This window comes from Pseudopipra pipra, chromosome 3, assembly GCF_036250125.1.
Source record: "Pseudopipra pipra isolate bDixPip1 chromosome 3, bDixPip1.hap1, whole genome shotgun sequence".
Classification (NCBI taxonomy): Eukaryota; Metazoa; Chordata; class Aves; order Passeriformes; family Pipridae; genus Pseudopipra; species Pseudopipra pipra.
Genome location: NC_087551.1, coordinates 32,323,161 through 32,564,627, shown reverse-complemented (window position 1 = coordinate 32,564,627; position 241,467 = coordinate 32,323,161). Strand labels below are relative to the sequence as shown.

Sequence of the window (241,467 nt, the reverse complement as noted above, 5' to 3'; positions counted from 1 at the left end):
CAACTCAAATGATCATCCTCTTCAGCTCTTGTTCCAGATCACCCTCTCCGCCCTATGCACGGCACCAGCCCAGGGTCTCTAGGTTAAAACAAATGTTCTCCCCCATCCCACCCCCCTTGCTTTTCCCATTCCACCCCAGCCCACAACAAACAGCAGCTCGCTGGCCCTACAGCCATGTAACCCAACCCCGGCCATTGTTCCCCTTCCACAAGGTCTATATTTGACTTTGCAGCAGCACTGTGGCTGTGCGTGTGTGTGTGTGCATGTGTGTGCACTCTCTGCACACGCACACTCCAATATTTGTTCAGAGCCTCATTCCCCAGATGCCCGGGATTGCTTAGAAATAGCTTCCATGGGCAGTAGGTGTTTGTGCCTTCAGCGGGGAAGTGGAGGGGGCGAGCGAAAGAGAAGCAGGGAGAGGGTGAAGGTCGAAGGTAGCTCTTCTCTCCTAATCTGCACCAGCTCAATGATCTGCCACTCTGTGGAGCTGGCAGACAACAATACGTGCACTCAACAGTGGAACTGTTGTGGCAGATCTGGGGAACGATGGAGAAAAGGACAAGCTGTGGTCTTGGTGAATCTATTCCTGTGTCATCCTGCCCTAAGTTTTGCTGTCTGGTGTCAAAAGTGCCACTCGGCCTCCAAAAGCCCTTCAAACCTTCCCCGGTCTGGTGACTGAAGCCACTGGAAATGCCACTGGAAGGGAAGCACCCAATTCCCTTAGCCTGGTGGCTCTGCAAGGGGTGTCTCAGTGAATGGGAGTTGCCCTTGGATTTACCTTCCTACCTTTCAGAACTGCATTAAGGGTAGCCACCGTGGGCTATCCCAGGATGTATTCTATGTGCGCCCAAAGTCTCAAGGAATGCCACCCAAGCCCAATGTCACATTCCCTGTGACCCCAGAGTCCTTGAGAACACTGCCTAGGCTTGGCATGAGCTTCCTTTATTTGCTTCTTTTGCAACCTGCCAGAACATAAGGCAAAATGAGAAATAACTGCAATCAAAATGAATGACAGGGAGGATCGCTTTTATCCTAAACACTGATGATCCAGGTAACTCATTGCCACTGGGTAACAAGAAAAGGCATTCATTAAAAAAGCCTGACTAGACATTTATATAGACAATGAGAATAAATAGAAATGAACTCCAAAGAGCTATAAACCCTCTTGCTCCAGGGCATTGAATACAAGTTCTAGGCCATGGAATAAGTAGCAGCTTATGGGCAGGTTCTTCAGTAATTTTGTGCAGGGCAATGCTCGTACCTTCCCCTGAGCCGTGCGACCCAGTCCTGGGAAAAGAAGGATGCTGGGCAAGAGGAGGCACCATCCATACATATCCACTGGACAGAGGGGTGGCCCAGCATACATTTTCCATCATCAAGGCCAAGGCGGGATGGACTGTATGGATACTCTGGTAGTGCCTGAAATGTCTGGGAGAGGTGATACCCAGATGTTCAGAGCCAAGCCTCTGATCACCAGCTTGCCTCTCCTCCTCTCTGAGCCAGCTGCAGGGAGTCCCTTATCATCACATCTTCTGCTTCCTGAGGGGTGGTCTGCACCCTGCACTGGCCTCCAGGTATCTGCTTTGTTGGGACTAGGTAAAATCAGACTGCCTGATGGGCTGCTCCATTAAAACAGATCCTGTGAGTGTGGGAGAATGCATGTGTCATTGTAATGGGCTTGAGCTGAGTACCTGACAGCCTCCAAACCTGCTGTGAGTAGCTGGAAAAGTAAACTTAAGTCACACGTTATTTTGAGATACAGATTCCCTGAGTCCAAGTAGTTCAATCCAAGACAAGACAAAGCCACCCTGGGAGGAGGGGGGGGGGGGGGAAGCAAGATTAAATACTGGAGGCAAAACGACTTAGACTTGAAGAAGGAGGGAAAGAGATGGAGGTATATATGGAGGGCAGTTAGAGAAAAGATCGTTTACCTGCGCCCCCACAGCTCAACAGGGTGAGTCAACTCCCCTTCAAAGAACCCCCATGAGTTCACTGAGAAGGTGTAGGATCTTGTTTTGCCCTGTGATTTCTGGCTTCCCTCCGAGAGCATGTATGACAGCTAATGTCAGGGCTCTCCCAAGGGCATCGACTTCAGGGGGTGTACCCATTCCCCCCATCTGCCTCCTGCTGCTGAGAGGAGGTCTGGAAGCACTGGAATGGGAAGGAGATGTCTGCCAGGCATTCCTTTGCTGGCACACACCTGCGGGTGCCTTGAAGCTCATCTTCAGCTATACTGTCTCCCTTTGCCTTTCCAGCTGGCAGCTCTAGCAATGAAACCTCCTAATCTCACTGGGAGCATGCAAGCATTTAATGGGAGACTCTTGAAGCAAACCTTTTGAGCTTCCTTGGTGCTTGCCTCTGAGCTTGCTCCTGGGCATTTACAGAGGTTGGCATATCTTGGTGTTTGCAGTGAAACCTGGCAGGCAAGCCTGTTGCAGAGAATTTCAAGGTCATTTTGCGAAACTATGGCCTATGCTTAGAAAGAGTTGAACCCTGGCTACAGAAGAGTCCGTAATTAGCAGCCCCAGGGGATGTGGACGAGTGTTGGGGGGGAGGCTAATTGCAGACTGACTGTCTCCTTGGCCTTCAGCAGCTCCCATGAAGCAGAGAAGCAGTGTGCTCAGCCAAGCACCAAGCGTGTCCTAGAGAAAGGTAATTCCTCCCTGGCCTGCCTGGACCCGTCCCTATAAACAACGAGAGCTGCTCTGGGAGAGCAGTGCTGCAGATTTCACAAAAAAAAAATGTCTGTGTGAGTTGGAGGCGTATGCTCGGCATGCAGAAGGGCTCCTCGAGAGACAACACACAGCTATGTGCCTCTACCTGAAAGAGTCTGCGAGTCCCTGCTCTGCCCTCAGAGGGCTTGGGGGAGTCATCTACCTCCCTCCCCATTTGTGTACTGTAGTGAAGTGCCAACCCCAACACCCCAGTGTGTTGTGTCCTCCCCTTGCACACGGGTGAACACTCTACTCAAACCTGGATGAAGCCCCATCTGCCTGCACATGCAGAAGAAAGCCAGTGTCACACCTAACCCCTCCGCCACCTCCCCATGTGCTCCAGTCAGACATCCTCCCCCTTCCTGTCCACATACTTTGAACTCAGTTTATTTCAAACACTGAATTAGCATGACGAGCTAAACAAGTTTTGACGAAGGGGAAGGGAGGCAGATCCCCTTAAGTCTTGGTCTGAGGCTGACACGGTGACTCCAGCCTTTGCTTCCCATGGGGTTTTGCTTGCATTAGAGCAGCCATCCTGCCTGTCAGGCGTATTCTCTACACGCCTTCACCAGGGTAAGTTACTGTCATGAGAGGGCCCTTCAGTTTTTGTTTCACGGCAGCATTCATATTGGATTTAGCACCCATTGGGGCGAAGGCTTTACAGTGAGTGCTGGTGGGGCTCAGGCGAGGCTGTTGAGAGGAGAAACTGTGCAGTGCTGGGGCGGCCCCTTCTGCAGGGAGCTCACCTGAAGGAGCAGTGGTATCTGTGATGTAGGTTCCAGCTGGGAACTGAATTTTTCTAGAAGAATACAGTGTGTAAGGTCACAGAGCCATGCAGAGTGAAAGCTGGAGGCACCTGTGCAGGGCTCAATGTGCAAGAGCTGGGATTGTGGCATGGAGCTGGTGGTGAGCAGAGAAATGAGTGGGATGCCACAACCAAATACTTGAGGTCAGAAAATCCCAATTTCAACTGCCTGCTCCCAAGAGTGATGCAGCTGGCACAAAGTGAGTGGCAAATCCACCACTGCCAGGCCCTGTGCTCCCTGCCCCACATGGAAATACTGTACCAGGGAAAGAGGCAAGAGTTCATTGTTTGCTGCACTGTTTTGTGGCTAGTTAGAAATGGCCAGTAGGGGTCACTGATATATATTTATTTTATTCTATTTTTATACATATTCATTTATAAATACACAAAACATGCAGAGGCAGCAATTGTAGTGGGCAAGTGTTGATGTGCAGTGTGTTCTTCAAGTATGCAGGTTGGGGGAAAGTGCCCCTACGTATGTCAGAAATACCAGTGTGAGCTGTGCATCGTGCCCTGCTCAAACCCTGTGATGGCATGAAAACACCCAGCCATGCCAAGTGCCAGGGTACTGCAATGGTGGGTTTCTGTTGTTGTTCTCCAGTTCTGCCTTCGTCTTCCATTCTGTATTGCCAGAGAGGCTTTGAGAGAGATTCAAGAGGTTCAGGGATTCAAGCCTTGGGGGCAGGATATTGTGTCTGCTTGTTTTGCTGTGCAGTGCCCAGCACAATTACATCCCAACCATGATGGGTGCCTTTAGGCAGTCCCATAAGACAAACAGCACTTTGGGTTGGGATGGGTCAGCACAGTTCTGTTCTTCAGCCACTGATGCTGGGGATCCTGACAGCAAAGAGTTTGCTTGTGAAAAGACTCCAGGATTTTTTTGAGTATGGTATCTCAATTCAGCTTAAAATTAAGCCCCAACCCTCACTCTTATGTAGTGGTATGGACTGAATTATACACGTGTGTATGTTGTTAGCAACTGTTTTATTGGTGGGGTGTATTTTTCTGGTAGATGTATGCTCCAGGCATACTGGCAGGATGTATTTGGCTCTCCAATTCGGCATCCACAGACTTGTTTGACTGTCCCAGGCTGGCTGTGTTTCACTGATCTTATTGTTCCTGAAATGCTGTTAGTTTTGGGTGCTGAGTTCCTCTTGTGCTGGCATATCCCAGAGTGAAAATTCTGCCCAAAATAAGTCTCAAGTTTTTTGGTTTTGGTGGGCTCAGCCTCTGAGGGTTTCCCAGCTGAGGTCTATGGGGGAATCCTCTGTGCAGCTGGAGTTAGAGAAGCAGTGGAGGAGGCAAGTGTTTCCTAAGTATATCCCTTCAGCACTGCAGCATCCAAGCTGGAGAAAATGGGACTCGATGCAACTGCCTGGCAGGTGACAGCCTCCAAGGCAGCCACCAAGGGGTGGTCCAGCACCCACCATCTTCCCTGCTTGACCTGGTTTGGTGGGAAACTTGAGAGGACCAAGCCTGCACTGCCTTCTTCTGGTGGGGAGACATTAATTCTGGCATCTGCTTTTTCACTAGCCAAGACTGTAGGCACTTAAGAGGGATTTGTCCCTCCACAGGGTGGCACCTGCCCCTCCAGGGGTTCCTTTTATTCAGTTACAAGGGTCTATATAAAGTGCTGCTGGCTGGAAAGTATTTTGAAGAGATTCCTCTCTGCTCTCCACTAAGGGTTATAAATTCAGCTGTTATTTGAGAGAATCTCAAATGTACTTCCAGGACTGTTTGCTGAGGGCTTTACATCCGCCAGAGGCCCCTTAAAATAAAAGGATTATTGGGAGTCAAGTGTTAGATTACCTGGTGCTTGTTAATTGAACTTCAGAGGCTTTAGCGAGCAACTGGCTCTAGCAGGGAGCTACACTTTGGTATTAATGGTGTTATATAAATGAATATAATGTAACCTAACGTCATGCTTCCTCATCATGCCACATCTCTGGGCTCGGGGCAGTGGTGAGTCCAGCTCACAAGCATACCGGATATAGGGAAAGGCAGGATAGATGTATGTGGAGAGGGAGAAGGATTGGGAATCAAGGCCTTTGGGATCTGAGGAAAGAGTGTTTTTCAGTGCTCAGAGCAGGTGACTGGTGCTCAGCCAGCTCGAGTCCAGTTCCTGTCTCCCTTTGGCAGTCTGACCTTGGGATCTGATTTTGAGAAGAGCTGAGTTTAATGGAAGCAGTGAATGACAAGACCATCTGAAAATCCAACTCTTCTTCCTGCAGGGCTTATTTCACCTAGGCTTGCAAAAAGCTTGAAGATCCTACTCCGACAAGTCACCAAAAGAAAGCAAAGTACTCTCATGGTTGCTGCCATCGGTGCGCACCCACGGAAACCTGAACAGGCCACAACTGTGAAGGCTCCAAGGCAGCAAGGGCCGGTGGAAATGAGAAACCTCATCAGCTATGAAAATTTCATCAGCTGGTGCTGTGGAAGCAAGAATCTGGAAGTGCAGAGCAGATGGGCAGCCTGGATTCTTGGAGCCATTGTCCTTCTGCTTGTTATCCGACTCCGGCACAGGGAGGATTTGGAGAATTTATGGGGGCACAAGTACCGAAGGCTTTCTTGAAATATCCCTGGCTGACGTGTGGTGTGGTGCAGACGGCACTTGCTGGGTGCACAGCAGACGTTTCTGCACAATATTCCCAAGGTCATGGAATTGGGGTCCTGCTGAGCACCTGTCTTTTATTGTGTAAGAGAGGGAACCATTTGGGCAGAGTTTGCAATGCTGTGAGGCTGGTACTACCTGAATGCAAATCTGAAGGCTTTGCAAATGTTGCAGTACATTGAAGAACGTCAAACAAATACTATCAGGACTTTTTTTGACTGGACAAATTCCCTCTGGACTAGGTTCCATTATTTACTGTGTGTATAATCTATTCATGAGATGTTTGTGAAAGAAAGGATAGAAGCAGAGGTAAGTCTATGCACCAGTCATGAGAAGCAATGGAAGAAGTACCCAGCTGAGCTCAGAATGGAATAAATGGACTGATTTAATTTCAAAATTAAAATGCATTGACTTTTCAAAGTTCCAAGATTAGAAAAATATAGTGGAAGATTTTGCAAATAAATATTAAAGCACATTCCCAAATTGTGTCTGGGTTTGACTAGCTTTTGACAGGTACACACTGTCCTCAGCTCCTCTCCTTTAAGAAGAACATAATTGTCCTTGGGGGCTTTTGGGTAGATTTTTCCATTTACTACTCTCCTCCTCTCTCCCTCTCCTTCCCTGGCCCTACAGTCGGGGTTGTACTTCCCTATTGACAGGCTGGAATACGCCCCAGGCCGTCAGGGTGTTTCTCAGAACCTGGGCACATAGGAAGGGGCAGGAGCTGATCATGGACACTGGAACTCGGGGCATGTAGGAATGGGCAGGCGCTGATCCTGGGCCCTCGCCCTGACACTGGAAGGTTCTGTCCCTCCGCCCCCTCAAGGTGTTTCTCCCAACCGGGGTACGTGGGAAGGGGCAGGAGCTGGTCCTGGACCCTGCAGTTTGGGCAGCGGGCAGCGCCAGGATCCCACCCCGGCACCGCCGCGCGGCTCCCGCGCCCCCGCCCCTCGCGCTGCCAGGACTGCCCGACTCGCGCCCCGCCCGGCCCCGCCCCCCGCGCGTGCCGCCCGATGACGCAGGCGCGCCGCGGCGTGGGGATTCCGCCGGATTACCCGGCGTGCCCCGCAGCAAAATGGCGGCCTGAGGCGAGAGAGCGGGGCCGGGGCCGGGCGGGGGCAAAGTTTGGGGCGGGCCCGAGGCGGGGCCGATCCGGGGCCGAACAGGCCGCAAAGTCACTGGGACCCCCGGCAGAGCCGAGCCCAACCGGGTCAGAGCCGGGCTGGGGCTCCGGGGGCGGGGAGCGGCGAACGCGACCGGCTGGGGACCGAGCCCCGGGCGGGGATCCCTGCGCCCCCGGGCCGCTCCGGCCTTCCCGGGCGGGCTTCGGCCGGTGGGGTGGGGGGGCCTTCGTACCCACGTGTGTGGCGAGGAATTGTGCAGTGCCCCGAGGACAACGGGTCCGGGCGGGTCGCACCGCGGGCAGGGAGGGCTCAGCCCGGTGGGGCGGGGGCCGGGTGCAGGAGGGCGCTGAGGCAACAGCCTGGGACCCGGGGAAGGGACGGTCCCCGTGGGGAAGGGTGATAGTCACTTCCTCAGCCATCAGGGCATTAGGGAGCTCTCCCTCGCGGGGAGGGACCTGTGTCAGGGAGCAGCGCGGGCAGGGAAGCGGGACCTGGACCACGCAGGGTGTAGCCGTGTCTGGGTGATGGGGAATTAGGGGGCATGGGGGATGAGAAGGCAGTATCCTTGCTGGGAGCGCTGCTGGGGTAGGAACTGCAAAGTGGAACAAGTCTGGGCCAGCACGTATGTTAAAAGAACCAGAATATAACTGGCAGAGGCAGGGCTGGAAGGGAAGAATCAGCACTCCTCTGGTGTCAGGCTCAGCAGGGGTTAATGGGAAATTCTCTACCAGCCTGAACATTCTCTGTAGTGCAAGGGATGCTTCCTGCTGTAGGACTAGTAATCAACCTCTGGGAATGTGGAAAGACTTTAAAGGAATGCATGTGTACAGTAAATACTGAACTGCATCTAGCTCTAAGCTGGAGCACTCTACATGGAGCACAGCAAAACACTGAGTGCTGATACACAGATTTTTAGGTGGACAGGAGGTTGCACTGGTAGGTGTTGGGGTGTGCAAATGATGTGCGAGTCTGGCAAGGCTGAGAGTGACCTAGATCGGAGAGATGCCAGGTGGATGTTGTCCACTGAAAAGAATCATCCATCACATGTACATAGTTCTGTGCCAGTGAAAGCTTTTCAGAGGTATGCATCTCTGTTTTACAGATTCAGAGAAGGAACGGGGATAAAGGGCCTACATAAGATGAAGCAATGAATCCTTGCTGAAGCATCAGACAGCAGGTAAGAAAGCCAGAAATGAGTTGATGCTGAGTCAGACTGCGTGCTTTTGGTCCCACTACTCGAATTTTTTGATAATATGTGAACTGCATACCTGAAAAACTGTCCCTCTCTGGTGTTCTCTGCATCATAGTAGGCCTGTGTTGGCAGAATTGAGAGGCTGGGGTGTCAGTGAAATGGGAGTGACCCTGAGAAATTCAGTAAGAGTACCTGGGAAGAGAAGTTCAGTTAAAGTTGTAAGCCACTGCTCTTTACATGCCACCTGGAGAAGCAGCCTAAATCCTGCTCTGTTGGTGCCAAAGTAGCCATGCTCTCTATATAATCCAGAAGAGATCTGCCCAGCCGTAATCCAAATTAAATCCTTCCTGATGAACCTGCTTTTGCACAATAATTGCGATGTCAAAATTAGGTGGTTCCAGTCTGTTCTGTCAGGTTATTTCTTCCACCACATTGTTTTTTCCACCTGTATTGTAGCTGTTTCCCTGATGGGTGATGCAGATATACCACTGGCCTTTCTGTCCTCTCCCAAACTCACTGCTGAGATCCAGTTTAGAGGTGCAGTTGTTTGATACCCAGCAGTTGGTCTTTGGATCATACCTTTCAGTTACTTGTCAAGTCACATTTAATACAATTCCTTTCTCTTTTCTTCACCTTCTGGTGAATCACTGCAGAAAGCACATATATCTCAGCAGTGCGTGGCATACAGTGTGATTTAGCTTCTGGGTGTTAAATCTGCATTTAAGCTACCAGGTCTTAGCTGTGGTATCAGGAGCTTTTGGGTTTTCATTCCTTCCGAGGCACCCAGTGCTCTTGAAATCATGGGAATGCATTTTAGCAGGGCCAGCAGAGTTCCAAAGTGCAGCCCATGGCTATCTTCATCTTTAATATTAACAAGACATCGGGTCAGGAGGCAATGAGTTGCATGCCAAGACCTGTTGCCTCTTCAAACCAGCTTTCTGAACTAAAGATGACCTTGCATGCTTTTCCAGTCTGTTTCAAGTTGTTTGTTGGCTCCTGCTAAGTCACTTGCTTTGCAGCCAACAAACCTGAATTCTTATCTCCACCATCCACTCTAAATACAATCATGTGGTGTAGCATGTAGGGGAAATAGACTATAGCCTTGAAAGAGGTGTACTCCTCTGCAAGTCTGCCTGTTTTTTGTCCCAGAGCAGAACTAATCAAGTCAGATGCAATGAATGATTTTTGGTCAGCATGCTGGCCTGAATGGTACCAGAGCTGGCTTGGAGAAAGGGTTTGTGGCACCTGGTGTGGCCTATAAAACATCTTTAAAGAAGTGAAGAAGGCTGTTTGAACAGTAGCAAAATAAACAAGTTTTAGTAAAATGCAACTGTATTTTTTCGTGGTTGTTTGAAGTGGATTTGATGCTTGTGAGTCCTGAAGGCTGATTATTTTTCTGAAGGTCTGCTATGTTTTATGGAGGATTCACGGAAAACTAGACTCTCAGATTTCCATGTTTCACCATATCACAGTGTCATCCCAAGAAATAGTTCTGGAGGTTAGATCCTGGCGAAATAACCACGTCGTGTACTTGTTATCAAGGGCCTTGCATCTACAGCATGGAGTGACACCAATAATGTAGTGGTGGCTAATAACTCTTTGTCTTTCTTGTTGCTATGAGAAATACAACATGTAAGGGTCTCAAATGAGCCTGCATGTGATACAGATTGAGGGTAGGATTCCTACGCTGAAAAATGAGAGTCTGGCTTGACACCTTTTCAACTCATCTCTGCTTTTTTAACTGGGCTTGTTGAGAACTGGAATTGTCATAACAGAGCAGATTTTCTCAACTGTTAGACTCGGTTAATGCTTTGAGAGTAAATTTAAGGTCCTGAAGCTGGATATATTCATCTCCTTGCTTGAGGGCTTTGGTTGGGAAGATCTCTCCTTTCTGTGTGACACCCTGAGCTTTGGAGAGAATGAATGCCCACTGGCATTTATGCTAGCTGTGTGTGTTTCAAATCATCAGTTACTGGGTAAATACGATCCTCTCTGAAATTCATTTTACGCAGGACTGCAGAGGAACTATGTGTGTAATCTATGCAAACAGGGCTAATGCCTTAGGGCGTGAAATCTTCCATCCATCCTCTTTCCCTGCCAGTTCCCCTACCTGAGGGCTTTTCCTTAGATCTAGATTGGCTGGGTCTGTAACTGTAGTAGTAGAGTGTTACTTTTTAAAATTGAAGTATCTTTACAGCTCGTTGGAGGGGAAGGATGACACTGTGGTCAGAAGAACACCTAATTTCTGCAACATATTTGCTGTGTGAGTGTGTTCAGATCATTACTGTTTCTCGCTCTACTATCTTTGGTTGGAAAATGTGATTAATGCCCATCTTACTGGGGATTTGAGGATGAATCCGTTAGTGTATTGATGCTTGAATACTGTGGTGTTGAATGCTTTAGTAAAGCTTGGTGGACGTGAGATGAAAAAGATATTTCAGGCCATGACTTCAAAATGAAGCAGACCCCTGTGTGATCCACTGTCCTGTGTGGTGAAATAGCTGTGGAGTGCAAGTCAGACCCTGCCTTGTTTAAGGCATTTGGGCACTCTGAGACCTCACAGTTTTTCCTTTCCTATGAGCTTTTTGCTTGTTTTCTCTCACGTAACACCTTGTCTCACTGAATCTTTTTGATTTAAATTAATATTTTCTCTTTTTTGCTCCTTTGTTCCAGACTTGGAAACTGTTCTCTTCATTGTCAGGAAGTTGATGTATGGTTTTATGGCTCATATGCACAGACAGAGAGGGTCAAATGCAGCATCTTGTGGGCTGTTTCATATCTGGAATTACATGAGCCATCCTCTTGGGAGTGTCCTCCTGGGAGCTGTGCTTAGGAAGGAAATGATGGGGAAGGCCATGTAGGAGTGTGAGAATAGCATTGCAATGGTAGGAATGTAGAATAAGCATCACTTGGGTGGGCTCAGTTTTCCTCTGCTTTTCAACACTGCGGGGTGCCAAGCCTGAGGAAGACTTCTGTGCAGAGGTGAAGGAGCTGGAATGTGTTCTTCAGTTGAGGTGAATGCAATTCAGTGAAACTGATAGGCATCAAACTGAATAATGATTTTAAAGTATTTTCACATGATGTCTAATCTGTGGAAATTCACTACCACATAATAGCACTCAGGCTAAGAGCTGAGCAGGATTCAGAAAAGATCAAGCATTTATGAGTGGAAATGTTCAGACTTGCTTTAGCTAAAGAACTTGTTTTAGAAGGTATATTTTTTCAGACATAGCCCAATCTCTTAACAGTTAAAGATTTGAAGAAAGGGCAATGTGTTCCATAATTTTCCACTAAGGCTTCTCGCTCCATCTGCTAAACCACCTTTATGTATTGGCCTGTGTCAGGGGCAAGGTGTTGAATCACACTTATTTGCTGTGTTGGGTTGCTCACTGACCTTGCCTTTGTGATAACTGCATGAGGGAAAAAAATCAAAAGCCACCAGCCAAACAACAAATCCACAAAGCACTCCAGCTGCCCTGGTTAGACCTGGTGCTGGAGGATTTTAAGCTGATGAAGAGCAGGGTTCTGGGAAAGATAGTGCAGTCCATAGATGAGAGCTGTCTTACTGATGAATGTGAAGACATGTAGCTGTTGTCTCTTCATGCTGAGTGCTGAGGCAAAGTGCTTTCTGCTTCTTGCTTTTGCTCATAAAAGGGAAAAGAATGTGTGGAGTTTGACCTCTCCACGTTGCAGTCTTGTAGTGGACTTTGGAAGGTGGCTGGAAGGCAGGGCTTTAAGACTGTTCAGGTGAGTTCTAGTTAGTTGTAGCATAAGCCTCAATGTACTCAAGTCTGTGAAGACACAGTCTGTGTCCTCTGCTCATGTCCAATCTGTAGATCAGGAAAATCGTCAGTGCTGCTCGATCAAGTAGGTATACATTCAGTTTGATGCATAGGCCAATAAAGGTAATGGCACTGGCATGGAGATGTATATAAAAAGGTGTGGTTTTGTAACGTATGCCTAAATGCAAGGGGAACTCCTGAAGGAGAGAGTGTACGTGGAGATTTTCAGAGCTAGGAGCAGGTCGTGCAAAGCTGAAGATCCCTGTATGGATACTGTCCCTATGGGCTGTTCTGGGAACAACATGTGCTTTAGGGTGAAACTTAAACCTTTTGTGGCAGGCCTAACAGCTATGAGTAAAGGGTTAGTGATGTTCACAAAAGTTTTGTGCTGCTGAGAAAGTGAAATGGGTCAGGATTGGAAAGTAAGGTTTCCTGCAGGGGTTAGACTGGTTTTTAGGCACAGAGGATCTGACCAGCTGCTGGTGACAAGAGAGAACTGGTTTAAATTTTTGATTTCTAAGAATCAGCAAATTCAGAACTAGAAGTCCCACAGTGACTGCTCTGTGTTCAGTTGAGTTCTACATTTGTATTTTGTCTCTGTGCTAAAGCGGGCTTTGGCAATGTTGTAGGAGTCCTAACTGGATATTCTTACTCTTGTGTTTTAGGTCTCAGTTGTCCTCCTGCGTTAATGTAACACTCATGCACAAATGGATCTGAAATCAAAAGGGACAGATGAGGTGGTTTCTCTGACTATTGAGGAATTACATGTAGGCTCATAAAAAGCCTTAGGCAAGTTTTACTTTATAGCATTTGTTTCAGAAGACTAAGTTATTTTCCCAAGATAATAATTAGATAATCATTGTGGCTGTAAGTTTTTTGACCATTATTTTAGGATATGCTACTCACGGTAACTGGCATTTGTCTTGCCGCAGAAGCTTTCTACAGTTTCCAAAGATGCTTTGCTGCTCTGTCTCCTAAATCAGATTTCTTCCTGCAGCTTTGCTGTTCATTAGTGAGGACTCTGCTGCTGCCCAACAGAAAGGTTAAAAATATTCTAGGAAGATGACTTGAAATTCAGTGTATCTCACATAACTGAAAAGTGATTGCAGATAATCCTACTGGTTTTCTTGTGTATTTTTATGTATTATTTTTTCCTTATTGAGAACTCTTCCCCCTTCTCTTTTATCTGTGTGAGATCCATACCCAGTGTATTGTGGGAACATTCCTTTCAAATGAGGGAAAAGAAAATAAAGGAAAATGACAGGATATTTGTTTAAAATTAGAATTGTTTTAAGTGACCTTTCTTGAGAATGGACTTCAAGTTTACATCCTGCCTTTAAGTGCTTTTATTTTTCTGAGCAGAAAGTGTCTCCTGCACTAAAGTATGCAAAATATACTTACTTGCCTTCTATTATTTAATTTCTAAGCATTGCTTGCACTATGGTTATGTGAATACTGGGAAATGAAAACTTTGCTCAGAAGGGTTTTTGCAGGTAGCTGCATTTTGCTGGTGATACACTCTGATAGTAAATGTCTGTGTAGACAGTCAATCCAATTTCTTCTAGGACTAGCATGGAGTGTCATTTTTGGCAAATATCTCGTACCAGTTTGGATTGATTCCTGAAAGCAAATCACCCTCGCTGGGCTGCAGAATTTTGGTGGAGTCTACTTTATAAGTGTAGCCATTTTTCCTTGATTAGATGATGCCTTTGCAAACAGGATCCAGGTGTATCTGAAATGGCTATAACGGAATTCACTGTCATCGAGGCCCCAGCTGGATGGGGAGAGCTGTATTGCTGTGCAGCTCCAGAGATGATTTACTACCTGACTGACAACTTGCAATATAAACATTAGTCCAAGCATGATCTTGTCCCAAAACCCCGCCCACGCAGGGAGCCAGGAGTCTTCCTGCCACGCGCCATAAATCGTTTATGGTTTGCTCATGCCCGTACATTTGAAAAACAGCTGTGTACAGGGGATTAGCAGTTTGCAGAAGGCCCGTGCGGGGCTAAATTAGGATCTCTTGCTCTGGTGGCAAATGCCAGTATCAGAATAGCAGGAGTGCTTCCATGCGGTGGAAGGCAATTTACTCTGGGAGTGGGGGGTGGGTGCAGGGTATCCATGAGGGTACAGCAGCCAGGAGAGGTTTCGATTGCAGTGCTCCAGTTAGAGCTCAGATACCTGATTGATAGCTGCCCAGTACAGTGGGGGTTAAACAAGCCATTGTTAGCTGTGTGGTTTTTCAATTTTAGTTATTTATTTATTATTTCTATGTATTTTACACAAATATATAGGCACAAAATGTAAGCCTACCTCTTCTGTCTCCTAGGAGCTGAAGGGTGATAGAGTTTTTGGGTCTTTTTTTTACAGTGTAAAGAGCGGTTTCCCTTTTGCTAACCCACGATAGCAGAATCAAATTATATGCAAGGCCATCTGGGGCTTCACAACTAATTTTAAGCTTTTATAAGAAGTTTTACTGTGCTACTTGGATTTATTATAGCTTTGCAACTTTCAACTCCCAAAGTAAAACTATTTTTGTGCTGGCTGCGATAATTTAAATTACCTCCTGGAGATTCTAATGACTAACTTGTGTTTATGGTGAAAGCTCCCATTTATCCGAACCCTGAAAGCACAGCCTGTTTGGTAACTCTAAATGTATTGATGTTTTACATAGTGGTGAGGACATCAGAGCCTAAAGTCAGTTGGTGTCTTCAATTCTTTCTGTAATGAAGAGAATATGCAGATTTTGCTGTACGGATGAGACTGAACAGTACAGTTCAGAGATCTCCTATGTGCTGGCTGAAGGACCAGCTGCTGAGTAAAGCAGATATAAGTAGATCATTTTCAGCTGGGTTGGTTTCTCATTAACAAATCCTTTCTTGGGTGGGTTGGGTAAGAATCTGGGTGGAATGTGTCAGCAAGGTGCCCCCTTCTAGAGGCATCAGCTGAACACAAGTGCTTCCAGACGGTATCATGAACATCCATGGAGCCATAGGCAAGGCCAGTGGGCTCTGGGTAAAGCAGGTGATTTGTTTCTGAAACAACACAATTAGGACACTCTTTTGTTGAAGCTGCTGCACAGGCATCTCAAATAAGACCATTTTTCTGGAGCTTTCTGCTCTCCTCTGTTGTAGGTTTGGAGAGTAGCTAGAAGGGCTTGTCCTCAGCTTGTTTTAGTATTGGAGTTGCCTCCATTTTTCTTACTGCTTTTGGTGAAAGGTTGTACAGTCTGAATCTTTGTGCTTTGCGGAGGTGGAGGCCAGATAGCACCAAATATATTTGTGGCTGTTTGTGTGGGCATTTTGAGATTTGGAAAGGCACTTTGCTAATGAGCTGTAGGTCATTTCATGTCAGATTGGCTAAGTTTCCATCGGGTTGGTTCTTTGTTGCGGCAATGCATATGGACTGTGCATGTTTGGGGATCCCTGTTACCTATCTCGGATGGAGAGGGCTTTCCTCCTCTTTGCTGCCTTCTCTCTCCCCACAAGAAAAAATAATCACCTGGGGAACTGTTAACCTCCAGATTGAATTAGGTGTTTTGCTGTTACTTAGACTTTCCAGAGGTATACAGAGGTTAGAGGGGGGTGTGGGTATGTGATCGTATTTCAAGCTTTCCTTCCTTCTTGTTTTTGTTGCTGCACTTGGAATTCACCCTTCACTTTCCTTGGGAATTGGTGTGAAGGAATTACTGTCACTCGGAGCAAAGCTCAATCTGCTTGCCTCAAGGCCTTACCTCTCCAGATTAGGATTTTGCCTGATTTCCACAGGCAGCAGTTTGTTTATGAGCTCGCGTTACCTGAATCTTGTGGGGTAGGTCTGAAGGGTACCGGTATTAAGGGCAGTGGAAGTCTCAACTTAGACAGCTGGGATAGGGGAGAGAAGGAAGGAACAGAGTTAGCAGTACAGTTAACTCTTCCCCCCCCTTCCTTTCTTCTCTGTTTCCTCACCTGCCCAGCTGTGTAGTAGGTTAGCAGTACGTGTCTGTTCTTATTCTTATGAAAGTAGACTTTGTTCTCTGAAGACTGCTAATCATGCCCCATGGGGGTGTAATCAGTTATAAGGTATTTAATACAGTGCAGGCGGGAACAGGCTGCCTGGCCGGGCTGGCAGATTGCAACACTACAATTATAAAGGGCCCCTTTCCCCCACTCACCCGCCCACCAGTGGCAGGATGAGGGTACCTTGAAACAGTATTAAGTCTATGAAAAGTAAAGATGTAGTGGGGGAAGGGAAAGGAGAGGCTGAAGAGGCAGCTCCTATTCTGGGAAACAGGCAGACCTACATTCTGTGAGAGCTGCAGCCATTGCAGGTTGCACTGTTGAGACTTGTGGGAGTTTGGGCGCCGTCACCATCCAAGTGGATTGCACAGGGATGGCCTTTGGCAACATGTAGAGCAACAGGGGCTTCCGTCCTCTCTGAAATGGGTTTTCTTGTGGTGGCTGGGGTTGGAGAGGTATGGAGTGGTTAGAAGGGGAGAAGCCCTTTCTTCTGCGTGCAGTGATTTAGACACCTAATCTGTCTGAGTGCTTTTGTAAATCCTGCCAGGCTTCTATTTATATCTTTGGATATAAATCTATTGGTAAATTTGGTCTTCCATGCCTCTTTCTTCCAAGTACTGGAGCTACTGCTGCAGCTTACCTTACTGGCTTAGAAGGGAATAGGTAGCCCGAGACCCTGCATTTTAAGGGGCATAGGAAAGTCTACTGGACCTAGTCTGGTCTGTTGTTGTTACTTAATATCTTTCCCCTCCGTGAGGGCCTTGAAATGCACATGTAGGGTGTGGAGCAGCTGGGCCACAGCCTTATAAACCATCCCTGCTTCGTCAACTTGCTAGATGCATCTGCATGTTTCTCGAGTTTATGGCTACAATGACCTTTCCCCTTTCAGGTTCCCCAGAGGTTACAGTGTGTCAGCCCTTAGTTGGTGCTCTCTGAATTTCCTGACACTGTTCTGTGTCTGCTAGATTCGAGTTGGAAATATTCTCACAGCAGTGCTCCTGAGAGTGTTGGCTTTCCTGCTTGGTGCTGAGAGAGCACAGTGTCAGAGTTGGCCCTTAGCACTGGGCCATGGATTTTTAGGGGTTTTAGGAGTGAGACAGTGTTTAATTATATTGCACAAAGTAAGTACAGATTCAGAATGCGGGGGGTTCACAATACAGACTTGAGAATTCTGTTGACAGTTTCACCTCCTGAGGCATCATCATCTTTTTCCAATCAGAGTAACTTCATATTTGGGAACTGTGAATTCTTTGGAAAGCTTTGGGTTTTGTAGGAGTGCCACATAAAGGAGGAGTAGTGTTTTTTTCTGACTAGAGCATAGAGTCTGTTTGCAACTCTAAAACGGTGAGGTTCTGAGACGAGAGGTTACCTGATGTCTTGGATTTTTGTACATTGAGTTTTTCTTCTCTTAATCACTAAAGTGACCAGGTGTCAGTGCTGTATGGGGAGAATAGTGTACAGTGAAGATCAGGTTTGTGTCTATGGGCAGTGGACACAAGTTTTGACAGAAGGATTTTGGGGTAATGAGGAAATGCATGCATCTCAGAGAAGCTGCTTAAGGTAGAATGGTTTCCTGGATGGAATGGAAAAAGACCTGGATCCTTTCAAGCACTTCTGATGACCAAAGTCAGCTTCTTATTCAGCTCTGCCCCCTCAGTTCAACATGTCTCAGTGTTACATTTGCCCCTTGCCTTATAGGAAAAGTCAGGGACATTCCCAGGCTACTGCACAGAGTTGTTCCTGTCTTGGACTGTGGCTACTTTCCAGTCCTGGTGGCAACTGTCCTCCCTGTGGCTTGCATACCCAATTGAGAACTCTCCTGCCTGGCTCTGTTTCTCTTGCCCCGTGGCTCAAGAAGTCGTTTGGAGAACTTGGACTCTCTCACAAATGAGTTTGGGGCTGGGGCTGTTGTTGGGGTCCTGGCAGTGGCCGTGCAGGCACATGTGGTGAGGGAGCGCTGCGGGTATCAGAGGGGCGGGTGTGTGGGCTTGCTACTTGTTTTCCTTTGCTGCCTGGTGAGGAATGCAATGTGTTTGCCTTCCTTGGCCTGTGGTTGCAGCCACATTCCTGCAGTGGGAGTCAGCACGGCGGCGGGCGGCGTGCTGTTCATGCCCCGTGGCTACATGCTTTCAGCTCCACATCAAAGGTGTGTTTAGTGTGTAGCTTGTGCCATTCCTGGCCACACCTGGTGGCCTGCAGGCATGCAGGAGGTGGAGTCTAGCTGTGTTTGCAGATGGCATTCAGGGTTCAGACTTCTTGCTTGTGGAAAGGCTGGAGCTGAGTCCATGCTAAACAACCCCAGGAATGCAGCGGGAGAGCTGAGCAGTACAGTCACTCCAGGGGCATGTCCTAGCAGCAATGTTTCCTTTATAGCTGCAGCAAAATAACTCATGCCTGCTCCTCCAAAGGAACTGACTGTTTGCTTGGGTGTGTTGTACGGTTTAATTTACACCGATAAGGCCAATTAAGGTTGGCTCATCCCCCTGCAGCCTGTGCGCTCTTGACAATCAGTAGATGATTGAGTGGCTTGTGCCATCAAGCTCTGTGCAGTACAAACTGTGCGTGAGATGACTGCCTGGAGATGGAATGGCTCTGGGATTTGATCCGGGCAGGAGTGCTTCCCCCAGTCGATGGGCAAATGTTCTTATACTTCTGTGCTGCAGCTGAACTGCTCCAGCTTCTTCTGGAAAATCTTTCTTTTTCTGGCTGGAACCCCAAGAGCTGAGGACAGGAACCTTGGTGAAGGATGGCAGATCAGGATGCAGATGCATTATTTTGAGATCCTTGACATGGTGTGTATGAGAAATGGCCTTATGGTTTTCTATGCCCTTATCATGCAAAGCATCCTTGTCCTCTTTATACAAGTCTTTCCTCTGCCTGGTGCAGGGAAACGTTATCCCTTTTGGCAGTGTCAGTGTGGGCAGCCCATAGGCAAGGCTTATGGAAACAACAGCAGACCATCTTCTGTGTTCTGGATAAGCCCTGGGCTGTTCATCACCCTGTTTGCTTGGATCTTTTGGACTTGCAGGTTCCCTTTTGACAATGTCTAGTAGCCTGAAATTCTGTAATCTGCCAGTCATTTCCATATTAAAGTGAGTCTTCTGCAGAAGACTTTCCTATTGCCATCCTTAGACAGTAGCATGAATGAATGAATTGGCTCTCAGAAGGTCTCTGGCTTTATAGCATAGTTTTTGCTTTTTAGCTGTCAATACTGTCTCTGTGTGAGTCACTGCAGAGCTCCCCTTACCAGACTGGTCCATGCCATCCTCTCTCCAGAAGGATGTATCACTTTTCGAAGCAGAATCTCAATGACAGGTGATTAAAGGAATGTTACTTGTTGCAAGACTCTTAGCACTGTGAAACAGTTGGAAGTCATTCATATTGGGCTTTCTTCTCTTTTGATTTCATGTAAACTGTGCATTTTATTTTGAACTACTTACCACTGACTCCATATCTGACTATTAGGGCTTGGATGTTAATGAGAAAGTGGGCTGCCTGAATATTCATTTTCCTTCATCTGTTCTGCAGTTCCAAGCTGGACAATATGCCTTGTGGCTACAGGAGGTGTAGCAAAGTATAAGTAAGGCTAAAAATGGATCATGTGGAACATTACTGATAGAACATTTAAGTGTGTATAATCATTGTAATCACTGGGCATTTCAGCTTTGTCATATGGTATGGGCATGGCTGCAAAGATGAACGGACATCTTGTTTAGGATTACGTACTGCTTCTGCTGTCACCCACCAGTTGCCAGGAAAGGAGCGAGGGAGTCGAAATGAAATGGATGTGACATTGGCCAAGGAGGAAGTAGGGGTGATTCTTGGCCTTTTTCTATCCTGTCAGTGAGTTTTAATGTGTTGTGGAAAGTCACTTGTGGAGAGAAAGTTCCTTGGTTTAGCTTCCCTGCTGGCCTTCAAGACAGTGTAGGAGTCCAGGTCCCTCTGCTCCTGTGTCCAGCCTCAAACATCTCTCTCCCCGCAATGTGTTCCTTTGGCTAGAGCTGTAACCCTCCCAAGTAGCTAGATCTCCCCCTGGTGGAACAGACAGCAGAAGGCGCAGCTGCGGCTGTGCGGTAAAATTGGCAATTGGTCTCATCCTGGGGCACCTTGAGCTGGCAGCAGATGTGGTGGTTGTCCAGTTAAGACATTCCTTAGGCCACAGTCACAGATTCTGTAGAGCTGAGCTCGTGCAGCAGCATGAAGCTGAAGGCATGAGTGAACAGCTTGCTGTCGGTACTGAGCAAACACCTTATCTTTGCAACATCTGCCTGGCCATACTCTGGCATTCCTCCATGGTCTTTGCCCTTAGGTGAGCAGTGAGCTAGCACTGGGTTGTTGAGTCTGACACTTGACAAAAAAAAAAAAAAAGAAAAGGTACCTGGAATGTGATGGCTTGCTTTCTTTAGGATATCTGGGGTCGATTATCGAGCCCCTTTGAGGATAGGTCACTTGCAGCTTGACTCTTATTCCCAGCTTGCCCTCTGAAGAGCTGCATAGAGTTTACTTAAGGGGAGGGTCTACAGGAAGGAGCCCTTTGGAAGGGAAGAGCTTGTCTTTTTAGCGTTGCTTAAAAGGAGTGTTTTTCCTTAACCTTAATTTAATTCATGGGCTTATGCTATCCCAAAGGATAACGGCAGTGAAGGCATTTCAGTTTTACAAGAGCAATGCCAGGCAGGGGATGTAGAGCTAGTCTGGACAGGCTGACCTTGTGGTAAAACTCAAGTGCTGGGCCTTTGCTGCAATTGCCCCTTGAGACAACTGGTGCTAGTTACTAGCTCCAACTGAAGAACAGCACTGGTGCTAGCAATGATGACAGATGTGGAAGGATGTAGTTGATGAGAGCTCTGACTCTACCACAAGAGAGGCTGGGTCTGAGGGAAGAGCTGAAGAAACCCAGTTTGGTGTCAAGTGGGACACCTGTGGTTATTCCACCCTGCCAACAAAGGAGGGAGATGAACCTAGGAGGTACAATACAGCATGTGCAGAAGGACAAGCCCGTCACTGCTGGTGACAGGCAGCTTCCTTGTGTAGGGTAGGGGGTGGAGGTGTGGGTCCCCTCTGCTGTGGCTTGGGTCCTGCTATTTAAAGGACTGACTGGAGCCCAGGTGAGTAGGGAAAGAGGAGCCATAGTCAGTTGCGTGCTTTACACAGATCACCAGTGAAAGATGGATGGGTGGATCTGTTTGTTATTCCTAAGCTGGATTAAGCCATGTTACATTTCTGTGACTGAACTGTCAGAGTAAAATCTCTCAGTGGTGCTGAAGACTGAGAATCATTAAAAAAAAAAAGCTTATAAAAACCCAACAAAAAACCCCAAAGGAGGCAAACTGAGGCAAATTAACTATAGGGCCACACCACAAAAAAGAGAGATGCTGCAGGATTACGTGCTGCTTCAGGAGTCATGCTGCTCTGTTGTTTACAGAGTTGAGACAAGTTTTGTGCCTGTTCCTACCCTTGACTCGGGCTCTGAATCTGCTAGGCCCAAAACATGTTTTTGAAAGCCATCTCCTTGTTCTGCCACTGTATCCTGCTGAGATGACTACTGCCAGTGTGTAGGAGTGGGAGATCTAACACCCTGCGTTGTGCCTGGGTGCAGGGGCTGAGCGGAAGGCAATGGGGAATAATGTGGTCTCCAGAGTAGGCAATGACTGTGACTTGGGTTAAGGAGGAGGTGTCTGTACCTGGTAGGAATCCTGCTTTGTAAAGGAGTCAGTAGCAAAACCACTTGTAACCTCTGGGAAGGGAAAGGGGCAGGATGTAATCAGCTTTGGGAAAACACTGTGATGACCCCCTTTCTCTTTTATCCCTCTGGCTGGATAGGTTTATTCCTCTAACACCACTTCTGCTTCTCTCAGTGCTACACTGCTTTTCCCTGCCAGCTGATAACAAGCTATTGCTTATTGTAGGTGATGCAAGGTTCAGGCAGCTTGATTGAAGAAAGAGCCCCTGCTATCCTCACACTATGCTGGAGTCTCTTAATTTTACTTCATTATACCAACTACTGTCTGTATTCAGTGCTACAGAAATCATAAAATGTTTCTGTGCTAGATCTTCTCTGATGAATAGCACAGAGGATGGCTCAAGTTTCCATGGCAATGCTTCTGAATGTGCTTCTGTCACCAAAGAAAGAGGGACTTCTAGTTGATTAAGATTTGAGGGTTTTGTCTGAGAAAGGGGATGGTGGTGAAACTGCATGTTAGTTGTTTGCCTGCCTTTGGATAGTGCCTCTGGCTGATATATAACCTGGAGAAAGAGGAAGCTGACATTTGGCTGATGGCAGAGACGGACTGTGTCGTGCAAACTACAGCTGGACCCCTGTACATGCTTTACTATTCAGCTACAGATGCAGCTGCACAATCACCCAACAGTTAAGCCTGTACCATTCTCTGCCTCTCACATCTGACCATCTGCTAGGGAAAAGCTAATTACACCAAAACGATTCTTGCTAGGATTAAACCCCAGCAGCAGAAAAAATTGAGTATAGTACAAATATTGTTCTTCTGCTACTGGATCAGGGTTGCTGCTTTATTTGTACTTATAAAGAACTGCAGGCTATTCAACTCAATTGCTGTCAGGTAGGTGTTCAGCTCATGTGCAGTTTCCTTCTCTTTTCTGTCCCAGATCATTCTTGCTTTAGGTGCAAGAAATGTCTTGCTGAATGTTTGCGCAGTTCCTTTCTTATGACAGCTGAGTCTGATTTTCTTCAACTTGCAACTTAATGCAAAAACAGTGCACAAAGCTGTTTTTTTTTTTTCTCCTAGTGCCTCAATTTCTTTATTTATGGAGTGGAAATTGTTCCTACCTCCCTCATTGCATATAGTTATGGTGAGCATGAATCCTAGAATTGGTGTGGGGCCACATAACCTTATAATTGCACAAGCTACCAGTGTGAATCTGAGACTCAAGACTGAAGAGTTTATTCCAAAACTGTGCCTGCAGCCCTTTGAGAGTTGAAGTTTAAATCTTGTAAAATAGAAAACGTGGAAGTGTGATTCCCCTAGCAACTCCACTCTTCTGTGTACCTACAATCCATGTTGCCAGGTGATTGGGTTTCAAAACAGCTCTTTCAAAAAAAAAAAACCCCAACTTACAACTCTGGTTGATTTCAGGGCTGCTGATGGTACTCCACAGAGATGACAGCTCACCACATTGTTCAGAGTTGTGTCACAATTTAGTTTCTGAAGGCCAGTGAGGGATTTAGTTCCCTGCAGGGGGCTCTGAAAGGATTCTTGCTATTGTCCTTCTGTGCTGAACATGGAAAACTTGTACTGAAGTGGAAGTTAGTTCTGTACATGGTAGCTCAGAGGCAGCAGTAGAAGGTGGCCCTGAGGAGAGGTTGATGATTGCATTGCTGGCAGGGATGTGAGGAAGACTGTGGTAAGCTCAAAGACACCAGACTGAAAAACCAGGTAGAGGTGAAAGAGTACCAAAAGAATGAAGACAAATCTAGTCTTGATATTCAGGAGGAAGTTTTCAAATAGTTTTGAATAAGGAATGGAAAAAACACTAGTAATTTTAGAATTGTTGAAATTTAATTTTGACAAGCACGTTTCCTGGGGAAATGCTGTAGGAACTGAGGAGATGAGGGGTGATTTTAGTGTGGATTTATAGCATGTTAGGTCTGTGATCCCAGACTTGGTTTGTGTATGTGCTTACCCCACAGTTAGCAAGTGAACTTCATTTTTTGGTGGAAGAGGGTCAGTAGCAAGACCATGCCTGGGGGCAGTTAGATAACCGTGCTCTAACCCCACGTTCCAGTTTGCTCAGATAAACTGATGGTGAGCCATACCCTTAGGAATGAGCAAGTGGGGAACATTGTCTTCCCGGAACTGCTCCAGGTATGTTGGACATTAGTAAGCAAAAGCTGCGTGGGCGTATGGAAAGCAGGGTACAGCACAAGTATTTGTGATCGCTCTTCCTTTCTTGCTTGGGGAAAGTAGAGAAAATATTATGTTATGCTGGTCTGAACACTGTTACAATGTTTATTTGGCATAGGATTAATAAAACTTTCAAGACACATTAATGTCAATACCTTTAGTACCTTAATATACCTTGTGAGGTGTAGTTAGCTTATTTTGATTCTGAGAGAGAGGTGTCACACTGTTGTGGTTTTGTTTTTTTGTGGGTTTTTTGGAAGAAAAAAAAAACCAAACACAAAATCCAGAAAAACACACTTTGGAAGTAGAAAGGGGCAAAAAAGGGTTAATTTCAATATCGGTAAGGATTTTGCCATTGCAGGGAAATTGTACTGATTTAACTTAATCAGATTAGAAACAGCTGTGATTATATTAGTGCAGCATTCTTGTACAGGCATCCTTAATTTAGTTTGTGTCTTGTATCTATCTATTTAACTTGTTTCAATGTAAAGTGCTCTTAAACTGAATTAAGAACATTTGCCCAGGAGCGTTATACTGTTTTATGTTATTTTCTAAGTCAATTTAATTTAGTACAATGTATATGTAGACAAGACCTTGGGGAAAAAGCTGATCCTTTTTATTACTTGCTGAACAGTCTGTCATGTTTGGCTGCAACCATGTGATCATGGAATGAAAGAGCCTGTTGTGGTCCATGTTGGTGGAGGATGGGCAAACTGATCATTGCGAACATTTGTACAACTTGGTCATTCTTATCCATAAGCATTTGATTGAAGTAGATCACTCCTCCTTGTAAATTAGGCTTTTTCCTGTCTAGAACAGATGTGAGACCCCTGAGATGTTAAGTTTCTTCCTCGGATGGCCAATAAAAGTGCCTGCAGACTTGGTTAGTGTGCTGTTTAGACAGCAAAAGCAACATCTTAAAACTTTCACAGATTTTTAAAGTTCCAAAAGATGACTGAGCAAGTTTGAGCTGGACTTTTCTACAGCTAAGCAGAGCTTGAAATAAATTTTACCCAATTTTGATTCTGTTCACTGATTCTGTCTCCCCCCAGTATGTGCTGCCTGCTAGATATGGTGACTTACATCCATACAAAACTTATGGCAGAGGAAGGAGTACTGCAGATGTCAGTTCTCTTTCTTGTTGAAAAGGATAAATCTAGTCAATACATCTTGTGTTTTCTGCTTACGGGTAAAGGCTCTATGGGAACAAAACTGGCACGTGAATTACTATGCAAGAGTGGTCGTAGTGATAACATTTCAGCATAAAGCTGGCTGCTGTAAACAGCTGGTTTATTTTTTTACATTTGCTTTTGTCAGCACCTGCAAGCATCAGGGCTGGACTTAACGCCTCCTGAACATTGCAGATGCTCTGTAGGCTGGGTCACTGCAGAAACTTGTCCATCTGTCCTCTGTAAATAATGCAAATAATATGCTCTGCTCCATTGTCCTGCTGTGTAGATACTGCATAGTGTGTTAGCCATCTGTGTATCTCTGAGACTCTCAGACAGAGGGATGTTTTAGAGGGCAGATTGAGGGAAGCATATAGTTGAATGCTCCAGTAATGGAGTATTCTCTGGCATTACTATGTCTCTGCTAGAGGGACAACTTGGTGACATTCAGTCCCTGGCACTGAAGAACTGGAGACTGTAGTTTTCCCAGAACTTCTGAACCAAAGGCTGAAACAAGAGGAGTGGTGATATTAACTGCTGGGAGTTGTGTGAGACTTAGGGAATACTTAGAGGGGTTGAGAGTCTGCCTCTCAGTGGTTGAAAAATTCAAACTGTTTCTATCTTGTCCTTATTAAATGCATTTTGATTTTATGCTCTAGGAAGGTAATGTATGATTTTCCCCCTTTTCTTCCTCTCCTGCACAGCGCAGGAGATGACAAAGGTCTGGGAAGGGAATTCCTGCATGTTGATTTTCTACAGAAATCTACCGCTTTCACTTTCCTTCAAATGTTTTCTTGTAGCCATTCCCTTGTTTGTGTTTGAGAAAGTTTTAGGCCATGACTCCCAAATTTACCTCATGTGATCTATCAACTTTTTGCCAGATATATGTTGTTAGGGCATCAAGATTTGCTTTTTCTTTAAATATCTGAGCAATAATACTCCAGAATTCTTCCCATGGAAGATCTTAAAAGAAAGAACACAGTTACGAAGACAGTGGGGAAGGAGATAAAACCCAGAGCCCAAAGATGAAGAGACTCCGAAAGTTTGTAGCCTAAACTACCTTGTGAAGTTGAAAGGATCACTGAACAAACTAAAGAGATCAAGCTAACAGGATCACTGAACAAACTGAACAGGCTTCTGGTATGTCAGCGTTTCTGAATGAGAAGTTGTCATTAGCCCTCAACGTAGCTGTCCCTGCTAAAGGTAACTTGGTAAATGACCTTTGGCTGAGCTGGTTCTTGTACAATTTCAGGTGTAGCCCCTAAAGATGTTTTTATGCTTTTATATGCATTAGAAAGCTAGTGTTCATTTCCTGGTCAAAATCTCCCCGGGGTATTTTTATTCTCCATTAACATTCCTTCTGGGGATTGAATTCGGGTCCTTTGCTTCCTGCCCTTTTCCTGTTCAGATGTTAATCAGCTGTTGCATTCTATTCCAGTTACGTGTTAGCAATGTTAGTGTTTCTTGGGCAATGTTGACCTGTCCTGGCTTTTATAAAAGGGTTAGAAAAGCTAAGCTACTCTAAGCTTACCTTAGCAAAGACTAGATAATAAAATGCATAGTTAAGGGTATGGAGTGCAGTTGAATTAGGGGGACTGAGGTCTTTGGATTGTGGAAGGAGGGAACAGGACTGTAAGAAAAGTGTGATTCCGATAACTTTTAAGAGAATTCTGGATGGTGCAATGGATATGACAGATATGTGATATGTCCTGTGGGTATTTCCATTCAACAAGAACTATGTACAAGTGGAGTCCAGGGATTTCATTTTCTTTGGAAATGTTAGGTGTTAAGTAGAGCTTGTTACATGGACTGTTGTTCAATAGCTAGCCTGATCCCTTTTTCCTGTTAGCTCTTGGAATTGTTCCCATGCAGGCAACAGAGGTTTCTGCCTAACAGTCAAGGTTAATTGGTATGGAAAAGAAGGAATGAGCAATAATCCTTCTGAAACTCAATTTTAATCCAAGAGTCACTATAATGCTATTACTCAGATCTGAATCGTGAGCATTAACGTACAAGCAGAACTGTGATGTGAGTCTCTGCAGTAGGAGCTGTCATCCTTTTCTCTTAAAATGAGCTTCAAAGAAGCCAGCAGCAAAATGGAACTGAACATTCTGTTGAGATGCCTTCTCTGAATGAAAAGATCTCTCTTTTTAGATGTTAAAGTGCCCTTTGATAACCTTACAGTCCTTTCCCATTGTACCCGGCACCAGCAATCTACAGGTGCTTTTTTTAACTTCACATAGCTTGCTTTTCTGTCCTGGAGAGACATCCATTGATGCAGTTATTGCATCATCCATCTCATGGATTAGTTGTCTTGGTCAGGCTTACTGCAGTAGCTTCTCACAAAGTCTGGCTTGAGACTTGTGAAAGCTAAGGTTGCCTTTATCCATAAGCACAGGAAGATAGCTGGACAAGTCTCTCTTGCTTCTGCTTCTCCTGATGCTGGTGAGGAGACATTGTTGTCTCCTAAAGCAGGCTGGGCCAGTATCCTGTATTGGATATGCATGCAGAGTATAGATTGGCCCACAGAGTGTGAAAATTCTGGGTTAATTCTGGTGATAAGATATGTGGCACGGGACATTTGGGTTTTTTTACTTGTGGGTATTGCACTTGCAGGTTTTTGGAGTACACTGACTGTGATAGCCACTACAGAATCTTTCTGTAGTGTTGCATTAGAAACAAATGCAATTGTGTTATGAAATGTATTTTCTCAGTTATACAAGTTTACCCATCTGAATAAAAAGCAAAGTTAAAGAAATGCTGCTTGTAAGAGGAAAAGGCTGGAAAGATGTTACAGTACCTGACATAAGGAACATTCTCATAATCATCATATTTCTGTTGAGGAAGTGAGGCTGCTGCTTATAAGGTCAGAAAAGGCAACAGAAGAGAAGGTGATGATGAGGAAAACCCTACAAGTCCTCTGTCTCTTTGCAGAGAATGTTCACAGCTGCTGCAACAGCAACCAGGCAGAAGCTGTGTGCATCCTAAAACCGCAGTTAAGTATTAGCTACCTCAGGCTTCAAGGGATTTGCCAAATATCAGGAAGACAGTAGGTGCCTGAAAATGTTGCCTTTTTTTTTTTTTCTTGTTCTTTCCCTTTTTGTCCAAAGAATTCCTTTTTGGACCTTTTTTTCTCTGCTGTGAAACTCTTTCTTGTTACTGAAGACAAAATGATGCTCATGGGCAGTGTTGTGGTTTTGTATGCATGCCAAGTGGCTGCTTATTCTGTACAGGGCCCACAGAACTGTCTCAAGCAATTCTGTGCTAGATGACATCTGTTTCTGGTGTGTAGTAAAGGTTTTTCCATTCTCAGATCACACAGAGAACATAGCTACTCTGCAAGTGGATTTTACACTGAGGGATGCTTTCTGGTAAAAACAACTGGAGTCAAGCTTTTATGCTGCCTCTGCAGCTGCACTCTGCTGTGTCGTGGTTTAATCCCAGCTGGCAACTAAGTACCATACAGCTGCTTGGTCACTCTCCCCCTGCTCCCAGTGGCATGGGGAGGAGAACTGGAAAAAAAGTATAACTTGTAGGTTGAGATTAGAACAGTTTAATAATTGAAAAAAAGGAAAATATAGTATTAATTGTAATGGAGAGAGGGAGAGAGGACTACAACCCAAGAAGAGCAATGCAGTTGCTCACCACCCACTGACCAATGCCCAGCCTGTCTCTGACCAGTGATCAGCCCCTCCCAGCCAACTCCTCCCAGTTTATGTTCTGAGCATGATGCCATATGGTATGGAACATTCCTTTGGCTAGTTCAGGTCAGCTGTCCTGACTATGCTTCCTCACAGCTTTTTGTGTACCTCCTCACTGGCAGAGTGTGAGAAACTGAAAAGTCCTTGAGTTAGTGTAAGCACTGCTTAGTAGCAACTAAAACATCAGTATGTTATCAACATTATTCTCATCCCAAATCTGAAATGCAGCACTGTACCAGCTACCAGGAAGAAAATTAACTTTATCCCAGCTGAAATGAGGACACACTGTCACTGCACTCCATCACTGTGAAGAGGAAAGACGCTGTGCGTGTTTTGTCTTTGTGAGGGGGTGGAGAAATCCTTAGCTCTTTGCATTAACAAAGCAAAATGTTAAGTTTACACTGCAATTTTCTGACCCTTAGTGTGTTCGTGTGTGTCTGCCTGGAAGATGTGACTAATGTTCATGCTGGTCATTGTGAGTCTTGAGCCCTCAATGAGCCATTCCAGTGAAGCTGTAACTGCCAGTGAGCTTAGAAATCAAACTGGAACTACAGTAGGGAAGTAGTGGGTAAGGTAGAAGAGTAGAATTGGAGCTACTGGAGGCAATAGACTGCTAGGAAAAGGACTGTAAATGCTAAGGAGCGTTACTGATGAGAGGTGGAAAAGACAGATAAAAGGAACCAGGAGGTTGAATTTCATCTTGTATTACAGTGCTAATTAGAATAGCTGAAGAGCTGCCTCCTGCTGTAGCTCCAGGCTAAAATTGAGCTTCTGCAGGGTAGTCATAATGTGGACTTGACAGCAAGCTCCTTCAGAGAGAGGCTTGTGGATAGCATGATGAGCAGAATTGGTGCCTTCTTCTATTTATGGGTATTACCTATATCCATTTCTGCTTTGGAGCACAAGGTCCATCTGTTCTGCAGAGAATATCTGCTCCACTCTGAACAGAGGTGTGGTGAATTGAACCACTCCAGGATTCTCTGTCTGTGGTAGCAAGGGATACTCAGGTATTGTAGGCGAGGAGGTCTTTACTGTGCTGTTCAGTGCAGGGATATCTGCAGAACAAAATTAGATTGGTGTGGCAGAGTGATTGGAGCAGAATGACAGGCCGGATTCTTGGTGTTGGATGGGAATGCAGGTGGGAAAGCAGGGACCTCTGGAGCCATCTAGAAAAAACATCTGTGTTTCCAAGGTCAGTTACTGGTCTGCACAGGTATCTTGCTCAGTGGAGAGATGGCTGGAAGACTTTTCCTTTCTGGGATACAGTGAAGATATGGTGCTTTTACTGTGGGGGGACCTGGCATTAGATAGTAGCCTGATGGTGCAGCAGTTTGCTGTTGACTCGTGCCCTGGCACCTGGCTGTGGGCTGCTCTGCGCATGCCTGGTTGTTTTCATGTTTTGTGCTATAGGTGACTGACACCAAGTTTCCTTTCTCATGTTTCAGGAGCTGTTGGCCAGATGCTGCTGGATGCTAGCAGGGGAAAGCTGACTTGGAGGCAAGCGACCAGAAATGTTTGGACACGTCGTCACTTTGCATCTGTAAGTCCTTGTTTGAGGGAAAGTTGCCTGGAGGCACTGTGAGTTTTTAAGTGTTTGGAAATTCTCAGATCATGAGGGTAGGTTTCAAATCCAGTTATCTTTTCCAAGTAAGTGGGAATGAGATAGCAGGTAGCATAGTTGCTGCCTCTGGGGTAGGAACCAGGACAGTCCTGTTTTAGCCTGAGGAACCGTGTGCTGAGAGACAGGGAGGCCTTTGGCGTGTTTGTTCTGAGCACAGCTGCAATGGAAACATGGGTGCAGCTGTTCCTGGAAGCCTCTGTTTGTCTGCCAGCCCATGTGGCTGGTGGTTATGCCTCAATGCTGCTGGGAGTTGGTGGAAAAGCAGATTGAAACTATGCTGGCCCGGTCCTTCCTGGAGGTTCACGTTCTCCCTCTCCCTTTTTCCCCCCATACTTTACAGTTTGCCCCACAGAGCAGTTATGCTGTTGTGAAGCTGTTTTTCCCTGTGCTAGTTGAGACCCGACTCCAGCATTATAGTAAGGAAAGGGGCCAGACAGCTTGTTGGGACAGGGCCAGCACTTGGGCACCTCTTCAGTTTGTTTTGGCAAAGCTTGAGTTTGCGTGGTCCTGGTTGCCTGCCTGTTCCATTCACCTTCGATCTGACTTTCCCTGTGTGTGTACAACTGCTCCACACCCTGCGCTCCTGTCCCACCTCCCAGGGCTTGGTGCCATTGACAAGGGAAAAGTAGCACAGCAGAAGTGCATCACGGCAAGGAAGGCTTCACTGCAATCTCTTTCATGTCAGTGGCAGAGTGGTGGCCACAGAGCTACATTCTTGCAGCTGGCTCCCAGATTAACCCAGTTCCCTTCTTGTATTGGTGGGTACCTGTCATGGTTTGATTCCAGCTGGCAACTAAGCACCACACAACTGTTCACTCACTGCTCACCCCTCAGTGGAATGTGGAGAGAATGGGGGAAAAAGTAAAACTTGTGGGTTGAGATACAGACAGTTTAATAGGACAGAAAAGGAAGGGATAATAATGAAAGAATTAGAGTGTTCAAAACAAGGGATGCACGATGCAATTGCTCACCACCTGCTGACCAATGCCCAGCCAGTTCCCAAGCAGTGGCCCTTGCCAGCTTTTCCTCTTGTTTATATACTGAGCATATGCTCAGTATGCTGATACCATATGCTATGGAATATCCCTTTGGACAGTGGGGGTCAGCTGTCCTGGCTGTGTCCCCTCCCACCTTCTTGTGCCTTGCAGCCTACTCACTGGTGGGGTGGTGTGAGAAGCTGAGAAATCCTTTCCTTACTGTAAACACTGCTTAGCAACATCTAAAACATCAGTGTGTTATCAACCTTGTTCTTATCCCAAATCCAAAGCACAGCACTGTTCTAGCTCCTAGGAAGAAAAATAACTCTATCCTTCACAAAACCAGTACAGTACCCAAAACCAGTACATATACCCAAAGCAGGGGCTTTGAACAGAGAAGAAGGTTGTTTCTGAACTTGTATTGTGTCCCTGGTGGCCTGGATAAGATTTTACAGAAGCCTATTAGCAGCAAGGTAGGGTTTGATATGCTTGATGGAAGTCAGAGAGTAGCTTGCCTACCTCTAGTAGAGGTGTGGGTTATCACAGCTGTAGGCATGAGGACGTAATGTTTTGGCTTAAACAAGAGTGTAATAATTGCCAGCTCATTTGTGAGTGGGAAGCACTGACTTAAAAGGATGAGTGAGGTAACTGTTAGCATTACCAAACTTCTGTACTGAAGGCTTCACAGTTAGCATCCCTCTGCAGCGGTGGGGAGGATTAGCTGGGAGGGGGTCCCATTCTATAGGAGATTTGATTAGTCCTTCCTGGAACCAAGTCTCCTTGAAGCTATTGCTTCACACATTTTGAGTCAGTGTGGTCCCAGTTGCCTGAGTGCCTTGAACATGTCCTTGCCAGGTGCCTTTCCAACTCTTGCTGGGCTATGTGGCCAACTATTCTAAGTTCATTTTCTTTACTTTCAAAAGATCCAATGTGGATTTGGGCAGGTTCCTGGAGTGAGGTGGCCGTCTAGTTGTCCTTAGTTATAAATATTCCCTATTCCTTACATATTTCAAAGGTTTTTTTGTGGTGGATGCTAAGCTATTTGTTTCTCTTCTTCAGGGCATCTGAGTGAGTGTCCCTGCTTCATGCGGCTTCAAATTTGAGCCCAGGCTGGTAAGTGCTCATGTCCTTAAGAACTAGAGAAATGATTGTGATTTCAGCTTGGGATATTTCCATGCACATCTGCTGTCCCTAGCCTGTAGGGAATTGACAGATGGGTTCCCTAGTTCACCTCTTTGATAGTGGGGTGTTTACAAACCTGCTTCTAGTCAGGTTTTCAGCATTTCTCTTTGAAAGAAATGTCTTCCCAGCAAATCAGACTATCTGTTTTGCTTGGGGATGCAGTGAAATGTGATTCAGTATGCTGGATGTGATTTTTCTAAAGTATTAGAGACTTAATACTAAACTAATACTAAACCACGACAGGTACCCATCAGTACAAGAAAAGAAATTGGGTTACTCTGGGAGCCAGCTGCAAGAGTGTAGCTCTGTGGCCACCCCTCTGCCACTGACATGAAAGAGACTGCAGTAAAGCCCTTCTTTCTGTGGTGCACTTCTGCTGTGCTACTTTTCCCTTGTCAATGGCACCAAAACTGAGCCTGTTCAGGAGAAGGGACCTTGAGGGAATAACTGCAGCAAGGGGAAGTTTTCCAGCATTTTTATGGGGGAGATTTACAGGTTAGTCCTAGGAAGTTGTTTGTGTTTGTGGAAAGGTGTGAGAAACTTTTGTGAGCTTGTATTTATGGCAGGGTGAAGGACAGTTTGCACATGTCCCTGTGAAGTGTAAAGCCTGTTATGGCTTGGAGCCAATCTGTGCTTGGTGCAGCCACCTCACACTTGCCAGTCCTCTCAGGGGACTCAGTCTAAGTGTCAACAAGATGCAGCTAGGTGAGAGTGGTTAAGAATTGGAGAGTATTCTTGGGGCTCCATTTAGACTCTTAACATGTAAAATCCCACTATCCAAAACACAAGTGAAGTCTGATAGGTCACTGGCCCAGTGGTGTCCATTGACTCCAGGTATGTGACTGGGAGTTGGATGGCCCTGCTTATAGAAAAGGGGAGAGAGTGTGATCTGAGTTGATGCGGGTCCTGCACTTTGAAGTGTTGCAGGTCAGGTGCTGAGGATTGCAGAGATGCTAGGCTTGATCAGTGTTAGGATCCTGCAGGGGAAAGGGGAATGAGAATTGGGCATTTGCTCCAAATATCGGGCAACTATGAATGATGGCATATGTTGTCATCAAGGAAAGGCTCTGCAGCATCTACTTGGCATCTCCGAGACTTCTTGCGTACAATAGGGTAGTTGAAATTCTGACTGCTTGTAGGGAAGTCTTCCTGCCCACTACTGCAGACCCAAAAAACTGGAAAGAAAGGTGTTTCTTCCATGTGTACAAGATAGCTGCTTTTCATCTACCCTATTTTTTGCTCTTGTACTGCTCCTGTGGCAGAAGAATCCTGCCCAGCATGGCTGGGGTAAAGGGATTAATCTTCCCACTAGTGGTACTGCTGCACGTCTATATACTATGCACTTATGCACTCTAAGGGTGGTGAGGCACTGGAACAGGTTGCCTAGAGTGGTTGTGGGCTCCCCATCCCTGGAGGTATTCAAGGCCAGGCTGGATGTGGCTCTGAGTAACTTGGTCTAGTGGCAGGTTCCCTGCCCGTGGCAAGGGGTTGGAAGAAGATGATCTTTGAGGTCCCTTCCAACCCAGGCCATTCTGTGGTTCTGTGTTGCAAAATCTGGCCCTAGGAACTAACATCAATGACATTGTTCCCTAATTTGATGCCACCTCTGACTTGGGGGTTGTCTTTGTCTTTTCTGACAGAGTGAGCAGTTCTGTGGTACCTCTTTCTGACGAGTCTCCTATGGTCTGCTGCACTGGGACTCCAGTGTAAACCAAAAAGTTCTGGGTTTGGGCTCTTTAATGGCTGAAGTCTCCTCCCACATAGTCCCTGCTGACAGTTGACAGGACATGATCAATAACTCCTGCTCCAGCTGTCACTGCTGCCTGTGAGGCTTGCAGTTTCCATATTGAAAAAGGCCTTTCCTAAAGAGCCTAATCAATATGCTGCTGTGAGGTCTGTTCTCATTTGCTATATATAATCCGGACACACACAAACTACGTGAGTGAGCGTGTGTAGAGGGGGGGAGAGGATGTGCCAGTCCTCTGCTCTCACTGGCTGGGAGAAGGACACAGCTACCTCTTACTTTGCTCCCTCTCCTGCAGCTGCTGCTCAAGGCTTGTGGCTACATCCTTTCACTGCTCTATTAGCACTCTGCATGGGGACCTGCTCTGGGACTCCAGGGGAGCTGAATTCCTGCTGGGTCACTCATAGGTCTCGATGGAGCACCCGTGACTCTCTCTTCTGTGCACTTTCTGCTGTTGGTAGGTAACCCGCTTTCAGAGCCACGCAGGTGGGAGGATGTCGAGCACAGCTCCGTCAAAGAAGCCTTACCGCAAGGCGCCCCCGCAGCATCGCGAGATCCGCCATGAGGTACCCATCATTCGTGACGACCAGGACGGAGTGATCTTGGCTGAGCAGAGTCAGGTAACAACTTGCCGGGTGACAAAGGGCTTAACACCATTGCACCAGCAAACAGGGTTTAGTTACACCGAGGCAGGCCAGCTCGAGCAGGCAGAGGGGTTTGAGGTTTGCAACCTGAACTTCTCCTCATCGTGGTCCCTGGAGTCCAGCAGTGAGAAGGAAGTGGCAGGGTGCAGAGCAGAGCTGAACATCAAGAGCCAGACTGTCTCGCCAGCACTTCCACGTAGTGGGAAGATGGGGCAGCGAAGCGGGAAGCGGTGCCCGAACCGCAGTCGTGGGCACCGCAGCAAATTTGTGAGCCGTAGCATGGAGACAGTGCTGGTGTCTGGAGACGAAAGACACCGTCCCACTTGCTCTTTCAAGAGCAGAAGCCTGGAACGCTCACTTATATTTAAAGAGCCTCCTGAAGTCCTGACTCCGAGGAAGTTTCGTGTCTCATCTACACACCTGCCTCTCAAAGGGATCCTGAAGCAGACCAACATGACAGGCTCATGTCCTGAGAGCTTATGCAAGTCCTGCTCAGTAGAGACACTTTGCCGTGGCCATGGCTCACGCAAGTACAGTGATCCTCAGCTCTGCCTCAGCCCTAGGGAGAAGTGCTCCCTGGAGCACAGCAGCAGCAGTGCCGCTGACTCTGTCAAGCGCAGGGACAAGATCACAGAGGAAAAACTGCAGTTCTCCAAATTCCTGGATGAGATTACCAAGCGGGTGCTGAGTCCCAACCGCTTGCGCTCACTGGGAGAGACTAGGGGAGCAGCACAAGACCAGAACTCTCCCCTTTTCCCCAGAAGCTCCGTGCCAGAAGGCCAAGGGGAAGGTCACCTGCAAGGGGTCAAAACCAAGCATGCAACTGAAAGATCCCCCTGCCCAAGCAGAAGAAAAACAGACAAGAAATGTGAGGGACTGGGAATGGCTTCGGGCCTGAGAAAGTGTGCTGAGGAAGCTGGGAGAGTTTCCAGACTAAGAAAGAAACCTGTCCTTGGGAGGAAGGACAGTAAGGGAAAACTTTCCTTGGAGAGAAGGGTAGTAGATCTGTGTCAGTATGAGCTACAGCAGCTGGCAGACCTGGGGCTGGCAGGGACATCCTCTGGGCAGCAGCATTCACTGTCTTCATGGAAAATCAGTGCAGAGGGCAGAAAGGATGAAAGCAGTCCCTGTTCACGGCTATTACAGCCACACCATCAGTGTGCTAAGCTTGGGCAGAAGCGTGCAGTGGAGCCGAACTACCCAGAGAAAGGATCCTGCTCCACTCCAACACACTGGAGTCGGGAGGAGGGGCCTACCCCATCTAGATCCTCCCCTTCATTCAACCTGGCACTAAACAAGGTAGGTGCCAGGGTCACCGGCTTGCAGACAGGGGTCTCACGGAGGCCAAAGCCCCCACCTGGATTTCATCTAGTCTGTAATACCACTGGGGAAAGTGAGAGCAGGCCCCCAGACCTCATGTTGTGGGTGCTTAATGACCAGAAGCTGCTCTCTAGTGGGGGTGCCACTCATGGCTCTGCTACCAGTTGGGTATGTCTTCCTGGGTGTAACCAGCTTCCCTTTAGCCCCAGGAGTTAACGAAAGTAGAAACTGGCGCTGTTCTCACCACTGCAGACCTCCCAGGTGTTTACTGGTTGAAGGCCCTTTAGGCTCTGGGGCAGTAGGTGTGTGCAAGAGGCAGGCAGCTCTGTTGTCAGGAGGGGCTGGGATGCTCCTGGTGCTTTGTGTGTGCCCTGTGCCTGGTATCTTGGGGTACTGGATGTTGGCTATTCCAGATCATGGATTAGAGAGTGTAAAGTAAGAGAAAATAGCTGAGCCACGTGCTCTTGTCACTGCTCCGTGTCTCCTTTTTCTGCAGGATCCCGCTCCAGCCATCTCTGGGGATCTTGCCCATAACATTAATTTCTTTTACAGGCTTTTCTGATCTTTGGTGTTTCTTCTGCTGTCCTAGAATAGTTACGGTGGCTGGTTTCAGGTCTGCAGAAAGAAACCTTTTTCACAGCACAGTCTGGGTGGTGTAAATGGTAGCCACATTTTTCAGCTCCCAAATGATTCTCTCTCGTGCTTTTTGTGGGTCTTCAAGGGCCCCACAAGTGATTGCTGTGGTGAAAATTTAATCCTGTGTATGCTGGCCTGTGAGATTCTTGCTACCCACTAACTGTGGATGTGGAGGAAGCTGAAACACCAGCTAAGGTGATGATTTTACAAGAGATGCTGAGATTACACCCTGGGAGGGTAAACTTACCTAACTTGTACGGTGGTTTCTAGTCTGGCTCTTCTGCCCTGAACCAGAACACACAGTCTGTTTTGGTATTATACGTCTGAGCGATGTGTGTACAGATCCTTGTAGCCTAGTATGACCTGTCAGAGCAGGTGAGGAGGGGCCACAGATAGGGTCTAGCAACCAAGACTGCCCTTTAGGATAGCATGAGAGACCAACTCCTCATCTGAAATAATCTCACAGCTGTTTTCTTTCCTGTGCAGGAACCCTTGACGGATGCAGAAAGGATGAAGTAAGTGTCCCAGTCCCTCTTTGTGCCTGTCATACTGCAACTGTGTGGGTGCTGATTCCTCATATCCTGCCTGTGCCACCTGCACAGCGAAGCTGACTGGATCTGTGGGCTCCTTTCAGATCTTCAGTCATCTTGGGGCTCTGTGGGCAGAGCTTTGGTCTGTGCCTTGCCAAGCTCTGCCTTGCACGTCCGTCTCCCTGGAGGAGGGAACATAGACCTCAGTGCAGGTGCAGGCAGAGGAGTTGGTGGGTGTGAAAGAAAGGTAGATGAAGTCTTTAATACAGGTGGAGATAGGAGTGCATTTTTTAATCCTTGTTGTTGTCCCGGTGTAAGCCACCAGAAGCAGTATGCAGAAGCCTGCTGCTGACTGAGGGTGAGAACTGAGCCCTTTGCTGGTGGTGCTGTGGGACATAGACAGCTGCTAGCACTGAGCTCCAGGCCATAGTGAGGAGAAAGCTTGCACTGCCAGAGAGAAGCTGTGCTTCTGGGTTTCTCCAAGCAGCTGAGCACAAAGGAATGAAAAACAACAGGAAATACTTCTGACCAGCAGACATGTCCTGGGCTGGGGAGGAATGGAGCAGTTTGTGTTGCAGTGGGGTTGACCAGCTGTGGTCACATCTGTAAATGCACCCCACCACCTCTGCTTCCAGGTTTAAGGCTATATGGAGTCCTCTTTCCACCATGTATTAAAGGTGTGAGGGATTTTGGTTCAGGAGTGGAGAAGATGATTTTACTCTTCTTGCTTTTAACTCTTCTAACCTGGACTGGGATAAATTATTGAGTGGTTTTCATTCATCAGTGAGGGACACTGGAGCTGCACAGCTCATCTGTCTAGTGGGCTTTATCCAAGCACTGTAACCTGAGAGGGAGCTGGGAGCCATGGCTGACCAGCTGGCATGTGCTTCTTTGCCCCTGCTGCAAGAGAGTTTGAGTGTCTCTTGACAGAGATGCACCTCTTGCTTCATGTGCTGGAGTCTCCCGACAGTTGAGTTCCTGACTTCTCAGAGCCCCGTGCGGGGCATTGGGCCCTAGTGCAGAGCAGTGGGGTGGGGTTGCTGGTGTGGAGTACCCCTTGTGCAACTCAGTGATACCTTGTTCCTATTCCTGCCCCAGGCTACTGCAGCACGAGAATGAGGAGCTTCGTCGACGGCTGACGTATGTGACGAACAAAATGGAGGCCATGGAGAGGGAACTGGAGTCAGGTCAGGACTACCTGGAAATGGAACTGGGCCAGAACCGTGAGGAACTGGAGAAATTCAAGGACAAATTCCGTAGGTATGAAAAGGAGAACAAAAAAGGGGTAGAGTTAGAGATCCTTCCACTGAGGACTCCCTCAGCTAGTGGTAGCAGGCTGTGCTCTGTGGTGTAAATCAAAAGCATGCTCCATCCTCCAAGATGTGCACCTCCAGACTGTAAGGGGGGAGCTAAAGGCTCAACAGCCGTTATTTTCTCCAGGATACAATGTAGGAATGCTGCCAGCATGAGAGGCTGACAACAGGGAATTCTTCATCTATTCCATGTAAGGCAGGATCCAGCTCGGATGGTTACCCCACATGTGCAAAAGAAGCCACCGATGGCTGCAAGAAAGTACATCACTGCTTTACCTGAAAAGTACCTCAGTTAAAAATCAGGACCAATCACTGGTCATGTGCTTAGATATGATATAGTTCAGAGGAGTCCTCCAAAGTAATTTACATCCTCTCTTGCAAGATCCTTTCACCCAGCCAGCTTCATCTTGCCTCCAGTAACTTGGGGTCTGAAAGCCCTTGTGTGCTAGAGGTAAGGCATAGCTAGTATGCCTGGTTGTCTTAGCAACAACCTTTATGGAGTTTTGGAGCTGATGGTTTGTTTGGCAGCTATGAAGGTGACTTGACCAGGTGCCTGTGATCCATTCCCATGCTTACAATCTTGTTTCTGTAGGTTGCAGAACAGCTACACTGCTTCCCAGAGAACCAATCAAGATCTGGAGGAGAAGCTGCATGCCCTGGTAAGTGCCCTGTTAAGTCACTATGGCAATCAGGTGGAAGAGACCTGTTAGTTGGAAGCAGATGGGGGAAAGGGGCCCTGTCTTTACCCAGCAGATGTGGCAATGGGTGAGGGATGAGATTCGGGCTGTGACCATCTACTCCCCATTCTAGCTGGTGTCACGAACTGTTTTCTTGATTTATTGAGCCCCTACTTGGTTGTGCACGTGAGCTTTAGTTCCTCACAACATAACTGCATGGTATTCCGTCATGTTGCTTCAGTCCGTCTCAAAATGCCAGGGATGTGTCAGCCAGTCTTGGGGTGGTCATCCTGGGAGGACGGGAGCAGTCAGAGCAGAGCCAATGTGCGTGTGTGTCTGTTGTGTGCATTCATAACACTCATGGCTGTTTCTTTTCTCTCCCTCCCCCTCTCTCTCTCTCTTTCTCCTCCCCACGCTGCCGCTGGCACACGCTGGGCGCACTCGCCTCTCAGGCCTCTCTCAGCCAAAGCTGGATTTTTGCAGTTGCGTCTTTTCGTTTGTGTGTTTTTTCTTTTTCCTCTTTACATGTCTCAGCCTGTTGGTTTCATTGTCAGTCCCACATATACCATCCCAGATGAAGGGGCCCCAGCCCTCGTCCAGCCAAGGGCTCACCTGGTATCCAGCAGCTGCCCACAGATGCAGCAGGTCCTAGCTTGCAGTGCTCCATCTTAAGAGTGTTTGACTCTGAGCCAGCTGGAGCATGGCGTTGTTGGGAAGTGGTGCCCATAAGCTGCGGCACTGCACAAGATGTGGATGGCTGTGAGCCTCGTTTGCTCCCTTTCCTTCCCCTTCTGGGCTGTGAGCAGGCAAGTCAAATAGCTGAGATGGTGATTGCCTCTGTGTAGCCCAGGGTGAGATTTCTTTGGTTCTAGCACGTGAATTTCTAGGGTTAATATTCATTACTCAATTATTTATTGTGCTGGTGCCTGAAGAGACTGCACATTCAGGAAGTATTTCCTCTCGTACCCCCTTGCGTGTCATTGTGCTGTACCCCTGACACATAGCTGGGCCCTGGTGGCCACAGCCTCACAGCACCTTTGGCCAGTTTGGAAGAACTTCTTGAGACAGTGATGGCTTGGAGCTGTTGCCCCTCTTTGCTGTTACATCTGGGTCTCTATCTGCTCTGTACCTGAACTGTTAGGAAGTCTAAAGAGGCAAGATTGTCTGCTTTGGGGATGGCATTAGTTGAACTCCAGATGATGCTACACAGGTCCTTTTAGTTGCTCTTTACTAGAGCAAGGCTTAAACTCTTTCAAGATGTTGCCTTCCTCCTGCAAAAAAAGCCTTTTTGTTCATTCAGCATTGATGGCTGGATCTTTTTGGCAGTATTCTTGTTCTGCTGCCTCAAGGAAGATGGCTGGGTATTGCAAGCTCAGAGGTCTTTGCTACGAGTTGGCAGGTTGGGATTGATTGCTCAAAACCACTAGCTTTCTACCAGGCACCATGGGAACAAGGACAGAGGGGAAACATGCTAGTGCTGCAAGAAGAGATACTGCATTAAGGAGGTTCCAATTCAACCTTGTTGTCTCTGTAGCTAGCAGAATGGCTGGTTCCATTTGGCCTTTGGAATCCCTTCCCTTTGAAGAGGGTTTTCTCCCTTATCTGTCTGTCTGGAAGTTTTTTGTGTCCCAGCTGCACATGTCACTGTGCTATGCTTGGACTGAGGTGGGTGGTGAAGCCAGGTTCTTCTGTGCTAGGGAGTTTTACACCTGGTGTTCTTGCATCCCAGATTAAAAAGGCAGAAATGGACCGCAAGACGCTGGACTGGGAGATTGTAGAGCTCACTAATAAATTGCTTGATGCCAAAACCACCATCAATAAGCTGGAGGAACTCAATGTAAGTGTCAGTCTGCAAATGGCTGTGGAAGTGTGTGAGGCGGGGGCTTTTCCTTTGTTCAAAGTCATCAGTGGAAAGGAGCACGTGAATTACTCCAGTGTGTATGAAAGCGTGGGAGCTGTGCACAACAGTAGGGAGACAAACAGAAAAGGGTCTGAGGGGTTGAGCAGGAAAGAACTCATCTTCAGGTTTGATGTATTTGCTCTTTTGAGCTTAGAGTTTGACCTGAGTCCAGCTTGAACCAATGGAGCTGAGAGGGAGGTGGTGCCTTTTCTACACGATTAATAATAAAGAAGTTTCTGGATCCAGTGCTTGATTCTTTTAACTGCTCTCAGCTCCCTCCAGTCTGTCTGCATCATCAGGCATGGCTGAGAGCTGTGGGATGGGATAGCAAATCTGGTGGGACTTTTGGAGATTATTAAAATCCCCAGAGGGAGAGGGGGTTGATAGCTGATACTCTGACAAGAGTATATGGTGGGAGCAAGGACTGGAGCTGAAAAGGACACCTTGGCTGAGTTGTAAGAAAATACACAGGGGTGTGGGGAGGGGGAAATGACAGGTGCCCTCAGGAGCGATTCATCAGATGCCTCCTCTGGCTTCTGTTCAAGCAGCATCCGGTCAGGTGGGACCTTTTTGGATAAGAGATCAGGCCAGTCTAACACTGTTGCACACCTGTGCCCTCTCTTGCAGGAACGCTATCGACAGGACTGTAACCTTGCAGTACAGCTGCTCAAGTGTAACAAGTCTCACTTCAGGAACCACAAATTTGCCGATGTGAGTAGCAATCCTGCTGAGGTGGGGAAGAAGGGCTGCATCTTACTTTCTCCAGCTTTCTCCACAGGGCTGCTGGCTTCTCATCGTTCAGCCTCAGAGGTGGGGGGAGGCTTCTGTTCCCACTCCCACTGAGAAGGCAGCACAGACCTTCTGCCAGCTCCTCTTTCATGACAGCTCCATTTCACAGTTCAGCCAGGAGCTGTTATAAAAAGCACAATAACCTTGAATTTGATATCCTGCTGGGTGTGTGCTGGGAGCTGGCAGGAGGACAGATCTCTCTCTTACCCTGCTCCATCCTTTTCCTTTCCTCACCTGGCCACATGGAAGGGCCTCATAAGGAGTCAAGCAGCAGTAGTCTGGCCTGGCTTCACTTATTTCCCTCAGGAGAAATGTGTGAGGCAGCATTCAGGGTGTCTTCTAGGCCTTCTGAATAGAAGTTCATGACAACTTATACTCCCCCTTGTGGGGGGGAATGGTATCGGGGAGGGGAGTTCAGCTCATCCTGCCCTCAGGATGAGCAAAGATGCGGTTTAGGTCTTCCACGTTAGCAGCATCACTTCTTTGGCTGAAAGTATCATTCAAGCCCTTACCCCCACTCTCTCCTTGCCACACCTCTAGTCTCTGTCCCTTCTTGTTTTCCTCTCAGCAAAACCACATGCATGTCTTTTTTAACTTAGCAGGTGACCAATATGTCACCCTCCCCCATTGTGTCTCAGATTAGCACTCTTGAGGTCAGTGTATCAGTTACTGCTGGGGTAACCTTGACCTCTTTCCCAGCTGTCTCTCCTCTCTGGAACTTTGAATTCTGCGCCCCAGAGTGCTGTGTCCCATGTGACTGCCACTGGAGGGGGTTTGGTGCTGAGCAGCTGTGCAGACAGCCTGCCTCACAGCCAGCTGTTGTCATGCAGTGTGCCCTGTGTCCTGGGCTTTGGATGCAGTTTCCTTCTGGCTGTGACGGGACAGACCTTGCTATGCCACTGAGTGGCTTGGGGACCTCTGCTCTCCAGTTGATGCTGTGCATGCATGTGGTGACCAAGGTGAGGGCAGCTTGGCAGGGTGATGGGGAAAGCAGTAGTGCCCGTTTTCAGGACAAGGGGTGGTGCTTACACCCTGGCAAGACCCCAGTCTTGCAACTTCGGTAATAACCCCACATTTGCCTCTCTGAAATGGAGAGAGCAAGGAAGTGGGGTGACATGGTGGAGTTGGTTGGAACAAGGGAAGGCATCGATCCTGGTCTGCGGGCAGGCTGCCAGGGCAGCATGGCTGCAATTATGCATTCAGGGAGCACTGTGGATCCCAGCACTGGGGGCTGTAGAGTCACTGCAGTGCAACCACCAGCTGATTTTCCACAGATCAATAGACTCCTTCCTACCACGCACTGGCTGGGCCTTGTTCTCTGCTCACAGGCATGTGGGACTGAGCCCATGTGCCATCTTTTCTTGTTCTGTTTGCCAAATGGGGACTGTGAACCACGGCCTAGAAGCATGACTGGTGTGACAGCTAGAGAGCCTTGGCAGTCCCTCATGGGGCAGGTTTGCTTTGAAAAGAGATAGCTTTCTCAAGGCAAGGTAGGTAAATGTTAGGGTCAAGAGAAGGAGTACAAAGTACCCATGAAGGTTGGTTGGAAAAGGGAGATTATTTGGAACTAAATGGCTTGCATGGGAGCCCCCTTCTAATGCCTTTTTTCCTTTTCCCTAGCTTCCCTATGAGCTGCAGGACATGGTCAATAAGCATTTGCACAGCACTCAGGAGTCTGCAGGCACTGGTCAAGAGGCAGCCCATACCTTGGCACCATCTGATGTTGTGCCCACCTCAGTCATCGCCAGAGTCTTGGAGAAACCAGAATCTCTGGTTCTGAATTCAGCCAAGTCTAGCAGTGGCAGCTGTCCCATGGCGGAGGATGTCTTTGTGCATGTGGACATGAGCGGAGCCCCTCCTGATGCCTCCAACAGCTCAGGGCAGACGGGAAAGGAGGGAGGGGATGCGGGGAAACAGCAGAATGGTGGCTGCAGGCCACAGAGTAGCATGGAAAGTGTGCCTGAGGATGTGCCTGCCTTTGAGAAGTTAAGCCCATACCCTACTCCCTCACCTCCCCATCCTATGTACCCAGGGCGCAAAGTGATTGAGTTCTCTGAGGACAAGGTAAGGATCCCAAAGAACAGTCCCCTGCCCAACTGCACGTATGCTACGCGCCAGGCCATCTCCCTCAGCCTGGTACAGAGTGAAGATGAGAGCTGCGACAGGCACCGGACACTCCCCAGCAGCCCTGCTTCAGAGGGGCACCGTTCAGCCTCCAGCTGTTCCTGTCAGCAGTCCCCTAAAGCAGCCAGAGCTCACGGATCTTCCCAGAGCAGCCCATTCAGCAGCCCTCCCCAAATCCCGAGCGCCTTTGCCAGCTCTGCCAGCTCTGAGGAGGACCTGCTGGCCAACTGGCAGCGTATGTTTGTGGACAAGGCACCCCCCACCTCAGAGCGAGTGCTGATGAACCGCACTGCTTTCAGCCGTGACACAGCCCCTGAGCTCCAGAAAAGGTTCAGCCGCTCTATGCAGGAGCTGGGTAGGGCAGCCTCGGCTTACTCAGATGGTGAGGAGTCTGCGCAGAGCTGCAGCTGGACCGTGAGCCGGGACTCGAGTGTGGACACAGACAGCACTGAGTCCAGAGCCCGCAGGAGCCATTTCTCCTCAGACTATGGTACAGATTTCTCCCAGGATGAAGCCCAGAAGCTGTTGCATGAAAGCGGTGGAGGCAGTGCTGAGCCTGAAAGCCCCTCACCAGAGAAGCACAAGGACTATGTGGACCTTGGCTTGCCTGAGAGCCCAGCTGAGGAAAGAGAAATACTGCTCCAGGGTAACAAGGAGAGCAACCAAAGAGGTGCCCAAGAGGAAAGTGGAGAAGGCAGGGTCAAGCCTCCCTTCAGTCGGATGCACCGCAGCCCCAAGAGGATGGGGGTCCACCACTTACATCGCAAGGACAGTCTGACGCAGGCCCAGGAGCAGGGCAACCTTCTCAGCTGAGGCAGAGCAAGAAGCAGCCACACGCTGCAGAGCTGTGGGATGCCTCCATCAGTCCACCTGAGGGAGAAACCTCCCTTAGTACCCTCCTCCCAGAGGGAGTCTGCTCTGAAATTTTATATTTATTCTCTTCCTTTTGCTACCTGGAAGAGCTGAGGTTCCCCTTCCCTGGCACCTCAGACCCACAGTACTAGCACATGCAGTGTGCAAAAGCACACCCACTGCCCCGACATGCTCACAGCTCTCTCCACAGCCTCACACTGGTGCCTGTACCAGAGCTAGTTCTTGGTACCCCTCCTCCTGGTGCCTGTGCCTCTTTACACCCTCATCCTCCTTCCCCCTTCCCACTCAGGTACCTGAGGCCCTGGGTGCTCTTGCGCTGGTTGCCCACAGCTGCTCTGCTCTCTTTTTTCTTGTGCCAACAGGACAGACTGCCTGTGTGGTGGCGTCTGATTCCTCGGGAGCCCCAGGAGCCATGAGTGGGGCACAAGGACTCTCCCAGCGGATGGCTGTGTGCCATGGGGATGTGCTGGGATTGCTGGTATCTCATTTTTCTGTTGGGTTTTCTTTTTCCCCAGCTGCCCAAGGGGTTGTTCTCCAGAATCTGCCTCTGCGGATTTCCAGCATTGGGCTCAGCACCTGGTCCCCACAGAGGCAACACACGGGTGCTGCCTGCTGAGGTGGTTCGGGGAGGCATTGCCTGCTGGGCCCTGGGGTTTGTGTTTGTGTGTCTCCTCCCTCACACCTCTTCCCCTGCTCTCTGTGCTGTTGTTTTGTTTGAACAGTGCTGATGCTTTGCTCTTGGGTGGGCTTCTTTCTTCTTTCCAAGCCTTTGGTTTTGGGGTGTATTGTTTTTTCGTTCTCCCCACCCCGCATAAACAGACACAGCCGTTGGCAGCCGGTCTGATGCCTGCGTTGAGGGTGTGTTGAGGAGGCTCAGCTATCAGAGCTGCGCTTCCCTCTGATCCTGGCCTCCAGCCTGTAGAAACCCCTCCAGACTCGAGAACAAGGTCTTGCCCCAGGCAAGCAAGGTGTGAAGGATGGTACCGGCTTTTCTGGGCAGGGCTTGGTGCAGGGCCAGCAGGGATGCGAGGGCAGCATGCTGAGGCGCTGCTCCCTGTAGATGCACTACCTCATGGCTCGGCAGTAGCCCTCTGCCAGGGTCTCCTTGCATGCCCCCTTCTCTGGGGGACTCCAGGCTGGCTCTGGTGCCTCTCTGGAGCCTTCCCTTCTGGGTGGGGCTCTCTGTGTGTTTTTCCTAGTGTAGTGTGATATTGTGTGACTTTTCTTCTCAGTCTTGTGTGCTCAGTGTCTGCTTGGGGGGGAGGGAAGGGGAGAGGTCTGTAGATGTAGGTATTTTTTTGAGAGCTTACAGAGCCCAGGCCTCCTGTTTTAATTTTGTCCTGTGCTCTTGTCTTTCTGGTGTTTCTTGGTTCCCCTGGGAGTGCGAGGCAGAGAACAGCCCAGTTCCCCTGCACCACACCCCCTTCAAACCCCACCGTCTGCCCTCAGTCTGCTATCTGGTTTTTGAGTTGGGTTTGTGTTGTCCTCCCACCCTACACAATGAGGGCTCTTCACTGGGCTGGAGGAGAGCACCCCTGTCTCCATGAGGGAGCTTCTGTTCATATGCTTACATCAAGATGTACAGCCGAGAGCTGCCTGAGGGCCCTGCTCCTTTCCCCAAACCCTGTCTCTGCAAAGGGCTTGCAGCTTGCAGCTGGGGCCAGCCAGGGCTTCAGCTCGAGCCTGGAGGCTCCAGGGCCAGTGAAAGGGAGCTGCAGGCCTCTCTGGCAGTTATGTAGGTTGCTTTATGTACCCTGGCTAGAGCTGCTGCCTACACACTCACCTTGTTCCCTGCCACCCTCTGGTGGGGAGGTGGGACTCGGTATTTCACTGCAGTATTTTGCTTGGTCCCTGTGCAGACAGGCTGGTGCTGAGAGCAGGATCCTCCTCTGAGCCTGCAGAGTGTTCATCTCCCCTGTCCCAGTAGTGGTGGCAGGATCCTTGTATTTGCTGTCATCAGCTGCTCCACTGCTGCATTTCTTCTGTTCTGCAGCGTTGCTGAGAGTTTGCACCTGCAGCAGCTGCCAGATCCTGCCTCATGGATGTCACCTGGGGTTGGATGCTCACTGAGCAAGCTGCTCTGGCTCTGAGGCTGCTGGTGGCCTGCAGTGGGGGAGGCATTGCCCCTCAGGGCTCAGCCCCATCTCCCCTGAATCCTGGCATGCTGGTCAGGGGACAAAAATCTCTCTTGCTGAGGCAGCTGGTGCTGATGGTGCTGGGCAGAGCCAGCCTCCCTCTGCTTTTGGTCAAGGTAGACTGAAAAGCAGAACAGTGGAGGGGTGGCAAAAGAGTGCCCAGAGCCTCGCCAGACAGTTGTGCTTTGCAGCATTAGGCTGCTGGCAGAGGTTGAGAGGAAGCGGTGGCCTCAAGGAGCAGAGCCTTCTCCCCTTGGGCACGGTGCCCTCTGCATTCCTGCCCACCTCCAGCAGTATTGGCTCTGGGGCCTTGAGCTCATCCCACTTCCAGTGTCCCAACTCCAGACTGTTAATCTGTAACTAATGTGTTTTTTTCTGAGATTTTCAAACTGATGTATATTTTAAGACCAGAAATAAACTATTTTAAAAGTAGATGGCAATGGCTGTAGTGTTCTTGATGCTGCTTAAAACCTGGACTGAGCATGTGAAGGAGCAGAGCTGCTCAGGGTACAGTTTGCTGAACTGTGTGTGCCACCTGTTAGCTCTCAGAGAGAGAGTGATCCTGTGACCTGTAAGCAGCCTCAGTGTTACTGGTAAGATTCTGCCTACCCTGTTTCAAGTATTTTGCTAGCTGTCCCGGCTGTGTCTTGGCAGACTCTCCACCTGCTGATCTAGAGTAGGATGAGGTGTAGCTAATCCTTTTAATAGTTGTTGGTTTTCATAAAGTCCCAGCTCTTGGAATCAGCTGAGAGTATCAGTTCTCCACTTCAGAAACTGAGTTATGTGGAACCATGCAACAATACCACCTTGCTGGAGTTCCTAAGGGGGTTATAATTCTAGAGGCAGTATTTTGTGTGGGGAGGATTGAGGTTGATTGGACATACCCCAGGCAGGAAGTTGTCCAAATATGAGACAGAATTCCTGCAGGATGCTGTTATGGACACTTGGAAAAGTGCTTCCTTTTTGTGTTGAATGGTGCTGCAGAGGTGAGAGGGCTCTGATGAATTTTCTTCCATCTCCAATGTTATGCTGTGCCTTTCTGACCTACATATATGCAAAGCGTAACACAGGAAGAGTTTCTTGTTTCTTTGTTCCCATAATTAATGATATTATTCCTTGTTCCCTTGAGTAGCAGCTGCGGCCACAATTTGATCTTCTAACCTAATCTGAGCCTTGAAACACGATCTTCCTTGTCTGCTCCAGCAAGGGACGCTTGGCCGAGCAGCGCAAGCCGCAGTGCTGATGCGGGCTGAAGCCTTCACCAGAGGGTGCGCCGCTGGGGCCAAGCTCCCTGCAGAGCCAGACTAGCCCTGCCCGCTGCCTCCTGGGCCGGGGGAGGGTCCGGGGGACAGAAAGCGGGGCTGTCGCCGAGCTCTCCCCAGGGCCGGGCCTGTGGGGGAGCCTCGGCGGGGTGAGGGGCTGCCGCCCCCTGCCGGCGCTCCGCTCTTGCAGCGCCTGCCTGCGCCGCTCCCGCCGCCCCTGCCCGTACCTACCCGCCCCTGCCGGTACCTATCGGCTCCTGCCGCCCCTGCCGGTACCTATCGGCTCCTGCCGCCCCTGCCGATACCTGCCCGCACCTGCCGGCCCCCGCCTCCCCGGAGTCACACAGTGACGGAGACGGACGCTGCCGCGAGTGGTGCCACCACGTCTGTGACCTTTATAAAACTCTCATCGCGACAGCGGTACAAGCGATAGAAAGGACATCTCTTATACACATCTGAATAAATACAGCCTGCGCCCTGCGGGCACAGCCGGGCGTGGGGGGGCGGCGTGAGCTACACATGCGGCGACGGGACAATCACAAGCGGCCGACTGGGCGTGTGACAACACAGAGACGTGTGTAGAGATTCGCTCGGACCAGGCTCCGGCGCTCAGAGAGCCGAGTGAGGCGCCGACAGGAGGTGAAATGCGTGAGAAGTGGGCTGGGGAGCCCAGCGGAGGCGGGGGTCCGGCAGGCACACGCTGCCCCCGCGGGCACGGTGCTCTTCTCGGCAGAAGCAGGCAGGGTAGCCCAGCTACATCTCTGTTTCTGCTAAGAGGCTGTCACCGAGACCTGACGTCATCAGGACCATCTGGGAGCTGGAATCTGTGTCGAGAGAGGGAGAAAACGATGAGCCGTTTGGGCTGCCAGAGAGTACAGGGCTGTACTCCAGATGCAGAGGTGAGGATGAGGAATTAGAGCACCGCAGGTGGGAGGAGAACTGCTGAGAGAAGTGTGAGATTAAGTAGTCTGGCTTTGCAGCAGAATAGAATCGATGCTTGAAGAGGGGAAGAAAGCAGAGACGGCAGCAAGAGCCCAGAGGAACATCAGCTCTGAACCCTGCCCACATACAGGGGATACTGCTTGTGCTGGCCCAGCTGTGCCCTTACCCAGCCCTGCACTCACCAAGTGCTTTTTTGGCTAGAGAGACAGTGTCCAAGTGGGATGGGCTGTCAGGCTGCAAGCCAACCAAGCCCACATAAGGTGGTGGTGCTACCTTCCCAAGAGCAGGGAACACAGCAGGCACTCAGCCATGTTACGGCAGCAGAGGCCTGGAAATACTGACTTTCTGCACGGCATGAATGGAGGGTTTGTGCAGTCCTTCCCCGCCTGCCTCGGGGAGGTGAAGGCAGCTTGCTGGCTCTGTGATGGCACAGAGCACCAGCCAGGAACACTGTGACTCCCCCCACACTGAGTGAATCAGATGGAAGGAGGATGGGTATGCATAGCAAGTAAGAAACTCAGTAGGATACTAGTCTCCCAACCAGAAGCCTTTTTAAACAGAAAAAAAAATCTGTTTTTTTCTGGATAGGAACGAGAAGATCTTTAGTGGCAGTCCTACACATTCAAAACTGCTGCATGGGAATCTCTGTTTTGGGGATCAATTTTTGGAAACTGGATGCAAAACTTGGACAAAACTGTCACTAAATTATTTTTATGGCTTTAACAAATGAGGATCCAGATGTTTTCAGGCTGATGGAGTGGTTGTGCTTGTTTCCTGCTAGTCTAATATGAGAATTGTGAGGGGGGAAGGACAACTGAAGGTAAAAAACAACCCCCCCTCAAAACAGCTGGATCACAAGGTAGGAATGTCAATATACAATATATACAAACTATACCAAACAGGCTACTGCTATCTCCATAATATACCTTTTTTCCATTACAAGGAAAAGACAGGCTGTGGCACCTGGCTAACCCTTCACATGTATGGGACGCAGAGACAGGAATAGCTAATGCTGCGCGGATTGCAGGGAGGTTCTGGAAGCAGTGAGGAATGACACAAGTTTTGGCTAGGCTATCTGGCAAAGGTCCCTGAGATCTTTAATGCTCCTGCCCTTGAGTTTTAAGACTTTGCATAAAGATTTCATTCCTGCAGCATCAGGAAAAATGCCTCAGAGGTACCATTTCCACTCTTTCCAGCAGCCGCATTGTCCTTGGAGGCTGCCTTTCCACAAGAGGCTCAGCCCAACGCTGTTTAACATGAAGGTCACGCCTGGAGGTTGTATGTATTCCAGTTCATGGGGGGAAAGGACAGATCCCATTCACCAGCCTCACCACAAGAAACCAGTGGCACTGGAAACACCCCAGACACTCCAACTCCTGCCTGTCAGCTCCTGCCCACAGCCCAGCTCCCAGAGCTCTTACTGTTTTGGCAGATCCAGGGGTTCTTCTCCCTGGCTGTGACTTCGTGAGCCTCTGTCTCCTCCTCTTCCTCACCCTCTGAGAGAAGGTCAGAGATCTGCTGCTGCAGCTCGGGACTAATGTTATTCTCCGCCAGGATGAGTGTCCGTAGGGCTGTGGGGTAGTTCTCTACCATGTCCAGCAAGGTCTGGGCGGAGAGTGAAATAAACAGGCTGAAGCAGCACAAACAGCAGCCAGGCTGAGCAGAAAAAGCATCAGTGCTTTGTCTCCCTGCAAACTCCAGCTCTCCTCTTCTTACCTCCACCTTCCCTTGGCCTTGACCTTCCTTCATCAGGCTTTATGAGAGACTGAGGACTTCCCATCTTTCTGTGGGAAAAGCTGAGCTAGGATTTCCTGGCTCTGTCTAAAGAAGGGACTGCTCTACACCCTGTTGCTACCAAATATCCAGGCTCATTCCCTCTAACCACTGGGAGCTGGGGCTCTGAGGGGAGAGCCTGTGCTACTGAGCCTTGGCCCCTATATGTTCACAGAGCTTTAGCTCTGAACCTCAGTCAAAAATCCAACCCCTTACTTCTTCCAAGAAAACAGCCAGAGGAAAGTAAGAACACCCCTGGGTGCAGGGAGGGAAGGGGGCGCATGTGGACTCATGGGGGAGTGGAGGCAGGTGTAGATCCTAAGGCCTCTACAGACATCCCTGTCCTGTGCCACTGAGATGTCAGTGATGCTGTAGAGAAACTGTGGGCTCTCATACCTGGGCTGACTGATTGGTAAGTCCCGTTCCCTCCAAGTCCAGAACTTCGAGGGTTCGACTGGAGGCCACAGCGACAGCGAGCATCCCTGCCACCTGGTCACCTGTGGGAGAAGCAAACCAGGGCCATCAGCAGTGCCTGCCTTTCCTCATGTAATACCACATGCCCTCATGGAAACTTCCTCTGAGTATATCTGCCATCAGACAACCTCCAAACCTGTTCCTCAGGGAGAAAAAAGCTGTTAACTAAAAAAAGAGACAAGGAAAGGTGCACCATTTTGTGGTTATGGGAGCAGTCACTGATTGTCAGGGGGAACACGAAGGAACACAGTGAAACTGGTTTTGTTCCCAAAGGAATCGTATCTTTCCAAATCTCCTTCCTACACAAGGATGCAAGGGCCTTTAACAGTCCCTGTAAGGCATCACAGCCACAGAATAGGAGCTAAATACTTCAGTATAGGGTAGGGCTGGAGCCAGACAGAGGACTCTGCACCAGCTGAAGGACTGCCTCCCTGGAAAGGGGGTAAACTTTTGGACACAGCATTAAAGATTGATGGTAGTGAAGAGACAAGACTCCAGTGTGTTCTCCTGACATTCTCTGCTGAGTGCTAAGATGCCATACAACTGTGACACTTTCTCTTAGAGCAAAACCCAGAGTGCTGTCAGATAATACCCTGGAGCCTTTCCTACCCAAGAGGAGGTACCTGGTCAGACAGAGGGCCTGGAGGGAGGCTCTGTTTGCAGATAGGGTGAGGAGGGGAGTACCCTGCTGATGCTCAGGGAGGCATGGCCTGATCTCCTCCTCACCACCTTGCAGCAGAGCTGGAGAGAGTTTGTTTCTATGGCAACGAGTGCCAGGCTCTCCTCCTCCTCCTCCTCCCTTCTCCTCCAGGAAGATGAAGGGGGGAGCGTGGGGACATACTGCATCTGCCAGGCCAGCTTCCGCACCCTGTTCTTCAGGAACAAGGGAGACATGGAGGGTCAAACATGACAACAAAGGCAGTGGAGTAGGCAAGGCACCTCCTTTCTGCACCTCCCTGCAGGGTATGTGGCCACTTCATACAACCAGAGCAGTGAGGGTAGCTTTCCCTACAGGTGAAGGTGCCCGGCAGGGTGAACTTGCTGCTGGGGATCAGAAGGCGAGGAACTGCCCCATCCTACTGTTGATGCTCTACTGCATTTCTAGAGCTTGGTCCCCAGCCAACCACTGGTGCCAGTTGCACAAACACTGAGAGGCAGGAGTGCAGCATCCCCTGCTCCTCCTCCCTGGCCCCCAGCTTACCTAGAGGGTTGTAGTCCAGGTTCAGCACGCGGAGCTGTGAGCTGTGAGCCACTGCAATGGCCAGGCGTCCCCAGCCTTTGCTTGTGATGCCTGGGTTGGCGCTCAGTGTTAGCTCTTTGAGGCCTGGAGAAGAGAGAGAAGCCAAACCAGAGCCTTAGGGTCACCAAAGCAGTCTCAGGAGAACTATTTCAGCTCACCAGAACAGCTTTGAGTTTGGGGATCTAAGGGTTTGGTTTGCTCTGACAACTGTCATCACATATTTCAGAGATCAGTGAAATATTTCACTACCTTCAGCAGTAGCCCTTCATTTATCCATGCTGTGAATGCCCCACTTATCTGCACTCCCATCCTGTGTCCTGCTTACCCTAAGTAGCAAACACAATGGAAACAGGTAAGGGGTGTGTGAGACGACTGACTGGGTGAAGAAGGTGACATGAGGTGACAGGTTGGAGAGAGGATAACAAGGACAGTAGGCTCTGAAGCCTGCACCTGGGAGGGGTGGCCAGCAGAGATAACACCATCAGTGGCATTGTGAGCACACAGAGGAGGAGGTACTGGGAAGAGGTGGAAAGCACTTAGAGAGTCAGGAGAAAGGAGTGGCATTACCTCCTCTGCAAATGCCAGCTCTCAGCTTAACTGGCTCACTGGCCTCACACCACCAAAGATTATTCCCTGCAAAGACCCGAGACTTGGCACTACGGCTATGACCATGCAACTACACACTCACACAGTGCACCTGCAAGCAGGGACAATTCCCAGGCACTGACAATAAAGCCAAGTGCTGAGGTGGGGGCACACGATATATTTATCTATGGTCATTATCAACACTCAAATGTGAAAAAAATTCAAAATCCAAGCTGTCCCCTCCTCCAGTTTCAAATGCTCCTGACATGAACCAGAAACAACCTGTTGGTCTCTGAGCTCCAATCTGCCAGCAGGACAGATCAATTACAGAAAGCCCATGCCTGCCCAAGGGAACCACTTCTTTATTGCCTGGCTTTTCTGCTTTACTTAAGTTGGGGGGAAGAAATTCTTCAGCCTAGGCAAACTATAGAGCCTGCCTCCTCCGGGGCTGAGGATTTACTGCTGCATGCATCTGCTCTGTGTGAAAGCTCCACTGATCATTGTGCAGCCCACAGCCCCTGGTGCTTACCGGACTTGGCCCCATCAGGCGGCAGGAGCCCACAGATAAGGTTGATGCCTTCATCACCCAGCATGCAGTCTCCTAGATCCAGAGCCACCAGCGAAGGGTGGATGGAAAGAGCAGGATTGAGGAGGGCCAAGCCTGCATCTGTCAAGGGACTCCCATGGAGGCTGTGCAGGTAAAAGGGAAAATTACTATGGAGCCTTCTTCCTGGGGGCTAACTAACCTGACAGGGAGGGAGAAGTAGACGAAATGAGCTGGATGACAAATACTAACCCTAACTGGGCAAAAAGTGCTGGGAAGCCTCTGCTGCGAGGATCAGCTGGCCGCTGCGGTGGCCCTCCTCCCCCGGCCGGGACGAGGGGGTGCAGGGGATGCCAGCACGGCAGGGGCTGCCCCACCACCGGGGCAGCCAGGCTGGAGGGCCGGGACTGAAAGCCAGGGCCGTGCCCATCCGGCGGGGGCAGAGGTGGCTCCCTCCCAGCCAGGTGACGGGTAGGGGCTTATCCACCACAGCGTCAAGGGCATTTTCCCTCCGACAAGACTCAAATTCAAGGGCTGGCCCGGAGCCCCCCGAAAGAGCCGTCCTCGCCCGGGACGGGCTCAAAGCCCCCCCAGCAGCCCCCACCTCCCTGTACTCACAAGAGGGACTGGACGGAGCGGTTCGTCTTCAGGGCCTCGGCCAGCTGCTTGACGCGGTTGATGTTGGAGACGATGCCCAGGTTGAGGTTGAGCTGGGCGAGGGAGCGGGATTCGGCCACCCCACGGCAGACGTGCCCGAAGTCCCGCTCGGAGAGCTGGCAGCCCCGCAGAGACAGCAGCCGCACCGAGTTCTCCCGCAGGCTCTCGCAGATGTCCCGGATCTCTGCCCCCGACAGCGTCTCTCCGGAGATCTGGATGGACCCCGGCAGCATCTTTCCCGGGCTCGAGGAGCCGCCGATCCCGGGGCCGCGCCGCCCGGGCGCCGGGGGGGAGCCGAGCTGCGCGCTGTGCGCTGCGGGCCGGGGCGGGCGCCGCCGCCGCCGCTGCCCGGCAGTGCCGGCCCGGCCCACCGCGGCCCCGGGGGCGGCACCGCGCTGCCTTCACCGGCGGCCACCGGGCCACCCCGCTCCGCCCGGCGGGGCGGCAGGAGCCAGGGGAGCCATCGGCCGGGGCTAATCCGGACCGGGGCACAGCGCCGGGCGGGGGTCGGGCAGCCCCACGGATCCCCGCCCTGCTCCGCCCGCACCTGCTGGGCCGCCCCGCCTCCTCCCGACCGCCGCTTCGGGCCCTCCTACCGCCCGGCAGCCGCCTCTTCTCGGAACGGGGTGGGCGTGGAGGGGCCCCTCACCGCACGCCCGTATCCCCCACCCCATTCCGGCAGGTCCCCCACTACGCGAGGGGCGGTGGAAGCGCCCTCTGGCACCTGCCTGCTGCCCTGAGGGGATGGCGGAGCCGTGGCCGGCGGAGCCGCGTCCCCGGCACCGAGGGGGTGCAGGAGCGGAGGGAGGGTGGGAGAAGCCCCACTGGGAAGGACCCTCCCTGCTAGCCCCTCTCCCACCTGGGGAGGGGGCCAAAGCCATTGGGCCGTGGCGCACGCTGGGCGCTTGGTGTGAGGAACTGCGATGTTCCGTGGGTTCAGTGATGTTTATGCATAAACCTGGACCCATGACTTAATGGCGAGGTCGGTGTGAGCTGCTCCTCAAGGCCCAGGGCTCCTGGAGCCGGTGCTTGGAAGCAGCTGGTGAAAGGTGGAGGGTTGGAGAAGGGCCGCAGGCTTCCTTCTTCCTGGGCACACAGTCTGCGCCCTCAGCCTGACCTGAGGTGTGTGGGGCATAACCTGCCGTCTGCTAATGCACGGGCATGGATCAGAGGGATTTGACCCCTCTCTCCCCTGTTGGGTAATCCTGTTCTTGGAGAGAAATAGGAAGCAGGGCCCCTGCATTTTCAACTTCATTGAGCTGAAAAAGGAAGTCAGTGATGTGGAAATTAGGTTAAACCGCCTAAGTAGGCAGCTTTCTGCACATAACTAATCTGGCTGCTGCATATAGCAGTGCTTAAGTGAATTCCAGCCCAGTGGGTAACACTGGGACAAAACCAGGTTCCTCTGCTTGGTTTTTGGGCCAGGGTGGGGGAGAGGGGGTGGAAAGTGAAGGGAAAAATAGGGTGTGGAAGGGGATGTGAAGCAGTTCTCCTCCACTGAAATGGAGGACCAGATCACCTGAGCTGAGAGTGCACATTAGGCTCTGAATGAGACAAGGGAAGAAGCAGATAAGAAGCTGGATTCAGATATCAGCTTTTAGACTTCGGCTGCAGCATCTAACTTCCAGTGTAGGTATCCCATGCCCTTTGAGTAATCCATTGCTGTTCTCTAGAGCTATCTACACACTCCTTTTTCTTTCCCTGTTGCAGAGGGATGCATGACCTTCATACTGTTCCTGCAAGGAACACCAAAAACAGACCACTGGCCTAGCAATTCATCTGCACTGGGATATGAACAGCAGCTGCGAGCAGCCAGCTGTAGTACAGCTGATGGCTTTCAGAAAAGGAGCAACTGATCTCTAAGGTCACGTCAAATGATTCAGGTGAGAATGGGATCCTAGGTATTGCAGGGACAAAGGCTGGATCTCAGAGTGGTGGGCACGGGATGGGTGACCAAGAAAATCCCAGCTGCTGCTGCATACAGGTCAACTGGAAGAATACTCTGTCTCACCTCTTGATTACCTCCAGGCACTAATCAACTCATGCTTTTTTAAACAGACTGTTATTAGAGAGGTACTTGAAGGAGAGCCCCTGGGACTTGTCCCACTTCCACTGACAGCAGCAGCCCTGAAACACTGATGAAGATGCCCTAGTGCTGGCATCTTCACTGCCTATTGTCAGGAGCAAGAGCACATTGAGGAGATAAGCATCCAACCTCACTTTATGCTCAAATACATTGGAAAAAGTGGCACAGGAGATAATGGTCCAAAACTTTGGTTCCCTAAACCTAATTAAGGGCTATGCAGAGGGGACCTTGGCAATGCTATTTTGTGTAGAATTAGATATTGCTTCCTTGTTATGTGCAGTTACCCAGCAGGTATGAGGAAGGTTGTTTATTGTTTACCTACGGGGGGCACAAAGACTGATGCCATTAAGAGTTCACAGAGCTACCCTCTTTCAAAAGGGTGAGGTGATGGGAGGAATTATTTCAGATTTGTGCCAAGGGAGGAAGGAGAAAACTATTTTAGATTTGCTGCAAGAGCTGTGGCAGGAAACAAAGGTAGAGATAGACTTGCACAATAGGCTTGTAAGGCTTGTCATGATAACTAGAGGACTTGAGTAAGCACTGAAATGCCCTCCCACAAGGACTTTACTAAGGCTGCATGCTCAGCATGCTCCCTGGAACTGCAGCATGCACACATTTCCCTGAAAAACCTTGCCCTTCTCTGTCAGCAAAAGGCAATGCTGAGGCTCTGTCAACTACTGAATTTCTGGCAGTACAGAGCAGTTCAGCTTCCAGCTGCTGCCGCACAGAGGATTAATTAGGGCTGAAGAACTGGAGCAGAGCAAGCCCCACAGGTTCCAAGAGGGTGATTAGTTGTCACCCTGGTCATGTTCCCAGCTGACATGACACACAAGCTGCCCAGGGGACGCGTGAGGAGTTTGCTTGCTGCTCTCTCCTGTGCTTTGAGTGAAAACACAGGGCACAGCTTTACCCTCCTGCTTCAGCTAAGTGGCTCGGTGTGGGAGGGGAGCACAGCTGTTCTTCTCTGACTGTCTCTGTAGATCAGCAGTGATAGAGTTTGTGCAGAATGATTTTTCTTCTCGGCTGGACTTAACTCCAGTGACAATTGCCTCTTTTCCTTCCTCCCTGCTTGTGCTTCCAGAGTTTGCACCAAGAGAAACAGATCCATTCTAGGCTGCCAGGGCAAGAAATGTGAATTAGAAACCAACCTCCCATGGAGATATAAAGAGGGAAATACCAGAATCAGCATTAAAAACTAACACTTCCATTTTGTCAAGTATCAAAGTAATAGAAATTCTAGGAGTTTAAAGTGGTTCAACTAGTCAAAAAAAATGCCGTGGAGGCTAGCCCAAATAATTAACAATTCTCCCAAATAACTTGCTCTGAGTGCTGTTCTTCAGCCAAAATGCTTCCTAAAAGAGGGGTATGGGCAGGCAGGGAGGGGAGGGGAGGAGAGAGTGAGAAAACATGTCTATTATGCATGTGATTGCTAGCACACAAGCTTCTTGCTCTAAGAAGGGAACAAATTATGAACATGGGAATAGGCAAACAGTGGAAAGTAGGTCTGTGACTGAAAATGCTCATATCCAGTGATGTTTTTAACTGAAGCAGATGACCAGCCTGATGACAGTAGCTGGTACTATCTTCCTCTCTTTCATTGCACCTTGGCACTAGTCTGAATCCCACTACAGCTGCATCCTCTCCCGTTAATATAAACAAGAGACCAAAGAGTGCAGTGCTGACATGCTGCCTTGTGCACAGCTAACTTGTGGGTACACCAAGAAAGGGCAACGTCTTGTGCTTTCTCTGAGGGGTGGCTCCTCTCCTAGACATCCAGAAATACAGAAAGAAAAGGTGAAAGCCAGTTATCAGCTATCAGCTTTCCATTCTCAGACCAGTAAAAGTAAGAGCAGTGAGGGAGGGTTGAACTAATAATTTGTGTGTTAGTGCAGCACAGGTAGGCCTAGACTAGGCTGCTCTGCTTCCCCATCCTTACTGGAGCTTTCTCAGCATCAGTACGCTGGAGATACATGTGCCAACCTACTTCTATTGCATGCTCCCCTATTTCTCCCTTTGTTTAATGGAAACACTGGAAAAAAGTTTGCCAGAGACCCTCAAGGCTCCAGGAGTCCTTTCAGAAACAAGGCCTAGACTCTGCTTGAAAAGCCAGGCAGTACACAGCAGCCGTGGTGCCTGGGGGAGCAGGATACCACTCCTGCTCAGAGCAATTAGGTGACAGTCCCTTGGCTGGGAGACACAAGGGCAAGCAGCACAAGGGTGGGCTGAACCAGCCTCTTAATAGAAAAACCCACAGAAGACCATGCACAAACATGCTGCCCCTGCACGGCCCACAGAGCAACACGGGCAGAAGGGTGTTAAGAACAAAAGTTGCTGTGAAAGCCTGGGGACAGACACATTTCTGACATCCCAGGAGAAGGGATGGTGAGGCGAGATAGCAGCTTGGACCAAGTGAAGAGAGAAGAGTCAATCTGGAGCACGACAAGGAAGATCATGCGGTTAAACATTGTGCTGTTCTGAAAATCTCCAGAGAAAGTGAAGTTCCTGTGCCTCTTGGGCTATGGAAAAGTGCCCAAGAGAGGCCATGTATCACAGAACATTTGAAGTAGGACATCAGAAAATCGCAAAGAATCCTGCTTTGAGTCTAGGACAGGATAGATAAAGGCATAGAGACCCAACACCACTCTCCCACTAGACAAGGAGGCTCAAACATAAGACATCACTCAGCACCAACATCAATTTAATTCTTCCCTCTTCAGGACAGGAACAGGGCAGATACTCCTGGAGTTACATCAGCAAGCGGAAAGAGGGCTAAGGGACAAACTGTGCCGGGAAATCCCAGCTAAACATGCAGGCAACAGAACCACTCTACTCAAGACAGCCCAGACCTGGGTGGGGGAAGAGTGTAGTTCTTCTGAGTCACTGAGGTGCGACTCACCTCAGCTGAGTCCACTCAGCTGCTCAAAACTGTAACCCAAAGGACAGGTCCAGGAAAACAAAACCAAGTCGTCTTCTTGTTGTTCTGTCCTGTTCCTAAGAGACAGCAGGTTACTGTGGCCCTATGCAGCCCCAGAAGTAGTGAAGGAAGTAAGTCCAAGTTTGTGAACTACAGGGTCAATGCAATGGCTTTGGCTGTTGTGTTCAGTACAGCATTGGAAACAACTGGAACGTCTCGGGCAACTCTCTGAAAGGGTGGCATATTGGGTCCTTCCAATGTGTCCAGGATACCTGCAGGGAACAGAAAAAAGGGGAGAGAGGCAAGAGTTAGTTCAGATGATAGCAGATGGCACATTTCTTCTTGCTTTTCTCTCTGGCCAGGTAGTGGCTGATGGTGGCAGGGCCCAGGATATGTGAAACACTTGCAGGCAAGGAGGAGACATCTAACCCCAAAGACTGAGCAAGACTAAACACCTCCATGCAGAGACCACAGGGTACACACCAGAGCTTGACCTCAGGGCAGGAAAACTGCATGTTACCAAGAGTAACACAGATCTTTTTGCTTTGAGGGTGTCAGATCCAGTCCCCTGCCATTTGACCTGAATGCAGGTACTGCCAGGGATGTTGCTCTGCTGAGGCAGATCGATAAAATCCTGTTCCTACTTCATCCCAGCACAGGTCCTGCTCTTAGACCAATTGCTTGCTTTCATCTAAAGATATGCTTGCAGAATTATATCAGGAGCTGCAGCTGGGCTGCAATATGGAATTTTTATCACTGCAATGCAAACATAGGCCATTCCTGGCAGAAAATACATATCCTGATGCAAGTGTTCTCAAGTCCCTGTCAATTAACCTCTCAAGACTGATTATCAGTCTTGGAGTGCCTTGAAGAAAACTGAAGTATATTTTATTCTATTTCATCTGCCAAAAAATTGCACATCAGAGCTCAGAACCTTCACCATAAGAACATATCCAGGAAAGAACAGGATTTATATCTAGAAGGACTTGTAATGCTGTGCTATAACCCCTAATTATGCAGATTTATCTGAAATATCATGAATGGGTCTGGCTGCCTAAACTCATAAAGATGCTTGCAGAATTGCATATTTAGGGATCTGGAAACTCTCTAGAGATAAGTGGGAGAAGGCGTTTGGTTTTTTTTTAAAGGATGTTGAGACTTTGTTAGAAGAAAACAAAAAGAGACACAGAAAGGGACCCGGACAAGCATAGCCTGGGGAACAGTACCAACTGGGGAAGATGCAGCTTCTGCTATCTGTGTTGTACAACAGAAAATGAAAAAAGGTGTTAAACAAAGAAGGAAAAATACTTATGACACATTTTCTGATCAGAGAAAAGCAACCTGACTTCAGCAATATTCAGTAAGGGGCTTGATATCTGCGTGCAAGAAGAGTCAGTCCTGCTACACTTCACTTGTGGGGAAATAATAAGGGTCCTGCCTCACAACTTGGGTCTTAAGTACTAAAACTCAGTGACAGTAACTACTCCATTGTCTAGCTGGTGCCCTATTTCAACAGCTTCCTCTAAAAAAGCTAGTGCTGATAATTCTTGAGTTGGAAACCAGCACAGATACCCTAAGGACAGACCCAAACTGTCCATCCTTTCTCTCAGAGCAAAAAGCAGCTTGTCTTCCCCTACATTTAACAGGACGTCTTCATATCTGCCTTGCTTACCTTCTACCACCTTGTGATAAGCAAAGTGCAGATAGAGGAGGAAAAGCATATGCAGAGCAGCAAGAGTCCCACACAGGATGAGCCGCTGGGTATGTCCCACGGTGCGTGACACCAGCACAGCAACCTAGGAGAGGGGTGGAGACCAGAGACAAGGTAGCTGCTGCTACCTGAGCCTCTAGCATTGCAGTCAGGAGCACACAGGAGGATGGGCCAAGTAGGGAGAATCCACGGAAACACTAATCTGAGTCTTTTCCACAGTTTTCACCAACAAATTTAGAGCAATCTGACTTTGTTTTGTGTAGGTGAACCTTGCCTGGTTTTGCCAAGAGTGCAGGATGCTCAGGCTTGGCTCTCCAGAGCAGCAAGAGCTGTAAGGGAGTAAACCTCCTGCAGCTCTTAGAATGGGTGAGGATATTAATCCAAGCAGCACCTCCATGCACCAGTGGCCAAATGATGCAGGATCATCAGGCTGTTCTTCACAGCAGCCCAACTGGCTGTGAAATGAACTGCCAGGCCCAAGGAACAGAAAGCAAACAACACCTCCCTCCCTTTTTTTTTGTCCCAGGAAGAGGAAGACCCCAGGCTGTCTGTCCCTTACCATTCGTAGTGTGGAGAGTCCACCAACAACCAACCAGAAGATATAGAAGAGGGAGTGGAAGTGGATATTGTAGGTGACAAAGAGAGTGATGCAGTGTCCAAAAAGGCCATAGCCCTGACAAAACAAAAATGTCCATATTACAAGTGTCAGTCCCACACAAAGGGCCATTGATCAAGAGCACAAACAGCCTATTCCTGCACCACTTCACTGAGGCAAATGCTCACAAACCACTCATTCAATGCCAAAGAGTCAACCGGAACAACAAGTTTAACAGCATCTCACATCCAGATAGTCTGTCTGAAGGATTCACTAGCATGTCAGAGACTGAAACAACTTGGGAAACAAAGGAAAGATTCTCTGATTCCAGAGAAATTGGGGTCTCCTGTTTTTTTCCCACTAAGCTCTCAAATCAGAAAGTGCAGAGCAGGAGACCTGCATGAAGGAACTGCCTCCTTGCACTATTGCTGTGCCTGTAACGGGGCAGGTCTGAAGAGCACCTTGGAATTCCAGGTTGTCCAAATGCAGTTACCTGGGACCAATGTTTTACAGGGACTTTTCCCATTCTTTGAGAAAAGCTTGTGCTGGAACACCATGCAGCCAATGTGCATCTCCAGGCAGTTCCACCTATACATACCAACAGTGACAGCATCTGCACCATTGTGATTTGTGCATTGCACAGATATGCCAGGAAATACATGAAAGACGAGACGCCCAACCAGTAACCGAAGCAGGTCCCAATGGCTGTGCCCATCAGTGTGCCTTCCCTCTGTGGAGAGAGCGTCAGGATGAGGAAAACTCATAGAAGTGACCTGCCAGCACCCAAATTTCACCTGAGAGTCTCAGAGCCTTTCTAGACATTAGCAAATAGCTGGCTAGCAGTGTTCAGGGGGTCACATGACCCACACACCAGCTCTCCCAGCAGCAGAGTGTCAGGACTTTCTGGTGCATCCTTCCTCCCACCCCCAAACCAACAAGTTCTTCCTCAAATCCATCGGCTTTCAGCGAGACGCTTATTCAATTATGGAAGAGGTTTCTTCTCTGTTTCTACTGTAATTGTAGTAATCCAGAGCCCAGTCAAACCACAACTTATCACTGAGACTTGACGTACAATGATGGTGTCTGAGGTCTTCATTCCATGCAAAAGAATGGCCACTAGTGTGAAAACCAGCATGAGGGGTCCATACAGCTCGCCTGCAATCTTCTACAGGAGACAGATGAGGGAAAGTTTGATTAGTGCTCCTGAGTACCAGGGTCCCCACCACAAGCAATGTGACAAAGTGTCTTGGATGAAGTTTATCACCTAGGTTATTGCCTGAGGTGAGAGCACACTGAGGTTTGGAACAACCACAAGAAAGGGGTCACCAACATTTTCAGGGAGATGAACACCTAACAAACTGAGGTCATTAATAACATGGTCTACTTCAGTTTTACAAGGTGGGACAGTCACTTGGCCATGGAGTCTGATTCAGCAAAAGGAAACTCACCTGTGGGAAATTAATCATCTTCACAGGAATCATAGACTCCAGGAGTCTGCATCACAGGAAAGCAGGCAATGACAACAGGAGCAGGAAGGGCAATAGGATGGTTAACAAAATGCTTCATAAGTAAAATATCCCATACACCCATTACTAGTGTTTGCTGCTGTGTTCCCAGGCCTTGGGGGACAGAGATTCTTTCTAAAGGGTCCCAGAAGGTCACCAAAGAAGAAAAATCTTACTGTCAGTGGGTAAACTTTGCTGAGGGCAGGGGGGGCAGATTCAATGAAAATGTTCAAGGATCCATGCAGGGATGAGAGATCCTTGACAGAACAGCAGGAACAAAAGGCAACTTTTCATAAAAGCTCACAAAACTTTGCCCTCTTGGACACAACTGTGTTGCAAATCCAATAGAAGCCACACAACACAGCCGAGTACAAAAAGGCTGAGGATGCCCCAGAGCCCTGTCTCCTGCGCCAAGCACCAATGCTGGCTGGCAGAGTTGCCAGCCCAACCGCAGGACCTCACTAAGGAGAGCAGGACACACTAAGGAGAGTGTTTCCTCATCCGTGAGCCTTCCCGCAGGGCTGACAGCCCAGCCCTGCTCGCTCGCCCGGTGGACACAGCCGGCCTGCTGCAGGCACGGAGCTGCCGGCCCCCTCTGCCCCCGCCGGGCCCTGCCCACCTGGCTCGCACTTGGACGGGCTCCACATCGAAGTAGGGCCGGAGGATATCGATGTTGGCGTAGAGGCTGAAGGCCTTGGAGGCTTGTCTCTTGCCCACCTGCCACATCTGCGGAGAGAAGGGAGCGGGCAGCGGCCGGGCGGGCAGGAGAGGCCGCCGGGGCCGGGGGCGGCCGAGGGGCTGCGCTCACCTGGTCAGCGACCTGCCGGCCCAGCTGCCCCCGCAGCCCCTTCATGCCCAGGAACTCCCCGTCCTCCTCCTCGCCGGCGCCCGCCTCGCCCTCTGCCTCCTCCTCCTCCTCCTCCTTCATCCGCTGGTGCATCTCCCCCATGTCCTCGAAGCTGGAGCCCGACGTGTCGTCCATGTTCTCCATGTCGATGACGGCGGAGCCGCCACCCTGCGCCGGGGCAGACACAGCGTCAGCGCCCGCTCGGCCCGGCCCCGTCGCGCCGCCGCCGCCCCGGCCCGGCCCCACCTGCATGTTGTCCTCGAAGCCGCCCCACTCGGCTGCGGGGGCGCCGCTCCTGCCGCCGCCGCCCGCCGGCCCCGGCGCGGCCATGGTGCCCGTCCCGGCCCCGCCGCGCTGGCCCGGATGGGCGGGAACGGATGTGACGGCGGCCGCGGAGCCGCTCCCGGTGCCGGCGAGCGCCGCCCCCTCGCCCCCATGGCGGCCCTGCGGGGCGCGGACGAGATGCGGGACCGCGTGGTGCTGGGCGAGTTCGGCGTCCGCAACGTGAGTGAGCGCGGCGGGGCCGGACCGCGACCGCCCGGAGCCCGCACTCTCTCACGGCCCCGCCTGTGCCCTCTCCTCGCAGGTCCACACCACCGACTTCCCCGGAAACTACCCCGGCTACGACGACGCCTGGGACCAGCAGCGCTTCGAGGAGGTGGGTGAGCTGCGCCGGCGGCCGGGGTGGGTGTGCGGGGAGATGCGGGTTCTGGCCGGGGCTGTAGGTGGATGTGCGGGGTGATGCGGGTTCTGGCCGGGGCTGTAGGTGGATGTGCGGGGTGATGCGGGCCCCGCGGCCGGCGTGACCCGCGGTGCGCGGCTCCTGCAGGCGTTCCGCGTGGACGTGATCCGTGAGGAGGGGGACTCGCTGGAGTTCGACATGGTGGGCATCGACGCCGCCATCGCCAACGCCTTCCGCCGCATCCTGCTGGCCGAGGTACCGCTGCTTGCGGGGGTGCTCGCCTGGGAGTGCCAGCTTACGACTTGTGTGATGGGGAGCGGGGAAGATTCAGCCTTTGTGGATAGCTGCAGGGTTTGGAAGAGGAGGACACGTTCATTCCGCATGTGTGCCAGGAACCCAGAAGAGAGGGCTTAGCAGCATGGCCAATGCCGCCTGTTGCACTTAAGGGTGCTGCTGGTGGTGTCTACGGGTCAGCCTTTTGGACACAGCTGTGTTGCAAACCAAACAGAAGCCACATAATGCTACCAAATACTAAATGGTTGAGTATGCCTCAAAGCCCTTTCTCCTGCCCTTCACCTCTTGTCATTGATTGTTTAAAAAAAGATAGGGAAGGGGTATATGGGGTGTAAGGGTATATTGGGTCCTCTGGCTTGGCAGAAATACCTCTGAAAATAGCCTGCATGGCAGTTATTTGTGGGAGCGGAGGGACGCTCTAGCTGGCTAATCTGTTGTCATGTAGTTCAACTATGGTCTTGTACTGACTTGATCTCTTGTCTCCCTGAGGTGCCAACGATGGCTGTAGAGAAAGTCTTTGTGTACAACAACACATCCATTGTGCAGGATGAAATTCTGGCTCATCGGTTGGGCCTCATCCCAATCCGAGCTGACCCTCGGCTCTTTGAGTATAGAAACCAAGGTGAGAGTCCTGGATTAAATAGAAATTTTGAAAGTTTCCCTCAAAGTAGGAAATCAGGTCATGTGAACTGAGCAGAAGTGTGATTTCATAGAGGCTCATGGGGTTCTTCCCTTCCCAGGAGATCAAGAAGGCACAGAAATTGATACTCTGCAGTTTCAGCTGAAAATAAAATGCAGCCGAAACCCTCAGGCAGCTAAGGAATCATCTGATCCTGATGAACTATATTGCAATCACAAAGGTGAGATCTTTCTTAAAAATAGGTGCTGTTTTCTTCTTTGTTTTTTTGGTCTTGAAAGACAGGATTTGGGCTGTTCTCCTGTGCGCCCTGTGTGTGCACAGGGAGAGAGCTGATACCATTCTGCTCAACTTTTTGCCATGTCCAGTCCTGTACAGATCAGTGACCTGCTCTGAGACAGCAGCTGGCTGATGCTTGTGGCTTCTCTTTGCAGTGTACAGTAAACATATGACATGGGTGCCCTTGGGGAATCAGACAGACCTTTTTCCGGATGCTGACTTCCGACCTGTTCATGATGATATCCTCATTGCATTGTTGCGACCTGGACAGGAAATAGATGTGCTTATGCACTGTGTCAAGGGTATAGGTGAGTCCTGGGGCAGAAGGAGGAGGAATGTGAGTGCTTGGACTAGGGCACTGCTGTGTGAAGGGGAAGGGTGGAGAACTGGCTTTCCCCCTGGAACTTTAGGCCCTGGCATCCTTGCACTCTTGTTCCCTGAGGCCTGTTCTCATCCTCAACTCTTAACTCTTCTTGCAGGTAAAGATCATGCCAAGTTTTCTCCTGTGGCAACGGCCAGTTATCGACTGCTTCCTGACATTACTCTCCTGAAGCCTATTGAGGATGAGGCGGCTGAGACATTGCAGAAGTGCTTTTCCCCTGGAGTCATTGAGATCCAGAATGTCAAGGGTACTTCTTTTTTGCTCTGAGTGCTTTGATCCTTACAAGCTTTGGTTGAGACCGATTCAAGATTAGAGATAAACTTTGTAGTGCCTAAACCATGTTGTGGTGTTGCCTTGCCGGTCAGCAACAGCTCATACTCTTCTGAGCCTGGTTTTATGGATGAGTGACTGCCACATGCAGATGTGTTGGGTGCTGAACTGGGATCTCTCTGAAATGCTAAGGCATTGGATATGTGTCAGACTGAGAAGTGAGCTTGCTCCTTCCAAGCAGCTGAGTGTGGAGAAGGCTTCTTGTGTCCTGCCTAGGGGTACATGCAGGCTTTGCGTTTGGGTTAGTGTTCCAATCCGCTTAGATGCAGAGGGAAACCAGGTTCTAAAACATTCCCATAAGCGGGATTAAGGCACAAACCAGGCCAGATGCTGGGTCTCAAAATGATAATTCGACTTTATTTTGTAACACAAAAGAGCAGAGAGAAAGAAGGAAGATAAAAAAGTGGGAAGGGTAAGGGTAACTGTTAAAAGCACAGGACAGGAGTTGCCACCGCCATGAAGTTCTGCTGGCTTGCAAGCTGGTAGATCTGTGCTGAGCTTCTTCCCTGGTCGCCTTGTATCCTCTGAGGAACTAGCTGAACCGGCATGGTAACAGAGTGGCAGCAGCTCCCGCAGCACTCCTCAAACAGCCCCCCAGCAGTCCCCAGGCATGGCCTTAAATACCCTTGCCATGGTAGCCCCTGATGTCCATTGGCCACTTCACCGGTATGCCAGCAAAGGTCACCCGGTAGCAAGATGGACCCTGAGAGTCCATTGGCTGGTTCCCAATCTCCAAGCAGGATGTGCCTGGCATACCTTATTTGGGAGAGTCCTTCCCATGTTTTTTGACTGTAACAACTTTCTGTCTTTTTTGCTCATCTGCCCGCCTCTGCTAGCTTGCTAGATGCCTCCTGGAGCTTTTTCAAGTAGCTTGGCTCCTGCAGCAGGCACTGCAGGCACTCCATGCTCAAGACAATGGTGAAGCAGACTCCATCTTGTAATCAGTCCACTACAGTTAGTTCTGCCTGGCTTGAGTTTCATTTTGGGTATATGCCAGTTCTTTCAGGTGGTGGCGTCCCTGCCTTTGCTGATGGGGGAGTGAGTGCCTGTTTGAGGGGTAAGCACCTGCGTGACCACAAGGCACCCATCTGCTGCAATTTGCCCACCTCATTTCATCTTTTTCCCTTTAGGGAAAAAGGTGGCAAGAGTCGCCAATGCACGGCTGGACACATTCAGCAGAGAAGTTTTCCGTCATGAGAGTCTGAAAAACCTCGTGCGCCTGGCAAGAGTACGAAACCATTACATCTGTAAGTGTCCTGTTCCCCACAGAGCCCTGCCTGGTTTGTATAAACAAGAAGAGAATGGCCAGCATGTATGGCTGGGTTTCTGCCTCCTCCCACCCCCTCATCAGCATTCATACATTCATATTCCAGTGGGTAACTACTGAGGTTGTGGTTTGGTGTTGCTTTGGGATTGAATCTCTTTGTGCTTCCTGCTGGCAAATGTAAGCTGTTTGGCTGTGAAGATCTGGCTTGTTACAAGTGTGGTGTAAGGGAAGGTCAGGGACAGAAACATGGAGCCAGCTGCAGGCTGAAGCTGCCTTCTGGCTGTGTTGACCTGTGTCTCTGTGCAGTTTCAGTGGAGTCGACGGGTATCTTGCCTCCAGATGTGCTGGTGAGTGAAGCCATCAAGATCCTGATGGGAAAGTGTCAGCGTTTCCTGAATGAACTGGACTCTGTGCCTATGGAGTGACCAGGCTGTAGATGGGAAGCATATCCCTGCACTGCTCTTCCGGGCTTCCTGCACCTGCCCGTAGGGGTGATTCCTCTTCCATAGGCAAGAGGCTTGATGCAGGCTTGCCAAGAGTCCTTGGACCATCTCTTTGGATTTGTTTTCTGTTGGTAATTAGCCTCAGTGAGGAGATATGTTAAAATAAAGGCTTTTCTTTAAAGCTGTCTCCTTCTGTGCCATTTGCAATTGTGAAACTGTGATACATGGAGAACAAAGTGACAGCAGGTCTAAAGATGAATAATAGCATTTATTTTAGATTGTATGCAGTATGTAAAGAGGCCTGATATGGCAGTAGGGTGAAGCACTTCAAAACAGGTCAGTGAGATTTAATGAGTTGGTATCAGTGCAGGGCTGTTTGTGGGTGTCTCAGACCAGCTCCGGCATAGGTAAGATGTCAGAGAAGAGGCTGTGCTGTCAGAGGGCTGGAGAACCTCCCTTATGAAGAAACTGAGAGGGCTGGGATTGTTCAGCCGAGAACAGAAAGTTTAAGGGAGACTTTATTCTGGCCTTTCAACATACAAAGGGGTTGTGGAGAAAGACTTTTTTCCAGGGCCTGTAGTGACAGGCTAAGAGACAGTGGGTTTGAACTGGAAGAGGATAGATTTAGATTAGACATACGACATTTTTTACAATGAGGGTGGAGGCAAGTTGTCAAATAGGTTGCCCAGAGAAGTTGTGGATACCCCATCCCTGGAAGTGTTCCAAGAACAGATTGGATGAGGCAACCTGGTCTAGTGGAAGGTGTCCCTGTCCAGGGCAGGGGCGTTGGACTAGATGATCTTTGACAGTCCTTTCCAGCCAAAAGAGTCTATGATTCTGTGATACAGCACTGGGTTTCTCTGTGCAAAGGTGAGATTTAAAAACATGCTTGTAAGGCTGTCCCTTCTCAGATATCTCAGGGAAAGGCATTTCATCACAGGTGTTAAATTTATTTGTCCACTGTTCACCCATTCAGTGACTGGGCCGACCTTGAAGGAGAACTGAATGGTAGAGGGCAAGTGACAAAGGCCTCTCCACCCTGGGAGGACTGGCAAGGTAGTCTAAGTGGTGAGCACTGTTGTTACTCAGCACAGGATAGATCTTGGCTTGTGAAAGTCTCTTGACAAGCGGATGAAGGGACTGGAATTTCAGAAATGTCTGGGAGTTACTGGTGTGTCCCAGTTGCTTAAGTCAATTCACACTATAATGCTAGAATTCAGTGTAGCAAATGGCTATTTCACTGGGATATAATTACTTCCACTGTTAACGTTACAGGTGGTAGGGTGAATATGCTGCAGGGGAGAGGTACAGTTGGCATCTTGGCTCCAATCCCAACCTGTCCCATGTCACTGTTATGTTTCAGACCCATGCATGTGCTGGGTCTGTCTATGTGTGTGTATGTATAGATATGTATATATACACATAGATACACGTGATATATATACACACACACGTACACAAACATATATATCTATCTCACAAGATGTTTGCTTTGGCAACACATTCACCTCAAGCTACAAACTGGGACCCAGAATTAATATAAACTAGCTGTGAGTGACACGTAAGTACTTAAAAATGCAATTTACCCCTCACCTTCTAATTTAACTACGTAGTCTGCAATGGTTCATCCCCTCCTTGATAATGAATGTTGACTACCAGCAAAGGTGCCCCCTTTTTGGTAGGTGGAATAAGGAGTGCTGAGCAATCCTTAGGCAGGCAGCCTGGGCAGACCACAGACCTCAGATCTTACTGAAACAGACAAAAGAATAAAAATGAAACATGACACTGCGTGTATGAAACTGGAATAGCTTTATTGACATTCAGAGGTGTAACACAACCAGTTCAGAGACAGCTTCGGATTTAAACATTCCTACAAAAAAGGTTTAAAATCCATTTTAAAAAACTCCCTTGTGTCTAGCATGAAGTCACAGAATGTTAAAAATATCACAACACAATAAATACACCCAGTCTTTGCTAGAGCCAGGAGCCATGTTAGCTCAGAGGTTAAAGTCTGAGGCCAGGAGGAAAGTGGAGGGTGTGCTGGTGGAACAGCAGGGGCAGGAGGGTGAGTGGATTCCCAAGGCCTGCTCTTCCAATCTGCACTCCCACACCTCCGAACTCCAGCTTTTTTGTCCAGTCTGTCCATGTTGAGACACCACTTCTCTGCCTACCACTACTTATTACTTGTTCTGCCTCCTGGATGGCAAAACTGCCTGCTACCTCTGGACTGACCCTCCCAGCTCCTGTGCTAACACTAGGATAGATTGTGTGAACCAGCTTTGCAGACTGGAGTGGCTTCATAGAGTCCCACCTCAGCTAGAACCCAGTTTCTGACCTGGCTCCGCCCTGTGAACTGCAGTGTAAAGCCCACTCCTCCTGCCCCACTATGCAATTCTGTGAGAAGTACCAGAGTGAGTAAAACCAGGGGCTAGTCATCTCCACTGCAACAGGGTGAGGAGATCCCTTTTGGATTGCAGGTGCTTCAGGTATTGGTCCAAATTTTGTGTACCCTGCACTGGCCAAGTTCTAGTCTACAGGGTGTGGTAAAATGAAAAAAAATAATTAAAAAAAATAATCTGCCCTGCTCCCCCTGAGAGATGTCCAAGAAAGGCTGGCACAAAGTAAAAGCCTTCCCTTTGGCTCTGGGTAGAACAAACTGTATGATCATATCTATACATATATATGTATATATATATATGTGTATGACAGTGTCTGCCTCTTTCTAGAGAGCAGTTGCACCTTAGAAAGGCTGATCTCGTGGGAGATCCTAGAGCACTGCTAGGCTTCCTGGCACACAGCCCTCAGCCCAAGGCTCAGCATCCTGGAGGGAAACGGATTCATCAGAATACCAGTCCGCTAGGGACGAGTGCTGATAAACGTGACAGGAGTGTCCGATGTGTTCCCTACAAAGCCTGGCTACTAGCACCCAGAGGAAGATTAGGGTAGCCCCTTTTCACATGGCACACTACTCTGCCTTTTGCATTAATCCTAAACCCCAAGGGATGAAGAGGTGGAGCAAGAGTGACCCAAGGCTACAAGATGACCAGGCTTTACCTAATGGAGTCTATAGGCTCAGCTCCCACCTTGCAGAGAAGCAGAGGTCTAAAAATGCTCATCCAACGGAGGATAAAAAATCAGGGGAAAAGTTTAACAGACTGCTTCAAATGCCACTGCAGGTCCCATCCCAGTGTAGGGGAGGAGAATGGGACAGGACCCGTAAAGGGCTTTATTCAGACGAATGCTTGTGGAGGCATGACAAGGAGAATCTAATGTGCTTACTAGGAGGAGACAAAATATAAGGTAGGGGAGGAGATGGTTGCAGCATCCCAGGCTCAGGGTTCAAAGAGTACGTTGAAGCTCTCTCCATCCTCGTTTTCTAGCACATCTGTCTCCAATGATGGCTTCGCCTTTTTGAAGAGAGATGGAAGGTTCCGGATATGAACCTCCTTGCGGAACTGCTCCCCAATGGGCTTCTGCAGAGGACAGACAGGCAGGCATCAGTCATTACTGTCTTCACACCCCCACTCAGGGACAGCCTGCTTGCAGATCAGAGCAGACCCCAGGTTCTGAGCAACTCCTAGGCCTGGACCCTGTGATTGCATTTTGAGGAGTCTCAGACCTGGCCTTTCACAAGTGCCAGGGCACTGAGGTAACCACCAGCATACCAGCTCCCCAGCTTCTAATTCAAGGCCAAAGGTTCCAACACCACCATCCTCACAAAAGCCTAGAGATGACCCAACAGCCTCATTCAAATGTTTTATCACCCTGTTCCCTTGGGCATCCTTGTGCAGGGTACCCACTGTCTCTCAGTGAATGGCCACTGATAGAGGGGCTGCTCAGTCTGTGCTGCCATCCCTGCTGTACCTCCAGGGTGAAGAGAGACAGAACAAACACTAAGAACATGCTGCAACAGCCTCCTTGCTGGGAAGCGGGGTGGCTGGCGAGAGGCAGGACACCCCATCACTTCTGCAGCATATAGGTGTGAAACAGACCAGGTTAATTTTCCTCTAGGACATCACCTACCCCAATGCAACCTGTGATGAGGCGCTTGAAGTGATCCTTCCGGCGCTTGTCTGCCACCTTCTGCAGTGTTGGATTGAGAAGCTTTGAATCAAACTGCTCCAAAGAGTCCAGCTGGATATCTGGGATCTGCTCCATCACTGCCTTCAGCTCAGCGTAGCGAGGGCGCTGCAGGGAGAAGTAAATTAACATGGCTCTGTTAGGCAAGCAGCCCTGCAGGGCTCCTCTGCCCCTACCCAAGCAGGCACAGGATTAGTTTTCCACCACCCCCCAGCCAACCTCACATTTGGCTGAAGGACAGGATTTCTCACCAAGGCCTCGTAGATCTGAAAAGCCAGGTTGACAAGAGCTGCCATGCAGCCATCGTGCTGCCCGTGTACCTGTAAGCCCCTCAGCACGCTTGTGAAAAACCAGGACACGGCATCAGGCAGGAGGTTTCCTGGAAGCACCTGGGGAAGAGGCACTGTCAGCACTGCAGCAAGATACCGATACATGACTGCATTTCTGCAACAGCTCGGTCTTCCTGAGGGAGAAGGTGCCCAGGGGTGAAGTTGCCATGCTTCTCACAACATCCAGAGCTTCGTCTCCCAACCCTGCCAGTACTAACCCCTTCTTCCTCCCAGAGGTACCTGTTTAAGTAGTGGCCAGCAAAGCTGTGTTGTGGTTCTTTGGCAGGACAAGGTGTCCTTCCAGGAGAGGGATGTGTAGGCAGTGATCAGCACTGCAGTGCAAACATCCTGAAAAGGAGTCAGAGAGGACCAGTCAGAGGAACTATTTCCCACTTCCAGTGTTCAAACCTGAAGGGAGCCAAGAAGCAATCCAGATACCCTGCAAGAGCTCCTAAGGGCTATCTTCTGAGAATCCTGCATCCTGAAGGTGCTCAAAGGCACCCAGTGTGCACCATCATAACCATGAGGGACCAATGTCAAGCACACCTGCTCCCTTCATCTCCCTGGGAAAGGCCCTGGAGTACTCATGGACTCCCATCAGCTGCTACTCTTAAGTCACTGCAATAGCTTCTGCAAGAGCTTCTGAGGCATCCACAGCAGAGGAGTACAGAGGCATTGGGATGAGGGTACTCTGTAAAGTGGATGGTGTTAACACTGTGGCTCCTGTACCAGCTCAGGCAGATTTTATAGAAATAAAAAAGAAACAAAAGGCTTCTGGATGAAGTTCTTCTTCATGAAGACTGGAGCCCAGGATGAAGGCAGAGCCAGGGAGCACCCTGGGGGCTGAATGCCCACAGCTGTCTTCCCCAGAGGGGCTGAAACTCTGTAGCTGTGTGTTGTACTGGATCCCAATCCTCATTTCCTTTGTGGCTTCTGCAAGGCCCTTAAAAGCCATGCACGTTCCTAAGAGATGATTCTCACACTGGGGAGCACTCCAGCAGCCTCGATCTCTGCAGCAACGCTTGGCTGCACAACAGACAAGCGTGACAAAGAGTGCAGAGAAAGCATGGTAGAAGTCAGACCATGGCTCTTACCTCTTGCTTCATCAGACACTTGCCAAGCTCAGTGAGCTCTGCACTGGCAGGGGGGGTCACCTCCGTGGCCATCGCCTCGTCATCTGCAGAGCAGAGCAAAGGCAGCACTGTGAACATGGCCTCCCAAGGACTGAGGGAGAGAACAGGGAGCCTGCAAGGACTAAGATGGGAGCCAGGAGCCAGCACACAGAATCAGTATGCTGGCAAAGCTTGCCCAGAATATCTCTTTTCAAGCAAAAAGCACCCACCCTTGTTGGGGCAGGAAGGGAGCCCAACTAGCTATCTTCAGGTCTTGGGAAGACTGCATATCCCCCTCTTCTCCTCAGCATCTTAAGAATCAGCTGCTGCAACCTGCGAACCCTACAGCACATTTGTTCCTAGGCTAGACTAGGTTTTTCTATGGCCCCCAGACACACTGGGCAGGACAGAGTTGAAGACTTCTTACAAACCTATACCCCTCACACAGAACTTCCAGCAAAATGCAAGCCTCTCCCTCATGAAATAGGAAAAGTGCTTGTGTACACCAAGGGCAGGAAAGGCAAAGGTAGGCATTTACTCACCGTCTCCATCTACAGCAGCAGTAGTGTTATGTTCAACATTTTTCTTAGAAACACAGCAAACAGCTGCAAAAACAGTTGCAAGTCAGAGAAGTGGAAAAGGGAAGAAGCTACTTCAGAATATGCAGAGATAATCCTACAGACTGATGGGCTCACAGCTGCTTCAAGCTCCCCCAGCTGTTACACAGAACCTGAAGAGTGGGGAAGCCCAGTATAAAAGCCAAATACTGCACTCCCTGGAAGGCTGTAACACCCCACCCACAGCGTCTTCCCCAGTGGAACCTGCTGCACAGTGGCTGCTTCAGACTACTGAGAAACCATTTGAAGTCCATAACCTGAGAAGAACACCATTTTAAGGCAAAAAGGCCAATCAAGAAAGGAGATAGAAGACTGATGATCTACACTCTCTATGTGGAATCAATTTTCCGAGTCTCTCTGCTCAAAGCCATGTTGACAAAAAAACATTGGAGAAATGGACCACAAAGAAGGGAGACAGCTCTGGGGGAGGGACTATTCTCTCTGTCTGGTTAAGAGACATGGCAATTGCCAGAAACAAAACTGCTCTACACTTGGGTTGTCCACAAATCCATGTCCCCTACTGAGTTCCAGGGAGAACCAGATTTCAAAGGACTGGACTTCTAAGGGACAGTGCCAAAACCACAGAGCCCTAAAAGCTAACAAAAAAAAAAAAAAAAAAAAAAAAAAAAAAAAGGAAGAAACTCTCTTCTGAAGGTTTTTAATAATTTCTTATTAGGTTTAAGCTAAGATTTTGACAGGGCTAACTGTCTCACACCTGGCTTCTAAAGACTATGTTAAATACCACTGACCGTTATAGTTAAGTTTTACTGCAGTTTGGGAATGCCTGTTGTCTTCTCCAGGGAAAACTTCCCAATAATCCCAGGGGATCTAGCTTGATTTCACTTACTGACAAGATCCATGACTTCTCGGGTCAGCAGCCTGACCAGCTGTTCTTCAAGCATCTCCTGAGACTCGGGGTTGTCATCTGCAGCATCATCCTCACTGAGGAGAAAAAATTTTAGTTTGAAGGGAGCCAATGTCTTAAAGTATCCCCTCTGCCTAAGCACAGGGAATGAGTCACCACAGTGTTTTCCAGTCCTCTGCTGGCAGGGCTGTTCCTGGGCAAAGGCCCACATAAGAGACCAAACCTCCATCTCATTCCCCATTTCCCCCTTTGTACCTAGGGGTGGAAGCTTACCAGAGCATGGTTCGCTGACTGATCACTTGCCATTTCTGGGATAACCTCTGTTCAAGACAAAATGAAAGATTTAATACCTTCTTAAGGAGCCATGCTGCACACAATGCAAGGAGACACAAGTGATAGCTGCTGACAGAAGCACAAGAGCTTTAAACACAGCTCTCATGCCAAGACCCATTTTGAATGGCAGAAGAACTGCTACCAACTGTGCTGGCTGCAGGAATGTGAATGAGTTGTCAGGAAAATGGGAGGACACAGGCAAAAAAAACCCACAAAAATTCTCATAGCTGCAGGTTGAGGAGCTAATGTCCACGGGTTTGAATTCACAGCAAGGGGTGCTGTGCAACAGCCAGAGCTTAATACACCCCAAAAGCCCCCCCAAAACATCATCAAAATCGTTAAGCATCGAGGCTCTGCCCTCATCTTTTCTGTCTCTGTAGAGACAGACATTCTCACATGTTCCTGTCAGCTGCTTACAGGGAATCTGGGCTGTCAAGAAACAGGCATCAAACAAGTTTTCTTACCATGTGCAGATAGGTAAAGAGTGGTCCCAGCATGGGACAGACAAGGGTTTCGTAGTATTCTGAAGGGCAGGAGAGTACTAAGGGCTTCACAAACACACCTGCACAGGCCAATTAAGGAAGAGATCCAGCACATAAGGCCAGCTGCTAGGGAAGACTGCCACACTACCCAAACGAGCCCATTTCACTGGGAGGCCAAGAAACAGACACCTCAAAGCCCATCTTCTCACAGCTGTCAATTAACAAGTGGCATCTCTATACGCAAGACCATGAGGTATTCAGATCCTTCCCCTGACAGTTCAGTTGAGAAATCTGAGGGTGCTTAACACCCATTTCCTAGCTGTGAGACTGAATGTCCAGCCCTGGAAAGTGGGTTGGGAAACCCACATGATTTCCCACACAAGCACACCTTACTGCCAAGCTCCTCATTATCCAAGCCTCCTTAGCCCCAGGAAGGCACTCCCCACCTCTCACAATGCCTCCAGAACCACATAAATCCTTTGCATTTACTGTTTCTGACCCCAAGCACTGCTGTTTCTGCTCGTGCCCTCCTGGGCTCACACCTCATCCACACCAGGAATATCCCTGCTTTTTTACCTCCTCAATCACCCTTCTTTGTCTCAGCTATACTGAAAACGATGCAGGTTTCCAGTTAACATGTTCAAAGCCTCCCTAGGTGGCCTGAGGCAGTGATGGAAGGATACGGAGCATGGGACGAAGTCTGTAATCAGGAATGTTGTTGAGGTTGTTGAAAGCAGAGCTAAGGAGCTGGGTGGCGAGACCCTCAACGGTGTAGAAATCCTGTTGCATGGAGGGGCCTGCATTTCCCAGGATGTGAAAACTTCAACAAAAAAACAAGTTAGTTGCAAGTCTGCTAGATAACAGGTACCATGTCTCTGGTCTGCAAAGGCTACAAGTACTATCACCTTGAGATCAGATTGTTGCCCTGTTCTTAAGCAAATACTATAGAGAATTTTAGCACCATATCTCTTTTTTTCTGGGATACCTGCAGAGGGACAATAAATTCAGCATTGAAGCACCACAAGGTACTTTCAAGTGCTACTGTATCCCAGCATGTAATTTAAAGAGACAAACTATTAGGTAAGTGCTCCAATCCAACTACCTAATTGCAGGAAGAGCTAAAAAGCAGATCGACATTTTGAGGTACTTTTTCAAAGACTGTTGCATTTGTAAATGGTAGATTACAACCACTGCATATATTCTACCACTGCAGCTTCTACTTGGATACGGTTCGCATCAAAAGTCTAACTCTAAAAGAAGTCAGGCCCCAGCAACAGCCTACTGCTTCAGCTGTGCAGTGTTGGATGGTGTGTGAGAGAGCTGGTGGTCTTACCAGTTGTCGTAGAGGGTACAGAAGAAGCCCTGCATCCTTTCTAAGACTGTTTTGTAAACAGGAGAGTCATAAAGCTCCAGCAAAGGCTGAGGGAGACCTGTGGGAAAGAATAATCTTCAGTTTCATTAATGAGAGCACAGTGCACCTTCAGGACATGCTGGGCAGTCCCTAGCCAGCTTAATGGCAGCGAAGGAAGGTTTTGGCAAGTACAACATGCATCCAAAATGGAAGCGGTGCCACAACCCCGGGCCAGAACCTCCCCTCAGAGGTCAGACAAGTTCAGGCTGGTTGTACCCAGAGCAGAGGTGCTTCCACTGACGTTGTTACAGCTGCCTAATTTCTCCAAAGGAAAACTTAGTCAAGCAAAGCTGACAGTTCTGCAGCTCCTCTAATAGCTCATCCCTTCAGGTTTGTATTCTCTGTCAGGACACAAGCTACTGTTGAACTATGACATTAAGAAGTTTGGAGCAGAGATCAAGGCCCTGCTGCTTTATGTGCAGGTGTTCACAAACAGAGGTGAAGGAAGCATGTCCTCATTTTACAGATATGAAATGGAGGTAAGAAAGACAAAGCAGCTTCCCCAAAATATTTCACTATCTGGTCGGGACCCGAAATTAAACCTGTTTCCAAAGTCATGATCCACACTTTATCCACAAAGGCCACCCACTTACTTCTGCTTGGCTGTAAATGCTTGTGTGTTCACAAGCTCAAAGTTGTTTCAGGATGGTTCCAAAAGCCTCTTTCTAATATGCTGTCTGGAAACAAATGACAGGGCCATACTGCACAACTTGGCTCTTGCCCTCCAGGACAGGTCTTTGCACCAGCACTCAGGGCTCCTGCTGAGTACTAATTCTGCTCAAAGGCAGACAATTACAGCACCCCCCAGGTTCTGCAGCCTGAAACGCTATGTTGCAGAGACCACCACCCAACTGAGATAAGCAGTTTGGTAGGGTATCCTTCGTTTTTATGCAGAAGAAATCAATTTGTCTGAGACCAATAACTTATTTAACTTCTTAATTTCAGCAGGTTCAAATCACACCTGAGCTACAAATACTATGAAAAAAATGCCCCTCCAGCCCCTCTTCATCTCCACTGCTATGGATGGAGCACTAACTCAAACACCTCTAAGAATCCGTCCACACATTCCTCCCGAAGAGAAGCCTCTTACCTAGAATGGCATTCTTCTCCACCTCCAGCATGTCCAAGGCCTTTGCAAACGTATCCCCCAGCCTTGCCATTATCTCTGGCATGTAGAGATTGTTGTGTGTCCTGAAACAGAAAAGCACTTGGTTTATACTCATGTAAGTGAACCCCTTTTTGCCCTCGACAGTGCGATCCTCTCCTTCAGCTTGTGGACAGCTCTTCTGAGGCAGATGATGAGGAAGGTGAGACCAAGCACGTGTGCATGGGATCCCCCTTCCCCACCTGCAAAAATATTGGGGAAGCTGACCTGACAGAGACATGGAGTGACTCCACCTCATGTCCTGAATCTCCTGGCTGCCCCTTCCATTTACTTCAGTTCATCCCACCCCTTGTGAGCACTGGCAGTAAAAACTCCCAGCAATTCTCCAGTTGTTGTTGGGAACAGCTTATTAGCTTGGCCAAAGGGATCAGAGAATGTATTTTTAAAACTGACAAGACATCTCAAAAGATCTTCTGCACCTAAGGCCCCTTCAGAGGGAAGGGCTCTTTCAGCTCCAACATACACACACTGCCCCTCAGGGATGGGTCACAGGCCCCAGAATGGCAGGTGGCACTGGAGGGACTCTAGTGAGAACATCAGTCTGATCAGATGTTACTCATGGCAAATGCATGTGCCCCTTGGACAACATATCCAGCTGCGAACAATTCCGCATGATCAGGAGGCAGCCAGTCAGCTTTCCACAAGGGACACCAATTCAGCCATGGGTGGCTGGTTCTTGCCATCCAGGCCAAAATGGGTCCTCCCTCTTAGCCAGGGCACTGACACTCAGAGCTGGACTTGGCAGGGGGTGTCTCTCTCACCTACCTCTCTCCTTTGAGACCTCAGACCTCCACTGTGGGTGTCGCCAGCTGCACACAGCACAAATCCTGCAGCCTCCTCCAAAACTGCAATGCCATTGTACCTGCTGCTAGAGGTGATCAAGGGCAACTCAGTATCTCCCCCTCGAGCAGCGTTTCCCAAAGCAGGGGGTACATGGGAATGGCTGGGGGAAGGGAGCGTGGACAGACCTCAGTACGTTCTCCAGTCTCAGCTTTCACTCATGTATTAATGATTTTTAATTTTTTTTTAAGGTCTATGCTCATAATCCTGGCAACCCCAATGCAGTGATGTCTGCCTGCATTTGCAGAAAGCCCAAGTTGGCTCCAAAACAGCAACTATCCTGTTTCTCTCTGCAAGTGTTAAATACTTCTCTGCTCACTGGACTTGAGGAAGGCAAGTATGGAACCTTCATATGAAAGAGCTACACAACAACTTCTTTGTGACTCATACTCTCGTTCTGGGCTGGACCTAACCCCATGCAACAGGCCTCAAAGGGGCACAAGCTGATTCTACTCTGCCAAGAGGGGCCAGGAAACGGCCCAGCTTCCACTAAAGTTTGGTTAATGTTGTTCCACCAACTCAAAAAATTGTGCATTTCTGCTTGAGGCTATCCTGAAACCTGGCTACTAAAATAATCTCTTGTATGTCTCCTGCCCACTCCATGCCAATGTTGATTTGCCTCATGCTGGGCAGAAGGACAGCAGGACAAACTGAAGGACTGTGGAATTGTAGTGGTGAACCTTGAAATCTCACTGCTCTAACTCCAGCAGGATGGGCCAGATGGTCATATCCTAAAGGAGTGGTCATGGTCCTTAGTTGTTTCAGAGTCCTTGAAGCATTTTCTCAAGTTCAGAGGGCAGATATTCACTCACAGGCTGATCTCCCTTAATACTTCAGCAAGTTCCCAGTGGTAATGGAGGGAAAATGGCCAACCAGCTGCTTCCCACGGGAGTTAGAAAAACATCCAATAGCCCTTATCCATGATGATGTAACCCCTAGGCATGTTCCATGTGAGACTCTGCACTCCTGGGCATCCCACACACAGGAGAACATGGAACAACAAAATTCAAGAGACATTTACACTTCAGAAAAGACAAGCAAAGGATATGGCAGGACTTGGGGGATTTTCAGTGACGGTCACAGCTCTGCTAGAAAGAGCCTCTGATGCCTAGAGAGATGAGCTTGAAGACCAGAAGATGTGTCCTTTAGGACAGTCTGTGATTGAAGAATCTTTTTCCAAAGCTGGAGCCACATACATGGAAAATGCCTACAGCACCCATGTCTATCCAAGAATTCTTTCATTTGGTAATGTCAGTGTCTCCTCATCAGGAGTTCCAAAAAAGCCTTTGTCTATGCAAAACATTTGCTGAGCCTGACCAGTCCATTTGTAACAAAACAGGAACAAATCCCAGCACAATAAAGGCACTGCACCAATCAGTTCATGCAGCTACTGACTGCAGAGATGCACCTTTTTCTAAAAATGGCTGAAAACATGATTTGCGTTTAAATTCAGGAGCGAACATTTTAAGCCAGAAGCTAGAAAACACCTAGATGAAATAAGGTACCACAGAGGACAGGAGAATTATCACTCTGAAAGCTACTAGCAGAGATTAACAAAACAACCTCAAAATATTTCAGTAAATACAGCTATAGAGACAAATACAGGTAGGCACAAAAAGATGCCACTCAAAACTACCTTATTTTGTCTTGTTACCTGGACTGTCATTCTTCTCAGTCCTTTGGTCTCATCCATGACCTACATTCAAGCTACTCACCACCCCAGTAAAGGCCCAGTGGCTTATGGGTTTTCACTGCTTCTGCCTGCTAGCACAGAAGAATGCCACACACCACCCAGAGAGCAACAGACTCACCTGCTCAGTCTGCAAAATACCCTTTCTTTGCTCACTGGTGCCTGACTTGGTGCTCAGTTCAGCTGCTCAGCAGGACCCCTGCTGCTGCTACTTGCAGATCTGCTCACACAGAAACCAACAGTCTCCAGGAACTTCCACATCTGTCCCACATAAGCAACACTGGACACTGCTTATCCCTACAGAGAGCTGCCTAATGGCACAGACCTAAGAAAAGCATCTATCCCCAAGGAGTAATGCAACTATGTCCCTGAAGGTATCCTCAACACAGGCAGCTTTCCTGCCAGCCAGCCTTCCTCATATCCCTATACTTCCTGCCTGGTGATAGGCTGCTCCAGATTCCATATTCTCCTGTGTTATCCACATTAAAGAGGGCCTGAGGAAGCAGTACTTGGAAAAGGCATCTACAGTCAGCCAAGGAGAGAGCAGGAGCTCCACAGCACAAGATCCAACATTTCCAAAAAGACGTGTCATCAACATTGGCACTGAACAACTATGAGCTTGCAGTTGTCATACAAAGAGGCCTCTGTATCCAGCAGTAGTGATGGAAAAATATGAAGATCCACTGCTCTTAACACATCATTCATTGGTTCCTGTTGGAGCATCCAGCCTTAAGAAAAGCCTGGATACCTCTGAGTGAAGGACAGGCTGCTCCATGTATGTTACTACCACATACTCAGAAAATATTCTGGCCTGCAGGTGAGATATTGAGGTACTGGCTACAGAACATAATTCACGTGTATTCTTGGCAGTGGTAAACAGGTAGGCACAGGGTTTCTGCTTCTCCACAGGTACTGATAAAAGTTGGATGATAGTTTCCTAAGCTTGTTGTAATAGAGATTCCAAGTGTTTTTACTAATGCATAAATTCTGTCAAGAACAGTGATTGCATGAGCAAAAAGTCTGTCTGTTGCAGCCTGTTCAGACCTTGGGCATTGGTTTAGTTGGTCTCACACAATATGAAACATGTTGCAGGCCCTGGAAGAAATGGCATGAGGCTACCTTTACTCAGGCATCTCTACCTAAGCTCTCCCAAAAGTTCATCACAGGATCTTCAGCCTTCCAGAATAAAAGGCAAAAACACTTCAAGCACAACTCTGCAGCTGTAGCTGCTCACTGGCCAAAGTAGCACACAGAGTGGTACATAGAGCTTAGCGAAGAGAAACAGCGCTCGGGTGGGTCAAAACAACATGTGCTTGTCCTACCAGTCCAGCATGTTGCTTCTCACTGGAAGCAGCACATTCCCGAGCTCAGTGACTACCAAACATACCTTACTAGACAGAGCTCAAGTAATAGGGCCCCTTTCCTCCCAGACCTGAGAGACGGAAAATCTAAGTGGATCAGAAAATGCACTTTCCCAACAGGCCATTGCCAAGGACAGAGCCTCAAGTTTTCAAGTATCTAACATGTAGAGCTATTGGACAAAATCGTTCCATAGGTCTGGCAAAATCTCACTGTCAGGAGTTACCCTGAGATAGATTCCTCCTTCATAGTTCTGGGAACTGTGTTATTCAGGATTTCCCTTTTCTGCCTTCTCTTGCTCCCTCCTCTGGCTGCCTCAAATCTACACAACACCAGTGACACTGTGTAGAGACACTGCACAGTAGCAACAGCCTGAGAGTATGCATCCACTGATTTCTGTAGCAGACAGTGCTTCAGGAGGCTGCTGTTCATGTTCAGCAAGACCAGCTTAATTTAACACTGAAGAGAGAACAACACAAACAGGATGCGATGAGAGCTGGGACTGCCCTGGTGCTGACTGGAGAGGTGGCCTTGTAGGGGCTGAGGGCAGAGCAGAGATGTTAGTCGAGAAATCATTAAGTGGATGGCAGATTTATAGCAGTGGAGGCGGGGGAGGCAACCCCAGCCCAAGCTCCCACTGGCTTTGATGGACTCTTGAAGGCCAGGTCAATGGACATTCAGAAGGCTCCAGTTTCCCCAGTGCCATTCCCCACTGTGAACAGTCAGGAACAGTACTTGGGCACCTGCACCAGCCTGTGTTCCCACTGGCTTCTCTGGGCAAACATGCTCTGAGCATTCCATGTATTTATCACAGTGTGGCTTTCAGAGATTGGTAAGACAACATAAATGATTTCAAGTCAACTTGACCCACCTTATGAGAGCAAGTAAATTGTCAAAAAGCTTCAGGACTTGCTCCGTGCAGGGATTACGGTAGATTGGAGTTCCACTGGGCAGGTATCCCAAGAAGAATCCTCCAGCTTTCGCCTCTTCAATAGCAGCAGGCCAGCGAGCTCGTTTCACAACTCCCAGAATTGTGGACACGCAAAAGCTTATCTGCAGCAAGAGATGCAGAGAAAGCATTTCTTAGCCAGAGCACAGCCTGAATAAAGAGGTTTTCAGAGAAACCCATCATCATTCCATCTCAAAGGGAATGCTCTACAGGGAGCCTAACCTCGTGGTAGGAACAAAATCTGGTGGCTTTGCTGCCAAGAAAATGCAGCAAATGATCATGCTACATTCCATCATCTTCAGACAGCCCTGGCCATGGCATGACGGCCTAGGAATTCAGTACCAGACAAAGCATCAACACATACAGTCTCATGAGTATGCAAGCAGCCAGGTAGGGTGCCCTCTAAAAGAAAGGGTCTACACCATCAGTTCCTCATCTCCTTCAGGTGCTGGCACAGATACAGAGATCCACAATGACACAGTGGTCCAACTGCATTAGCCCCAAATCACAAGCACAGCTCTGTGGGCTACATTTCAGTGTCTTCTACAGATCTAAACATAGCAACTCCATTTGCAGTCTGTCCAAATGAAGACTTTCCACTAACAACTCAAACAACACGAATCTCCTCAGACAAAATTATATTCCATGCTGCAGCCTCAGCATGTTTTCCATTGTGCTTGGCTCAAAAAGCACAATTCCCTGAACCGTATTTCCACAAATCATGTAAACCCATTGCTTCTCCAAAACCAAACTCTGCTACACAAAGAGTAGGGGGCAGTGTGCTTCATTCTGATGAATAATCTGGATTTACATAGCCTACATACTCAAAGAGCAAAAGTCAGCCTGTTATTCTGCAATGTGAAAAACCTACTGATCCGCACTCTAAATGTAGATGATCAGGAGACCTTCTGTGTAATCACAACAGAAATGTGGGATGGAAGGAGATGAGTCTCATCTCACCACCAATTACACCTCTCCTGGTAATGATACTCACTCTAGAGCGGTTCAGGCCACTAGGGTCTTCCAAGACTGGATCAGCAGTTTTGTTGTCTGCACCCACATAGGAGATAAAGGCTTCAGGATCCGAGAGGACTCTGGTAGCAGCAAAAGATAGCAATAGGGATTATTGTTTGTACCAAGGAACTTGAGCGGAGTTTTGCACTGGCAATAAACATCTAAACAAACACAGAGCAAGCTAGAGAGACTAGCTAGTGCTCCATGCTGTACATAGGGACATGATTAGAAAGCACCAGAGATGTGTACACTCTCCAAACACCTCCAGTTCTCTTGGGACGTGAGGACCAGAAACCTCTGAATCTCTTATGAAGAGAGCCCTGCTGGGAAAACTCTTGTGCATGCCCAGCTACCCAGGGCTGCAGGACACCTCAGCTTTAGTAAGGAGAGCTCAGCTTGTCCTGGGGATGAGCAAAGACATCTTTTATTTCTCATTTTCTGCAAATGCTTTGAGCATCCTGGGGAATATTCCTCCATTACCTTAAACAGTCTTACCTAGCAATTAGACTGTTGACAGTTTCTGAACTGCAGGAGAGCTATTACCACAATGACTACCCAGAGCATAGGAGGTCATGAGGCACCCCACCACCCTCATTTGCTTTGTGTGTTCCCCTCTTGGCCACAACAGTACCTCTGCAACACCTCCAGCTCAAAGCTCAGAAAAACAGCCCATACCTCTGCATCTCTGGGGAGAGCCATAAGCCAGCAACAGGAGCCATGAGCTCCTCCAGGAAAGCTTTCTGTCGCTCATAGTCCTTAAACTGGTTGCTGATGAGGACAAGGGCCTCCATAAGAGCACACTTCTCCATCTGTGTCAGAAGTAGCTCATTGGAGAGCAGCTGCTTCACGTGGTTGTACAACATTTCAAAGTTTGGCTAGAAAACACATAAAAGTAGAAGAGCATCATGCATTTGGTATGGAGGAGGGTGACTGGGGGAAGCAGAGGAAGGGTGTACCGTACAGCTGGAGAAGTATGTCTGTTACCTTTTCTCTACATAGCCATCTCCTCCTCAGACTCAAGTTTCTCTGAATGTTCAGTCTAAGAGAAGTTCTATTTTCCCCTACCCTTCTATCATTATCCTGCATCCAGTTTACTTTTGTTCTCCAGAATGACTGAAATAGGAAATCTCTCTCTAGGAAGTCATAGCCCTTAAAGCAGTGTCACACCTTGAAATAGTTCTAGTGCTTTTATTTGTTCACAGAAAGCACCTTGCTTCTTTGGCTAGACTTGAGACTCTTCCACCTCTTTGCTCATGATGAGGTAAGTAACAACTCTTATGGATACTACTATGTCCACAGGAATTCTTGAGTTTCTTCCCTACCTTCTCTAGTTTCAACCACATCTACCTATAACTTTGTATAAGCATTAGCAATCATGCCCCCTTTAGCAAAGTTCTCTGAACATCTTTTGGAGCAGCTCTGGGTCCTTGGCTCTTCCAGTGAGGATGTCTGGCTGGCCATGGGAAAGACACAGCTAAAGCTCAAGGACCAATAAAGCAGAACAAAGACCAACCCACTAGTTCTTAGCATCTTATTGCAAAATGCAGAGTGGAACCCCTAAATTACCTTAATTAGCATCCTTTAAAAATGTCTTTGTTTAAACTAGCAATGTCCTACAGTGCTCCCATAATCCTAGAGCACCCTCCACAGAAACACCTCTAAACAAAGGAGTTCAAAGCTAGGCATGTTGCATGCGGGCTGTTCAGTTCAGTAAAACAAACAAAACATGGCTCATGGATTTTAAATATGTTTGTCAATTCTAATCTCCCCAAGCTCATCCAGAAAACAAATACTCTCCTCTTCTTCCTACATTCTGCTAAGTAACAGAGGAAAGTCTAGTGATTAGTCACACTAGTGCCTTTAGCTAATGAATCAACTGAGACCACTACAGGTGACAACATGGAAATTCGGTGAACATTCCTATAAAACCAATGCAGTGCTGCTTGTATCCTCCTCCTGATCCCTTCTACATTTAACTCATCACTTCACAATTCAACTTTTCAGGCAGAAAATTTTTCAGGGGGGAAGAAGGGAGGTATAGGGAATAAAACACTGTCATTTGTGCAGCAGGAATGTTTCTTGCAAGAAAAGCAGAGACTGTAGGCAAGGAAGCTGAAGATCCCACAAAATCCAACTGAAATTGAGGCAAGACTCTTCCTGATGGAGTTGCATTTTCATACCAGGACAAGCTGAGGGTAATCCCGACACATCTTTATGATTGAGGAGCATGCATGCCTTCTCACGTTCTTCACTGCTCGAGTTCTAGGAGCCTGGACAGACATAACAAACATCAATGCAACAAAACAGAAGTTCAGACAAATTCAGTGTATCTTCAAGAGACATACGCATGACATACAGTTTTCTCCACTGTTGAGTACAGATGAAAAAAACATTTCCATGCCTCCTCCCCTACCCCCAAACAATCATGTAGCAATCAGATTTCCTCTGCCAAGCAATAGCCAACTCAAGACATCCATTTTCAAACAAGTTGTACTTCAGGAGTGAGGATGCCATGGTTCTTACTATTTTAAGACTCCAAGCACTCCCTAGATAGCTGGCAGCTTTACAGCCATCCTTCAGAGCCATGTATACTAATACTGCAGAATACACATAGCTAATCGAGGGATTTCACTCTCAGGAAAGCCAACATTAACCAGGGAACTAAGTGTACTGGCCTTACACCATGCCTGTGGCCTTCTAAGCTTGTGAGCCAAAGCTTAGAAGGCTATGTCAACCACGAAGAGATCAGTAATATCTAGACTCCCCAGCTTTTCCAGGAGCAGAACTATACTCGAGAAACCTAGTACAGCGGAGTCTTCGGACTCAGCAAGCTTTCCAATAGAATATGATTTGATCCAATTGTTACAGCTCATTAGCAGATAATAATTCAGACGTACCTTACTTTCTTCTGTAACTTCAAAGGTAACTGAAGCAAATAGCTGTAAGAAAAGAGAGGAAAAATCCAACATCATTTGTTAGTATCTAGCACTTGTGTCTGTTTGTGTCTGTTTGAGTTCAAGGAACAGATCATCAGAATATAGTGCAATTTCATTAAAGTCAGTAAAGAACCCTTGACTAAGTTGAAAGATGAATCATCAATACAGTGAGGCCTGGAAGTAAAACATGGTGTTTACTGGCCAGAGCATGCACTTTAAGATTTAAGGCTAAGAACTGTAAAATTTGGGTTATTTGACATTATTGTTCTTGAACAAGCCTCAGTTTTGGTTTTTCCCATCTTTGACATGAACAACAGTCCTTTCCTGAGAGAAACACCAAGAGGATTAACTCCTGCAATTTAGTGCAAGAGTGCTGCACAGCAAAAGGCCCACCTGATTTTAGCATGCTTTGTATGCACCTACCTTGGAAAGTACTTGGGGTAGGTATTCCGGCCGGTAGGTGACAAATGGAAAGAGAGCAGAGACATTGGTGAGCACACAGGACAGGATGAGAGGATCTTTTGTTTCAAAGTTAAGGACAAGCTGCAGTAGCTCTATGCCATCATTGACTGGGATTTCCTGCAAAAGTAGCAAAAAGAAGGAGGAAAGAAAAAGAGAGGCAACACTCAGTACCTTCAGCCTGCAGCACACTTCCTACCAACACCTAGAGCTAGGCTGTGCAGCTGCTGCTGCCCTAACAGGCCTCTCGGCTGGACACAGCTGTTCTCAAAGCAGAAAGAAAAGCAGCAGAAAACTCAGTTTAATTGTGTGTTGTGTGCACTTGCTGAGGGAAGGAGGACAGCAGCATTGCCATTGCTGGTAGGGCAGTCCTGAGACATCAGTCTCTAGTCCCCATACTATTGCTTGCATCTCTGGGAAAGGAAAATTTCCTCTTTGGCTCCCAGTTCTCCTCTTGACTCTGTCCAACAGATTCCATGCTTAACTAACTGTACTGACCCATATAATTATTCTACTGTGATGAGACCAACAAACTGTAAGTGCATGAGCAGCCTAAAAAGCCCCAAGTCAGTCTACATCAGACTGAGAAAAAACCACTTTCCTTCTGATTCACCTATTGTTGAACAAAAAGCAGAGAGAAAATGCTTCTGATCCTACTCCCTGGGCATGAGTTTCTCTCATTTAGTTAAAACGTTAAAAAAGAAAATTAAAAAAATCTAATCAAGGGAAAATTAAAAAGAATAAACTTCTTAAGCAATCCTCCTGTAGCAAGGCACTATGTCAAAACATGTCACCTGAGCACTCTCCTTGACTTCTCATGGCATAGTGTCTAGAACCAAGACATGCCTGACAGTAAGCCAGTACGAGTTTAGTCCCATCAAAAGAAGGGTCCTCATGATAATGGCTCACCAAGCAACCTGAGTTTTTCCACAGTTACTACAACGAGTTGCTACAAACTTTTCAAGAACAACAGAGCTGAAAAAAGGCACTTGTGTCAACCCAGAACAAGCCAGGGGAGAAGGCAAGAGCAGCAGCTACACATACATCTTTATCCATGGTGCGAAACATCTGGCTGATGATGCTCTCCGAGAAGAAGGTCATGGCATCCCACTGCACAAACGATGGAGAAAAGATGGAGCAGAGACCTTCACCAGTCTTAGCTGAAAGGAAGAGAACACTGGAGCTCTCACCATGCTCCTCAACAGTACCCTGATGAGCTCCTGCACTGTAACATCTTAGCACCCAAGTATTTTGTCCACACAGCTTCCCCTGCAGATGCCTTGCAGAGATGCACTGGGAGCAATTAACATACTCCCATGTGACTTGCTTCATTCAAGTGAAGGCTCCCGAGACATAAGTCTGACCTTGGAGATACCATTCAGAGCAACATCAACAAATCATAGAAGGGAAAAGGAGGGAGACTACACGCCCAGACTCAGTACTGCAGGCAAGACTGCCCTTGGTGTGACTGTGTAGAGCACCAAGTGGCCTGCCTTCACAGGAGGAAAGCAACGTGAGTGACACACAGATTTGTCAGACAGGCACAGCTTCCCTAACAAAACTAATCAATATGTTACAGAGATAAAATGGCCCAAATAATTCTAAAATTGTATCAGAGGGATAGTTGTATCTGTTCTGCAGAGAGATTTGGAGGGAGGAAAGAAGAAGCTAGGGGCTTTACATTAGCTATTCCATACGTAGACTGTAAAGGCTTAAATTACGGGAGGGGTGGGTTTGATTTGATTTTACTTTTAACTTACAAAGACCTTAAAAGCCTGAAGATCTAGTGTGCAGTCTTGCCCCCCCCTTAAAAAACCCCAACAACATCAACAAAAAAAAGGCCAAGAAGTTTCTACAAATCCCATATCCCTATTTTTTTTTCAGGTAACCTACAGTTCGTGGGTCCAGTATCGACAGGAGCTGTGAGCTGGTACTTCAGCCACTCTCCAGCCATTTGGAAGCCAGTTCGAGGGTCCAGACGACAAGCCATCCTCATCACCTCTCCTTGCTGGGCTCGGAAAGCTGCAGTGAAAAATCACGCACGCAAAAACAAGCTGATACTGCAGATTTTCCTCCCCCAAACCTCACATCCAGCTTTGCAGGCCTGGGAACATTACAGATTGTTGCTCTGGCAGTCGCTGTGTAGTAAGCTCAGATACACAGTCAATAAACCAGGTCCAACAGGATGGACAATTTTTGAAGTGGTTTAAGTGGACTAAAAAAAATGATGGTTTAACACTAAAAAAGGTGCAATTAAAACGCAATATGAATTATGAAAATCTATTCTAAATCCAGATTTACCACAATTAAGTCTCTATTTTTCATTTTAAAAATTCTTTGAACTCTAAATGTTTGCTGCTTATAATTATCTTGGTATACTTAAGTAGAAAAACAGTATTAGATAACTACCACTTCCTTCAGCTAAACACAGTTTTTCTAGATTATTCAACTAACGACAAATTCATGTGAACTCAAAAGCCCAGTCATCTTGTTTTCAAAGATACTAAAAGCTAAGTACAGAACAGGAATTTCATTTGTTTCAAAATATTCCAGTGCATGACCACACAAAAGAATCAGCTCTGCTGACTACAAATGCAACTTGTATTCTTTAATGAAGTTGTTTTTTCAGGTAATTTTATTTTGTGCTTCAAATCAGTTATGTTTTCTTATACATGTTATGTCTTCAATATATTTAACTCCCTAACACTATTTCAAATTCTGGCTTTGTGCATTTAGCTATTTTATGGCTTCTACCCAAATAGATTTATTACAGTAAGTAAAAAATAAACTATCCAATAAGCAATAAAAAAATGCAACACTTATAATCTTCAGACATAAACGTAAAAGGTAAAAATTTATATATTTTATTAAGTATATCCTTCCACCCACCAAGTGAGTACCAAACTACACCTGCCAGTGAGAACCAACCTCAATTTTGGGAATACAAAACAAAAGAAAAAATAAAATTATTAATACGCAGTGCTGATTTAAGATCATGATTAAATTTGGCCATTTTAATTGCTCAACTCTAGCTATTCGCACTGAATCAGAAGCATCTTACCAGGGCCAAGACAGATTTTCTTTCTGGAATGACATTTAAAGTCTTTAGTAAGCTGCTTTCCTCTCCTAACCTGAGCATGACCTGAGGCTGTTTCATTTCCTCCTCTAGGTGACCAAGAGGCACATTTTCTTTGACACCAGGCAGCAAGTACTACCAGGCCATCTACCTGGCCAGCAAGCAAAATAATAGCAAAAAGGAAGTAAAATTACATGCATGAGCTGCCACAGGAAAATCCTAATTAATTTACTCCAAGATCCAAGCTGAAAAAGTCAAGACACAAATGGAAGCTGCCAAGCCCATATGGCAGGCTCCAAGCTCAGCCAGTAGGAGGAAAGGCACAGACAACAGAATCCAGAAACGGTGAAGGCAACTTACAGTTGAAGAAGGCATTGAAGTCCTCATCACTGTCAAAATCAAAGCGGGAGTATTCACAAATGGGGCTGTCTGTTTTAGAGGGAAAGCCCACCTGAAGACAAAGCGGATAATGTCAGGAAGAAAGAGAAGTCACCCATCACAGCTAATACCAGCTTCAAGGAGATGAAGGTTGGAGGCAAGGAACAGACAGGAAAACACTGTGATAGAACTGTCTGCTCAGTGGCCTGGAGATCGTGTCTCTGGCAGACACAATAAAAAAGTAGTTTCTCCCCCATGACCCACAGGTCACGTTCACCTAGGCACCTTGTCACACCCAACCAGTCGCAGTTCCCACATACCTTCACTAGGCTGGTCATAGATGCATGGAGATACCTGGGAATGATAGCCAGCAATAAGGGGTCACGGGACAGAACTTCGTGCCGGAACAGGGCTCCCCACGTGATCTGGGTGGAAGAGCGCAGAAACTGGAGGGAGAACAGAAAAAAAAGAGAGGAACAGAGAAGGATTTCAGTGCTGGAATTTCCACTGCTAACATTAAGCATTGCTATCAGAAAGCAACAGTAAATTATGTTGACTATTCGGTTGAGGCCAAGGCACCTTGCAGGCACAACCCAAATTTCCAAAACACCAAAAATCTCTAAGTAAATACTAGGCCTGATTGCAAATTCTGCCTTTTCTACTCAGCACCACTGTTCTAGATGGGGTGGTAATGGAGTAGAAACCACTTCCTTCTAGGTCTTCAGCTGAAATGGAGAGCCTGGAGAGCAATATTTGGCAGCTGAAGTTCTGCAGTCTTCTGTAGGTTAGCTCAATTATGCATTCACACACTTACAGAGACATACACAAGACTTTCAACCCTTTACATACCTGGCTGGGATGGGTTGTGAAGGCTAAAAATGACTCAAGGTATTTTCCAAAGTTGGCTGGCGTTTCCACATCACAATATGAGCCCTATGAGGAAGATGAACAATTTCAGACAAAATACTAACTCTGTGGCAGGCTGGGCTCACAAATGGTATGTTTCATGGTAAAACAGGAGCACTACATCCAAGGCCATAGACTGTGAAAGAGCAGAGACAGAAATCCTGCACAACTGATTTTTCAAAACCAGTATAGCCCAAGGAGCATCAAGTTCTGCTGACCATCCTGGGGGTGCTGGAGACACCACCCCACCCCCATTCCAGAGTAAAGGGTGACTTCTCAGACAGTAGAGTTCCATTAAAACCAAATTCACAACCACCACTGCTGCTGCTGCCATGAGTCACAATTTTACTCCTATTGGGTCAAGCCCACCCAGCGGTAGCAAAGTAGAGCAATTCAAACTGCAGTATTTACAAGTAAATACACCCAGATGATTTCCCTCCCATTTCTCTGTTTCCTGTATTTAACATACAGATATCCATGACTAGTAACTTTCTGGGAAGTTTGTCAGGAAAATAAGTTTTGCCTGGAGTCATAAATTCAAGATTTTGCTACTCCTCACTATCGTAACATGACCTGGTGCCATCAAGATCCTTGTTCTGAAGTTGTACAGCTCAGTGCTGCCTCTCCCAAGTGAATCTGGAGAAAGGACTCAAATCCCCATTGTCATTACTTCATTACAGATAGACAGCTCCCACTGCCTAACAGCAAGTGGAGTCACTGAAAGTAATAATGCACTTCTGTTTGCTGTCAATTCTTTTTAGGGGTAAATTCTCAAAGGTTGGCTTTGTTTTTCTCTTTCTCTCCCTGTGAGAATTTACTTTGCTCTATAACTTTTACAGGCTGGTTGCCTCAATCTCCCCACAAACATGCCTCTCAACATGCCTGCTCTCAATATTGTAGAAGCACTGTGCTGAATGGAGTGAGATTCACCAATCAGTATGGCATGAACAATATAAACTTCTATCTTCACCTCAACATTGACACAAAGGATCACAAAGATGAACAGCAGGAACAAAACCCGTTTCTTCCTCTGGCTTGAGAGAATCTTGGTAGAATAACGAACAGGTACACTCTGAGTTATTTTTACAGGGTAATTTAAAAGGCTTCCAATAGAAGAGTAATTTCCTGGAGTAGATTTTCTGTAGCAGTAGTCAGCAAGAAACTTGACCACTCTTAAATGAAGCGTTAGCATTTTACAGAGGTTATAGGAGGTGGTTCTTGATGACAGCAAAGCCCTGGAATCAGTTAGGGTCCCTCCATTCTACATTCCTATGACTTAGCGGGATATAGTTTCCCACTTAAAAGCAGAGCCATTTCTACCTTTTCCAAATGTGTGGAGAGAACCCTACAGTTGCCAAATGTGCAGAGAGAACCCTGGTCCTACCTTAGATCAGGGTTGCCTCAAGCCTCAGCCCTAAAAACTAGCCTTGCCAGGGTTGCTGTTGGTATTAGTAAAGACTTACTAGCAACGCACATAGCTGGCTGCCCAATGCGCACAAAACTTGGCAAAGTCTCTTCAAGAAAACATAGTGCTTCTCCACCAGGCCTTCTCCATCTGCTGTCCTGGGAATGAGGGGAGGGGGGGAAAAACAGGATCACAGTTACTCATGCTGTAGGTAACAGGCACACTGCTGTCTATCTTGTAGATAAAAAGAGGACTAGAGCAATTTGATTTTAATGCAGTGGGATTTTCTTTGCTATTATCAAGAAGTACTGCTTCATTGGCATCTAAAACCTCTGAAATTGCCTCTCTGAAAGAGTTTCTCCTCCTGATCAGTTTCAGGCTAAAACAGAAAGCCAGGGAAGCTGCGATATTTTGTGATATTTGTCCTTCAATTATGGGATTTGAAAAAAAGTGCAGTTTTCCAAGTTTTGCAAAAGAAATGGTGGTTTCGTTCTCTCCTATCCAGTCCCTGCTTCCCGCAGTTAAGCAGCAATATCTTTTGCACTTACAAAGTCATTTGTGTGCAGTTTTGTGTGAAATCACAGCGGCAGGATGGTACTCACTGGGCAGCGGAGAGAATGCAGTGCATGGCAACGTCTCCAAACAAGACCATCAGAGGCTTCCGATCCTCCAGCTTACCCTACATGTGAAATGCCTCAATTAGAACATAACTATTTATTCCCACCTATGTAACTATTTAATTCCGTTACAAGCAAAATTAGGAGATTCACAGTTTTTCTTCCAGCAGGGGAGGGGCGTACAGTCCACATACGATTTAAGTAAAAGCTTGCCAAAAATTCTAAGGTATTTCTGATCTAAAAAAAATTCTGCAAGCAATGCCCCCACAGGAACTTTAAACCACACAACCGATCCTGAGCCATTACCTCTTCTTCACAGAAGACTGGCTAGTTACCTATAGGCAGCTGATAAACACTCAGCCTTGACACTAAGGTGCTTGTGAATGTATGGGTCAAATCACCTGTTTACACCCTGCTGTCATGCCTCTGAGCTGCCAGGTGACGCAGCTGATGATAGTATTTCCCACTTCACAGTTGCAGGAAGTGGGGGTAAAAAGTCAGTGGGGACCTCCAACTTTGAACTGCAAGCAGAGGCGAGCACAGAAGTTGGAGAGGGTTCCAACAGTTGCTGTATGTATTGTGCTGGCATGACATTCACACCAAATATGATTAACATAATCAGTGAAATTTGAATTTTGTTTCTTAAATAAAAGGGCAAAGATATCGTTGCTCAATCTGGAGAATTATATAGGAAAATAGGAGGAAAATAAAGGGGAGCCAGAGGAGCTGGGGAGGAAGAACTCACTTTCCTGCTGACAGCAATCAGAAGACACTCTGCTGCTCCCACTTGGAGTTCAGGCTCATTTAGGAGTAGACACAACATCTCCAAGAGCTTGCAGTTGTCTGCTGTGATATGGCTTAGGGCTACCCAGTCAATGTAGCCAGCCAAAGTGTTGAGTGCTGCTATCCCCACACGGCAGTTTGCCTGGGCCTGTGAACAGAGAGGAGGCAAGAGGTCAGAGCCAGAAAAAAACACCAATTCCCATCTAAAGCCATCCACTCCCTGGAATAACAGTGTCAAGAACCCCCCTGTAAAGCGAGAAATTTGGACCCTTCTGCTGCTATGCCTCACTTCTCAATGCATTTGTATTATGAGGGAAAAAAACCCTATATGTAAATGAGAACAGCAGGCAATAGACTCCAAAGCCTGGGAAAAGTCTAGTTCTAAACAACTTGCATATTAAGAATGACTAATGCACTAACTCCTATATAGCTCCACTCACCTTTGGCTCCTGAGCCAGATCAGTCTTCTGAAAAAGAAAGAACAGATTAAGTAAGTGGCCAACTACAGTACATGCTTCCACCCAGCCACTGCTGAAAAGGCAGCCAGAACAGCTCCCTAGTGGAAGAGGCTGCATCACAGTCTCCCATTTAGGACATTGCTGCAGCCAACAAAACCACCACCACAGCCCCCTGAGAGGTAGGACAACAGGACTCTGAACTGCAAGTTAAGCCACACCTTCCTTCTCATCCAAAAGGTAACACTCCAGTCAGCAGGCACCAGGGAGACACAGGGGACAAGGAAAGGCATTTTGGTGCTTCCTGGAGGCCTCCAGGGAAGACATTTTCCACCTTCAAGAGCACCTTACATCCAAAAGTCAGACTCTGAAAAATGCTGGTGGCTTTTATGTGCCAAGATTCAGGTCTGAAAAGGGTGATTTCTCCGTGGTCAGAAAGGCAGCTGGAGAGAGTTGGGGCAACAGCTTACAGCCTGACTCCCAGTCCCAGACACTTAACAGTAATAATGCACTGCTTGCACCATCTTTTTGCCTAATGCAAGGGAGTCCCTCAGACACTCAAGCTCGATTTGTTTTTCAGATGCAAAGACACCACAAACAAGGTTTAGGTTTGGAAACTCTGTTTATCGATCTATTCACTGCAGTAAATTTAAGGTAATTGGCTTGTGTCCCAAACATTTAATAAATGACCCACCTTATAAATATGCTTATCAATTAATCCATCATACTTATAAGCAGATTATTATGGTCTAGGGGAGTTGCCTGTCATCTACTCCAGTCTCAATGTGCAGACAGGTAAGTGAACGCCAAACCCTCAGAATTTACCCTATGCATAAACATCCCAAAGATCTGCTAACCTGTGGAGTGGTGAGGACTTCTTGTTCCTGGGGTGCTCCAACCTTGCCAATCAGAAAGATTCCACCGTTAGCAGAAGCAGCCACACTTCAGAGTCTCAAGCATTGCAATGCAAACCTTACCTGGAAATGCATTTCAACCAGACTACAAAACACACCAGGGTCACCCACCCACCACCAGGAACTGCACTGCTCTAAAGGGGAGTTTGTTCAGCCTCTCAGTGCATCAGGAAAATTACAGAAGTCAGGTAGGAGAGGGTTTTTCTTTGCCTTCCAGTTTCACATTTAGTATAACTCTGGATTTTAACTCACAGAAAAAAAAAGCACAAGAGATACACCTAAGCAACTTGTTGCTAGTTTGGTTTCTCAATTGTGCTTCACTCTTAAATCTACTTCCTTCTCACAGGAACACACTGAGTTAGAAACTTTCTTAGCCATCCATCATGGCCAAGCTGCACATCTCTGACTGTAGGTAAGAATTCAGGAAAGAAATTCTCTTTACACAAAAGGGAAAAGCACTCCTCAGCACAGCTTGACATAAAAAAGGGTTTCCTAACTTGAGCTCATGGAGAAAAGGACCAGAGGCCCAGATGCACGTTGAGACATCAGAAACTCACGTGCATTTTGGTGCATCACCTCAAATACACCGCTGCAGCACGAGAGAGCAGACATGAGTCCAAGTCTACCTGGTTTTGCCACAACCACACCTTCATTTTGCTAAGCCATACACCCCTAGTGTCAGCAGAGCATTCCAACAGTAAGGATGAAGCACACATCCGTTCAAGCCATTTAGACTAGCAATACCAAACTATCAACACTAACCCCATCAACTTGGTGTGTTCAGTCTCTTTCATCACACCAGCTTCCCAGGCCACAGCATATCCTACCTCACAGTGACAGCAACAGATTTCACAGTTTCTGCACCTGCTTCCCCAGTACCTAAATACCAGCAGCACTGACTGAGCCCAAGGAAAGGAAACTCTTACCACGCATCTGTACTTGTTGACGTTCTGCTGCAGGGCAGTTACTAGGAAGCTGAAGATCTTCTCCATGTTCTGGGTTAGAGTTTGCTGGATATCTCGTCGTCGCTGGGTAGGCAGAGTTTGAAAAGTCACCACATCCTCTGCCAAACGTAGGAGGATGAACATCACCAGTTCTGTCTGGGTTTCCTGATGTCCCAAAATAAAATACGCTCTATCAGCACAGTCTAAACATTAAAATCTTTAGAGGCTAGCTTAAAGATGTGGAGAGAAAGCAAGCACGCATGAAGATACAAGTCATAACTTGGGAAAACAAGACAGGAGGATGGTCCTCTCTCTGTCAAAGTCATCTATTAGAATAGCTTAACCTTACAGGGATTTTTGAGTCCATCATCAGCCTGCCTCACCTGACCATTAGTGAGTCAGGATGATGGAAGACTGAACCCCACACTATGAGCAAGCAAAAGAGAACAGACAGTTCTGACTCATACCCCTTGCTTGGAGAGGGTATCCAGCTCCTTTAGCATGTCAGGCCAGTGCTGAGGCCATTCACGCTTGATCATCTCCACCACAATGCGAGACAGAACATCCTTAATGTGACTTTCCTCCTCCAAGATACTTTGAGTTCCCTGCGACAGAAAGGGGGCAGAGTTATACAAAACAGCAAAGATAAGGCCTTTATAATTCTCACCTGGGAAGCACAGTGTCTGCAAATATTGCAAACCACAGAAACTAAACACAACAAAACAAAACACAATATTGGGCAGCTCTTCATTGCAGCTACCTTAGATGACACTCCTACACTCCCAAGCATCCATAAGTAGTGAATTCTGGAAACCAGAGGGATTTTCCTCAAAAGAAGGTCACTTGGTCACGAGAGCAATCAGAACAACAGAGAAAACATGACTAAGATAACAACTTTAGTATTCTTGCAAAGGATAAGAACATCCAAAGTTACTGAATTTCCTCCTAAGAAAAGAAAAAGTACCTTACATAAGTTATACAAGCCTCACAACTTCCTGCCATGTGAGGTGACATGGTTATTCACCCGACAAGACAGAGAAAAGCACTGAAACAACTGGAGTTGCATAGGGAAAAAGCAATAAAAGGCAGAACTGAATTCAGGTCCTCTATGCTAATTATCTGGTGTATTTTTTCCATTTGCTCCCACATTTTGTCTTCAAGTGAAAGAATTTCAGAGATCAGCATGGGGTAGCAAGTACTTACACTGGATATGAGGCCCATGACATTGTTCTTTAGATAAACTTTTTCTAGGCGAGGCATATTGTTCCAGCGGTATCTGTTAAAAACAAACAAACAGGACACCAAGTCAAAACACTTGTAAAGATCTCTGACTGGATCCTCAATGAACTTTTGCTTGGCTTCTTTACCTAAACTAGAGACACTACAGCTCTCTGCCTCTGCCAGCACCCAATCCCTTAATGAAAAGGCTGCTGGCAAATGGGCGTGCCCCACCGAGGTCAACAGACACAGTAGCAACAGCACAAAGCAAAGCACAAAGCATCAGGTCTATAGAGGCAGCAGAGAAAGGAATCTCAGAACTGAACTAATACAGAGCCTCTTTGTTAGCACAAGGCTAATGACAGAGAACACTGCAAAGACCTCCTGGTAACCCAGTGGGTTTATTTTCATCTTGTGATGTCAACGTGTCTTATAGTTCTGTAAATTAACCTTCCCAACCTGCCTGAAAGCCAGTCTCCCCTCTCCTTCTTTAACAGAGGAGAAAAGGATCAAAACAGGACAGCAACTGTCCTCTGATGCAGAACAGTCTCCCTGCGTCCTGAAAGTGTCTCCCCGGCGCGGGAGGCGCCGGAATGGGCGCAGACCTCACGCCAGCGGCGGGGTGGCGGCAGGCCGGGACTCTTGGCCGGCCGGGCGGCGCGGGACGAGGACGAGCCGCCTTACTTGACCACATGCTCCAGGATCTGCAGGCCGAAGTGCCGGACGATGGCCGTCTGCGTCTTCTCCGCCAGCTTCAGCCCGCAGGGCACGCAGATGGGGCACTTCTCCTTGAACTCTTCGCAGAACTGCGGGAGAGAGAGAGGCCGGGACACGCAGTTACACACCGGGGCAGGAACTGGCAGCCCTATCCCTGGAGCAGCACGCCCGGGGGCAGCCACCCGACCGCCCCGCCGCCTCCCCCTGCCTGCCGACGGCTCCCAGCGCCTCAGGGGCCGCCCGGGACTTGCCCGTCCCCGTTCTCGTCCAGCCCGGGGCCAGAGGGACGGGGCGCCCGCGTGGCCAGAGCCCAGCGCCCTCCCTCCACCTGCCCCTGCCCGGCCGGGGCGGTACCTTGAGGGCCTCCAGGCGGTACCGCTGTGTGGACGCCGGGTCCATGATGACGGTCACGGCCTTCACCAGCTGCTCGCAGAGGCCGCTCACCTGCTCGGCGGACATGGCGGCGGCGGGCGCGCGCCACCGGCCACCCACGGGCGGACGAGCGGGGCGGCCGGGACGCGACTCCCGCGCATGCGCCTTGGGCGCGGAGAGGACGGCGGGGGAAGAGCGGGCGCCGCGCGCCGCCGGGGCGGGGACAGGCACGCGCCCTGCGAGAACTACAACTCCCGGCGTGCCCCGCGCGGGAGAACGACACACCCACGACTACGGGTGCCGCGGGGCGGAGCTCCTGGTCATTCACTCCGCCGGGCGGGAGCCGCTGGCGGCGGTGGCGGGATGTCGCGGGGCCGGGAGCGCGTGGTGGCCCTGGTAGACATGGACTGCTTCTTCATGCAGGTGGAGCAGCGCCTCGACCCGCAGCTGCGCGGCCGCCCCTGCGCCGTGGTGCAGTACACCGAGTGGCAAGGCGGCGGGTAGGTCGGCGGGGCGGCCATGGCGACCCCGGCTCCCTCCCCAGCGTCCCGCCGCTCCTGCACTGCCCTTCCGTGTCTTGGCAGGATCATCGCCGTGAGCTACGAGGCGCGCGCCTTCGGTGTGTCCCGCGGGATGTGGGCGTCGGAGGCTCGTGCGCTGTGCCCGGAGCTGGCGCTGGCGCGGGTGCCGCAGGCGCGGGGCAAGGCGGACCTCACTCGGTGAGAGCGGGAGCGGGTCGGTGGTGGTGGCGGGGGGCTCCTCCCGGCGCGGGCGGCGGCTGAGCCCGTGCCCGCCGCCCGGCAGGTACCGGGATGCGAGCGCGGAGGTGATGCAGGTGCTGTCGCGGTTCGCCGCCATCGAGCGCGCCAGCATCGACGAGGCGTACCTGGACCTGACCGGCACCGCCCGGGACCGGCTGCGCGCCCTGCAGGGCGGGCCCGTGCCCGCAGCGCTGCTGCCCAGCACTTTCGTGCAGGGACTGCCCGGAGACCCCGGCCCCGAATCCGGCGGGAAGGGTACGCACCCAGACCCGCTTTGCTTTGAGGCTTTACAGCGCAGCGAGAAAGGAGCACAGTGCCACTTTGTGCCGCCCTCCGCCCCCCCTGCACCTCCCCACGCCCCTGCCGTCCCCCGTGTTCTGTCCTCTCCTGCTGCATCGGTAACGCTCCCTATGCCATCAGCAGAGGCAAGGCAGCTTTATCTCCCCCTGAAGCAAGAGGGTGGTAAATGGGGTCTGTTTTCCCCAGTGCATGGATTTTAAGGTGCCTGCTTCTCCTTCTGTGGTTGGCATGCGGTTACAGAATCCCGTGGCTGCTGGCTGGGGCTGGCTGATGCTACTGGTCCCTTTGCTGGGCTCAGCAAGGAACACCCATGCTATGTCCCCTTGTGGTCCTCTCTGTGTCCCTTACCTAGAGGAGCTACGCCAACGTGGCTTGCACGAGTGGCTGGCGTCGCTGTCTTTCGATAACCCTGATTGTCCTGACCTGCAACTGACCATGGGGGCGGTGATTGTGGAAGAAATTAGAGTGGCTGTAGAAGAAGCCACCGGATTCAGGTGTTCAGCTGGCATCTCACACAACAAGGTACACGCATAACATATCAGCCTGATTTCTTCTGAGTAGCAGAGTCAAAATATGCTGTAGATGCTCTCCTATACGCACTTACGAGTCTCCTATAGAAGATGAGCCAGGTGGGGAATGCAACCCTGTGTGATCACACCTTCAGGGAAATTTTAGGACATCGGGAAATGAGAAAAGTTGTTATCCCAGAGATGTGGCCTGTCATTTACTGCCTGGATTCCTAGTGTACCCTAATGAGTGAGCTCACTAGGAACAAAAGTGATTTAAGTCCCCCAGAAGCATTTTCTGTGAAAAACCCACAAGCTTAAAGCAGGTAATCTCCACCTTGAGTTTCTGGCAACAGTGGCTGTAGCCAGACAATGGTTTTTACTGACACAAATTCTCAGCAACTCGGAAGAAGAGCAGCACCAGTTTGGGGCACTGAGGTGGGCTGGATTGCTTTTCTCCTTTCTGGTCAGTTGGTCTGTACCCCGCTGACCACGCTTTGGGTGATGCTCAGCCAGCTGCCGAGAGCAGCTGCAGGAGCACTTGGTGCATGACAGCAGCTGCAGAAACAAACGGACTCAATGCTGCAGCTACTGAGGCTTTCCTGTGGGGTGAAACGCAGGGTGGTTTGCTGAGAGCACCCCTTTCATTCTGCAGAAAAGGGGCTTATCTGTTAGGTATGACTTTAAAAATGCAGACTCTGACCGAAAAAAAAAAAAAGACCAAATAGATGCTTTGGAGTTTAAGGAAGATAAATTTAGTCTTAGATTGCTACAGAAACAACTGGAACTATCCCCAGCTGTACACAGGTACTGGAGCTCATTCTGCACCACTATATTTTGAAACTAGAGCAGACTGTGAGGCAGAAATAAGCTAGCTGAGGAAGATCACTGATGTAGAAATTTCCAGTGGAAGGGATGTTCAATTTTTGCCTTTTTACTCTCATCAAGAATAACAGAACATCCCTGATATTCCTAGCAGCTTCTCTCAGCTTCCATTTTCTATGGCCAGCATTTTAATTTTTTTAAGGGAGTAAGGAAATTTTGATGTACTGTGCTATCCCTGAAGAACTGTGTATCTGCAGCAGCAAGCACAGTGCAGAGATTACCAGAGCCTACAGGTGGCTGTGCTTCCACAGCCAGCTCACCCCCGTAGGTACAAATGTGCAGAACGAAACAAGTGCTAGGGGCTCTCAGCAAACCACCCTGCGTTTCACCCCGCAGGAAACCTTCTGTAGCTGCAGCATCAAAGTCCGTTTCTTTCTGCAGCTGCTGTCATGCACCAAGTGCTCCTGTGGCTGCTCTCGGCAGCTGGCTGAGCATCACCCAAAGCGCGGCCAGCGGGAAACACACTCACTGACCAGAAAGAGGAAAAGCAACTGAGCCCGCCTCGGTGCCCCAAACTGGTGGTGTTCTGCCTCCGAGTTGCTGGGAATTTGTGTCAGTAAAATCCATTCTCTGGCTACAGCCACTGTTGCCAGAAACTCAAGGTGGAGATTACCTGGTTTAAGCTTATGTTCTTTCTGCAGGAAACTCTCCCAAGGGAGTTTTCATCCCGGTGTGGTAACTTGTTAGTCAGAGTACACCAGGAACCCAGCTGATACATGAGACCAATCAAATGAACTATTTGGAAGCACCTGGAGGATAACGGTGTGGTTTTGTCAAGAACCACTAGTGTCAAACTGATTTTATGTGCCCTTTTTGACGGCATAAGTGGCTGAATGTTCAGGGGAGACTGCAAATGTGAGGTGTTAACCTAACACACCTCACCCTGAGCTGCATAAGCTGATAATACTGTAGCAAAACATGATATGACTGAGGTTGTCTAAAGGGCATGCATCTAGCTGAAGAAAATCTTGCTGTTTCCCATAATGATTTTATTCAGTGAATTGCACTCAAATTAGGATGTTTAAAGTGGGATCCTGGGGGGATCTGTCTGAAGTCTGCTAAGAGCCAATATTTTCAGTGAAGCCTACAGAGAGGGAACAGCTGTATGAATTCAGGTGATGCTAAGCACAGATGGGGCTTAGGGCTTGGGCTGTGAGAGTTCTGAGGGATTAAATTAGAGTTGAAAATTCTGGGCTTGAAAAAGCCCAGAAATAGTCTGAAATCACCAAACAGTGCTTCTTGTGCTCCTCACAGACTTTTTGTGGTTTACAGAAAAAAAGCAACCAGCAGGCTTTTGGCTAAGCCACACAGAAAGTACCCTGGAGTTATTGTGGACAAGCAGCAGGATGAATCAGTAATACGAGTGCTCTTGTAGAAACAGCAAATCCTGTTTCAGCATGTGTGGTTTAACAGAAGGTGTCAGAAAAAGTTAATTGTTTCTCCCTGTGAAGTTTCAGTGATTGGTTCAGCTTGCAGCACTTACTGTGGGTAAACTTGGAAGAGCGTCCGGTGAAACAAGAAAAAACAGTAACTGGACACCTGAAAAGGGATCTACTTTGTCTAGAAAAGAATTGTAAGCCTGAAAGACAGGCTATTAATAAAAGTCATAGTTCAATAGGCAGGCAAGAGATCTTGCTTACTTATAGGATGTGTGGCAAAGCAGTGAAAGAGGAAATTATTAGACTTGCTCAAAAAAAGCCCAAACACCCAGCTAAACATATTTCAAGCTGGTCTGTGTATTCTTGATCCTGTGGTAGCTTAGAGTGGGAAGGGGAACTGTGTGGCAGATAGGTTGGAGGACGTCCCTTCCAGGCTAGCAATTCTGCATATTTCAGATTTCCTTTTGTGGATCTTGCAGAGAGAAGATTAAAATAGTGACATTGAGAAGAAGCAAGATAAACACAGAAGCTGAAGGGGCAAGACATAGTGAGAGACATAGCCTGGGGAGTATTATGGGGATGCTATGGAAGCTCTAGCATGCTTGCCTGATGGAAAACTAAGCCAGCCAGAACAGGTGAGATAGACTGAGATCCCCTAAGCTGCCTGGAGCAGGAGTCCAGCCCTTTGCTGAGATAGAAGTCTGGCACCAGCTTTGCTTCCAGAGTACCCAGCCAGTGCATGTCACCTCCCAAGGCAGATACTGCCTGGGAACAAGCAGTGGTGTTCTTCAGTCTTCCTAGCAGTTATCTGATGGCAGCTCTTAGAGGTGATGCAGCACAAGCCGTTGGGTAGAGTCACAATTAGTGCATGGTGTGTAATAACAGGGTTTCCACCCTCTTCTCTGTTACAGACTCTGGCAAAACTGGCCTGCGGGTTAAACAAGCCCAACCGCCAGACACTGGTGTCAGCACGGTTTGTGCCACAGCTCTTCAGCCAACTGCCCGTCAGCAGCATGTAAGTACTGGGGAGCTGCCTGCTCTAGTGCAGCTTGGGGCTGTTCCTGGCCACCTCAGCACAGAGCAATTTGATGCTTGCTGATAGCAGCCAGCAAAGGCTTTGAACTTCACAGTATGTGCTCTTCAATGCTTGCAGTAACAAATAGGGGGGAATCCTGCCAGTAATCCCCCATGGCTATAAATGACAGTTCAGGAGGAGTGTGCTTGGGAGTTGAAGCCCTGGTGGTGAAGTGACCACAATCCATGAGCCCATTAGCAGCCTGTGGGCATCCTTTCCCTGGGAAGGACTGTGCTTAAGATGATTGCTGGGGTGCAGAAGTGTAAGCCAGGAGCAACTGGGGGCAAGGAGGCTGTTCCCCAGTGTGAGTGACAGCTGTGTTCCTAGAGAACAGATGTGGTTTGGTTTTGAGCATCCATTGTGCAGAAATACTTGTCCTGGTGTAGGGAAGCATTACCAGCACCACTTGCTCCAGAGGAATAGATCCCTAATCCTGCTTTCCAGACCTGCACTGCTGTTCTCTGCCTTCAGTGTCTTGCTAGGGATAGAGGGGGGGGTGTCTGGGGAAGAGTCCTGTCTGTGTAGGAGGAAGTGGGGCACATGTCAGGCATTCTTCAGAGCATGGTTTGGGATCAATTTTTGAAGATGGAGCTGAGGGAGAAGCACTAAAATAGGGTGAACCAAGGAGCAGTTCCTACCTCAATTCCTATTGTCCTTTTATTGTGACCAGAAGAGCTGTTAGGTGCCAAGAGTTCCCTATTGTCCTGCTAGTTCTTGAGTGCTTCTAGCTGTCTTCATCTAGGAACAGCTGCTGCAAGAAGACTGGTCATAGTCTCCACATAATGCTTCATTTCAGTTTTCTCTTTTTCTTCCTTTCTCTGTCATAGCCGTAACCTGGGAGGCAAGCTTGGCACTGCTATCACAGACATCCTGGGAGTAGAGTACATCGGGCAGCTGACACAGTTCAGTGAGACTGAACTCCAGACTCACTTTGGAGACAAAACTGGGTAATGATAAACCACTCACCAAAACTTGGCAGGAATTGAGACTCCCTTTCAGTCACAGGTGCTTCTGCTGTTATTAGGAAGGTTGGAAGGTAAATCTTCAGTGACATCTTTGAGAAGCACTGGTCTGGCAGGCCCACAACAGATTTCCAGTCTCACTTCTCCCAGGCACCCTCCCCAGGATAGTGTTTTGCCTGTCAGCCAGCTCCTCAGCCTTCCTCTACAGTGTCCAAGGATGGGGCAAAGCTGTGGAATGGCTCCCAGCAGGCTGGGAAGAGAGCAGTCTTGACAGTCCCATCACAGAGGAAGTTACAGGGCTGGACTGGAGCCTGAAACACCACTTCTGCATCCAGAGCAGCAGTTGAGGTGCCCTGCAGACTGATGAATTGTTGCCACTTCAGGAAGAGGTAGAGGAGTTGTGCTGACAGGCAGTTAAGGCCTGAAGGAATCCTGGCTGTTCAGCTGTGGCTACAACTGCAGAGCTGAAAATGAGAGGCAGAGTCACAGCTTGCACAGAGCTGAAAGTGTGGCTCAGCAGAAGGGTGACATGCTCCCTAGTGATGCTTGTCTGTAGCTGCCTTCACCTCATGCTTTCTTTGTGGCTTTCAGGTCCTGGCTCTATGACTTATGCAGAGGAATTGAAGAGGAACCTGTCAAAAACCGGTACCTGCCCCAGTCTATTGGCTGCAGCAAGAATTTCCCTGGGAGGACAGCCTTGGCCACGCAGAAGGCGGTAGGAGAAGCCTACATCTAGCACAAGGCTTGGCTTTCACATTGGAGAAGATAAGAACACTAAAAACTGAGACTAGCTTGCAAAGCTGCTTTTCTGTGCAACTGTGCCCTGAAACTGAGGGAAGATGCACTTTACCTATTAGCTGGGGTGAGGTTCCCACTGGGCTGTAGGAAGATGGAAAGAGAAATCCAGGACAGAGGACCCAGATTACTTGGCAAAGTCTAGTAGTAATGCTGCAAAGCTTGTGTGGTATCTACAGTGCCCTTGCCTGCAGTGTTGAATCCTCACCTGGACTGATTTCTCCAAGAGTACTACAGATGTGAGGCCTTGTAATAGTCTGTGTCCATTCCAGTCTGATCCCCAGTGTGAGGAGTGTTGCTCTTGTGTTATGGCAATGCTGGGAGCAGAGGCCCAAACTCTCTGTTACTTCTGTTTTGTCCAGGTGCAACACTGGCTCCTGCAGCTGGCCTTGGAGCTGGAATCCAGACTGAACAAGGACAGGAGCCAGGTAAGGAGGGGAGGCACAGAGACAGAGCCACACAGTGCATTTGCGCTGTGAGCGGTTTGCAGGAAGTTGAAGGTGGTGTGTGGCAAGGGAGGAAATCTGCTTGCCCATGGATGTGTGCCTATGTGCTGATGTGTCCCAAGCAACAAGGTGTGCAGGAGCATGGCTGGAAGGATGGTTTTGTCTGACACTGCAGGGCTAAGCTCGGCCTTGTCCTGTGCTTTAGGATGCAGGGACATGAAAGCTGCTGCACCTTCCTCCTGGCGGACTGCTGCTCCCTTGCAAGCCGTGTGCTGATGTAGCTGTGCCTGTGGGCTGTGGGAGGAAACGATATGCTCCAATCTGGATGGTGGGCTGCAGGCCAGGGAGAGAGTAATCCGCCAGCTTTGGCGCTGCAGCGGTGCCAGGAAAAGTGGCGCAGCTGCCTTTGAGAGAAAGCAAGGCTTCCCTCAACTACCCGCTTCCCATGCTGTGTGGCACAGCTGTACAAGCACTTGCTGTTGTGTGTTCCATTCCTTGGCGATCAGGCTGCGCAGAACACACTGTCCCACCGCACTGTCGACAGGACGGTCGCGCGGGGCTCCAGGCAGGGGACGGTCCCCGCGGCCGTTCCTCCCCCTTCCTGCAGGAGTCGCTGGAAGCACAGCTCATCTCTGCTCTGTTCTCCCTGCAGAACCACCGCGTGGCCCGGCAGCTGATGGTAGTCATCCGCCAGCAAGGGGACACCCGTGTGTCGCGCTTCTGCGCCCTGTCCCGCTACGACGCACAGAAAATGTGCAACGACGCCTTCACCCTCATCCAAAACTGCAATGCGGCTGGGATGCAGCAAGCAGCATGGTGAGTGTGGGACACAGTGGGCCACCTCCCTGTCAGGGCTGGTTTAGCTGTGAGAGGTGCTGGCTGAGCCAGAGACATATGAGAGTTACACTGAGGGGCAGGAAAAGTGATTCCCAGCACCCTCACAGAGGCGTGCAGCAGCCTCCTATCCGTAGGACAGCTATGAGAGCCTGGCCTCCTCCTAGCCCCACATGTGGCAAGACACTTCTGACTTCTGTACTTGAAGCTGATGATTGCTACCGGCTGGGGGGTGTCCAGCTGGAGCGAGGCTGTCCTGGCCCTGCTGGGCTGCAGAGGCCTTGCTCTCCTGCCGTAAGGACAAAGGTGCTTTTTGGGAGCAGGCCGTTGGGGCAGAAAGGAAAATGAAAGTACACAGCTCCCATCTTCAGCATTCCTTCCTTCCTTCTGCTCTGCTGTGAAGGCAAGAAGGTACTGTCTGTTAGGCTCTGACAAGGCTGCTGCTCTCTTAGGGCCCTCTCATCTTGTCTCACAGCAGCTCTGTCCTGTCGTGGACTGGAAGTCCAGGCTGGCAGTTGTCTGCCCCTGCTCTAGTGCCCTTTCCTTTAGGAATTGCTGTTCTGGGAAGAGGTTGTCTGCTCTGCCCAACACAGCCTGCTATGTCTGCTCTGGAGGTAGCAATACAAATGTTTTGTCAGAGGAAACGTCTCTCCCACCTCTTGCCAGATACTACAGTTCCCCCATCTGTGAGTGATTTATGTGGCTTGAAGTCTTCCCTCAAAAGACTTCTTGCTTCCCAGGCTGATGTCTGAGCTGATGTTGGTCTGTCCTGTGCAGGTCTCCACCACTGATATCAGTTCATCTCTCAGCAAGCAAGTTCTCGGAGCCTGCCACCCTCTCTGCAGGCATCGCCACCTTCCTGATGGGTGACACCCAGCCTGATGGCACTGCCACCACGAGCCAAAACACCACATCTTCTGGGAGGGCCAGGGTCAAGTTCTTTAGAAGCCCAAGCAAAGAGCTTAGGCAGAAGCCAGCTAATGCTATTGAGTCATTCTTCCAAAAGGCAGCAGAACAGCAGCCATCACAAGCAGCAGCAGCAGCAACCAGCTTGCCCACTGCTACCACCGCAGGGTCACCTGTGCCCAGGCCCCCAGAGCACCAGGAGAGAGCTGGTGTTAGACTTGCCTCTGTGCAGTGTGACCTGGAGTCCCCTGTGAAGCAGAGTCCCAGCGATGCCAGCCCTACTTCTCCTTACAAGAGGCTTCCTTGTGAGAAGCTGCCATCAGATGCTACACAAACACCCTCAACTCCACCCAGCTCCAGGACCCTTCTGAAATTACAGTCAGCTATGGAGGGAAATGAGCAGAATTTTCCGCCCTCTCCTGAGCTTGTCCCACTGCCTCCTGCCTCGCCAGGAGACCAGCAGTGCTGTGATAAGTGTGGCCAGCTTGTGCTGGTGTGGGAATTCCCAGAGCACATGGACTACCACTTTGCTCTGGAGTTGCAAAGCTCCTTTCTGAAGCCCAGTGCTCCCATGGCTCCAGCAGCAGCTCCCAACCCAAAGGCTGAAGGTTCCAGGTCTCCTGCTAAGGCGAAGAACAAGCCCAAAACTCCAGCAGGATCTAGTGCAAAACGACCCAAAGAAGGTGTGACAAGAACTTTAGATTTTTTCTTTAAGCGCTTACCTCCGTAACTCCCAACCAGTTGAGGTGTTTTTAAAGACTCAGTGTTTTTAAAGACTCAGTGTGTGTTTTTAAAGACTCAGTGTGTGTTTTTAAAGACTCAGTGTTTTTAAACAATCAGTGTTTTTAAACAGTGTTTTCAAAGAACTGGTGTTTTTAACCACAGTTAAAAGTTTTTATACTGCCTGTCAAGTTTTAATGCAGAAAAGTCTAATAAATTATCTCTACCCCACATCTAAAAGGAACTGGAACTTGTGAATTGTGTATGATGTTAGATGTACCCAGTTTAGCTGGTGGCAGCTAGCTTGCCTCTGCCTGCTTGGTGCTATTAGAAGCTGCATTCTACTCTCACCCACATCTCTTGCCATAGGTATTTCCATAGCATCACTGCTCAGTAATTCTATTCCTCCTGTAAAAGGCAGCCACAATGGCTTATCCCAGGGAATCTCCAGCCAAGCATAGGCTTGAACTCCTTTCCAATCACTCAGTGTGAAACCTTCACCTCGTGGTGGTTCTTCTCTTGCTGCAGTTGCAGGCCTTGCCCTTACTGTATAACTTATGTATGATAGCTTAGCCCTGTGGTTCCTTCTCCCCTCCCTACCTGGAAGACTGATTTTTATTCCCTCCCTTCTGCCCCCCAGGATTTTTGTTATAGATGGTTTTGCAATTTTCTCTGTGTAGCAGTCTATTTTGTGATGCTTATCACCAGCTCAGGAGCACACAAGACTACTCCCGCCATAAGATTTGAGGAAGCAGTAGCTGCACAGGCATACTTTTTGGTGGGCTTTTGGAAATCTTGGTTTTAATTCCTAGTAATTGCTGTAGACACATAAACAGTCTACTGCTAGAGTCTTCCTGGAAGGGGACATGCCAGAGTCACACAGCCTGCTGTGAAAGCTCTTCTCTGCCAAAGAAAGAGCGTATAACCACATTTTTCCTCCTTCCCAGACTCCTGAGTGATACTAGATGCAACTTGTTGACAGGTACCTGTTCTGACTGTGCTCTGCCAAATGACTTTTTCAGCTCTCTGGGCCACAGTTCACATCAGAGTGGCTGCCCCAGCACCCCACAAATTATACAGCCAACAAAGCAGAACATTGTGGAAGGGACAAGTAGGCAATGAGAGAGGGTGGGACAGGCTCCAGGGCAAAAGCAGTGCTTGCCCTCAGCTGCCTGGCAGGGCTCAGCTCTGTGCTACACCACAAGCTGCCTGGAGCCCGCCAGAAGCACTGCTGCCAATAATTTGAACTTGGCTCCTAGGGAAGGGGGAAGGAACGTGCCACGTCAAGGCAGCACTGGGTGGGGTTAGGAAACACACATTGCAGAGAGTTTCGTCAGCTGCAGGCCTCCCTTCCTCGGGGAAGGGGGGAGGAGAGCCTCTGAGGCAGCAGATAATGATGCAAACTGCAGCTCTATTTGCATGTGCTGTTTTCTGGACTGTCCCATCCTAATTGCAGCTGTTGAGCTGCTCTCTCCTTCCAGCTGACAGCCTGTGCTGGGAAGGTGCTAGGTTACTGGCGGAGGGGTGGGGTGTGTCTCATACTTGACAACACAATTGTGAGATTTCAAGAAGCACAAGAAGCTCATTCTGGTGCATGCAGCTCTGCTGGTAATCAGCAGAGGAAGGAATTATGGAGTCACTCCCACTAATGACAGTCCTAAGGTTGCAAAGTGACAAGTGTTCTTAAGTCCTCACATAAAGAGAAACAGCAACAAGTCTGGCAAGATTGCCTCACGCTCCTGTGACAGTGGCACGTCTCATTTCCCAAGTATCTGGCAGGACCAGACTCTGCAGATGCCACTACCTGACACAAAAACAAGTTTAGAAGAGGCAAATCCCTTCAGTGACACAGGTACCCTCCACAGGGAAGCCTTCCTGCCTCTGCTTTTTCCCAAGGGAACAACCTGTTCTTACGGAGAGAAGGCAGTCGCAAACCCCTTGATAAGGTCAAAGCTATTTTAAAAACAAACCATCTAGGTTAGATGTGTGCCCTAGAAAGCATCTCTTTAATTAGGCTCTGGGGGAATTTGTGACTGCGAGGAAGCTCTCACCACAGCCGGTTCCGCCCACAACAGCCCGAAGTGCTGTGCTCAGGGTGACGTGGCTGCCTGTCACCTCAGGCTGCACGCCCAGGCTTACTCAGATAAGCTGGGAGCGCAGGGTTGTAAACAGCAGCGCGCGTGCATTCCTTCCACTCCACGGACCGGTATTTATAGGAATGAATGCAGGAAGCTTAGGAACGGGTGAAGGGTAGTCATCTCCAACTGTGATTCAGCCCCAAGGGCAGCAGGGTAAGGGCCCAGCTCCACCCTCGCTTATTGTACAACTCAGACAGCAAGCTCAATAAAACATCTTTATTCTGTACATTTATATATAGATGCTTGGGGAACAGGGACAACCCCCAGCATTAGAAAAATTCAAGACAACAAAACAGCAATTATGAAGAGCATGGCACCAAGAACAGTCATGCCACAGATGGCAGGGATGAGGTGAGACCAGCCATTGGCTGTTTCAGAAAAGGTCACAGCACCCCATGCCCACTTTGGAGCAGAAAACACCAGGGTTGCTGCAAAGAGCTGGAGCTCCCCCCCCATACTCCCCGGTAGCTTTCTTTGTGACCCACTAGCACCAAAGGGAAGACTGGCAGCTGGGGCCTGCAGGCATTGGTGAAAAGACTGTGTCACTGGAATACCCAGCCCACTGCCAGGATGGGAAAAAAGGGATCCTTCTTGGGCAGTGACCCTGAGCCAGCAGCTCCTTTCTCACTGCTGGGCTGATAGGGATGCAGCAGAGGTTTCAGCTGGATCAGTGCTTCCTCCAAGGGACAGGTCACTCCTGAGCTGCCTTCCCTTCATTTATACCACCATTTCACCGGCTTCCCCACGCCTCAGCAGTCTCTTCGCAGGGTGCAGCCCCCCCCTCCTCACCTGCCAGAGCCCTTCCCACTGCAAAGTGCGGCTCTGCGATGCCCACAGATCTGCACAGCCCCACAGCCAGTGCTTGTGCCAGCAGCCCAGAAGCAGAACTTGCTCTCAGGATGGCAGAAGGGATCTTTGGGTGTCCAAGTGCTATCACAGGCCCTTGCCCTTCTCTTTGGTCAGGGCTAGCAGGCCACCATGCCACGTGGCAGGGCTGGCTGAAGACCTGTTGCTCACAGCAGACACATTTGGTCTAACAGTCAACAGTAAAACCAAAAGCCTATGTACAACTTTACAGACCTTGTTGCATCCTCCAGGCTACACAGGAGAGCTGCATAACAGGGAGTGGGAGACAAATGTGCTCCACTCTACATACAGAGTCCTTGCTGGCAACATCAGCTTTCCTCTGACAACAACCCCCAGTGGCAAGGGAAAGAAAGGAATTCTTCCTCCAGGAGAAACAGAAATATAATCACGCCACTGTCAAATCACATCTAAACAACATAAGTCACCTGGTTTTGTGTAGCCTGTCCTCCTCACACATTAAGGCAAGCGTGTGAGGAGCAAGCTGGGCTGGGAAAAGCCACACCAGGGAGCCCACTGCAAACCACTGCTACCAATGTGCAGATGACACCGTCAGCTGAACATCCATGGAACAACCTGCTCACACCAGCACAGGCCCAGGCCCTGCTCTGCTCCACAGAATGGCCTCCCATTCAGCTGCTGCAAGGAACAGATGCAAGTACAAACTGTCTTCATGACATTATTTCAGGAGGCTGTGCCACTCAGAGCAGCCACAGCTTCCCAGGAGTCAGAAAGCAGGATGCTGAAGAAATGTGTACATGTGAGTGAGGAACATGACATTTGTCCAACAGTAAGACACTCAGATTGGAATAATGCAAAACCAACACACAAATGGACACACAGCAGATTAAAGCCAACCAAGATTCAAACGGTTAAAAAGTGTCCTGAATGCATTCTGAGAGGTTCAGCCAAGCCCCTGCAGTAGGCAGCATGGCCTCTTCCATCCTCTGCCCAGAAGGATGTGCTGCAGGATGACTTGGGAGAGGACTGTTATCAACCCAGTGCTCAGAGAGCAGAAATGGGACCAAATCTTGTGTCAGAGATGGGAAAACGTCCCTTCACTGCTCATCTTCAAGGGCTCTGCTCCTCCCAACCAGCAATTTTCAAACAGTAAACAAAGCCAGAACTTGCCTGCCCAGGTCTGCAGGTGCCTCTGATCTATTCTGAAGAAGGGCAGGGTAATGAGAGCTGCAGGCGATCTGGAGAACATGCTTAACTTGCCCCATGTACGGTATTGAATGCGAGAGACTCTCCCAGGCTCCATCTCACAGTGCAGAGGAGGGACATCCACTCTAGAATGGGACAGCAGCAGCTCCAGGCATCGCTCAGAAAGCCACAGGAGCTCCCATCCTTCTCCCCAGGTGCTGGTGAGCGGAGATTTCTCTGACCTACTGGTAGTCAGAAGCTCAGCTGTCCAAGCCCCAGGGACTCCTCCAGGCCATTTTCTTTGGTGGTGATGGCTTGGAGGTCAGTGACATGCCCAATACCTTTGGTGACACCTTCACGGAAAAGCAGTTTGGCTCCGATCTTCAAGTATTCAGGATGCTTGATGAACCTGAAACAGACCACTGCCTTCTCTCCTGTCCGCAGCTTGTCCTGAAAAGAAAAACGGGAGAGCTTAGACCTATCTCTCAAACCAATGCATGCAGGAGAGATGCATGTGGATGGTAAGATGAAGCAAATGAGCAGGTTGCTTTCCTCAGACTGCATGGCTTGAGCCCTTCCTGTTACTGTACGCGTATAGAAGGACAGGAAGATACAAGCCCTGGAGAGTTCACCTCTGTTCACAGTCTTGCTGTAGTTCATCGTGCTGTTTGTTTTGTGGGAGGGAATTCTTTAACATGTTGGGAGGAAAAGCAACCAAAGGAGCAGGATAAAGGGATGGAGTATGTTCCTAGAAAGAGACACAGCTACTCAAAATAACAGTAGCCCCTAGCTTTACTATAGGGCATGGTGGAATCCCCAAAAAACCCACAGGCAAGGTTCATTTTCCTCCCCTTCCTTCCTATGGCCTACCTTTCCGTGGATCTTCTCTACGATAGCTGTCTGTCGCACATTCCCCACATGCACCGTCACCTGAAACCCCTTCCGGAAAGTTGTGGCATGGAACAACAGCACAATCTCGGCTTCAAACACTGAGCAGATGGTGGGATTCATTTCTGGGCTCACCATTACCATGCCCTGCAGAACAACCCAAAGCTCAGACTAGGTAGGGCCAGTCCCCTTGCTTCTGAACAGCCCACAAAACCACAAACACGTCTCCACTCTGTGACTGGGGCTTGCATCCCATTCTCAGCCTTGTACTCATCCTACTTTGTAGCTTGGCCATTTCCTCCCCTTCCAGCAAGTTTCCTGCAAACATCTCTACTTCATTCCCACCCTTCCAATGGGGGATCTCCAGGGAAGCCTCCAGTCCTGCCCACTGGACCAGTGAACAACCTGGCAACAGCAGGACTCACCTTGCGCAGCAGGGAGCGGTCGAAGGGTCCAAGGGCCAGAGTGGCTGCCTGCCCAGCCCGCAGCACACGGCAGGCAGAGCGGTTCCGTTGGATACTGCACACCTTCAGCCGGAGAAACTTCCCATCGTCGGTGGGACCAACCACCAAGTTCTCCCCTTCTCGGCAGATCCCACTGCCCAGGGCAGAAGAGCAGGACACAGTTCATCAGGAGACAAGAAAGACATTTCACCCTCCAAGATCAACCTGCACAAATTCCCCAGCGCCAAGGAAGTGAGTGTCTTTGGACTACTATCCGGGACCAACTAACAGGGATACAGAGCTGGTGAGAACAGGGATTTCTTACAGCAGGGAAAGCCACACTATCACTCCCAAGAGTCCCAGGTATAGACAGGGGCCATTCCACCCCCAGTGCTCTGCCACACTGCATTGTTTCTGGTGGAGAGACTTCAGATGATGCCTGTTCTGTGTGGATGTGCTGGTAGCCAAAGTGCTCTGATTGCTCCCGGACATGGAGGGACAGCTGCCTTTTCATGGGGAATCATGTAGTTAACCCCTGCTGGAATGGGAGGATTTGCCCTCTACATTCCCTCCCTCCGCTTGACGAAGGAGGAAAGCAATGCCTTGGGATCATGGCTAACCTCTGCCAACTCTGGATTCCTGGATGCCTTCTTTCAGCATGCAACACAACACATTCCTAATCCAGCAATTTTAGGGCAGACTCTTTGCTTGCCACCATGTGACCAATGGTCTGCTCATGGCACCTCCCAGCACCCTGTAGGGCTCTACCCTCACTTAGCCCAGTCACCTGGCAGCAGTTGGGACTGAGCCTCACCCAGCTTCCACTTCTGCAGTGGGGCACTCTACCCTTGAGGGAACTCCAGCAACCATTCACATCCACACTTGTCTGCCTGGCCTCACTTACCTCGACAGAGTTCCTCCCACAACAGTCCCCACCTCTGGCACAGTATAAATTTCATCAACCTGCAGCAAGGCAACAAGAATAAGCTGCTCAGACAGACAGCTGTGAAACAGCACTCCAGAAATGAGGACAAGGTGCCTTCCCCTTGTGTGAAGGAGGTGAGCTCTCTGCTGGTCATCAGACACTGTCTAGGAGCTTAACCAGCTCCCACTACCCTCCCATTAGAGGAATATCTGCCTTTTAAGTGGCAACCAGAGAAACAATCTTATCCCTGAGACAGATAGCCCTTGGTTAGGACACACCCCAGCCTATCACATTTTTCTCAAGGACCGAGTCCTTTCCTTAACGTCTTCCAGTAGTCCAGGAGTTCATGACATCTCTACCCATGGTGTCCAGATTCCCCAGAAGTTTCTCCCATGGCACAGCAATGACTGCAGTATCAGAGACTGCCCTTACGCACCTGAAATTCTGTAAGTTGCTGCATTAATTCTTCCTGCTCTTTACTGTTGGTCAGTGGAGGGAGGATGTTGAGGAAGACTTTTAAGAGATCCAGGTTCTCCCCAGAAACACTGGACAGCGTGAAGATTGGGGTGATGCTGTCAGACACAAATAGAAGTAAGCAGAAGGCCAGAGTGAAGCTGCAGGAGGTTTCTGGGATTCTGAATCTACTGAGATCAGCAGGAGGACAGAGACTACAGTGATAAGTGGCTAAAACACGAGGGCTAGGTACAGCTTTGCAGTAACCCCCGCCTCAACAGCTGGTTGAGGCACCAATCCCCTGCCAGCCCACACTTCTGTCATGCAGAAGTAACTCCAGTGCACCCTTGGGCACCTTCTGCTCCCAGAGCCCAGAAAAAGGTCTGGGAGGGGAAAATGCCTTCTGGGAGAATGCAAAGGTAGGAAGCTTGATGAGGAGCTGAGATTTTCAAGATTTGCTCAGCTCCCCTTGTGGTTGCCCTTCCCCAGCTCTGCATGGCAGCCTTGTCTGAATTGCCTGCTCCCAGAAGAAGAAAGGAATGGTGCCTTACTTGGGAGATTGTGCAAACTGTTGTGCTGCAGTAACAGCGTCGTCGTCTGAGTTCACAAGCAGGGGGAGCTTGTTGCAGCCTGGCTGCTTCAGGATTCGCTCCAGCTGCTTCACTGTCCGTTCCACGGTGGCTTTCGAACACAAGTCAACTTTGCTGATGACAATGAAGAAGGGGACCTTGAGGGCCATGGCCAAGCCCAAGTGCTCTCGCGTTGTGCCCGCTGCAGGAGACAAGTGAGAGCGTAGGTGCAGCAGCAGTCATCACTGTTGCTTGTTTATGTCACGGCTACATCTCCTGGCCACCCCACAGGCCCACTCTCGAGATTTCCCTGTAACTGCATAGTCCATCAGGCAAAGAAAAAGCAAAATCACTCTTTTAAACAAACCAAACATCAGTCCAGAAAAATAAAAACCACAAAGAATTTTTGTGATTGATCTGGTTGTTTCAAAAAGACGCAGCAGTTTTCATTCTTGGGCTAGAGTTTGCCAGAAAACAGCCACAAAAATGTCAAAGATAGATGTGGGAGAACTCCAGTTGCCTTTTTACAAGGCTTCAGGATTCAGCACCCCTAAGTATATGTCAAAGTTGTTTTCTTTTCTGACAAACATAGCCCCGAATTCCAAAAAAAGCCTTTCTGTCCAGGATGCAGTTTAATGTGGTCTATAGCTGGTAAAAGGATCCCAGCTCTACTCCCCTCCCAGGCACTCATACACACTGGCTTACAAGAAATCAGTAAAGGTTTCCAGACTAATAATTTCTTCTGACAACTGTTTGCAGCAAAAAAGAACCCACTCCCACCATTCTCCATTTTCTTCACACATTGCTGTTCATCCATGCAGGCAGGGCAACACTCACCAATGCCAGTGTTGGCGCTAACCACCAGCATGGCAAAGTCTGGGCAGTAGCTGGTGAGGCCAAAGATGGTTGTTTTCAGATACTTGTGGTGGCCAGCCAGGTCAATGAAAGTGATCATTTTGGAAGAACTTTCACAGATCTCTTCTGCTGTCCTGGAGTCACTGTAATTTACCACCTGAGGAACATAAAGAGTTGGTGAGAGAGGCAGCCCCAGCAGGGAAGTGAAGAAAACCCAGCTCTTATCTACCCACTTTGATCTCAGAATCAGTAAGGAGAGATCATCCACCATGGGTGTAACATACAATGTCTGTTGCAAATCGACAAGTAGCGCTCAGGTTCAGCCTAAGGGACATGGAGCTGTGCCACCTCTCTTCTCTCATGTCCCACTCACAGTTGCAATAGGAGGGTAGTCCTATTCTCCTCCAGCTTTCTGAGTTCAGCAGCCCACTCCCCTCACCTCTCCTTTGCTGTTGAAGCCGAGGATCTCAAAGCTGATGCTTGATGTTCTTCCTGACTGGATTTCATGGAGGTGTCGGAAGAGGTTGAGGCGTGCCCTGCCCCGCCCGTTGTCCAGCTCTCCTTGTGTTAGTACACCCAAGAGTGTTGACTTCCCCGAGTCCACATTCCCCAGCACAGCTACTCGAAGGTCTAAGAACTACAGGTAAAAGAAGAGAGAAATCATGAAACTTAACCACTGCTGTGCTGAGTCTGCATGAGCACTACATCGCAGTGGAGATGCACCTCAGAGAGCATCCCTAGATGAGGGACACTGTGCAGTGTAATCTTGCTCAGATTCTGCTCTTGCACCCAGCAAACCACTGCCCAGCAGACGTGATACACTCTAGAGTTGTGATGTGACACACCAGCCTTTGATATCACAAAAAAGCCATTTGCTGCAGCAGGACCTCTAAATCCTTCCTTGTTTGCACACTGGCCTGCATCAGAACCACTACCATAGAAATGAAATAATTTTTAACCTCTGATCCAGGCAATCTCCCCCACTGATACCAGCCTCAACCACAGTCCTGGATACAAGAAGTGTTATCATCAAGCCTCCCTCTGGCAGCTCTTTAAAGCATCTGCTATGGGCCAATCTATGACCTCTAGGGTTTGGGCTCCCATCCCAAAAGGAAGCTGATTGTATGAAGCCTCTAAGTCTCCAGCAGGAGAGGATGTCCAAGTCACAGGTCCCTACCTGCTGGTTGTCAGGCACCTTTCGGACAAGCACTTCTGTTATCTTCCTTGGAACGTCACTGTCGTAATCGACTTCCCTTTCCCGCAGCACTGTAATGTCAGCCCCAACCCTGCCACAAAAATGAAGGGAAGGAGTGAGACACACTTGTACTCAACAGATCTTGCACCTCTACAATAACAATTGACAAAGAGAGTGTGATAAAAGCTGGTGATAGCAGGCAAGGAGCCTCAAGCTTCCAGACAAAAGCCCTATAACCTCCTTCATAACCTCCTCAGCCTCATGACTGAAGGAATTCCAGTCATACAGGGGCTTTTTAGAATGGAGCCACCGGCCACTGAGCAGACTCCTGGGGCTGAGCCTCTCTGCTGGAGGCTGTTGATGCTTGTGGGCCCTGCAGACAAAAAGGAACACGTACTTCTCTGCCATGCGGCGCAGGGTCTTGAGCGAGGCACGCATCTCCTCCTCTGAGAGGCCCACCAGCAGCCCGTTGTCCTCCACGCCGATCTGATAGACAGCCTCACCGCGGCCCTCCTGCAGTCGCCACTTCATCTGTGTCACCAGGTGCTCAAAGCGGTACTGCGAGGGGTTCACCAGCTTCAGCTGTTTAACAGAGGGGTAGTTCCAGTCACAACCTGCATTCAGAGGGAATCTAATTGCCCAAGCCAGCAACTCACAATACTGTGAAGCAATGCTTCCAACTCTGACCCACCTCTAGAAAGCACAGCCTGTGTTACTGTCTGCACAGAAGCTATGGGACAGGTGAGAAAGGGTTTCACAAGGTGCATACATGTGGCAGAAGAACTTTTCTGCATTGTGACAAAGGGATCTGCACCCTGCCTGCTGTGGGGGTAAAGACAGCACTCTGGGACCCATCTGTGATACAGGAGCCAAGTAAGCGCAACTGAGAGCAGCCACAGGGAAGTGGCAAATCATTATCAGGGACACCTGCAGCTCTCTCAAAACATGTACATTTCAGAAAAAACACAGTGGGCCTCATCTCTTAAAACAGATTACTAAAAAGGGGTACTGAGATCAAACTCTTCAAGCTCAGCATACTGGGTATTGCTAGGCACAGAGACAAAGAAGATGACTAGTAGTTCCTTAGTAGAGTGTCCACTTCTCTGTCCCCTCCTTGTCTCAAAACATGTACATTTCAGAAAAAACACAGTGGGCCTCATCTCTTAAAACAGATTACTAAAAAGGAGTACTGGGATCAAACTCTTCAAGCTCAGCATACTGGGAATTGCTAGGCACAGAGACAAAGAAGATGACTGGTAGTAGAGTGTCCACTTCTCTGTCCCCTCCTTGTCCATGTTACCCATAGGCTGTCTTTGGTGAAGTTATTCACTGCAAAATAACCCTCTGGGAGTAAGACCTTCTCCAACCTCAAAAAGACTCACCTTGTACTCGATGTTCCCATCTTCTGCCTGGTCAGAGAATGAAACAAGACAGAAGAGTTAGATGCTGTGCCCATGAGGACTTCTACAGGTACCAGCTGCCCAGATACTCTGCAGCTGGTCTGAGGATTTCAGAGAGAGGAGAAAGTGGCAGAAAGAGACTGTGTTAGCTCCCACCCTCTTCTGTCATTCCTTCCTACACTCAACTAGAACTTTCCTTATGGTTTGTTTTTGCTGTTTGCATCCCACATCATGAACACCAGAGGACAAAACTAAAGTGGAACACAAGGGTAATACTGTCAGGGCAGGGGGGATTTTTTTTTACTGACAGTAAAGAATAGGGCTAGCCTAACAGTCACACAGAGAGAGAGTTCCAGTTTCAAAAAGGCACAGGCTAGCATATGATTTAAAGTCTCCCCCCTCACCCGTCCATGACCCACAAAATGCCACCAACAGCATCCCACTCCCACCCTATCCAGCAGCTTCCATTCACCCAATGTACACAGAAATAGGAGACTGGGAACAAAAGTCACTGCCTCCTCTCCTGCACACTGATACCCTCCCTCAGTCAATTAGTTTTTCATTGACTCCTTTACATATCCTTGTGTATCTTCTCTCTACAAGAAAGGACTACAGACATAAAGAAGCAAGGTAATGATTTCTTTGAAGTACAGCAAACTAGTCACTGGCCTGGTAGTTCTGGAGTACCAGACTTTATCGGGACTGTCTGTATGCAATGTGGTCAGAAAAACTTTCCCAGGAAGGGCTGAAGCCCAACTAGGTTGTTATAGAAAGGCCCAGGTACTCCTCAAGCGCACTCCAACCACAACACACCCCAACTATCCAAAGACAATGTCTAGCTAATACTGAAGTAATTTTCCCATTGATTCGGTATGAGAGAAGGGGCTGAAGAAAGGGCTGGAGCCTGCAGGAAGCTATGTACTTTGTCAGATTAAATGGGGCTGGCAACAGTAAGCACTTCCCTTTCCTCTGGACACCTATTTGCATGTGTTTGCAGAGGGCGATAGCCGTCTCCTTGCCTTCTAGCTCAGCTCCTAACCACAGCGGTGCTTATGGTGGCAAAAGGCCAACAGAAGTTCTCAATTGTCAGCTCAGCTCTCAGGCAGCAGAGCTATGCAGTGAGAAAAGGGTACTTGTGGAAGGTTTTCCTCTCTTACCACCTTTCCAGTTCTAAGAAAAACACATTCACATCCTGCACTGTCCTCTAAATAAGGGGGTGGGTCTCCTTCAAGGCTGCTGAAGAACAGAAAAGCAACAAGCCTAGACTTGCTGGGGCAAACACTGCACAGGGTAGCCAGTGACAGGAAGCTGCGTTGAAACCACAGAGGACTGTCCAGCCTCCAGCTGAAAGGAACAAGAACTAAACTGTGGCTGCAGGGCACAGTCCTGCCCATGGAGAAGATCTAACAGTAGCAAAGAGCTTTTTTCCCTTCTTGCCAAGCGTCACAGCCTTGCCTTGTGGAAGGACTGCTCCCTCCCAGCACAGGCTCTTATATATTTTACAGAAAGCTCACTGACTGGGGCTGAGCAATGGAGTCTGGGGAAACGTAACTCTCTCCATGGTGTCAGTCCTCTTAGTTCGGTGCCAGCTGCCTCAGCGAACCACACACCCACCTACGACCAATGCACCTTTTCCTGCTGCAAGAGGCAAGCGCCTCACACCCTGTCAGTACCACCTGCATCCCCATGTAAGAAAACAGTTGTCAAATTAGCTGGGAAGGGAGCCACTAGAACCTGCTGAGTTTGGCAGCTGGAAAGGGATTTAGACCCACAGATCATTCTCTCAGGGAGAGATGTGAACGGGATGCTCGGGACTATGAGGCGTGCAAAGCTTTATTTCCGAAGCTATGTCGCTCCCAGACAGCAAAGTGCCCACAGACCGACGCCAGCCAGTGGGATACTACTCTCGGACAGGGTCTGGCGGACTGCGCGGGGAACTCGCTGTCACCGGAGGCACAAGCACTGCGCGGAGGAGAGACCGAGGCAGGCGGGCACACAGCTCCCAAGGCTCCTGCCAGGGCTGCTGCCGGCCTGACCCCCGCACGGCCCCGCACCAGCACCTCCAGCCTGACCCGCGACCAAACCTGCGAGGCCCTGGCACCGACCAGCCCGGGGGGTGTGTGGGAACACCATCCCTCCGCCCCGGGGCCCGACCCCGCTCCCTCCGCGGCTGACGGGACGCGGCGGCGTCGGAGCTCACCTCGGGCGGCAGGTACGGTGGGTTGTTGGCCTTGCCCCCCCGGCTCCGCCCGTTCTTCTTCTTCGCCTTCGAGCCGCCGCCGCCGCCGCCGGGCGCGGCCCCCCCGCGCCCGCGCAGCGCCCCGCCTGCCCCGCCGCCCGCCGGCCGGCAGCAGCCCCCGAACAGCTCCGACACCCGCGAATCCATGGTGGCCAGCGCGGCCCCGCCGCCCCGGTGCGGCGCCCGCTCCGCTTCGCTCCCCGCCCGGCCCCGCCGCCCCGGCGTCACCGACCGCCGCGCGGCGCCCCGGGAAAGCGAGTCCCACCCGCCTACAACGCCGAGAACGCACCGCGCGCGGCCCGCTCCAAACTACAGCTCCCAGCGTGCCCCGCGGCGCGACCTGCTCGCTACCGTGCAGGATTTCTCCGCGGGGGCGCATGGGAGTTGGAGTCCGAGGGAGGGCGCGCCGCCTGCCGGCCGCGGCGGACAACGCGAGGGATGCCGCCGCTCTCCGGGCCCTGCCCGCCGGGGCCTGTCGGCGCCCGCAGGTTTCCCTTTTGGCACTGCACAGCCTCGGGTTCCCTGTTCATTGACAGCGAACAGTCGGCACCCGACCCAGCTGGCATCGGGACAGTGGTGCATTTTCGAACCTGTGTGTCATCGGAGATGCCTCATGAATACGCAGAGGCAGCAGCTCAGTGCGAAGCAATCCCAAAGGACGCATTATGCTCCACCCGGGGGGCGGCAGAAACAGCAAAAGACTCTCCTGCTGTGCGCCGCACCCCCTCACCGAGTGTTTTTCCAGTCTCCAATTCCACCGCTACCGGCCCTCCTCTTCCTCCGCCGCATCCGCTGAGGCGGGCGGCGCTGGGTCAGTGTTTGTACACCTGCCACACTCTGTGACGCTGTCAACAGCAGCCCGCTGCGAGAGGCGCCCGCCCTCCCCTTGCCGTGTGCTGGAGGCGGCACCCAATGGGGCAGCGGGCGCAATGTTTCCAAACACGGCGCTCCCTGCGTGCTCCCCGGGCCCCGCCTCCCTGCGGCGCGGCGAAGGCAGTTCCTCCGCAAGGGCTGCCGGGGAGCGGGGCGGAGGCCAGCGCAGCGGCTCCTGAGCAGCCATGCCGCCACTCCCGGTACCGCCTCAGCGGGGCGGGACCGCGATCCGCGGGGCAGGGCCAGCCCGATCGGTCACGCCCATATGGGGCGGGGCTCCACCGGGGCCCAGCCTCCTGCCGCGCCCGCGCGCGCCACCTCCTCCCTTTCCACCATTGGCTGCGCCTCCTACCCCGCCGCCGCCGCAGGTCGCGCGGGGCGGCCCGCGCGCCGCTCCCGTGAGCCCCCGCGGCGACCGCGGCATTTAAACCCGGTCCGGCCGTTGGCTGGGGCGTGGTCGCGGTTTCCGCTTCCTTGTCGCTGCCGTCACTGGATCGCGGGATGAGGCCCCGGCGGAGCGGGTCGGTGCCGGGCACCCCCTCGGTGTCCGTGGCGTTCCCGGGCGCCGTGCGCCGGGGTAGCGGCTGCCGCTTCGTCTGCGAGCTCCTCAAGCACGTGCTGCACCAGCGGAACCAGCTCCCGCTGCCCTACGAGCAACTCACCTACTTCTGCCAGCGGGCGGCACAGGTGAGGCGGCCCTCGGGGTGGGAGGTCGGCGGGGCCGCCGTGTTCTGCTCACAGTTCTACCTGTGAGCTCCTGTTCACGTACTGTAATGTGTCGGTGCATCTAAAGGAAAGCGCTCGTTGTAGCTGCATCCCTAAATGTTACGTCTTCCCCTAAAAAAAGAAAAAAAAAGGCAAGGGCAACATTAAGGTCTCTGCTGAAGATCTCGGCAAGTTTCTCTTTATCGCTTGTTACGCTCCTCTGTGCTGAAAGCATATCGCTGCTTTGGCTGATCTTTGAAAGATGGGGCTTCTATTTCTTGTGGGAATTTGTCTGTACTGTGATTTGGATTTAAACTGAGTGTTTGTCAAATAGGGTGTGCTTTTGTGTTCCTCTTTTGTCTCTGATTCTCTGTGTGAGCACCTATAGCTCTCAAAAGGAACACAACCCCCTTGTTCCCTGTGGGATGGGCCATGCTTCCTGCAGAGCATATTCGGACTCATACATCCTTACAACTAAATGTACTAACCTGTTTGTTTGTTTTCCAGGATGGAGATGGGATTGCAAAGCCACCCTCCATGGGAAGCAGCAAGTGCCAGCAGGTGCTAATGGAGCTGGAGGGATTGTTCCAGCATCTGGAAGTCATGTTTAGTTTAACACTGGTTCCTCGGGTTCTTTTCCTACTTGGAGGAAATGTCATGAACCCCAAGGAGCTCTATGAGCTGAACTTGGAAGGGATCTGCGAGGGCAGTGCTGAGGAGAGCCTCCAGACTGCACCCTGTGTTCGCCAGCTCTTTCACAGCCTTTTTGTTGCAGACATCTTCAGTGAACTGAAGGCTCTCCCTGTCACAGGCACGCTCATCCTAGTCCAGGGCCACCGGGACTGTGGTGTTGAATGGTTCCGGCCCAAACTGAACTACAAAGTGCCAACACGAGGGAGGAAGCTGACTGTTAGATTGTCCTGTGACGGAGACCCCCACCTGAGTGCCTCGCCTCCACAGCACACAGCACCTGAGTGGGAGGACTACATCTGGTTCCAAGCACCAGTGACCCTCAAAGGCTTTAGTGAATGACTGGGCTCTGTAGATGTCTAATTGGAATATTAATTACCCTTTGTTAAGTGTTAATTTTATTCAGTGTAACCATGTATCTTTGTCTGAATTTGTTTTCTCCAGAGCGTTTACTGTCTTTGTGTAGCTTGGCTGCACTCACCTCTCATCACTTCCTGACTTGTTGTTGAAGGCAAATCCCCTTTAAGGCAAAGGTGCAGTGATTCCTTAGGGACTTGAGCTGTGGCAGAGCAGATGAATTAGTTCGTTGGGATGCACCCTGCTGTGTGCTTAGAAGCAGTTGCAGCTCTTGGTAACCCATTAGCTGCTGCAGTGCCCACCTCACTTGAGTAATCAAGTGATTGTCCATCTATTTAATAAAATTAGACCTCCACAGAACTCTGTTTCAGTTCCTTAATGATCCAAAGAGTGAGATTTCTCAGCAGTTGCGAGGTCTTGTACCTAGTGCTATCCTCTACTGGAAACTGAAAGCGCTTGACCAGTTCTGTGGATGCAGGGTAGCAATAAGCAATATTTTTTTTTTTTTAACAAATCCTTAGTCCAACAGCCCTGACAATCAGTTAGATATACAGATACAATTAAAAGTAAGCAGTTTTTGCTAACCCTCTTCAGAAAAGGAGTTCTGCCTCAATATTGTAACTTACTCTCACTAAACAGCAAAGTAAGCAAGTTTCTTGCTTGCTTTTATCTCTTACAAGTCTTGGACCTAAACTTTCCTGGAATGTGTAGAAGTCAGGGGATTGTGATGAAGTTCAGCACTATCATTATCTGCCAAATTCCTGTTCTGAGTAATATTGTATCACTTGGAAGCAGATTTGAGCCTGTTCTTCTGAGCTGTTGTCTAGTGCAGAACAGGACAGGGAGAGAAATCCTTAGAGTGTGGTGTGTTACAAGTAGACACGTGCCTAGCTGACTGAAGAGAACTCCAACAGCTATCTGTGATGTAATGAGCTTTTAGTAGTTTCAGATAACTGTCCCATTTGAAGAGAAACTTGAGCCTACTGGTAGTGAAGGTGCTTGCAGTTAGTAGCCGAAATTGCACAATGAGGTGGTAAAAATCCTTTGAAAAGAGTGTAAAGGTTTGACGTAACCCTCTGTACTTGGTGCATGTTTTAACTTTGACCTTTTGGAATGGATTGAGATTATAGAACTGGGAGGAACTTGATTTGATATTTTTGAGCTTGGAGATCACTAGGAGTGCTGTCTCTGCCATATTATCCATTAACAACTGTTTACAATGTGCAGTAGCTGCTAAAACTTGTTCTAGGGGAGAAACTGCTAGAATGAAGATAGCTGCCTTTTGTGCAGCTGCCCACTTGAATATGTGATCACAGGTTTTTGAATGAAATATAACTTGAACGTAGGAGTGTTTGTGCTCAAGACATCAAAAACCCTTTACACTTTCACCAAAGCTGCTTGTAATACATATTTAAGAATGCTAGTGCCCAAGTATTTAAAGCTTTTGAACACAAGCCTTAGCCAGTTTCTTTCACCTCTCTGTCCCAGATGAATGCAATGTTACTGCAATAAACTGTTTACATATTCTGTTATACTTGAACTATGAATTCAGCAATGATATGGTGCTGGGAATGAAAGAACACAAAATGCTTTGGGTTTTTTTAATTTTTTGTTTTTTCTCCTTATAAAAATCTTTACAGCTTGATTAACAAGTTTAGTACTGTAATTATTATCAAAATAAAATGCTGGTTTCCATATGTGATTACATCGGATTTATTTAACCCCTCAAAGCAAAGGTTCTGCTGGTGCCAGAACAACTTGCTTCCATTCTATGCATGTATTTAAACTGCAGGTTTACAGCTGTTCCACTTTTCTGACAAACTGCATGATGTCTTGTGCCAGAAGCTTTGGTTCCTCAAAGGCAGCAAAATGCCCTCCACGTGGCATGTAAGAGTAAGTGACGATGTTCTTGTAGACATCCTTTGCCCAGGTACGTGGTGTATGAACTATCTCCTGAGGAAAAGCTGCAATCCCTGTGGGGACGTGTACAGCAAACCTAGAAGACATAAGTAAATTGCATTTTTGAAACAAGTCCCAGGGAAAGTCTATAAAAACTTTCTGACTGGTAACTGCCACAGTTTCACCACAGCAACACACTTTGTGGTCTGCACTCTGCTGAAGGGCTTCAATTCTGTTTGGATATTCTTGAGTTTAAGAAGGTTATACCCAAAGATGTATAAAGTAGAGCCAACTTAGCACACAGTTTGATCTTGAAATGTTTCAGATCTTTGAGTTTAGGTTGTTCTGTAATTTTGTGTTATGTGACGAGATGCTGCACCTCTGTGTGAAAGTCAGAAATGAACCAGCTCACGTTTGATTTAAACTTGTGGTACCAAATGTGTAACAAATGACTCTGGAGAGGGAAGGTAGACGGGTTCAGTCACAAAGAAAAACACTTTCCCGTTTGTTTGTATCATCTGTTGCTTGGAGAAATCCACTCAGCAATGTTTTTCTAGTCAGCCTCTCTTAAAGTCATCTTAACATACCAGCTGTCAAGAGGTGCTTGGTTTCAAGCACTGCTCTCCAAAATCCTTCCCCAAGTTTGTGCTTAACCGTTATAGTCCTTAGTTTATCCTCCAGCAAGCCATATCCTTCCTAATTCACTTTGAACTTCTCTCTTGGATATGCCCATGATTTTCTGTTTTGTTTTTACTGAACTGAGCTAGAGCTTACATCTGTTTGGTGAATAACTATGTAGACCTGCATTTTGAACACAAGGCTGCATTTGATGCTTTGACAAGAATGTATTGTCTTGGTTGCAAGCCACCTTGTGCGAGTTATAGGTTCAAAAGAAAAGTGACTCTTAACTATATTTATCGAAAGAAAATAAGAACTTCGATTTTTGTTTGGTTTTTTTTTTCCTGAGTTAGATGTGCTGTTTTAAGTGACCTAAATGTTTCCATCTCATTTGCAAATCTGTCTTGCATCTACCATTTCATTACCTGTTATAAGCATTTAGATTAGGGTCCTTGGAAATGTTCTCCTTGTAGTATCGCATTGAGGACACAATGGAGGATGTCACCCAATAAATCATCACATTGGTCAAAAGCTCATCAAGAGAGTATTTGCTGTTGAGAGAGAAGGATGAAGAAATTTAACTGGAAGCTATTTCTCAATGCACTGTATTGAGCTCATGTCCTGAAGTTGTTCCTCTTGTTCTCCACTCATTTTCAAGCAGCAATTAATCAGCACCCATGTGCCCAGAGCAAAACCACCTTGTTCTGAAGCAATGGTTTGCAGACAGTCTGCTGTAAGTTTAAGCTACTACTTGTCATTTGTAGTCTTTCATCCTTAAATTTCAGATTTGACTGGCCAATCTTTTACCTGAATCCTTATATTGGTTATCATCACTCATTCTTTTAATGAGACTTTGCATGGAATAACATCTGTTTTCTTACCTTTCTAAGCCTCCATCATCTTTATGCAGAAATGATTTATCCGTCCAGGTGGAGAATTTCTCCAAAATATATGCAGCAAGCCCCACTGGGGAGTCATTCAGTCCACAACCTAATTCAAGAGAACAGAAGGGCTATTGCAGTTGCCTGGCGTTGTGATACTTCAGTGGGAGTTAAACTGGACTTTCATAAATGTTCAGTTTTCTATTTTTTCAGTTTTTCAGAATTCAGTAGAGAGTCTGTATTTTACCACACCTGATAGTACTTTACTCATGACAAATTCCCCCCAAAGGAATTCCGGCTGTAACCGATGGCACTACAAACTCAAGTAATTCCTATACAAAAGAAGCTAGGAACTAAGAAAGTCCTGTTGGCTTCTTGGTAATGTGTGGCAGAAGCAAATTCAGATGTAAAGGGATTACACTCTGAAAAGAAATTTCAGGTAAAATATTTGGGAGCACTATCCTGTTTTGAACGGGCAGCCAGGACTGTTAGTGCTGTTCATCACTTTTTATCTAATTTAAACAGTGGAATGTTGTGTATCTGTTATCTGTTCCTCCTTTTGGGAACATTAGCAAACATTATAAATATGGAAATACAGTATGAAGAATCCTAGACTATGAGCAGCGTCCATAGAAGCACTGCATAATCACTCCAGTCTTTCTCCCCTTTATGTATTCTTCTGATTCTAAAATATAATTATGAAATTGGGTTAACAGGTATGCAACAGATTCAGAGTATCATGGATTTCGTGTTTTCTTTTTTTATTCTCTTTAACAGTTTATAAGATTCTCTTAAAGTCTGACCAGGCTGATGTTTCTTATGGATTCTCTCATATGGCAGAAGCCAAACTTGACCCCATTGTGATTTTCTTCCTCTATTTAAATTGCTTTGGACTTTGTTAACATCAGTTTTTATTGGCTAGTTTTGTCAATCAATCACTTAAATGTTTTTTTTGCAACTCTACAGTTATCTTTAGTTTAAACTAAACTTTGGATACCTGTCAATTCTTCACCTAATCATTAACTTTTATTTGAAGAGAAATCAGGATCATACTGAAATTTATAGGTGCCAGCACAGATTTTTGTGATACTCTCCCTCCTCTGGAACTTGCTTATTTATTCTTATGCTTGGATTCTCATGTTGACTAGTTTTAATCTTTTTTTTAAGGCAGTTTAATTTCTTAAGAACACTGGAGGAATCTCAGCAAAGTATTTTCTGGAAATTATGTAAGTTCCATTCCTGGACCCACACTCTTTGATTCTGCAGAGCTCTGATTTTTGAAGTATGATTTCCCTGTGATATTATCACCTGTAAATCAGTTCTCCTCTTTAAAATAGCTCTGCTAGTTTTCTGATCAGAGACTAGACATACTAGTCTTCATTTTTCTGAGGTTATCTTCACTATTTGGCCCTTAAAAAACCCCCAAACAACCAGAAATGCCACCACCACAACTCCCTTCCAAACTGGTATCTTGTTTTTCTCCTTTTTTTCTTTGGTATTGCGATTACTTCAAGCAACAGACTAAACATTAGTTGACATTTCAGTTTAAACTTTTTCTTCTTCAGTGAATTGCCAGGATGGGGTGCTATTTGTTCTACGGTCTCCACAGCTGACAGCTGTGCTGTCTTTCCTGACAAGGGGAAAGACATTGCTTTAATTTAAATATTGCTTTATTTCAATAAAGCAATACCCCAAAATCCTCTCCAGTGGGGACTGATGCAAATAATTTAACTTTATGAAATGGCCCTATCTTTCTTCATACTCCTTATCTACTGGATCCAATATGTCAGGCTTCTGGTTTTTCACGTGTTAGGGCTGTGTCTACCTTTCTGCAAGTTTCGCATTGCACTTACTTGCCTTGGGTATTTTTCTTGTTTTCAACCACATTTATTTCTAGAAGCTTCAATTTCAGGACTCTGTGCTTTACTTTAGGAGACTTTTTGGAAAGGGGTTCTTTGCCTGAGAGAAGTGGCATACTATTTAAAAGGCCTTGAATGGTGATATTTGAAATCTCCATCTTTTGTTGAGCTGTTCCTTTTAATTTTGTTTTACACAGTTCTTGTCCCCATGAACTCACTGCCCACGTGGGTCTTGCGCTCAGTCACCAAAACTTATTGCTTCTCAAACTTGTTTGGTCTTTGTTTACTATGAGATTTTATATACCATAAGCATTTACTATACAATCTTCACAGTGATAGAGAGAAGGTACATTACCTGCAGTGTCTGGTTTGGTGGCTTGGATATGTAAGTACCCAGACTCTCGCAGAAGGTCATAGACGTTCTTCTGCATGAAGGGGTAGACACGTCGAGCATCTTCCCTACTGAGGCCTACAAGCCATGGTACATAAGCTCCAAGCATTATGGAAATCAATCTTCCCAAACTTTGTTTGCCAAGGAAGACAATATTCAGATGAAGCCCTCTCACAGATCTAAAATTAGGTTAATGAATAGAAGGTTAAATCAAGTGATTTTCTGTCTTCAGATTTTCTAGAAAACATGCCTGACTGGAGCTGTGTTAAAAGCATTTTACTGAGACAAATACACAAAGCCCTTCAGGTTTATCATGATTCAAAAAATGGGAGTTAGAAATGGTCCCATGTCCATCCAGCTGTGCCACTGCTATGATGTTAGCTTCAGCTACTCAGTTTCTGGATGTGGCATATCCATGCTGGTAGCTCTGGCTGTTGATCTTGTGTTGTTCCATGCTGTAGGGAACAGGCTGTGCTGGGTATTTTCTAAAAAGCACAAGTAGACCACATGTGGCCACTGTGTTCTGGGCGTTGCGCAGCACAACTGCAATTGGGAAGAGAGAGCTCTTCAGCCTGTAATCTAACTGCTTTAGGAGCTTTCCCACTTTATCTATTCTCTGACCCAAGTGTGGCTGTGGTGCTTGGAGAGCATTAAATGCCTTTTCAGCACTAAGCCATGATGCTATCTTCTGAAGAAGGTATTGTGCTTCTTTTCCAACCAGTCTCAAGCCCACATTTTACATAGGAAAGTCCTATACTTTGTGTGTTTAGCAGCTGAAAGGCTGAATTCCTCCCTTCCTTTTCTCTGTGCTGATTTTAAATTTATTTCCTTCCTCATTTAGAATGATGATCTGTCTCCTTGAGATCTCAAATCAAAATGCAACAGAGTTTACTTCCATGTCTAGCAAAAGAGAGCCAAACAGCACTGAAATTTAGAAAGCACAAGAACTGTGCCAATATCAATGCAAAACATATGAATACAATTGAATATGCCAGGTGGGTTTGTTCCTGAAGGAAACAGCAGAAGGGGATGAGATATAGGGCAAACGGAAGGCAGGACCACAGAGCCAGAAGGTAGGGTAAGAACTGAAGCCAGCTTTTCTGCTCTGGTTTCCTTTGCTACTTACTGTGGCAGCATCTGGGCCATGTTTGTGGTAATACGAGATCCCCAGTCTCCTCCCTGTATGTAATATTGCTTGAAGCCCAATCTCTTCATCAGCTTATGAAATATCCGAGCAGTTGCTATGGAGTCAAAGCCTGTAGGTAAAGAGAAACACATGAGATCTGTTTGTCCTGGTGTTCATCCCCTGGCCAAAGATTGTGGCCTGACAGAGGCATGTGAGTATGGGGCTGTGGGAAGGCACAGTGTGCCGTGCTGGTCTGCCTTGCTCCTTGGAAATAAGATGAACACAGGATGATAGAAATTCAGTGGGAAGTGGAGAAAGTGGAAAGCAGACATGGCTTCCAGCTACCATTGTGCTCCAAATCTCCACAGCCAGCCCCAGAGCCTCAGCCACATGAGCATTAGTGAAGAGCCAGGCATCTGCATTTACAGACTGCAGTGCCCAGAGGGGCTGGGGACAGCTGAGGTGTTACTCCAAAACTGTGTTTCTTACAGAGCCTTTTCATCACTTACCTTGCTGGTGAGGGGCCTCTGAGAAGCCATAGCCTGGGATGGATGGGCAGATAACCTCAAATACCAGATCACCCTCATTCAGGCCATGCTTGGCTGGCTCCGTGAGCAGAGGGATGATCTTGTAGAACTCATAGAAGGAGCCAGGCCAGCCGTGGACCATCAGCAGCGGTTGAACAGCTCGACCATGAGGAACATAGGATGGCTTCACATGGATAAAATGGATATCAATCCCTGCCACACATCCAAGACAAATAAATTAAAGCTCTGGGTCCATCAAAGCTTCTGCTCTAGACTCTGAAGAAGGAGGGTGGCAAAACTGTAATTAGCATCTGTAGCAGAAGAAGATGATTACTCAATCAACCTATGGCAAGAAGATGCCAAATGAAAGAGGAAGCCTGTATCTATGTCTCATGTTTTACATACAGACAGAGGTATTGACCCCAGCCTTAGATATTGGGGTCACAGGAGATTGAGCTTCCTCTCCTGAGAAACTGATCTCACAGTATATAAGTAGAGCTGCACTTAAATGAAAAGCATAACGAAGGTAATAATAATACATGCAACAACAGTACCAAATTACAAAATATGTGGGTGATTAAAAGAGAAATATGGAAAAGTAAGTGCATGATAAAAGTTTAACCTAGAGATCACTTACATAAAGTCTGACTAACCTCACCTGGCTAAACTGGGTGTGGTGGGAGATATTCTAGCCTCAGAGTTGGGCTAAATTTCACAATTTCCAAAGGTGACTTCAAGGCAATAGCTGAAGAAAACCTCATTGGTAGTTAGCTCAGATTCAGAGCCAGATGAAGCTCATCTGGAAGCAGACCTAATCTTATTGATATTTTTAATGGACTTAATCTCTACAAGGTTATTAATAATAGAGCCTTGAGTGATACTTCACTCATATCACTAAGCTGTTATGCATACTGTTATCTTAAATATTGTAATTTCTTAAATCTCCCCCTTCTCTCTGTGCATTTCAGAGTGAGACCTGCTCAAGCCACAGAGGTTCCCTCACCTTCAATCGTGGTGTGGAAGTGGGGGTATTTGTTCAGGACTTCCACTTGCTTGCGCCAGTCGAACTGGTTCCTCCAGTAAGACACCACCTCCTTCAAGTAGCTGGAGTTGAAGCCATAGTGGAAGGCAGCCCCTTCCACATGTGGTGTGTAGCGGGCCTGATCCAGGCGCCGGTGCAGATCCTGTGGAAGGGAGCCCTTCTTGAGAGGTTTGTCAGCTGCCTGCATGTGTGTTATGCCAGGACAGGCATGGACAGGCTCTCCTGGCTCCACCAGCTTTTGTGTTGCTCTCTGGGACACCACAAGCCCTCCTGAAGTAGTGCCGTACTCTGCATGACCTCCTGAATTGTTTATACAGGGAGTGTATTTTTCTGCAGGTTATTAGCTGCCCTAGGGTACCCAGGAGTACTGGGTCCTAATTTTGACTTGGTGATAACTCACTTTAGGGTTTTTGGCACTAGCAGCTTGCCAGCACTGCCAGCTGGGAGAATAAGAAGCTCAGCCTGAGCTGCAGAATGCTAGTTGGCCAGATAATTAGGGATAGGCATGCAGGGACAGAACTGCTACAACTCAGTCAATACCCCATCCCTCTTCACCATTCTAGCCCTTCCTTCTGCAGAAGTCTGTCAGTCCTGCCCTCCTGGTGCCACTGCTGTCCCAACACCCTCCTGCCCCTCTCCACCATCCACAGACACACTGTCAAAGTCTGCTGCTCAAAGTGTGGCCTTTCTGCAGGAGCAGCCACAGGTTGCATGGAGGGTCTGTTGTCTCAGAAAGTCTTTATTGAACATTGGAATGGATCTGAGCTCAAATCCTGTTCATAAAGGATGGTGAGACAGAGCATCATCTGATGGAGCTAAGTAGCTGCACTGGCATTGCTGTCACCCCAAGATATCACCTCGAAGCAGTGAGGTGGGTGATAGATTGCTTCCATATGCCTTGCAGCTTTCTGCCCCTCCTTACATCCCAGCCGCTGGTACCTCGATTTCTTTGTCAGATGTTTCAATCTTGAAGGGACGGATACTGTCATCTTCTCTCCCTTTTAGGGATCTTTCACCTGAGCCCCACCATCCATCGCCCATTTCAATAGTCTTGATCTTGTGTCTAGATCTCAGCCAGCAAATCAGGATCCCTCCAACCCCCAGGGCAGCCACAGGGACCAGGACTGCATTCTTCTGAGAATATTCAAAAGACCTAAGGAAGCATAAAATTGTTTGTGTTCAACAACAGAAGTGTCAAGGGCAAAGGGACTATGCTGAGGATTGTGATCACACCAATTGGGACTGAGCAGGAACAAATGCCTACAAATCCCATGCAGTCAGCAGGGACTGGAAGTTTTTATTATTTCTGAAGACCACAGGCAAGAATCAGGGCAGAGTTATATTTACCAATGCTTCTTAGGGATCTCAAGTCCTTGCTGATCAGGACTTGCTTATCACAAGGCTTCCTTGTGCCTCTCATTGTGAACCAGGGTGCCCAGGGGGACAAGGTTCAATAGCATATGGGCCAATCTATTTTGAGGCTGGTGCTGGAGTGAACTAGATAGTAGCAGCTGGACTTCTCCAGGGATAAAAACTGCGTGGACAGAGTGGGCTGAGGAGCAGGCAGAGAGACAAAAGTCTTCAGCTGCTGAAGAGAGCTGGATGTGCTAGATATGCTTCTCTTGCCAGTGCTTTGTACATAATGATCTCTTAGGGCAACACTGGCCCTCCACCATAGCTTTCCAGTAAGGCTTGTCTGCTGCTGCCCCTCTTTGTGTTCTAAACAGAAAGGTTCAGACTGGAGGTGTAGGAGCTAAGTTACTGGAGTTGGATTTCAGACATGCAGTCCTAAATGTAGAGTACCTTCCCTCCTCTCTGACCTGTGCTTCAAGTTCTTTAGTTTCCTTTGGGTACCAGTAGAGGTGTCTGGGGCTATTGCAGAGGGATGCAAGGGGATTGTGAATGAAGATTTTGTTGTTGTCATCCAGAGAATGAAGGGACTATGCTGCACCCCAATTAGGGTGCTAATCAAAAGTGGAGGCCTTAACATAGAACAGCCGTTTCACTCACCTGATCCGGGACAAGACGTTCTTCCTACAAAAGGGGGAAAAAAGAAGGATCCTTATAGTCTGATAGTGTTTCCTGATACCAACCCTTGGTGAGTGTCACGTGCCAGCACGTTTATTACCCAGCCACGCAATCACAAGCTGTTTAGCCACCTGGCAATATCTGCCATTATTTTTCCTACTTTTTGGACAGGGTGGAAAGAGAAGGGCTCAGAAAACACTGTCTCTGCACAAAGAGAGAGTGTTCCTAGGCTGTGTTTTAGCTAGATAATTTGTTGCCATAATATTTCCTCCTTTAGCATAATTTAGATAAAAGGCACTAAACAACTGGGTAGGTGTCCTTGCAGTGTTTCATCCTGTGAGCAGCTGTGTTACTTCAGCCAAGAAAATAGTTTATTTTGATTGCTGTGTAGCAACAGGTGCACAGCCTTGGCAGGAGACCTCCAAGCTCACGGGTTACTCTGCTGCCAGCCATGTAGTATTCAACATGCTGCAGGGCTGGCATGAGGAGAGGCTTGTAGGGCCCTTTCCTGTTCAGAGTTCAATGAGCTGCTTTACCTTTGCCACTTCTAGATACTCCTGGCTAGATATCAACCTTTTAGTTCTCCTGCAAGAAAAAGAAGGTATCCTCCTTGGTTCTCTTTAAGCCTAGTAGATTCTGGTACAAAAGCACAATCTAAATTCTAGCAAAATTAGATGCAATAAGAGAAAGTCTTGTTACTCTGCCTTGTGGAAGGCAGCTAGATTAGGGAGTTATTTGGTGTCATAATTGCAATACCTTGAGAAAACAAAACAAAAAGAAAAAGCCGTGAAAATCCATGAAAAACCAAGGGCATTGGGTATTTTCTTTTCACCTAGTATCATTTCTCTCTGCTGTTTGGGATGCAGAACCTGGTGCCTTTACTGGATATCCCAGTAGTCTCCAAGGCAATCTGGTAACAATCTCTGAGACAGCTTATGTGTGATTTTTAAGGACATAACTCTTTAAGTTGCTCCCAGACAAGGAAGAACAGGTTCCTGAGAACAAATAGCTTATGCAACAGGTAGTAATATCCCCCTGTACTTACATCCTGGAGCTTAGTGAGCAGAGGCATGAAAGCAGTTATGGCAATAGCATAAACTCTGCACTGCTAACCAAGCAAGCATGTCCCAGAAGCAGGTCTCGGAGTGACATAAAACAAGGCTCAGTCTATCAAAACCTTTTCTGCACTCATGCTCAGGAAAACTCTGCTGCATGTTCCCACTCTCCTATGATCTGATGACCCTCCTGGGGCTTTCTCCCACCCCCAGTCCCAGGGAGCCCAGTTTGGAGTCCCTCCTCCCCGTGTCGAGGAGTTCTTACCAGGCATTTGGAAGAATCTCCTGCCACATGTCTGCTTGTCTTTGCCTGGACGCTGCTCCAAGTGACACAGTCCAAGTTTCTCCTCTGCTGGCTTTCTCTTCCGCAGTGACGCTGTCTCAGGGACAATCCTACATCATCCATCAGTGCCACCTATTGCTTAAGTATGCAGTTGCAGACTGAGTTCAACAGAGACAAATGCAAAGTCCTGCGTGGGGCGGGAACAGCCCTGTGAATCAGCACAGAGCAGATACCAAATGCACAGAGAGCAACCCTGTGGAGGCTGGCCTGAGGTCCTCAGCTCAGGCTGTGTCAACGCTGTGTCCTTCCAGCAAAGGCCAGCTGAATACAGGGCTGCATAGCAGGAATGTTAGCCAGCAGGCTGAGGGAACGGATTCTTCATTCTCTTCAGCACTTGTGAGACCACATCTGGACTGCCATGTCCAGTTCGGGCCTTGCTGGTAGAAGAAAGACTGGAGTGAGCCCATCCTTGGAGGTGTAGGGCCACAAAGCTGCTGCAGGGTTGGAGCATGTAGGGTATGAGGAGAGGCAAAGAGACTTGTTCAGCCTGGAGAGGGAAGGGAAAGGGTTCAGTCTTATTGCCATCCACAGCTAACTAGTGGTGAGTGTAGGAAAAATGGACCCAGAACTGTCCTGGAGTAGCAGCAGTTGAATAAAAAAAGGCAATGGACACAAATTGCAACAAGGGAAATTTGGATATGATGACAAACTACTTGAATGTATTCAGACACTGGAACAGGGGGCCAGAGAGGATGTGGGATCTCCATTCTTGGAGGCATTCAAAATTTATCAGGGACAGGGCACTGAGCAACCCGACATAGCTGAAGCTGCTTGGAGCAGGTATCGGGATGAGCTCACCTCCAAGTGTCCCTTGCAACCTGTGTATCACTTGGCTCTATTCCAGGTGCACCTGTGATTTGCAGCAACCAAAACAAAAAGTTCAATTTTTCATTTTCCACAGAAATCAATGCTTTGTTTTAGCTCAGGCAACTCGATTTATTTTCCCTCATGGCTGGTAAAACCTTACTGGATAAAGGCTTTTCCTTCCTAAATTTTTGCAGTGTCCTTGTTGTGTTTCACTTCAGGAATAACTGCATTTTACCATCAGAGGAAATGATTCCTATTTCTGTGCAATGCTCAAGGTGAAGTACCATCACCGGTGAGTTTTGTGATGATTAAGTCTCATACTGCTGTGAGTTCGTATACAGCCACTGTGCCATTGAAAAGAGCCATCAGGAAGAAAAGTTTGTAAATCCTTCATCTGGTTGAAGTTCAATGTATTTCTACACCATAGCTATTTCTGGTTATACCCATCTAGGATTACTGAGCTCTAAGGTTCTATTTCCCACACTAACTCAGCTCTCTTGAGGCTCCTTGGAAGGTGGTATCCCTGATTGTGGAAGGATTATGGTCAGAAGACTAGAGAATTATTAGCAACAAGAGGAAAGAGTTACAACCCAGGTGGAAGGTAGCCTAGGACCCTGTAAGGTGCCAGGTTGAGGTACAACAGGCTGTGATGTTTTCAGGAGACAAAAGCGACCATAGGAAAATTCTGTTTCTTACTTGACACTAGGAAAAAGCATAGAGGCTGGTGGAGGAAGGTCTGGCTTAAACATCTGAGAGTAAAATTATCTATGGCAGGAATGCGGGAAAAGAGCCAACAGAGCTCGTTATCGCTGAAGAGAAAAGATACAAGTTGCTGGTCTCCGTCTAAAAGATTTAGGAGAATCAAAACAGTTTTAATTTAAGATATAAGGGGATCACACTAAGGCCATTAGTGCCCCAGGGCTAAAAGACAACAATCTGACACCGATAAATCTGAAACAGCTGAGATGTCAGGATCCTACGTACCGAAATTCAGGGTATGTGCAGGAGTTCTGTGTGAGCGTTGATGGGCAAAGATCAAAGGGACCCAGAGAAAATCCTGCTCTGGGATGATGCTGCAGCTTGTCTGGTGGAAAATTTTCCCCCCTCTCTTACAACCTCTAGTGGCCAAAATGCACATATCCAGGCAGAAACTGCTCGCAACAAGTCTGCCTCCCATGAGATTTTGATGCGTGTGCCATAAAAGGAAAGGGGAATCCCACATGAAAAAACCACAAAAGCATCTCAGAGCATATCCCTGCGTTGGAGTAGGATCCCTATTTGACAGAGATCTCAGGAAACCTGTTTTTAAAAAGCCTTCTTGGAGCACTATTGGAAAGTTTTCTGACTCTTTCCCAAGGCTGTGATTTTGCTGGTTTAGCTGCTATTCTGGCATAAAAAAACCCAACAACAAAACAAAAAAAACCCCAAACAAACAAACAAACAAACAAGCAAACAAGCAAACAAAAAAACCGCAAAACAGACCCCCCCCCCAAAGCCCAAAAACAGAAACACAAACAAAAAACCAGAAACCCATCCACCCTTCCCCACCCCCAACCACAAAAAAACCCACCAAATCAAGATTGACAGGGAACAACATTTGATATACTGTATCTCATTGTTACATCTTTTTCTAAACTCCTAATCTTTGCCATCCCATAGCCTTTTTCAAATTGGCATAGTTTTATAAAGGGATTTAATATGTTTCCATGGCACTAATCACATACTAACACAGAGCTTGTTTCCTATGTTTTTGTCTTGCTCTTGTGACTGATCTGCAGGATCACACCTACAGCAATGAAAGAAAATGCCCACGTGGAACTGTTACCACGAGGTATTTTTTCAGCTGGTTTAGCAGCTGTGTATGAGTAGGGGGAGCCAAACACAACATAACCTGCCAGCTCTCCCAGGCCCATTCACTGCTGCTGAGCCAAGGAGCAGTTCTGCAAAATACTGGATGCCCACTAGTGTGTGTGAGGAGCTTGCAGTATGCATAATTCCACTTGTTTTTTTCCTATTTGACCTTATTTTTTTTCTCTTCTGGGCTTTTCTTCTTTCTTATTGCCAACTGCAAAGCCTCATAAATACTATTAATACTAAAACCTGAGACACAAGAAGGAAAGCTGGTGATTTCTGGTTGTGAAATGAGCTCACGAACAGGGGTAAGAGAGGACCACAAAAGCTTTGAGCATAGCTCTTTTATAACCTAAGATGCTATAGCAACTTGGAAATTATTACTCTGAGTCACTGCAATGCTCTTGTTGGGTTTTATGGCCCTGCCTGCAACATGCTGCCCTTTCCCGTAGAGCATGAAGGCTTTGCTGCATAATTTTCCTCTTTTATGCACAATATCAGCTTCACTGTCTTAAAACTATAACTAGAGAGCAAATGGTGCTCAGCAACAAGAGATTTTTTTGAATATGGTCTTCTGACTTATACCAGGTACCAGCTCTCTCCTTTTTATCTGGTCAGTGGCCACTACCAGTGATCTACTGGCCAGCAATGTTGCAGTGCAGGGCAATATCTGAAAGATTAAGATATCTCCCCTGTGCTCCTCCAGGCTTCTGCAACCCTGCTTGCCCCATGATTTCACTTCATCTTTGAACTTCACATTCTTTGCTTCTAAGGAAGGTTCTTAAGGCTAGAAAGGCTTTCCTTTGCTTCACTGGATAGTTGCTCCCACAGGCCAAAGATACTGAATGATGTATTTCCCTTCATGGAAATGGTCCTCATGGTCCTCATGGTCAAATGGGTCCCAGCTGGGGCTGTCAATACTTCCAGAACTCTTCTCAATTGGTATTGCATGAAAAAAGCCCTGTCCAGAAATGGAATTGCATGGGAAAAATCAGAGAGTTTACCACATGTAGCTGAGTCCTGGGGATTAAGGAGTAGCCCCAAGCATGTCACCCTACTTTCAATGGATGAGCAAAATTTTCACCTTCCTTGTAAGGTCACAGGACATTCAGCTGGTTGGTGAGAAATTTGTTTTGCACCAAAGTCTACTCCAGTCCTGAATGGCAAGGTCTGTGCTCAGCCTGAGAGATCACATCCTCAGTGGAAACACTGAGCTCCTAAGCACTTCCAAGCTGTTAATTCCTGATTCTTATTAACAAGAGCCAGCTCAAACATCTGAGAGCAGATCACAGCAACACCTTGCTCCTGGCAGCCAGCCCTGTGTGTTGCTCCATGGTACCTTATATAAAACTCAGGCTGCGGGAGCAATGGATAACTTGTGAGTGCCAGGGACAGTCTCTCCCACTCCCTCCTCCCCCTTCACAAATGCCCTTTTCTTGCCTAGAAAGCCCAATATAATTTCTACTAGTACCTTTCCTCCAACAGCTTCTCTTTAGTCCTCTGATCTGCACTGTAAGTTGAATAGAAGTTAATGTTTTCCCAGCTGGAAAAGGCCCCTTCTCTGCCTCCCTTATTGTTATGAGACCTCACAAATGTTCGCTGCTACCTCCAGGACTGGCCCCTTCTGTTGCTAATTAGGGAGCTAAGAGGTTCCCCCAGGCACTTCCCAGTGAAACCGAGCCCATTAAATGAATGGCAGGCAACATCTCTGGGGGCGGAGAGCTGTGTTACACAACAGCTGTTTGGAAACAGGCAGTTTGTTACGTGTGCTGGTTTTAAAGACACGACATCATTAAAAACAAAAGCAACTTTCAAGTCCAGACCGGTGTATTTAGGTCGCTGATACCCCGGGGATAATCTCGGGGATATTGGTGAAGGGAGCAGGCAGCAGGCGCTGTGAGCTTGAGCTCAGGGCCTGGATGTGCACAACGTGATGGTCTCTGCATGTGCACCCGGCCACACACTGAAAGCTGGGTGCACAAGTCCCTGCTGTGCTCTGGGATATGGGTCCCGCTATGCTGCACACCAGGAGTGTTGAACCTGGGGCATAATGTGAGACAGAGCCTTCTTGGGCTTGTACAGATTGCTGGCATTTTCATAAGTGTGGTGGAGGCTTGCAGGTTTGGATCAGCTATCCCCAGTGCCTAGGAGCCTGGATATGAGGAATTTCTTATACAGGAGGAAACTACATACAGTCAGTACAGAAACAACTTTAAACCCTGGTCAGTTATACCATTTTTATTATCTTACAATCTTAGGAGTATATTATGTCTTTCCTATAACCATTGGTCCAAGCCATGTCAAATTATCAAGTTACAAAGAAAGCAAGAATCTTTAAAGAAGGAGGATGGGATGCAACTGGTCAAAAGCATCTGAGGGAGGGACTAGTTTAAAGATCTGTGGGACAATATAGATATAAATGTCTTATAGAAAAGAATATCCTGGGTGATTTGTTATTAGAGTAATGACAAGCATTGGTGGTAGAAGCAAAGGCTTTATCTTCAACAAAGGGTTGCAGAAAAATCAGTATGTGTAGAGGGTCTGTACTCAATAATTTATACAGTTCACAAAAACACCCCAAACCTAAGAAGCCAATTATATTTGGCTGAGGCAAAAAGAAATGGCAGAGAATGATCTCCATCCTTCTCAGTAACAATGACCAGCACTGAGGATCCTGTAATAGTGACCATTATCACAGACCAGATCCCTAGTTCCTTTTCTCCATCCTTATCTTGGCAAACTCCTACTCTTCCTTTCGGTGAGCATTAGTGAGATGTGTGGAATGTGTTCTTTGCAGGAGTGGGGCAGATTGTCTCTGTCCCATTGCTCTGCCATAACTTTGCATTGCCAACTTCCCAAAACTAGTCCTTACAAAGAAGGGCCTCAGAGGGAAAAGAAGTCCAAGTCTAAACACAGGTTTTGCAGAGACATCAGCTGAGCATTAGGCACCCACAGAGATCCCATAGTTGGTATGGAGGCAGATAAGTGGATGCTGGAGCATGAGCTCCCCTTTGCAGGCCTGAAGAAAGAGGAGATCTGTGTTTTGAGAAGTCAGTCTCACAATGTGTTCAGCTCACTGGAAATTTTGGAGACTTTTCTGCTCTGATCTTTTACATTATTTCCTCCTTTTTTGGGAACTGCACTAGCTATTTGGAAACACTTCTGTGGCCTCCCTTCTGAGTAATTATTTATTCTCTCTATGGTTTTTTCCTACTGTCCATTATTAGTTGTTATGCCTACATTGTATAACAACAACAACAACAGTAATATGAAGAAACTCTTCAGATCCAGGCGAATTAAGAAAATGAACACTGAATCAGCTTAACATCTAACATAATGATCTGATTTTCCTCTTTCATTAAAAACAGCTAGTCTGGAAAACCAAAGATGTATAATGAATAGTTGAATGTAACAGCACTGCAGACATTTCACCTGAAGAAAATAGCACTACAGACCCTGAGCCTTATACAAGGACCCACAAATACAGGTGGGAAAATAAGCAGGTATTGTTTTTTAAGATATCTGTCTGAATATGGTAAACAAGACTATCAGCAAGTCTGTAAGTATATTTTTCCCTCTATCTTTTCAGCATTTATGCAAAGACTTATCTAAGCAAAATTGCAGCATACTAACTGACTGGCCTTTCCCAAAAGGTACAAGGTTAAAGCCCTTTGGAAGTGGCTATTAAGAAAACTTGGCAACAACAGCTTGCAGGATGAATCCTTGCCAGAGATTAATAATCAGTTCCACAAGTAGCAGAACTAATAATTCCTCATTTGCTACGTGTATTTGCAAAATACAGCTACTATTTGCAAATAGAAAGACTTTGTATTCTGCAAATACAAACATAACATCTTCCTAACTGAGTTGTTCTAAGACTTTGTTCTCTCTAGGTGTGTTCATAAAATTCCCCCTGCGCTTCCCGAAACAATCAGTTTTCATGAAACATGTTGAAACACCTTTCAGAACTATTTTTTAAATTTCTACTTGCCGAAGTTGTTGAAATCAGCAAACAGATCAAGAGATTACTGAGAGGACACACCTACAGACACACGAAGGTATTGTACAAGCATTTGTTCTGTGGGAACCAAGGAAAAAAGTGAGATGATGAAAGAAAACATAGGAGAAAGCATCCATTTCTTAGCAGTGTAGCATTTACATGATTTGCAAGGCATCCCCCCATGATCAACACTGAGACATACAGTGGCTAAGAATGATCCAGCTCCTTTGGTTTCAGTGGCAAAAGGTTCAGAGGCATTATTGAGACCACAGCTTACTTTTGTACCATATCCAGAGGATGAAGTGTTCGGTGAGGTGGACAAATGTATGTAAGATAAGAATGAAAAAGATTCAGAGTTAGAGCTGATCTCTGTGAAAAACTCTGGGCACCTCTGTGGATAATAGTGCAGTGTTGAGAGTGCAGAGCAAAGCAAAATCAAAAGAAGTTGTCATGTATTAAATAGGTCAGGAATGTATATAGTATCATAATAATCCTTAAATAAATCAGCTGCGTATCTCTACTTTGAAATCAGTGTTAGGTATGATCACTTTCATAACAGAGGGGCAGAGAGGAATAGAAAACGAAGGCAAAAAAAAAAAAGGCAGGATAATCAGTGAGACAGTGAAGGCTGTGAGGGGAGAAGGGAAGGAGTGAGCAGGATGTTTTAACTTTGTGAGCAGAATGGTTTAGCTTTGTGAAGAGCTGAGTTAGGGGAGAGACAGCACAATGAATTTCTAATCTGACCTTTAATAAAGCCTCTTGTCACCTTCTGAACACCTTCCATAACTTTATATGGATTATAATCTAGGAATTACACAACATCTGGTGTAACAAAGAAAGGAAATCTGATTTTATAATGCATAGAATTGTGAGACGAAAAGAATTGCTGAAAAATGCGACCAAGACAAGTAGCCGTAGTAATAAAATTAGATTCTGAAAGTCTCTCAGTTCTCGTCTTAGGATTCCCATGATGAGACTTCCTGCTGCTCTTTAAGCACAGCAGCATCCACATGGGGAAATACACTTGAAATGCAGAGAGCTGGATCTGAGGATGGACAGCCAGAAAAAGCCAGTACAATCTTGGTTTCTGACTCAAAGGCATCACTGAAGAGAGCACAGTTATTCTTTCTGCAGCTCCCATGCAGTCACAAATTTCTGTCCTGAAATATCAGCAGTTTTTTTAAAGCTGCATCTTCTCTCTGAAGTAACCACCTGAGGGCAACATCACACATGCAATGGGACACACAGGGCTCCTATGCGTGGAATGTTGCACTCGCTGGAATATTGTGCTCATTTCAAGGAACCCCATTACCAGAAAAATCATGACAAAGGAGAAGCAGGTCAAAGAACAGCAACAAAGGTGATTAGGAGGCTGGAGCCACTATGCAGAAAAACATTGCAAAAGCAAAATCTAGTTTACTTAAGGAATGTTTGATTAGGAGCAGAATCCTGGCCTCCAAGTATTTGAAAAGTGATGAGAAATTATTCAGCATAATAAAGGAAGATAGAGCTATGAGTAATTGGTGGAAATGAAGCAAGGAAAATGTGTCCAGTTTTCCTGTTATACTATTCCTACCTGTGAGATACAGGGTTGTGAATAGGAGGTATTCATATACAGCTTCTCTAATGAAAGATAAAGGCTCTGCCAGGGTAAGCACAGTATGAGCCAGGAATAGAGACTCTTGGTCAAGAAGAGAAGCTCCCTAATATACTTCCCAGTCAGGGAATGACTACTGGATAAAGCCAGCCTATGACATATTTTTTGGGGTACTCTAGAGCAATACTGATCATAGAATAGGGCCACTTATCTACCTTCCCATGCCTTTTCAAGGAAGAAGGTGTTTGAGCCCTTGGTTGGAGGAAGCTCATGGGACCATGATTTGCTCTGACTATGGAGAATTACTTTTCTGATGGGGAGGGGAGGAGGGGCATCCTGTTCTGTGCAAACACTGAGCTGGTGCCTAGAACAAGGCATATGGAAGGGAGTGCTGAATTCATAGCATTGATGTGAAGTGCCACCTATGTGTGCAAACAGGTCTGGAGAGGGGACACAGAAGTCCTTCCCACCCTGCTGTCCAGGATTGGTTTCCTTGCTGCATGGATTTGTCTACTATAGCAGAACTTTGGCCAAGCCTCATGGCAGTGGGCGATGTTTACCATGCTGATGAACCAGCTGTGGGCTGGGAGGGCTGTGCCACAGTGGCCAAAGGGATTGAGAACTGGGCACCAGGCAATGTGGACAGAACTGCCCACTTCTAACAGCCCATAGGATGGCTGTGATGGAAGTGGTCCAGCTTCATCCCTCTTCAGGAGCAGACAGCCCTTTCCAGATGCCTGGCAAGGTTGGAGAGAGGTACAAGGAGTCCTTCGGTAAGGGACTGAGGAGGATAGGACAGGGCAAGCTAGCAGAGCTGTGGCACTGGAGACCCTGGTGCTGCCTGAGCCTCTTCAAAGAGTGGATTTAGCAAGCTGAGAATGTACAGAGTTGGCAGGATCACACTGTGCCAGTGCTGAAGGCAGAGCAAAGCTGCAGAGCTAAAGCTGTGGCACTCAGCAATAGGTTAGCATCCATCCTCTGCTCGGGAAGGGAAAAGCTTACACTGTTCATGGAGGGCTCTGAGTGCCCCTGTAAGTGCAGCACAAGAAAATGGTGTTAAGACCAAGGCACAGCCCATCATTTGACAGGAGCTGCCAGCCTGCCCAGATTAGCAGTGCTCAACAGATCAAGCACTGCAAACCAGGACAGTACAGGGGTGACATCTCCTGTCTGCTTGTCTAAGCCCAGTCTGCATGTCTTCCATATGCAACTCCCTTGTGGTACCGAATGGGTGTTTTTGTACAGGTCGTGGACCTACTAACACTCACTAGCTCAGCTCTCCTGCTCTGTTCCCCTCTCAGTATCCCCTGTTGATGAGGTCTCAGAGACACTGGTATAGCTGAGGGTCATCTTTTTCCAACTTTTTCCTCTACCGCTATCAATCATCCACCCAAATTCAAACCACCCCATATCGTGATCTCCTCTTCTTCCTTTTGTCTGCTTCCATCAGCCTCCTTTAGCTACTGATGGGATCACACCAGCCCTTGGAACACACCAGCATGAAAATCAGCTCTTTGCACAGAGCTCTCTGCATGGATTTGGGATTCATTTTCTTAAAAAGTGTGGAGCTAAAACCTTTAGGGTGATCTGGAGCCACTGGAGAGCCCTGGCAAAGGGGCACTTCTGGACCTGTGCAGAGTGGCACATTACACCAGGACTTCACAGAGGAATCCACAAGATGTTCCTTTTTAAAATGCTATTGGAGAAGGGAATGATACACTGGCAGATTCATCTAGCTCCCAGTAGCCAAGCTGTCAACAGCAGTGGAGCTGCAGAAGCATGGTCTAACAAGCGTGCTCAAGCCCCTGGCTGGACTTAACTGGCCTCCCTGGATGTCTATCTTGCTGTTACTTAATCCTGTTAGAGTTTATATGCAGTTGCTATGATGCATTTAAACACTGATGCTGGGGTAGGCATGCCCTATGTGTGATGAAGCCTGAAAATTTAGGAAGTAAAACAAGCTTAAGTAACTAAATTGACTCCAAACAGAAAGCTATAAAATACAGCAATTCCTCCTTCTCTTCTTAGATTCCATATTTAAGAAAGAAAATCCTGATTCTATTAACAGCCCCATTATGGGACTGAAGTGTACCAATGATGATAGGTCTTCAAAAAAAAGGAAAAAAAGAAAAATCCATTTCTCCTCTCAGAGAACTTATTTGTAAATATGGCTAACTAGATGCCTTTCCTACAGTTTGCAACAATATTTTTTCCCCTGAGATTTAGAAGTCAACGCTCAAATACATCAGTCTATCTCAGATCCTGGAAGCACTAATGCACCACCTCTGCTACAGTCCACTGTTTTCAGATTTCTGTTAAAGATTAATAATCAAAGAGCAAACAGCTTTTGTTTTGACTCTTATACTGATTTAAGCCTCTATCTCTGTTTAAGTAAAAGCAAACCAAGTGAGTGCTCAGTTGTTCTGAGAACCACTGATTCCCAGGAAAGAGGACAAATTACTCTTTGTGTCTTCCAGAGAGTTGGTGTGGGAAGCTCTGTGCCCAAAAGGCTTTCATGCTTCCATGGCACAGGAGCCGGGACCCACAGCAAGTAAGGGCATACATGTCCCTATCCTGCAAAGTTAGAAGAAATTGTTAGGAAAAAAAAGGCAAAAAAAGGCAAAGTGATTTTCCAATAGAGGGCACTAACCCACGGCCTTTGAGGTAAAATAATGCCCCATCTGTTCTTTATCAGCATCCTCTGCAGGTTCCCAAACTGGGTATCTATCAGCAGGGGATGAGAAGGGGAAACTGAAGTGCTTATTGCTCTGTTTGTATTTGTTTCTCCTACCCTTAAGTTCTACTGTTGCAAAGCAACATACAAAAGGCAATGCATCCCAGTACCTGATCTGTGCAGTGGTATGAAGAGGGAGATACAAATTGTTCTGTTATGGAAGACTGTGACAGAGGTTCCTCTAGCTGGAGGGGAAGTCACTGCTAAGAGATTATTTTGTTTTTTCTGGCAGTTCCTTCCTGGCTTTATAGGGTCCTTGCCCATAGGCTGTTTTCCTGGGAGAAGCAATCGGAGAGGTTCACTTGATTTCATCATATCCTCTTTTCACTGGCTTCTGGAAAAGAAAGCTGTTGTGAGCATGAAAGAAAAAACAAAGGGTTGAGCCCTTGAATAGCCAGCCATGGAAGAGCAGTAGCTTCCACAGCTGTATGTGCTCCCCAGCCCTGACAGCTCCTCCCTACTGCACAGAGCCCAAAGGAGGAGGTGCGAGGAAGTCCAGCATCCTCCCTCTAGCTCTGAGATGCGGACAGGAAAAGGTGTCCAAATAGCTGCTGGTGTGTCACCAACAGGTCACAGCCATCGACGGTTTCTGCCTCTTGGATGTATAAGCAGGTGTCGTGGTTTAACCTCACATGAGTGAGAAAACTCATGGATTGAGATAAAGACAGTTTAATTGCTAAAGCAAAAGCTGTACACACAAGCAAAGCTAAACAAGGAATTCATTCACGGTTTTCCATGGGCAGGCAGATGTTCAGGGCTTCATCTTGTGGAACAGTAACTTGGGAGGGCAAAACACAGTAACTCTGAGTGTCCCCCCCTTCCTCTTTCTTCCCCCAGCTTTATATGCTAAGCATGACTCTGTAGGATATGGAATGTCCCTTTGGTCAGTTGGGGTCAGCTATCCCTTACAACTTCTTGGGCACCCCCAGCCCCCATGCTGGTGGGATGAAGTGAGAAGCAGAAAACACTGTGATGCTGTGCAAGCCCTGCTCAGCAATAAAGAAAACATCCCTGTGTTATCAACACTGTTTCCATCACAAATCCAAAACATAGCCCCATACTTGTTACTATGAAGAAAATTAACTCCGTCCCAGCTGAAACCAGCACAGCAGGGCAGCGGCTCAGCTTTCCAGGTCTTTCCTCACTATTTTACTTTAGCCGCAGGGTGTCATTATTCCACCCTTTCCCCTTCTGACGTCAAGAGGAGAACACATCCACCTAAGCAGAGACACACTGGCCAGAGTGATGTTGGTCTGGAAAATGTGGAAGCCAGCAGCTCCCTCTGCTTAGGGCCCCATGCTTTATTCATCCTCCCTTGCTCTGAGTTTTGGGAATACAGACCAAGCCAGCTTTGTCTTAGAGCTGGACATGGAGAAGGGTCATTTCACAATCCTTTAGAGCTGCTCTGTGTTCACTGCCCTCCAGTATCTGTCTCGTGTATTTCTGACATTCCTTTTCCATCTGAACTGCTCTTCCACATGCAATACTGCCATCATTACTGCTCCTGACTGCAGCGTGCTGTTATGCAGAAGCTGGTACCTCACTACTTCAGCTAAGTTCGGTCCTGTATACGTTCCTCTTGCTGATGCTTTCCTGGAAGACAAATATTTGCAAGGATCCTGGCCCTCATGTTTCAAAAGGCTCAGAGGTGGAAGGCAATTAACATTATCCTCCTGTGCTTCCCGACCTGGAGGAGTTGCAGGTACACCTTCAAACACCAAGGTATAAGGAAGTTATCTTGAGTTTCATACATTTTTTAGAGAGAAGAGCACCTCCCCTCCTGAAGTCTGTCTAAATCCTTTATTTCACAAGGAGTTTTCATCCTCCAGGCTGCTGCCCTGGATGCTGCTTTGTGAGTTCCTCCAGCAGGGGGTTAAATGGAGATTTGCCACAAAGTATCTGTGACCACTTTTCTCAGCAGGAGATCATCTCTAGCTCCCTTCCTAGGGCCCAAAAACACTTCTGGAAGCAGTGGTGGAAGCTGAGAATGCACAAGGCCTTTGTGGAAGATTGTTAGTACATTATTCCCCTCTTTCCATTTCTCCCAACGCAACCGTGTATGTTCAATGGCATCTGCACAAGTTTAAAAGCAATGGTGGCTCCAGGCAAGTGGACCCTGCAGGCGCAGGCACTGACTGTGTAAAGGGGTGTGAGTGGAAGGAAGCCCTGAAAGTTGTCCTGATTTCGCACCCCTTGTAATCAAAACGACTGGAAGCAGTGACATGAAGGGGAACCAACTTGCGTGGTTCAGCCTCTTCCCAATGGGATCTAGTGAGTCCTGAGGATCATGCCAAGTCTGGTGGGGCAGGAGGAGCTGGGCCATCAGAAACACACCAGAGTCTGTAGGCTGTACTACCTCCTGACACATCCCAGCCTTGGAGAGCTCTTCAGTCCCAGCAGCACTGCCTGCCTGAGGAACCACCATCCAGGACAGTGGCTTGGGATGTGCCAGAGCAACTCATTATGCGCAAAAACACTACACCAAGACATAAAGGAACAAGAGATTAAAGGAGAACAGATGTTGGCTGATCTTGTCCACCTTGCTCCCGGGAGGCAGTCCAGTGCAGCTGCCGTCTGCCTCAGGCTCTGTTAGCAGGGCTGGGATCTTTGTAACCTTGCACTGCTCCTCAGAGGACAGTACTGAGTGTGGCCCTGCTGGTATCCGTTTCTGCTCTGGCGGCTTGTTTCAAACATTTTTTGTAAAAATTCATTTAGATGAATCCCTGTTTTCACTGTGGGATGCCAGTCCCCACTGAGGTGAACTGTCCAATCCATAATGCGAAAGGAAATCTGAACCTCTGGGTCATTAGTGCCAAGCCATGTTAAACCATCTATGTTGCAAAGCTCGCCATCAGGCAGCCTAGAAAAGGCTACTGACACTATCTGACTGTATACACAGTTCAGCTGCCAAAACTCCTATTTCTCACTTAGTGCATAAGTTACATTATTCCCCGTTTTCATATTTTTTTTTCCTGTCTTCCTTTCATTGTCCATAGCTTTCCTTTCAATACTCTGTCTATCCCTGCTTCCCTTATTCTGCACTCTGTTGTACTCATTCAGTGCTGGATGTGGTGGTGCTGGGTTAAAAGCTGGATTCAATGATCCTAGAAGTCTTTTCCAATCAAAATGATTCTAGGATCCTACATAATGACTGGACTCCCTGTCCTCATATCCTCCTTGCTCACCTTCTCTTGTTTCCTAAATCCTCAGGGAAATGCTGCCACCCACACTGACATCCCTGAGGGATTTTCGAAGGTGCATCAGCCAGCTCTGGAGAACTTATGCTCTTCTATCACTTAGAGAGTACAAAAAGGCCCAGTTTTTGTAATTTAAATTTCTTTCCCTAGAGGGTCCCTATGGAGAGGGTTTAAAAAAAAATAGCTAAGAACAAGCAGCCCAAACTGAACAGCTTATCCTTTTTTGAACATTCATTCTCCCTTGGTATCTCTAAGCCCTTTCTGCTGTTTACTAATCCCTCCCTTCTGCCAGTCCCCACCACTGGGAGCTATTGTCCACCTAATGCAGAGCAGAACATGCCAGTAAGCCTTGCCAAATTCAAACCATTAGTTGTAATGTGTCTGCCACCACAGTATCTGCAAATAGCTGTGAAATCCCAGAGAATTAAGCTTGAACATTTAACGTCAGAAACTGGCCTCTTGAATTTATTTGCATATAATGGCTCACTCAAACACATTTGATAACTGAGGAACTGCAGCTGTAATCGTGCAGCAGAGCTCACTGCCTTTCAGCCTGTGATGGTACCTTCTCCACAAGTGTATCCTGCATCCTGCCTTCCCCATCCCCTATGCAGTCGAAAACAGGAGAGGAGCTCAACCTTGCCGGTGCGTCTCTTGGACTGTCTTTCCCCCTCCCTGCTATTGCACTCACAGGGCTCTGCTGAAAGTCCAGCAACACAGCTACAACTCTGAGGTGGCACCGTGCCTTCCCCATGAGACCACCTTAACAGCTCCCTGTGTACCCCTGCTCATAGCTGAGCCTTCCCCAGCACCCAACACCACCAATAGCACCTTTCCCATGTCTCTCCTGATACAGCATCATGAGCTACCTGATCCTTGAAAAAAAAAAAAGAACATCTTTCTCAGCAGGTGTCCTGAGCCCCCCAGGAAGTGTTTGCTGTTCTCTGTTTGCAGATCTCTTCTCATTTATCAGGCCGGCTTGGTCACTCATCACCTCCTGATGTTAATGCTGGAAGATAGGGCCACTGAGTGCAAGAGTGGCAAAGCTGTCATGCTCCAGCTGGGCAAAAGTGGAGCCTCACTCAGTAAATATTGACACATCTGCAAGCAAATAGAAAGCAGCTTTCAGCAAGCAGCTCTCTGGCTCCCTGAGCTGATGCTGGACCAGAAACGCTTGATGTTTTGTGGTTATGAGCTGCTATTTACAGAGGGCGGGATACAGGAATGGATCTCCAGCAGCTGTGATGACAGTGGCAAATTGATGGGCTTGCAGGAGCCACCAGCTGTATGCCCACTGCCCACCTGCTCTACAAGAAGTGGCTGCAACCACTTCAGCTTCTGGAAAAACAAGCTGTCTTTTCCATCTCTCAGCAACTTCCAGACAGGCTTTCTTCAAGAGGATATTCAGGACAGTCTCCACTAAAAAATAGGTAGCACAAAAGAGATTTTTGTTCCAAGTCTTTAGTTTCCCTGCTTTCCTGTCCTAAAACATTGCCCTTAGTATTTAGGTGATTATTGCAGCTCCTGTAAGTTTTCAGATTTAGGCAAGTCACAGGTGCAAGTGAGTATAAACACAAAAATAATCTGAGTCCTTCTGATGGATCTGTGGAATTGAGTAGCCAGTCAGTAGCAGCATCAGTTCTGACAGAAATCCTGAAGTTTAGTTCTTATACCTCATAGAAACTACAATTTAACTTACATCCTAAAGTGGGAGTTTTATGCCCCCCTTCAACCTATTGCCTGGTAGCTAAATGATCACATTCCCTGCACAGGTGGAGCAGAGCTCTTATTCAAAGAAGAGATGGGATTGCAAGCAAAGGCTAGTGATGGATTGGGTTCACTTCCTGGCCCACCCTCTCTATGACTTTGTGCACGTTATTTGATCTCTTAATGCTCTATTTCCCATACATGAAAAGGAAGTGATAATGCTTTCTCTCTCCAGCTTTTTCTTTTATCTACTTAGTCTGAAAGCAACTTAGATTTTTTTTCTGTGCTTCTGTGTTGTCTGTTTGTTTATATTCCTAGAACAATTAGATTCTGATACACACACAAGTTCCCTAGTACTGCAGTAAATGCAATTAATTATCTGTTCTCATTTGGAGTCTGTGGGCACCATCAACAGCCAGTAAACAAAAGGATGACGCAGATCCTTAATTGACACTGTATGGATCTTAGATAAAGAACTAAGGAGTGGAACAGTAAGTTCAGAAGTAGATTCCAGGAGTCACCATGCATTTAGTTCCTTTCATCTTTTCTGAACATCCAAGTTAATTCTTCACATTTCTTTCCCATTCTCTGGTTTGTTTCTACTACCTGATGCTTGCCTGCAGAGTAAAGACAACAGCTAACCCCAGCTCCTTTACCTTGCGTGAAATAAACACTCTAAGTAACATGCATTCTTTGGAGGGAAGGTAGATCTCTGCCATGGAGCATATCTCTCTTCCTCCTCCAGTCTCTTGCTGTTTTTCATTTCCAAATCAGACTGACAGTTTCTTAGGAGCAGGAATGTTGTCTGTGTCAGGGAGCAAGCACAGCGTGTCTACAGCACTGCTGTGCGCTTGACAGGCCATTGGTATGGACTGTACTAGGCAGAGTTTCTTGTTTGTTTATTACCTAGAGTAAATTAGTCACTGAAAGTTTTCTGACAGATAGCTCCTTTGCTGAACCAAGAGTTGGGTAATGACAGGTACCAAAAGCATGGAAAAGGTGGGTGGAAACTACAGGCCAGGGACAGTGGAAGGAAGACCAAGGATTTGGTTGGTGCAAGACCAAAGATCTCACTGTTACAGTAGCTACAGCCCAAGGGCCAAGCAGGGCTGGAGGGCACCTCAGTGCTGCTTCAACAGCACTGTTCTTCTGATACAAACCTCAGCCTCGACAAAGAAACCATTTGATAGTAAATTATTTCAGCTGTTCCTCTCCCTTGCTCATCCCTGCTCTTTGGGGCCTCTGCAGAGCACCATAAGGAAACCTACAGCTCCAGGCTGGGGTCAGTTCTTTTGCCAAGATCACTGGAGATCATGTCAAAGCCAGTGCCAAAACCGCTGTGTGCCTCCAGCACTGGCAAGTCCACCAGTACAAATGAATTGCAGGGAATGAACATAATGAGGCTCATAATGGGAGGGAGGGACAGAGGGAGAAGAGGGAAACACAGCAAAGGACGAGCAGAAAAAGAAAAGGACGCAGCAGACACAAAATGGACCTGTGGGTAAATTAGAAGGGCAAACCGGTGATACCTTTTGTTAAATACTCACTGAAGGATGGTTTGCACAATTACAGCCAGAAGCAACATTAACAGCGGGCATTGAAACACTGTGCTGACAAGCTGCATTCCTCCTCTAAAAGACACCCATCCTCTACCACTGCAACAGTATCAGTATAGAGCTGTCAGTATATATGATGCTGAAAATTATGCCAGGCAAGATTTTCCTACAAACCGCTTCCATCATAAGAACATACAGGTAGAGAAACTACAGTGTGTGTCACCTATGCGTTGAAGACAAAATGAACAATCCTGTTATTTGGTAGCTAGTCTCTCCTCTTGACACTGCAAAAAGTGGGACTGGACTGCACCTCTGCCTTCTGTGTCTAGAAGAGGATGAGCAGCAAATAGTTTATTTGGAGGCTTTTTCTGGCACGGGTAGATGTGTACAGACACAGAAAGGAAACATTGCTTTTTGAAAGGTCAGCAGATACTGGTTATGAGCAGGGGAATGTTCTCACAGGAAACACTGAAGACTGTGCAGAAGTAAACATACTTCCAGTGTGGAGTGCCACGGTGATCCAACTGAGTCCTTCTCTGGGGACTGGCTTCCCAGGGATGATGCACAAGGCCCTTGGGGTATTTACACAGCCTGTTCTCTAAAGACCAGCTGCCACTCAGCACAGTTTATCTTCTTTTCCTGATTATTCAGTCTCTGTTTTCTTTGCTCCTCCTGGCTGCCTCTTCCTCCAGTTCCTGGAACTGAGAGAAGCTGAGGCCTCAGTAGCACCTGTGTGTGCGCCAGGCACGGCAGCTGCTGCATCCCCAGATGCTGAGTGCAGTCTCTCCACCACACGCATTCCCACACCACTGGGCAACAGGCTACTTCCAGATCCTTCCCATGACGGTTTGTTTCTAACTCCGGAAACTTTGTGTTTTCCTGGAGTGTGAAAACTCAGCCTCTGATACCTCTGCCTTTTGTGTTTCTTTCAGTCAGGAGGGCTCTCCAAAAAGACCCATCCTCCTGTTGCTACCAAAATTAGGAGAGGAGAGACAGTTCCACTTGTGACAAGCCTGCCCAAACTCTAGTAGTGGCACAGAGAATGTAATGACTGAGGATCTCACTGGATCTCTGCATTTGGGTCCTGCAAGCGCTCCAAATTCCAAGAGTCTTTCGACAGAAAGAGCGTTTGAAGGAGACACAGTTCTGGTGCTCCTACAGAGGGTCAAAGCCCCTCTTTACTTCTGCTGGCAGAGGCTTGTGTGTCCATGTCTGTTAGATCTCCTCGCCGGGACACAAATGCCTAAGCTCAGATATTTGTTGTGGCCTCCAGTTTGGGCCGGAGGAGCCCTGACTTGCACAGGATTTCCAAACATACAAAGATTAAGGAGGAGGCCAAGCTGAACGGCTGGCATCTCTTCAACATACTTCTTAGCCAGAACTCTGCTTCTTGCAACAGCAAGGTCCAGAGGGATGCACTCTTCTTTGGGAAAGAGAGGGGGCACTGTGTACCAAGCTTTTGCTGTACAAAATCAATTCAGTAGAATTCCCATTTGCTGCTCGCCTGCTCCCTGGGCTGCTCATAGGCCTGCTGTCTTCACTACCTTCACTATTTTTTTGATCCAGCCACTGTAACAATAAAAGAAATCAACATGTTGCCCATAAAACATAATTTCTACTTTTTTCTGAAGACAGCATCTGAGACAGAGAGATATTTTTTCATCCATTCTAGGTCTTTTCTAGTCATAACCTTGCAAAGCAAAAACCCTTATGATTTATAAAAAAGAAATAGTTACTAAAGAAACAAACAAAAGCTTCCCTTGCTACCTTCAGGTTCTATTAGCATTAAATCTCTCAGTTTAAAAACAGTGGAGGGGAGGAGAAATTACGTTACTATTCAGAGTACCCAAGGAGGTGTTGTTTAAACTAAACAAAAAGAGATATCTTGCATGCCGCCTTCTCCCAAAGCAATGGAAGGGTAGGAATCGGTGCCTTGATGTTCTTGCTACTGAGGGAGCAAGGGGGCTGCTCTGGTGGGTATGAAGTCTCTGAATGTTTACAAGGTAGGATTTCTATAGCGTACAAGGGAGCTAGTCATCAGCCAAGGTTACTTGCTTAAGGAATGGACTCGATGGACTTCAGCATTGTTATATAATTGTAACCAGAAGTCCTCTGGGAGTTTGAACCATGCTGTTGTGCTCTCACAACAAGTAATTAGTGAGGAATCTCTCCCTTAGGAGTCCACTTCAGTCAGTAATATGAGGCAGCTGTGAGCTTTCTTTGCGAGAGAGGTAAGCCCAATGGCCAGAGCCCAGGTCATGTTCTAATCATCTCCCATGATGTTATCTTAAAACTCCTCTTGAGAACACGTAGGCACTTCACAACCACCTTAACTTCTCATCAAGTTCATATTGTAGGTTTGTAATTTTGTTTCTCCATGAGAAACATTGACCATCATACTTGACCTTACCACAACTGTTTTACTACTGTTTCTGCAATTCCTGTTCCATTGACTCCTCGTTTTGCACTCTCCAGATGAGATTCTGATCCAACAAAATCAATGAAAGCTTTGACACTGACTTCTACCGGACCTAGGCTTCAGCCAATAGCCTCTGGCTGTTGCTAAACTGGTATTTTAACCCATTCCTGATTTCATTTTTTTTCACAGCACCATTCTTCCAACCACTCAACAATACATATCTAACAGCCTACTTGAGCTCCAATTTCTGTTTACATCAAGTAGATGATGTTTAGAAATAGCATGCATTCACCTTCCCTCAGCCAAGTTCATACAGCTGTGGCCCATAATTTCTAAGATTAATGATCTCAAGTTGACAAGATGTGATTCTGGGTTAACAGGGGCAAATTTAACCACAGTTAACAGTTGTGGTCAAATGAAAAGAAAACTTTAAGTTGTTTTGTATTTTGAAATTGTTTAAGCATTTGCACACAGACACCCACTGAAGTCCTAGAATTAGGCATCCAGATAAGCCAGTACTGACCCTAACAGCCCTCTCCCAAAACAATTATACCTTAGCTCATCCGTGCTGGTAGTGGTAACTGTAAAACAGTGCTTGAGGTCACCTCGTGGTGGTTCTCAGAGATGGGAAATTTGGTTCAAAAGCACCTCCATAGTCTAAATCTGCAAGTCTTAGTTGCTCAGAAGTTGGCAACAGTCCATCCCACAGTGATTCTACTGTGTCAGGTCAAGCTTCGTGATGTGTTGTTATTAGTCTGAGGTGAACTGTATAAGATTCTAAAGCAGTCTAAACCAGGAGTCCACCACAGCACCCACTCTCCTACTCTCAATCCCAGTTTTCTTTCCAATGGAAAGCTGGAAGAATGTTAGGAAGGAGAGGGAAGAGAGGGCAGACAGTTACACACCCAGGTTGCATCCTGACAAACAAGCAGGATGTGACTGCAGTGCACATCTGGGCCTCCAAGCTGGAAAACAGCCCCAGGCCTTGCAGTTCCGATGCACCTCTATGCCTCAAAAGTTTTTTTGAGCTTGAAATTGCCCTGTGGCTGGCTATGAAACCCAAATAACTGGCTGTGTGAGATCCACACCATCCCCAATGGGCATAGTGCTGTGCTGCTGCGTTGACAAACTCACAGTGGGGACTTGGGCATGTGGTTTCTCTTATTGTCATTGAGGAAACTTCCCTGGCTCAGATCTGCAATGACCTCCAGACCTTGCTGGACAAGGTCACTGTGCTGCAGGAAATTCTGAGGTACAGGCTGGTAGAAGCAAAGGCAAATATAACAGTTACTGCAGGAAAGCAAGCTGGTAGTTATTATTGTAATTACATGCCACACTACTTGTATTCCCACGTAGACTAAAGGCAACAAGTGAGAGTGGGAAGAGGATTAATTCTGCTGGGTCCCAAACAAACCCAGAGTGGCCCTCCACCCTTGTAGGTTACAATTGTAAGCTGGGCTCACGTAAAGCAAAAGCTCTAAAGTTGCAGCATTTACTTGTTCACTTTTTTTGCTATCAATTCTTCCACTTGTTTAAGGATCAAAGAACTGGAAAAGAGCTTAACCCAAGTAAGGCTGGAGTCTGCAAAGAATGTGTTGCTCAAGTCTACAAATTATGGTGTTATAGAGGTAATCAGATTTTGGGAGTGAAGCAGACAATAATAAACAAATCAAGGTAAGACAGAGAGAGGTAAGAAATAAATTTCAGAGGATTAGGACTCTGGATCAGGTTATTAAGAAGAGTCTTCATGCATACTCATGAAACCACAGATCACATTCTCTTTTTAGATCAAGTAGAAGTCTCTGTGCAGACAAGAGGGAAAAATGTATCCTACTAGAGCTTTGTCAATAAAGGTTCAGTTTTTAAAAAAATTTCCCAATGCAGAGGATAAAATACATTTTACAGGGTGGTCTATTACCTCTTTCAGTGACAACCCTATCATCTCACTTAAAAATGATCACTTAGCTTTTCAATAGCTACGTTGGAGGCACACATCCATTTAATATTTGGAATTTTTCACATATAATTCCTTTCTGAATGGGCAATGTGTGTCTAAGATTTTACTAAATAAACAGGGACAAATTCTGCTCTTTGGAAATTTGATGTAAGGTACCTGGCCTAATACAGATTTACGCTTGTAGTTAAATCAGAGTAAATGAGAACACAGTTGGACCTCAGGATATTCAGAACAGTGGCAGGAATATAACGCAAGAAAGCATTACTTTCTAGCTGCTTGTAAGATTTAAGGCAGATAAATGAATAATAATAATAATAATAATCCTTTGTTTCTGAAAGGAGATATTTAGTCCACCCAAGGCACCATCCAAGTCATTAAAGGATTCCCAGGTGCCAGTATTTGGAAAGGGTATTATCTTTTCAAACAGTTTAGGCAGAGGTCTCTGTTGCTCTCTCTCCTGGGTCATCTCAGATTTCCTCAATCTCTGCCCTGAACTGAGTAGAGGAGGAAAAGAAAGGCTGGAAATTTCAGAGGAGCAACATTTTCTCCTAAACTAGGCAGAACATATTTTTCAGTCTTTCAGTAAAAACGAGTTGCACTTTGTTAGTGCAACTGCAAGGCTAGTTGGGCGAGGGCCACACACTGCATGTGGAGGAACAGACTCTGCAGCAGATGCTGTGCAGGGAACCCTCCTTTCCTCCCTTTCTCAGATATAATTTACCTGGCCCCACTCTATTAATGGAAAAAGAAACCAAATACAAGTGTCAGCATAAACCACCTGGGTTTTTAAAACAAAGTAATTCAGCAGCAGGTGGATGAGTGAATCCATACAAAGGCAAAAGGCTTGTTAAGTGGATGGCTGAGCTTTGCTGACAAGAGTCAGTGCCCCAAAGATGGGGATGCACACACCTCTGGATGTTGGATGCTTGGAGGACACAGTTTTCTGAAACCATGCACCCCACGTCAGTTGGTCTCTGATTCCTACACATTTTTAAAGGTTAGTAGACCTAAGCAGGTGCCTGAGATTGGGCAGAAATGTCATACTGGTAAGTATTTTCCTGAGAGAAAAAAATGTTGAAAATAACAATCACTATAGAAAAGTGACATGAGAAAAGGCCAGTGGCCTCTGACTATCTGGCAAAGAGAGACAAGCAGTTATCTCCAACAGAATAAGCTCTGCCTAGATAAAAACAAGGCTTACTACAAGGAAGATGTTTTCTGAAAATGTCATCTTTAGTTAAAGAGATTTGCCCCATCCATTGTTCTCATCCCAGAGCTTCCCTGGATCCATTTCCTCACTTCAACTCCGGGCTCTTCAGTGGTAGGCCAGAAACTCTCATGCGATCCTAAGCTTGCCACATGCATCAGGCATCACCCAGGTCTCTGTTGCTCCTTTGCTTAAATGCTTTAGAAAGCTTCTGCCTGGAGCCACCTGAAAGCTTCAGACTTGCTGAGCTCTCTTCCAAGGACAAGTTGATTAAACTTTGTTACACCAAGACTGTGATTACTTGATGGCTTCTGATTCATTCCTCTCTGTGATATGTGGTCTTCATCACGGCTCTGAAAAGCCTAAATCATTCAGGTACCTGTACTATAACACATGCTTTTCCACCATTTTGTTGTAGCATCTGCAGCTTGCAGAGATAGGATGAGTGTCAGTCCTAAAAATTGAACTCATCAAGACCAGGGATTGTCGTCAGCAAGCTGCTTCCAAGGAATCACCAAAACAATTCAGCAATCTTTCATACAGTGCCTATCCTATCCTTGCAGGATGTTTGAAAAACCCTGTATTAGTTATTTGTTCTATTAAATCCTAGTTCAAATACGCTAGGACAACGAGCAGCCTGAAATGTGGATAACACCTACACTAATGCATTAAATTCTCTTGAAGCCTAGTCCCAGCCAGAACTACACTGATGTAGCAGTTTCTCACTGTTCTGTTTTGTCTTTCCCAGGCACTCTGACTGGCAGCATGGTGTGTGCAAGGTCAGAATGCTGCACCACACCCCTGTGGGTACCTGAAAAACAACCAAGACACGCGTGTTCAGCTGCCAGCTAGAAGAATCACAGCTACTCATGTGATGCCCAGGCAAGATGATATAACCCTGCACATTGGTACTTCTTACCCCAGTAGACTCTTTACCTGCCTGCTGCACCAAGAGCAGACAAGATGACAGCTGCTATTAGGGAAGTGACGAAAGGCATGAAACAAACCTTAAAGACATAGAAAACTTCATGTCACAAAATGACAAAGCTCTTTGGCTCTTGTGCCTGTCTCTTCCTGAGTTGGATAGGACAAATACTTTTTTTGGGCATATTGCCTGCCCAGGATTATGCCAAAGAGAATCTCCAGGGAAGGCTTGTCACAGTCATCCTGCAGATTTCCTCTATATTTTAGCACAGCTGCTCCCATCCTGACTTACTAGCCTAATTTCTTGCTGACTTGTTACCCAGAGTGCTATTCCAGATTGAATTCCAGAAGTGGAGGAGTCCAGCTCATGGCACACACTGCACTTTCACCCCTTCTTCTCCGAGTCTCCCCATGACTGCACACAGCTAACTCAGGTCTCACTAATGAAGAAAATGGCATTGATCCTGGGGAAGCCAAAAGACCCACATCCTTTTCCTTTGAACAGTTTGCAGTCAAAGTATTCCCAAAGTTTTTCCATATTTAGTACAATTTCCAAGAGAGAGGAAAGTGTCTGTACTATATCATATAGGGACATCCCTGATCCCTTCTGTTGCTGTTAAACCATTACTTGGCTCTAGTTCCTTACTTTTTGCTCAGCATAGCTCAAGGCTTCACTTTGCAGTTCTTGAAGTTTGTTCAGCTGTTTGTCTTCCAGTCTCCTCCCCTCCTGACAAGCAGCCATCTTTCGCTCCTTCCTTATTCAGAAAAACTCTGTACTTTTCTCTCTTGTTTACTATCTTTTACTATCCTTATACAGTAATGACTTACATGCAGGGAAATGATTCAAAGCTGCAATGTTTCTGAAGCCAGAGACAGTCTGAATTTTTGAGATAATTTGTAGGAAAATCAGACTTTATATTCAACATACCTGGAAGGAATGACCCCTGTCTATATTTTGCTGCACCAGAACCAGCTGCAGATTATCCCAACAACATGAAAAAGTGGATGATGGATAGAAGTATAACTTGTGATCAGGGTGAGCCCAAGGGAAACCCGTGACAGTGCAATACTTGTCCTGCAAGAGTATTTTGAGGACAGCCTTCTTAATCTGTACCAGCAGAAATTGAAGTGACATGGAATGATAGCTATTTTTCTTTCTTTTGAGATAAGGTATACCGAAGAACATGAAGGAAGATGAACTCACTTCCTACTACATCACTAAAAGTATTTTCAAACGTTTTGTGAAGTTGTGCAAACATACAGGAGTCACTGTGCACACAGCAGCAACTTACTTAAACAAGTAGTTTAACTCTGATGCTGCTCTGATGTTCTGTACCTTGCCTGAGATGAGAGGAAGGGAACTCAAGTTTGCTTTCTCACCCAAAAGGATGCCAGCTCTAAAGAACAGAGCTGGGAGGAGCTGAAGCTGTTTGGCACACAGGTATGTGCGTGTTCTGTGAAGAGGCAGGAGAGCTCAGTCCTCTGATGGGAGCTGCTGGGCTGTGACTCCTTCCCTCACTGAAGCAGGTGTTCAAGAAAAGCCATCTAGCCAGCAGCTGGCTGAATGATGCCTGGTGCCTCTCTTCCCTCCTGGCTGCCCTATTGCTAAGCAGCTCCTTGTTTGAGCCTGGGATGGCGAGGAATGGGAGAAACTGCTTTCAAACTGTTTAATAACAGTGATGGTAACCTTTGACCTTACTCAATAGCAGCGCTTTTGACCTTTCATTTGTTAAATAATGCAACCACTTACTTCTCGATCCTTATCGGTGTTTAGTAATTGGGGTCAAGACAAAGGAAAGCAGAGTACAGTTACCCACCATACTTTACCGAACTAGGAAGAATTTCCTTAAGCTACAGATCTCCTTTTTGATAATCTTCAGTCAGGACAGGCAAAGACTAGACTGGGTGGCTTAGAAGATCCATAACAGGCTAAAGAGCCTCTCAGCTGTTAGCATCTGGTTTGAATCCAGCTGTGGCTGACAGAGGCAGAAATTCATTATACTCTTGGGTTGCCTCTCTGACTCATGTGAAATGAGTTTGGCCTGCAGTTCTGCTGTTATTGGTCAGATCACAGCCCTAACACAAAATATTAACACACAGTTCTAGAGAAATCAGTGATTAATGAGTCTACAAAGCCTGAAAATTCCTATTCCATTGAGCAAATCACAGTATGGAATAGGTAGGTGACAGCATGGAGCAAAAGTCTGTGGTCACTCCTGTATGTTCTGCCTGATTCATGCAAAGAGAGGTGGTTAACCTCCAGGAACCTGAGTTGCCTTTTCTGCGGCATAAGTAAAGGTAATGGGTTGGATTGTGTGCTGTAAAGCTCATTAAACATCTCACCTGACAAAAAATCCCAGGTGACAACTGTTACAGGCCGTGGTCCCAGGATCAGTGTTTTCCTTAGAAGTTAACAGGAAACGGATGAAAAAGAAAGAACTTATGACTTGACAATGGATTTAAATGTAAGTGCATGCACATATTCGTTTATATAATGCACACATATAAAAGCTTAAACTTCCTGAAGACGTCAAATAGAAATTCTATTTCTCTAAGCAGCTGCACAATTTCATTACTTATTTATTGCATTTTTTGTTAAGCCAGACTGCAAGATTTTTAGGGCAGGAGCTGTTTCCTGGATGTCTGTCTGAATGTGATTCAGCAAAAGGAGCTGCCAAGGAGCAATCCAAATGCAGTAATTTATAAATAAGTTATTTATTTATAGATGTATATAAGTTAGATAAGATCATAGAATCATAGAATATTAAAAGATTGGAATGAACCTTAAAGATCATCTCGTCCCAACTCCCCTTGCCATGAGCAGGGACACCTCCCACTAGACCAGGTTGCTCAGGGCCTTATCCAACCTGGCTTTGAACACTGCCAGGTTTGGGGCATCCACAACCTCCCTGGGCAACCTGTTCTAGTGTCTCACCACCCTCACAGTAAAAAATGTCCTCCTGCTATCTAACCGAAATTTCCCCTCTTTCACTTTGTACCCATTACTCCTTGTCATATCACTGCAGTTCCTGATGTAGAGTCCCTCTCTGGCTGCCCCATAGACCCCATTCAAATACTGGAAGGTTGCTACGAGGTCTCCAGGCAACCTTCTCTTCTCCAGGCTGAACAGCCCCTGTCTTCGCCAGGAAGGTGCTGCACTCCTCTTATCAACTTCGTAGCCCTCCTCTGGATCTGTGAGAATGACACTGTAAGCAGTGAACTTCAGGAGGTTTGGTTTTGTTTTGTTTGTATTTTTTGTGTTGTTGTTGGTTTTTTGTTTGGTTTTGGTTTTTTGGTTGGTTTTTTTTCCTGTTGTTCATGTAAGAAATGAGGAAAATATGGTATCCTAGTGAAGGTGCAATGCAATTGTATGCCCTCCTGCTTTTTGGACTCTGCTTTGGGTTTAGGCCTCTTGAAACTGAGGAACACGTGTGCAGCCTGCCATCCCTAGCTGCGTCCTTACTGTGCTCAGCAGCATCTCTGGCTGCCGGGCGGGGTTAGCTGTGCACGGGGCCGGCACAGGCAGCTGCCCGCAGGCTCCCAGGGCGCTGCCTGCTTTCTCCTCGTTGGCGGAGGCCCGGCGTGACCCGCAGCCGGCGCTCGGCCTCCTCGCCGCGACCCGGGGCGGGCGGCGGTCGCCCGGCAACGGGGCGGCGATGGAGGCGCAGTCGCTGCCCGCGGCCCTGGCGCTGGTGGCGGGCGGCGGCGCAGGGCTCAGCCCGGAGAAGCGGGCGGCGCTGGGGGTATCGCTGACGCTGCTGCAGCACAACTACCGCTTCGAGCGGGTCTGGTTCTGGGGCTGCATCCAGGGCGTGCGCGGCTCCTACTACATCGCCGAGGGGCTGCGCCCCGACCGCGCCGCGCCCCGCATCCGCCTCTACAGGTGCGGGGGCCGCCCTGGGCAGCTGGGGCCGGGGGTCCGGTTTGGGGCGGTGGGGAGATAAGGGAATCGAGGGGTGCTGTCCGGATCTCCTGGAGGGAGCCTTTCCGTGCCCTGAGGGGCCTGTTCTTTAACGGGCTCGGCCCTACGTCCTGCTTGTCGTTGGCAGCTTGAACTGCTTGGATTGGAGCCTCCTGACGCCGGCGACCAAGGAGATGGTTGCGCAGGCCGAGCAGCTGAAGGGCCGCTTTCAGGGTGATCCTTCTTTTGAGTACAACTTCGCTGAGATAAACCCACGAGCTGCTGAGACATTGTTTGGAGGTGGTAAGGAGGTAAATACAGCAAAACACTTTCGAACTCTCTTGTCTACAGTCGTGCCACTCACACTGGACAGGTGGTGGCTCCTCCTCCTTGTTGTAATTAGCAGCCTGAGCCTGTAGTCAGGCAGAAGATACACAATTTCCTCTTCTTTGTCATTGTGTGGCAACAACTTCTTGATTGATCTCTTCAGTTATTTCCGGAGTTACACGGGGCTCAGAAACAGTATATATTTCTTATGCTTTATTATGCACAATTGGTACAGATTCTCACTTCAGTTTCTGAAGCAGGTAACTGCAGGCACCATTCTTTATAAATGAATAGAGAAGTCGTAAGTTGCTTAATTGAGAGGGAGGAAAGAATGGATCAAGAGAGGGATAGTTATCTCTCTGGTGAATCTAAACTCTCTGCCCCAGTCAAATTTTCTGTCATATCTTATGAGAAAAAACATGTGATTTGTGGTTCTCCTCTTAGTGCCATTGGGCTTCAAGTTGATGAGTCCACTGCGGTTTCTACTGTCACCTCCAGTTTATTTTCAGAAACGAAAACAAGGAAATTCCTGCCTTTAAAATTTCCCTATTTTTCGTTAAAGCCCGTGATCAAGGAGGAGGCCCGCCTCATAGCTACGATAGAACAGATAGACAGGGCAGTTGGTATCGTCCCCCGGGGGGCATTCGTGAAGACTCCTCTTGGGTCTGTGCATGAAAACAGACACTTTGAAGGTAAATTCTCATTGTCTTTATCAGTGTCAACTGTACTTTGATCACGAAGGCTGTAAATTAAGACGACTTTCTCTAGCTGATGTTTTGATTTCAGTTTTCTTTTTCCTTGGGTGAGATGAACAGGGAGGAGAGAATCCAGTGCCTCTTATGTTCAGGTGCATGATTCAACTATGGATGGGGAGAGAAGAATCAGTAATGACTCTGAGTCTTTAAACCTGTAGTTTCATACGTCTTTATAAACTGTAGTTTATGTCAGCATTTAGCAATTTGGTGTCCATTGCTTATCTGGACTACAGTCAGTATGGTCTGCAATGCACAACACCAGGGAGTGCTGACATCTCTTTCTGAGAAGACTGTAGTCTTCTGCAGAGTCTACCGGAGAAAGATTATGATTCTGCCCTATGCTGTGGGAATTAGAGAAACAATGTTATACTTGACAGTATAATGAATGTTACCCTAGTTCACTGTATTAATGGTCACCAATGGCTCTTTGCAGGTCTGTCTTTGGTGGAGGCAAAAAAGTTAAGTTCCTATTTCCATTTCACTGAGCCCGTTAACCTGAAGAATAAAACCCTGCTGGAAAAGGCTAACCTGGACCCATCCACTGACTTTCTGGATTCTCTGGAGCATGATATCCCACCAGGTAAAGGGAGGAAAACCAACAGATGCAGTAAAAGGGAAGGCAGTTTGAGTAGTCTAGGAAACACTGAGGTTACTGGTTTGGATTACTGTAGAGGTGGTACGCTTCGGAGAAGCTTCTGTGAATCTGTAAAACAACTTTATCCTTTACTAAATATTGTATTTAAGTCCCATTTTAAGCAATTCTAATTGCTTACAATAGTAAGATGTAAGTGTACCAGGGCTGTCACATCCTCTCAACAGGTCTGACCATCATCATGGCTAGGCTTCGAGAACAAGTCTGACCACACCAGCAGTTAACCCCTTTGCCTGAGTGTCATATTCTCTCCTGACTTCTGTAAAGCCTGTGGCAAACTGGTATCCCTATGGGGAGAAATAACTCCGCCTATGATAGTGGGGAATTTATGTGGTTTGAAGTATTTCACACCTCCTGTCCCACCCAGCACTGCTCTTCTTTATCTTAATGGGCTCTCATTAACACCAGGCTGGTATCTCTGAGAGGCTGCATTCAAAAGTTCATTTGATAAACTATGTTAGAAATGCTGGAGTGTGGAATAGTCTGTACTCTGGTGGGATTTAAATTGTGGAAGGAGAAAAAAAGATAGCATACTGGAATGTGTTTTCAGTTCACAACTCTACTGTTGTTCATGGCTGGACAACCATGAAACATATTTAAAGCCTTTTTCAGGGATTCCTCTGGCAGGATATTTCTCTGAAGAGATGGGAATGACTTGTTATTTGTTTCTAATCGCTTTTTGCTGATGTGCCGCACTTTTTTTTTTTGATTGGACCAAGTGTTTGTACATCCTGCTGTCTAGGAAGATTCTATGGACACAATCAGAACTTTAGGTTTGCTATTTTATTCCTACCCTGGAGTAGTAGAATAGGATAGCAGATGACCTTGCCAGATGGAACTGAGTGGAGGGACAGTGAATTGCCAGTACTGTAAATAGGTTTTCAGGCACTCTCTCTCCTCCTCTCTCTCTCTTCCCCACTTCCCCCCCAGCTTGTAATCTTCCCTTTGGCAAAAAAGAATTGAGAATAAACCTAGTGAGCTTCTGCCTGAATTCTGAACATTTTTGACTGTGAGCATAAATTGCTAAAGTCTAAACCACTATTCAACTTACTGGGAGTGTCCTTGATGCAATCATTTTCCAGAGGTGTAGTCTGGAGAGACTGCACATTTTTACATACGCTGGCTCATTGAGGTGACCTTTTTGACTCAAAAGAGTATTGCAAGGGGGGGATTAGTTCCTAGATATCTCCAAAGAAAATCTTAGCTGCTGTTTTGTACAGTAGTTCAGGTGTTGCTCTTGTTTGCCTCCTCCCTGCTCCCTCCTTTATTTTCTCCCTCTCTTGTCATAGGGAGACATGCTGTGTGTTAGATGTGAAAATGGCAGTTTTGTTGAAGTCTTCAAATCAAATTTGCCTTGTAGCTTTATTTTACCCAGTGGCAGATAGAAAGTGGGGCTCAACTGTGCCGTTGTTGCGTTTGTCTTCCTGTGGCAACGCGAGGTCTGTGTAAGCATGAACCTTCACCCCCTTCCCAGGAGGGTGTTGCTGTTAGCACAAATCTCTCAGTCTCCCCCAAAAAAGTTACCTCTCAGAGACTACCTGAGCTCAAGTGCAGCTGAGTGCTTCTTAATGGAAAAGATTCATCATGGTACCAGTGCAGCTCTGGTTGTTCTGTCCTGCTCTTTTTTGGACTGAACCTGGGAATTGATGGAATGAGCTTGTCAGGTGAAGGAAATAAGACAGGAAGTTGTTACAGCAAGGCATGTAGCCTCTCTAATTCCACTCTGTCACATGCAGATAGGAGCTCTGACACTAAAGAAAGATCAACTCACCCTCCTTTAACAAGCATTGAGGTTGCCTAAAAGTACTGGTTGCTTGTGAAAATGTGTGTGTGTGGGGAAAGAACAGTGGGCAGACACAGGCTTTCTGCTGATTTTATCAGCATGGCTCTGTCAAAGTCACTCACTCCTGGTTGTGAGGCACTCAGAGTCTGGTTCTTGGATTACTTTCCTTCATCTGTGACAGTGCATGTTGGTTCTGACAGAGCAGAAAAAGCAGACAGTGCTTTTTCTATTTCGTGATGTGTTGTTCATAGCTCTGGCAAATCTCATTTTGACCTGAAGTTTTTCTTGCCTTTCCTGGTTAGATCCTCTCTTGAGCGGTTACTGTCAGAGCAGAAGTAGGAATTGTCAAATAGCATCTAGAATTGTGATTGAAGCCAGAATTGTCTCTGTCCTCAACAAATACACAAGAAGTGGACTGCAGATACGCCACATGGGAGTGATGCTCCCAGCTTCTAATAGCTAGAATTCCCCTAGCATCCTAAAAGACCTAAAGAACAGGACTGAGAGATTAAGGGCTGATTTTAACCTGTCTAAAAGTAACAACTCTGTTGAATAGTCTTCTCTATTAATTGGAGACAGCATCTGTGATGGCTGTCAAGGGGGTAACTGTCATAAAATGTATGGTGTGTCATTATAGGAGAGCAGAGGTGTCTTACAGAATGGAAAGTTGGAGGCAGAAAGAACGTTTTATATGACAGCTGAGAGGTGGGAAGAAAGGAAGTTAAAAGTGGATTGAATAAAGGTAACAGTGGTAAAAGCAGAGTTTAGTGCAAAATTGGAAAACCTGGAGTTTTGTAACAAAACTGTCTGCCATCCTTATCTTTGCCAGTGATATCTGTGGTGTTTGGAGGTTCCAAATTTCATCTGTGTGTCTATCTATGAGGTTATCTGTGCATTTTTAAGAGTTCAGAACATATTGATGCTCCTCCTTTAATCATTCTGTGGGTCTGTCTGTTTATTCTTGATGTCTCAGCTTCCACAGGCAAGTGACTGTGTGACTGAGCTTTTATTAAAAAAATACATTTTTAAAAATGATTGTAGAGAAAAGTGTCTTGCCTCAAAGGCATGAACATGGAGAGGTTGCAATGCTGATCTTCTGACACTGCAGTATTAGATCATGTAAAGCTTCATTCTGATCCAAGTGGCCAGCTGGCCAGAACGTTGCATGCTGGGATCTGTAGGTTTTGCTGGCCATATGTCTGCATTAAAGATAAGCTTGTTTGCTCTGGTCTAAGCAGACAATCTGCTCAACTTTATGCACAATTAGATGTGGCCTTTCAGCTGCTGGCACAGTGCCAGCATGGTCCTTTCTGCTGCATGCAGTTTGGAACCCTAAACTTACTATTTCAGGAACTAGGGTTTGTGGCAGTTTTACATATGCTTATAGATAATGGAATGGCAAAGCAAATAGCGATAATTCCTAGCATGCCTACAGCATTTTCACTTGATGATCTAATGTTGAAGAGATATGAAATAATAGTCACTTGTCAGGCATTGACATGATGGGGAAAGTAAAAATAGAGGGTGAAGGTTGATTTTACTGTGACCGTGGTATCAGATCAGACTGTGCTCCACTCTGCAAGGGTAAAGAAAGGGGGTGAGAGAAAGCCTAAGGTACTAGTGTAGAGCGGAAAGCTTGGGAGGATGTGAGACAGGGGTGGAGAATGCAGTTCTTTGGCACTTTCAAACTACAGTTCAGAAAAGCACTAACTTGACTCTGGGGGTTTGTTATAGATTACTGACTCAGATCACTTTGATATGGAGAGAAGGGACACCGACAGGACACTGTTAAAAACTGACAAACTGACGTGGGTGGGGAGGTATGTCTAGATAGCAAAAGATATGAGTAGAATTAGGTTTTATAAGAGAAGACTTTCTTCAAAAGTCATGGCTCCCAGTCAATAAATAGCTGCTTTTGGCTGAAAGCCTACCACAGTTCACTTGTGGAATAGGAGCAGAAATTAGAATTTAAAAAGACACATAAAAGGAAATGCAGAAAGTTTGGAACAATTAATGACTTATATAAATTGGAATTTATAATGAGTAGAAAATGACAAAGGGAGCCAGAATAACCTGGAGTAGTCCATGACAACGGTAAGGCAGATTTATTTCAACTATATTGAGAAGAAAAGAAAGCATAGTAATGCTATTGGAAACTGTCACTAAATGGTGATGGTAAAAAGGCTGGTAAGAATGTGCAAGGGCAGCAGCGCTCAATATTTTTTTCTGGTTTGTTTTTGGAAAGAATATGGACTCACATTAAACAAAGACAATAAAATACTCTTTCAGACAGCTTTCAGACTGTTTGCTAAGAGAGGGAAGAGTTAAACAACCTTGTCTGTGAGTCAAAAGAATTCAAATGGCAGTCAAATAAGTTACTTCTGAAATCATTATCTCAGGAGACTTGGGGCATACTAACCTTTAATAAATCCCAGCATTGCAGAATTTTCCCCCTAAACTTAATCTTCATTAGTAGTTGAGATTCAGAAATTGCCAAATCGATGTATTTCTGGAAGGGGTCAGAAGGGGCTTCAGCTGGGACCAGTGCTAGTATTGATATTCTTCAACTTACAAAAGATCTAGAAGTAAAGCATTGGTGGAGAGACAAATAATGACAAGGGCAGGATAGATACAGAGATCTGGAAAACTCGGCTTACTTAAATACAGTACATTTTGACGTAGCTATCTGCAAAGTCACGTATCTACAAGTAAGGACTAGAAGCCAGACTTTTAGATTTGTATTCTGGAAGCTGTAGCTCTGAAAAGAAATCCAGGCACAACCCACTGAACATCAGGTCCCAGTCTGATCCTGAAACATAAATGGCTAATTTGATCTGCAGATACATAAACAAGGGCGTAGCAAATAGGAACAGGGAGGTGACTGTATTTTTGCATATACTGTTAGTGGAATCAGGATTGGATTACTACACATTGCAAAATCGGAGAGTTGCAGAAAAGAGACACAAAATGATTCAAGGGCTGGTGAGAGACATAAACAGTTCAATCTGTTTATCTTGTGGAAAAGACCATGAGAATGGCTGTATTACACTGTGTAAATACTCTGTGGAGTTTAAGTATTAGGTACTGAAGATCTATTTATTATAGCAGAGAAAGGTAAAACAGGAATCAGCAGCTAAATATTACAGCCAGAAAACCTAAAATGAACAATGAAATTCTTACAAGCTAGCAAGGGTAATGGATGTGCCTCTGTCTCTTGGTAGCTTAACATCATGCTGGATATCTTCCTGGAAACGGTGTTTCAGCCAAATGCAAATATAAGTTGATAGTCCCAGACACGAGCAACTGAGTTCAGTTTAATGGGCATTGGTATGTAGGAGTCCAGATTCCTGGTATGCCCGGCCATAAACTTGATGGCAACCATGGAGGGTGATGTTCAGCTTGGGCTTCTTCATTGTCAGTGACAATAACACAAAGGTGACAATGGGTTCCTGAAACAGTGACTGTAAGTGCAAATCAGCTGGCTTGCTTTCTGAATTATGATTCATGAGGGCTCAAAAGAGGACTAAAAAGATTCCTGATTTGCTGCTGTCAATTGTGAATGGTAATCTGGGGAGCTGAGACCTCTCAGATGTAATTGCTGACTCTAATGCCAGGAGAAATTTTATAGCATAAATCTAAATGGATATAGAGCGGCAGGATGCATCGTAGTGAGTCTTGTCTACTTGCTGTTTAAGATTAAATTAGAGGAAAAGTGCCTAGACAGAAGATCATTTCAGCTCCTTTACCATTTTGACTGTGGAGGAAGTGACAGCCACTTGATCTGTAGCTCTGTTTCTTCATCTGAAAGTACAGTGGTTTTGGAGCATTCCTTATACAGCATTACAAAGGGATCTGTAGCCATTTCTTCGGCTGAATACTTCGGGCACTAGCCTTTCTGTAAACTCGCTGAACAGTAGCGTGGGTTAGAACGCTAACCTCCTGTCCTCTAAGCTTCATTGGCACACTCTTTATCGGTTTAGCAAAAGCTAGTGCTTAATGGGCCCTTGAAGATGGAGGGGTTGCATTTCTAAGTGGGAGATAGTCTCTGTGGACACTCTCAAGGGCCATTTTGGTAGCCCCACTTGGCTGTCCCAAAAGCCTGGGTGCAGGAAAGAAGAAGACCAGGAGGCACAAACCTGCTTTATCTCCATGCATTAACACACCTAATTAACTCCCTTTCTGCCCTCCCCCCTTCCTCCCCTCCCCAGCCTTCAAGGCTATTAATCCCCTATCAGCCTCGGACTCCAGCCATTTGAAGAGCCTGTGTCTGCAGAGGTATTTACAGCCCCAGCCCGCCAGCAGAGCGCAAGGGCCCGTTATCAGGGCTGTAAGACAAATGGCTGCCTATCTCCCCAGTGGCCTTGCAAAATCCAGCAAAGTGCTATGCTGTGCTGGCCACCTACTTTCACCCAGCCTCCCTTCTCTGCTAACATTTCACAGATGTGACCTGAGCCCTCCCCTTTCATTGCTTAACAATAAGCAGCACCTCCCCAGCTCTGTGAAAGCCGAGAGCAAGAGCACTTTACTTCTTAGCCTGCCAAGAGCCACACGGGGACAAGGCTTTTCAAACTGTCTCACTGAAATCCAAACTAAAAGACTCATAATAAATGAGAGGGCAGTGCTTCATGTTCGTAAGGATAAAAACAGGTAGCCAAAATGTAGACTGAAATATCTAGCATGGCTCACAGCTATCCTCATTCCTCGTTGGATTTATCCTAAGGCTTGGTGTATGTGTGAAACTGAACTACAGTATCCCGTGGAGTTACCTGACATTTATACAAGTGGTTTTGACAAGCAAGCCTTAGAACAGTGTTAGAGGAGTAGAACAGATTAGTGTGCATCAAAACAGTCGAATTTCAGATCTGAAAACTGAACCCAGAAGCTGGCCCAGTGGGTTATTAGTAAAAGCATTGGTACCTGAAGTTCTCTGTTAAAACTGAAGTCGGCCATCCCTAGAAATTTCAGGATGGCTCTAGCTGCTGTCTTCCAGCAGGGTGCACTATGGTGCCAGCAATGTCAGTGAGCACAGAAAGGAAACCACAGAAAACAGAAAGAAAAGCACCAAGAGCAGCATCAAACCAAGAAGGTATGGCCTGAGTTTCTGGACTGTGTATGATATACTGACCTCCTGAACTGCAGGTATAGAGAAGATACTCTCTCCCTTCCAAACTAAGGCAACTTCTGGAATTGTCACTGGGTTTTTCAAAAGCTTTCTTATTATCATTAGTGATCATAAGCATGTAATGGACATACACAAATACATAATTGTGTCCTCTTCATTTTTGCTAGTGATGTGTGGACTGGGAAGCTTTAGAGGCCGTTAAAGCCATTGCTGCAGTGATCCAAGAGAGTTACCTGGGAACAAGACAATATGTCACTCCTACAAGCTGGGGCGCTGCCAGCTCAGGAGTTCAAGATCAGATTGGAACCTCTCATGTGGGAGCACAGCAGGAGGATTCCAGAACCAGTCAGTATTATAGCTTTTGACTGGCTGATCATGGTCTGCCTTGATTTCTGGAAAGGAGACTGTTTTCCTTGGGCTTTGTGTCTATGGTTAATAAAGCAGTGCATTCACTGCTTTTGGGTCCTAGATCTAGATCACCTCAGGGGTCTTGTTTAATCAGAGATCTTAGATGAGTTTATACTGGAGCAGGGCTGCCCATCAACTGAGAACTGTGGTGGAGTCCTTTGCCCTCCTGACTGCTGTAGTGAAAGAATGAGGACAGAAGCAAAGTCTTCATAGCTACTATCCAGGGATTGTATTTAAAGTTTCTTTTCTCCTCAGTGAAAGAAATCATGACCCACCCTGTCTCCATTTCAGCTCCTGGTTCGTTGGATATGAAAAGGAGATGAACTTCTTGCTGAACTGATGGGAAATGCTAGTAAAGCGTTACAGAACCAGAAGTTGTAGTTTTATCACCACATCAGTCAGCCTTGGCCTAACCCTTTCTCTGGGGAACGATGAAAAATTACTTGTGGGGGAAATCCTAGGACACACTGTGTGTCACTGAAGTCAAAACGAGGTCAGCTTTTCCTAGGAGCGATCAGTCTCTGAAGGGGCTCCACATAACGAGTGGCAGCTCCTGCCTGCGCAGCCGTTGGCATTGATGCCAGCCCTAAATACAGTTTTGCTTTGCTGTTTGCTGCTCCTTTGGCCATGGAACTCTTACAAGGAGGAAGTCAATGGGCATTGTCTTGTTTCACTGTATACAAATATCATATGGATGGAAATTGTGCACACTGAAGGGGTGCATGGCTGTGTGTGGAGGGAGAAGGACAAGGGAGAATTTATCTATGGGTATATTTGTAAAGCAGTTGTGCTGTGCAGAGATGGCTAGGCTATCCCAGGCATTGAAAGATGCTCAGCCATCTTTAGTGTTCAGAATTAGCTTGAGTATCAACACTGCACTGTGCTGTGTGGATATGCTCCATGGGACAGTCTTCTCAGAAAACTGTAAACTCTTTGAGTAATTTGGTCCAGAATTCATATCTAGTTTAGTACGAAAACATCAACAGTTTATAATCCATGCCATCTGTTCCTCATCTCAAGCTCTTTTAACTAGCCCTGCTAATTTGATGATGAGGTAGGAAGTACGACTGGGGGACTGACAGGGCTTGTGGCCTTGCCCCTCCTGCAGGAGAGCAAATTGGATGTGCTCTAAGCATTCAGTGAGTTTTGAATACCAGCATCGACTGCTTTGTGTTCTCCCAGAATTCAGAGATCAATGTGAGGTTCTTTGCCCCTAATCCAGCCCCTGTTCATCATTATCACCTCCTCAAAGTGGCCAGTGCTTTGTTACCAGGAAAGGAAAAATCTTACAAGGTGGCCATAATCTCTTCTGAGAGTCAGACAGATATTCTCCCGTGGGTAAGAAAGTGACAGTGACCGAAAGCTCTAGGGGGAAGCAGGCTAGAACAAAGCTGTCCATTGCATCCTTTCATCAAACTGTTAATCTTTCTTTCAAAGACATCACATTTGTTTGGTGACAAAAGCCCCAAAGAAGCTGAATTGAGCCTGAAATCCTGTAGCAAGATTTAGAGGAAGCGTCTTTCATTTGGAGCAGGGAGGGGCGAGAGACTCCTTTTTCTTCTTACCAGCCAATGGGCTCGGAGAAGCCCACGAAGGTGACGGATTAATGCAGGGGCTCCCCAGGTAGATGCTACGTGACTCCTGGCACGCTCCAAAAACGTTTCCACAGCGACCAGCTGAACAAGAAATATGGAGTGTGATGAGATCCAGCATAAACTTGCTTTGGAAGGAGGGTGATTTGCCACTCTGAGCAATTTCTAAATTTACTACAGAAGACCCAAGACACAATGATCTGTACTGTAGTTGTCAGAATACAAATAGCAGGGATTTTAATCAGTTTTTCCTACTCCTTATAAGTTTTGATTGCTTATTGTCTTGCTGTTTCCTCCAGTGCACAGCCCCATTCCAAATCTTTGTTCTGGATGCTTTCTGTGCAGCCTGCATCTTTTTCTTAATTAGAATTTTTTTTTCTTTTGTTTTATCAGGTGGATTTAGGACTAAGGGGCAAACTAACAGGGCTGTAAGGGAGGCTATAATTTGATGTGTATTCTGTGCTAGCTTTTTCAGTCATTCCCATCCTCTGCTGCTCATTTATATCTGTGTATTGTCCCTTCTTTTGTGTTGGCATTGCTGGCTGTGCAGCCAGATTCCAGCTGGAAAAACATTATTTTTGTCTAATATATTTTTTAGTCAGATCATTTCACTGACCTGGCTCACTGAGCAGTAAATAAACACTTTTGTGGTCTCTGTGATGGAAGAGTGATGAGGGCGGGAATAAGGGTTTGAGGGCAGAGGCTGCTTCAATTGGATTAAGCAGCACTGTTGTCAGATTTCTAAGAATGGCCTGAATTTCACCCAGTACTTGGAGGTACCTGAATGCTGTGCATCTAGGACAGCACTGCAATCTCTAGTCTTCCTTGTCAGCAGGAAATGGGTTCTTCATGTATAAATGGCAGGTCCAGGCCAGTCTTAATCATTTCTACTGCAGACACATTCCCAGTGGGAGAGAATAATGGAGAGGAAAAGCCTCTGAAGTAAGATCATTTTACTTTGAGGTTTGGAAATGGTTGTATTTGTGTGTCAAGGACATGGCAGGCATTAGGACCATGCAAGAGCCACTTGGCAGCATTTGACTGTTTGTAAGCTGTGCTTTTCTGGCTCTGGAGGCTTTTAAAAATAGTACTGAACCTGCAACCAGTCTGTGTTTTTATTTAATTATTATTAAATAGTTATATGGGGAATTGGAAATATTGACAGCAGTGTTAACATATGGGGTGCAGGTGGTGTGTCAAGCAAATGAAGGAGATTTAGTTTGCAGCCAGTAAGTGGCATGAAGGAGTTTGGGCCCCACATAGGAGTGTTTGGATGTGTCCTTATGGCTGATAGGCTGTGCGCGAAACGTCCGTGTGGTACAATTTGTTGAGAGCCAAAGCACGGTGACCTTTTCTCACAGCTGCTCTGCTTTGCAATTTGTCTTTGTTTCCTACAGACAGCAAATTAGAAGTAGGAAGCTCTTCCCAGTTTAGGATTTTCTGTTGAAGTGAAATGGAAGCTAAATCCCATGGGTGTAGTGAGGCTTTGTCAGAGCTAAGTGCTTGGGGTCACACAGCCAAGAGGAGCTGCTTTTGCAGAGTGAAATGGCTATGCCCTTCTCTGGGTGTTAATATTTGTCCTATAACTCTGTACTTGACTCTCTCTCAGGACTACTGCAGGAACATACATTGTAACTTGCTCTTGTGGCAGCATATTGTGTTAACAGTAAGTGCAACCATGCTGCAGCTGCTTTTCCCTTGAGACTTTTCCTCCTTTGAAGAGGAATTGATAATGTCACTTTTATGACCCTCTGTGAGCTTTTGTGATGTGGAGCCTCTCTATCAGGCTGTCTAGCTCTTAAGGCTGTTTCTTCTCAAGCTTGCACTGAAATGAGGCATTGCTGAATCACCTCCAAAGCAGCAACGTTATAAGAGGTCACACTGAAAGTGGACCAGTTACGGCAGGAAAGTTCTTCTGCAAACAGCCCTCCTAAATGGATTTTGTTTAAAAGCTCATGTCTCACGCACCCTATTGCCTCTGTGGATTACAAGATTCAGCCCATAGCTGAGGCAGACATGGGGGATGAGACAGGGATTTCTGTTAGCGACTGGAAAGGAAGAAGCAGCTGAGGAGGTTGACTTTTGAAATTCAGCCCTGGTGTCCTGGCAGCTGTTGAAGGGCCATAAAAAAGGCAGTGGTTTAACACTGGGTGAGCATCAGGATCTTCAAAGTACTTTCTTGTTTGGGAAAGATGTAAGGAACTCCTCAGAATTCCTGCCTGTGTTTGGAGGGGTGGAGGCTGCAGCCTGGTCCAAACAGGGAATAGGAAGCTCCAGATCTTCATCCAGCAAATGCTTTTCCCATGCTCTTTCCTCCCACACAGCAGCTCCCTCCCTTCCCTTCTGGAGCAGCAACAGGCAATAGTTTCAGCACAGACAGTGCTTGGCTTTCTTAGGTTTGCTGGGTGCAGCTTAAGAATTAACTTGCTCTTTTAAAAAAATGTATTTTGAAGATTGGGAAACTCACCAGAGCAGTTACTGGTAGAAATCTCTAGTGTGAGAGCAATGACCTCCAGTTCCCTGCACCTCACTGAGCTTTGCATGATGAGTTAACTCTGCTGCCTGATTTAGGGGCAGCACAGGCTACAGTTCACACGTACATAAAAGTTAAAACCAGTACTTAACTCTAGGAAATTGAGATTTTACTTGCTGGCTTCTAGTTCTAGTTGTATTCCCTCCAATGCAAATAACAGCGCTTTAAAATCTTTTTTCTAGACACCTTTTATCTAGGCGTATTGGTGTACCTTACAGATTGATGCTTTGAGCTTCCCAGCCTCCCAGTAAGAGACATATTGTCTGACACAGGGACTGCCATGGGATATTCTCAGCCAATGTTAGAAGGGATTTGAACCCAGCAGCCTGATTCTGCATTTTTATAGTAATATGGACCTACAGCTACCTATGCAATGATTTGACTCCAAGAACTATTTGCAATAGCAGGGAAGTTTAAAAAAAAAGAGAAAGAAAAAAAGAAGGATAAACCTAGCATTTAATTTTTATAATTCTCCTCATCTCTTTTTATATTGTATTATTAAATGCATTTTTAAGACTTTCTCTTGAAGGAGAAAGAAGGTATATTCATTTTGAGCCATTATTTCATATTTTTCATTAGGTAGTGATTAAAGTGCTTTTAGAGGGATTTATCTATATTTCAAACTCCTACAAGAAAGGTGGACCTGAAAAAGCATCTTGTTTGAATGTTGTGAGATTTGAGCTGTGATGGAGAGAATACAATGGCTTTGGATCTTTCCAAGAGAACGACTTTCTCCATGTCTCGTGAGTTCAAATTTTGTTTTCTGCACCATTTCCTCAAATACTGTTAATATGGTGAGGTATGGGAAAAAAAAAACTATAGAGATATCAGGCTATAATTTCTTCCTTTAAAGAAAAGGACCAAAGAATCCAGATAAGTTCCAGAACTTTAATGTGATGTCTTCTAAGAAGACACACCAGCATTTTGTATCAAATGCAGTTTCTGAATGGGTTTTGTGCGTTGCAAAATCCAGTTTAGAAAAAGTACGTTGAATAAATCATCTTTGATAACTGGGTTAGAAAAATGTCCCCAGTGATCTGGTTAGTAAAAGGTGGAAGGTGGCACTGCTGCTACTCTTGTGCTCTGCAGAATAAAGAGCAGCTCTAGGACTAATGATCATTCTGGCTGAAAACAGGAACTGAGTGAAAATGACATTACAGTTTGCAGCAGCTTCTTGTAATTTTTTCCTGTTCTCAACCTTTGTCGTGCCAGTCCAGTTGGGACTGGCCTTAAGTAACCTGCTTGCTTTGTTCAGGTCCTCATTTCACAGAAAGACCTATGCAGCATCAGCAAAACTTTATTGTCCATATTTGTGTAGAATTAGATGCAGAATGAAGGGCCAGAGAAGAGCTACAAAGTTTAACAATAATAATGTTCCCCAAAGGTCTCACATTTATGAAATGACAAATATGAGCCCTTTGAGAGTTTGCAGCTTGGACAGATGCTGGGGAAATACAGCAGCTGCACATGACAGCCATCAGAGATCTAGAACAAAAGTGAATGGAGGTGTCTTCAATTACATCTGTCCATTTCTGCCAGGTGTGAAGGTGCATGGGAAGTTCCTTTGATCAGCAGAGTTAACTGCTGATGAATATTCCACTGAGATTGATAAGCCTGTGTGTCACTGGGCAAGTGCTCTGAGAAAATCATGGATCCATGTACTCTATTGCCTCAGAGCACAGATATGGGAATTTAATCATGTTGAACTTGATTTACTCTATCTCCTCTGTGAATTTGTCCAACAAAAAGATGTCTGAATCTAGATATAATTCTAAGAGCATTAATATCCCTGTTTACCCTCTCACCTTTCCCATTTGTCATGCTCCGGGCATCTCTTTCTGTTCTTTGTAAATAGTTTGGGGCACAGGGTTCATGTGTGTACATGAACATATATATACATATACAAGCTATCACATGTACACAGGCTGTTGGATGCTTCCGGTATGTTGGGAGGCATTAGCAAATTAGATAATCCCTAAAGGCCTTCACCACCTAGCAAGGCAAGGCACAGTCCTATTCTCAACAGACTTGATTCTCAGAGGACTGGTCCTAAATCAAAGACAATGAGAGTTCCTCATTCCATTATCTTTTTGTCAGAGAAACTTTTCCCAAAGTTTACAGTGTGTCATCCTCCCCTTTCCCGCAAACTAACCTGCAGCAAGAACTACCAGTATTTAGATAAAGGGCTTGCAGATCATTTCTCCAAGCTCAAGCTGCAAGAACCCTGTACTGGGAGCAAAGTCAGTTCAAAGGAGAAATTGAGAAAGTTATTGGTCACTATTACATTTAGACCTATTTACTAAACACCCCTATACATAGTCATGCTACTACCACTGGCAAATGCTGAAAACTTCTAGGAACAAAGTTCAAGAAACTGAAAGCTTGTCCTTTTGACAGCAGATGGCTGTTAATGCTTCAGTCACTGGATAATGTCTTGTAGTGAAGTATTCTTCATCTGGGTTTCCATGCTATCCAAGTGGTGAAGTTTCTCAAGAACATGCAGATTTTGTTGGAGACCCATTCAATCAGAATTTGTAATCCCAGTGGCTGAACCATAATACCTATTTTTACTCCAGGTATGAAAAAGGTCCAGACTAGTTTGTGTCCGTCTGTGTGGCACTGGAGAGACTGGATGGGAGATTCGGGTTGCCTTGTATGTGAAAACACTGCTTGTGAAGACAGCTTGTGTTTTAACTTGGACCTGCTCAAAGAATGTCACAGTGCAAGTAATGTTGAAAGATGGCACACACCTGTATTGACCCTTCCATATTAAGTAGTGCTCTGCTTTACTGGGATCCTAGCTGTTTGTCTTTAGTGGAAACGTGGAGTGGAGTGAGTGAGAAGTTCTCCAGAGCAGAACGCTCCTGAGTCAAAAGACTGTGAAAGTCTCTTCTGTACTTCTCTCTGGCAGCTAGAGTCAGTCTGTCAGAAAGGAGGTAGGCATTCTTGCTCTTCACTCAGTTCTGTGTTTGCACATGACTGAAGAGGGTACTTTGAGAGGTAACATAAAAGATGACACAGGACTTGGGCATATTATAGTATAACAAACCTGTGGAACTTCCTACTGAAGGAGACATGGGAAACAATAGTGACCAAGAAACTTTTGAAAAGTACACAAATACAAAGAAAAGAGACAGAGTAACAGGTGAGCAGCACAAATCACAAGACCTGCTATTATAGTGCTTTGAGTTGTGTTGCTCCTTTCTGATTCTGCAGCTACCACGTAAACATTTCCACTCAACTTCTTCCCTCAAGCCCTCAACTACTGTAGTTTGCCATGAACTGTGTAAGAGACTACATGTACCACAAGCGAGTATGCAAGAGCCCAACACTACACAAACATGGATTGCCCAGCTAGCTGCTGCCTTGTGGCTGCCAGGCAAGCCTAACAGCCTGTACTTCCTTGTTGGCAGACCAAACAAATAGCTTCAGGAGCTGCAGTCAACCCTTGGACCTCCTGGGGGAGACCTGTTGTAGGAACTTGCGGTGTTAAAGCCTTTCAGTCCTTTGTCAGATGTGACTAAAATTGGCCAAGAGTCACAAGTGAGTGGGAAGGGGAGAACTGGCAGCTGACAGCAATCACAGAAGCCCTTCCCCAGGCTAACCATGACATGAGTAAGCATGAGTCATAGCACAAATTGATGAGCCTAAAATTATCTACAAGGATGAATACTGCCTAACTGGCCCGGCACATTATGGGCTTTCTGCTTACTCTGGAATTGGCAGATTTTGGCTTTGGGTGCAGATAGGCTGACTGCTTGACTCCAGGCCAGTAGTAGCCTGACAGCTCCAACTGCAATTTTTTTAAAAATTTGGGTGTGCTCCTTTTTTTTTTAAATGGAGATTCAGCAGGAACCTTCTTCCCTATATTGTAGCCTTTAGGCTCTACCGATTTGGTGCTGAAGCTGGTATTTTCTTCTCCTGGAAGCTCCTAGCCCTCCAGCATTGAATCCAAGCCAATTCTTCATCCCCCTCCCCTCTGGCATAGTTCCCAGGCTGTCATGTCAGATGCAAAATAAATACTCAGTGGCTCAGAGCTCCTTGTATCCAGAAGAAACTGCATTTTCACACTGGCTCTGAACCTCCTCTGCAGAGCCAAAGCAAAACTAATGTGGAAACTAACCCCTTTGCCCCTACCACGCACATCCTCTTCAATGGTGGAGCCAAGAAAGACTGAAGAGAATTAAACTTTTCCGTAAATTTCTCAGAGATAGGAAATACCCTGCTTTTCACTTTCTCCCTCTTTCCCAGTCACTGTATCAGGAAAGCACCTCTTCCCACTACTAATGCTAAAAGTTTATTTTAAGGACAAATTTCATACCTACGTAGGATTGCTATAGCTCATCTTGGCTCTCTATAGCTATTAGCTAGACCAAGTAGGTGGCAGAGCTTGTTAGAGTAACTGCTGCCCACCCAGAAACAGCCAAGAATAGCTGGAGCCTCTCTGGGGATCAACTATACAAGTCTGGAGCTCAAGGGGTCCCTTCCTGTGACGCATATGACATTACCATCATAGCCATGGAAATATGCTACTGTGTGAACTGAGACACAGATATCTGGAAACAAGGGCAGCCTGTAGTGCTGAAGTGACAAAAGAAAAAAAGAGCATTGAGGTTTCTGGTCTCCCTGACTTCCCTCTTTTCAGGTGTCACAAACACCAGTGCAGCCTCGTGCACTGTTAACTGGTCAGGCAGAACCCATGGCAGTCCTTCTTTCAGCTTAGGGATAGCTTGTTCCAGGAACACTGCCTCTTTCTCTTGTCCAGTGATTCACTTGTACATCTTCTTGCCCAGGCTCCTGGAGTGTCCAGCTAGAGAAGGGAGGTGCTGTGGTGGTGCTGCGGAGCCTGCTGTGGCTGGGACTGACGTTCTACCATGTCCCAAAGACCAAGCAATACGGCTACATCTACTTTGGCACTGGTGAGAAGAACGTGGATCTGCCCTTCATGCTGTGACTCTCCTGTCTGCCACAAGGACTCAAGAACTAAGGAACATTTTGATTTTATTGTTAGGAGATTTTTGTTTACTGCTTGTTCTAATAAATGTGTGAAACCTCTGCACTTCGAGCAGGATTCTTTTGTACCTGGACTCTGGCCCTGATTCTTTTGCTGGGACTTCACTGAATGCAATCTTCCCCCAAGAGATCAGTGCCTGCCCCTCCTCTTCCCCTCATAAGGAAGTTGTCAACTGCAACGAGGTTTCCTCTCAGTCTCCTCCAGGCTGAACAGACCAAGTGACCTCAGCCGCTCCTCATACAGCTTCCCCTCAAGGCCCTTCACCATCTTCACTGCCCTCCTTTGGACGCTAACAGCTTAATATCTTTCTTAATTGCAGTGCCCAAAACTGCACACGATATCCAAGGTGAGGCTGCCCCAGTGCAGAGCACAGCAGGACAATCCCCTCCCTCAACCGGTTGGTGATGCTTTGCCTGATGCCCCCCAGGACACAGTTGGCCCTCCTGGCTGCCAGGGCACTGCTGACTCATATTCAACTTGGCATCGACCAGGACCCCGAGGTCCCTTTCTGTGGCACTGCTTTCCAGCATCTCATTTCCCAGTCTGTCTGTACATCTAGGGTTGCCCCATCCCAGGTGCAGAATCCAGCACTTTCCCTTGTTGAACTTCATATAGCTGGATTTTTCCAGCTCATGGCACTGAACTGTAGAAAAAAAAATAGCTGTGGGCATCACCTGGTCTTTTGTAACATGTGCTCATTTAAGTTCATCTCAAGGCAATGATTTAATCCAGTGACTTTTCCACTAGCAAAGCTTGCTGAGCAGAGCTAGAAGACATAGAAACTTCTGTAGGTAGGAGAATAAAAAAGAATCTTTTCCTTTCTGAAGGGCTGTAGGTTTCAAAGCTTTATAAAACAGAGATAGCCACAGATTTTTCTCAATATACTTAATGAAGTCTTGGCTCTGTCTCCCAAAGCACAAGGTCTTGGCCAGCTCAAGGGGCTGAATCTAGGGCTTCCATTTTACAAAATAAGGCTAAAAAGAATCATTTTATTCTAATTTGATTTCCTGGATAATATGGGTTTATCCTTACCTTTTGTTCCTGCCCATGCTGTAAGGTATTAGCAGATGATTCTAATAAAAGCAATTCAAGGTTAAGTGGTGTAGTACATAAAAAGCTGTGCTGTTTTATAGCCCCCAGATAAATACTGAAGAAATGGAACCAAATCAATAATGACCCTGATAAATTTAATGAGCCTTTCATACCAGGCCCATAAGCAGCAGTGGACAGTAGGTGGAAGGTGCATATGTGTACTATACAGGGAGAGAAACGGTGCCACCTTTTATTACAAGATGGACAATAAGGCACATCTATCAACTCCCAAGCTATCCTAGGAAGCAACCATATCACTGACATGGAAGACTTATGACAAATGTATTTGCAAAGCAGAAAAAACAGGCCAAGTCATCAAGGATGTCAACACTGTGTATTTCTCAGATCCAGGAGTGAAGCACAAGCCAGGAATCCTTAAGGGGATATGTAAGACACATATACCTGTCTGCCACAGCCACAGGTGTTCTGTGGCAAATGATGGATAGTACAGATAATAATAATAAAAAAATTAATTTCAGTAGTCATTAACAATTTCTGTTCCTGCCAAGGAAACCTAGTGCTGAGGGGACTTTTTCTTCCATCAGCGTCACAGCCCAAATCATGCAAATCTGAGTTGAAACACATGTTAATTGGGAAACACCATTCACTGATGGAAAGAGAAGGAAACATCCTTTCCCAAACCCATATGTGGAACATAAAGAAACAAAAGCCTTCAGATCCTTTCTGGCTTTGAGGCGAAAGTCTTTGCCCTTTGCTTTCTTCAAATCATTCTGCACTCTGAACTTTGCTTTGATGGATCTTGTATTCTAGAGGAACAGATCACAGCTGGACACAATATAGAGTACCAAGGACAGTTTTGGAATAAGAAAATTGGAGATATTGACAAACTTGAAAAAATAAAAAAGCAGACCAGTGCAAAACATGTGCTTACTAACTATGCCAGTTCTGGCCACTAGTGGTTTAAAGAGACAGGCTTTCGTGTATATTTTACATTATCCTTCAGCAAAGGGTGTCCGATTGGAAAGGGCTTTTTGCACCACTTAGGGCCCCTCTTCCAGATGGGCTTTGCAGATCTGATGGACCAGCGGGTCAGGTACCTGTCAAAACAACACAAACATGTTTCAGTTGGAGACTGATCACTGAGAAAAGGTTTCAACTGAAGCAGAAGCGGGCACTGTAGCCTTTGCCTCCCCACATGCCTATTTATAAAAGGAATAACCATGAGCAGAGCTCTCTTAATTCAGAAGGGACTACTGGAAAGCAATTTTTGTTTGTTTTGGAATTTCTAAGCTCACCTCTGTACTGAACCCACTGACACCTGCTTGACTTTCAGTCTCACAAAGCAAATCAGGTGTAGTCTCCAGGCTGCTGGCAAGTTGTCCACCTGCAGCTAAACTGGAGTGCCAAATCCCATCATTGCAACTAAGTCCAAGATTAAATGCATTCAACCTCTAGGGGAAGTGTTATTTCAACAGCTGGTCTCAATAAGGTAAACTAATTACAAAGGCTAAATGCTGTGAGAAATAAAGTCTTTAAAAAGGGATTAATTTACTTTTGGGGGATAATTGGTTATTTCTTATGCATGGAATGGATTTCTGGCCTAGTCTTGTATTTTCATATGTCCAAATTTGCTCTAGTGTTCTCTGTACAACAGTATTGTTGCAGTTTGCTGGTGCAGGAAGTCAACACCTACAGTGTAAGAGGTATTAGAATGGAATTATCATCACAACTACAAATCTCTGTGAAGAGTAATGTCTGGCAAATATCCTCTGTTTTTTACCATTTGAAGTTTTAGACCTGGCTTTGCAAACAGGCAGGGGATTTCAGATCCAGAATCAGTTACTGGAAATCTTACCCTGTGACTGGGTGGCCTGGAGTTTTGTTAGGCTTTAAATCTTTTGCTACCAGTAGAGAGGGGAACAGAGGTCCTTAGAGAAAGAGGAGTCTTTTCAGACAATAAAGATCCAAAGTAAAACCCTAGCATAATCTGCACAAACAATGCTCCAACAAATTAGAATTTGGAACAGACTGATAAACTTTGTCCAGAGATGTTTGCATGCCTCTGTTGAGTAATCCCATGGTCTTAATGTAACCTCAATCAGTCATCCTCTCCCCAAACAGCTTTGTTACCTTTTATTTGCATTGTGCAAATTTGAGATATTAAGAACTTCGGATAGAGACCATGTAATGCATTTGTTTGAAGGCATTTGGGACATTCCTAAGAACTACAAAGAAAGCTTGCTATGCCAGGCAGCTACAGAGTATGTAACAGCTCATCTTCCTAGCCCTTTTATTCCTCAGCACTCCCAAACAGCACAAACTGAAAAATTAATCACATGTGGAGATTCCTGCCTCTGAAATGAAGCCACTTCCAAGATGCTTTGCTTTTGCTTTGAGGAGTTTACCATAGTTAAAACACTTAGAAGCAACAGCAGGAGGGGTCTGGGTGACGACACAGAGCAAGATCCAACTACTTCTCCTATTTGTGCCTTCAATTAGTCCCTTTTGACCTGTAATGCTATGCTCATGCATTAGTGGAATCCCTTACATAACAACTTTGGGACAGGAAGTAGGAGAGCGTCTCCTGTCTCTAATTTCACATGCAAGGAGAGTTCAGAGAGACCAAACGCAGGTCCCTAGTTCGGAATCTGGCAAAGAACCACAGCAAGGCAACTCCTCTGGGAGAAGCTGTGGGGGTATTAGATGGGCACATGGGCTAGGTCCTTCTTTTCATATTCCCCTTGCTGCAGGGGGACAGCTGTAGCACAAGTTTTGGTATTGCAAGACTGCACTTACAGCAAAGGAGGAAAAAAAATCCCAAACTGTTTTAATGCATCAGTGTGCCAAGTGCAGTTCTGGTCACGTGTCCACACGATTACGGGAAAGTGTTCCCGTGATAATAAATGATCTCACTGGGAGAGAAGTGAATGTGTGAATGTGAGATACACATCAACGCTGTGTGCAGGTTTAGACAGACAGTGGCTTTTTAAGAAATCCCTCTGTTTCTGTGTGGGGGCTGGAAGTGCACACCCCAATTCTGCATAGGAAGGAGGATTTAGTAATGGCCTGATTTTAAAGCTTTTGTTATTTCTCTTTTGAGCAGGTCTAATCCAGCCCTCTGGTCCAGGCTTTTGGCTTCCTTTGGGGACTGCAGGCTGGGGCTTTTCATTGTTAACTGAAACAGACATTTGGACGCTTTCCCTTCCTGGAGCACATTTGGTTTTAGGGCTTTTAATACTTGCTTTGTCCCAAACTCAAACTTGTCCTATTTTGTTTGCTGGCTTTTTTTTTTTTTTTTTTTTTTTTACCTTGATTCAGCAGTGCAAAAGCCTGATCCCTGGGAGCAGTCAGTCTACAAAGTTCCTTTTCCTCTCTGACTAACTCCAGTTCCTACTGTCTCACACAGTTTTTTTTTTCCACAGAGTAAAAACAATCCACAAAACTCACATACGAGAGCTTCAAAGGCCAGCACATGGGACTTTTTTGCAAACTCTGCCATCCATGCAAGGTAGCGTACCCCCTTTTCTAGCCAAGTCTCCCAACTTTTCATTGTATCCGACAACATGGTTTGTCTTGGGGAGTTTTTATAACCACCTACAAACACACATTGATGGATGGTCTGAGGATTGTCAGGACAGACCCTCCACGTGGATGCCAAACGCAGCTGGTCCACTGTCTCCTAAACCCGTTAGCTCGGTGTGCAGAGCTCCCACTCTGGGCGCAGGGGGACAGAACTGCCAGTTTTGGGAATGGTGACTCACCTCAGGGCTCTGCTTGCCCCTGAGTATGGTAGAGTCCTGAGCAACAACAAGAATCCCTACACTCCAGCTGCAAAAATAAGTAGTTTGGATGAAGTGTGATGGAAATCCTGGTGGGATTTCCCTGATGAGAAAAGGCAAGATATAAGCAGGATGGAAACAACTGTGGTTAGTCTCCTGCAGTCATTCTAATAGCCTAAAATCTCTGTAGCATGTGGAAGTCTGTTTCCATGGATTTTATTTAGTGGGCAGGAGGGCCCCAAAGTCTTCCCCCCTGGAGGCTGCTACTTAACTCCCAGGAGTAGGCACAGGGCTTCCATGTTCTGGGTAAGGGAAATGGGGCAACCGCAGTCCTGCACACAGCCCAAGCAAAGGCCATGTTGGTGCAGTTCAAGGCTGAACTTCTGAACCCTCACTGAACTTTTTCAATATGGCTTTTGTTTGGATTAAGAGCAGAAGGCAGAGGGCTACAGACTGCAGGAAGCACTCGATCAAAGTGCTGGCGAGACTGCCTCTTCCCTGCCACATCCCTTCCCACGACACCTCTTGGCTTTGCTCACCTGCAACCTTTCTGGCTCTTTGCTTTTGAATTCACATGCTATTCACAACACAGTTTCCACGCAGATGAGAGAAACCACATGCTGCTGGAGTAAAATGCTGATAGCAGTGAAACCAGATTCTGCTCCTAGGGATGAGAGGTGTCCACAGAGCCTGAGAACCTTGTAATTCATGAGGAATTCACATGGAACCTGCTTCTTTCCTAACACACAGCAACTCCTCCAGCTCAGGTGATGGAGGAGGGATTAACTTGGATATTACCTGTGCCAAGTTATGCTCTTCCAGCAGGAAATTGAAAATGGAGTGGCAGCTGAGCACTCAAAATCAAGTACTCCATAATCTTACAGCACCTCTTGGTGACAGAGCTGAGACTCAGGGAACCTGTGAAATCCCCTAGTCCTTTTGGAAAGGGTGTGTGCAACAACTTTAGAGTGTTGTGCTTTAATCAATATTTTGGACCTGCCAGAAGAAAATGAGTGCTATGTTCACATTAAGAGAGCATCTAGATACTGTCTTGAATTCAGGGACTGTTCTGGATTGAGTGTTAGTCCACATTATCTACGTGACAACCTCCACGGTGAAAAGAAAATCACTGAGCTATTCAGGTTTCCATTACTTAAAGGAAGAAGTTTGACCTACAGCTGAGCTTGGCTGTTTCCCAATTGGTTCTAGTGTGTGGTGTCCTGCACACACAAGACTCTGGAGTATGAGAACAGTCTGTCACCCTGCACAGTGCTGGTGAGATCACTGAGAACTCCCTCAGCCTCTTGGGCTAGTAATATTTTGTTGCTGCAGCACTTAACTGGAACATATCAGGCTGGAGCATGAATGGATGCAGAAGTAACAGCAGGAGTTATGAAGGGGAGAATTCAGGCTGAGGATGAGGGGTCAATCCTTGGCAAGACAAATTTGGTTGTGGAACCATCCCTTGGAAAACAGTGAAAACCCAGTACTGCAGAGAAATCTAGGGCATGCAGAAGGGAATGTCCAAAGTTCCTACAATTGAGACAATAAAACCACTTCAGAAAATAGAACGGGAATTATGCTTTTTGGAAAACATCATTCAGTAAGCACCAGAAGAGTACCTTCTTGAGAGGAAGAGGGGTTCTGTATGATAAATCCACACTTCACAACACTAAATCAACGACAGGTCAGCATGCCTGACCCTTGTTAAAACAAGACAGTTTGCTGATAGTTCCATATGGTGGCATGATATCTTTTAATCCCAGCTAGGTGCTAGCCAGTGCATGCCAGATTTGAAGCAGGCTCACTTTAATCAGGGTGACCATGACATGGGCCAAACATCCTGGCCAAGACAGCCACAAATGCAGCAAATTAATAGCTGAGGAGTAGCTTTTCTGGTGCTTTCTGGTGCTGCATACATTAACACAGCTCCTCAGTCCTTCTTTGTGCACTTCCGTAGCATCTTTGCCCAGGAACCATAGGGTTCCTCCTGTGCAGATGGCCTGTACGTTGCCTCAGGGACAAATCAATTTTTCATCAGGCTGGTTTGTCCCTCTTTCAGCAACAAATGAAGCTGCTCTCAAAACTACTGACACAGCCCCGGAAGAAGCCTGGCCAAAGGGAGGACCAACCAGAACTTTGCAAGACTGGAGAGAAATGAAAGGGATTGCTCATCCAAATGAAGTATTCTACCAGACTTCAGCCAAGCAGGGATTGCTGCTGTGAGTCTACATGCAGTAAGTGAATGCTGAGATCTGTATTACAGTAGAGGTACTGGGTTTTTGACTCCCACTCCAAGTTACATTTCCCATGATGAATCGCCTTCAGTCTCAGGTGGTGTGAGTGGAATCAGTCCTGAAGGTTATCTTAGGCTTTCATCTTTGTCCTGGCACTCTAGCAGCTGATACTGCAGTCTACTGTCAGCAAGACATTCTTCAGCTCAGTGTAACTGTAAGGCAGGCAGTCCCCAGATGGTAGGAATACTCACAGAATTATGTGGGGTAACATCTGGAGCAGACAGTGACTTCTCAGAAGTCCCTCCCTTACAAAAGTGAAAGATTTCTCAATTCAGAGCAAAGAAACAAACAATGGATTGCTTATGGGGTGGGGCAATGAGAGTAATTTCAGGGGAGAAGGGTGAGCACACAAAAGTACAGGTAAGACAGAGAAACACTGCCTTTCAGCAACACAAAGTTTATTGTCCCGGTCTTGACACAGAATACACCTTTACAGTGTTCTGTCTATTCTTTTCAACTTGCACTTCCTTATTTTAGAATGGTATAGCAGGAACTGTGTCTTCTGTATGCAAAGCTCTCCTCCATGTGCAATGCAAGTTCTGATGGCAAGAGAATAAGTGCAGATGAGCGACGGAAAGCAGAAGGGAGGCCATGTGTCTGAGAATGGCCTAAATTCTCAGTATATTAGATATTAGTAGCCACCTGTGAGGACTATCCGTCTCAGTTTGCCACCTTGATCCTAGTTTATCTTCCTCTCTGTTTGCTGGCTTGGTGCTTCATGACTACTTTCTTTTGCCTAAGTAGGACCAGTCTCCTGTAGAGCCAAGGAAGTGATGTCTTTTTTTACCTTTGAGAGCACCAGTGCACAGCACTGGGCAAACTGTTGTTCCAGGATCCCTGGCTCCTTCAGAGATCAGGTAAAAGATTCCTCAAGCAGCTGGTGGCAATTCAACAGTTCCAGCATCTACAGCATGGGCACTTCCATCTGCTCCTAACTGGTGAGAGTTATTCTGGAGGGGGAGGGGTGTAAAGAGCATATTTCAACACCACACACAGAGTAGACACACTAGTGGAGTGAGAAAAAAGCCATCACTGCAGGAAGAGATGGAAAGCGCAAGGGCTGGATAACCTGATGTTAAGGAATGTACATTACCTGTGTTCCTGTCTTGGAAAAGCTTTAACAAGGGGTCCAAGTGTATTATGAGGCCCCTCAGTTTCTCCCTGTTGGCATTCCCAGGGCTACAGCAGCAGTGCAAAACAGCACTGCTACCTCTCATCTAAGCACAGTGGTAAAGATGGCTAGAGCAGCCAATATAGCAATCTCAAAGAGATGAAACTCAAGGATTTGGAAAATACATCACTTAACTGTGTAATAGCTGCTATTACACTATAGCCTACTACAGCTATTCCTATAGCCTACCTGCTATAATAGGCTCTCTGTAGATCCTGCTGATCCTTTCTTGAACTGGTACTTAAAAATCCAGTAGACACAAACACAATGAAGGAACAAGCTAAGTTCGGTGAGCAGCCTGATATTATGCCAAACAGGTTTAGAGGATGACCCAGTCATGTTCTCATGGCATTGAACAAAGCAGCTTGTTCCACTCCAAAGTCCAAGCCCAATTCTGCCCCTGTTCTTCTCTGTCAGCTCACCTGCATTTGGCAGCACCACAGGTTGGGTGCTTCCCAAGTTTACTACAGACTTACAGGAAGCTTTAGAAACAAGTACAGAAGTAATGACAAGGTAAGCTTGGACAAGTCATTTATGTGGGAAACTTCTGATAAGAGCTCTGGCCTCATTCCCAAAATAAGTACTGGTTGTATGACTTCAGCATGTAGGTACCCTTCAGGCTAGAGGAAGGAAGCAATTTGTAACTCCTGCCTTATGTGGTGCCAGCTGCTGCTCCAGAGAGTAATGAGGGAAATAGAGGTGGGAGTACACACAGTCAAAACTCTTACAGAACTGCAATGGCAAGAATTCGCAAGGCTCCAACACAGAGCTTTCCCCTTCCATCTGGCTGAGAAGAATCATGAGGGACGAGGAGAGCACTCCTGAAGTACACCAGCACTCTGTCCTGGTTTTTTGACTTGTTTGTTTAGTTTCAGGCTCACCACCAAAACTTTCAGTTTGATTTCTTGATCCTATTCTCTTGTCTCCACCCAGACCCCAAAGCCTGCCTATTTCAATGCTGTTCCATATCCTCTGCAACAGCTCTGCTCTTTTTTTCTAAACTCTGCTTCCACCCTGCTTCCTACATTCCCTCACTGGGAAGAGAAAAACAAGGGTGGTGTAGGGAGGGACTAGCAATACAACAGGAAGAGCTTGGATACTAATTTCCAATTTAAATCCCTTATTTAAGAGGTGTAGCACACCTACTTGCATGTAGAATGTATCCGGAGGTATTAATTCCTTGTTCTCACTAGAAGTCTATGGAACAATTTGTAAGAGTCAGGGAATCAGATGTGGAGTCCAGCAAGTTACTGCACTTACCATTTCCAGTCTTGGCCTGCTAAGCAGGGTTGCAGTGTGAATGCTAACAAGATAATGTGCTCTACCTCACAGCTACAAGATAGACAACAGCTACTAAAGAATCCCCAAGGCTCATAAGACACAGGAAAGAAGTTATCACAGTTGAAGTATCTGATGGCTACATTATGCAGCATGCCAGCATCTAAGGGACATTTCCAAGAACCTCTCTCAAATCTCCACTGCAGAGAGTCAGACCTGAAGTGCAGGAGTCTCCAGCCATCCTCAGCCCCGCACTCCAAGCTCTCCCAGCAATGGACCCATGGCCTCTGGTAACCCCATGGCTTGCTAATGTGAGGTTCATACACCGCTCTGGCATCCCCATGGAAACAGAGTGTGAGGTTATAAACAAGGGATTAGCACCTCCAAGTGCCCAGCACAGAGCAGGAGGCAGCCACAGGCTTTCCCTTCGCCCACTAAAGGCCAGGGGCCATTGAGGCTGGGGAGGGGAAAGAGATCCTGTTGCATAGGAAGGGCAGACAGAGGGTGAATTGCTGACTACAGGAAACAGGGATGGGGCAGAAGGCAACAGGCTTGTGATGGGACCCTGCTGGCTGCTCGGTCCCCCACTCACTGCTGTTACTCTGCCTGGGCACCCTCCTGCTGCTGTTGGGAGGCTAAAAAGGCTAAGAGAGAAGGCACTGCTCAATCTGGAGAAAAGAAGGTTCAGGTGTGCCTTACCAATGTTCATAGTACCTGAAGGAAGGGTGTAAAGAAGACAGAGGCAGGTGTCAGTGACAGGACAAGAGGAAACAGGCACAAATTGAAATGAGAAATTCTGCTTGAACATAAGAGAACACTGTCTCACTATGAGGGTGGTTCTCTGGAACAAGCTGCCTGGAGAAACTGTGGAAGGTCTATCCTTGGATATACACAAAACCTGACCGGACATAGTCTTGAGTAACCTGCTCTATGTGACTCTGCTTGAGTCACATAGCTTGGACTAGACAATCTCCAGAGGCCTCTTCCAGCCTCAGCTAATCTGTAGTGCTGTGACTCCATCTCTGTGGTGTCCTCCTGTGACTGTCTTACTGATTGTTAGTGATGAGGAGGCGAGCATGGCTGAGGAAGGGTGGGCAGACCCTAATACGTGTGGCAGTTTTAATCCTGTGTGGATAAATGGTTTGTATGAGATGTGGCTTGTCCTTAAAAGATTGGCTAGAGAATACTGTGACAGACCTTCTCCAAAATGCTATGAGTACTCTTTATAAACCCTGTTGCCTGAGGCATGTTTTACCCCATTTCCTCTTCCAATCTATTCCTGAAAAAAGGAAATGTGGAAAGACAAGACTACTCGCCTGTTGAGCTTGGGTCTCTTGGGAGTATGCCCTTCAGGAAGTGGAGGCCTGTGGTTTGGCAACAAACCTGAAACAGAAAAAGAAAGGTGTGAGAATATTTTGCAGTGCCTCCTTGCTTCTACAGCATTCAGAAGTCACATTACACCTCGTAAGCCAGGAAACCCAGATTGCTACTGGGACAGCACAGCAAAAGCTCAAGTACAGTAGAAAAGGTATTTTGTCTTTAGTCACTGCTGAACCTGCACCTCAGCCAAGACAAAGCTGGGAGGTTCTGCTGGGTATAGGAAGGAAATATACACCAAAGACACTGTCACTTGGGCTCACTGTAGAGGATTTTTCAGAGGACATAGGGCACTGGTGTCCAATTAGATTTCATTTCCAGGATGGAAAATCTGACTATTAACATTCTCAGTCCATTTAACTTGGATACAACTCAGGTACCAGTAATAAAGATCAGCACAATATTCTGACTGTGACAATCTGCGTCCCAGTCCCAGGGAAAAGTAAAAAAGCCGTCACATGGCAGATGGTAGAGAGTTGTGTGTTACTAAAGGGGTAGGTAAGCTTACACTAAATCACGTCATTTCAGAAGCAGGTGTTTAATCATTAGTTAACAGAGACTGAGCCACTTTCCAGATCTTTCTGCAATGGTAGTTTCAGCTACAGGGATAAATGTCTGCTGCCATGGTAGGAGTCAAGACACACAGTAAGCAGAACAAGTAGTCTCTGCTCTATCACCCTGTCCCAGTATGTGGACAATAATGAGTTTGCTGGGTGACTGGACAATGACATCTCACTGAGCTATGCCTACTGGGCAGGAGACCCCTCTCAAGGGGTTCTATAGGTACTCCACAGTAAAGGGTTGTCTCAGGTGGGGGCTAGGTACCTGCACGGTGAGCCATCTGCACACAGACAGCAACCTTCTTGTGCTCCTCCAAACAGAGGCCTGTGATCCTTCGTGGCAGCATCCCTCCATCAGAACGGATAAACTGACTCAGCAGCAAGACATCCTGATGGAGGAAGAGAAGGGCAAGCCATCAGTGCTACAGCTACCTTAACTGCTGGTACTCAAGGTGTTGTGCTGACCCTTGTGCTGTGTACAGAATTCAAAACAATTCAAAACAAAACAATGATTCTTTCCTACGCATTTTGTCTGCAGCTTGACAACAAGTGGCTTTTGCTTGCTGTCACTTGCTGCCTGCCAGCTTAGCTCAGTAAGGTCACTCAGATGGCTTGAGTCTTCCCCTGACTTCATTAGTGTAAACACATGATGTCAGCTGCAATCCCTGCTCCTTCACTGTTTCACTACTTGCTCCAAGATTCTTGCTAAGATAATGTGTCCTAGGTACTCAGGCACAGTTACACAAGACCCACAGGTGGACACTGTTTACACAACTTGAAATGCCATCACAGCTGCTATCCTAAAGGTCACAGATACGTTAGACCACTTCTGGTCCCCTCTTTGTCCCCTCAAAGCAGGACTGTTCTCTGCCATCTACTCCTCAAACTTCTATCGAGTTTCCCACAGTGGAACTTCCCTCACGTCTCTCTGGAAGGGTGCAGAGCAGGGCAATGATCCAATATCTTGCATGAGGAAGCTTTTTGTAAGAAAAGAATGTGTGCTGATGAGAAAGGCCTAATAGGATAAATTGCTGCCTTCAGTCCTTCAACTGTGCGTGCATCTTAATAAGATGGGGCTGTGACAGCCATGCTGGATGGAAGGAGCACTCAAAGCATGCTGAGGGTTCATCTGTGATTCAAGAACCATTTAGACTACACTGCTGTTGACGTTTCCAATTCCTTCATTCACGTCTAGGCTTTGCAAATAAAGATTTGGGAAGGACTCTAGCCACACTTGCTGCAAGCGTGCTGGTGGCTAAAAAGGCCAATGCGAGATAGACAAGTCCGGTTGCAAAAGGCACAGCAGAAGGACTCCTTAGGTGGTATCGACAAGACATGGTTCTTTCTACGTTGTCTTTTCTCCTCGAGAGTGATCCTGCATGCTTTCTCAAAAGAAGCAGCAGTGCTATAGATAGTGTGTCTCCAGACCTCCTGACTGGAGGCCAGAGTAGACCAATGATCTAGAAATGTAAAGCATTCTTAATAAAAACAAAATTAAGGGATCTCTAGGATCAGATAGTATCACAGGGCTGGAATGACAAACATTTAAACACAGCAGCACCAGCTGTTGCGCGAGTGTCCCATTAACTGTACACAGTACAACAGCCCAGGATTCAGATACGTGCTCTCCATTTCCACACACAGCACCAGTGCAAAGGTACCTCTCAGGCCAATATAAGAAGGTCCCCTTGACATCCTGATGTCAGCATAAGTTGTCCCAAAGGGCCTCTGGAGACTCTCTGCTTGTTTTTTCCCCTTCTGTTGACAGACTTGTTGCTGGTGAGAGTTTACTTCTCCATCGCTGCTGTAAATATGTTCATAGTTGAGGCAGCAGAACCATGCAGAGGCTGCCTGCAGTCTGAGGGGACCTGCCACTGAGCACTCAGACAGAATAAGATTTCAAATGAGGCATGTCAGAACTCTACACCCTCCTGTCTAGGGCAACAGGCAAGAACAAAGAGTACTTGTTGCTTTTCACGTTGGGTGAGCCTGTTCACAGACTCACAGACCTGCTCTCACCCCCCATCTTTGCTCTTTTACAAAGAGCTCCCTGGAGCATTCCTAGCTTCATTTACTGCCCTTGCAAAAGCAAACAATCACAAGTGAATATAAAATGAGTATTCAGAAATCTAGCTAACTAGGAATTATTCATCCACCTCCACAGCACCAGACCACCTCAGCTGTGAAGGGGGATGCTGGAATTTAGGATGGCCTTCTGGTAATGGCCAATTCTGACAGATGCTGTCATAGAATCATAGAATTGTTTGAGTTGGAAGGGACCTTAAAGATCATCGAGTTCCACCCCCCCTGCCATGGGCAGGAACACCTTCCACTAGACCAGGTTGGTCCAAGCCCCATGCAACATGGCCTTGAATACTTTGAGGGATGGGGCATCCACAGCTTCTCTGGGCAACCTATTCCAGTGCCTCACCAACCTCACAGTAAAGAATTTCTTCTTGACATCTAAATCTCCCCTCCTTCAGTTTGAAGCCATTCCACCTTGTCCTATCACTACATGCCCTTGCAAATAGTCTCTCTCTGTTTTTCTTGTAGGCTCCCTTCAGGCACTGGAAGGACACAATTAGGTCACCCTGAAGGCTTCTCCTCTACAGACTGAACAATCCCAATTTTCTCAGCCTTTCCTCACAGGAGAGGTGCTCCATCCTTCTAATCATGCTGGTGTTCCTCCTCTGGACTGACTCAAAAGGTTGATGTCTTTCCTGTGCTAGGGACCCCAGAGCTGGATGCAGTGCTCCAGGTGGTGTCTCACAGGAGAAAGGTAGAGGGGCAGAATCACCTTCCTCCACCTGCTGGCCACACTGCCTTTGATGCAGGACAAAACTGGCTTTCTGGGCTGTGCACACACATTGCCAGCTCATGTCCAGCCTCTCATCCACCAGCACCCCTGATTCCCTCTTGGCAGGGCTGTTCTCAATCTGTTCATTCCCCAGCCTGTACTGATACCAGAGGTTGCCCTGACCCAGGTGCAGCACCTTACTCTTATTAAACCTCATGAGTTTCCCATGGCCCCCTTCTTGAGCTTGTCCATGTCCCTCCACATGGCATCCTGTCCTTCAGGTATGTGAGCTGCACCACTCAGCTTGGTGTCATCTTCAGGCTTGCTGAGGGTGAACTCGATCCCTTTGTCTATGTCATTAATGAAGGTATTAAATAGCACTGGTCCTAGTATGGACCCTGAGGGACGCCACTTGACACTGATGTCCATCAGACTCTGAGCAGCTGACTACTACCTCCTGGATGCGACGGTCCAACCAACTCCTTATCCATCTAACAGTCCACCCATCTCTCTCCAATTTAGAGAGAAGGATGTTGTGGGGGACAGCGTGAAAGGCTTTACAGAAGTCCAGATAAATGAAATCTGTAACCCTTCCCTTGTCCAGTGATGGGAGTCACTCCATCATAGAAAGCCACCAGGTTGGTCAGGCAGGACTTGCCCTTGGTGAAGCCCTGCTGGCTGTCTTGAATCACCTCCCTGTCCTCCATGTGCCTTAGCACAACTTATAGGAGGATCTGTTCCATGACCTTCCTAGGGTGAGCCTGACAGGTAGTAGTTCCCAGGGTTCTCCTTTCAATCCTTTTTAAGATGGATATAACGTTTCCCTTTTTATAGTCACTTGGGACAATTGTTGCATTACAAGTGTTACAGACACAATTTAGAGGGGTTTTGTTTTGGTTTTTGGTTTGTTTTGTCCTTCCCCGCTCCCCTCACTAATACCATCATGACACAGAATTTCCCTCTTCCCTCACCTGGCTTCCTTTCTACTTCTACTTGTTACAGTGAAATGTGTTCAGGCTGATTTTCAGATCTAGCTCCTTTGAAAACAATGGCGCGTTATGAAGGCTCACTGACATTTAGACCCTGACTTTAGCGTCTCACTGACATCAAATGACTTATCGGGCACCCTACAGAGTGATGCTGTATCCAAAGAACAAGAAAAGCACAGCTGAGCAACAAGCAAAAAGCTCCTGGGAGGCCGTCGATGGTTAAAATGGAAGTGGAGTGTCCTCAGCCCAGCTGACACATGGCCTTGCCAAGGAGAACAGTAACCAGGGAACCAGATGGTGCCAGCTGCATTGGTAGAAACTGGATGGAGGCCAGCCAAACAGTCCAAGGTCACTGACTTTCAACCACTCCTGAAATACACTGGATTGGATTCAGGAAACCAGGGCAAAACTTCATTCCCTTTTTTGCTCTTTTTTAGCCATCTGGTTCTTCAAATGACCAACAGCTCGATTTGCCATTTAGGACATACCACTTCCCTGAATGAAAAACGGATGTTCAGCTCCAAGTGCCTAGAAAGTAAAAAACTTGCTAGACTTTGCTACTAGCCTGCTGCATTTCTCTGTGGAGAGGAGGCAAAAAGGAGCTAATGGCAAGTCGGAGGCAGTTCCAGTTTTTGCACTCCTGAAAGCCTAAGTAGGCCACAGGCTCTTGTGAAGGGCGTGTGTGTGTGGTCCAAGTGATTTCTCAATATTACTACCACACCTCATGGAGTCACAGGCTTGTTATCAAGTGTTTCCATGCAAAGGGGAGAGGTGGGAAGCAAAGGGAGATAGTCTTTCCTTTTCTCTCTGTGGGAGAAAAAAAAATCAAGAAAATCTGTTCTCTGTTATCATCTCTGACCAACACTGTCACCAACTGACCAACACCCTGGTGTGGCAGTCATTTCTTGACTGAAATCATCTATGTCCCAGCTGCTACAGCTCCAAATCACACTCACGCCATTTGGCTTAAAATGCTGCACACTTGACCGAAGGTTTGTCCATTTCTGAAGATCCCCACAGTTAACAGGCCAGGTGCTCTCCCAAAGTACTAGCACAGATGTATCTTACCACTGGGAGAAAGCACACAGGTACAGCCAACTTCACTGGGCAGCTGTGGAGGGAAGTGAACAAATATGTGGAGCGGTCAAAGAAAAAAATGTCTGGCAAGTTCTCATGGTGCCGTCATGTTCCATGAAAATCACATTTTGTGCTAGTGGACAGCCAAGCCCGTAACCACGGATTTGCTTTAATCACTGGACAGCTTCCATGAGGCTGGACTCAGATTCCCACCCCTGTGATCTGCAGCATTTGATGAAAACAACTTGGATTGAATTAATAATAGGCTAATAGGCAAAGCTTAAAGTTTGGTTTCCTCTAATTGTTGCCAAAGCAAGATGACATATTTACTGCCTACTCAAACTAATGATGTCTGAAGTGGATAAGGGGGGAAATGAAAAACAAGTTTAGCCTCCACTTCTAACAGGACAAACTTGCTAAATGGAATGCTATATACCACATGTTCTTGTGAATGGATGGCAACCAAAACGCAAGGCATCTCTGCATTTCAGTGTCTGCAGACACTTTGAAAAGCAGGATCCTTGACTGCTTATATGTGCTTTATTAAAACCTTAATTTACCATGAGAACAGTTCTGTCTGTGCAGACAAATTACTACTGGGCTGTACTGGACAAGTCCACCAGTCATTATTTCCAGTTATACAAGAGTCTAGTTTTGCCTTTCTCTTTTACTCCTGGGAGCTGTACACCATTCTCCAGGCATTTCAAAACCGGATGGCAGTTTTCAATCCAGTTGCATCCTTATAATGACCAAAATAATTTTTTTATCTCCAATGGATGTGAAAAAAAAAATCAACTGAGATCTCACTTTCACTAGACGGACACACACAGACCACAAACTGTGGGAATTTATATCTTAAGCTCTGTTATCCTGAGCCACAGGAGAGGCTAAGGATTGAACTGGCAAAGACAACTGCAGCCCTCCACACCACAGCTGAGGCAGGTTGGAATCATGACCTGCTAGTGCTCACAATGCCTGTTCAGTTGATTAATAACTCTGGAGACACTGGTCCCCCAGTTCTCTGACAGCCAGAGTAACTCATTATGCCACTACTTTAGACTGTGCTAGTTGCACATGACAAAAGGAAAGTCCTGTGAGGTCATATTACTCAGCTCCCTCAGGGGCTAATTCAACACTTCCCTTTTCATAGTGCCTCATTCAGTCCAATTACAAGCGTCTCAAGCAAAAAAGCTCACACTTTCCCTTCTGTGCAACCGACCGATCTCAGTTTATCAATCTCAAAGGAACCACTGTGATCCATCCATTCTGATCTCTTACCAAGCACAGCTTATAGGTTATGCTCTATGAACTAGGCTATATCTTTAACAAAAATAGCTGTTCTCAATTTACAGACATTTAGGACAATTAAGCACCAGTGAGTAAATTGTGCCACTGCTTAACAGCCCACACAGTTAAATGCCTGCGCTTTAGTATTTAAGCATTTCAAGATTCTGCTGCTCATCACTGCTGCAGCAAAGAAAATAGCAGAGACCACTTTAGCGCAGAAAAGGGAGATTTTTATTCACCTTTACATTTAAAATCCTGAAAATCTGTGATCAGTACAAAGCATTCAAAAGCATAAGGGACTTACACAAGCAAAAGAAGTGGTCTACTCCAGAACTGAAATTTCTCCTAGTTCTCACCAGCCCCACAGAGGGATGCTTCTAAACATAAGGTAAGAAACTTCTACAGTTACAAAATACTAGTTCACACTGCTCTCTTTAGTTTTCTGTCCAGGTTCTCCTCTGCTCTACTGGAGTAGTACTGGATAATATATACACTAGATGCATATGCATCCAAAAATTGTATGACAGCTGAGATGGACATGTTCCTAGATTGTCTCTCAGGACCACAATTTCTTAGAAAGGATCCTAGCAATGATTCACAAGACTCTGGCTGCAGGATTTCTCCTCACATTTGGTTTTCTGTTGCCTCCATACTGAACAGTAAGAATCAGGATCTAAGAATCAAAGTGAAGTGTGGAAGAAAACTTGTAACCTTAGTTCACTCTACAAACACACGTAAAACTCATGTTTTACTGTGTCTGTTGGGACCCATTTCTAACCCTGGAATTCAGACTCTACAGCATCACATTGTCTAAAACTGCTTCTTTGGTTCTTGATGGCACGATTATCTATCTCTACATGCAACAGTCTTCTACCACATACAGCACTAGAAACTGAGTCTATATATTAATTTCCAAGTTTAATCCACTGCCACAGCTCATTTTACCCCTGAACATCAGTTTATAGTTTTCTTGAGTTGTTAATATGTGGTTCATGGAATGCTTTCTGTAAATCTCTAGTTTAATGATGCTGTTGACTTCTTGCATACAAAAGTCACGTAGCTGCAGTAATCTTAATAAAGTATTTTCCAGTGTGATTGGTTGGTTTTGATTACACCACCATTGAGCAAACATGAAGAAGAAATGAATTCCAAGAAAATGCTGTGTTCAAATATGGGCGACATAAAATAAACACAATCTTTTTTGGAGTACTTTCCAAACCTTAATGGTATTTGCCATTTAACCTAATTTATTATAATCTGCAAATTCATTGTGTTTTAAGTTTCCCAGGTTGCTGAGAAACCAGACCAGAGAACACTAAATACTCTCCTGCCCACAACTAATTTCCCTGTTTAACATTGCACCCAGCCTGAGTCAAAATCACTGACAATACTCAGATCCTAAAGCCTTGATTTCTGCAACACAGGCTTTTAAAGATACTAAACATATTTCATTTACATCTCATATCTGCTGTTTCACCTGTCTGGAGTAATTGCAAGTATTTTGTCTGGCACTTATTGCTGTACTCATGTTCTTCATAACTCATGAGTCATAATTAGTCCTGTTCAATCCATTATTTGTTTTTACTCCTAGTTGATACCATTTTACTTGGAATTTGCAACATTTTATTTACCAACTGGTAATCATCAGCATCATTCTCCTTCCTCTTTCAACTACTTATTATTTTGCTTGCTATTTTCAAACCATTTGGTGATTCCTTAGGATTTTTTTTTTTCATGCTTTAAAAAAATCCTGTGAGTGAAGTAATATATTTGTTAGTAATTCCTTTAAGATCCTTCAAGATCTTGGGGCAACATGCAATCCAGACCTGTTGGTCTGTACCTAATTCAATGCTTAAGTAATTTCTACACCTGTTTTTTCCTGTTGTTTTACATTTTCAACATTGCCGTTACTACACAGATATTAAAACATGATTTTTCTTTTCTGTGTGTGCACTAGGACTACATGCTTAGTCTTTCTGCAACAAATGTGGCTTTCAGTCCCCTTCTCTCATTAATGGAATTTCTTTCTCACAAACATTTCTTTTCCTCCAATGTATTTATATCTCTCTAATCCTATTGACATTAACTTATTCTGAGTTTTTTTAGCTTGCAAGGGGGGAACTTAGTCCCTTTGTAAACTCTGTGTTTGAATGACCTCTTGTAAAGTTACATTCTGCATCTTCTATCTCATGCTTCTTATTCTAAAGTGTTCTTAACTGTTGTACTTCTGTTTTAAAGTACTACAGGATTTTCTTCCCATAGTCTAGATTTAGTGTTAGTTATCCCCTCATTAGTTAATGAACCTCTCATTATCATTTCCTGCAAAAAGCTTGAATAAAACCTGTTTTTTCTGTTGCAAGGTATGTAAAAAATGTATGCTCTCCTTTGTACTCATCAACACTTTTAGAGGTTATATGAAACAGTTATTAACTTAGTGGACAATGACCCAATGAGAAATTGTAGTGCTTGAAGTCATATAATTGATCTAGCCAGGTCTTTTGGCCTCTCTGGAGTTAGAACACACCTGTATCCATTGACTTAATGCTGCATTCCAGTTTGATTCTCCTGGAAGTGCAATGCTGAAAGGCAGCTGGGCACAGAAGAAATATATGGCCTTCCCAGAGCAGATGGCCATTTGTATAATTCCAAATCTATTTGATACGAGCTCATCGGTTTTTTTCCTCAGGAACACCATCAGCCAAGGCAAACAATTACTCCATAGAAAGCTCTTGTTACACCCAAGAGAAGCAGAGATGGAGTTAAGTATCTTTACTACACCCAGCAAAAGACGAGAGGGGCAGGTTGTGCAGTACGTAGATCTGAGGGCCATCTGACCTAGCTATGAAGTTGGGGGAATTCCTTCATTAAACTTACCACATAATCGTACTTGTGCTTCAGGTTCCAGCGGCAGATGGGACACTGGCCAGAGGGGTTTGGAGGAGTTGGTGCTTCAGCATCCTCTATAATTTTCCCTTCAATCTAGGAAGAAATTTAAAGGATATAGTGATCAGGCATAGCTTAGACCTCTACCTGCACCTGTGACTAAAGGAATACTTTTCATGAAGCCCACAATACGTTGATCAGTTCTGTGCAGATGTAAGGAAAAGAGTATCTGCATTCAACTCACTTTTATATAGGTACACCAAGCACTTTGGTACATCTATGCCACAGACTATGGGGAGAAGAACAAATCCAGAGGGCATAGAAAACCCTTTGGTAAATTCTTGTGTAAAGGTTACTAAACGTAACCTAGTTGACAGTCAGTGTGAAGTTCTCATATTCACCCGAATTCTGTTTATTGCAGTACTCTTTTGAAACACCATGCCTTGAAGTTGTAGTGACTATAAATCACAAAGAGGGCAAAATCTGAGCAAAAGTTAAATTTAAGAAAGCATCGCTAGGAGACGTCTGTGGAGTTTGTGGTTTTCTTTTTTTTTTACATACACCAATATTTTATCCGGTTTAATTTGCTGGACAATTCTTTTTTGAGACTATAAGATGATCTTTTTTACATCACTACAAAGTGGTGATGTCTAACACTCAAGTTTTCTCACAAGTAACATGCAAAGAGATGTAGAAGGTGTGTAAAGGAAGAACTCGACAAATTTGTTTTCTAAAAGTAGATATGTAGGAATATAGGAATATGAAGTCTATCTACATGTGCACTTGTTTGTTTTTTTTTCTTGAGGACTTACTAATAGAAGCAAGAGCTATCTCAAATTGCAGCCAGATGGACAGAAAAACCAATAAAACTAAGCCTTTTTTCTCCAAAATATTTTGCAAGCTTCCTCTGGTCAAATTAAGATTAAATGCAGATTTTGAGCATCAACTGACAGGCTCAAACACTGCAAGCACCACAGAGTTTGAAAAGAAACCCTGGGTGGAATGCAAGGTTACTTTTAAGAAACCATCAGGTTCTGTGCTGGAAAATCTGGGAAAAGAAAAGCAAGACATTTTCTGTAAGCATGCACAGCAAACTGGCATCCAGCTGAACTGGTAGAACTCTTTCATACTCTGGGTTTGTGTCTTTCTTGTCTCGTGATGGGAAAATGGAAACATAAGTTATTTGTAGTTCAAGCATCTTGCTATCTCAAAGAGGCAGTACTGTCAAATTTTAAGTAAGATTCCTACCTCCCACAAGTAAAACAGTCAGTTTTACAGAAACAAATACCTAACTATGAATATAAAATGTTGGCCAGTATCTAATTTCTTATTAATCAGTAAAGTTATTTTTTGGGAAGCTGGTGTATTTGGTCTTGATTCTTGCCAGTCTGGCTTCAGATTGTACTTTGACTGTAATTTCATGCTGGAAATGAATACAGATTCAGAATGCTATGTCAAGATCACTGTTTCTTGAGATAACTTCCAGTGTACAGGCTTTAGCAATTATTCCCCAATTACTGAGGATTTCAATACTGCTAATTCACTCAGTTGCTATTTTTCTGTTAAACAACTTAAGAGTGCATAAAGAGGCTCTACATTCTCAGTATGCTGATCCAATCCAGATTTCTCTGGGATTCATTCATCTGGTTCATGTCAAAGACTTCCTTCAATACTGATAAAAACAAAGACACATAGAAAGATAAGCACAGAAAGATGGATTCAGGAAATACAAACAGAGAATTGGCAGGATAAATGGAGTGACCACTGGATACACTGAGAAACGTGGTTTCTCAATTTACACTGTTTGTTACAAGACTTTCCTCATCTAGGGGCACTGACGGATCCTAGACTGATGCTAGGATATTACTCAGCAAAAAACTCCAAATCTCCAGGAAGAATTAGTTTTATAGAGGGCTCTGCTAATGTAATGCATACCTTTTTTACAACAAACCTCAGTTAATGTTTTGGGACTTTGAGATTATAATTTATATCTCCTTTGTAAAGGGATGTAAACTATATTAGTGTAAAATACATTGTGTGTGTTGTTGGTGTTCACACTACCCCTTGTTTTGGTTAGAACAACTTCAGGGCATGCTTGCAAGCTCTTCAGGTTTCTGGGCAGAGACTAGTTGCCTGGCATTTCAAGGCAAGAAAAAGATACTCTCTATCACACCTAGTATCACACCTTAAACTTGGTTTTTTTGACAGTCTTAAGAGATCTTGTTAACTGCCATATGTTTTAGATATATAATCTCTAACAGAACAAATAACCTGCTCCATGCAGGTTTCAAACATGACAATGTCCACTAATACAAATAAGACAAAACTTTTGAGAAAATACATTTTTTACAAAAATACTTAAGACTTTCAAAGGCATGAACAACCGGGTTTTGTCTGTTTCCTTAGCAATGAAAAAAAAGTCCATCCCATTCTTATTATTTATGTATATACAGATTAGCATTTAGGTGCACTGCCTTCTAACTATTCCCAAATTATTCCTTCTTCACTCTCCTTATTCATATATTTCAAAATATCTGTGTTACCTGTCTCCAGTCAAGGCATAGATTGCTACTGGCATAAATAATGTGAGCAGAATATTGCAATCTCCTTGACAATTCTTTCAATAAAGTGCAATAGATCAGACGATGTTAATTAGGTAAAATTTGAATTCTACTGCTCTAATCTTTTCCTTCTGTCCTAAAGTGTAGCTGAGAAGATGTTCTTCTTCAGCAGTTACTTCAGAACTTCTGTTCTATTTTCAGGGGCTGTTTTCCTTTAATATTTAAGGCCTTTCTTTGAAAATACCCCTTTCATCAAATATTTTTTCTTACGATGTGTGTTATAAGATGCAAGCTTTGTATCACCTGCAGTCAGTATGGCACACACAGTGGTTACCAAACACAACACAGATCAAAGGCAAGAGATGTGCATGGCACACAGCTGGTACAGAGCCATCCTTCAGTGCCACATCGTGTTGCCAGCCCACGATGGAACGACAAAGCCACCATGCCCTCTTTTGTGCCTGTACTCGAGACATTGTCGAGTGTCACCAGTTCAAGAAATGAACCCTCTGAAGAACTGTGGTGTTTTGGGTTCTGAATGCCTCCAGTCAGGGCTTCCAGCTTCACCAGGACTGTAGTGAGGGGTTTGGTGCTCACAGGTGGCTCAGAGTGGAGGCACTTGCCACCAGCAGCAGGGTGACAATCCTGACCTTTGGCAGCCAAATCCTCCATTGCTTACCTGCACTCGCAACGCACCCTACAGCCCTTTTTTTCTTAACTTTGCTGGGGGGAGGGAGAGGGAGGGGGGGTGCGGGCATGGGCACACACGGCCACACACATGATTGGAGGCTGAAGGAAGGAGAAGTGACAGCAAAGGCAGCTACTGAGAAAAAGGGGTACAGGGACTTACTGTGGTCGTGTTGCCTTCAGTCACCTCCACAACTAAAAAAAAAAAAAGACAGAGAAGGACACAATGAGAGTCATTCAGCCTGAAAGAAGTAGTATTTGGGGACTGGGAGAAGGCGAATTACAGTGACCGCAACCATCTCTCCGCGACCGCGGCGAGACGGCGGGGCAGCGAGGCAGCGTGGGGCCGCCCCCGGACTCACCCTGGCGGAGGGCCCGGGCCGGCGGGGCGGCCCAGCCGGCCCCCCAGAGCCCGGCGAAGAGCCGCCTCAACCCTCCGCACAGCAGGCTGGACGCCGCCATCTTGCCGCCGCCGGCGCTGCCGTCACTCCGCTTCCGCCGGCGGGAGGGCGGTGCTGCCGCCGCCATTTCGGGGCGCGTCCCCCCCGCCTCGGCAGTCGAGGGGCAGAACCGGGCGGGAGGTTCTTCTTCCCCTGCCCAGCGCCTTCCACCCGGGGTTTTCGTTTTCATTAAGTGCCACGTCCATTCTGTCCTTGAACACCTCCCGGGAATGTGACTGCACCACCTCCGTGGGCAGTCTATTCCGATGTTTAACCACGCTTTCTGTTAAGAAATCCTTCCTAATGTGCAACCTTAAGCTTCTCTTGAGGAGCTTGAGGCCATGTCCTCTTGTCCTGTCGCTTGTTGCATGGGAGAAGAGACAGATACCCAGCTGGCTACTACCTCCTCTCAGGTAGTTGTAGAGAGCCATAAAGCCCCCTGAACCTCCTTTTCTCCAGATTAAACAACCCGAGCTCCCTCAGCTGCTCCTCGTAGGTCTTGTGCTCCAGACCCTTCACTAGCTCAGTTGCCCTTCTCTGGATTTGCTCCAGCACCTCAATGGCCTTCCTGAATTGAGGGGCCTAGAACTGGACACAGGACTTGAGGTACAGCCTCACCACTGGGAAGAATCACTTGCTTAGTCCTGCTGGTCACACTATTCCTGATCCAGGCCAGGATGCCATTGGCCTTGGCCACCTGGGCACACTGCTACCTCATGTTCAGGAGGATGGAGGTGGATTTAGATGTACTGCTGCCTTTGTGTTATGGAAGTCTGAGCCATACTCCTGCCACAGCTCTTGAGTCTCTCCTAGCTCTCCAATGAGAGGAAGACCAAGGGGTGGTTTTGCTTGAACTATATGGCTGCCCTATTTGGATGGGCTCTGGGGTGACTCTCATGTCAGTGTTTCAGGCCTTCTGTGGGATGTGTGGAAGGGGCTTGTTTTCAAATGACCACATTTGTATGGATCCTGAGGTCCCTGCATGTTCCTATGGTGGTTTGTGTATTTCAGCATGTGAAGATTTGAAGTAGCATGTTGCCAGGATGTAACTCTTGTAACTAGTCTGTCCAGTTTAAACACTTTCCATTTTTGTTTTAATATCACTTGCCTTTGTCAGGCCTTGGGCAGCTTGTAGGCTGCTGAGAGGTCACTTTTCCCATAATCTTTCTTAGCATGCCTCACCTCTTGGCTTCTTACACCTGCCTTTCATGGAAGGTAGCCTAGAGGTGCCTGCTTAGAGCCTGCCTAGTCTGCTGAGGCTTCAGATACCAACAAATAGTTCATCTTAGATGGTAATTCTGCATCTTTGTAAAGAGAGAACTTCAGTAGAACTGTACTCGATGGGAAAGGTCATTCATGGGGTTTCTCCAAGTGCTTGTTTGCATTCTGTCACTTCAGCAAGTGAAAACTAACTGAGTAAATTAAAATCACTTGGGGGTCATGTGCATTGATGGAAATTAATGCCATTCAGTTCCATCAGTGGTCAACAGCGATCATCCGAGGTCTTTTGTACATTTTCTGAGCTTATAGCTAAAATGTGGTGTAAAATGTAAACTGTCACATAAATGTAAAATTTATTGTAAAATATAGTTTGCTCTTCCTGTCACAGTAGGTCTTCCACCTCCATCCTCTTGTGTGCACTTGCTTCTTGTTACAGTCTAGTTTGCAAATCTCTTTATGTGGCAGATCTATGCACTTAACTCCGGGACTTTCCAAAGAAGTGGGAATGAAGGCAGGGCTTCTGTCCAGGCTCTTGTGCTTTATGCCAAGCGATGAAAACAGGGCCATCACGGTTATTCAGAGAGCAAATTGAGTAAGAATGCTTGCCGGAAGAGATCTCTTCCTCTCTTGCTGCTTTATGCTATATAATGATTTCTAGAACCAGGGTAATCTTTAACTTGTCCAAAATCTTAAACATAAGAGCCAAACAAAATATTTACTGCCATCCAGTCTGGGAATATCATCCTTATGAGGAGAAGGAACATTGCTATGCACAGTGATGTAGTGATGTCACATTTTTATGAGGGTTGGGTTTTTTTTTCCTTTATAAAGTGACTTTTATCCAAGTGGAAGGAGTTTGTCTGCAACAACATAATAGGAGAGTTTATTCAATGTCTTAAAATAAATGCAATTTCTTCTGCTGGCCTCTTGTGATTGAGAAGGCTAAAGGGGTGGCTTTCTTCATGTCATGGAAACCAACAGTTGATAAGCACAGTGCTGGCTTATCGTGGTAAAGATATGTAGACAAAGGGTTACTGGCTGTCCAAGAGTTTCTCCATGTCGTGGGACTTTTGAAGCAGATACTTCAGCAGCAGTGTGGCTTTTGGTCGGACAGGAAGAGGCCAGCAATATGGTGGTAGTTCAAATACAGTAAGTACTCCACTTCCTTGCCTCACCTTTAAAGACACGCTGTCTCCAAAAGAATTTATGTGACACATAATTTAATGTAAACAAGGAAGATAATTGCTTTCTTAAAAACCTGTACTCTCTGAATTGAGTGATTTGTGTCCTCTCCCGAGATGTGGTTTGTTTTTTTTTTTGGTTGGTTGGTTGTTTTTTTTTCTTGTATTTTCTACAACTGTTAGCAGTGCAAACCATTGAGTCCCAAGGAGACAAACAAAGCATGTGCCAGTTTGAGTTGAAGCCCATAATCTCTTTCCAAATTTGGAAATTTGACATATTTCTGATTTCTTGCAGATAATTTTTGAATGTGTTTATTTCATCAAGCCCTTGTGTTCAAGGGCGAAGAAATATAGCTTTGAATATTATGTTCATGTACACAAGAGAGAAAAGAAAATTATTTTCTTTCTGTAAGCCAGTTCAGCCATGGTCTGTGATTTGTCAGCACTGTGGAGGGTCATCCAGTTTAGATAGAACTGGACACTTCCAAGGAACAGAACAGGATGTCACTGGCCATTGAAGAATTAGTCCTTTTCCTTTTGAATAAAAATTAAACCTGTGCTCCCAAGTGTGAGTCTGCTCAGGAGCAAAGAAGTATCATATTTTAGATTAGAAACTTATGTCCCAATTGCTTATAGCCTCCAGAGATTTTATGGGACTGTTCTCAAAGAAATTGTATTCTCTTGTTTTAGATGCTTTGGGATTACACATTGTAGACGTTCTGTAAGGCTCTGTTTTCTTTTCATACTAATTTGTGTTCTGTCCTTGTCTGAAAATGGACTATGTTTTGCCATTTTTCTTATAATGTCTTACTATTTTCTGCTTCCAGCTACAAAGAAACTTTTCTCGTCCTTTGGGCCTTTTCTGGTCTGCTGGATGCTAATGGATGACATGTATATCTGCTCCAGAGCCTTACCCATGCAAATAGCTTGTGAAGGCTGAGGCTGCTCCAACCAAACATGATTAAAAGTCATAGGAATAGAGATGGAAAAAGCTATTAGGTCAAGTAGTTCCCACACGCACCCCCTGAATCAGTACAGGTTTGTTTCCAATGATACATTTTTGGTGCTTTCCAGAAGGGGTCAGTGCAGGTCAGCGCTCGCTTTGAATCCAACAGCCCTTCCCCCTTCTTGAAAAATTAGGAAACCTGAATCTAGTGACAAGTAGGTTGCAAAACGTCTAGAATTTATGTTATAGCCTGTAATTTGATGTTGGGTGATCAAAAGCAGAAGAAATGTGTTCAAGTCCCACAACTTATCATCCAAGATTTTAAATGAGGAAAATTACTGAGCTCTTCAGAATTACTTGTTAGGTATGTATGTATATTAGATGTTACAGATCCTGAGAACTGTTCTGGGGATGCTTAGTGGTAGTGAGAGTGACACGGATTCACAGGTTTATCCTGTTGGATTGTCCATACTTAGAAAGCACATATTACAATAATATTTTGTAGTTACATAAACAAAAGTCTGGATAATTAAAATGAAATTTCTGATCATAAAAGACCAAAAAAAGTGACAAAACCCCTCTTAAGTCTAAATAAGGGAAGAGAATAACAATCATGTTTCACCGAAAATACAGTTCATCCTAACCAACCGCTGACATACAGGAACTTCCCTGAAGATTGTCCAGTGTCACGAGTCTGTTGGGGCACAGAGGCTCCTGCAGGGTTCATTGCACGCATGTGAACCGAGTGTCCTGGTCAAGAGTGGTCACATCTCATCAACAGGAAAGCCTGGCCCCTTCCACACAACAACAGTGTACCCCAAATGCCTGTGTCCATGAAGAAGTGGCAGCTAGCTTCTGAAATAGAGGATGGAGAGAATGGTATTGAGACAAAAATTAATAATTGGAAGTGGGGAGGGGGATGAAAAGGTGGCTGGAGATGGTAAGAAGGAAATGCTGCAAAGAGAGCAGAGAGAGATGGCACTCTGGTAGAGGAACGACCGACTCACTTGAATATAACTTGTTTATATTTTTAAGGTTTTCTTATTTTCCCAGTGGATATGGCTATTTTTCAAAGTAAAATAACCAAGTAATAATTTCATTACGTTTCCTTCCAAGATTTCAAGCTAAGTGTAAACAAGAAAAATCCAGTGGGAAAATTAATCCAACTTCCTTTTTCAAGAGCGCTTCAGTTCTGTTTCTCCCCTCACCACTCTCCTTATGTATTTTCATTGCTACTGTTCTTATACCCAGTATCTGTGGCATTGTTGACATCAGCTGCAATACCTCAGTGATGGCATTTATCAGAGAGAGAAGCCTTTAGGATCACTGAAAAGCACTTCTGATACAGAAACGATAAGTTCTGGGATTTTCAGTTTTTAAAAAATACTAATGACTTTTGATGCTTTGGGAATGTTCCATATGGGCAAGTCAAAGTGATGGAAAACAACTGAAGAACTTGCATTGGATTTAATCTCTGGCAGTTAATATTTGGGCTGCATGGGAGAATCGTAAGGAACAAAAATTCTGAAACAACACCATGGCAATCAGACAGGCAGACTTCCAAAGCTTTAATTTTTCCAGATGTTAAGTGCCTTGATTTTCCAGCTCAGGTGAAGGAGAGACTTCAGAAAAACAGACAATAAAAATCATTGGATTTGTAAGGGTTGGTTGGCATAAAGACCACTGCATCGCTGAGTGTTCAGATACCAGTGTGCTGAAACACAAGCAGTGCTAATATGCATTAAATGAAGTCAGAGGCTTTATCTGGGACATAAATCAGGATATGTTTTATAAGTTTTAAAATACATTTGTATGTTTTTACAATAAGAATGCTGCATCTTCAGGTGCTTCTAGGCTGCATTTTAACAAATGCCGAGTTTGCCTTCAATAACAGACATGCTTGTAAAAATGGCGAGGATGAGCAGGAGACTCAGAGTCCGCTGGTTCATTCCCATTAGGAGAGCCCTGGGGTGGTCTTTCACTGGGGAGCCATGGAAGCCTGAAGCCAGCTGTCTGCATCACTGTTCTGTGCTGTTGGCTGCAGAGCGTAGAGCCTTGACTCAGTTTCTCTTTTGTTGTCACCAAAGCTTGAGATTTATTAGAGAGGCCTTGGGACAACGTAGACAAAACCAGTCATGTTCAGTCCTTCCTTCTGCCAAACTGATGTATCGCTGTAGAAACTGCTTTATTGAGTATTTAGTGTGGACATCTGTAAGCTTCATATCCCTGTCTCTGAGTGCAGGAGGATCCACAAGCTCAGCTATCAATCACTACAGTCAAGAGTTATATGAGACTGGCTGAGTGCAAAGCAGGCTCTACAGCCCCTTCCAGCCAGAGATCAAACACCTAGACTTTTAGTGAAGTGGTATTTTTTAACCAGGCATAGAGTCAAGGCTGAAACAGTTTGCAGGAGAAAGTGCCAGCTGGGTTTATACTTCGTGAAAAGAGTAGAGGCTCTGTTATAATGACAAACTTTGCAATCCTCTTCTTGCTCATCTTCCCATTTTTCACTCCATGAGATTGGAGTGGGGGAAGCCCATGCTGTGCTCTGATGTTGGACCATGATGGGACGTGATGGGGAGATCTCCAGCAGGGTTTTACTCTTATGGCTCCTCCAGCCAGATGGCTTCAATCTACTGACCAATTCTCTGTGCTTTGTGTGAGGTCTGCATGCAATTTAAATGGAGCCTGTTCTCAGCTAGTTTTGCCTTTTCTTTGCCCCCCTCCCCCACATGCACATATATTCCCATCTGACCCTTTTCATGCTTCCCCCTTTCTTTAGCCTTTCGGGGAAATTGTGCTGGCACCATACAACAAATATATCAGCTGGACTCGCCTCAAAGTCCTTCAGTTTTGGAGGCTTTCAGTCATCTAACTCCTCCGAGTATTTCTGAGAAGAGTGCTCCCTTAGCCAACTGTGCTGTTGATGTGGTTCTCAGAGTGGTATTTCTTTGTGATGCTGCTGTTTTCCAGCTGTTTAATAGTTTAGAACATGGCATTTCATGTACACACCTATGTGTGCCACCACCGTCAGTCCCAGCAGATTTTTCTAATACACAAAGCACTGTTATCTGAACTTCTAATTATCTTTGCATTCTGCAAATCTGGAAAATATGCATTTGCTCTCTAGGTTATTTTTTTTTAAATTTTCCAATATTGTTCAGCGTGAAAAACCTCAAATATCATGACAAATAAAAGCAGGGAATGCCCTTCTCACTGCATTTTTATCACTTAGCACTAAAATTGCACTGAGTAATAGACAATAGGAGACAGTCTTATTAGGCAGTCTTGTAAAGAGAAGACAGTAGAAGACAATAGAAGAGTGATAACCATACAAGACAGTAGGACCTCTCTGTTTGTTTTGTTTAAGTCGTCATCAAGCTTGCTTCCTGGACTGGCATGTGGGAAAAAAGATCAGGTGGGCTGGAGTGATGATTGTTGGTCTGTTAAAATCAGTTTTACTTCATCCCTAACTGTCTGTGCTTTCTGCTTTGCAGTCTTTTGTGCTGCATTTTTAGTGAATTCTTTACTTTTATTAATCATTGATCTGGAAGAGGCTTGGAGGCTTCTGGAAAACTATAGTGTTGTCCTCCTTGCCATCAGGTGAAAACACAATATACTTTTGCATTTCCCTATGGCTTCCTCTACGAGTTGTAGCTGGCTGGATGCCTTATCTGTTTAGAGACAGATAAAGGAAAAAAGAATTTCCCTTGGGGAAAGAAGGACATGGTAGTATTTTTTTGATACTTTCCAAATCTCCTGGTACATTGGACTATAGGATCTACATGGGTCATGTTGTGCAGCTCAAAGAGCTGTTTCACTGATGAGGATTTCCAAAGTGCAGTGTGGTGCTTTTTGTAATTTAATTTCTGTCAGTTCTTTCCGGGAAAGGCATTCTGTGTCTGTTTGTGTGAGTGACAATGACAACCAATTCCCATTTTGATATCCGAGACATGAAAATAAAATCCCTTCTTGAGCCCAAAGACACTTATTTCTGGTACCCTGCAGATCTAGTATATAAACAAGAAGGACTCTGCTTTTGTATGTGTCCCCCCCAAAAACCCAGCAAAACAAAACTGTTAACTGTAATCTCACTGAGTGAATCAGAGAAGAACATGAGCTTGGCATGCAATAAGAAAGCTTAGGCAGTACTCAGCAAAGATGAAAGTGATATTGATGACCATAGTTTAATTGGGTTTTCATAAAACATGCTGTTCTTCACAATTTGGCTAATGCTTGATAGTTTCTTTTTATGAGTCTGGCAAGGCAATGAAACTTCAAACCATTTGCTTTGCAACTGGAAAAATGAACCAGAGAGATATTCAGAAGAGCACTAGGACTCTTTGTCTCTTGTATTAAGGAAAAGCACTTCAGCAGCAAGGGAACGAGAACCTCCCGCAATCACACAAGCACAGTTTAGCAGTAAATCAGCTCAGCTGCAGTCCTCACCACATGATATTCTGTAGTTGCCACTGGGGAGAATTCTGCTCATCTCCAGACAAGATTGTGACTTGAGTTAATATTTATTTCCGTTTTTACAGATGTGCTGTCCAGTGATGGATGGGGTGTGTTAACCTTCTACTTTTTCACACCTGGTCCACACCTGTTTGGGATCTCATTCCCTGTCCTACTGGGCAGCAGCTCTTGAACTTTGTTGGATCCTGGATCTTGGGCCAACTGAGGGTGGTGAAAAGCTTTGAAACTCTTGGCCAAAGGGCTTTTTGTTTTTAAAGTCAGAGAGGTTGGTAGGTTTTGTTTTGTTCTTGAATGAATATTCATTCTCATGACAGAAACATTTCACAATAAGCTGTTTTCATTTGACAGCTCTTTGGCAGTACATGTGTGAAATAAATTGGTTTTTTTGTAGTCCAGTTCCTAGTGGTCGAGAATATCCCTGTCTCAAAAAGGCTTTGGACTTTTGTTGCACTCATTGACAGTTTAATCAAAAAAGTTGTGGACTAAGTATTCCTTAGAGTCTAAACTCTCTAGAGAACGTAGAAGTCCATCCCCCAGCACACTGTGAAGAATCTTGTCTTGCCTGTGCAGCTCTTTTTGAGTAAGAAGGGGACTTTGGACTCCAGGGCTGTGGATTCAATAGCATGAAATTCAATACCAAAATTTTAAAACAAAAAACAAATGGTATTGTTTTGAATCCTTTTATAGCATGTTTTTTTCATTTGCACTGCGGGAGCTTTAAATATTAGTATGCGAGCACTAGCCAAATTTAGGTTGATCGAGACTAGAGGAGAGTTCAGAGAGACCCAGCTAAACTTACTGAGGAGGAGGCTCCATGGCAAATGAAGTTCCTTGTAGAGTGCCAGAAGACAAAGCATGATCTGGGAGAAAACTAATTTGCTCAGATGTCTTGAATTGCTCTAACTTAATTCTTCTAGTTTAGGAAAAGATCTGAGCAGCACTACTCAGTGCATTTGTAGTATTACTGTCTACTTGACTGGGCAGTGTGTGAATGGCAAGCATGTGGAGAGTCACTGTAGTTATTAATAACATAACTGAAAGCCAGAATAAACATGATGTTTCAGGCTTTTAAACTAATGTCAGTTCGAATTTGGATGGTGGACAGGCTACTAAGTGGATTTTAAATCCTCCTCTGTCTAGTCTGGTAGCTTTTTCAGGAGGTAAAATACTGAACTGTGGAGACCTTGGGACTGCTGCAACAGAGCGACTCACATATTCCACATCTGCTGGTTTCTGTCTGTATGGACTAAAGAAGGTGGTGAATTGAGACTGAGGTACATAGAAGAAGCTGTACTGTGAATGAGGGATAAGAACAATTGGGATGTCATAAGCAAAGGCCAAGGTGTGCAGCAGAGATGGGTTGTGGGATCACAGAGCTGAGTGGTGTTTAATTTGTGAGCAGACCAGCATGTCACTGTTGCACTGGGGGCTATCGATCAAGGCTCAAAGACAACTCCTGGGCAATATGTTACAGTCCCAGGGCAGAAATAGTAGGGGAGCTGCAGGTCAGCAGAGATTGTTGTGGTGACACCAGGGAAGAATAGAGAAAGAAAGGGAGTTGCCAGTCAGGAATGAGGGATGCTGGCAGAGCTCAGTATTTGGAGTAACTGGTTAGTGCTAAGTGCTTTCTTCTTCCTTGGATGCCATTATATGTCAGTTTTTCCTCACTGGGTTTCTTTTTTTTTTTTTTTTCCATTTTCCTGTAAGAATCTGAATCCCCCTGAGCAGCAGGTGATCCTGACTATAATGTAGAGGAATAAGCTTGGAAAGTTTTATCAAAAGAAAGTGGGTTATAAAAACAACTCTCTCTGCACGGCTTGAACCTGTCAGCATGACGCTGCCGACGATGCAGCTGGAGGGGAATGCGACAGGCTCCACAGCCCTGAGACAGAGCAGCCCACACAGCCTGCTAATGTTATGGGCCTGGCGTGGATTTGGGGAAGGTGTGCCTGCTTTGCCAGGTGGGCCATGCATGGAAGTCAGATGCTAAAGTAGCCGTAAGCCTATAATCAAAGTAATCATTTTGAATCTCAGTTCTGCCAAGAGCTTGAGAGGGGTAAGGAAAGTGCCTGAAAGTCCTGCTGGACTCATCTCCAATGTACAGGGTGCTTTTGAGTGTCTGCTTTGGGACTTATCTTTTGGCCCTTCACAAGATGAAAGGACTCTTTGCAAGGATAGTCCTCTCTGCACGTGGCTGCAGCATGAAGTTGCGCTGGTGTCCAGGTGTGGGGCAGTCAAATAAAGCTAGAAAGAAAGTGGCCAATGGCTGGGGAAGTTTGTGTGAAGTGGCACAGGATGCTGGTCTGCCCAGGATGTCTTGCTGCTCGGCTCAGTGTCAGTAGCCCTAGAGCAGGGGTTGCTGGAAACATTTCCATCCAGACAAATTGACTCTGTTTGTTCCTGTTGGCTTTGTTCCTTTCTCTTTTGTGTTCCAGAAAGGGAGAATTTACCCTCTGAAAATGCAGGGCTTACACGCAATTTTCCTGGAGCTCAGTTAGTCAGCCAAATCAGCAGGAGCTTTTTGGAAATGACAGGAGCCAGCTGAGGTCAGTTTTGATCTGGTAAGAACTTTACTAAACCAGTATTGGTTGGGAGTCACTTTCATTAGACCAAGTCAGTAGGAACTGCAGAGAGCTGGCTGAAAAGGTGTAATTCCTGGTGAGGAGTTCTTGGATGAAAATCACTTCCTAGATGAAGGAGTCAGGGCTATGCTGAATTATTTGAGTCTTTGTTCTCAACCAGGTGAACTAAACTACTCTCTTTAAGTTTTTTTCCATCTTTCCTTATTGTATACTAAGACTCTTTCCAAACAGACATCAGTGGACCTATAGCTTTTGCGTAAGGAGTATCAGAAGTTATTATGCCTTTTGTGGGTGCCCAGAGGCCAGGCTGGAACCTTCTCTGCTCACAGCTGCTGTCTTAATTCCACTGTGTGGTCCTCAGTCCAGTTGTATGGAGGCTTCTCTTGATCATCAGAAATACTGCAGGAAAGTATTTTCTCTCACTGTCCTCAGAGCTGTCTATTTGGAGAAGAGGTGTCATATCATAGCATGACACACGAATGTATGTAGTGCTATCTTCTGGCATATTTGGCATGCCATGTCTCTAGCTGTGCAGTAGCGTATGTGAGCATGTCCTTGTGTCTATCAGTTGAGGTAGCTCACCCTATCTCCCAGGATGATTTTGCATTCTGTTTTCTGGGTTGTTACATCCTGATGATGGCATAAATTTTCTCAGTGCTTCCAGGCTGTCCTGCTTCTCATGTGTCATCTGATCCATGTTCTTAAGTGACTAGCTGGAGATGCAGATCTCAGCTCAATTCTCTGCTTTGCCACAGACTTTCTGTGTGACCTTGACAAGTCATGAGGTGATTTTTCAAACATGTTTTTCTTGTGAGCAATTAAGGGGCACATTTTTAGAAGCAGAAGTCAAACTCCAAGAGAATAGCAAGAATGAGCTTTTGTGTGCTGGCCAGTCATGAAGTACAGAGTACCTACTTATGATCTGTGTGTTTTTATTTGAGAAATAATAGCTTAATTACCATATGATCAGGAGCATAGCTACGTTGGCAGAGACACCTAGGGGGAATGTGGTCTGCGTATCTAGAAGCCTTACTGCTGGACTGGGCATTGTTTACTGCCTCCTTTTCCCAGCCTAGGGCCATTTCCTTGTTTACTGAGTGATAAAAATGAGGACACTATAGAGTGCATCACTTTGGAGACATCTGCATGAGGGGTTTTGCTGGCACAGTTACATCAGCGGTCCTCTTTGGCCGGATGAGCTTTGCAGTGTGGGACAAGCCTTAGTCTTTGAGTTCCTCAGGGACTTAACTGGCTATGGTGTATAATTGTGCCTCTCTTCCCTATAGGTCTGTATGAAGATGGAACATATTAAAATTAAGAGTTGCACAAGTTGTAGCTGAAGGGACCATTGAAAAACTTTGATAGGTACAGTATCATTCAACTAAGATTTCATAAGATATTCAGTTCATAAAATGACTTGAAACATGTGCACTTAGTAAGTGGATGTGCAAACATGCAGAAGGTAGAGAGATGGATCAGTTCAACTTTTCTCTAATTCTAAATGTCCTTTGCAATGCTACTAAAGACACTTGTGTTTATATCCAAGGAAGAAAAATGTAAAACAGAAGAGCATTAAGGTGATCTGTTTACTTTTAGCTACTCACCTGTCTTGCACGGTGTTTTGGTTGTTGGAACTCAGTTTTGTCTCTCAAAGTCATTGAATTGCGGATTCTCAAGGGGCAAGTGTGGACAATGGCATTTTCCTGTAAATTTGAGGCCTTTCAGCTAATCTTTATTAGTCTCTGCTATAGGGCTAGTAGTTCTGAGACTTAGTAAGCAATTATGTTTCTTTCAAAACAACATTGTGAAATGGGTCCAACTTTATGCTTGAAAGTTACTGCTGGTGGAAGCTCTGTAACCTGATCCATTCCTCCACAGATAAGACTGTTTTTCCAGTATGGTCTGTAAAAGCAGCTCTTTCTTTTGGCCTGAAAACTGATGGCCCAATTGACGTACCACCTTTGGATTCAGGGAGAGGCTCTGATCCCACTGTTTTCAGAAAAAAACCCCCATTCCTTGTGACTGCTTCTCTAAAGTTAGCATTTCACATCAGTGCATACTTGGCCTTTATATCTTCAAGGCATCTTTTTTTTTTCTCTTCCAGATACTTGGGAACAGGAGGTTCAGAATGTTTGGTGATGAAAAAGCAGTGTGATGCCAGGGGCTGTATTGCTGGCAGCATAACATAAACACCTTTGACTTATAAGCTGGTGCCAAATGAAGTTCTCAAAAAGCCACGGAAAGGCTACCTGGAAAATCAACAGATGTGTTACATGCAAATGAGCCAGCTTCCTTTTTGTAGTTCTCAAAATGAATCCTTCTTCTGCAAGGTGGTTTGGGCATTTTAGGGAGTGGTAAGTGAACCACACCTCTTCTTCCAAATTTTTCTCACTGACCCACTACTGGGCCTTAGTTCTGCCAAGGAAAAGCCTTTTAAAGTTCAGTGTCAACAGTCAAGTGTTGTCTGTTCTCTGAAAGGACAACATGTATCTGAGGGATCTAAAAATATCATTCAATGTTGAGAACTAGAGAATTTATGTACTTTATAGGGACCCAAATTACATAGAGCCAGTAAAATACAAAAATTAATAACTTTGTCCGGTAATTAATTGCTAGTAGCATGTGAGGACAGTTTTCAGGAAAGACTAGTTTTCATTCTTGGTTTCCTGAATTGATATATGTCTATCCACTTACCTGCCTACCTCTACTGGACAAGCACAAGATTATGTTGAAGAATACAGACCCTGAGTTAGATTTTGAGTTAGATTCTTTGCATGTTAGCTATGCCATGCACAGACAGTGGGGGGAGATCATTAGGAAGCCAAATGCAATTTACTTGTCACAGAGTGAGTTATGGTATGCTATGGGCAGTTTTCTCTTATGCTATTGATGGATAAACTCCACGGACTCTTAATCTATGGAGAATCAGATAATAAAACAGAATTCTGTCAAGAGCTCTGCTCCATTAAGGCATCTCTCCCCCACCAGGAACCACTCCACTGTCCTTTTGCACTCACAATCCTGACAATAGTTATGCAAAATGGCAGGGATGGAAAAAAGACTGATAAGTGGTATATAGTTTCCTGGCCATTTCTTCCATCCCATCTCACTCCCTCTGTTTTTATAAATGGCAGAGAGGGACTGGACTGTATCATACAAGTCATGTTACTTTTTGTTGTTTTTTTTTTTAACATTATACACTGAATTGTGGTATAAACTGCAAATGCTCTGTAAAGGGCTTTTTTGCCCTTCAATACAAAGATTTCAGTCTGTGCCCCTTGTACAGCTCTGCCTCTCTCTTCTAATGGGAGGCCTCAGCATGGGGAAACACATCCTAAGAAAGGAGAACAACAGGGCGGGAATTAGTCGGATGCAGAGGAGAGCAGCTCGATACTAACGGCCAAATAGGCTCTGACAGCCTCACACCAACGGGCCACTCTCCTCTATGGGGAGTTTATGAGGCCTTGGCTTGTGTGGCCACCTCCACTTACGAATGAAAATCAAAACCAGATTGATGTCCCCCTCCCAACAGCAGCTGCCTGATTTTTTGCATAAATCGTGCTCCCCGGCCCCTCTCCAGGGGAGCTCCATAAAATAAATGGATTCATTACATGCGGATTTCCTTTTCCTTCTTCTCTGGAGAAACAAAGAGCCTATTAGACGCAATATGGAAATGCACATATGCATGCACACACGTGCAGACAACATGAAAATGTGCACGTGCACATGCAGCGTATAAGCTCCCTCCCATCTCAGTACCCAGACAGTGCCATAAAATACATGGAAAAATCCCTTCTCCTTTACAGCTCTGCCGAACACACAAGCCTGTATTCATTCGCACAGATCTGCAGCTTAAATTCTAAACTAAAAAGGACAGGAAAGCCCAGGGCAAGTTGCTCCCTCCAGAAGGTGGAGGACTGTGAGTGCACTGAGTGGAGGTTATTTCCTTTTGCCAAAGACTCCCCCAGTGCCCAGGAGCTGTGTTTTTACCAAGAGCGTAAGGGCCCCAACCTCCGCAGAGCAGGGCTCACAACAGGCTGCACGCTTGGGACACCATAACCGCAAGAGCTGGGAGGCTGCCAGCTTTCTCTCCAGCTGAAATAGAGGAAGGTGCTTTGTGGCTGAGAAGAGGCAGAGGGATGAAGGTAAGGAAATGGCTGGGTGCCCTTCATTCCTCTCATCTCCAGGTGGCGGCAATACTGGCACAGGAAAGAACTGGAAAACATACCTTCCCCGGAAAGCTCTGCCTGTGTGAAGCAGCCACAGATGCAAATCTCACACACCTGTATACCAGGGTGAGGGATGCACTGGAAACCCCTTGCTGATCAGGTTACATGAAGTTAGGAGGTGCGATCACCTTCAAAATGATGCCCTAAGACACTGGCCCCAGGACAAGACTGTAGTACGTGGGCACGTTCACATTGTATGCTAAACTTGGGTCACAGCCCGAGTTTGAGCACTAACTTGCTTCCCATGCAAATTGTGAACGCCCTAACCCTCAGGGCCAACTCCCTACATCTTCAGTCGGAAAGCCTTTGGGGCTCTAAAAGCCCAGCCTCAACAGGGTGCTGTGCTATAGAGCCAAAATTACAGCAGCAGTGGGAAACTGGTTGTAACCTTTACCAGCTTCTGGCTACCACCTGACAAGGGAGCCAGGGAGGAAAGGGAGGAGTAAGAGGAGAGCTGTTTTCGCTCCCTGGCACCAAGGGATTCTATGCCCTGAGACAAGGGAGAGAGACTCAGAGCTTAGCTAGAGGGTGGGAGGCAAATATGGACATTTGCTGGGACAAAGCTCAGGACCATGCTAAGGATATGCCACTAGTGCCTGAGCTGGACTGAGTTTTGATGTTCAAGGGAACATCAATCTCCTTTTTTATCCAGAATCCATACTGCTGTGGAGCACTTTTTAGTCTTTTAGCCTTTTTAGAAAGCAGCGGTGTAAATTTAGGAGGGCAAAGCAGCAGGCTGGAGGCAAGAGAGACCCATTCAAAATCAAGGGGTGGGGAGAGCAATGTAGCCAGCAAAAGGACTTCAGATACACAATCCAAGACCTGAATCTCTCAAATCATAAACATCTTACACAGTAGTGTAAGAAGATACTAGTGTTTTTCTCAGGCCTTCAATATTGGGCTTTAAGGTTACAGTCAGGTTCCACTGCTAGCTTTTCCTGGCAGCTGTGAAGAGTAGGAACTTTCCCTTATATGATGTAAGTTTTCACGTAATTGAGTGAGTCTGGGAGCTGGAGCTTTACAAAAAACGGTGACTCGAATGGGATGTCTGATGAAATCTAGGAAGTCAGCAGCATGGGGGGAGGCAGACCCTGCAGAGGAGGGCTTCTGAAGAGCTGCTGAACAGAAGCCTTGCGTCTGAGAGAAGCTAGCAAGAACTGAGACATGAGGGAGCTCAAAGGAGTTCACATTGCCTTAAATTCAGTATTCTAAGTCCCAAAGTTTCAGACATTTTAAGCTGGACCACAAAAATTTGTGATAACTCCAAAATCATGGGTTTTTGTAAAAGAATAAATACTGCATTTTCTCTCTTTGCCTCTGAGCGTTAGAGTTGCCTTCAAATAGCTTTTTGTAGTTTTTCCCTGCAGTGAAGAAAACATGTTGCATTAGTATCACAATTTTTGGTTTTTCCCACACACAAGAGGACTAGAAACTTGTCTTATGCAGATAACACTTTTCTCACCTAATCATCTGTCATCAGGTTCTGGAGCTTTAAGGAAAAACAGGACCAGTATAATGAGATCCACAACCCATCACAAACACTGGCAGTGCTACTTCAAATGGCTTCACTTCACTGATGTCAGCAAGGACTTTGTATACACAAATATAGAGATTGCAATCTTGATCCTGGAAACACTGGAACCTTGAAATGGTAAAACTGGGTGAGCCCTAAAATCCATTTATTCCCGGATCCTGTCTCTGATTATCTGATGCTTTCTCTGATGCCTTTGCCAGATGCTTTAGGGGAAGGTGCAAGAACCTTGCAGCAGGCAGATGTAACATAATCTGTTCAACACTTACCATCACTTTCTGGTTCCTATCTATTAGAGATGGGACTGGGACCAGGAATATAAATTTTAGCATCTTTTCTGAAAGCGTTGTTAGTGATCATTGTTATGCTTTTTTTTTCTTCTCATCCACATCATTGTCCAATCTTTTTAGAAAATTGTTTGCTTAATTCTTGGCTTCTGCAGCTTCTTGTGTTCGGGACAGCTTAATCCAATTACAGATGAGTGAAAGAGATTAGTTACTTTGATGAAGTTTGGACCAGTCACTTCTTCATCTGATTGAATATCTGTTCATCCTTGTGTGTCCAAGGACAGCAGCAAGTCTTTCTCTCTGTGAGTATTTTCATCAGGATGTCTTGTGGTTGCAAGAATACATGATGCTAGGGATTTGTGCCAGTGAGTCTCCCATGTACTTCATCTGCTTACTTTTACAGACCCTGCTTCTCCCCAGTGTTTTTCTCTCCCTACACATGTTACCTGACAGCTGAGTGTTACCTGAGCACTCAGGTTGAACTGAGACAGTCTCTGGTCTGTTTCTTGCTGTGACGTTTTGCATCAACATCTGCTCCTCTTTAGACTATAAGGTCTGTGGCAAGAATGAGCTTCTGTGTATGTATGTTTGTGTCTGCAAATCATGATTTCCAATGGAACCTGTCTGTTCTGCTGTAGTGCATACAATGATTAGCAATAATTCCTAATTAAACACCTAAATGAACCCTGCTCTGCCGTTCACAGGGTTGAGTTGAGAGCCCTTTCTTTGTGACCTTGGGCCCAGGCTTCGTGGTGGGGCTCATCCCTGCAGCACAACAAGGCCAGTGGCTTGAAAGGAATGCAGCACTCCTGATTCTCCATGGGAAAGCAGAAGGCACACTATTCTCTCTAGAAACAATCCTGTCTCTGGTCTCCCTCCTTTGCCCTTATCTCCAAGGAGATTTGTAGGCAAATAGGATCAAAGGCTCAGAGATGCGAGATAGACTGCCTGAATATTCACTGGCAGGCAGGGATAGGTGGTGCACTTCAAGCAACCCATCCTCAGCTCACAAGTGAGCAAGGAGGAAGGATAGAGGCAGGGGATCAAGCCCTGACCCTTCTCTGACAGTCACTATTTTTTCTTACACTTGGGAGGCACTTGCTGCAATTTCTGGAACCAGTACCTCCCCTCTGAATGGAAAATCCAGCTGGAGATGTGCCTGTGATATCTGACACTTACAATTCACGGTATGTTGGTTGCTTCTGCAAATTGGATTGGGAGCACAAACATCCCCTCATGACTTGCCAGCCACGTGTGGAGTTCAGTAGTCACACTGTGTGTGGGCTTCTTGGAGAGGAGAAAACTTTCCAAGCAGCAATGGGCTGTGATGAGGGTGAGAAGTGGGTGCAAGTAGGGGTGATGACTCCCCAGTTTGGATCTGAGCAAAGAGGCAGGTGAGGTTTGATAACTTGCATATTTGCTCAGACGCAGGAGCTGGTGGGGATTTGTAGGTGAGGAGCTGAGCAGCTGGCAAAGGAGATGATCTAATGGAAAGAGGAAGGAAGATTTTGTCTCTGCTTGTGTGTGGCTTTTTTGGCTTACTGTTTTTGGCAGTCTGCCTCCAGGGACTGGAACTGCAGAGTTCAGCCTGGGCTTCCTCCTGGAGAATAGCTTGTGGCTTTGATCAACCACAGCTATGTTCCTCCATCCCTGCCTGCTCCCTGAGCATGGAGTTTGGCTATTCAGACAAGTGGCAGCTCGCCACGGGCCCTGCTGCTGTGACAGCCCTGCCAGAGCCAGGACTTGCTCTCCAGGCAAAGAGAAAGATGCTGGTAGGCCCAATTGCCTCTGTTGTGTGATGGGTTTTCAGCTTCAGTATATCAGCTCTGCTGCCCAGACCACCCTTCAAGTCCCCATGTAGCAGGAAAGGGCCAAAGGAGCCTTGGAGACAGCAGTGTCCTGGCTCTCAAGGGAGACCAGGCAAGTTTGTAGGGGAAGGACAGAGACGGAAATGACCAAGGCAGTTGGAGGGACCATGCTGCATCTGCCAGCCTCTGTCTTCTATGCCTGGCCTACTGAATGGAGCAGAAGGCTCCTCCTGTGTGTTTGTCATGTCCTGGCAAATTATCTGTGTGTAGTCACTCCTTCCTCAACAGCTGGGGTGTACAGCAATAAAATCTGTCTGCATTTCAGACAGTGCTGTTTTCAGGTTCATCTATTCCCTGCTCTAGCTGGTGATCCCTGGAGAAGGATATAGTAATTATGGGAGAGTAATATTCAGGCTGCCCTTCACACCCACCACATACACTATGCCATGGGTTAGCTGATCTCAGGAATGCACGTTGAAAACCAGCCCCAGGTTGTCTTCTTTGGGCTGCAGCACCCATCACTGTGATACTTGGACACCACTCAGATTGTTGAAAGCATGAAATCTCAAAGCTTAGAGTTCTTACTGGCCTCTGGATAGGCCCACTGGCCCAGCCTGCATCCAGACACAAAACCCTGTCTATCCTCTGATTTGCAGACAGGATGTTTTTTCCCAGTAGTTTGAAGGTAGACTCAGGTCTGGCAGTCTGCACAGCCTACTAAAAAGCAGTCTTATAAAATGTGAGGTAGGAAGCAAAACTCAGCACCACAAGAGAAAGAGGAGGAAACCACCAATTAGGAACAGCTCCTGAGGGGATGCTTTTTTAGGAGCCAGGAGGCACTCTACCAACAGGGCTTTTGGAGCAGGATGGGGCTGGCTGGGGAGGGCAGAGCCAGGGGTACCTGACTTGCACAGAGCCTTTCTGCACTCAGGAGGGCTGGTCCTGCAGCCCAGCAGCTGCTGCACCTGAAGCAAAGCAGCAAGAGATTGCATCCTGGCTGGGCGAGGACTAGCACCCAGGAGTAGGGAGGAAGAGCAGGAGGAGCACCGGAAGGTACAGCCCTCCTTAGCCTATGGCAACCAGCTGGCAATGAGGAATTCCTTCCTCCAGAAATCAGCTTTACCACAGAGTAGCTGGGAGTAGCTTTCAAAGCTCTCCTGATAGCCAGGTTTCCCACACAATGGCAAATGTGTGCCTGACCGCAGGGCAGCTGCAGGCAGGCAGAGGTTCTGTGGCCCTGCAGAGAGTAGAGAGAGGTCCTCTTGTGCAAAACTAACCCACAGCTGGTGTCCAGCTCCAGAGGTGGCCTCTTACACCATCAGATGTAGGTTGGTAGAGAAAAAAGACACAAGGTCTGAGCTTTGTAGTCACTGCATCCTTCCTACAGTTTGGTAAATGCCAGGGGATTATTGTTTAGGTCTTGGCCTGTTGGGCTGTTGCAGCTGACTGGGAGCCAAGATTATTGTTGGTGGTGTCCGAGTGTGGTTGGTGGTGGGGGCACACTCCTGATAAGGAGTGTTGAGACACTGAGGACTGAACGACCAGGATGTGTCTTGTTGCCCATGCGATTTCTCCTGGAGACGAGTGGGTGTGCAGTGTGGCTTTTATTTGCTCCAGTCTATCTTGTTTCTCAGTTTTCCTGGAGATGACAGCTTCTTACCAGCTTAGGCAATGGGGTCTGCGGGGACATTGAGGTAAAATACTTGCTTAGGGTCACTGGGTGCTGCCTACAGGAACTGTCCATGGCCTGTGAGGAGAAGGGCCTCCAGCGGGCAGCCTAAAGTGCCTGAAATCCCATCTGCTTTTTGGGGTGCTGGTGGAAACTTCGTAGGAGATTTAGGTCCCACTCTTTTTTCAGCAATGAGGTGGCTCATCAGCTGGCTTCCCTGACAGTTTTTAGTATTGCCTGTGGTCACCATTTACTACCCTGTAGGGTTTCAGTGCTTTGCTTCAGCTCTTTAACAACTGGATCTGTGCTTTGGGAGTGGCTCAGCTGTCCTCACCAATCCCCCTGAGTGAAAGGACATATAAGCAGTGCTTCACGTCACATCTGCCAGGCACAGGTCACTGCAGTGGCCACCCAGAGCACCATGGGCAGTGTGACACAAAGTATTTTGAAGATGCTGTAAGTGAGACCTGCTTAAATATTTGCTTTGATTGAAGCAGGGACTGAGATGTGAGACTGGGACACTCAGTCTTTAGTGTCCCAGACATTTTCCCCATCCTGAAAGTTTCTGTGTGGAGGTGCTCTCCCTCTTCCCAAGGAGCTATTTCATGTTGTGTAAGGATTCGGTGCTCATTAGGTGAGTGATTTGAATACAGGCCTCATCCTGTCAGAGGAATCACAGCAGTGTAATGAATCAGTCTCTCTGGTCCATTTGATGCAGACTATGAATCTGGGTCTCCCACATCCTTCTTGCAAACCTAACCTTGACTCTTTTTCTGGTCTGTCAGCCCTGATAAATTTCCACAAAGAGGTTAATTTCCAGTAAATTTTTTTTCAATTAAAAAGCTAACAACAAAATTTGCTGAGAAATGTCAGGTAAGATCTAGTCCAGACCTAGTCCAGACATGTCAGCCTTTTGCCCAGGAAAGAATTTGTACCAGAAATTATCTTGCACTGATGAATCTCATAGATGTGTTGCAGAGTTGCCAATAAATGTTTTGCCTACTAGCACAAGCAAGTGAAAAAAGGAAACCAAAAGGGAGCTTTAGTTTGACACACCAGGTAACAGAAATCAGGCTGTGTAATATTTTCTGCCTGACTACCCTTACCTAATATGAGCAGCATGGTGAAAAGGGAAGCAAGAAGCGGGTAGAAGTTAGAAAGATATCTTCTGAGTCATTGTGGAGTGAACAGGAAGTCCTGATGATTCAAGATTTGGCACTTTCCCTTGCTGAACCCAATGGCACATCCTAGTGCCAGGAGAAACTAGGCTGTAGGAAGTGCAATCTTTTGGCTGAGATAACAGACCTGTGATTTTCCTCTTCATCGATAGGGAGTCCACTGACATTTTTCATGAGAAAGTAAAGCTCTGTTTATAGTATCAGGACTGAGACTGTGCGTGGAAGTCCTCAGCATCTCACTTTCCAAAATGCTCTGAAAGCTCTCCTCATTTCAAACCCATCTTCCTCAGTGATAGTGTGCACATACATCAACTTGTTAGTCTATTTGAGGAGCTAGTTATCTTACTCATTAGAACAAGTTATGTTTATTCTTTTTAATATGTTACTTATAGCATTTATTTCATTTATTTTTCTCTATCTTTGAAGTGCTGAGATGCACAGCCACTCTTATTGACTCTTTGTGGGCAGCGCTGTTGTTAGGTGTGTGTATATTTTGCTCCAGATATCTGTGCTCTTCTAACTTCCTTTTGGAAAGCTGCATTTGTGGGAGAAAGGTTCCTGTGGGCCCTGGTCTGCTTTATGGATGCTGTGGACCAGCATGGGATGTGATGATGTTAATTAATAATGGCAACCATTATTCTTTCTCTGCTGGTCATTTTCGGAGCAGTGCTCTGCATTGTGCTTCTCCAGCTGTCTCTCCTCCTCTCTCTTTCTTCTCTGCCCATTCTTTGGCATGTGCCTGTATGTCTCACTTGCCCACTGTCCAGGTACCTTTGGGGAAGCACAGCTGTGTCGACATCTAAAATCCTGCTGTGAATTGTGGAAAGTATCCCGGCAGTGATGAAAACCTTGCATTTCATAGCCAACTCAACAAAAAGGAAGGGCTGTGCATGGATGACTAATTTAATTTCCCTTTGCCTATAGCAGAATCTGCTAAAGGATTTGCAGTTGGTTTCCCCTTTAGCCAGGGTGTCTTGCTGTGGACCTGTTGAAATTGCATACGTGGCAGCAGTCACAGTTGTTGCACTGGTGAGCTAAAGAGGGCACTTGAAGCTTTTGAGCAGCAAAGGTAGACTCCTGAGAAAGAATTAACATATGGAAACCATGAAGACCATCCCCAGCCTGCTGGCTGTTGTGGGCCTCATCCCCATTGCCTCTGCCAAGCCCAGCCATAGGAATGATGTCAGTGAGTCGCTCTGTGGGGTTCTGGAGAGCAGTGAAATGTGCCCAGTGAAGTCAGTGATGACATTTCCAGTCCTGGAGGGTTACACGACCATAAGTTGCCCCCACGCCTGTTCTATTGGATGCAGATCTGGAAGCAGAGCCCTTCAGCTCCTTGAATCCAACTCATTGTATCTGGGAACAGAGCCAAGGGGGGATGGAGGAGACTTCAACTGGTGTCAACCACAGCTGCATGTCTGCTTAGCAACACAGGTTTTTGTAAATACATTCTCCATGGCTCTGCAACCTCTGCTGATTTTTTTTGCTGAACGAAGAGGCCTATGTGGGAGCTGGGGCCACCCCTAGAACCACTGACCCATTGTGGACAAGAAAATTTTGGAAATGCTAAATCTATCAGGTACTGGGCACTACCAGCCATCTCCCAGGTGCTGCTCCTCATGACTGAACAGCAGTGGTTGCTCTGGGTCCTGCAGCAAGAAAGGCAACAAGCCTCTGCTCATCTTCCTAAGCAGCTGCCCAGTGTCTGGTGCACTCTGGCTGCATCTGCTGCAATGAGTAAATGTCAAATGGTGAAGGCTTTAAGATCAGACAAAGCTTTGAGGAGAAAAAACCCTTACATTAGACACGTTACTGCAGGTTCAGTTTGGGTCAAAGACTTCCTCCATCCTTCTGAGATGTACCTGATGCCAGATCCACATGGCATTGAGCTGGGCATGACCTGAGGACACTGTGTCTATGTTTTGAAGGGGCAACGTGTATGGATGAAGTCAGCCACACTTTTTGCTTTATCCCTAGGTGCCTCCTCAGCCCCCGCTGGGTTGAGTGGAACAAAAGCTCTTCCAAATACTGATGCCAAATAACCAGAGCAGGACTCCAGAGCTCCCCTTCCAGCTCTAGGAGACGAATTGACCTAATGCATGAAGCAGGTTCCTGAGAAGCAGGACTGCTGAAATCATGTTGTAGCAGTGGGAGGGGTTGAGGTTAAGTGGCCAGGAAAGGGAACAAGGAGCCAGGATTCATAGACTGTAGCTCTATCCATAATGGAGAGTCTCTTTCTGATTGTGGCGGCAGAGAACTTGGGTCAGGACTTATCAGTATTATGGACAAGCCACCCATAAGCTTTGTTTGCCTTTGATTCCGGTCTAGGTTCATTCAACTTTTGTCTGAGGCAAGATCTGAACTCACTCCTTTCCTTTGAAATGGTTTTCTGTTATCGGTGAAAAGGAGAAAAAAAATGACTTAATCGTCTTGCTGAGTAAACAGTTCCCACTCCTTCCTCAGAAAACAAAAGCTGAAGATTCATTTTCCTCAGAACCCATGGCAGATGAATCAGAAAGCTGGGCTTTTTGTGCGTGTGTCTGAGCTGGGCTGACAAGAACAAGTGAGCCAAATGGGGATGACAGAAATGGTGTCAGAAGCTGGTACCTCTGTTCACTGGGAAAGTGCTGGACGTGAACACGGCTGAGGAGGAGGGACATCTCCAGCTCTGGGCCTCTGGATAGTTCAGCTGTTGAGTCAGATGGGTCTGGGGCTTTACAAAACAGTGAGGGGGCAAGGGTGAGCAAAAAGCCAAGAGCGTGCGTGTGCGAGAAAGATGTCTCACTCCTGGCAGTGGGCCAAAGGAGTGGTTACTGCAGCCCTTGAGACACGCTTGCAAACACATATGCTGGCTTGCACACGTGTGCTCTTGCTCACACACACGTACCACTAACAGCATATGGAGGCTGCTCCCAGCGGCCAGCCCTGCTTCACACTGGTCCCTGTTAATGACCAACATCTGGCGAGGAAGCTGGGGTGGAGAAACAGCTGGGGCCAGTGAGCCCTTTCCCTGGCGAGGGGTGAAGGGGAGGGCTGAGGGCTGGGCTGGGCTCCACTTCTCTAAAAGCAGCCTGCAAACACTCACTCCTGCTTCCTCTGTGGAGAGCAGAGGTTGAGCAGCTCTCTGCTTTCATGTTTTGTGTGTTAAAGAGCCACTAAAAAACAATTGTGTGAAACCAAAGGTCTGTGGCTGCACCAGGCCATAATAGCCAGGGCAGGTTTTGCCAGCCCAGACTGCTTTTGCCAAGAGGTCTTAGCTTTGATGCAGAGTATGGGAGCACAGATATCCTCAATATATGTTGTTAGGAAGGATTCATTATACTGATAAAAGGATTTTTCAAAATTAATATGGGCTGTTAACAGATTTGGGTTTGTCTGACCTTCCCGTTGGCAAAACTGGAGAGGAAACAGCATCTATCTCATGGTCCTGCAGCAGCCCTCTCTGCAGAAAAACAGTGGCGTTTTGGCCCCCGGGGAGGATCATTCACTGGTGTGAACTGGTGGGGGATGCTGACCCTGCTAGAGGGTGTGTGGGTTTGCCCTGCTGCTGCCTGAGTTTGTCCTGCGCCTTGTGTGCTCCCCAAGGTCTGATGATAACTGAGGTGAAGTAAAAAATGCACTGTTAGGGAAATATGGGGAAACTTTGCATTTTTTAAATTACAGCTGTTCTTCATCTGGGAGGACTCTGCTGCCAAGCTGGGTGGTTGCCCCGTCCCAGCTTCTTAACAGCTGCACCCCATCTCACCCTTGGAATTCATCTGCAGGGGCCCAAGGTGGCGATTGCTCACATCTTGCCCAGTCTGGAGAATCCCCATCCTCCCCAGTGGAGCTCTGGGCAGTGGAAAACCTCCCCAGTGTGTCAGCCTGCCTGAGCCTGGACTGTGGCTACCCTGAGACAGCTCTTAGGAAACATACCAAAGCCTTTCTGGGCTTCAGAGAGGTGATCTTATCCAGCTCTGCTGTTATCATTGCCTCCTCCTTGGGAGTATAGGAGAGCTGTCAGAGGTGAGAAGAGAGAGATGGGGGGTATGGAACGGTAAAACAAAGGGAATAGATCTTTTACAAATAAAGAGCAAATTTTTGTGGTTGTCATCTCTGCCTGTCCAGCATGGGACTCCTGAGGAATGAGGCCTCGTTTCCTGTAGCTGAGCATGCCTGTGCTTCCCACTGGCTGCACATGCTGGAAGACACCCTGCCTGACATGCCACTGAGCTGAGGGTCGGGGGGGAATGATGGGGCAGTCAGGACTGGGAATGGTGCACCCTGGGGACACACTCCACAGAGTGTGGTGCTGGGCCTGGGGAATTGAGAGCCTTACCAGCATCCTTCCCCCTCTCATCATCTCCCCACCATTCGCCCTGCCTGTAAGACACTGGCTGGCAAGGGCTGAAGTGAACATCAGAGTATCTTTTGCCCCAGCAATGTCCTCAAACCAGAGCTCTCCTCCAAGTGGGGTCAGTGAGGCCAGACTCTGCCCTGGATCTCTGGCTTCCAGGTTGAGTGTGAGACCACAGAGGAAGGCTGAGGTTGGAGTGTGGCCATGTATCTAATTACTCTCCCAGATGTGTGTAAGCATGGTACACCATCACCGGACATAGTCCACACGTCCCCACTTGCTCAACACTGAGTCACAACAGACTGGAAAAATACAGCCCACTCTGATGCTCCAATAGAGATGTAAGTGCTCTCTAGTAATACATGAGTATTGTACGTGAGCAGCCAGTTGGGACAGTCGGTATCAGACATTTCCAGCTTGAAGACTGGGATGTTTACTGTATGACTGAATTCAGTTCAACAGGGAATGACTCAGGGGAGACTTTTATGACATACTCAAGGCTGTTTTGGGATGATGCTCATCAAGTTCTGAGAACACCATCTTGACCTGCCCCTTTCTTCAAGCCTGTCAGACAAGTGTTGGGCAATTAAAATTCTAAATCATAGGTATTGAGGAAACAAGGGAAATCCTGTTTTATCATGAGACATTTCTGCTAAGAGGGAAGGAATTCATCCTGGTGGATGTTTGGGAGGAAGCACTCATTGGAGTTGATCTGTCTGGGGCACCATGATGAGATAGTGAGTTGGTGATCAGGAAAAAGGCAATGCCTCACCACCATCCTCCCTTCTCACTGAATAGTATCCTATGTGGTGGCATCTGGACACAAAGTCCTGCTGAGGGGAATCCACAGAGGACCAGCCAGCTCCTGTCTCAAAGGCTGGGAGGGGGCACTGGCTCCTCCCTCAGAGCTGGAAGAATAGCACATACAGAACACCTGGGCTGACAATTCCTCTCCCCCTGGGAGGCTCTGGATGCTGCCAGTGCTGCTAGCTGTGCACGGCTGGGTCACAGATGTGTTGCTGTTGGGCACACGCATAACATGTCCACGTCTTTGCTAGTGGGCTCTGGAGAGAGGCAAGAAACTGGATATTCCTGGGCTCCATGGCCTTTTCTTCAAAGGCCTATCTGTTGAAGGAATCAGTGCTGACCCAGCCATGGGATCAGCAGGAGCGTTCTTTAAACCTTTACATGTCACCCCTTTGCACTTGCAACTTAAGGCCTTAAGAGCGCTACAGCAAGGGGAAGATGGTCTGATCTCCTGTCTTGTTGGACTGGAAGGACTGGAGAGGCAGAGCCTCTGCCTGGTGAAGGAATGGATTCCTGTCATAATCAACTGGTGGAAACCCATTCTGTAGCCCGCGGCATTTACACAGAGTAGTTAGGAGGCTGCGGGGTGTTGCTGAGATATAGTAAGTACTGTGACTGAGGCTGCTGCATCACTGTTCTCTTCCCTTGGCCTTTCACAGGCAGAGGAGACAAGGCAAGAGTTCAGTGAAAGGGGAGGGAGCTAGGTGGACATCCTGACAAACCCTTGATGGCACTGAGCTGCCGTGCAGTTGGAGCTACGAGTAGTTTAGTGCTTCTCTGTGTCCCTTTGAGATGGACCATGGTAACCCTCTGGCTCTGCACCTCTGACCAGCTTGATCACACGTGCCAATTGTTTGTCTTCAACCAGCATGTTCTACCAGATGCTGCTTTTTCCTTGCCACTGATTCTTGTCTCTTACTGTTTAGATCCATCCACCGCCAAAAGCAGGTCATAGAATAATAGAATGATAGATTCATGGAATGGTTCAGGTTGGAAGAGACCTTAAAGATCATCTAGTTCCAACCCCACTGCCATGGGCAGGGACAACTTGCTCAGAGCTCCATCCAACCTGGCCTTTGACACTTCCAGGGATGGGGATGCTGAGTCTATGTGAGCTGCATGAAACTCCAGTGCAGCTGAGCGCTTCAGTATAAGGTCTAGGGAAGACCTCCAGCTGGAAAGCACTGCAAGGCAGACCCACAGGGCAGTTTGGCATCTAAACTGCTGTTGAAACTAACTGACTTGTCTCTGAGGTAAAGCACTGGGGTATCTGGTCTGCTCAGATCTGCGACTGGAGGACAAGACCAGCTAAGATTCTTTCAGAGAAATGGTGGAAGACAAAAAGTGTAGGAGAGAGTCCGAAGAGTTGGCACTCAAACTCAAAAACCTTATGTGAGAGCATAGCAAGAAACATCTTTCCAGGTCAGCTCCTGACCCTTCTGTGTAAGGGCTTTCTATGATTTGCCACGCTGCTAAGTTGCTGACCAGTGGGTTGCTGTCTCAAAGGTGAATTTTACTGTAGTCTCAAACAATATGTGAAGTGATCAGTGTAAAATTTCTCTCTTCCTCAGGACTGTGAGGAAGGACTTCATCTTGTGGGGCTGTGGTCACAGGTCTGAGGTTTTGCTGGCTGTATAAGCCACCAGCAAGAATAAGCCCCCGAGTGAGATCCATCCTCTGTGGGATCCAGGGACTGACCTGACTGGTGTGTTTTGTCCACTGATATCCAGGTCTATCCTGAGCATCTGGACCCAGTGAGTGATAAGTGAGAGAACAGGAGCCTCAGAAATGTGAGAGGGGAAAAAAAATGTGGAAGGAGGCATGGATTGAGGTGAACCGATAGCATCATTCCCCCTGCCCTCCCCCCCCCCCCCCCCGGTTATTCCTTAGCAAAAGGGGGCATAAGCTTGCAATGCTGAAATGTCTTCCTCCCACCATGGTGTGTCAGGCTCAGAGCCAGGGGATGTGCTAGGATTGTTTCTAGCCTGAGAGCCTTGGCGTAAACGGTTGTCTGCATCATGGATGAGTGTCCAGGTGTGTGACTGGGTAGGAGTGAATCGGGCTGCTGGGCCAGAGCGGTTGGTTTCATGCTCTCTTCACTGGTTATTAGCTTATTGCAGAGTCAAGATGGTGTGTCAGGCTCTGGGAGCTTTGGTGAAAGCACTTGTGAGGGCAGGGGGCTGCATTTAACCCTGCAGGTGGCTAAATCATGCTGGGAGGCTGAAATCTGCGGAGACAGCCCCATTTCCCAACTCAAAAACCGACCGCGGTTTTCTGCCAGCGTGAAAGGGTCTGTGTCTGCACGGGGAGGAAGGAGGAGGAAACTGCACGATGCTATTCCTTACGTGTCTTAAGGAAAGGACGAGACAGGCAGAGGTTTCCCCCGCGTCTGTGATGCCGGCGCATTCCCCAGCTGTAGCCGAAGCCTGACGCCGGGGTGGCGAAGCTGCTCTGAGTCACAGAGTGTCTGCACGGTGCTCGGTCGGCTCATTCCCGAGGCACACAGCACAGCGAGCGGTGCTCCCGCACGCCTTCACCAGCGCTCGCACGGAAACTGTCCCTCCGGCCACCCACCTCTGAATCACAGGGTCCTGGCTTCGAGCAGGGGGGATTTCCCAGCACCCAGCGCACGGGTTTGCGTGCGGAGAAGCCTCCTTGCAGGCAGCTGGAAATTGTCTCCAAACACACATTTTTGGACAACTCGGGGCTGAGAATGTCCCTGAGTGGGTGGAAGTTCCCTGAGGAACTTTGCTGTGTTTTGTGGGTTCCGTCCCTGCATTGAGCACGGGGACAGAAGGCACTGGACTTGCTGCCCCCCCCCCCCCCCCCCCGGTGAGGTGTCTTTTGCTCAGGTGTATCTTTACTTTTTCCTGACGTTCAGGGTGTCTCAAAAGCCATCTCCCTCCACAGGGTGGACAAGCCTTGACACTGTTACCCTGCTGAGTGGGTGTGTGAAAATACCCTGGGTTACTGGGGCTGCGTGGGGCTGTAACACCGTGACACGGGCCACTGCAACCCCTTTGGTGGGGGTTTTCTCGTCTAGTTGCTCTTGGTGTGGGCTGCAGGATTAGCAAAGTGAGGGCATGAGGACTTTGCTTGCTGCCCTGTCCTCACCGTGGATGCTCCTTCCCCAGCCTCCTGCCCACTCCTTCCAGTGCTGGGCCCTCTTTCCCTGCATTTCCCAGGAGAGAAACTCCTTTTACATTTCCTGTGCTTTCGTGGGAGATGCCAGGGTTGCAGATGAGACATAGTGGCAGCAAGGACCTGTCTGACTGTGATGCTCTGGGCATTTGAGTGGAGGACGCCTACTGCACCCCCTGAGCTGCTTCTCACTCACTGCCCTTGGGAGGACAGAATATTTTAGCATCAGCCAGGCATGGATGCCAAACAAGCAGCCTGCAAAAAGGCAAATATTTTGGCTACTCCAACACATCTGTTTAGAAGCAGCTCAACCTCAATTTTAAACAAAATGGGAAAGAAAATACATTAATTCAAGCCATGCCCTTAGGAATACAACCCCTTGGCTGAGGCCCAGCAATGGCAGCCTCGTTGGGAGATCATGTGTCACACAGCCGAGACAATCACCCCGGCTCTGTTGCGAGCCCTGGTGCTGCTTTTGGGCAGGTTTCATGTTCCCTATGGAAGCTGAGGGAGGCTGTACATGGCTGCGTGAATTCATGGCACTCTTGCAAGAGTACATACTCTCGCAACATCACACCTCCCCAGTGTCCTCCCCACTTTCCTGCATAGCAGCCTCCCATGTCTTGGGAAGGACTCAATGTCAGGGGTTGGCTGCTCCTGTTCTTTTTCATCCTTTGTGGGAAGGATCCAACCCTGGGAGATCCTAAAACAGATCAGCTGTTTTCCCAGCAGCCCCTGGCTTCGTGTGTGGGACTTGGTTTATCAGATTGGGAACAGCTGATCCAAAGTCTTTTGACAAATCCGTGAAGATTCAGTGAAACTTAGATGCTGCTCTCCTGATGGCCTCCTTTGGTTGACCCTAGACCTTGTTAATCTCTGATGTACCCAGAGGCAAGCCTGCAGAAACATCTTAAGATGGGAAACTGTTGTGTGGAGTGAAAAGGGGAGGTTCCTGAGCTTCTCATCTGCTTCTCTAGTGAGCTCTGCAACCCTTCCTGAGCTTGGTGGTCTTGCAGGTATCTGGGAGATTTAGGCTGATCTCACAGGTGAGGAATGCCTGAACTGTGGTCGTGGCATGGTCCACAACCCCACTAACATACCACTGCGAGCATGCTCACTGCTGTGTTACCCTACGCCCTGTGTGCCCCACACCACCAATGTCTTCCCTTCCTTAGAGTGGAGGCAGCACAACCTGCCCAGCTGCCCCAGTCTGGCATGCGGACGTCTGTGCAAAGGGCTGGAGGAAGGCCAGGCTCCCAACTACTGAAGCAGGGGGCTCTCCACCCTCTCCCTCTGCCAGCAGAACAAAGCATGTGAGCTCAGGGATCACTGGGGCCTGGGAAGCCCAATGTACAGAAATGAGGATAGGGAAGAAACCAACTGCCCGACAGCCCACGGGATGCCCCATACTGCAGCACTCAGCATTGGGTGAAGTCCCGAGGGACAGGAAGTGGCGTCTAAGCAGGGTTGCACCAAAGACACACTGGATGCCGCTTAGGTGGTGATGCTTGGTGGTATCATTGGGTCTGTCTTAGTGTCATCTGGGATTGGCATTTCCATGGGCTCCCTGTCCATGCTGGAACTGGCCATGCTCTGACATGAAGAAAGGCAATAGTTAACTTCTGTGCCATAATTATTCTTACACAACCTCCTCCATAGTGTGCAGCCAGCCTCCACTATGTAATAAGTACTAATGTCGTCTTGGGCAGAGGCGAGGGGGGCAGGGAGTGCCTCAGAGGAAACCCTTGGCTCGCGTCAATCAGTGCAACTTTTTATTTTACAGATCAGGCTGCAGAGCGCTTCCAAGTATGAACAAACCTAAATGAAGACAGCTGGCAGAGGCTCTTGTCATCTAATTCCTTCCAGATGTGCAGTCATATGCTGCAGTTTCTGACTAATGACATCCCTGAGGAAAGCCCTGGGGATGCTGCAGTGATGGGGTGGGCGAGGGGCATGCCAGGAACCTGTTGGTGGGCCGATAGCACTGACTCCCCAGAAGCTGCTGCTTGGAGACCCTGGGGAGGGACCCTCTGCTCTCCCTCTCTTCCCCTTGAGATCAGCAGGGCTCAGCAGGTGGCACGGGGCTGACTCTGCCATGCTTGGGCACCCAGGCAGCTCTCCACAGGTGGGTAAAGCTACTTAATCCAATAGCAGTGTCCTGCAGAGATACTTTATGGCCTGGAAGCCAGAAATCCACACTTAGTAGGGTTGTGCTGGAGCAAATTAGTGATGTTTTCTGATAATGAATTGAGGTTGAAGCGTTTATGCTGCTTCCCACTTGGGAGCCCATTCAGATCTCCCTGCGTGATGCCTCTCTCTGCCAGAGAGATGTCTGAGAAATCAGTCTGGGTGGGAAGATTTGTAAATCCTGCTGTGTCCCCATGAAATATCTGCCCTGTGTGTCCCCATTTTATGTTCCTGCACAGCCTGGGTTGTATTAGAGCTGTGCACATTCTCCAACGGGTTTAGTTTCCTCATCCCCTGTGGGGGAGACCATGCTAGCTTTATCAGCTGGGGTATAGGAGACACTCTGGCTTGGATATGGGTCAGGAACTGGGGAGGACCAGCTCTTCTGGCTCCAGGAGGGAGATAATGTCTTCCCAGAGTATTGCCTCCTTCACAGTGTCTTTCAGAAACTGCAATCCGCCTGGGTTCCATCTTGATGCTTAGGAAGAGGAATTATTTTGGGTCTTCCCGTGGTCCCTGTTCTCTCCCTCTTCCTCTCCACACCTTTGTAATTAACCTCTGAACCCTGGCTAATCCCAGGATTAGCATGTCATGGGCTATTGGTTAGGTCTCCCACCACCCCTTCTGTGTCCCAGCATCCCTGACAAACTTGCAGGGGGGTCCGGAAAGCCAGGTTGCCCCTGAGGAGGGAGGAAGCTTGTAATGGATGTGCGATGTCAGGAGCCTGGCGGGTGGTGAGAGATAATCCGGGGGTCACCTGTGGCTGATAATGATCTCCTGAAGCCTGGGAGCAGGGTGGAGGGGCACAAAGAGCCTGAGGGGCTGTGGCAGCCACTTCAGCCTCCCTACCTTGGCCCCTTCTGCCAGGCAGAGTGGGATGCAGAGGAAAGGAGAATCCTGGTGGGCTTTCAGTCGAGGTGTAAATATCTCCTCTGCCTGCAGGTTAAGGCAAAGGATTGGCTTGTGTCTTTTGGTGCAGCATCTCCTTCAGGACTTAGTTATGCATGTGCTTTCCCTCGGGAGGGTATCCTTGGGCAAATGGAGAACTTGTTCATGGGGTTTATTCAATATCAGTGCTTGAGATGCACTCCAGATTGGTGGGTGAACTCTCTGCTCCCCTCTCAGCCTTCTTCTGCCTTACCTATGTCTCCCTGGGGGCACTTCACAGCTCCCAGATGACTGATTTTCCAGGAGAGCCTCAGAGAAATTCACGTTTAACCTAGCAGAGGCAGTGCAGTGACCTCTGTCACTCCACTTCTCCTTCAAGATGAAAACTCCCAGCCCTGATGAACCATGCAGCAACACACTCAATTTAGCCACAAGAACTGCTTTTTACGTCCAAGACATCCAGCTGTGTAATGGACCACACGGTGGAAATAACAGAAGTAGCAATGGACTCATGCTGGGGTTGGCCCAAAGAAAAACAGAGACTGCAAGGGAAAACCTCATAGATAGTGGTCAAGACATGAAGAAAGGACGAGGTGCCAGTTTCCCTTAGCTGAGGTGTTTGTGGCTTTCAGTGCCTCTTAACTCCCTAAATGCCTATGCCCTCTCCTTTTGGTGTAACTCCATGAGCTTCTCTAGGACACCCCTGGGCCGGGGAGAAGGATGAGCCCAGACACTGGGGCAATTCCTTGCCACAGTGGTAAGGTGCTGGGAGCTGAGCCTGGTGGGTGCTGCCTGAAGGGGAACAAACTCCTGGGAAGGCACCTGGGTTTGCAGTGGTGTGGGATGCAGGTTTCCTTTCACCCCGGGGCAGAGGAGCAGCACTTTCAGCTGCTTTCACTGTGCCACGAGGAGAGGAAGGGGGTGGGGAGCTGCTCTCCAGAGGCCTCCTGGGGTGCGAAGAAGCCGACATGAGCTGGCGATTTGTTTCCACCTCTCATTACGTGAAACTGGGACTGGGACTGAGCACTGGGAGCAGCAGGCATGCTCACAGAGGAAGTGGGCGATAATCTCACGTCCCTGCTGCACGGTATGCTGCGTGTGTACAGGATGTTTGGTTTCCTATCGATCCCATCCAGAGGTAGTGGGGATGGGGAGTTGCAGAGACAGGCTTTGTGGTTTCTTTAATCTGATCGTTTCCTTGTCTCTTTCTTGTATTTGCAGACAAGTGCGTGTGTGAGGCACCCGAAGTGATGAGTTGCTGTGCTCTGCCTCAGCACTGGCTGTGTTTGCAGGGAGGTAGGGTGAGGGCTGTTTGTCTCAGGAGTGA

General features: G+C 47.0%; 11 protein-coding genes and 2 long non-coding RNA genes across 34 annotated transcripts; 7 read left to right on the top strand and 6 right to left on the bottom strand.

The window, feature by feature from the left end:
* The first annotated feature begins 7,134 nt into the window (after positions 1 to 7,134).
* TJAP1 (tight junction associated protein 1) lies at positions 7,135 to 47,873 on the top strand. 9 transcript variants are annotated; one of them, XM_064648523.1, is made up of 11 exons: positions 7,135 to 7,343; positions 8,360 to 8,434; positions 30,422 to 30,516; positions 32,634 to 32,687; positions 34,962 to 35,120; positions 37,587 to 37,615; positions 38,729 to 38,890; positions 39,536 to 39,602; positions 41,350 to 41,457; positions 42,148 to 42,231; positions 43,930 to 47,873. In XM_064648523.1, exons 5-11 carry the CDS (start codon positions 34,995 to 34,997, stop codon positions 45,244 to 45,246), a joined length of 1,893 nt encoding a protein of 630 aa, XP_064504593.1. In that variant the 5' UTR covers positions 7,135 to 7,343; positions 8,360 to 8,434; positions 30,422 to 30,516; positions 32,634 to 32,687; positions 34,962 to 34,994; the 3' UTR covers positions 45,247 to 47,873. The 9 variants fall into 9 exon arrangements, with proteins under 9 accessions (XP_064504593.1, XP_064504587.1, XP_064504586.1 ...); XM_064648517.1 differs by lacking the exon at positions 32,634 to 32,687 and adding an exon at positions 40,073 to 40,102 and having other exon boundaries at positions 7,204 to 7,343; XM_064648522.1 differs by lacking the exons at positions 7,135 to 7,343; positions 8,360 to 8,434 and adding exons at positions 12,296 to 12,316; positions 40,073 to 40,102.
* A 1,200-nt stretch (positions 47,874 to 49,073) lies between these two features.
* LRRC73 (leucine rich repeat containing 73) lies at positions 49,074 to 55,460 on the bottom strand. The gene is made up of 6 exons (XM_064648529.1): positions 54,880 to 55,460; positions 54,247 to 54,407; positions 53,094 to 53,216; positions 51,815 to 51,915; positions 51,067 to 51,250; positions 49,074 to 49,527 (listed from the first exon to the last, which is right to left on the bottom strand). The coding sequence occupies exons 1-6, from the start codon at positions 55,149 to 55,151 to the stop codon at positions 49,457 to 49,459; spliced, it is 912 nt and encodes a 303-aa protein (XP_064504599.1). The 5' UTR covers positions 55,152 to 55,460; the 3' UTR covers positions 49,074 to 49,456.
* Positions 49,496 to 51,295, top strand: LOC135411225 (uncharacterized). The gene is made up of 2 exons (XR_010429055.1): positions 49,496 to 49,602; positions 50,842 to 51,295. It is a non-coding gene; the product is annotated as an uncharacterized LOC135411225 (long non-coding RNA).
* Positions 55,461 to 55,923: 463 nt separating the features above from the next.
* POLR1C (RNA polymerase I and III subunit C) lies at positions 55,924 to 69,071 on the top strand. Of its 2 annotated transcripts, XM_064648526.1 has the most exons (10): positions 55,924 to 56,077; positions 56,631 to 56,801; positions 65,163 to 65,234; positions 65,406 to 65,513; positions 66,042 to 66,174; positions 66,293 to 66,412; positions 66,624 to 66,776; positions 66,948 to 67,097; positions 68,311 to 68,427; positions 68,754 to 69,071. In XM_064648526.1, the coding sequence occupies exons 2-10, from the start codon at positions 56,793 to 56,795 to the stop codon at positions 68,870 to 68,872; spliced, it is 981 nt and encodes a 326-aa protein (XP_064504596.1). In that variant the 5' UTR covers positions 55,924 to 56,077; positions 56,631 to 56,792; the 3' UTR covers positions 68,873 to 69,071. The 2 variants fall into 2 exon arrangements, with proteins under 2 accessions (XP_064504596.1, XP_064504595.1); XM_064648525.1 differs by lacking the exons at positions 55,924 to 56,077; positions 56,631 to 56,801 and adding an exon at positions 64,961 to 65,080.
* On the bottom strand, positions 59,686 to 64,957 carry YIPF3 (Yip1 domain family member 3). The gene is made up of 9 exons (XM_064648528.1): positions 64,823 to 64,957; positions 64,538 to 64,744; positions 64,349 to 64,455; positions 63,673 to 63,718; positions 63,297 to 63,389; positions 62,823 to 62,954; positions 62,189 to 62,302; positions 61,591 to 61,714; positions 59,686 to 60,190 (listed from the first exon to the last, which is right to left on the bottom strand). The coding sequence occupies exons 1-9, from the start codon at positions 64,904 to 64,906 to the stop codon at positions 60,069 to 60,071; spliced, it is 1,029 nt and encodes a 342-aa protein (XP_064504598.1). The 5' UTR covers positions 64,907 to 64,957; the 3' UTR covers positions 59,686 to 60,068.
* A 1,611-nt stretch (positions 69,072 to 70,682) lies between the features above and the next one.
* On the bottom strand, positions 70,683 to 100,485 carry XPO5 (exportin 5). 4 transcript variants are annotated; one of them, XM_064648509.1, is made up of 33 exons: positions 100,299 to 100,485; positions 99,912 to 100,033; positions 99,213 to 99,285; positions 98,477 to 98,614; positions 97,992 to 98,174; positions 97,009 to 97,050; positions 96,137 to 96,163; positions 95,659 to 95,844; positions 94,899 to 94,975; positions 94,355 to 94,454; positions 92,835 to 92,918; positions 92,306 to 92,431; positions 91,968 to 92,058; positions 90,425 to 90,553; positions 89,576 to 89,691; positions 88,496 to 88,651; positions 88,034 to 88,075; positions 87,317 to 87,406; positions 85,812 to 86,011; positions 85,117 to 85,216; positions 84,045 to 84,226; positions 79,210 to 79,310; positions 78,042 to 78,138; positions 77,392 to 77,528; positions 76,691 to 76,788; positions 76,167 to 76,213; positions 75,876 to 75,970; positions 74,954 to 75,016; positions 74,394 to 74,476; positions 73,540 to 73,647; positions 73,222 to 73,359; positions 72,914 to 73,078; positions 70,683 to 72,363 (listed from the first exon to the last, which is right to left on the bottom strand). In XM_064648509.1, exons 1-33 carry the CDS (start codon positions 100,401 to 100,403, stop codon positions 72,223 to 72,225), a joined length of 3,642 nt encoding a protein of 1,213 aa, XP_064504579.1. In that variant the 5' UTR covers positions 100,404 to 100,485; the 3' UTR covers positions 70,683 to 72,222. The 4 variants fall into 4 exon arrangements, with proteins under 4 accessions (XP_064504579.1, XP_064504580.1, XP_064504582.1 ...); XM_064648510.1 differs by having other exon boundaries at positions 96,137 to 96,160; XM_064648512.1 differs by lacking the exon at positions 97,009 to 97,050 and having other exon boundaries at positions 96,137 to 96,160.
* A 136-nt stretch (positions 100,486 to 100,621) lies between these two features.
* POLH (DNA polymerase eta) lies at positions 100,622 to 110,129 on the top strand. 2 transcript variants are annotated; one of them, XM_064648515.1, is made up of 11 exons: positions 100,622 to 100,816; positions 100,901 to 101,035; positions 101,121 to 101,332; positions 101,730 to 101,899; positions 105,059 to 105,162; positions 106,050 to 106,169; positions 106,776 to 106,899; positions 107,342 to 107,407; positions 108,078 to 108,241; positions 108,809 to 108,945; positions 109,037 to 109,202. In XM_064648515.1, the coding sequence occupies exons 1-11, from the start codon at positions 100,680 to 100,682 to the stop codon at positions 109,048 to 109,050; spliced, it is 1,383 nt and encodes a 460-aa protein (XP_064504585.1). In that variant the 5' UTR covers positions 100,622 to 100,679; the 3' UTR covers positions 109,051 to 109,202. The 2 variants fall into 2 exon arrangements, with proteins under 2 accessions (XP_064504585.1, XP_064504584.1); XM_064648514.1 differs by lacking the exon at positions 108,809 to 108,945 and having other exon boundaries at positions 100,625 to 100,816; positions 109,037 to 110,129.
* Positions 110,130 to 112,225: 2,096 nt separating this feature from the next.
* On the bottom strand, positions 112,226 to 123,931 carry GTPBP2 (GTP binding protein 2). Of its 4 annotated transcripts, XM_064648501.1 has the most exons (13): positions 122,962 to 123,212; positions 120,744 to 120,770; positions 119,759 to 119,943; positions 119,344 to 119,452; positions 118,606 to 118,803; positions 118,149 to 118,323; positions 117,294 to 117,513; positions 116,726 to 116,861; positions 116,269 to 116,327; positions 115,347 to 115,518; positions 114,904 to 115,068; positions 114,276 to 114,483; positions 112,226 to 114,179 (listed from the first exon to the last, which is right to left on the bottom strand). In XM_064648501.1, exons 1-12 carry the CDS (start codon positions 123,145 to 123,147, stop codon positions 114,286 to 114,288), a joined length of 1,830 nt encoding a protein of 609 aa, XP_064504571.1. In that variant the 5' UTR covers positions 123,148 to 123,212; the 3' UTR covers positions 112,226 to 114,179; positions 114,276 to 114,285. The 4 variants fall into 4 exon arrangements, with proteins under 4 accessions (XP_064504571.1, XP_064504573.1, XP_064504572.1 ...); XM_064648503.1 differs by lacking the exon at positions 122,962 to 123,212 and adding an exon at positions 123,731 to 123,931 and having other exon boundaries at positions 112,226 to 114,483; XM_064648502.1 differs by lacking the exon at positions 122,962 to 123,212 and adding an exon at positions 123,591 to 123,702 and having other exon boundaries at positions 112,226 to 114,483.
* A 165-nt stretch (positions 123,932 to 124,096) lies between these two features.
* Positions 124,097 to 127,318, top strand: MAD2L1BP (MAD2L1 binding protein). Its single transcript, XM_064648508.1, has 2 exons — positions 124,097 to 124,560; positions 125,086 to 127,318. Exons 1-2 carry the CDS (start codon positions 124,375 to 124,377, stop codon positions 125,608 to 125,610), a joined length of 711 nt encoding a protein of 236 aa, XP_064504578.1. The 5' UTR covers positions 124,097 to 124,374; the 3' UTR covers positions 125,611 to 127,318.
* LOC135411216 (epoxide hydrolase 1-like) lies at positions 127,213 to 137,472 on the bottom strand. 3 transcript variants are annotated; one of them, XM_064648507.1, is made up of 11 exons: positions 137,317 to 137,472; positions 135,979 to 136,002; positions 135,789 to 135,853; positions 134,908 to 135,121; positions 133,930 to 134,110; positions 132,909 to 133,139; positions 132,400 to 132,529; positions 131,238 to 131,452; positions 129,024 to 129,132; positions 128,568 to 128,693; positions 127,213 to 127,621 (listed from the first exon to the last, which is right to left on the bottom strand). In XM_064648507.1, the coding sequence occupies exons 1-11, from the start codon at positions 137,455 to 137,457 to the stop codon at positions 127,420 to 127,422; spliced, it is 1,638 nt and encodes a 545-aa protein (XP_064504577.1). In that variant the 5' UTR covers positions 137,458 to 137,472; the 3' UTR covers positions 127,213 to 127,419. The 3 variants fall into 3 exon arrangements, with proteins under 3 accessions (XP_064504577.1, XP_064504575.1, XP_064504576.1); XM_064648505.1 differs by lacking the exon at positions 135,789 to 135,853 and having other exon boundaries at positions 137,317 to 137,460; XM_064648506.1 differs by lacking the exons at positions 135,789 to 135,853; positions 135,979 to 136,002 and having other exon boundaries at positions 137,317 to 137,467.
* Positions 137,473 to 164,979: 27,507 nt separating this feature from the next.
* Positions 164,980 to 183,478, top strand: RSPH9 (radial spoke head component 9). 2 transcript variants are annotated; one of them, XM_064648498.1, is made up of 5 exons: positions 164,980 to 165,233; positions 165,400 to 165,562; positions 166,141 to 166,270; positions 166,767 to 166,913; positions 169,406 to 169,510. In XM_064648498.1, the coding sequence occupies exons 1-5, from the start codon at positions 165,007 to 165,009 to the stop codon at positions 169,468 to 169,470; spliced, it is 732 nt and encodes a 243-aa protein (XP_064504568.1). In that variant the 5' UTR covers positions 164,980 to 165,006; the 3' UTR covers positions 169,471 to 169,510. The 2 variants fall into 2 exon arrangements, with proteins under 2 accessions (XP_064504568.1, XP_064504567.1); XM_064648497.1 differs by lacking the exon at positions 169,406 to 169,510 and adding an exon at positions 183,217 to 183,478 and having other exon boundaries at positions 164,983 to 165,233.
* Positions 183,479 to 184,844: 1,366 nt separating this feature from the next.
* Positions 184,845 to 207,730, bottom strand: MRPS18A (mitochondrial ribosomal protein S18A). The gene is made up of 6 exons (XM_064648499.1): positions 207,596 to 207,730; positions 207,397 to 207,428; positions 203,977 to 204,081; positions 195,218 to 195,341; positions 194,332 to 194,398; positions 184,845 to 185,587 (listed from the first exon to the last, which is right to left on the bottom strand). The coding sequence occupies exons 1-6, from the start codon at positions 207,693 to 207,695 to the stop codon at positions 185,443 to 185,445; spliced, it is 573 nt and encodes a 190-aa protein (XP_064504569.1). The 5' UTR covers positions 207,696 to 207,730; the 3' UTR covers positions 184,845 to 185,442.
* A 43-nt stretch (positions 207,731 to 207,773) lies between these two features.
* On the top strand, positions 207,774 to 241,010 carry LOC135411214 (uncharacterized). 3 transcript variants are annotated; one of them, XR_010429054.1, is made up of 4 exons: positions 207,774 to 208,086; positions 219,366 to 219,444; positions 220,184 to 235,755; positions 238,849 to 241,010. It is a non-coding gene; the product is annotated as an uncharacterized LOC135411214 (long non-coding RNA). The 3 variants fall into 3 exon arrangements; XR_010429053.1 differs by having other exon boundaries at positions 207,774 to 208,279; XR_010429052.1 differs by having other exon boundaries at positions 207,774 to 219,444.
* Positions 241,011 to 241,467: the final 457 nt, after the last annotated feature.

Excerpts from the sequence above, each read along its gene's own strand:
- TJAP1 (XM_064648517.1), top strand. The coding sequence starts at position 30,436 with ATGCTGCTGGATGCTAGCAGGGGAAAGCTGACTTGGAGGCAAGCGACC. Across the intron at positions 35,121-37,586 it reads TCTTGGCTGAGCAGAGTCAG|GAACCCTTGACGGATGCAGA; the intron begins GTAACAACTTGC and ends TTTCCTGTGCAG. Across the intron at positions 38,891-39,535 it reads TTCAAGGACAAATTCCGTAG|GTTGCAGAACAGCTACACTG; the intron begins GTATGAAAAGGA and ends TTGTTTCTGTAG.
- LRRC73 (XM_064648529.1), bottom strand. The coding sequence starts at position 55,151 with ATGCTGCCGGGGTCCATCCAGATCTCCGGAGAGACGCTGTCGGGGGCA. Across the intron at positions 51,916-53,093 it reads CCTGGACTACAACCCTCTAG|GTGACCAGGTGGCAGGGATG; the intron begins GTAAGCTGGGGG and ends CTTCTCCCACAG. Across the intron at positions 51,251-51,814 it reads TTACCAATCAGTCAGCCCAG|ACCTTGCTGGACATGGTAGA; the intron begins GTATGAGAGCCC and ends CTCTCCGCCCAG.
- YIPF3 (XM_064648528.1), bottom strand. The coding sequence starts at position 64,906 with ATGGCCGCGCCGGGGCCGGCGGGCGGCGGCGGCAGGAGCGGCGCCCCC. Across the intron at positions 64,456-64,537 it reads GCCGGCAGGTCGCTGACCAG|ATGTGGCAGGTGGGCAAGAG; the intron begins GTGAGCGCAGCC and ends TTCTCTCCGCAG. Across the intron at positions 61,715-62,188 it reads GACTCTCCACACTACGAATG|GTTGCTGTGCTGGTGTCACG; the intron begins GTAAGGGACAGA and ends CCCCTCTCCTAG.
- POLR1C (XM_064648525.1), top strand. The coding sequence starts at position 65,012 with ATGGCGGCCCTGCGGGGCGCGGACGAGATGCGGGACCGCGTGGTGCTG. Across the intron at positions 65,235-65,405 it reads ACCAGCAGCGCTTCGAGGAG|GCGTTCCGCGTGGACGTGAT; the intron begins GTGGGTGAGCTG and ends CGGCTCCTGCAG. Across the intron at positions 66,175-66,292 it reads CTTTGAGTATAGAAACCAAG|GAGATCAAGAAGGCACAGAA; the intron begins GTGAGAGTCCTG and ends TTCCCTTCCCAG.
- XPO5 (XM_064648509.1), bottom strand. The coding sequence starts at position 100,403 with ATGTCCGCCGAGCAGGTGAGCGGCCTCTGCGAGCAGCTGGTGAAGGCC. Across the intron at positions 98,615-99,212 it reads TCATGGGCCTCATATCCAGT|GGAACTCAAAGTATCTTGGA; the intron begins GTAAGTACTTGC and ends TTTCTGTCGCAG. Across the intron at positions 85,217-85,811 it reads CTCTCCCCAGAGATGCAGAG|AGTCCTCTCGGATCCTGAAG; the intron begins GTATGGGCTGTT and ends TGCTGCTACCAG.
- POLH (XM_064648514.1), top strand. The coding sequence starts at position 100,680 with ATGTCGCGGGGCCGGGAGCGCGTGGTGGCCCTGGTAGACATGGACTGC. Across the intron at positions 100,817-100,900 it reads ACCGAGTGGCAAGGCGGCGG|GATCATCGCCGTGAGCTACG; the intron begins GTAGGTCGGCGG and ends GTGTCTTGGCAG. Across the intron at positions 106,900-107,341 it reads CCTTGGCCACGCAGAAGGCG|GTGCAACACTGGCTCCTGCA; the intron begins GTAGGAGAAGCC and ends TGTTTTGTCCAG.
- GTPBP2 (XM_064648500.1), bottom strand. The coding sequence starts at position 123,147 with ATGGATTCGCGGGTGTCGGAGCTGTTCGGGGGCTGCTGCCGGCCGGCG. Across the intron at positions 120,771-122,961 it reads CACCGTACCTGCCGCCCGAG|GCAGAAGATGGGAACATCGA; the intron begins GTGAGCTCCGAC and ends TTCTCTGACCAG. Across the intron at positions 115,519-116,268 it reads GTGGGAGGAACTCTGTCGAG|TGGGATCTGCCGAGAAGGGG; the intron begins GTAAGTGAGGCC and ends TGCCCTGGGCAG.
- MAD2L1BP (XM_064648508.1), top strand. The coding sequence starts at position 124,375 with ATGAGGCCCCGGCGGAGCGGGTCGGTGCCGGGCACCCCCTCGGTGTCC. Across the intron at positions 124,561-125,085 it reads TCTGCCAGCGGGCGGCACAG|GATGGAGATGGGATTGCAAA; the intron begins GTGAGGCGGCCC and ends TTTGTTTTCCAG.
- LOC135411216 (XM_064648507.1), bottom strand. The coding sequence starts at position 137,457 with ATGGATGATGTAGGATTGTCCCTGAGACAGCGTCACTGCGGAAGAGAA. Across the intron at positions 133,140-133,929 it reads CTTCCACACCACGATTGAAG|GGATTGATATCCATTTTATC; the intron begins GTGAGGGAACCT and ends GATGTGTGGCAG. Across the intron at positions 127,622-128,567 it reads AATCTAAATGCTTATAACAG|GTTTGCTGTACACGTCCCCA; the intron begins GTAATGAAATGG and ends TATGTCTTCTAG.
- RSPH9 (XM_064648497.1), top strand. The coding sequence starts at position 165,007 with ATGGAGGCGCAGTCGCTGCCCGCGGCCCTGGCGCTGGTGGCGGGCGGC. Across the intron at positions 165,563-166,140 it reads TGTTTGGAGGTGGTAAGGAG|CCCGTGATCAAGGAGGAGGC; the intron begins GTAAATACAGCA and ends TTTTCGTTAAAG. Across the intron at positions 166,914-183,216 it reads GGAGCATGATATCCCACCAG|GCTCCTGGAGTGTCCAGCTA; the intron begins GTAAAGGGAGGA and ends CTTCTTGCCCAG.
- MRPS18A (XM_064648499.1), bottom strand. The coding sequence starts at position 207,695 with ATGGCGGCGTCCAGCCTGCTGTGCGGAGGGTTGAGGCGGCTCTTCGCC. Across the intron at positions 207,429-207,595 it reads GGCCCGGGCCCTCCGCCAGG|TTGTGGAGGTGACTGAAGGC; the intron begins GTGAGTCCGGGG and ends TTTTTTTTTTAG. Across the intron at positions 195,342-203,976 it reads AGCACAAGTACGATTATGTG|GATGTCTTGCTGCTGAGTCA; the intron begins GTAAGTTTAATG and ends TTCCTCCATCAG.